Source organism: Bombyx mori, chromosome 21, assembly GCF_030269925.1.
Source record: "Bombyx mori chromosome 21, ASM3026992v2".
Taxonomy (NCBI): domain Eukaryota; kingdom Metazoa; phylum Arthropoda; class Insecta; order Lepidoptera; family Bombycidae; genus Bombyx; species Bombyx mori.
In genome coordinates this window covers 1653650-1913194 of record NC_085127.1, presented here as the reverse complement: position 1 = coordinate 1913194, position 259545 = coordinate 1653650, and the positions used below count along the sequence as shown (strand labels likewise).

At 37.9% G+C, this 259545-nt stretch overlaps 14 protein-coding genes and 3 long non-coding RNA genes across 39 annotated transcripts; 7 read left to right on the top strand and 10 right to left on the bottom strand.

Annotated features, from left to right (window-relative positions):
• Positions 1 to 51292: 51292 nt before the first annotated feature.
• On the top strand, positions 51293 to 51963 carry LOC134200908 (uncharacterized). Its single transcript, XR_009976020.1, has 2 exons — positions 51293 to 51356; positions 51686 to 51963. It is a non-coding gene; the product is annotated as an uncharacterized LOC134200908 (long non-coding RNA).
• On the bottom strand, positions 51961 to 53313 carry LOC134200907 (uncharacterized). Of its 2 annotated transcripts, none has more exons than XR_009976018.1 (2): positions 52472 to 53313; positions 51961 to 52371 (listed from the first exon to the last, which is right to left on the bottom strand). It is a non-coding gene; the product is annotated as an uncharacterized LOC134200907 (long non-coding RNA). The 2 variants fall into 2 exon arrangements; XR_009976019.1 differs by having other exon boundaries at positions 51961 to 52282.
• Positions 53314 to 67271: 13958 nt separating this feature from the next.
• LOC101739542 (E3 ubiquitin-protein ligase RNF126) lies at positions 67272 to 74994 on the bottom strand. 2 transcript variants are annotated; one of them, XM_038018525.2, is made up of 7 exons: positions 74484 to 74994; positions 73393 to 73494; positions 71418 to 71479; positions 70287 to 70426; positions 69857 to 70018; positions 69254 to 69529; positions 67272 to 68801 (listed from the first exon to the last, which is right to left on the bottom strand). In XM_038018525.2, exons 1-7 carry the CDS (start codon positions 74565 to 74567, stop codon positions 68647 to 68649), a joined length of 981 nt encoding a protein of 326 aa, XP_037874453.1. In that variant the 5' UTR covers positions 74568 to 74994; the 3' UTR covers positions 67272 to 68646. The 2 variants fall into 2 exon arrangements, with proteins under 2 accessions (XP_037874453.1, XP_037874452.1); XM_038018524.2 differs by having other exon boundaries at positions 73348 to 73494; positions 74484 to 74782.
• A 589-nt stretch (positions 74995 to 75583) lies between these two features.
• LOC101738321 (myotubularin-related protein 10-A) lies at positions 75584 to 108795 on the top strand. Of its 9 annotated transcripts, none has more exons than XM_038018521.2 (13): positions 75584 to 75725; positions 76812 to 76866; positions 84461 to 84597; positions 85570 to 85728; positions 88031 to 88486; positions 88884 to 89054; positions 89212 to 89283; positions 90256 to 90385; positions 92347 to 92482; positions 93177 to 93414; positions 93909 to 94038; positions 103397 to 103572; positions 104459 to 108795. In XM_038018521.2, the coding sequence occupies exons 1-13, from the start codon at positions 75672 to 75674 to the stop codon at positions 104693 to 104695; spliced, it is 2151 nt and encodes a 716-aa protein (XP_037874449.1). In that variant the 5' UTR covers positions 75584 to 75671; the 3' UTR covers positions 104696 to 108795. The 9 variants fall into 9 exon arrangements, 8 of the variants coding, with proteins under 8 accessions (XP_037874449.1, XP_062530596.1, XP_062530601.1 ...); XM_062674612.1 differs by having other exon boundaries at positions 93165 to 93414; XM_062674617.1 differs by lacking the exons at positions 103397 to 103572; positions 104459 to 108795 and adding exons at positions 95051 to 95095; positions 95244 to 101751.
• LOC119630113 (uncharacterized) lies at positions 96014 to 103377 on the bottom strand. Of its 2 annotated transcripts, XM_062674602.1 has the most exons (5): positions 101763 to 103377; positions 101278 to 101391; positions 98948 to 101073; positions 96770 to 97273; positions 96014 to 96688 (listed from the first exon to the last, which is right to left on the bottom strand). In XM_062674602.1, exons 1-5 carry the CDS (start codon positions 102005 to 102007, stop codon positions 96597 to 96599), a joined length of 3081 nt encoding a protein of 1026 aa, XP_062530586.1. In that variant the 5' UTR covers positions 102008 to 103377; the 3' UTR covers positions 96014 to 96596. The 2 variants fall into 2 exon arrangements, with proteins under 2 accessions (XP_062530586.1, XP_062530585.1); XM_062674601.1 differs by having other exon boundaries at positions 96770 to 101073.
• Positions 108796 to 109440: 645 nt separating the features above from the next.
• Positions 109441 to 115042, bottom strand: LOC101738463 (metaxin-1). The gene is made up of 6 exons (XM_004933694.5): positions 114860 to 115042; positions 114632 to 114778; positions 114242 to 114511; positions 113715 to 113949; positions 112915 to 113069; positions 109441 to 112281 (listed from the first exon to the last, which is right to left on the bottom strand). The coding sequence occupies exons 1-6, from the start codon at positions 114935 to 114937 to the stop codon at positions 112213 to 112215; spliced, it is 954 nt and encodes a 317-aa protein (XP_004933751.1). The 5' UTR covers positions 114938 to 115042; the 3' UTR covers positions 109441 to 112212.
• A 2398-nt stretch (positions 115043 to 117440) lies between these two features.
• LOC692879 (endoplasmic reticulum protein) lies at positions 117441 to 118945 on the top strand. The gene is given in 1 exon segment (NM_001046724.1): positions 117441 to 118945. A coding segment is annotated over 1 exon segment (633 nt). The 5' UTR covers positions 117441 to 117591; the 3' UTR covers positions 118225 to 118945.
• Positions 118946 to 121091: 2146 nt separating this feature from the next.
• On the bottom strand, positions 121092 to 121918 carry LOC134200913 (uncharacterized). Its single transcript, XM_062674791.1, has 3 exons — positions 121890 to 121918; positions 121404 to 121606; positions 121092 to 121315 (listed from the first exon to the last, which is right to left on the bottom strand). The coding sequence occupies exons 1-3, from the start codon at positions 121916 to 121918 to the stop codon at positions 121092 to 121094; spliced, it is 456 nt and encodes a 151-aa protein (XP_062530775.1).
• Positions 121919 to 124053: 2135 nt separating this feature from the next.
• LOC101739242 (ral GTPase-activating protein subunit beta) lies at positions 124054 to 161184 on the top strand. Of its 2 annotated transcripts, XM_062674603.1 has the most exons (29): positions 124054 to 124358; positions 125599 to 125757; positions 126306 to 126543; positions 127776 to 128002; positions 128622 to 128805; positions 130358 to 130500; positions 130794 to 130914; positions 133181 to 133336; positions 136711 to 136806; positions 137772 to 137897; positions 139871 to 139948; positions 140787 to 140952; positions 141586 to 141795; positions 142951 to 143126; positions 145043 to 145132; positions 146397 to 146531; positions 147665 to 147886; positions 148769 to 148875; positions 149381 to 149546; positions 151444 to 151618; positions 152701 to 152830; positions 153714 to 153815; positions 154953 to 155158; positions 155876 to 156020; positions 157502 to 157635; positions 158174 to 158280; positions 159011 to 159097; positions 159531 to 159717; positions 160467 to 161184. In XM_062674603.1, exons 1-29 carry the CDS (start codon positions 124323 to 124325, stop codon positions 160576 to 160578), a joined length of 4221 nt encoding a protein of 1406 aa, XP_062530587.1. In that variant the 5' UTR covers positions 124054 to 124322; the 3' UTR covers positions 160579 to 161184. The 2 variants fall into 2 exon arrangements, with proteins under 2 accessions (XP_062530587.1, XP_062530588.1); XM_062674604.1 differs by lacking the exon at positions 133181 to 133336.
• LOC119630107 (uncharacterized) lies at positions 126107 to 130464 on the bottom strand. The gene is made up of 2 exons (XR_005245909.2): positions 130325 to 130464; positions 126107 to 129756 (listed from the first exon to the last, which is right to left on the bottom strand). It is a non-coding gene; the product is annotated as an uncharacterized LOC119630107 (long non-coding RNA).
• A 2148-nt stretch (positions 161185 to 163332) lies between the features above and the next one.
• On the top strand, positions 163333 to 171376 carry LOC101739407 (uncharacterized). 3 transcript variants are annotated; one of them, XM_004927490.4, is made up of 7 exons: positions 163333 to 163627; positions 165450 to 166388; positions 166472 to 167498; positions 167573 to 168705; positions 168790 to 168904; positions 169020 to 169150; positions 169372 to 171376. In XM_004927490.4, the coding sequence occupies exons 1-7, from the start codon at positions 163483 to 163485 to the stop codon at positions 171276 to 171278; spliced, it is 5397 nt and encodes a 1798-aa protein (XP_004927547.2). In that variant the 5' UTR covers positions 163333 to 163482; the 3' UTR covers positions 171279 to 171376. The 3 variants fall into 3 exon arrangements, with proteins under 3 accessions (XP_004927547.2, XP_021204563.2, XP_062530583.1); XM_021348888.3 differs by having other exon boundaries at positions 163334 to 163627; positions 166252 to 166388; XM_062674599.1 differs by having other exon boundaries at positions 163334 to 163627; positions 165386 to 166388.
• A 3820-nt stretch (positions 171377 to 175196) lies between these two features.
• On the top strand, positions 175197 to 177866 carry LOC101739130 (uncharacterized). 2 transcript variants are annotated; one of them, XM_004927488.4, is made up of 4 exons: positions 175197 to 175339; positions 175469 to 175841; positions 176041 to 176256; positions 176475 to 177866. In XM_004927488.4, exons 1-4 carry the CDS (start codon positions 175310 to 175312, stop codon positions 177776 to 177778), a joined length of 1923 nt encoding a protein of 640 aa, XP_004927545.1. In that variant the 5' UTR covers positions 175197 to 175309; the 3' UTR covers positions 177779 to 177866. The 2 variants fall into 2 exon arrangements, with proteins under 2 accessions (XP_004927545.1, XP_012546966.1); XM_012691512.4 differs by having other exon boundaries at positions 176631 to 176772.
• Positions 177867 to 178834: 968 nt separating this feature from the next.
• Positions 178835 to 186486, bottom strand: LOC101738982 (mitochondrial import inner membrane translocase subunit TIM50-C). Of its 2 annotated transcripts, none has more exons than XM_004927487.5 (8): positions 186208 to 186486; positions 185665 to 185842; positions 184634 to 184805; positions 184172 to 184305; positions 183251 to 183476; positions 181878 to 182001; positions 181286 to 181494; positions 178835 to 180361 (listed from the first exon to the last, which is right to left on the bottom strand). In XM_004927487.5, the coding sequence occupies exons 1-7, from the start codon at positions 186344 to 186346 to the stop codon at positions 181307 to 181309; spliced, it is 1161 nt and encodes a 386-aa protein (XP_004927544.1). In that variant the 5' UTR covers positions 186347 to 186486; the 3' UTR covers positions 178835 to 180361; positions 181286 to 181306. The 2 variants fall into 2 exon arrangements, with proteins under 2 accessions (XP_004927544.1, XP_012546965.1); XM_012691511.4 differs by having other exon boundaries at positions 178835 to 180358; positions 186208 to 186455.
• Positions 186487 to 188178: 1692 nt separating this feature from the next.
• LOC101738851 (recQ-like DNA helicase Blm) lies at positions 188179 to 219344 on the top strand. 6 transcript variants are annotated; one of them, XR_009975894.1, is made up of 20 exons: positions 188179 to 188419; positions 189712 to 189779; positions 190727 to 190770; positions 193248 to 193484; positions 195246 to 196218; positions 197039 to 197194; positions 198002 to 198114; positions 207061 to 207239; positions 207659 to 207952; positions 208410 to 208569; positions 209111 to 209300; positions 209578 to 209768; positions 212220 to 212380; positions 212981 to 213115; positions 215030 to 215200; positions 215907 to 216073; positions 216709 to 216874; positions 217526 to 217635; positions 218104 to 218259; positions 218633 to 219344. XR_009975894.1 is itself a non-coding variant. In XM_062674607.1 (19 exons), exons 1-19 carry the CDS (start codon positions 188322 to 188324, stop codon positions 218196 to 218198), a joined length of 3708 nt encoding a protein of 1235 aa, XP_062530591.1. In that variant the 5' UTR covers positions 188179 to 188321; the 3' UTR covers positions 218199 to 219344. The 6 variants fall into 6 exon arrangements, 1 of the variants encoding a protein (XP_062530591.1); XM_062674607.1 differs by having other exon boundaries at positions 218104 to 219344; XR_009975898.1 differs by lacking the exon at positions 188179 to 188419 and having other exon boundaries at positions 189709 to 189779; positions 193273 to 193484.
• Positions 219332 to 227365, bottom strand: LOC101738079 (sorbitol dehydrogenase). 2 transcript variants are annotated; one of them, XM_038018567.2, is made up of 7 exons: positions 227283 to 227365; positions 224512 to 224750; positions 223814 to 224004; positions 222910 to 223094; positions 221651 to 221829; positions 220333 to 220454; positions 219332 to 219502 (listed from the first exon to the last, which is right to left on the bottom strand). In XM_038018567.2, exons 2-7 carry the CDS (start codon positions 224689 to 224691, stop codon positions 219352 to 219354), a joined length of 1008 nt encoding a protein of 335 aa, XP_037874495.1. In that variant the 5' UTR covers positions 224692 to 224750; positions 227283 to 227365; the 3' UTR covers positions 219332 to 219351. The 2 variants fall into 2 exon arrangements, with proteins under 2 accessions (XP_037874495.1, XP_062530614.1); XM_062674630.1 differs by having other exon boundaries at positions 219332 to 220454.
• Positions 227366 to 230621: 3256 nt separating this feature from the next.
• SDH2b (sorbitol dehydrogenase-2b) lies at positions 230622 to 240769 on the bottom strand. The gene is made up of 8 exons (NM_001201581.1): positions 240676 to 240769; positions 238320 to 238353; positions 237438 to 237571; positions 234573 to 234763; positions 233145 to 233329; positions 231886 to 232064; positions 231293 to 231414; positions 230622 to 230799 (listed from the first exon to the last, which is right to left on the bottom strand). The coding sequence occupies exons 1-8, from the start codon at positions 240727 to 240729 to the stop codon at positions 230622 to 230624; spliced, it is 1077 nt and encodes a 358-aa protein (NP_001188510.1). The 5' UTR covers positions 240730 to 240769.
• Positions 240770 to 243275: 2506 nt separating this feature from the next.
• Positions 243276 to 256670, bottom strand: LOC733025 (sorbitol dehydrogenase). The gene is given in 8 exon segments (NM_001044127.1): positions 243276 to 244255; positions 244791 to 244912; positions 246076 to 246254; positions 246534 to 246718; positions 247324 to 247514; positions 253845 to 253978; positions 254814 to 254847; positions 256581 to 256670. Coding segments are annotated over 8 exon segments (1077 nt in total). The 5' UTR covers positions 256635 to 256670; the 3' UTR covers positions 243276 to 244077.
• Between the last annotated feature and the right edge of the window lie 2875 nt (positions 256671 to 259545).

Sequence of the window (259545 nt, the reverse complement as noted above, 5' to 3'; positions counted from 1 at the left end):
TTGTATTTTTTTTAATTAAATTTGAAGATTTCTTAAGATTGAAAGATAGCATTTAATAAATAAAAAGGGCGAAAATAAAGTTGTCTACTTAATGTCGTCTGGCCATAGAAAAAATTATTAAAATGGCTTCGAGAATTTTCTTAAAAGCGCAATTAAAATAAATGTATTTTTTTTAATAACTTGTACAGTATTCTGTACCCGCTATTTCTGCCAATGATCAGATGATTTAATAAATAAATTATAGAAATATTAGTTGTCTGTAAAGTCGGTATCGGCTGTACGCACGATAGGTTTATGTGATAACGTCAGTACCAAAACTATTCAAACTGCTGGCTCTGACGTCACGTGAGAAGAGTGATAAATGTGTCACAAGCCAACGCCGATCGTGCCTCTCTATCCGTTATTCCGCGCTCTCGCTTGCACACTAAAAGGCGGAACGTGACACTTTTTCGTGCGTGCAGCCGGTGTTCATCGATTTAATAAGACGTTATCACGTCAAAATTTATTCTTGAAAATTCGTTCTAATACATTGTTAAAGTTTGTTGAATAATATACGCTAACTGGCAATCGGGCGACTTGTTATTGCCCATGCCAGAAACAATATAAATATTACCGTCATATCGCACTATAGATTACCGTGAGGTAGTTAATGGTGGGCATTTATTTATAACACTAAAGCCATACTACAAAATTTCGACTAAGAATATCAGATAGGTTTTTTTTTGTAAATCTGTTTTGCGAAATGGCCTTGTTATAGTATGACTGCATGCCTTGAGAGATTGTAAGTGTGCAAGTATAAATAGCATTAGTTCAATGGTTGCCGCGACCGAAATGGGCAGGATATTGTTACCTATCCATGCGAGTACACAAAAAAGTATCCAAAAAATCTTCTTAAAATTCATTGGCCTAAGTCTGCCTTACCATTATCATTTACAATACACCCTCATCTCTAAGTTTCCATTCGAGTACATTAGTGTACCTTATATTTTAAGCCATAAGGTCTAAAGTTCCGGTATTATCAAATTAATTTGATATCCGTTCAAAGCGTTGTTACTGATCGGCACCTGCGCGTGCACTAGACAACATCCTGTTTGGTTTATAAGAACGTGTGATCGTGCTTGAGTACTCACACTCGGATGTCACCGGCACACGAGCAGCGATGACGAGAACACATTAAACTATTGATACTTAATTTCAATAATCAATACGAAGTTGTCGTGGCCTAAAGGATAAGGCGTCCGGTGCTATCTTATCCAGCAATGCGACTATACCGGTGTTCGAATCCCGTGTACAGTTTAAATTAGTGTTTTTCTATTGATATATGTACGAACTCAACAAAAGTTCACGAATGATTTCCACGTTTGAAGGAATAGTATCGTGTAATAAAACCCTCAGACACAGCCCACTGAGTTTCTCGCCGGATCTTCTCAGTGGGTCGCGTTTCCGATCCGGTGGTAGATTCTGCGAAGCACGGCTCTTGCTAGGGTTCGTGTTAGCAACGTCGTCAGGATTGAGCCCCGTGAGCTCACCTACTAGTTAAGGTTCCGCTGATATAACCTCTCAAGGCTATCAGCTTAGGTAGGAAAAAAAAAGTGTAATAAAAATGAAATACGCAAAAATTATAATTTGCCGCAAATCAGAAATACTTTTCGGTTTGAAGGTCCCCGTTGTCCCATAAAAGCTGAGACTTTAGAACTCGTCTCAAGATGAGTAGCGGCATTCACGTTGTTGATGTCCATGGGTATCATGGGTAACCACTTAACAGCAGCAATCACAGCAATAAAAATATTAAAAATAGAGAATAAATAATGATTGAAATGTCGAGATAAAGTCCTCAGTTATGTCGAAGCACTCTTAGTAAATACTTCACATCTTATCAAGTGTTTCATATGAGTGTAGAATTGGAATTGGAATACAGTATTCTGTACCCGCTATTTCTGCCAATGATCAGATGATTTAATAAATAAATTAAAGAAATATCAGTTGTCTATAAATTTTTTTTGTTGCTTAGATGGGTGTACGAGCTCACAGCCCACCTGGTGTTAAGTGGTTACTGGAGCCCATAGACATCTACAACGTAAATGTGCTACCCACCTTGAGATATAAGTTCTAAGGTCTCAAGTATAGTTACAACGGCTGCCCCGCCCTTCAAATTGAAACCCATTACTGCTTCACGGCAGAAATAGGCAGGGTGGTGGTACCTACCCGCGCGGACTCACTAGAGGTCCTACCACTAGTAAACAATAATGCTATTATTATTACGTCATCGATATGTCCAAAAGTGGTCAATAACCTTCGCACAATGATGGCTATGGGCACTGACAATGACAACAGCAAATGAGTCGTGAGCTCGCGTGTCCATTGGAGCAAAAACAAACAATAAAATATTCTATATTTATGTTAGGGCTGCGTAGCGACAAGGCAAAATTTTGCTTTGTTTATGTATTATACAAGAAAAAGAGCAAGCAGATGGAAAAATTCCTTAGATAGAAATAATAATCGTTATTGAGACGTCGAGCGTAAGATAAAGCAACAATAATACCAAATCTTAGAGTCGGCTGACTTCTTCCAGAATATGACAGTATCACAAAGAAACTTCTAGAACACAGCATGCTTAATATCCACGCTCTATATCGTATTCACATAATTAACAAAGTTTCACCACTGACATTTCAAATCCGGTCTAACGACCCTTTTTCTTTGGATTTATGGTTCAGATTCGCTTGTCATTCCATTCGACCGTGTAGGCTCTTTTATAGCAAAAATAAAAAAGTTAAAGAATAAACATAAATACACCGGCTCGGTTTTGACGTTGTTAAAATAAATTGCAGATGTCTCATTGGTACTTAGTGTGAGATTTATAGAAATAAGCCCAATGAGTTTCACGTTGGACCTTCTTTCTCAGTGGGTCGCGTTTCCGATCCGGTGCTATACTCAGCGAAGCCCTGGCTAGGTTATCAAAGTCGCCAGGCTGAGCCCCGTGAGCTCCCCTACATGTTCGGTGAGGCTAGCACAACCCCTCGAGGTTACTAGCATAGGTAGGCAAAAACAAAATTGAAATAAATGTGCTATATATACGAAATCATTAACTTGATTTAAAAACTAAAGCATTTAGCTTACCGGGGTTAGAGCGGCTCAACCTGCACGGGTAGGCACTACCACCGTCTTGGCTATTTCCAGAGGGAAGCAGTCATACGAACTAGTTTGACGGATGGAACAGCCGTTGTTTATTATAATTGAGTCTCAAACCTCATGTCTCAAGGTTGGTGCGTGTGATACAGTCTTTTGGCTGCCACTTAGCCACTTAGCACCAGATGCGCAGTGAACTTGTCCACCCTTCTATTCAATTCCTTATACGCGTTATTCAAATTCCATACTCAATTTTAAAAACAAAGTATATCATCTTGATTGAAAAAAACAGTCATACCTTGGATTTTTAGTTACTGTTACTTTAAACACTATTTTTAAACTAGTATTAATTCAAATATTATCATCAGTAGGCCTAGTATTAAAAAAATCAAGAATTCCCCATTACTCTAATTTAAATTAAAATTCTCTAAATTTTTTAATAATTAGTAAGAATTCCGCTTATTTTCTCTTCACAAATCCTATCGGATTGTATTATTAAAAGTTAATGATGTCCTGCCAATGGATTGTTAAACTATACGAATAGGAAAAATAATTCTCAATAATTGAATATAAAGTCAAATTTCAAAAGGTCACACAATACATTCCTTTTTTTTTTCTACTTATTCTCTGGTAGCCTATGAGGCTATTCCAGTTACGCCCTGACGGGTAGGTGAGCTCACGAGCTCATATTGAGAGAATTTGATAACACTAGCCCTAGCAAGAGCAGTGCTTCGCGGAACCTACCACCGGATCGAAATCGCGACCTACTGAGAAAATCCGGCGAGTAACTCAGTGGGCAACATTTCTTTCGCTTAACGAGTCCTATACAGAGTTTCCACACTGTCGTGCGCTGCACTGTGGGCACTTCGTCCTTGAACAAGAGAACACGTGTGAAGCTCGCCGTTGCTCGGCGACCGTTCTCATTGTACTGAGACAGTACGCAGTTATAACAACACTACGCATATATACAAATTTATATAGTTTTTCATTTTTAATACGCTTTTATTAGCTTCATACGTATGTATGTTTGTAACGGAATCTTTGAACATGATTTTGACCCCCTTCAAAACGTCGGATTAACTCGAAATTTGGTATACTTATTAAGGACCGATGTCAATTCAATATTTAAAAAAAAATTTAAAAAATGAAATCCAACTAAAAAATAGAAATTAAATATTAATAAATTTAAATTTCAAAAAATGTAAGAAAAAATGGATTTATTGTAAAAAAAGCGTGGCGTGCATGGTATCTGTAGTTATAAATATTTTATGAACAGATATGAGTAGAAGGGTTATTTTGAAAAAACCTGAAAAGCACCCCGCGCTTTTTTACAATAAAATCATTTTTCCTACACTATTTTAAATAATTTATTTTCCATTTTTTAGTTGAATTTTCTATAAAAGCGTATTTTGTTAGTTTTTTTAAACTATTATTTATTTGTAAATATTCTCTTTGTAAATGATTACTCACAGTAGATAGCGGCTTGAGTGTGTCCCTGACATGGCCGATGTCCATAAGCGACGGTGCATACTCACCATCAGATAGGAAGGTATACTCATTGCAATAGTAGTGATAAGCTGGTTTTGTTTTAATTATAAAATTTTGTCTGGTCAATTTTCATAGATCTCTATAAATATTTTTTGTATAATACTTACATATCTTTTTTTGGAACTAAGTTCCTTATGAGACAATGCGGAGGGGTACCCTAACCGGGAAAAAACGTCCGTAACGTAAGATTTTTATTAGTAATGCACACAGTGTACGACTTAACTTTGTAATAACGTACAAAATTTTAGTACGTTAAAAATACGTAACGTATTTTTTTATCATTCATTGACACGATCTCAGAGCGTTCGTTTGCGCAATACACTAACTCTTATGCAAACAACCGTGAATGAAGTGTACCACAATAAGTTCGCACGTTACCGAATGACCGTGGGCTGTTGCGAAACCTCCAGTTTTATTCCCTTTATACCTCGAATAGAACTTTAAATTAATATTTTTATAATAAGGAACTTCGTTCCTATCCGGTGACCCACGACACCACACATCTTTTTTCTTCAGAGTATCGAAGATATCGATTTTAATGATAAGGCTGTCTATTCTACAAAGTATACTCGTTCATTGGCTGATTTTCTATGCAAATTAAATTTTGGTTTGCAATGAAATTTACTCTTTCTCTCTCTTTCTTAATATTTACCAATTATCGAGTAGGAAAATTGTTAGTGAGGCATCTGTTTATGGTTACTGGCGTCCATGCTATTCAGCATAAGCTGATTTAGTAGAAAATGCTGTTTATGGAAAGTATTAGATAGTAATCTTCCTTCCTTCCTTGTTATTTTCCTTGTAGTGCCAACAACAAACGCAAAAAGCTTCAGATCAATCGGACAAAAGAATACACAAACAATAACACACAGAAAGAAAAAAAACACGTTTATAATATGAGATAACCACAGTTAGAAAATTATTAAAATTTGTGTAACATGGATTTGTACAAAAAATTTGGATTTTTTTTTATTTATACTATACTGGTCCTGTGAGTCTGCATGGGTGGATACCACCATCTTTCCTGTCTATGCCGCGCTGCAGCAATGCGTTCTGGTTTCAATGATGAGACGGCCGTTAGTACGATTTAGACTCTAGCATTATGTTGAGTAGTAGAGTCACGTCGTAGCCACTATAACCTTCACCAGCTTTATAGTTCTGTTTTACAACCACTAGTAACCCATAGACAAAGCTCACTGAGTTTCTCGCTGGAGCTTCTCAGTGGGTCGCGATTCCGAGCCAGTGGTAGACTCTGCGAAGAACTACTCTTGCTAGGGCTGGTGTTAGCTAATTCTGACCTACACACTAGAAGCAGCAATAACCCCTTAGGTTACCAGCGAATAGGTAGCAAAACACGTATTTATGAAATAGGCAGACTTCGTAGTGCCTCAATCGATAAATAAAAGACCTAAACTTTTGTATAAAATAAACTTAAAACAAACAAAAGGAATCCGTCCGACGGGGGACACGTCAAAGAAAAAACAAAATTGTTATTTTTATTTAATTCAGAGCATTCTCATATTTATCTACCTTTTAAACCTTCTTTGGACTTCCACAAATAATTCAAGACCAAAATTAGCCAAATCGGTCCAGCCGTTCTCGAGTTTTAGCGAGACTAACGAACAGCAATTCATTTATATATATAGATTATTTATTTTTTTATTAATTATTAATATTATTTTTTATTTATAAAACATACTTGACACTAATATCGATTTGTACCGGGAGGTAGTCAAGCACCTTGCGGTCCGGAGGCTGCGGTGCTCGCATCCGCTTCCGCCGATCATATTACAAAAGTTTTTTTTCCGTTTAAACTTTTTCCCACGGGCTGACAGGATCCAAATTTTTTTTTCGAAAGTCTCATAATTAACTTTGTTTGATATCAATCCGTAGATGCGTGTTTGTATTTGAAACATTAATACAATGCGTGTTGTTAGGTGTTGCTTAAAATTGCACAATCGAGAGAATATTGGCTATTGATATCAACGTCTCGTTTTTACCATCGCACCGCCCGCCACCGGAGTAGAGTTCATCCATACTACCTGGAGCCACTGCGGTCATCCACAGTGCGTTTCCAGAGATCTTTTATGCCACGGCAATGGAATGAGCTCCCCTCCACGGTGTTTCCCGAGCGCTATGACATGTCCTTCTTCAAACGAGGCTTGTGGAGAGTATTAAGCGGTAGGCAGCGGCTTGGCTCTGCCCCTGGCATTGCTGAAGTCCATGGGCGACGGTAACCACTCACCATCAGGTGGGCCGTATGCTCGTCTGCCTACAAAGGCAATAAAAAAAAATTAAAAAAACTTGGAGGAGGTCTTTACCCGAGGAGGGGTTTTAGCAAGTGGAAAATAATACCTAATATTATTCAACAAACATATTATTTATTAGTTAATTAATAACATACATCACATTGCGTTAATTTTTGTTTTTATGTCACTTGTATGAAATAAAAGGTTTATTTATTTTATTTATTTATTTATTTATTAGGAGTCGCTGAAAACGGGTGACTTCTCTAATGTCTATTTCACATTTATCTACACAGGTAAGATTCATTGTTAGCTCGTGCGAGTGTGTACCACAATAATTTTTACTGGTGGTAGGACCTCTTGTGAGTCCGCACGGGTAGGTACCACCGCCCTGCCTATTTTTGCCGTGAAGCAGTAATGCGTTTCGGTCTGAAGGTTCGGGCAGCCGTTGTAACTATACTGAGATCTTAGAACTTATATCTCAAGGTGGGTGGCGCATTTACGTTGTAGATGTCCATGGGCTCCAATAACCACTTAACAACAGGTGGGCTGTGAGCTCGTCCACCCATGTAAGCAATAAAAAAAAAAGAATCACGGGAAAACGAAAAAAAAAAACGCACCACTTCTAGCATTGTAAAGATTTATTTTATATATGTAGTTGAAGATGGCCAAATATGTTTTTTTTGAATTGCCCTTGTAAGTGGTTCAGGTCGGACATAGACGTCAGTAATCCCAGGGGCAGAACGTACCTGTTGCATACCTCTAAGTACTCTCCACAAGCCTCGTGTGAAGAAGGACATAGTTCGAACATTCTCAATAGTTGCCGATAGATATCGCTATATTAGTCGCCAATCTGAAAAATTAAATCTCAATTTTAATGGAGTAAACGCAAGCTCACCCTTCACACCAGAAAATAGGGATGCTTAAAAGTACCCAGGAGGAGGATAACGCCATCAATAATTACAAACATTTGAAAATTTTGTCGGTACATTATTTATATCACGATGCTATTTTATTCCTTCTCTTTTTTTGGGAAATCAAAAAATACGATAACAAAATGTAAGTCACAAAAACAAAAATGATATAATGAAAAGAAACACAAAATGAAGAAACAGAAAAGTTTCCTCCGTGTGGCATGTTGCAATGGATATACTACCCACCTATAATACCCAAGGAGGGTTGACGTTAAACAGGCAGGCTATTGTAATAAAAACTAATGCCAAATCTCTATGCAACATGATAAGAGGAAACGCTGCGCCGACCCCCCAAAATGTGAGATAAGGGCAAGAAGAAAAATAAGTCTGGAAGTCTTTCTTAAACAGCTGTTAAGAACATATTCATCATCATCATCTCGGCCTGTCCACTGAACATAGGCCTCTCCAACTGATCTCCAGTGCGGCCGGTCCGTTGCCGCCTGCATCCAACATGACCCAGCGATTTTTACCAGGTCGTGGGTCCATCTGGTAAGTGACCGTCCCACACTACGCTTGCCAGTATGTGGTCTCCACTTGAGGATCTTTCTGCCCCATCGGAAGTCCGATATTCGCGCTATATGACCTGTCCACTACCACTTCAGCTTACTAATCCTAAGAACATATTATCACATAAGAAAAATTAGTACCCGCCTGCACGCCTACAACACAGAAACAGCAACGATAACAACGTTAATACCACCAGCCACCTTGAGAGAAGAGTTTTTTTTGGAACTATGTTCCTTATGGGACGATGCGGAGGAGTACCCGAACCGGGAAAAAACATCCGTAACGTAAGATTTTTATTAGTAATGCACACAGTGTACGACTTAACTTTGTAATAACGTACAAAAAATTACATATTTTTTTATCATTCATTGACCACGATCTCAGAGCGTTCGTTTGCGCAATACACTAACTCTTATGCAAACAACCGTGAATGAAGTGTACCACAATAAGTTCGCACGCTACCGAATGACCGTGGGTTGTTGCGAAACATCCAGTTTTATTTTCTTTATACCTCGAATAGAACTTAAAATTAATATTTTTATAATAAGCCCCACGATAAGTTCCACGACACCACTTTTTTTTTTTAATGCCGTATAGGCAAACGAGCATACGGCCCACCTGACGGTGAGTGGTTACCGTCGCTCATGGACGTCAGCAATGCCAGGGGCAGAGCCAAGCCGCTGCCTACCGTTACAGAGCTAAGAGTTAAGTTAAGAGCTCTAAGTCTCAGTTCTGTAGTACAACGGCTGCCCCACCCTTCAAAATGGAACGCGTTAATGCTTCGCGGTAGAAATAGGTAGGGTGGTCGTACCTACCCGTGCGGGCTCACAAGCCGCCCTGCCATTAGTAAGACGATCAGTGACTTCACGTTTTACGATATTTAGCGTGTGTGTCATCGGGACTAACGCCCTGTGATTCACGTATGGATCGCCTTGCGGACAGTCTGCGCGCACCCTCTTAGGCTCGGTTGCACCACTCACAATATTGCGGTCGCATTGTTCAAGACGCATAAACGTCGTATCAACTAAATTTACGATTCATTTTATTGTGTTATTTAGTTAACTTCGGCAAGAATGACCCCAGTTAATATTGCGAAATGATTAATTGAATTAATAGCTGTTTTCCAGTTTTATCAGAATCCATTCGGAACGCAATTCAAATATTTATATTTAGTTTTTGGAGTTTATTACTTAATATTTGGAGTGGACCCAGAGACAGTATAGTACAGGGGTATGCTTAGATTACTCTAAAACTTACCAAGTTTAAGGTAATGCTTAAAGATCGTAACTATACTTGAGACCTTAGAACTTTTATCTCAAGGTGACTGGCGCATTTACGTCGTAAATGTCTATGGGCTCCAGTAACCACTTAACACCAGGTGGGCTGTGAGCTCGTCCACTCATCCAGAAAAAAAAAAAAAAAAAAAGTCATTCAAATGTACGTCATCGTAAGACTCGACAAGTTTGCCCCTCCAACGCTACATGACGATCACGACCCCTCTGCCAAGAGTGACATGATTGAGAAGGAGAAGAATAAGTCATAGTTAAGACAGTAACCATTATCAAAATTTCATGTTATCGCGTATACTGTAACAGTATCAATTTAGGACAGTTTATTTTAATTGACAAGATCATTGAACTTTTCTAGGTAAGCTTAGGTAAGACTTTTGTATTTTAGTGTTATTAATATTTTCTACATTAATTATGCTGTTTCATTTTTATTATTTTTAATTAAATATTTTTGGATTTATATCTACAAGACCAAGTTTAGCTGCACCCTGTATAATATGTTCAATGACTAAAATATTGACTATAACCCATGGTAAACTTAAATTTCACAGAGACATAAGTTAGTTTTTATTTAGTCCTGAAATTTACTACCATCCGAATTTGGAATAAACTATTTTTTTTTGTTGCCCTTGTAGGCAGATGAGCATACGGCCCACCTGAAGGTGAGTGGTTACCGTCGCCCATAGACTTCAGCAATGCCAGGGGCAGAGTCAAGCCGCTGCCTACCTAAACTATGAGAAAGGATGAACAGAAGATTTTCTACTGAACAGTCTTTGCTCGGTAACTCGAAAGTACAAATGTTGTCCGCAACTTCTATATTATATGTACGTTTATCTTAAAAATGTCGTTAAATTTGCCTTAAAAAAAGCTACATTTATTCTTAGCTGTCTACTTTGTAACAACAGGATTAGTAAATTGCTATAGCCATAACCAGGCCTTAGTAATAATCGTCTGAATACCGACCTACTGAAACCTATCAGCAATATAAGTGTTATTAATACGTGAAGCAAAAACTTTGTAGCCCTTTTAACGAAAATTTCACGAACGGAACAGTATGAAATTTCCGACACTTAAAGAGAATATAGAGAAATAGAGAAGGAGTGCAGAATGTCAATATTTTTTTTTAATTATGCATAAAAAATACGATAAATCAATAATAAAAAACATTACACACACTACCACGTATTTGACACAGACACGCATGCATACTATATGTTTATTGTCAAAGTTTTCTTATTGCTTATAGTCTGTGGTGAAATTGAGAATAGATTAAATATTGTTTGTCTTTATTAATATTTGCCTAAATTGTAGTCTTGTCGAAATCTGTGAATAAAGAATTCGACAATAGAATCATATTAGTGTACAAACTTATAATTTCAATAAAATAAAGTCGAATTTTGGCTACCGGGGGACCACTAGTAAGTGTTAAACATCCCCAAAATGGACTTCAACGTTAAAGAACTTAACAACGTAGTTCAACCAAAAACGTCATAACACAAAAAATCCTGTCCTACCAAAATCACTTCCCGGCACCACAATACACGCAAGATTTAGCAACGTATTATTCTAATTCGTATATTTACACAATAAACAAATCACAAATGTAATTTGTTAGTCAATAAGTGCCCCATTAGCCATTACCTTCGACGCGCCCCTCAGCGTTAGGTCGCAAGCAGTTTGTCGCGACGAGGTCACACACCTTGGCTTTCAGTATTCCCACAATCATTCCTAATGTCCGTCGTACTGTTATTTCTTACTTAATGCTCTTTATATTTATGTACTCTTGACCTTATAAATGGTTATTTTGGACGCTCTGTTTAGATACCAATGGAAAAGTTTTTTTAAATACATACTTTAATTTCTTATGTCCTACATAAATTCAACTCGTAACCAATCTTTTTCTCGTTTTAAACTTCTGATTGAATTTCTGCACGTCTTTTTGGCTAGGCTTTTATAAATCTGTTTAAAATAATGATGTAAATAATGAATGGAAGGAATGAAGGAAATGACATTCAATTTATGACTACAAAAATTCCTGTGTAAAATTCTGGTTTAAAAAGAGGTGTTGAAATTTGGCTTTTACTCCTCCTTATAATTGCCTTTTCCTGGTAGCTTATTTAACAAGACTTAAACCCGCGCGTAATATCTTTATCACGAGCCATATATATTAGGTAATATATATATGGCCTAATATATATGGCTCGTGATAAAGATACTATAAGATGGTTTCAGGTGAAACCATTTATTTTCAATATATTACAATAAAACAGATCAGAGTTTATAGTTCATCACTGAAAACTACATCCAAATTAAATACACACAACATAATTTTTGGTTTAAACTAAGAACTTACAAAGACTTATTATAAATGTTAATTGAATGATCGAAGTTAGTTTTCCCGTCAAAAACACTACTAAAACCTGATGAAAGATATCCCGTTACACGAACGAAAGTGGCGCAGCCTTGGCCCGTAATAAAAGCATCATCAACACGCCCGTCAACGATCGAAATGTCGTCAATGACGCGTTTCCCCTGGACCCGCAAAAAAACGAATTTCGCTTCTATCAACAGCGAATAAAAGATTATTTTTCTTTTCTCTTCCGATGTAAGCACCCCGCTGTGTTTCAAGCGTGCCGTAATCCACGAGATTTTATACGTAATTTTATATCTGTAGCTTGAATTTCGTTAACTTTGGTTTACTTTTCATATGTTAATACGTATATTTATAACGCTTTCTAAAAGTATGAAAAAAAAACGGGCTCATTCATAAATCAATTTTTATTATTTGAAAAAATGCATGTAAATTTTACCTCGTTTGAGGACTCCCGGTTTCAGGACGACCGTAAGATATTTCGGATTTGGAGGGTAGCATATTGAGTGAGGAAGAATTCACGGAATCTGGTTGGAGAGGCAGGGCAGTAATTACTGTTTTATCAATTACTAATTAACCATTAGGACTTTGACCCCGTGAAGGTAGTTTTCAGCATTCATGTCCAACTGCTTCGGAAACCCCCCAAAGCGGCCAGAAAGCTCGTATATCTAACAACAAAACAGACGTCAACCTCGCTGAACCCTAAAAATCAATACGGCTCTCTTCCGATAACAAACCACGAAATCAATAATGTTATCAACCCGCAGCACGATAGGAAACTATCTCATTAAATTATAATTATTCAATAAAGGCCTTTGCCCTGCAGTGGCCCACGAGGCGGCAGCAAAACAAACAATAGAGCCAATGGACGCATACGACAACAAGCACACAGGTGACCGATTCACAAGTTTCCCGACGCTCGGAAACAGAGCACACTCACGCACGAACCCACACTGTCACGAGGCCCGGGGAAAACTCACGCACACATGCAAAACGACCAAGAGACGCTGAGCTGCGGCGGGCTTGCGTTGTTATGAACGAAAACAGGCCTGCTGAGGTCTAGGTGTACTAGACGTTTTCTCGGCGTGTACAGTAAGCACACAGCGACGCTCTCCCGGGCGTAGTACTAGAGACACATTGATCCACAGCGCGCGTCTGGCGGCATCGATTGTGCAGTTTCCTGCAACGGTTGCCATGACGACCGCCCACCTGCACCCCATCGCTGCGTACTCCTAACTTTCATGTTACACAGCTTTATTGAATTTTTTTTTATTTGCGTCACTTAATGAGTTTTCGAAAACGCGCCGAAAATTTCCTTTTGAAAACGGTTGGCGTTTTTTTTTTGGATTGGTTCTGAATGCTTTTCATAATTTTGAAATTTAAATTCATAGAAATGACTTATTCGTTTTTCCAATTCGTATTTAATTAATTATGGCGATAAGGAAGCCAATTTATGTCACCGACTATTATTTGTTTTATTTGCTCACTCTGTACATACGGTGTTAAATAAAGTGTTATTATTATTAATTGTTGATGTGTTTCCTTTACCGTATCTTGGTTCGTTGTTTTATGACGAATATTCCTTGCTCTTGGTTTTTATGAAATCAATTAAATGTTATTATAAATAAATATACGAAATCCATAAAATGAAATAATAAAATGTTAAATTAAATATTTCAATTTTTTTTCTCAACAACCTTAAATCACGATTTTTTCCTATTGTTTATGTTTTCATTCTAAAAAATGAATTAAAAGTGGAAACAGAATGTTTGTTATTTTAAATGAAGATTTTTTTTAAATTATGTTATTTATTATAATAATAAAAAAAGAAATTCCGATTGCTTTCGATTTTGTACTTGAATTATATTTTCCGGGCCTCCTGATCTAATGACAGTGAGATAGTATCATGAGCGAAGACACTAGTCGTCATGCCATGCCACATCGGTATATAAATGGTTACTATCTATTTAAGAAATTCAGAATGCATTTTATGAACGGATAAAAGCGACCTTTCGAATTGAAAACAAATCATCAACTTGAATCAAATCAATAAGTAAGCCATTATTAAAGAAAAATCAAAGCAAATTCGCTACTTTAGGTGCTTCTGTTTCCCCTCGTTTGATTGGGGTAGCTAGCAGATATCACTCCTATTTTAATTCAAAGGATTACATTTAAGGGGCGGTCTTGTGATTGACGGGGAGAATTCTCAACCAAAAAGATTTTTTTTTAATATTTTACATACAATTTTTTTTTAGATTTTTTGTTTTTTCAAGGAAAATCGAACACATGATCCACTAGCTGCTCAGAGGATAATGGATCCCATAAACATAATGACTCCTGTGACGCGAAATACGTCATTCCCACTGAGTAGTGATGATGCGGTCTCAACTGTATTACATGAAGGCCGTTCCACCAGTCAAAGCGGCACATATGACTGAAATAGGCATGATGCTGGTGATCTACACATGCCTATCTTATTTTAAAGCACGCGAAAGCTCTCTTATCTCTCGAAACTCATACCGATATTAAGTACAATAAATTCTGCGTTTAAATGAATCTTCGCATTTAATTATTAGAAGTAAGAAATGGCCATAAAGATTGAAAAATTCAAGCCTTGATAATCAAAAAGCATGAGCACATTAATGAAAGAGCGAAAGGACCTCAGAAACCTGTCCATTAACTCATCAGAAGCGCAGACACAAAAGAACTGTGAACACGCCGGCGGCTGCAGCCAAATCAGTGATGTACCACTTGGGCCTGTTCCTATAAAACCTAATTTTTGAGTTTTCGTTTTTTTTATTGCTTCACATTGCACATCTGTGACGTCAATGCACAATCCATCTTTAGATATAAGTTCTAAGGTCTCAGTGTAGTTACAACGGCTGTCCCAGCCTTCAAACCGAAACGAATTACTGCTTCACGGCAGAAATAGGCAGGGCGGTGGTACCTGTAATTACGCAAATTACAATTTTGCGAGATTCATTTTTATTACACGATGTTATTCCTTCACCGTGGAAGTCCATCGTAAACATTTGTTAAGTACGTATTTCATTACAAAAATTGGTACCCGTCTGCGGGATTTGAACACCGTTGCATCGCTAGATACGAATGCACCGGACGTCTTATCCTTTAGGCCACAACGACTTCAGGCCCTTTAAAAAAAGTGGGAATAAAATTTACTACGTACACACGTAACCATGTACTAATAAAAGACGTTTACAACGAAAGAGATAGTTTGTAACTTTTTGAACTATATGATGAAAAAGTCTTGTGTTGTATAAATATTTTTGGAGGAAGATGCTACTCATGGACAGCATATCGTACTAACGCTGGATGCGTTTTTAAGACAGCTCAATATCCAAACCAGGCTCTCTGCCTCAAGAGGATATTTGAGTTCTTCGGTCACATTGCCAGAAAGAGCAGTGATAATTTTGAAAAATTTATAGTAACTGGCAAGATTGCAAGCAGAAGATCTTGTGGCCGCAATCCAATGCGCTGGTCCGACCAAATCCGCACCACACTGAATACCACCGTCTACGATTTTTTTTTTGCCTTTGTAGTCAGACGAGCATACGGCCCACCTGATGGTGAGTGATTACCGTCGCTCATGGACTTCAGTAATGCCAGGGGCAGAACCAAGCCGCTACCTACCGCTTGATAATAATAGCCTTGATGAAGGACATGTCATAGCGCTCAAGTAACACCGTGGAGGGGAGCTCATTACATAGCCGGATGGAACGTGGGAAAAAATACCTCTGGAAACGCACTGTGGATGACCGCAGTGGCTCCAGGTGGTATGGATGAACTCTACTCCGATGGCGAGCGGTGCGATAGTAAAAACGAGATGATGGTATCATCTCAAACAATTCCTCAGAGCACTCCCCATGGAACATTCGGTTAAAAATACAGAGGGAACCGAAGTCCCTCCGCAGACTCAGAGTTTCCAAACGATCCGAGAGAATATGCCATACATACATCAGAGAATACCATACACACTGTCAAGAACAGAGGAAGATGGCGAAACATCATCCAGAGAATAATGGGAGGAGACGGTCACGACCCTCAGACATGAGGAATGCGACTCAGGGACGAGGAATAAATATATCAAAACAATTCGAAACCATTGCGCCTCGGAGACTCCTCGAGCGAACAATTGTGACTTCACAACCTTTGAACTTATTCATATTATATCAATCGTCAGTACGAAAGAGAAGAGAACTATTTTTGAGCCGAAACCTGTCTGTCGGGGTACAGTTGCCGTATTTTAAGCCCTTCCTAATTGAATATAGTCGGGGCGGAGTGGCTGTCTGGATATCCGATCATAATGATTGCTTCTAACCGAGCGTTAAGCGGCATTTTCTTTACTAACTTAGGCAAAATTTACCTTCATTAACAGTTTTTGTATCATTAACAATGACATTGACAATCTAGCTGCAAACTTCGAGTACTCGTAAACAAATATCCCTAATGATAAGCGGTAACCGAAGATGACGGAAACGGTCACGGAAGATGACGAAGATCTTGGAGGATTCAGCTCGCATTCTTCCACTCAATTTTCTCTTTTTTTGGTTGAAAGGACCACGGCTGATGATTGTGGGACCTCTTGTGAGTCCGCACGGATAGGTACCACCACCCTGCTTGTTTCTACTGTGAAGCAGTTTCGGGTTGAAGGGTGGGGCAGCCATTGTACTGTTACTGTACTGTACTATGGGTTGCTGCATTTACTTTGTAGATGTCTATCGGCTCCGGTAACCAATTAACACCAGGTGGCCCGTTATCTTGTCCTCCCATTTAAGCAATACAAAAAAACCCATGAATGTGATCACGAGTGTAGCTAGATCCGACCCAAAATAATATGGTTAACTTAGCGCACTTAAGATTGTGGCGGTAGCCATCACAGAACACAAGATATTTGACAGATGCCTTAATCTCGCTAACAACATTTTCAAGATTAAGCTTGCATATTTATAAGTTCCGATCAACCACATTTGGCCCGTCGGTCTACCGAGCAATATCGCCCACTCGGTGGAATGTCTTCCCTTCGTCGTTATAAGTACATGATCATGACGTCTAACTTTCATATGAATCGATTACCTATCCTATCTTTTAATTTTATTGGAAAGGCTGTTCAGCGCCATAAATAAACACACATTAAGATTACGTAAAAAATTATACATTTAATTTACAACATTTTGTAGGCAGCGGCTTGGCTCTGTCCCTGGCATTGCTGAAGTCCATGGGCGACGGTAACCACTCACCATCAGGTGGGCCGTATGCTCGTCTGCCTACAAAGGCAATAAAAAAAAACACTAACGATTCACAATCATGTCCAACTAAATTAAACTTATGTACTGCAGAGTCGTAAGAGCATTGAGGCAGTAATAAATAATTTACGAAGACCATATAATAAACAAAAGGCTTTAATTAGCAATTCAAGTGCATGCATTACGTACATATATGTTTAAAGTCTAAAGGAAACCTAATAAAATCTCGTGAGTTTTCCCGACACATATATTACCAGTATGTATTTGAAATTTGCATTGCTGTGACCATGTCTTGTTATTTATGATAGCCTGGTACTTTAAATTATTTCTTGTTTTTTGTTCATCTATTAATTTAATCCCTTAAATGGTCAAATTAGGACACATTTTAATCAGCTGTTTGGAGCCCAAAGACCTCACGTAAATGCTGCAAGGTGGTATTAAATTCGAGGTCCCAATTAAATTGAAACCATGGTTGTTGGCGGGGTTCAGATTTTGGAGCACTAATAGCAGTAGTACGAAAAAAAGGTCGTAAATCTTCATAGACATTTTTGACAATCTGTAACTTCTTCTACGTACATTAAAAACAAAATTATATTAGTTATTATTTTTAGATAATTCGTTAAGGTACAAAACATCCAAGAACCAAAGATTCCCCATAATTTTTTTGTTTTAACTTACATTATTTTTAAGAATATTTTGAATTTAGACTGGTCAGTATTAAATAAGACAGTATTTATATATGCTTTCAGTAAAAAAAGCGTGGGGTGCTTTTTAAGATATTATTGAGATAATAATTCTTCTACTTATATCTGTCAGAAAAATATTTATAACTAATAACACCATGCACCCCACGCTTGTTTTACAATAAAAAAAATTTTTTTTACACTATTTTCAATTTTAATTTATTAAAATTTATTTTCTATTTTTTAGTTTAATTTTATATAAAGCGTGTTTTTTAGTGTTTTCAAACTATTACTTATTTTTAATTTTTTAGTTGAATTTTAAAATTTTCAATTTTTTTTCTAATATTGAATTGTCATCAGTCCTCAATAAATCTACAAAGTTTGAATGAAATCTAGTCGTTTAAATTGGGTCAAAATCGCGTCTAAAGGAGTCAGTTACAAACATACAAACATACATACATATTTATAAGTCGTTGTGGCCTAAAGGATAAGACGTCCGGTACATTCGTATGTAGCGATGCACCGGTGTTCGAATCGCGCAGGCGGGTACCAATTTTTCTAATGAAATACGTACTCAACAAATGTTCACGATTGACTTCCACGGTGAAGGAATAACATCGTGTAATAAAAATCAAACCCGCAACCCGCAATATTATCATCCGAGTATTCTTAGTTGCAGGGTAGAGTGATGTCTGGACAACCGGCGGTCGCTATGACTACCGTCGCCACCTCCTACGCACTCATACCCACCTGGTACTCTCACTATGTTTTGATTCCAGTTATCCAAGGACTTTTCTGAACGGACGTGGGCAGATGTTGTGCAGATTTATAAAGTTTTTAAGCTCTAGATTGTTTCAGACGATTTTTTCTCTTTACTGATATACTTTTTTTTACATCGACTTCGTATTTCAAGGCGTTCTCGTTTATTCAAGTGTGGCGGGTAGCCATTATACAACGCAAGATATTTGACAGATGCCTGAATCTCCTTTACGACATTTTCAAGATAAGCTTGCATATATACAAGTTCCCAACAACAACATTTGGACCATTGGTCTACCGAGCAAATATGACCGCTCGGTGGAAGATCTTTCCTTTGTCGTTTAAGCATCCCCAGACAAGAATTAATCTAAGGTTGACATCAGTGTATATAGACACACAAATAGACAAATAGTGAAGCTTATTTTAATGAGTGTAACAATCGGCCGCCTTTTTGTTTAAGGCAATGTCCGCCAGACAACAAGGCACTGTGTCTAAGCAACGTTAGTTTTCAATATTAGAATTTAAAACCCTAGGGGTACTCTGTAGAGATGAGTTCACTCCACAGAACACTAAATGAATGCAGTGTTTCTAGGTAGTATGTAATGTATTAGCTTGAGAAAAAGGGCATTTCGTTTTTACGGGTCAATCAGATCCATTAATCTCAGCACTAGACCCCTTCAGATCTAACGCCAGGAGCAGCCTTAGGGACCCTGGAAATCGTAGTCACTGAACTCGCCAAAGAGTTCAACATACAACCTAACCCATACATCAGCTCGGTGGGTTTCTCGTCGGATCTTCTCAGCGAGTCGCGATTCCGATCCGGTAGTAAATTCATTCGCGAAGCAGCTGCTCTTGGGTTATTAGGTTTCCTTTGGAGGGGCTCGGCCAGCTGTTAGCAAATCTCATCCCTCCTGACTGAGCCTTTGCTCGCCCACCTGTCCTGATGAAACGGAAAAGGCCTCCGGGCTACTAGTAATCCTTCCATCCAAAAAAGGGCATACGTTTCAAAACAAACACAACACAGCACAGTTTCTCTGCGTAGAAACTAAGGTCCGAAACAGTCTATGAGGTCAGGATTATTTACTATTGTAAGCATTTGTGACCCTCTTTTGAGTCATTTAGAAGTGGCTTTAGTGGCAATTAATAAAAAGATTCAAAATTTAAAAAAAACGATCTCTCGGAAACAATTCCTGAGTGATCGATGACAGTTGTGGTTCCCAAAAAACACAAGCTGGACGTTTCAATAAGATTTTTGGCAGCTGCATTACGAGTATATGTAAGATATGGTGAAGAAATCTATAATTATTGTAAAAAAAATCTGCTTTGAAGTCGTCGTGGCCTAAGGGATAAGACGTCTTGAGCACACGGTCGTAGATACCGCTACTGAACCTATATCTGTCGCGAAGCTGTACTGCATTCCAGCTTAAATGGTGGGGCTGTTGTTACACAGTATAACTGAAACTTGAACTCATAATCAAACGAATAAACCATATACACTAAACCACAAATCGAACACTATCATTTATTTACAACGTAGCGGATATCACATTATCATGCAATGGTTTTTTTACGTTAAACCTAGAGTAGAAGAGTTAACAATCAATTGACGCGCCGTACCCACATTTGAAAGAAAACGGGGCGGCTACAAATTACTTACACCAATACATAAAGGCTATATGTTAAATAAGAACTTGAAAGAAGAAAAAAGATGTGTGGTGTCGTGGGACACCGTATAGGAACGAAGTTCCTTATTATAAAAATATTAATTTTAAGTTCTATTCGAGGTATAACGAAAATAAAACTGGAGGTTTCGCAACAACCCACGGTCATTCGGTAACGTGCGAACTTATTGTGGTACACTTCATTCACAGTTGTTTGCATTAGAATTAGTGTATTGCGCAAACGAACGCTCTGAGATCGTGTCAATGAATGATAAAAAAAAGATGTTATTTTTTGTACGTTATTACAAAGTTAAGTCGTACACTGTGTGCATTACTAATAAAAATCTTACGTTACGAACGTTTTTTCCCCTCCCCTCCGCATCTCCCCATAAGGAACTTCGTTCCAAAAACAAAAACAATTTTTCCTAATACTAAATACAAATTTATTTATTCCCGTGTCTGTTTCGGAAACAATTTCGAAACACCCAAATAAACATTTTTTTCTTGAACTCAGCTAATAATAGAAGCTTCGTAACCCTTTTATGAGGCTTCATCTCAACTTCTGAGCGTGACGTTAAAAGCATTCTGAATCCGTGGCTATTTTGGAAACACAATAGTCTCGTGCTTACGTTATTTCAAAGCTGTTTCTAAATTACGTACCGTATGCAGAGAGGAAGATCGAAGATTGCAGACAGAGCTATACATAGAGTCGTGGTTATGTAGCTAGGCTGTGGGCGACCGCTTGCAGACTACCTACCCCTCGATGTGATTGTTTTTATATCGCTTTTATTTCCAGTTATCGAGACTTGTGAAATATGTGTACAGCGAACAGTTTTATGTGAGTAGTATCACATTTTTTCACAGCGTAAATTTCAAACGAGAATTTAAAAAAAATGAGATATTAAATTGCTTTTTTTTTATGCTAGAAATCTGTCGTCCCACATAATGTTAAGTGCTTATTAGAGCTTACAGACTATCGTAAAGTAATTTTTTTAACAATTACCTGGCCCTTCGGACCGGTCGTGCTAGCAATACCACTTGTAAAATTGAACAAGATTTAATTGGCCACACTCCGGACTTCGTGATCTTTTATTTACGAGCTTGGTAACGAGCATACAGTCCAGCTGATGTTTAATGATTACGGTCGCTCATGCTCGTCAGCAATGTCAGAAAAACAGCCAAGCGACCGCTTACGCTGAGATTTCAAGCCTTCTCTTTTCAAAAAGCGCCTGTCTAAATGATGCTCGAAGTCTGTAGAGACGAGACAAGATCGCATCGCTTGACTTAGGCCCTGATGTCAGCAATGTCAGAAAAACAACCAAGCGACTGTTTACGCTGAGATTTCAAGCCTTCTCCTCTCAAAGAGCGCCTGAATTTATCCTCGAAGTCTGGTATAGGCGAGACAACATCGCATCGCTTGACCTAGGTCCTGACGTCTGCTTGTCGTAACTCGCACGCCCGTTTCCATCGTGACCCAATCGTGCGCTTCGCTTTCTAGGGTCAGTTAACATTGTCTATACAAAATTCGACCCTATTGTACTAGTCGGTACAGGAATGAGCACGACCAACAATAACCAAAAAGTTTGGTCATTTATGATAGATCTCTCTGTATGTTGTTAACTATATACACTGCAACATTACTCTATTCGAAAAGGGCTACCTGGAAAACATCGCCTTTTACCTAATTACACCTGCCTGTTGACTGATTTTCAATGTTAATTATGTTTTTATCTGGATTAAAGTACATTCTCACTCACTCTCTTTCTAACAAAGCTAGTTTGGATGAATTATTTGAAGAGCACTGTACGTACAAAAGGTATTGAAATAGCTGGAATACACATGGCATAGGAATGGAGATATAGAACACATTGTAACAGCCACATTTGAACAACAATTTTTAATAGCTGTAGATGCAAATAGAAGTGGTTTAATTCACAACTATTGGAGGCTACAGATATCACAACGTCTAGACATGTCGATCGAAGTCTCAATGTTCTATAACAACTGATCTGTCCTTCAAACCGATGGGAGTCACTGATTTGCAATAGACTCACAAAACGCTCTTCCACTTACAATTCTATAATATTCTAGATTAAACTACTAAACATTTTAGTTAATTTATGAATGTCAAAAATGGTTAACATATATCAAATAGACAAAATTATCATCAAAAACGACCGTTTAAATCAATAACGCCAATCCCCCGGTCAGACAGCAGACACCCCACGGCCAGACATCACTGAAACAATCTCATGCAGCCTCCTAACTCCACGCGGGATATCTACAAAGGCTTGGCGTTCAGGAATATTTTTAATCCCCTTTCGGAAGGGTCACCGGGAATCGGGCGCGGAATTTGAGACACCCCTACACTTCAAACAACTATACTTATTAATTTCGTCTGAATACGACCCCTCTCCGCCGTAGTCTGTGTTTACATGATCATCTATAACTGTAGATAGGTTTCGTGTGTTTTTGATTGAACTTAAACTGATTTTAGGAGTTTTAGAACGAGATTTGACAATCTGATTAAAGGTTAACAATTCGATTTAATTCTAAGTTAATACATAAAACAGGGTGATTCGTGTTAAACTTTGTCGGTAAATACATAAGGAAATATTTAATTCGGTTTTTGGCAAGTTCTAGATAGCTCTCTTCCATCTGCCTGGAACGTGTTATGAGCTTCTTCGGACACATCATGCGATCTCCCAGACATGAATTAGAGAAGCTCATAATTACGGGTCGAATAGAAGGCAAGCGCGCCGTGGGCAGAACACCAGCCAGATGGTCAGATCTAGCAAGAGAAGCACTCGGTGGTAGTCTGTACCATGCAGTCCAGGCCACCCATGATCGGGCGCATTGGAAGTACGTCGTATGTGGTCGCGATCCTCAGTATTGAGGGAACGATATAGAAGACGAAGAAGATATAATTAATACTATTTTATAATAGGGTAGAAAATTATTGGATAGTTAGCATAATATTGAAAAAGGAAATAGGAAAGGAAAATGGAAGTAAAGAAGCCAAAGGAACGAAGTCCCATGTGAATTTTACTTCGCCATAAAACTGTAACTGTAACTGTTTTGCCTGGAAATACGCTGGAATAAAGATGTCAATAAACATCCCAAAGAAAAGATACTTGGGGCGCTTTTTCAAGGTGGTTGCCGTTATTCACGTGTTGGCATTAGGAGTACCAACCGCTAACCCTGCTAACCACTCAACATAAACTGAACTGTATCAGGATCTGTTCATGCAGGGTAATAAAAAAAGACTTTATATAATTTGCTACATCTTTATTGACTCGTATTAAATGAAATAAAAAAAATCTCTGTCCTGTTTCGAAGACAGAAAAAAAAGTATGCAATTAACACGTGGTAGAAGTGAAACCCTCAAAAGTTTTGGCTTCAAGATAATGAGACGAATGTAAAAGTTCGGGAAGAGGATAATTGTAGGTTTTAGTAATGATCATATTGATTCAAAGTTTAATCATTATTTTACATTTTATTCATATACATAGATTTATTCAGAATGTCAGAATTATAGTTTACGTTATTACTGGTGGTAGGACCCCTTGTGAGTCCGCACGGGTAAGTACCACCACCCGCCTATTTCTGCCACGAAGCAGTAATGCGTTTCGGCTTGAAGGGTGGGGCAGCCGTTGTAACTATACTGAGACCTTAGAACTTATATCTCAAGGTGGGTGGCGCATTTACATTGTAGATGTCTATGGGATCCGGTAATCACTTAACACCAGGTGGGCTGTGAGCTCGTCCATACCATATAGGCAATAAAAAAAATACGAATATTAGGTACGAAGCAGAGCACAGAGAGTTAAATCTTATGAATTTATGTGTCTATCTCTTTTTACTGTTGCTTTTTCGTTGCATCGACTTCTGAATCACAACGATGCTAAAGAAGTTTTCACTTCAAAAAGAATGTACAAACTATTTTCGAGAGCAAACTAAAATAATTGACGAGAATAAGTCGAAAAATCCTTCTGCAATATAAAAATTCAAAGAAATTTGTTTGCGTCAGTTTAAGCCGATCTCTATACAATCATTAAAATTAATACGTGAAGCAAAAACTTTGTATCCCTTTTTACGAAAATTGCGCGGACGGAGGAGTATGAAATTTTCCACACTTATAGAGAATATAGAGAAGAAGTGCACAATGCTAATATTTTTTTTAAATAATGCATAAAAGACACATTAAATCAATAAAGAAAACATTACACACACTACATACCATGTATTTGACGCACACATGCATGCATACTATTTATTTGCTTTGAACTTTTGTTCTTGACGTCTGTTGTCAAATTGAGATTAAATATTGTTTGTCTTTGTTAATATTTTATTTGTGACTATAGAAGTATAAAATACAATCATAATAGTGTACAAACTTACAATTCCAATTAATTATAGTCGAATTTCGACTACTGCGGGACCTCTAGTTATATAGAGAATGCCATGCGGTTGTCATGACAACGGCTTGCTATAATTTATACCAGACTTTGTTTTCAAACGCGTAATTTCCCAGGGTACTAAAAATTGTTTGCGCCGTTCTTTTGAGGGTGTTAAATTGGGTTCTTAACGTTTAAGTATGATTTAAAGTTTATTGCCTGGATGGATGTACGAGTTCGTGGCTAACTTGTTTTAAGTCGTTACCGGAGTCCATGGACTTCATAATGCGAATACCCTCATCCCCCCTTGAGATATGAGGTTAAGTCTCAATTGTTTTACATAATGGTTACTATGCCCATCAGACTAGAACGGATGACGGCTTAGTAACAGAAACAAGCTGGATAGTGGAGGCTTCCTGTGCGGGCAAAAAGACGACCTACTATCAGTTAAATATGTATATATTATTATACCTTTCATCACCTACATACTATACTTCTTCCAATATTAAATTTGTTTACACAAAATCGATACTTCGATGGTTACACCCAACCATATTTTTATTTCTTAAAAAAAAGTATAGTTTTTCATCAATCTTACCAATCTTTCATCAATATCTATCTATCTAATAAGATAATCTTATTTATCTTTTTCATTACTATCTTACCCGTGAGAAATGGGCGAAGTAATTAAACTAACATAAAATATGTATTTAACATCACTTGATGGACTTGTTTTTTTTTTGGAACTTGTGAGCAATTATTAACTGAACAATGTTTCATACTCGTCTTATGCTAACTGAAAAACAAACTTGATATTCGGAAATGAATTATTAATATGAATTTAGGCATTTAATGAGTTATTAATATAAATTTAGGTATACAATGACTTATTAATATGAGTTTAGGTATTTAATGAGTTATTAATGGGAACTTAGGCATTTGATGAGTTAATAATATAAATTTAGACATTTACCGCTGCAGTGAGAGATCGCCTTTCAATAGATGAACTTGCTTGTGAAACAATGTGGCTTTGAGTATTTTCCTCTGTTGTTTTCAGGAATCCCAGACTTCAGTTTATTATTTTCATTTAATAAAAAATAAAAAATAAATGCAGTTTTCTCCTTCACATGTATATTTTATCTCTATGCCTTCCGTAATCTTAATTATGTGTATAATCTGATGCAAATCTCAAGATCCTACGATGTGTGATCGATCGGAAAGTCTCGCAGGCTCATAGACACATTGTCTGCGATATTTATGTTTATTGTTTAAACTGAAATCAACTCTAAAGCTTCCGTGTAAGGATTAAAATCGAAAAATTCGTAGCTTTACTATCGGAGATGCAGTCAAATAAATCACGGGATAACTTGAAATCATGAGTTTTAGCGGCATTTCACTGGCCGTGTAGTCAATGCTTATGGTACTGCAGTGGAGAAGATGTGAATGTGTTTTTTACTGGTGGTAGGACCTCTTGTGAGTCCGCGCGGGTAGGTACCACCGCCCTGCCTATTTCTGCCGTGAAGCAGTAATGCGTTTCGGTCTGAAGGGCGGGGCAGCTGTTTAACTATACTGAGATCTTAGAACTTATATCTCAAGGTAGGTGGCGCATTTACGTTGTGGATGTCTATGGGCTCCAGTAACCACTTAACACCAGGTAGGCTGTGAGCTCGTCCACCAATCTAAGCAATAAAAAAAAAATTCATACGCTATATATTCCTATTGCCATTTATATACATAAATAGAACAAAATCGTTACATAAAAATCGCTTATGTAAAATTTAATATCAAACGAACGCGTAAATCCGTAAAGGCTGCATAATCGCGTCACCCGTCACAGACGTTACCGACTTCTTACATAAGACGAACTCAAGTTCAAGCAACTGCAGTCCTTACCGTTATTACAATTAAGTCTATTGTCAACAAATTACGTACACGACCAGTGTTGTTCGAGAATTTCCTCGTTGCAGATTTTCCTGGTAGCTGTCAAAACTCCCGCCCGGGGTTCGACCGTTTCCGTGAAACGTCGGCGCGGTTCGACACCCGCTGCGACGTCTGGTCCAAACAGACCCCTAACGCTAGGTACGTTGAGCGAAAATGTCGTAGCGTTCAAAGACCTGGAAGCTCTAGGTTATTTGGGCGGTGTGTGTGTCTGCAACGCGACGCGATAAGGTTTGCGTGTGTGTCCCGTACTAGTGAACTTTGATAATGAACTGAGGGGCATTTGCCCGGGCACGGCGCGGGAGGCGGGCGGCTCACCCCTGGCTACGTCGTCCGGGATGTGCAACGACCTGCAGCCGTTTCCGCCTAGCTAGGATCTCTCTGAAATTAAACGTAAACAAATCTAGCGTAAAATGTGATCGTATCTTATCTTATGTTGTCTGCACAGAATTTCATTTTTTTATTATTATTGCCCGAGTAGGCAGACGAGCATACGGTCCACTTGATAGTAAGTAGTTACCGTCGCCCATGGACTTCAGCAATGGCAGGGGCAGAACCATACCGCTGCCTACCCTTAATAAATAATATCCGTCATATAAAGTGGGTGTACCTCCAAATTTGTTATATAGACTTAAATATTTATTTGTATAATTATTTCGTACATAGTTAAGGCTCGAAATCCAAGACCAAAGGTTAATTTATTGCTTAGTACTCTTCGTTTCATTGAGATCTCGAAGTCTACTTTAACTAAACCAATGCAACGTGTGTTTAAAAAAGTCGCACAGACATCGAGGGTACATCCAGACCAATACCAATTTAAAGTATTTTAAAATACTAGAGGTCCCACAGTAGTCGAAATTCGACTATAATAAAATTAATTGGAATTGTAAGTTTGTACTATTATGATTGTATTTTATACTTCTATAATCACAAATTTCGCCAAGGCTACACTATAAAAAAATATTAATAAAGACAAACAATATTTAATCTATTCTCAATTTGACCACAGACGTCAAGAACAAAAGTTTGACAATAAACAGTATGCATGCGTGTGTGCGTCAAATACATGGTATGTAGTGTGTGTAATGTTTTCTTTATTGATTTAATGTATCTTTTATGCATTATTTTAAAAAAATATTAGCATTGTGCACTTCTTCTCTATATTCTCTATAAATGTGGAAAATTTCATACTCCTCCGTCTGCGCAATTTTCGTAAAAAGGGATGGAAAGTTTTTGCTTCACGTATTAATATAAAATATAAATACGGTTTTATCAGACCGATATTCGCTCCGAAATCTAGAGCTAATAAATAAAGTCAATGCTTTGTAATTAAACATAATCAAATCTCATTCCTACTTCTGAAGCTTAAAGACTCAACAACGCCCTTCATGAAACATGGACAATTACTTCCAAAATTCCACGATTGTTATAATCGCAGAGGTGTTTGAACGAGCCCACAGTCTAGCTTCTTTCAAGTGGTTACCGTTATCCGTCACAGCTGAACACTACCACCCACAGACGAGACAATCGAAGTATCAATTCTCCTGACCTTCATCAACTCATGCCCATGAATGAAAGCTGCTCGCCTACGCCTTGTAATCTATATATTAATACGTGAAGCAAAAACTTTGTATCCCTTTTTACGAAAATTGCGCGGACGGAGGAGTACGAAATTTCCCACACTTATAGAGAATATAGAGAAGAAGTGCACAATGCTAATTTTTTTTTTAAATAATGCATAAAAGATACATTAAATCAATAAAGAAAACATTACACACACTACAAACCCTGTATTTGACGCACACACGCATGCATACTATTTATTGTCAAACTTTTGTTCTTGACGAAATTTGTAATTATAGAAGTATAAAATACAACCATAATAGTGTACAAACTTATTATACAATTCCAATTAATTATAGTCGAATTTCGACTACTGCGGGACCTCTAGTTATTCCTAATTTCATGTTCATTACACGGTGTTTTTCGTTGCGGAGGTCTGTTGTGAATTTTTATTCTCTGGTGAATTCCGTTGCCCACCATGCGTCATGAGATTTAATAGCATCGTCGGCATAGCACTTGGCATCGGTTTAACACTTGGCACCGGCATAATGAGCGTAATCCCCTTCATTGGAATAGTGAATACTAAACGAATCGGTTCTTAGAATAAAGAGATTATCATGTTTTTTTTTTTCATTCATAACAAAATTCGATCTATTTCTGATACATATCTGTTGCCGTAGCAACCTTCGACATCAATCGAACCTGTACGATATTTTAAGCCTCTTATCACCTTACACTTCTAAGAGAAAATTCTCGATTTAACTCAGATATATCATAACTGGGCGTAAAGGGTGATTTTCTAAGAAAATAGTTCATTGTTGGTACGTTCTATTGTCACATTCAAGCTTCAGCTAAACAATGTTGTACATACGAAGTAGTGAAAATAAATCAGACTAGAATAAATTTGGTTCTGTTCGGTGGTTTGATTTTAGTTTTTTATTTAATACTTCGCAGTTTCTGAATGGCTGTCGTGTAATTATATTATTATATTTATTGTAGAAACAACTTTCTTAATTTACTAACGGGCCACCTGATATATGTTAATTATAGTATAACACAAACATTTTCTGAACTGTCAATAATAGCTGTGAAAAATTTCATCACAATCAGATGAATGATTTAGGCACACCTAACACACACAGTAGTATGTAAGCCGGAATTTATTTTACATCTTTTCTGATTTGCTAATTTATTGATAAATTCACAAAACGCAATTAGCAATTAAATATGAAAATATCTCCGCAACTTCTAACCCTTCTTCTAGCTCAAACTGACTAGAAACGACTGAAACTAGTTGACATTATTCCTAACTTTGTCATTATTACAGAGACTCGCTAAGAAAATGTGATAAATTTGGTACCAGTACCAATATTAACTCCTTTATTACATAAAAAATATCTTAGTCGCGTATCAAATAATATGTACAAAAGGAATCCCAGAGACTCTTTATAACACTTGAACCTTTGTATTAATCTATCGATTTTTTCATTTATCACAGGTAAATAATATAAACTTCTCGACTTTGAAACAAAAGCGAGTCGACAAAGTCAAAAGGTAATAAGACAATCAAGAATCAAGGGAATTACTGTCAAAGAAACACGATCATACGACCCACTTGATGATCAGCGGTACTTTAAGTAAACAATTTTAACTGTATGTAAAGAATCATAGTTTTTATTTGAACTTCGAAAATAATTTAAAACTTGTCGACAACTTAACTAATCAATCATAGTTATCAGGGCCTTATTGGAGAGGATACGTACAGATCATTAATGATGGTTTGGTGAAAGCGAGTCCAATTAAATTAAAATAATTAAAAAATTTTGGTCTCACGACACCTCACGACACATCTCTTAGTCATTCCAACGTCAATTTTGTCAACATTTAGGAATGAGGCCAAAAAACCCTAGAGAAATACTTAATATTTAAAGAAAAAAAAGCAAAGACGACAGACAAGAATAACTTCTCAAAATAGCATCTCATACAAATAACACCCACTTAGATTAGGTTTTTGACGCCTTCAGCTCTAACACTAGGAGCAGGCTTAGGGACCCCGGTAACCGTACTCGTCGAACTCGACAAAGAGTTCGCCGTGCAACCTAACCCATGCATCAGCTAGCTGAGTTTCTCGCCGGATCTTCTCAGCGGGTCGCGATTCCGATCCGGTAGTAGATTCATTCGCGAAGCAGCTGCTCTTGAGCTGTTAGGTCTCCTTCGGAGGCGCTCGGGTAGCTGTTAGCAAATCCCACTTGTCCTGACTGAGCCTTTGCTCGCCCACCTGTCCTGGTGAAACTGGAAAGGCCTCCGGGCCACCAGTAATCCTTCAATCATAAAAAAAAGATTAGGTTTAGCGAATGTAAACAGAAACATTTTTAGTGTTAAATCAATTTATTTTCCCTGCATAATGGCAATGGCGAGATGAGGTCTCCGAGACAGACGGGTTGGAAATTAAACAACGCACACGCATAAACGATAGGGTTCCGTGAGAGGGGTACAGACAGAAAAATGCACTTCGAACCCCACGTCTAGACAGAGGTGGACTGTTAGGACATTACGCAAACTCTCGACTTGAGCTAACTAATTCTCGGAACAAAGATACAAAGGTACAATTTTAATTTTTTTTACTGGTGGTAGGATCTCTTGTCAGTTCGCACGGGTAGGTACCACCGCCCTGCCTATTTCTGCCGTGAAGCAGTAATTCGTTTCGGTTTGAAGGGTGGGGCAGCCGTTGTAACTATTCTGAGACCTTAGAACTCATATCTCAAAGTGGGTGGAGCATTTACTTTGTAGATGTCTATGGGCTCTAGTAAGCACTTAACACCAGGTGGGCTGTGTGTCGTCTAAGCAATAAAAAAAGTCATATGACATAAAATACCATATTGGCCATTCCTAGAAGCGACGGTAGTGTGATCTGTACTTAATATTACTGTTTCCCCAAAGTCTGTAGTTATACTTAAAAAAAAAATTTATTGCCCTAGTGGACATACGAGCATACGGCCCACCTGATGGTGAGTGGTTACCGTCGCTCATGGACTTCAGCAATGCCAGGGGCAGAGCCAAGCCGCTACCTACCAAAAGGCGCTGCTTCTTCATCAACTTAGGCCTCTTACTAATTAATAATATCTATCCCGATTTTTGTGTCGTATTCGTAAATCCGTATAGTTTTAAATGTAAAAAGATCGCACCATTTCTCATACTCCTACCCTTCATACTACAAAGGCTTTTACCCCTTATTTCCCAATCGTAGGCCAATTATCTGATACTCGATACGCAGAAAACAATATCTAAATAATAACATACTTATTATATGTACTAACTTATTTATGTTTTGTAAATTTGTGTCATATACTTCTTATATAGAAAAGAGCAAATACTGAGTTGCTTGCAGATTTTTCTCAGTGGCAAAACTGTACGGAATCTGCGGTTAACTTATGTCTATTTAAAAGCACCTACTAAAGCCCTATTTAATTAAATATTTTTTTAATTCACAAGAAACTTAACACCAGGCATGTAGAGCTATAGAATAAATCAATCTAATAATGATATGTCGACTGAATCTGATAAAATATGAATTAAAAACATAGGATCGGAATCGACATTTTCTTTTGTTTGGTCTTTCTTTTGTTTGTTCTGCTCCATGCCTACAAATACCATATGCTATCTTCTTAGTCGGTAGGCTGTCATGGTCGAATACCATCTGTTATTAAACATCGCTTAAACGGATATTGTGATGAAGAGATCGAACAACGTATGGCAAGCGGATCGACCTTCGAGAAAATATGAAATTACGGAGATTGCTTCATAAAATGCAGGTAAATTTAATTCAAGAATATCACGTGTAGAAAATACGCAAATTGAACTTAATTACTTGGTAATTGAGAGCTTTTTTGATTGGTACTTTATTATTGGTACTGGTATACTTTATTGTTACTCTCTGTATTTTTGTTGTATCGTACTTTTGCATCTGGTTTTATACCTCACCTCTATTCAGATGCTATGGAGTCTACATTCTCAAGTTACAAAGTAACTGATGGCTTCTGTGTCCATGAGGACTACGAACTTTTGCGCTGTTCGCTAAAACAACATCTTTCATATAACAAACTTTATAGATTCTATTACTCTGCTAGATTCTATTGAATAACACGGTGGTGCAGTAATTAGCGCCCCTGACTCTTGCGCCGAGGGCAGTAGGTTCGATTCAAACATCGGGCAAACATTGTGTGACGAGTAGATTTGTCTGAGTGTTTATTATCCGTATATGTATATATTTTATTATTTTTGGTAGGACCACTTGTGAGTCCGCACGGGTAGGGTACCACCACCACCCCGCCTTTTTCCGCCGTGAAGCAGTAATGCGTTTCGGTTTGAAGGGTGAGGCAGCCGTTGTAACTATACTTAAGACCTTAGAACTTATATCTCAAGGTGGGTGGCGCATTTACGTTGTAGATGTCTATGGGCTCCAGTAACCACTTAACACCAAGTGGGCTGTGAGCTCGTCCATGCATCTAAACAATAAAAAAAAAGAAATTTAAACGTATATAAATAAGTTTTTCAGTCTCTGGTACCCATAAAGTACCCGTACCAACCGTGCCTAATTAGTTAACGTCCGTGCCTGATTTGTTCCCAATTAGTATTATTATTATATGTGTAAATTTTTAGCTCTAACTTATTCGTAACCCTGTCACTGTGTACCCAATTCTGGAGCTACTTAAGCTCTCGCTATTTATAAATTTGAATGTTATTTGCAAGTGCAAAGCCTCGGCTCTTTAACATAACTATCTTGGTATGCGGAGGCTGTGCTTGTAATCTTTTGAACAAAAGCCACGTTATTACGGATTCTCTCGATCCATTAACGGTGCTTTTAGGTACCTCAAGCACCGGTCACCGTCCTCGCCGAACCCATCGCTTGCGAAAAAGAGCTGGGCGAGTGAATTAATCCATAGATACAGCCCACTGAGTTTCTCGCCGGATCTTCTCATTGGGTCGCGTTTCCGATCCGGTGGTAGATTCTGCTCTTGCTAGGGACAGTGTTAGCAACACCTTCGGTTTGAGTCCTGGGAGCTCACCTACACGCTAGGGCAAGGCTATCAGCACAGGTAGGAAAAAAAACTTTTTGGCAGATCCTTCACGAGTATCAAAAAATACTACTACAGGATTATAATTACTAGAGAATAGTCAAACAATGAACGAAAGCATTTTAAATAACCAGGGTTAAAATTTCTCAAGTTCTTAGAGTGTATATTTTCGTTCCCCCCACAATAAACCTAGTGGTGTATAATTTAGTGTCTACGTACCAGTCTGGGCCGCTATAGATAGTGGATGTAGGGTGCGTCGCATTGCGCAGACTGTGGGGGTAGGTCAGGCCCACACTGCAACACCCTGCAAGTATATAATTGCATTGTATATTTTGCAATCCTGATTTAAGGTGACGACCATTTTAGAATTTTTTTTTTTTTTTTTTAATCTAGTAATTGGAAGGCAAACGGAACTATTTCAATAATACGTTTCAATTTTATTTTGTTTTAGCTGTGTAAATGAACCTGAAGTTATACTTTATCAGTTTTGTGCTTTTAGTTTTTCGCTTTAAAATTCCAAACCATATTCATCATCGTCTGAAGTCGTACAGAAACACGTTTTAAGTACGAACCAAAATAGAAAATTCTCAGTTTATGATATTAGATTTCAGTATAACTTAATCATATTTCGTAAGCACATTAATCTGAATCAAGGGTCAAATTAAACCGTCAACATATTCTAGAAGCAGTTTCTCATGTTTTGTGCTTTATCGAAAAACACTTCGTCTAATGGCTACTATTGATTTTATCTGATGTCCGATAGCATTGCAATTATTTAATAATATTATATTTTAGAGTTCATTATTGACATGTAAGACTGAGCAGACTGGTGACTTGTTATGCCAATTATCCGTTTCAAAAAAATTCTGTTATATCAATATTATTGAAAATTGGTCTCATAACAATCTCACATCACAAGCTGTACTAAGACAGTAATGTTTAAATTTTTTCTCGTAGATAGAGTTTATTATACAGTACACATTATTTAACAAGTTATTTTAAATATGTTTGCTAGATAATGGGTAGGTTACTTAATAAATCTACGGGTAGGTTCTAACTTGCTACGAAGCATTGTTACCTTCCAGTTTGAAGAGCGGGACAACCATTGTAATTGGGGCCTTATATACCACTGTGGGTGGTGAAATTCACGTAATAATTAGCTCTGACCTCGCTTAACCGTTTAAACCGTTTGAAGTCGTCGTGGCCTAAAGGATAAGACGTCCGGTGCATTCGTATCGAGCGATGCACCGGTGTTCGAATCCCGCAGGCGAGTACCAATTTTTCTAATGAAATACGTATTCAACAAATGCTCACGATTGACTTCCACGGTGAAGGAATAACATAGTGTAATAAAAATTAAACCCGCAAAATTATAATTTGCGTAATTACTGGTGGTAGGACCTCTTGTGAGTCCGCACGGGTAGGTACCACCGCCCCGCCTATTTCTGCCGTGAAGCAGTAATGCGTTTCGGTTTGAAGGGTGGGGCAGCCGTTGTGACTATATCTCAAGGTGTGTGGCGCATTTTACGTTGTAGATGTCTATGGGCTCCAGTAACCACTTAACAGCAGGTGGGCTGTGAGCTCGTCCACAAACATAAGCAATAAAAAAAAAAATAAAAAAAAAAAAACATTTTGTTTGGTTAGTCTTTTTTTTGGCGGTCTCTAGTATGCTCACTTCTATCATCACGGCGGAGTCGACGAGTCCATTGTGTTCGTCCCAGTATTGTGGTCGCCAGGAAACCCACGAAGTACCACTGGTGTTCCGGGGTGCGGGGACCAGCCAGATCGGATCATGTTACCGCTACCTAGTCGCTCATTGTTGTTCATGGATATAATAACAATACGGAGACGCGCTGATAGTGGAGTACAGTGCGGCATCAGGCCCTCCTCCAGCCCCCTGCGCAATGGTGACGGATCACTGCAGACGGTGATGACTTTACGTTCTGCTGCCTTCTTCTGCGAGATGGTGAAATTGCAGAAGTCGAGCATCACCTTCGAGGACCCTTCGCTATTGAGCGTCGTAGCCACGACATTTGGCAGGGATAACTCTAGTCAAATCTGCACGTTCCGTGAGAGTCTTTGGGAAGAGCTTTCTGTAATGTTGACCACGGAATTCCCCCTACCTGGCTCGAGTTCCATCTCAGGAGGAGATCGGATGTTGGGCGAGTGGAGAAAGAGAGTCTCTTAGTGGCCTTTAACATTTTCAGCCATCGAGTTCCACGTTTCATGTGCTTCCACCCAGTAGCGAGAACCTCTTTGGAAGATCAGCCCCGAAGAAAAAAGATACATGTGGAGATAATTAAAACTATTTTTACGGTTTAACCTCGCGTTTTTGTTGTCATTATATTATTTCACGTTTACGTTTTGAATACATTACAATTTTACAAAAGCAAAAATGGAAATAAAAAGAACGCCAGATAAAACCGCCTAAGCAGTTTTTAATTAGTTTATCTATCCACGACTCGCGAATAGTAAAGGAATAAACTACATACAGACATGTGCGCTAATATTCACATTACAATAATATACTTTTTATAGGTTTCAATCGTTATTGGTGTACTGCGTAGAAAAATTACGGACCAAATTTTCCATTGCAATATTTTATTAGCCATATTTTGGGTATCCGAAGCTGCTAGTATAATTAAGTGTGGTATCTTCGAAACGCCCACATAGATAAAGAGGCTTTGCTCGAAACTCAGTATAATTGAAGAAAATCAGATGTAATTTTTTGTGGAAAATTTTGGTGAAATTGTTGTACATTTTAAATGTATTTGATATTAAAATAACCTACTGTCTTTTGGGCGTACTAAATATAAAAAAAAACCTAAAAAGAATGTAATTGTCATTGTACTGTTAAAAGGCAGTCTCACTCGTAAGCACCCTTAAACATTTTGTTGTTTTTTTTTCGATGGGAAAGTTCATAGTTTACATGGTGTGCATTTAATACCAGATGGCTAGTGAGCCGGGCCTATCTAATTTAGTAAAAAATTTAATATATAGGTACATATATATAATTTATTATTTATTTATATCAAAATACAGTTTAGCTTCGTAAAACTATAGCACAAATTGAGTTACTCTTATAAAGAGAAACAACATTTAAAGCTATTGCTTCACCACTATTTTTATATCTTTTTACATTTTAATATTTATTCATTCATCCGTTCATGACATAAAAAATTCCAAAGTAATAACAGATTTTTCCCCTGTTATTTCCATTTAAAAGTTTGGTTATCGGGGGGGACGGGTTAAAATTAAAATTAAGAGCTATAACTTGGCATGATTTTTTTAAAATAGACTTAGAACCGATTTAGGACTATCGTGAATTTTTTTTCGGACAAACCTTAAATAAGCACCACCCTAATATTGTATACACTTATAGAGTTTTTACAAACACGTTTTAGCCCACGACTTATGAATATTCCCATAATCATTCGTATGATGAGCAATGGTAAAACGTATAAAGAAGCCGGCAAGCATTCAACGTCGAAAACAAGTCTTATATTCGATTTACCGACCAAAACAAGAATCATTCGGAATTCGCTTCGATATTCGCTATCCGAGATGTACCACAAACATGCTATGAATACTAAATTGTAAAGGAAAAATCAATCGTGCGTAGTACAAGAACCAGGGATAGGTAAGTAAGTCAGTCAGAGTTACTCGTTGGTTCGATCGTTGGAGATATACGTATGGCGGTCGCGTAGCTATGTCACGTAGGCGCGTCTACGTTAGATACAGCGTGTTGCATTCATGATGTTTCATTTCAATATTATTCAAGCTCTCTCACCAATTCGATAATATTTAGTATCAGTTAATTCTAAAGCAATCGAAATATATGTTTATTAATGTGTGCGTGTAAATATTTTATTGTACTTATTATTAATTAGATACAGCGTGTTGCATTTATAATGTTTCATTTAAATATTATTCAAGCGCTCTGAACAATTCAGTTCGATAATATTTAATATCAGTTCATTCTAAAGCAATCGAAATATATGTTTATTAATATGAAAATGTGTGAAAATATTTAACCTTGTATTATTAATACATATACACTATAGACAAATAATATTAAAGACAAACAATATTAATCTTTTCTCAATTGGCAACAGACTTCAGCAAAGTAGTGTGTGTAATGTTTTATTTAGTGAATTAATGTATTTTTTATGCATAATTTAAAAAAAAATAGAATTCTGCACTCCTCTATATTCTGTATAAGTGTGGGAAATTTCATACTCCTCCATCCGCGCAATTTTCGTAAAAAGGGGTACAAATTTTTGCTTTACGTATAGATAACCAGTTTTCACAATCTAAAAGTATTAGTTGAAGGACAGATATAGTGTGTGGCGTAGCGTTTCTACCACATTTAAACCAAGACTTCAGTGTGTTAACCTTATCGAAGACTATTTAGTTAAAGCGTCATTTTTGCAACTTTATTTTGTTAGTTTTAATTTTATTTTATAAAAAAGTTTTGGTCTTTTATTTATCGATAGAGGCACTACGAAGTCTGCCGGGCCAGCTAGTTATATATAAAGATGTGGGATGATATGGCGAAATCTAGTGGATATTTAGTTTAACAACAAAATGATTTATTTTTTCAAAAAAAAAATGCTATTCGCAACATCGTCATGTCAATTTTATATCTGTCATTTATATTTTCTCATTTTAAAATAAAATTAGTGTGCCAGTGTGAATTAACCAAAAAGTACCGATCGTCCCACTTATACATATATATTTTTTCTAACGTTACGTGGAAACAGCCTCCCGGCCGGAGCCAACGTACTAGGGCGGCATAAACCAAAGGCGGATGTGTGCAAGCGGCAGTCGGTAGGCACGGCGAGGCGCATTGCAGGCGGGTGAATGGCCGCGCATCGATCCCACGCGGCGTCGACCTCTTCCCCTCGCCCCGCCGCTTGCGTAACCCCCCTCCCGCGCTTATGTAACAATGATGCTCCTTCCGGGATCGCTGCCCGGAATCCGCTTCATCTGCATCACAATTACGTCTGTGTTATCAACTTTAAGAATTTTCAAAGAATTAATCCACCGGAATAATAATAAATTACAATTCCAAGAAAGAACAAAAGAAATCAATAACTATTGAATTTTTTTTAAAATTGAGAAACTACCTTCTCTTATTTCGGCTGCTTGAATCAATTTATAAATACGAAAGCTCTGATATAAAAGTATAGGTAATTATTTAATATTTTTCGATTTCCAAGTATTATAAATAAAGCTTAAATAAACGTTATGTGAAACATATACTCGGATTCTCCGCAGGCAATTTGTAAGCATTGTTATCGTTAGTAAGTAATAGCTACAAAGAGTATTCAATGAGATCTAATTAGTACGAGAAGATAGAAGTACACCACTTTACCAGCGTATGATATTTGCTTCCCTCTGTATACCGTACACTCAATACGTGGAGTGAAAATCGCGTACTCAAGAATTCTATCCTACAACTTAGAACAAGTTAGTATCATTTCAAGCTGTCTGAACTTTCAATTAGATTTAATATTTATTTGAAATCTGTTATTACAACTAATTTGCTTGAATATAATTTGATTTATCTGAAACTAGTGCCCCCCCTAGCTTTGCACGGTTTGGCATTTAAATCTGAATATCGTGCTGAAATTACATTACAACAGTGTTTCATGTATTATGTGAAAATTTTTCAAAATTAATATTTTAAGTTTTAATATTCATTTTAATACGGCAAATGCCAGTACGTCCTAAATCAACTTTCAACCCCTAAATAACATAACCACTAAATAATACATAACAATAACAAGTATTTTTTTTAAAAACTTGTTTACTCGTGGATACACATTTTCGTTTATTTCTTGATTTGAAAATGACAATTTCCGTACAACTGTTCGTCCCTTATTTTAACTACTAAGGAGTGAAATTACATTTTAAAAGACTAGCTATTGCCTACAACATATGAATAGATTGAGTTTGGAATTAAAATGAATGAAATGAAATATGATGAGAAAATGTTGTCGTAAAATGGCGGGAATTTAATGATTTTTCATATTCAGTAATTTTGTTTTTTTTTCATACATTATGCATATTTGTTTAAAATGCACCATTGCTACGCATTTGAAACTAAACAAACACTAAAATAACAAAATAAAACAATTCAGACACAAATTCTCTGCTCATGTTCCCGCCAAATTGTCTATGGCTGTCTATATCGCCATGGCGATAGTGTTGCCAGCAAACCAGTGACATGTTCCTTATCAGCAAAAGTGACGAAAAATAATTGATATTTGGAAATTAGTAACAGAACACTGCTGATGATTATCCTTTTTTTTTCCTTTTTTTTTATTTTAGTTTTTAATATTAGTATGAATTTGTTTTGTTGCTGTGTCGTGTTTGTATTCTACTTGTGTTGTATTATACTTGAGCAGTAGTGGTACAATAACCTGTTTCTGCAAGAAGTCTGGTTTCGTCCTCGCGACCTAACATTATAACACAGGACATTCGTAGCGTTACCTTTTGTAAAAGAGATTAAGTCAATTAATAAAATGCCGACCTCTTATCACCAAGCCGCAACTGCACTCTGTGCTTGCAATTATCTGCCTTATTTATACAGCATATAAAGATTTTTTGCTTAGAAAACCTGCGGTCTTATACTATCAGCAAATATGTACTTACGTGTGAAACGTGAAATGTGTACATTGTCAATGACATCGGCAATGAATTAATTCCACTCGATCTTCCAGTAGCGCGGGCCTAAAATTGGATTACGTATTAAAACCATATTAAACATTTATTAGTGAATCATAAATGTCTCAAATATTGGTCGTAGTTAGTTCGTTCGAAATTTTATGTACATTTCATTCGTATCTCGCCCCCGGAGACAAGAATCTATTCGCCTATTTCAATATCACGCCGAAAAAACAATAAAGGTGGATGTTATATTAATGGTAAATGTAAAAATGAAACGTATGCTTAGTAACAACAAAGGTCACTTTTCTTTCTTCGTAAAATATCACCTAACAGAACAATCGATCCTAATATAACATTATAAATTCGATTATATAATTTTTTTGTTTGTTACGCCTTCTCAATTTTAACTACTCAATCGATATTCATAAGATTTTGCAAATTCATTGTCAATCGTCAAAGGTAGAAAAGCATAAAATAATTTTCATCTCATAAAGTACTATTCTCGTGGGATAATTATTTGAGCATTAACACGAGTGAAGCCACGGCTAAAAACAAATTCGATCGTCATTTTATATTTTTGTAAATTATTTAATGCATTTTAGTTATAAATTGCGTATTAGTTAATGAATTCGGATATCTTAGTCAAAAGCTCCTTTACAATTTACCCAGCATGGGACGAAACATCAAATTGCTCCACAACACTGCTCTGCAGTCGCCTTGGCCTAAAAGATAACACGTTTAGTCAGTTTAGTGTGCTCGTATCGAGGGAGGCTACTATACCGGTATTCAAATTCCAGAGGCAGACACAAATTTTCCTAATTAAACACACCCTTTACTGATGCTCATGAATGACCTCTACGATGAAGGCGTAGCATCGTGTAATAATAATCAAATCTGCGTGTTTATAGCTCTGAATAATTACCACTAACCACTAAAGTCACCTCACGTCCATCTCTGCGAAAAGCACTAATAGTTATAGTGGATATATCCCAAGCTTAGATTGGTCACAATGGTCTTAATGTGTGATTAAGAAAGCCTGATATCCATCTATCCAAGAGAGCACTGACCTGTAAAATGTCTGCTAAAAGGAAGAGAAGCGTTTCAGAACGTCTTGGTTTCGCTCAGTAGAGCAGAAACTGGGCGGAAAAAGTCTTGGCCATTACGTGGGAGGAGATAGAACAGACTGCCCAAGATCGGTGCATGAATTGAAGAATTAGATTCGAGCCCTACACCCCCGTAGAGGGTAATAGGAAAGAAAGAGGAAGATTCCAAGCTCAGCGGGGTAGCTAGTAGTCGTAAATTCGTTAGCGTCCACATTCATAATTTACTTTTCCTGCTTAAGCTGGTAGTAGCCATGAGAGGCTAGCGTAACCAAACGAGTAGGTGAGCTCATGGGGCTCTAACCTGAGGACGTTGCTAGCACTAGCCCTAGGAAGAGCAGTGCTTCGTAGAGTCTACCACCGGATCGGAAACGCGACCCACTAAGAAGATCCGGCGGAAAACGTAGTGGGCTGTGTCTATGGGTTAGTTTACTCGCCGAACCCTTCGCCGCAAGCCACGGGTTTGACGAGAAATTCATAGCAAGCTTGGCGGTTTTATATCACTTTCACTAGGAGCACTCAAATATATGACAAACAAGTCGATGATATATATGCTCGTTAGTGAACATGGAACTCGAAAAAAATTATTTAATGACTTCACCATAGCGTGCAGTTACAAAAGAGGTAAAAGAGAGTGTATACCGGACTTAAGACGTTTTCATAAAAACAAGTAAGTAATAAGTTGTTTTTATAAAATAAACTACTTTTATGGTTCTATCTCGCGATATTTATTGTCATTCTTATTATTTATTATATACTCTACAGTTTTCGTGGTCGCGGACGATTGCAGTGATTATATTCGTCGACGTTTGATTATTGTGTTAGCTGTCAACGTCTATTTTGAATAATATGTTGAGATCTGGACATTTGTTTGACTTGGATTTTCCGATCTTCCCGATTAAAGTTAAAAGTCTGCAATAACAATAATAACGCGAAATTAAAGCATTTTTAAATGTATCTACGACTCACAAAATCGAATAAAATGTTATGTTTTATTTTTTGTAATATACCTACAACAGAATATGACCAAAAAATACAAAATGTGTACTTAAAAAAACGAATAACAATTATATAATTATGTAAGAGATCAGAGCTCTGCGAAATTCCCACTTATTCTAATTTCAGCATAAGCACTCCGATCCGACATCGTTGAATATCAACGGAGGCGTATGGAAGATTCCAGAGAACCCACTTATTTTCATTACAAATATAACCTTCGTAATAAATTAATATTCTCAACTGCCTATCGAAAACATTATTCAATAATTTGTTTGGAATAATTTTCTCCCGAAAATAGGTAGTATAAGGGCTATTATATAGAATCGCAATCCAAATCAATCAGAAAGCTCGAGAAGGAAGTGACCTAAATATTGCGAGAATCAAATTATATAGATACGTGAAACGGAAACAATATAGGAAGCTACGTCGTAGCGATGCCGTAGGTACGTAGCGGGGTTACGGCGTAGCCGGGTGCGGTCGCCGACCCCTGGCCGTGAACGGGGGCGCGGCGAACGAGCCGCAGCGACGCTCTCCCCCCGCGCGCCGCGTCCTCGGCACCCCGCGCCCGCACTCCCACAGCCACACGCAGCGTCGCTCTAGACACGTGCGCGCCGGTCCCTGGATAACACAGGCTGATGCATTTCTGAATTCCACGAACTGATAACATGAAAACTCATTCATAAAACAACTGTATCTTTTTTTTCTTTTATTGGTTACTGGTTTTGGTGGATTACTGGTGGTCCGGAGGCCTTTCCAGTTTTACCAGGACAGGTGGGCGAGCAAAGGCTCAGCCAGAAGGGATGGCATTTGCTAACAGCTTCCCAAGTGCCCTAGAGGATTGGAATCGCGACCCGCTGAGAAGATCCGGCGAGAAACTCAGCGAGCTGATGCATGGGTTAGGTTGCACGTCGACCTCTTTGTCGAGTTCGACGAGTACGGTTACTGGGGTTCCTAAGCCTGCTCCTAGTGTTAGAGCTGAAGGTGTCTAATGCAAAGGTTATTGGACCTGATGGATCCGTAAGGACGTGACAACTGTATCCATTTTCAACAGAGATTCTAAATCATAATAAAGAAATCGAGTATAACAATTTTTAGTAATTCACCACACACAAATATTTTCTTGGTTAGGTTAGGTTAGGTTATTTACCGGTAAAGCCTATAATAAATCGACACACTATTAGTAACTTCTGTAAACTTTCTACTCCCTTATCGTGTGTTGGTGGAAAATTGCCAGTACCAATAGCCACTGTGCAAATGCAATCATTACTGATAATCTTATAAAGAAGAATACAGAAGAAATATAAATGAAATAACCTCTTTTTCGTGTTGTCCTCCATAGTAAATAAACGATTATTTAAGAAACAAAGCCACGCTGTATTCACATCGCCCGGCAACGCCATGCGCGTTTCACTCACACACGCACGCTTACCTAGATCTGTTGAGAATGTCGGTTCGCGCCACACCCCCGTCGCTACAGGGCGCCGCGCACACAAACACAGCTCAAAGGAAAACCCACGCGCACATAGGAAGCACAGACGTATACAGACGAGTCTAAACGCGGTTGTGTGAGTGGAAAATGTGTGTTAATGTGTTGCTTCCGCGTTTCACAGTATCGGTGTCACGCACACGGGCGCGCGTTGTCTCGTCGCTCGTAGCTGCGGGTCTGCGAGTGTGGGGGGTGCATCGACTCCGCTTCCGGATGCCGCCGGGTAATCGGCCTCAGCTCCTGATTTACGGCCGCGAAGGCTCGCGTGGTATTGTGACGTTACCCGCTCATTTACCTACGAATGTATTAACGTTTTATTAAATTGATTGATCGCTATATACCTGCAGATTTATGTGGATCACGAAAGTATGCCATTCCAGTTTTTATTGCTTCGCTTTAAAAGCGATTGTTCTTTGACATTTTGAGTTATTAAAATCTGTTTTTTTCATAATTACTTATATAAATATCATATTATTATATTATTATCATTATATTAATATAATATTAATTATCATCGTACATTCTTTTTTGTCAAGAGTGGTTATTTTGTTTTATAGCGTAAATTTTTTTTTTTCGTTTGTAATAAAATCTTCGAATATCTAATCGAATTTCCGAACCTTAAAATATGAAGTATTATGCTTGTACTTAAAACATTACTGATAAAAACGACTATCTCATTCGAAGTTTCCACGACCACTTTCGTATAGTAAAATAAGGCTTAAGCATTTCCCGTAAAGCTATAACATCATCCAATATTACGGGAACGAAGCAGTTACGATGATTGCATCGGAGAGTGGAAGCGAGACAGCGATATTACTTCGTTAAGCAAGCAGGTAGCTAACGGAGACCTCTTTTGCGTTATGAGTTCCTGGTAGTTACAGGTGAGGAATACTGAAAAACTTCCGAGTTTTCCATTAGGAAAAAAGGTGTTTCTTGAAACAAATAACCAAAATAAAAAAATAATTATGTTATTATTATCTTTTATAACGTGAATAACAGTAATATTATATGTTAGTTGTTAGTAAAGGTATTTTCTCCACATTCATTAAATAATACACGAATATGTTTTATTTATTTGTTTATTTCCGCTTGCAACAACTTTTCTAATAACGAGTTGGGATTATGAGGTCTAGACCTCATGTCTCAAGGTGAATCCACATTGTGATGGGCTTAAGTACCCACTCAACAGCAGATGAGCTGTCAGACCGCTCACTTTTCTACACATTAAAATAAAAAGACTTGCTCGTACGTTTTTTTATTCTTCTACCTATTACGAGCGGAATAGCCCATTCTGGCTCCCACCACACACCACCTGGCATTAATTAGGTGAGCTCACCGATTTGAACTATAAGTTTGCTAATAGTTCTAGCAAGAGCAGTGCTTCGCAGAATCTACCACCGGGTCAGAATCGATTCGGCAACTAACTCAATGGGCTGTATCTATAGGTCTCTCGTATTCTAAGATAATAAAAAGTCGTTGACGTTTTAATATTCTAACTATTTATTTTACTTCAGCGATTGATTCGTCAACGCAGAGCTTAGCCGCCTGGGCTTATAATCCTGGAAATTTGCCTTTTAAAAGGTTTATGCCTTTACATTGTAGCCATCTACTAAAGAATATTTCGCAAAATCACCCATAAAGGGGTTAAATAAGGGGTGAACAGGCTGAATGGCCTTCAATTTCCATGTGAGAAACATGAGTTTCATATAAGTGCTTTTTGTTAAAAATTAAATGCACACATGTATTACTCGTACTATTTTCGAAAAATTTATTTGTGTTTGGATTTTTTGTTTTACGAGATTATCACTACTTTCGAAGAATTAAGCATAAACATTTTCTGATGTAAAATTTCGGAAAAATTCTAAAAATACTAAGTACAATATAATATAATGTACTCTCATTACAATATCTTGTTTGAATCGAATTCACAATGTCTAGATAGAGGAATCACCTCGCGTCAGCAACAACGCTTTTTTTTTTATTGCCCGTGTAGGCAAACGAGCATACGGCCCACCTAATGGCATTTTACGGTGACATTTACTTTGTAGATGTCTATGGGCTCCGGTAACTACTTAACACCAGGTAGGCCGTGAGATCGTCCACCCACCTAAGCAATAACAAAAAAATGGTGAATCACCTGTATATCTTCATCACCCATATCTTCTTCAAAAGTGATTTTCTTGTCCTACCCATCAAATACAAAGCATATTAAATTTTTATTCGACGTCCATTACGGCTTGTCACATGCAAAGCAAAATAATTAAAAAACAGTCGTTCCTTTACCCGGGCCCCCTCGACCTCTGCATAATTAATTTGCTTTTCTAGTCACTAATGCTGTATCGTAAATTGCTATCTGTCTGTCTGTTTCGCTGAGTTCTGAGTCGTCGTCTCTTTTGTTTGGTTTTAGTTTAAAAATAACTTTCTGAGCCTACTTCGCTGATTGGTAACTTCCAAACTCATCTTTCAATGACAAAAAGTATTTTGAACGAATAAAATCTATTGGTTGTTTTTGCAGTCGTAAACAACGTTCAGACGAAACTGAAAACAAGCAGCGTCTAGTCTGGTCCATATTTTCTCCCTGGATGATGGCCGTGGGTCACAATTATAAAACCACAAATTTTTTATCAGCTCTTCGGCCTGGTCCCTAACTGCAACTCTACAAGGTTCGATTCACGATCGAAGTCTGTATGTCTGTAAAAACATTTAGCTTTCGGGGTCTATAAGTCACCGTGACCTAAAGGACCTCGAATTTTTTTTTTATTGCCCTTGTAGGCAGACGAGCATACGGCCCACCTGTTGGTAAATGGTCACCGTTGCTCATGGACGTCAGCAATGTCAGGGGCAGAGACAAGTCGCTGCCTACCATTAAGTAGTCTCAGCAAGCCTCGTTTGAAGAAGGACATGTCATAGCGCTCGGAAAACACCGTGGAGGGGAGCTCATTCCAAAGCCGGATGGTGCGTGGCAAAGTATGTGCAATGTACTCGTGCTGATCGATCGATGCAAAATTTTATTTCTCAGAGCAGCATGAGTTTTAGTTTGAAGGGCGGGATGGCCGTTTTGCTATAAATCTTATATTGATCTCAGAGCACTCGGGGTTATATTGATTTGGAGGCCATTTCCGGCATTCACGGTGTGATGTCTATGGGCTGCAGTAACCATTTAACACCACGAGACCGTGAACTTGTTCACGAGTATTAGCAGCTTAAATTTAACAGAAGACTTTATTTAAATGTCGAACTTCCACGTTAAAGAAACTTTAGCTTTCTATATTTCTACAATAATATACATCGCTTTAACTTGTTAGCGTTTGCTATTACATGGCTTTCCCATAGCCGTGAGTCATACGGACACCGCCAGCAGACTGACGACCAATATTTGATGAGCACACACCAATTAAGGCCAGCCGCACAGTGAATGCTTGAAGCGACATAAATATCTTCCCATGTTTTACTCACGAATTACTGAGAAGTTACAAATGGCATTGCTTAATACTAAAATAATTACTGTTGACATTATAGATAGCGGTTGCATCTCTTATGGGGGGTCATTTCAACTTCAAGCCTTTAGCTTTGCGAGGATAGAGTCGGAATCTAAGGTCAACCTAGATATCCCAGTCAATGTGTAACCACATAATTGTTACATAGCGTCGAGTGAACGGCGTTTGAGCATCCAGATGTGAAAGATATAGAGTAAATGTCAAATATTCTGGTATTTTCGAAACAAAAACGATAAAAACAAGATAAAAATTAAGGGAACATCTATAAATTTCATCGATTTATTAAATGTAAAGGTGTATTAGCTAGTGACGCTCTCTAGTATTGGAGTTTAAGACCTACTTCAGATCTCTACGACAGCGGAGTAGTGTAGTACGAAATATATGTTTTTTTTATTTTTTTACTGCTGAGATGCATGGACGAGCTCACAGCCCACCTAGTGTTAAGTGGTTACTGGAGCCCATAGACATCTACAACGTAACTGCCGCCACCCACCTTGAGATATGAGTTCTAAGATCTCAGTCAAGTTACAACGGCTTTGTTACTTATATGTTACGTAAAATTTATGTTATACGAGTATATTAATCTGTTAATGTTTGTTGTAGATGAATCAGCCGTGGCTTAATTATCAACACGGGACTCAAATCCTCTTTTAAGTACATACTTCTCTAGGTAAATACGTGGTACTGAGTGAGTGACCACGGACGGCTACCATGGTGTAGGAGGAAATAATAGCGTATGGTAGAAATAAAAAAATAAAAATATAATATAAATAATAAAACCTAAGTTGAATGGTAGGGTGGTATATTCTTTGCCCGTACACGTACCAGTGGCCTATTTCTGCTGCAAAGCAGTTAGTAAGTTATACGACGCGATTTGCAAATTGAGACAATCATTAATAAATAAATAAATAAATAAATATAATATGTAAACCTTTTTTACACAATATATTAAAATTATAACTTTTCGAAACCGCATACTCGCATTTAATTATGATAATTTTATTAATAGCTAACATTCGGCGTTTTAAATCTTGCGGTACAACATCTCCCTGGTGTTCGGCAGCTTGCGAAATGCAATTTATCTGTTTCCAAAGGGCTGGCAAGTGAACGTTTGCCGTGTGCAAACTGAGGTAGATGAACGTTTAGATCAATACCACCGGCTGGTTATGCCGCCCTGGTACTTTTGCGGTGAACGGGAGATTGGACTTTTTAACTGTTCATTTTTTATTTTATACTCCGACACGGCGTCTCTGGTAAGAGGGCAACGATTGATTACCACCTATGTTTAAATACCATTATTAAATTAGTAATACTACTTTTTGTGCTGCATGGTATATATGCATGGCATGCATGGCATGGTAAGTAATACTAATCATTAATAATATTAATAATCCTCAATCGATAAGTAATTTATTAATAATATAAATAAAAGGCAAGAGATTGTATTACAGTTAGAATAAATGTCATATAGATATTTTCTATAGATATTTTAGTAATAGGACACTAATAGATAAGCAACTGAAAAATAAGTAATAAATTAGTAAGTATAATGGATGTATTAAATGAAAACGCTCAATTAATTACTATTTTTATCAAAAAATCATGATTTATTCCACTTAATTATGTAGATATCTTTTTTATACGGATCGCAATGACTTTTTTTATTGCCCGTATAGGCAGACGAGCATACAGTGCACCTGATGGTTAGTGGTTACTGTCACTCATGGACGTCAGCAATGCCAGGGGCAGAGCCAAGCCGCTGCCTACCGTTTAATACTCTCCACAAGCCTCGTTTGAAGAAGGACATGTCAAAGCGCTCGAAAAACATCGTGGAGGGGAGCTCATTCCAAAGCCAGATGTTACGTGGCAAAAAAATCTCTGGATACGCACTGTGGATGAATGCTGTGGCTCCAAGTAGTGTGGATGAACTCTACTCCGGTGGCGGGAGGTGCGATGGTAAAAACGAGGTGATGAGATCATCTCATCTCATCTCACTTTTGAAATCGTCGTGGCCTAAAAAGTAATCTGGTGCGTTCGTATCGAGCGATGCAACTGTGCCGGTATTCTACAGGCGGGAAGTAATTTTTCCTAATGAAATACGTACTTAACACATTTGTACTTAACAGTCCCACGTATGTACTTACGTTGTTGATGTGTATGTGCTTCGGTAACGACCAGATGGGCCGTGAGCTTGTCCAATCAACTATACAGTAACAAAAAAACCCTGGCTTACTTATACAAGTGCAAGTGCAAGTACAAGTACAACCAACATTAGGACCATCAGTCCACCGAGCAAAGTCTTCCCTCGAAGGAAAGTTACATTATACTATTTTATATAATAAAATACTAAAAATAAAAAATAAAAGTTCAAAAAAAATTTAAAAAAATACGCTTTTATAGAAAATCCAACTAAAACATAGAAAATAAATTTTAATAAATTTGAATAAAAAAAAAAAAAAAAAAAGATATTATTGTATAAAAGCGTGGGGTGCTTTTCAGGATATTATCAAAACAACCCTTCTACTCATATCCGTTCATAAAATATTTATAACTACTGATACCAAGCACCACACGCTTTTTTTTACAATAAAATCATTTTTCTTACCCTATTTTGAATTCAAATTATTAAAAGTTATTTTCTATTTTTTAGTTGGATTTTCTATAAAAGCGTATTATTTGTTTTTTTAAACTATTATTTATTTTTCATTTTTAGGTAGAATTTAAATCTTTTCTTATTTTTTTTTTATATTGAATTGTCATCGGTCCTTAATAAGTATGCCAAATTCCGAGTTCATCCCACGTTTTGAAGGGGGCCAAAGGCATGTTCAAAGATTCCGTTACATACATACTAACATACATACGTATGAAGCTAATAAAAGCGTATCAAAAAATATTATACCATTGATATAATATATGTACATAATATATTGCTATACAACAATCACCTTGTTTATAAAAAGCATATACGTACAAAATCCTTAAAAAGTCTAACATTTATTACATTTCAAAGTACATATAAGCCTTCTTCGGTAGGTTTCAGTGACCGTGTCGCTTAAAATTTAATGTTGTATCAAGTCGGTTTGATCAATAAAGCTGTTCGCTGACGAAACAAACACGACTCGCATCTGTGTACGTACGGACACACACACAAACAAGTTAACACTATTAATAAATCAATGGTTTCGTTCCGGTGAGGTTGATAGCCTCGTTCAAAATTAGCCCCAGTTAACTAACTCACTTACGGCCGTTTTCAATAACCTATCTATCCCTAGTTTCGGTTACTAAAGATAGACAAATCTATATTTTTGTCCTTACTTACGTTCCAATAACCTATCGACGGGCAGCAGTTCCTATCGGATTTATCTATCCATCGTCGGGAGGACGGATAGCCTGCTAAAGATAGAACGCTCATACAAATCGTGCTTACTTCCGTTTCAATATGAGTTTTAAGTAACTCTCCGGTAGGCGGCGCTATCTCTAGTATGGGCATTTGCTTATCTGTCAAAATCGGCCGGTTACATGTTTATCTTTCGAAAGTAAATCGCTATAATTTAATAATTGTTTCTCTTCATATTGGCATATTGTAGCAGTGATGATAGTGATATGGAATTATTTCAAATGATAATGGATTGTGATGCAGATAGTGATAGTGAGGCCGATATCATATGGTTAGGAAAATAAAGATCGTCTGAATTACATGGCGAAGATCAATAATTACGAATTTGACTATAGATTTCTGAGCAAAGGTGTTGTGAATGAATTGATTAATTTAATGAGACCATATTTGAGTGTAACGTCAAAAAGGTAAGATAAATTTTAACCATAAAAGTACTCGTTATTACAACTTATATTTGTTTATAGCAATAGCAAAATTATACCTAATTTTTGTTGTGTTACAAAATCACACTCAACAGGAATTCTATAATACTGCTGGATTCCCATGGTGCCCTAAATGACATTCATATACTAATACAATAACCTGGTAGGCTATTTACCTTCATTCTTATTACACACTGATACCTCTACATTTTATATTTGTGTTACAGATTCAAATATAGGAGAGGAATTTAGAGATAGAAAAAGAGTATTTTGAATGTGTAATTTGTGTGCAATGCATCATTGATGTTTCAAAAAGTTGTTGCTTGATGGCCTGGGTCTACTCATGATACAACTATAATTAACCATTCCGATTGAAAAGGTATTTCTTATTTATATTACCTTATTTATATTATATATTTAGGTGTTTATATGAATTTAATATGACACTATTATAATAAATTATCTACATATCAAGAGAACATTGATAACAAGGTGGACTTGGAAATTGCTATTTGCTTGCCGATAGAGGCTATCCCCACAACCCTATCTTTTAACGTGATTAATTAACCCACATACTCAATCGGAACGATTTAAAATGAATCACATATTAAAAGTAGAAATACTATAGAGAGGTAATCTTTTTTTTTAGTTAAGAGCTTGTTATACTGTATTGTAAAATAATTTAAGCGAATAATGTATAATTTTCAGATGCATTGGTGTTTGTAAAAGAAGACTCCCTGTATATCATTGAAAAGTAGATTAAAACTAGAAAATATGCAAGCTGTTATTATAGCTGCCATGCTGCATAATATCGTCAGAAGTATGAATTTAGAAGAATTAGAATCAGAAATTTCAGTCGCAGATACATTACAGGAAAATAATATCATTGTTCGTAACAATTTTTCAAAACTTACATCTGAAATACAACTATGTACTTATAAATAATTGCTTCCAAAGATAATTTATAAAATAAACTCCAAAGATAATTTGACTATTTTTTATTTTCCAAAATGATAATTACATGGTAGTTAGTACATGCAAGATATTTAATTTAGAATTTGTACATATACTTAAAAAACTATCTAACATAAAATCATTATTGTCTACTTAATTTATGAAATTTAATATTCCTTTTAAGTAATTTTTAATTTTTTAAATTATCTAAATCTAACTTAACTTTTGCTACAACAATCTCCTTTTCTTTATTTTCCAAGTCAAATCTCTTTTTTGCTATTAGATATTCTGCTAATGCATTGTCCCTATGCTAGCCTTGCATTTCTTTTCTTCCATCTTGTTTCCGCTTGGCTGTAAAAGTGTTAAAAATATTATATGTGACCTACAACAATGTGCATGCTTTATCCAAAATTTCATCTGTAATCCTTACCACCTCCAGCCTGTAACAAAGAGCATAATTATTTCAAATACTACGGCAACCTGAAGAAAAAATCATGTTTATCAATGTGTTATTAGAGACAATCAACTAATTATACTAACCTTACTAAGGTTGTTTCTTATGTTGCCGTAGCGTTCTTTAAGTTTTCCCATTTTAGTCGAAGCTGCGATGGAGTTCGTGGGAAACGACGAATCGACGAATTAAAATCATTTACAAGGGTTTGCCAAGCCTGCTCCTTCAATTTATTGTTTGTGGCATTTGTTGCCTTATTATTGAAATGTTTTTTCGCCGCCACAAGTTCTGCTAGAATCATCGTCTCATCTTTTGTCATGGGTGCTGCCTTTCTTGACTGAAAAAGATATATTTTCTAAACTTGAACTCAAAGTTTTCAAAGTAAAATTATTATTATCAATGTAGTTCATAGATACTTACAGAATTCATTTTATTTCACTGTAGTTCTTTAATTATAAACACACTTAGAATTATAAACGAAAGTTTTAAAGCGTTTTGGAGGTAAGTCATCATCTAATATAGTAGGTAAACAATAGAAAAACAAACAAAAAAAACTGATCACTGCTTATTGGCAAACGGACTGTCAAAACGTTTCGTTTCATAATTTCGACTAGGATAAAAATAGCAATACGTCCAATTTAAAAAAATCTACATGTTTTTATTACTTTTTGTTATAAACAAATGTGTTTATGATAGTCTACAATATGCTGGTTAAATTATAGTTATAATTTAGAATAAAATAAAATAAGTCTTGATCCTGATGTTGTTTCGTATTTGTAGTAGAACGAAACGTATCAAGAGGCTCGGATAAATCGGAGGGAAGAAGCTATCTACTTTTGGTTAAAGAGAGATAGCACTTATCCGTGATTGTGAAACGCAAACAAAGGATAGATACGCTCTTGCTGATATTCGGAGATAGCTATCTATCCGAAAACTCAGATACGTTATTGAAAACGGCCGTTAGGCGAACATTTGGTTTAAGATGTGTCCAGTGCATTATTTTTAAATAAATAATATTTTTATTTTTTATTTATTTATATTTTTATTTTTATTTTTAAATAAATAATTTTTAGTTGGATTTTCTATAAAAGCGTATTTTGTTAGTTTTTTTAAACTACTATGTATTTATTTTTATTTTTTTATTTGAATTTCTATTTTTTCAATTTTTTTTTTACTTTTTTTTATATTGAATTGTTATCGGTCCTTAATAAGTATACCTACCAAATTTCGAGTTAAAACGACGTTTTAAAGGGGGTCAAAATCATGTTCAAAGATTCCGTTACATACTAACATACATACGTCTGCAGCTAATAAAAGCGTATTGATAATACTCAATTCATTAAAAATTTTCTATGAAAATTATTAAACAAAATCGCGGTTTTGATAATAACATAGAAAAAATCCGACAGATTTCAGTTCCATATATAATTTTATCTTGTCAAGTTAATGGCAGATGAGAATGAATCTTAAACAAAATAATTGTTTGATGTATAATAGGTATTAGAATAAAACAAAAATCTATCTATCTATATTAATATAATTGGAAGTATCTTAATTATTATTATTATATACAAAGAAAGTGGTCGATGGAATATTTAAGCATGTAGCAATTTGTAACCAAAAAAATGGGTATGATATACATATCGACGCTTGAAAGGCAAACGTGACTAAGCGACAATGCGTGAACTTTACAGTAGACTAATTTCAAGTTGAATTACCTGAAAACAAATTTTATTTTAACGAATCTAGCTGTAGTAGAATCTAGCTAGTAGCTGTAGGATTGAAATGATTTTAATAGACCTAGAAATATATATTTTTTGCGCATCGAATATGGTTATTGCCTATCATTTATGTACAAAGCAGTTATTGTCGCTTAGTCATGTTTACCTTTCAAGCGTCGATATACATATCATTCTTCACACAAAATCCGCTTCTGAAATCTTTATTAACAATATTAACAGATGCGAGGAACGGATGTCGATAAACGCTGTGTCCTCATCCACAAGCTCATACAGTTTCCTCGGATTACATTATCATATTAATAAGTTTAACAATCGAGCATGAGTTGGCAAGGATATTTTTTTACACGGACTTAATTTAAGCTCTTTGAACATAAATACGAAAACCCAAAAATATCAGTTTTTAATTTTTTAAATTAACCCTTTAGTTTTTTGTGAATTTTTTTTTTTCTTGCTTAGATGGGTGGACGAGCTCACAGCCCACCTGGTTACTGGTTAAGTGGTTACTGGAGCCCATAGACATCTACAACGTAAATGCGTCACCCACCTTGAGATATAAGTTTTAAGGTCTCAAATATAATTACAACGGCTGCCCCACCCTTCAAGCCGAAACGCATTACTGCTTCACGGCAGGGTGGGCAGGGTGGTGGTACCTACCCGCGCGGACTAACAAGAGGTCCTACCACCAGTAATGACGCAAATTATAATTTTGCGGGTTTGATTTCTATTATACGATGTTATTCCTTCACCGTGGAAGTCAATCGTGAACATTTGTTGAATACGTATTTCATTAGAAAAATTGGTACCCGCCTGGGATTCGAACACCGGTGCATCGCTCAACACGAATGCACCGGACGTCTTATCATTTAGGCCACGACGACTATTTTTCATGTAGCTTTTCCAATTTTTGTTCCCCCCTAAAAATCTTATTCGGACCATCGACGAATCTAACTGAATTAATTATTACGCGTTCCCGATACCAGGACATCACGATCGCTCCAAGTCTGCTATAAACAAAGTCATTTACCCGTTCGTTATTTAATAACACATGGGACGTTCCGACCCCATTACGACCCTCGTCGACCAGGGCACCATGAAACGACACTAATACAATTAGACAACGGTGACGAAGTAATGGCGCTAATGCACTGCCTCAATGCACTTTCCACTAAAGAGAAGAGTTATTGAGACATGTTCCGTTGTATGTATACATACGTGTACGTGTTATCTTCTATCGCCGTTGATAACTATTATTAAGTTTACTAAGTAAATCAAGAATAAATAATACGTATTAAAATTTGGTATAATGCAAATAGCATTTTCGGTCAACAGCTGAGATGGTAAGGCCATTAACACGCTTTTATTAGCTTCTGTGTATATTTATGCAACGAAATCTTTAATCATAATTTTTCAATATTTTTCAAAACATTTAATTAACTTGAAGACTTACACACTTATCAAAGATCGATGAAATTACAATAATTTGGTTACTTTTATCTAATATTTTGAATTATTTTAATTTAAATTATTACAGTGCACTAGTTAGGACCCCGGACTGCTGGACCGAGGGTCGTGGATACGATACTGACTTCAGAAATACATTAATACGTAACGTATCCAATCGTAAATTTGTATCTCTGGTTCCGATTGTACAAGGAATTCTAGTTTTAGGTTAGATAACCGTGTTAGATTGGTTCTCAATAATTATAAATATTTATAATAAAGTTAACTCTAATCTTACTCTCTTAATTATCTATATACGTGAAGCAAATACTTTGTACCCTATTTAAGAAAATTTCGCGGACGGAGGATTATAAAATTTCTCACACTTACAGGGAATGCATTACAGGGAAGTGAAGGATTTTTTTATTATTATTCAAAAATACAGTAAATCAATAAAAAAATATTACACACTACCATGTATTTAACAAACACGCAGATACATACATTCTTTTGTATATTTTAGTATGTGGTCAAATTGAGAATAGATTAATATTGTTTGTCTTTAACCTTCTTTGTCTATCTATAGAGTAGTATTGGCGAGATATGTGAATATCTGTAAAGGATTTGACAATAGAACCATGATAATTTTCAAACCTATCTTATAAATCAATAATTATGTTCGAATTTTGACTACTGGGCGACCACTATATTTTTTAAATTATGAAATGCATCCAAAAAAAGTATCAACAAAATATGGAACTTTAAGTTTTTTTTTTTTTTTCGAAATACAAAAAGTAGAGTACGTTTCCCGCGATTACAAAATCACCTCTTGAGTGGTTCTCGTATCCTGGTAACGAGGGAGCGAGCTATGGGGGCGTATGACCTAGTTTCGTGAAGGGTGCACCTCCGGTGGTCTGCACCATCGATCCATGGGGTGCTGACACGCCAATGCTGTGTTGTGTAGCCTTGTACTGTGCGAACTGATTGAAAAGTAAATTACGTTTACGATTCCCATAGCAAACCAGTTTTGTTACAAAGTAATAAGAAAATTAAATCGTGTATCTTAAAAAAACCGCTAATACCGGTCTAAAAATTAAAATAATCATTTTGTTTATTCTCAACTTATTCTGGTCCTAATACCCATCGCTAATTCACATTCATTTGTTTCGCAGTTAAATGAAAATTAAGAAAGGGACAGAAAATAAGTTGATTCAGAGTAAGTACATTGTACTCTGTATCCTAAGCGCTAGCGTGAAGAAAGCCACGACCGCGTCGTCAATTCGCAAGCAGTAATGGTTCCATTGTTGTCTTCTGACCTTAGCTTGCCGCATGTCTTTTTGTTAGTAATTAACTCGCACTCGTGTTCTCATAGATTTCCTTAAATTCACCCTGTGGCCATATAAACAGCGAATTCTAAGATGGACTTACCGCACTTCAGTTGATTTTATCAATTCCTTCAATGTTTAAGTTTAATTTGAGCATGCAGTACTCATTACGCGAAAGTGGAAAATACTTCATCCATACTAAGTAACTAGAAACACTGCGTGGGTTTTCACTGATTATTTTAGCTTCTTTTTTCTACCTTAGCTGACGGTCTAGAGAGACCATATCAGTACTATTAAATGTAAAAATTGTATATACGTCACGTTGTAAAGCCGGCAGCTCGGTCAAATTTGACCTATATGATTAGGTGCGGTGGCGCAGGGGTCGTCTTGACCTCCTCCGCGTGTTTACGTCCTCAGCGGTGTGGGTTATGAGGTATGTAGATCTTGCAGAGAGTACTTAATGGCTTGGCTTTGCCCCTGGCATTGCTGACGTCCATGAGCGACGGTGACCACTTACACAATTTAGCGGAATCGTCATGAATTTATTAAGTTAAAGTTAAGTTATTTATTAAGTGAATTTATTAATATATTCCTTTGAATACTATATAAACGATTATATGTATGTATACGTGTGTATGTAATTATAATTTAATATAAATTTCATGGCACGTACCATTATTTACTCTGAACTTCGGTTGACTGGTCGAGAATACCTTAGGCATTAAGTCCGCCAATGTAAATTTTACATGAAGTGTAATAAATAAATAAAACAAATATCCCAAACAAATCAGTTAAATTAGGTATGTATAAAAAATAAGATATTATATAACATACCTCCAAAAGACTATTTTAGGCCAAGGATAAATATGAAGCAAGTTATGTTTGAGTGCTCTGAGGAATTATTCGAGATGATACCATCATCTCGTTTTTATTCATTCGTTTCATCCATACTACCTGGAACCACTGCGTTTATCCACAGCGCGTTTCCAGAGGTCGTTTTTGCCACGTACCATCCGGCTATGAAATGAGCTCCCCTCCACGGTGTTTCACGAGCGCTATGACATGTCCTTCTTCAAACGAGGCTTGTGGAGAGTATTAAGCGGTAGGCAGCGGCTTGGCTCTGCCCCTGGCATTGCTGAAGTCCATGGGCGACGGTAACCACTCACCATCAGGTGGGTATGCTCGTCTGCCTACAAGGGCAATAAAAATTAAACAAATAAAACATACAAACTATTAAATGTCGCAATATTCAAAATTCTAATTTAAAAGTCGTCTCCTTGACCGTACTTACAACGAGGGCTGTGGTATGTAGTATAAATGTGGATACGTTGTAACGTATATATTAATAATTGTGTTAAGTATAGCAGGTGTACTCCGAGTGCGGTCTAACCGCCGCCATGCTAATATGTGAATAGGGTTTTGCGCAAACACTAGTTCGCTTCAAAATTTATTAAGACAAGACAAGGGTACGTATAATAATTAGTCAGTGCATTTAGGAGTTTATTTAAACAACAGTGATCGTTACTTCTACATCGACAACCTAGACTCGAAAACATTTTTTTTGTTGAATTTTTTTCAATGTTTATCCGTTAACAAAAGCCAAGTAAAAATATTAAAATATTGAGAACTCATTTTATTATACATACTAGTGGCCGAAATTCGGCCCCGGCAGCCGAAATTCTAATATAATTAATTGACATTATAAGTTTTTACACTATTATGATTCTATACTTCTATAATCAGGGATTTCGCCAAGACTACAGTTTAGACAAATATTAATAAAGACAAACATTATTTAATCTATTCTCAATTTGACTACAGACTATAAGCAATAAGAAAAGTTTGACAATACACAAATAATATGCAGGCTTATGTGTGTCTAATACATGGCAGTGTGTATAATGTTTTTTAATTGATTTAATATATTTTTTCTGCATCTATACTAATATTATAAAGAGGAAAGATTTGTTTGTTTGTTTGTTTCGAATAGGCTCCGAAACTACTGGACCGATTTGAAAAATTCTTTTTCCATTAGAAGCAGACATTGTCCCTGATGAACATAGGCAATTTTTTTTTTTTGTTTTCATGTGTGTTTTAATGTTTCCGAAGCGAAGCGAGGGCGGGTCGCTAGTAATTAATAAAAGACCGAAACGTTGCTAAAATAATAATGTAATTTGTTATGATAGTCCTATCTTGTCCACATTCCTGAGATACACAAAAAAATATTTTATAATAATTATGGACGACAATATTGATAATAATTAAAAAAATATTAACATTCTGCACTCTTTCTCTATATTCTCTACTCTACTCCTCCGTCCGCGAAATTTTCGTAAAAAGCGCTACAAAGTTTTTGCTTCACGTATAGTAATATAGATATTATAGATCATTATAAAATTAAATACAGGCACGTCTTTATTCAAGTAGACTCCCACGAGAACGTTACGTGAATGAAAAAATCACAATTCCATAACACAATAAAATTTTAAGAAGATAAAAGTGTATCCACGTGGTGACACCCACACCTGGCCCTTTCAATCTTGAGCAGCTGTCTCGGCGAGGCCTCGAACGGCCGCGAACCCGCGAAGACACAACAAAGACCGGAGCGTCAGCTGTCAGCGCAGCTTGCGTCGTAAAAAAATAGGCCAATAACTTCGATGGCGAAAAAAATAATAAAAAAATGAGTTGGAGAACCGTCAAGATGGCGGCAGGTGGTTCGGTCAGCTGGCACGCACGCACCTTTGTAATTGCAACTGCCTCTAAAAGTCAGTGTCGTTTCCACAAGCGCCGAGCGCAGGTCGAAGACGAGTTTTAATACGCTTCTTTTATTAGCTTCAGACGTATATATGTTAGAATGTAACGGAATCTTTGAACATGATTTTGACCCGCTTCAAAACGTCGGATTAACTCGAAATTTGGTATACTTATTAAAGACCGATGACAATTCTATATTAAAGAAAAATAACGTAAAAATTGAAAATCAACTAAAACTGAAAAATAAAAAATAGTTTAATAAAACTAACAAAATACGCTTTTATAGAAAATCCAACTAAAAAATAGAAAATAAAATTGGATTAAAAATAGTGTAATAAAAAATTATTTATAAAAAAAGCGTGGGGTGCATGGTATCAGTAGTTATAAATATTTTATGAACAGATATGAGTAGAAGAGTTATTTTGCAAAGCACCCCACGCTTTTTTACAAAAAAAGAATATTTTCTTACACTATTTTTAATTCAAATTTATTTTATATTTTTTAATTGGATTTTCTATAAAAGCGTATTTTGTTAGTTTTTTTAAACTATTATATATTTTATTCCGTTCTCTGCGTTCACCGACCGACAGTTCATTTGACTCTGTGGCTTGGTCACCTGTAAATATAACTTGCCATTTGTTATTGGTATGTTTGAGTCAATTAATGCGTGTTAAATGCTTAGTAAAAGGTGACAACGCCAATAAGCGACCTAATAGCATGCTTGCAAGCACGGAGCGAGACTGTGGAAGTTTAATATTATTGTGAGGAGTACGGTTTTATGGTTTACTTTCGCGTTTATTATTTTATCATAGAATTTCTGCTGTATGTTTTTCTCTTAATTGGTCGTGCTCAAATGAAGTCAGCCTTTTTACTGATTTTTTTATTGCAAAATGCGGGTAAATGACCGGTTAAATATCACAATGCGTAGGCGTCGCCTACTATGATGAGATTTACTGCTAAATTTTACTGGTAACAACTGCCCCAACCTTCAAATTGGGCATGGATGACCTTGCTCCGTATCTCAAACAAAGACGGGATACTCACAGAAGCATTTATTGTCCGTTTGTCAAGACCTTTGAACAGGTACAGCTCTCGAATTGAAATACAATAAAAAGTAAATAAACTAAACTCGTTTTTTATTTTCTTCATTATTGTACACAATACAATAGCGCAACAGCAGGCACAAGTCAAACAGTTTGCAGTGAAGGTGAACGACTTTGCTCCCGAGTTTACTTCTAGTAAACAAAAAAACGGCGGAACAAAGGTTATGAAATGGTTAAGAAATGTACAAGAAACAAAACGAAAATCAGAACATAAAGATACGAGTATTCCATTAGAAATATTGAAGTACAAGAACAAAAATAATCATAAAATAGATCTATCTCATTACTTAAAACAATAAAGGTAATTTTTTTTTTTTGGAACTAAGTTTCTTATGGGACGATTTGGAGGGGTACGCTAACCGGGAAAAACGTCCGTAACGTAAGATTTTTATTAGTAATGCACACAGTGTACGACTTAACTTTCGTTCGTTTGCGCAATACACTAACTCTTATGCAAACAACCGTGAATGAAGTGTACCACAATAAGTTCGCACGTTACCGAATGACCGTGGGTCGTTGCGAAACCTCCAGTTTTATTTTCTTTATACCTCTAATAGAACTTAAAATTAATATTTTCATATTAAGGAACTTCGTCCCTATCCGGTGTCCCACGATACCACACACTTTTTTTTCTAGCTATGCTATTAGCCTTGAGAGGCTATATCAGCTTCTCCTTGGCGTGTAGGTGAACTCACGGGGCCGAAACCGGGTGTGTTTCTAACACTAGTCTTAGCAAGAGCAGAGCTTCGCAGAATCTACCACCGGATCGGAAACGCGACCCACTGAGAAGATCCGGCCAGAAACTCAGTGGGTTATAAAATATGTGGGCACAGGCTTCGAAATGCTAAAGAATAGAAGATATTAGACAGATGCATGAATCTCGCTAACGATATTTTCAAGATAAGCTTACATAAAATTTATATAAAAATTTCAAACCACAATAACTGGACCGTCGGTCTACCGAGCAACATCACTGCTTCGGTGAGATTTTTTTTTTATTTCCCTTGTAGGCAGACGAGTGTACGGCCCACCTGATGGTGAGTGGTTACCGTCGCCCATGGACTTCAGCAATGCCAGGGGCAGAGCCAAGCCGCTGCCTACCGTTAAAGATATTTCATAAGACGTTTACCTTCAAAGTATGAACAGCATAATTTCTTGAAATTCGCACGCCATCTAGCGTACGTTGACGTTACTATGACAGAAATATTACCTGAAGTGCCAACGACAACTGTAACGAGTTTCATCAGAATCGGACGAATGAATTAGACGACCAATATACAATTAAAGTTTTCTTTTTAATATCACGCACACATCCATATTTATAAATATGTACGTATTCAAATCAACAATCTCAATAACACGTCCTTACAGATCCATCCAAAGTTACCTAAAATATGTATGCAGCTGGAACAATGCCCCTAGCGGCAAACATAGGCAAACGTTCCAAATCTATACAAATTTGACTTAACTTTTACGTTATCGAGAACGTTAAAAAACTCGCAGTAAGCACACCGATCCATTAACACTATTATTAGACGCCTGCCGCTCTAGGCTTAGGGACCCTGGTAACCGTACTCGTCGAACTCGCCAAAGAGTTCAAAGTGCAACCTAACTTATACATCAGCTCGCTGAGTTCCTCGCCGGATCTTTCGGATCCGGCAGTAGATGCATTCGCGAAACGGCTGTGCTGCTAGGTCTCCTTCAGAGGCGATCGCGCAGCTGTCAGCAAATCCTAACCGAACTGGTTGAGCCCGTGAGCTCACCAGAGCCACCGGTAGCCCTACCTTCCCAAAAAAAGAAACCTCCCAATCCAGTGAAGGCAACCATTCCTTAGTTCTCTCAAAAACTTCTGAGAAACGACTAGCGTATGTAAAATGCCATTTCTTCAAATTTGTCATTTTACTTTATAAATGAAACTATAATTTCAAGATGGCGGGCTGACATTAGTCGCAGCGAGTTCGTCCACCTCGCCACGATCATGGAGCTGATTTTTTGCGTTAATAAACGGAAACTATACATTTCTACGTATGTCCTTAACTTACAGAAGAATAATTTAACTTACTAAAGTAAAATACAGAGGCTCGGGAAATCTTTCAAATTAAACAAAAACCATAATACAATTAAAAGTCAGTTAGGTACAATAAAGTTTTTGTCAGAGTTAAACGCTATCATTTTCGAGAACATCATGGTTGTTGTGGCTTCGACTCTTGTAATTTACCATTAATTATTCACCTGTTTATATCGTATAGAATAATGTATATCCATCACTTGATTCATTCAAAAGCAAATTAACTGAATTGAAACGAAAATACTCGTTATTCCCTGTGCAGACTCTCTATTTTTTTTAAGAGATTTTATGACCTGGTAACTAAGACCTTTAGGTCAAGTCTTATTTTAATTTTTAATCTTATGTTTATGAAAAATGATAATATGGAGTGATATGAAATTAAATGAAATGAAATGAAGATGATTAATTTGAGACATTAATCAACTGGGATGAAATTAACAGAAATGAGATGATATGGGATGAAATATAATCTTAGTAAAATGATGGTCCTTTACTGAGATTTTTTCAGTGGACTTTTTGGAGGAATCCGAAAAGTTACGTCCAGCGACTTTGTTTCATTTTCGCGCATTTGTGCACTTTCACAGATATTAAACAGTTAATAAACCACCGCTATTACATATTTAAACCTGAAGATACACTAAATAGACAAAATAAAACAAATCACACAACTTCACTCCTCGCGTTCCCGCCAAAAAGTGCAGACTCTCTAGTTTACTTTCTTACGAAGACTAAATAAAATTTAAAACTACTTTAAACCAAACTTAAAAAGTCATTAGGGCAGCATCACATATTAGAGCAACTAATGGAACATCATACACAGTCAGCAAAAAGGCCACAGCATAATGTCTTCAAAAGTAGGTTTTTAATCGCTATAATTATGATTTTAACAGAAAAAGAACGAAGATTAAACAAAGAAATGTTTTATATTGGGTGCCATGCAATTACGTACCAAGCGCAAGATTTAAATGTGACCATCATCATTAATGATTAAACTTTTATTACGAAAATGTGGCTTGGTGTTAGTAGTCTTTACAGTGAATTTCTTCCGGTCGCGAAGAATAAGATAGTTGAAGTGAGATGTTACACATTCAGCAGCCATGAGATTTTCTCCTGTGTCATGGACATACAAGTACTCCCGGGCCGGAATATCGAATATCTTTAACAAAGTTGCCAAGACACGTACCTAACTACAGTAATATTTTTTAACATAAACAAAAACATATGTTTTACCTTTTCGTCCTTTTCATCTCGACGATGCGATGTTATGAGCATGTTAAATTATGTACAACTGCATTTCGTGCATGCCTTATCTTAAATGAGCCTCAAGAGATGTTTCGTGAATATTGGCATTGGCAATAAATTTGTCAGCTAACTGCATTAAGTGCTTACATTTTTTTATGTTATTTTAGATTATTACACAATTTGTATGCCGTAAATAAAAAACGTAAAAATACTAAAAAAATATGCTTAAACAGAGAATTAAGCAAAATTACTTGTATCCTGCCGGATGTCCTGTGAGGCCGAGAGTAGGTAGGTAGATACCACCAGCCTGTCCATTAATGCCGCGAAACAGGTGGCGACTTTTGCCTTGTTGATGTCTATAGGCTCCGATAACCACTTAACACCAGATGGGCCGTAAGCTTGTCCGACCATCAAACCAATAAAAAAAGGAGATAAAAAATAAATACATTACAATTAGCTATAGTCTATGAGCTCCAGTAACCACTTAATATCAGGTGGGCTGTGAGCTCGTCCACCCAACTAAGCAATAAAAATAAATAAAAGAAAAAGTGCCTGTTTTCATTAAAGATGTATTTCATAAAGATTGAATTTGGAATTAATCGAAATCATACAAACGATGACGCCACACATGCCTAATTCTTCGGATAGCACGCGCCGTCAACCCGAGCCCGACGATAACAGAGTCCGGTCGAGCAGGTACGTCAATTAAGCGGCAGATGCAAGCACACGTGCGGTTCTGTACCTGCTTTTAACCGGCATATGGGTTTAAAGTAATTAATGGCCTTTTTTATTAGCAAATGTTCAACTTGTGCAACATGAAAATGTTATAAACACGTACGAATAAAACACTTTTTTTGTTTATTGCTTAGATGGGTGGACACACAGCCCACCTGGTGTTAAGTGGTTACTGGAGCCCATAGACATCTACAACGTAGATGCGCCACCCACCTTGAGATATAAGTTCTAAGGTCTCAAGTATAGTTACAACGGCTGCCCCACCCTTCAAACCGAAACGCATCACTGCTTCACAGCAGAAAAAGGGAGGGTGGTGGTACCTACCCGCGTGGACTCTCAAGAGGTCCTATCACCAGTAACTTAGTTCTGTGTGCTTAGTGCGAGTTTTTTAACGTTCTCGATAACGTAAAAGTTAACTCAAAGTATGGAGTTGGAACAGCGCCCCTAACGGCAAACGTAGGCAAACGTTCCAACTCCATACAAATTTAAGTTAACTTTTCCGCTACCGAGAAAGTAAAAAAACTCTCACTAAGCACACTGTTCTCCAACTGAACGACTGTTATCTGTCACTACGACAAGTAATGTACGAAATGTCAGATATTGTAAATGAGTTAAATTACAAACGAAAGAAAACTTTATTAGTTTAATGGAATTGGAATGCGAAATATTATTGTACTAAAAAGCCACATTTTAGTAAAATAGTGAAGCTATTCGTAAGGATCTATAGACAGCGTGGGAATGCTACTTCATAACAACAAAATGGCCAATCAGCTTCCTTATCGGGGCCGCCGCTAACTACTGACCCGTCTCATGCAGCAACTCGCCACTGTGCTTATAGGTGATGCTATAGACACGTCCTGATCGGTCCCCCTGATTGACTCTCGGTCCTGTGGGATGCAACTGGTTTTAACGCTAGCAACAACCAAACCGCAGTTACTCGTCGAAGACTTCGAATTCACGCATCAGCATCAGCCTAGCTGAGTTTCCCACCGAACTTCTTGGAAGATATTCCAAAAACATTGAGAATCAAAGTAACAATGGAGACTATTCCAAAAACATATTTACCAAATCAATAGTTTGAAAGCTGTACAAAAGCAAATCTAGGCTACATTATTTAGAATTATAAATACAGTATATGATATAAAATAAAACATGCCAATTCCTTCATTTTCGTTAAAACTTTTATTTCCATTCGTTTAACATTTCATGCTCGGATTTATTGATGGTGTTCTCGTGATACAATATGTCTTTGAAAATATGCATTACGCTTTGATCGTAAGCAATAACAGAACTCACATACTCATTACTTCGCTCACTACGTTCAGTGCCGGACAAGCCAAAAAGGAACGTTGACAATTTTATAAACTCTCGAAGTTACAAGAGGCATAACGTCGGATATCCACTGCAACAGAATCTACCGTAACATCGATATATGCGAGCGTCTCTAAGGAAATTGCACCAAATATCTAATGCATTTGAAAATAACGGTCTAGGGGTCGACGACCAATAAAGAAATTAAGTGTCCATAAAAAAAAATTTTTTTTTTAAAAGTAGATTGCAAATTCTTCTAATGTTATAAAATGCTGTGTAATATTGTAAAATGATATAGTATAATTATTCAATTATCAACGGACGCTTCAATCACATCGGACTGAATGAACTAATGTCGGGTACATATTCATAATATACTAAAATATTTTTTTAAGTTTATACATAATTAAGTAGGATTCCTCTTTGTAACAGATCTAAGTGTCTCTCGTGCGAGTTCTTAAACGTTTTAGTCCACTGTTCGAACTGCTATCAAACAAGTAGTCTTTGATAGTGGTTATAGCCGTTTTTTAACATCATCAATGGAGATCAGACTGGGTGGGAAGATGACAAACTGTCTTCTTTATTGGTATTGACACGAAAGACGGTCCAGCCGGCAGATTCAAACACAACCATCGCCCGTACCATAAACATTTTTTTTTGTACAATGTTTCCTTATTAGGAAAGGAAAGGGTATCTAAAGTACCATAAACAATGTTAATAGGCAGCTGACAGACTCCGGACTGCGAGCACTCAAACAACATCACATACGTAATTTGATTGTTGGATTAATAGTATCGATCGATAGGCCTCAGTTCTGAAGTGTGACAATTCAAAAAAATATGTTCTTGTCGCAGTTAGGAAATTAAATAGCATGGTAGTTTGATCTGTGCATTTCAATGTTACAATGTATTTCAATTTTAATTTCAATATTTCATTTCACTTAATATTAATTTTACAAAAATATTGTCTTTTTAAATCATTCATTTAATTTTTTTTCATTGATGACAGCCGCAACGTAGAACCTTTCTTTTAAAGTCTAGTTTCTCTTATAATGAATAATATCCCATATTTATGTTAATTGCTGTATAACTAACTGTTTAAGATACTTGTTACTCTGCAGAGCTGAGGTATCAGTTAATGTATATGTTATTAAATAATAAACAGCAAAATTCAATTAATAAATTTTGTATTTTGTTTCATTTTATTATTACAAATATGATTATTGCTTTTTGTACGCATCAATACTTCATTACGATGGTGTTCTCAAACCGCATTTCAAAAAATAAAATATTTACATAACCATGTATTAGAGAAATTAAAATAATCATTAAAATTTTCATAAAGCTAACGCTTAATGTTCAGATATTTTAAAATTTTATGTATTAATATTTATTTATTTATTTTACACAATCCATAATAACAATACTTTACAAAACACAAACAAAAATTATATACTAGAGTCAAAGTTTCAACCGTTTCTTTAATACATTTACAATCCATGTTACTTCAGCATTAAAGGCCCTAACTTACGATGCATATTTACATAATTTACATGACAAAAAGATTACTAAAAATAAAAACAATTGAACCATGACTCTTCTACATACAATTTTATTTATTACGTGAAACGCGTGTTTACGAAATCACAAACAATTCAATAATTTAAGCTCAGCTTGAAAATCTCACAATTTTTATTTATTAGCTTACACGGGTGACAAGCTCAGGACCCACCTGATGGTAAGTGGTTACCAGAAGCCATAGATATTACAACGTAAACGCCGCCAACCAACTTTAGATATGAGGTCTAATTCTCAATTGTGCTGCATAACACTTTCTCAAACCTTCAAATCGGAATACATTACTGCTTCACAGCAGAATTAGGCAGATCAGTAATATCAGCCCAGGCGGGCTTACATTACGCACTACCACCAGTAAAACATTAACATTAATTCACTATACAAGATATAGATCGTTTAGATCTGTCACAGTCATAAAAAAATATTTAGCACACAATCTTAACACAACAAGTCCACGTCAGTTATATTCAACCCCAACTATTACATTACATTAAACTAGTTACATTTAATATAGTATAACAATTTCATTAACTATTCTATTTATAACATTTTTATTGACACAATTTCGATAATCACAATTGACTGACGTGGAAAACCTCAAAATGTCGATTTCAACAAACCTGTATCAAATCGACACAAGTTATAAACTCATTAGTTATGTGCACTGTGAGATTTTCACACCGAGAGTTGTCCCACACTACGCCACACATATAGTAGTGTCAATAACGTCACAGATGAAAGGCACGATTCCCAACATTCACAGGATCCACTACGGCAAACACTAGAGATCAGCTCGGCGTCACCATGAGCACTCAACGACTAGTTCACACCGACTCACACTCGCGCACAGTACGTCTCATCGCGTTCGCCGCATCGGCATCGACAGTTCACGTGACAATCGCGTCGTTTTCGATCATAACAATACATATCTTCTGCGGCACGAACGACGCCACGGCCGAGCCTGCAGTTAGTCGTAGTCGATGTCCATGTTGTACCGGTCCGAGCCGAGCGACGACGACGAGGTGTCGGGCCAGCCGGAGCCCGACGAGCCCGAGTCGAAGCCCGAGAGCGTCACGTGCGCGCCCGTCGCCTGCATCATCTGCTGCAGCGCCGCCGCGAAACCTAGAACCATCAAATATATTATATAATATTTTACACTATGAATATTGTAAGTATAGATAGGGGATTGTTTAATAATCAAATGTTTGAAATTAAACTGAATAGTAATCAAAAATTTGTAGCTATTTAAAGTATTTAGATTTGTCATGAAAAATGCTCTATCACCATTCTGTTAATAAGTATAAAATTGTAGTTTTAAAAAAGGTTTTTTTTATTGCCCTTGTAGGCAGACGAGCATACGGCCCACCTGATGGTGAGTGGTTACCGTCACCCATGGACTTCAGCAATGCCAGGGGCAGAGCCAAGCCGCTGCCTACCGCAAATAGTTTTTATTTATTTTTAGAGAGTAAATAGTTTTTATTTTTTTCTAATGCAAATCCTATTTGGTTTTTGCATAATAGTTTTATGTTCGTAACATTTATGTTGCGAATTATAATCAGGAAGATGATACACACCAGACCGAGCATTGATTGAAGCTATTGACGGAGTACTACTGGCCGTAGACGTGGGCGGTTGCGTGGGCGGTAGCGGCGGTTGCTGGGTCGTGGCGGTGGCTGTGGTGTCTGTGGTGGTGCTTGTGGTATTGGTGATGGCTTCAGTATCGGCAGGCGGAGGATCTGCTGGGAGCAGCGAGCGCCGACAGATGGGACAGGTGGCGTGTAGCTGCAGCCACGGGGAGATACACGACGAGTGGAACAGATGCTCACATTCTAACCGCGATACTGTCTCGCCTGAAATGTGAATTACATATTTTGTTAACTTATCTTGATTAGTCACTGTTGATAGTTGTTACAAATGGCAAAGCTATTAATCCTAATTCATTCCTAAATCATAAGTAATATTAAGTAAAAAACATTTTATGCCTTACTACAAAAATTGTAAAAGTTTCACTCTTAATTATGTAAATTGATAAAAATATATTCATATATTCATGATGGTAATAATCAGTTCAGTAGGTTATTTATTTATTTTTTGTTAAATTTGTGAATGAGCTCACATATCATTCTAGCTATTTCATGCTATAGGATCTTAAATTGAGATGCTTGTGTTTTACTAACCTGTTTCAAAATTTTCCCAGCACACTGAACAAGCAGTCCCTTTAGCAGCATGATCCTCCGTGAGTATCTCCTGTGGTAATGCGGCTAGCTGATCCCGTGGTAGAGGAGGAGGCCCTGAGTTCTCCAACTGGCCTAGAAGTTGTGTTACTACTGCGTCTAAGCCTAATAACAAATTTAGTCTTTTAATCTTCATGAAAGCAATATCTAACAAAGTATTAAAACTTTATTGTTGTTAAATCTTTTCCATCTTCATTAAAGCAGTCTCAAAATGTATTCTATGAATGTAACAATTTAAAACCTTCCTTATGGATGTCAAGGCATTTTAGTTTGAATAAAGCTAATAAAAAAAAACAACACTATAGATCCACCAGGTCCATATTTTTAACAAAATTTAGATATCATAAGATAATAAAACGGATAAATTTTTTACCTTCTCCTCCAAAAACATAGTCTCCAGGTGCTCCGACAAGTACAAATGGTGCACCAGCAGTTGTAGCACCAGTGCCCGGCCTCCCGGCTCCCATCATCCAGAGTAACTGTTCGAGGATTGTATCTCTTCTACCTGTGTTTCTGCAAAGACAATGAGTTTTATACTGGATTTTTTTTTTCTACCTAAGCTGCGAGCCTGAGTGGCTATATCAGCGTAACCTTAACTAGTAGGTGAGCTCACGGGGCTCAAACCTGACGACGTTGCTAACACGAACCCTAGCAAGAGCCGTGCTTCGCAGAATCTACCACCGGATCAGAAACGCGACCCACTGAGAAGATCCGGCGAGAAACTCAGTGGGCTGTGTCTGAGGGTTAATTTACTCGTCGAGCCCTTCGTTGCAAGCGACGGGTTCGACGAGAACGATGACCGGTGCTTGAGGTACCTAAAAGCACCGTTAGTGGATCGGGAGGATCCGAAATGACGTGTTTGGGGCGACGTCGACTGCTTTCCATTCTGTCCGCAGGATCGGGAATGTTGTTATCGGCGGCCACGATGAGAGTATCGTGCCGCTTTATCGAAGTAGTGTTGGGAGATAATTATACATGAACCACATAGATCAGGATGTGTACAACAGACTCCACATAAGATATTTTTACTATAGACTGCAGAGAGCTCATTACTATCAGATCATCACTACACAACATTAACTGCCACCCAATTTAATTGTTTAGAATATTTTAGTGCAACAATCTATTGAAGAATATTTTCTTCTTCTCAATATTGTCTTGACAGTTCTCTTGACTTGACTCTTGACAGTTTTTTTACTGGCCTTGTAGGCAGACGAGCATACGGCCCATCTGATGTTGAGTGGTTACCGTCGCCCATGGACTTCAGCAATGCCGGGGGCAAAGCCTACCGCTTAATACTCTCCACAAGCCTTGTTTGAAGAAGGACATGTCATAGCGCTCGGGAAATACTGTGGAGCTCATTCCATAGCCAGATGGCACGTGGCAAAAAAGACCTCTGGAAACATACTGTCGACCATGACCATCATGTAATGTGGGAAGGAAGTTTATTTATGAAGTATTATTAGTATTTTTTTATATTTGGAATTGAAGTTATCATGCTTACCGGTACCGACCTCCCGTCATCAGGAATGCTAAATCGTTAAGCATTGGTGGTGGTGCCTGGCGCTGTAAATTACCAAAATAATCATGTGAATAAAAAAAATATTTAAATTTAAATTATAACATTTATACAACTTAAACGGATTTTATAATTGATTCGGTGGTAATCCTTTATTATAACATTAATAATAGAAAAATGGGCAAGCAGACCCATAAATATGATAATTTTCCTCATTATTTTTTTACATTTAGTTTGGAGAAACATGACTGTGTGGCTGGCAGTTTATAGAAGTTACCACATTGTTTTTTCCTAATTAGGTAGCTGTCCGTACAAAATAATAATACTTATTATTGCAGAACATTTCTGCTACACATTAGTGTATTTGTTAATTAACATTTGCAATATTTGAACTTACAAACACCTGGGCCATGCGCAACTATTTTATTCTTTGATCTATTTTAACTCTTCCTTCAATTCATAATCTATCTTTTAAACAATTTATTTTCAACACAAACATGCAATGTCATGTTATTGTTTTTATCTTACATTCTAAGAAGGCATGTAGTACATAGCATATGATAAATGCTTTATCAACCCATGACCACATGTACTGATAACAACATTGTAGTTGTCACAAATATTGCAACAAATAATTTCAATTTCTCTTATTGATGTTTTATTATACACGATTTTAAATAACAATTTATAAACCAATTATGTACAATTAATGACAACATATTTTTATGAAAAATGTTTCAAAATTGTTTAAACAATGTCATCACGTGAAGCCCAACCAACACTAATTGTATGAGGCCGTACATCCCATATGTGGTATGGTTACTGGAGCCAAATTAGAATGGTGTTTAAATAATCTACATTTTTACATATCATTGCATAAAATAACTACTGGTATTTTTATTGATATTTTAAATAACCAGCTAGATCATTTCTGGTAGTTAAAACAATATATCAATGTTATTTTCTTAAAGACCCTGATGAGCTCATACCCTCTTTGGTATTCAATAGCCCAGAAACCATAAAAATAAACATAGTAAACACACATTACTACTGAAAATTAACAAAAATTGTATAGTGTTATTTTTAAAGAATGAAACAAAACTGAGAAAAAATTAAAGTCATAGATTATATTTTATGGCAGCAAGATCAGTTTTGTATATTATCTTCCATTTCAAAGGTTAGTATCATCCATTAAGTTATAAAAAATGTGTCATAACTGTTATTTATACAGTTAGTTTGATTAAATAGATACAAATCTTTAAAATGTGTGTTCCATGGGGAGTGCTCTGAGGAATTGTTCGAGATGATACTGACATCTCGTTTTTACCATCGCATCGCCCGCAACCGGAGTAGAGTTCATCCATACTACCTGGAGCCACTACGTTCATCCACAGTGTGTTTCCAGATATCTTTTTGGCCACGTACCATCCAGCTATGGAATGAGCTCCCCTCCACGGTGATTCCCGAGCACTATGACATGTCCTTCTTCAAACGAGGCTTGTGGAGAATATTAAATGGTAGGCAGCAGCTTGGCTCTGCCCCTGGCATTGCTGACGTCCATGAGCGACGGTAACCACTCACCATCAGGTGGGCCGTATGCTCGTCTAGCTATACGGCAATAAAAAAAAATTTGTAGGTTGTAATATAAAACAATACTAATACGAACAATATACTTCTAAACACACAAAATACTCTACACATGTATCAACAAAATATAAAATTGCAACATATCTACTCAACACAATTTCTTTCACATTGCAAACTCCTATAATGTTATTCTTACAAATATCAGAACTGTTCTTTCAATCTATTACCTGGAGTAGTGTACCAATGTTAATGTTTCTACATTTTACCATGTATTTCTGTCTGTATGCTTTTTACTATATTTCAATCTAATCAATTGTATTTGTCATACTTGTGTAGAGTTTTGTGTCTCATCTGTATCATCACTAGTGCTCACATCATCGTCCAAGTTGCTCATATCTGCATCGTCAAAATCACCATCCGCTTCACTCTCCAATTGCTCTATAAAACCACTAGCACAATATGGGCATGTATAATCCTGAAACATTAAAATGCATTTATTTTGTCAGAAAATATGTTTTTGTACTCCCTTGACTGGCATAAATGGGCAGACATACTATTGTCATTAAGCAGTAATTGGTACATATCGATAGCAATCAGTATGCAGTGCACCTATGTAGTGACATCAAAGTCTCAAGTATTTTAGAATAGTGGTTGTTTTGTGACGGAACACAGCATGAGATTTTTTGAATTTTTAAAACAATAAAATATTTAAGAGTATTAAACAGGTTTTATTTTGGTTATATCTTGTATTGTGAGCCAGATAAATGAAGTACATATAAATGCTTTATTACTATCATCATCATCAATTGAAAACTTTTATATTTACTTGAAAAAATAAGTAAGTATTAAGTGTATTAGCACTATCACAACATTTATTTTAACATTCAGATTTGAAAGGTTGCATTAAAACTAACTTCAAAATCAAAATACCTGACGGAGGATAACATTATATTTTTTTAGTCTGATTCATACTGAATTTTTTCACATTTGTTTTTAACAAACACAAAATACCAGTTCAGAAAGGTTAGAGAAGGTCATGTGCTTTAAAAATCACGTTTAATGGTTGTTCCTAAGGTCATTAAACTGGGTTAGGATCCAAAAGTATGCAAATAGCAGAGATCTCATCAGAACTAACATAGTAAGATTTATAAATTGTTCTTATTAAAAGGAAATTTCCTAAAAAAGATAAGTTCGAGGACTGTAAATCAATTGATGATGTAATAATAAGAAAATTTTGTAATCCGACATCCCTTGAAAAGAGTTTTCACGGAAATGACACGCAGAACACCCGGTATTAGTGAAAAAAAATTGGAAATAGATTTCATCAAAAGAAAACTGTTGCGCAGTTTTCCTAGAAATTTTATAGGAAAAATATGGTTTCAAACGGAGCGATATCTCCGACGTCACAGATCAATGTGAAAATCAAATTTAGTCGCAAAAACAATACAAAATATCGATCTTTACCTGCAAAACATCTTCAAATTCTATATCACACCTGTGGCAGAAAAACCGTAGTGTTGGTCTTCGTTCTACCATTGCGTCAGCCATGTTAAATTAATTAATACAACTGCACCAATAAATACTTATTATTTAAACTCAATTCCTAAAGATTGTGCTTTAAATTTTCAACAAAAATTTAACAATCGCCATTTTTTTGAGCATTCACAATCTATGGATTTTTTAAATGAAGCCACAGATTATGTTCATGTCGTAACCCCTCACCATAGCTGGTTTTATTTATTCATTTTACTGGGCTAGCAAATGGAACAAGGCCCAAACTATTTGCCCTATTTTCGAAATGAAGAACAGGTTCTCTTCAAAATCCAAGTAAAATTGTGTAGTCAAGTTGCATCTATAGACGAAATGTCCCTACAAACTTCAAAAACCACGCCAACGAAACTGTCTTGGTTTTTTTTAAAGTAATCTTCAATTTGCATAGTGAAGGAATTGTAAAAGGTGAAGCCTAGTCTTTTATTTCACCAGTACCTCATAAGATTTTGTGTAGAGACCCAAAAAAAATGAATGACTTTTTGGCCTACCTATTGCCTTGAGGGGCTGTGCTAGCTTCACTAAACGTGTAGGCGAGCTCACGAGGTTCAGCCGGGAGACTGGTAACATCTACTAGGAAGAGCAGTGCTTCGCTGAACCTGCCACCGGATCGGAATCGCGACCCACTGAAACGATCCAGTTTTTAATTGGTCTGTGACACATAACACGCTCCTTATTTTGTACTTGGCAATATTTATGTATCTGTCACTCCACTTCAAACTCCTAAACTTCTGAAGTTTATGTCTTTGCTGATATTGCTGTTTTAAGTCAAATAGTTCTTCGAAAGTGTTAGATCTCGTTATAATCTCACGTGAAATGTGCTATTTAAGAACTTTAAAATGTACAAACTAGTAATCCACAAATACAAATCTACTACGACAGAAACTTTATAGAATGAAATTAATCTATAAATTTGTGTGCACTATGATGATTGTTATCAAATAATCATAAAATAGAGATAAATCATGTGGGCTATCCCTTATATAAACAATAAAAACTGTCTACTCTATCCGAAAGACTATTAAACTTGTGTAAAATAAATATTTCAATCGTAACTATTCTTTAAAAGTGGGTCAACATTGCGTGAGGAGCAAGTTGTTAAAAATGAATGAGAAGAAATTAGTGCAAAACTTCAAAAGCTACATCAACGTGTCGTCGGTAACGTTAACAGTTAACTTATCTTGAAGATATGTTGTAAATCACAGCATGTTATACCCTAAAATGCTAGCAGTTGTACACTTCACTACGGAAATAATACAAATTCTCTCAATTTGAAATTTAATAGAACTGTAAAATGATGTCATACAATAAGTTTACATGATTACTTGTTAACGAATCAATAAAAAAAAACTGGAATTTTCAAGCATACCGATTCAAAAGTTTATTTAGAATTTATTTACAATTATACAGTATGATTAGATTTTTTTTGTTCATATCGAAACTTGTTTAAATAAACGAAGCATAACATTAATTTCAATACAATTATTTTGAATTTTTTAAATGTACCATAAGGTGACACACAGCAAGTATTCTTTCCTCAATTTAACTGTTGTAAAAATATATGCAACAATGCAACATAATATGTTGAGAATTGAAATATAAACAAACAAATGTTCCCCATTCATTTACCCTAAGCTAGGGTTTCCCTTTTGTAATGGTAATGGAAATTCATAAAAGACAGAGGCTGCTTTCAGAGTGGAATACCAATGAACATTATCCTAAAGAGATTGACTGAGAATTAAAGCCAGTAATTGTTCTTTTCAAAATATTTGCCACCAAGACTAGGAAGGATATGGAAGGATCTTCAGTTTTTATGAATTGTAAACATAAGTAAATGAAAATCACAAAAGTGAGATTAAACTTTAAGAGTAGTTGTGATTATGTCAGTGATGATATTGAATAAACAAATACTAAAATGCAGTAATATTACAACTAAATTGCAAATAATCTGCATATAAAATGCTATGAAAATTTTATTCCTACCAAAGTATTTTAAATGTATTCTACATTTAAAAATTCATTTGTAATTTTTTTTATTTTCCCATCTATGTTAAAGTGTTAAGTAGTTATCTGAACCCACAAATATTGACTTAATTGTCGACACTCACTTAGAGACATGAGCTATAAGCCTCAGTTCTATAGTATTCTACAGTGTCCGCCCTATCTTTCGAATCAGACCAAATTACTACATGTCTTGATTTTATTAAAAAATAATCTTTCATTGGTCATTTTCCTTCTAAACAGAGCAAAGAAGAAAAGAATGGCACTATTCAAGAGGTGAAACCGAAATTATTGACAGGTAAGAATTTGAGTTTTTTTTTTATCGTAACAGTGTGTAGCTGTATACTCAAAATTAAGGAATCTGAGAATCCAATAATTTTTAGAATAATCACAGATAGAGTAGCCGCGAAAGTGTGAAACAATGTTATGGTTAAACTATGATAGTCAAGTATCTTACTCTGACTGGGAGTAGAAGCCATGTACTGTGTAACTGCTGAGCTGGGGTTGGGGTTTGTAGGTTGGATTCCCACATTGGACAAACATTTGTATATGATGAACAAGTTTATTTACTCTTTGTCTGGGTGTATATTATATTTTAACATACATAATTAAGTATGGATATCAGTCTCTGGTTCTGAAAATACAGGAAATCGAAGTTGTATCCAGATAACTGTATGTGACTCCTCCGTTGTTTTTATTATTATTATACTACAGTTATTAAAATCTTATTAATTATAGAATATTTAAAAAAAAGGGGAAAAATGCAATTTAAAAAAAAAACACTATTTAATAAGATCGCTGTTAATGGCAGTGTCCACTATACAAGCCACCAGTGGTTAGGGCTCTACAGTGAGAAACCTTAGAATACGCGCCGTATCAAGGAATATTATTATCAACATGTACCTACCACGGTTTGCAAAAAGAACCATAATCTTAAAATTAAACAAGACTGTTTTGACGTTGTACCCTTTTAAACAAATTATGTTTTAGTAGGAAATGAAAATTCTTATCCTTAACTAGGAATGACTCATTCATTCCTTGAAATGAAACGCCTATGGTGTCTATAGTAATATTTTGTTTTAGCTAGGCAATAAAGCACACCTTTTACTGTGGGTAGGACGTCTTCTGAACCCGTACGGTTAGGTACCACCACCCTACCTACTTCTGCGGTGAAGCAGTAAGCCTCGTAATGTAAGATCAGTGGCTACATTTAAGTCGTTGATGGGCTCCAGTAACCATTTAACACCAGGCGGGCCTTGACTTCGTTCATTCTTTTAAACAAAAAAACCCCTACATCGGTCAATGAATATGACCAAATGCACCGTAACTATCTGAATAAAAGCATGTCTTTTTTTGTAGTCCTGACAATGTGTAATAGATCTCAACAGCGCAACAACCTCACTTTCGCATTTCGCTTGCTTAGCCCACTGAGTTTATCGCCGGATCTTCTTAGTGGGTCGCGCTTCCGATACGGTGGTAGCCCATAGACATAACTCGTGATTTTTTTTTATTGCTTAGATGAGTGGACGAGCTCACAGCCCACCTCGTGTTAAGTGGTGACTGGAGCCCTTAGACATCTACAACGTAAATGCGCCACCCACCTTGAGATATACGTTCTAAGATCTCAGTATAGTTACTACGGCTGCCCTACCCTTCAAACCAAAACACATTACTGCTTCACGGTAGAAATAGGCAGGGCGGTGGTATCTACCCGCGCGGACTCACAAGAGGTCCCCCCACCAGTAATAATAAATAAATAAATAAATAAAGGTAGGATAAAAAAACATATAGTGCTTCTTAATACCTCTTTGGTGAGGTTCATAACGCTTCCTTTACTCTCGGTAAATATATATATATATATATATTTTTTAATGAAATTATTAATTCAATATATGTAATTGAAACAGTTTCCACTGGAGACTGGCAGATATAGTTGCTATGTATTGAATGACGTAATTCACAATAACAAGAGTCATTGCGTATGCATATACGATTTCTGTTAACTGTACATACGACCGTTTTTGTACAGCGAACGATAGGAAGTGGTGGCCCATAGAGTATTTATTGTGTGGCTCGGCGTGTGTTGATATGGTTGCTTTGATAAAAGGTGAGATTTATATTTTTCGTTTTTATTTTACATAATATATTTTTCGTATATCCATACTAATATATAAATCTACAGTGGTTTTTACGGATGTTCCGTTATAACTACTCAACCGTGCATCCGATTGACTTCAAACTTAGTATCCATGTAGAAAATACATGTACTTAATGGATAGGATAATATTTATATGAGTGTTGGACTCCCTACACCAGTTGCGGGGGCGTTAATGATGAGAATCTTTGTGGGGGTGAGAAATAATAATGTTAATTTTAAATGCCCAGCGAAGCGAACGGGTACAGCCAGTATATGTATAAACGTGTTATTAATGAAACTAACATTAAAATTGACGTCTAATTGAATGTAAATTGTAGATCTTATTGACCACCTAAACAACGGTGGTTCGATGACCTATAGGGATCTCTCTAGACTTGTGTAGACATATAATATACACAAATTTTCTATTAACGGTTGAGCTGTGGCGGAACAGCTGTAGCCCTCACATTGACCTCGCAGCACGTCATCAATGTCAGCTATCACAGCTCATATTTTATTTTTTATTGCTTAGATGGGTGGACGATCTCACACAGTTTGTTAAATACGTATTTCATTAGAAAAATTGGTAACCGCCTGCGGGATTCGAACACCGGTGCATCGCTCAATACGAATGCACCGGACGTCTTATCCTTTAGGCACCGGACGACTTACTTGAAATGCATGCATTCCCGTGGCGCAACAAGTCATTACCATCTGTCGCCGATAGTAAGTCAGCGTCGCAGTCACAACAAATTACGCTAGATCATCATTAGTCCGGATAACATATCTCAGACGGAGCCGTTCTGAACCACGTGTACTAACTTGTCTTGGGATAGATAAAAACTTATAATCAGTTTGTTGGGCACTTGCAAGCTTTTCGTCACGGACATCTTTTATTTACTTCGGCGTCCTCGAAGAGATGTAGCGGTATCAATTGGTATATCAAAGAAATTGCTATGAAAGTGAGTCGCGTTAATAATAATCATAAGAAATCTTTCATATTCAAGTTCCAAGCAACAACCATCTTTCTTTAAGAAGCTTTTCTATGTGGTGATCGAGTTATTCGTACCGTTGCTAATAATTATTATGCACAATATGCAGCTTTTACTTGTGTTAGGACCTCTTGTGAGCCCGCGCGGGTAGGTACCACTACCCTACCTATTTCTGCCTTGAAGCAGTAATACGTTTTGGTTTAAAGGGTGGGGCAGCCGTTGGAACTATACTGAGATCTTAGAACTTACATCTCAAGACGGGTGGCGCATTTACGTCGTAAATGTCTATGGGCTCCAGTAACCACTTAACACCAGGTAGGCTGTGAGCTCGTCTACCTACCTAAGCAACAATATAAAAACCAAGAAACATTCGTCCGTACAAATAGTATTAATTAAACACCACCCCTACGTTTGCCGCTAGGGGCGCTGTTCCAGCTCCATACAAATTTGAGTTAACTTTTACGCTATCGAGAACGTTAAAAAACTCGCACTAGTGGTCTATGGCTATATGCTTTCCTCGATCACCATCATCGTAGCTGTCAGCCGCGCAGTAATAATGGTTTTCTATTTGAAGCACGGAACAAACCCTACTAAAAAAATAGTACTGATGTAATTGAATATTTTTGTGTCAAGAAAAGCGGTGTTAACATTACCGTTTGAATTGGCTAGTGACCTCAGAATAAAGTCAGGTTATTTGTAAGCGTCACCAGTGCATAATTCAATTTGTTCGACAAAATATTCAACAAAGATTTTTTTTGCATTGAATATTGTAAGGAAACAATTAGATCGTTTCAAATAATTGCGTGGTTTACCCTGTTTGTTGAAACGTTTGGTATCAATAACAGCATATTCACGGTCAATAGAGATTGCACAAAAACTGTTTTAGTAGTGCGAATCGTAAATAAATAAATTGGATAGAACGTGACTACGAAGGTCTTACTTTGATACCGACTTACGTATTAACGGTAGAGCGTGGCTTTTTTTTATTTATTGCTTAGATGGGTGGACGAGCTCACAGCCTACCTGGTGTTAAGTGGTTGCTGGAGCCCATAGACATCTACAACGTAAATGCGCCACCCACCTTGAGATATAGGTTTTAAGACCTCAGTATAGTTACAACGGTTGCCCTACCCTTCAGACCGAAGCGCATACTGCTTCACGGCAGAAATAGGTAGGGCGGTGGTACCTATCCGCGCGGACTCTACAGGTCCTACCACCAGTAAGGCTTTATGGGCACAAGATGGCATAGGCTGAGATAGTAGCTTATGTTTTATCTACACGCTGTTTATATATGCTTTGTTGTATGCGAACATAACTTTTGGGCAAAGATGCGTAATTTTTTTTTTTGCCCGTGTATGCAGATTAGCATACGGCCCACTTGATGGTGAGTGGTTACTGTCGCTCAATGCCAAGGGCAGAGAGCCAAGCTGCTGCCTACCATTGTAATGCCGGCAACTTGGTTGTTAGAATGAAGTATGAAGAAGAGTGGTAGACAGAATTAAAATCATTTTTACGTGACTAGGAAAACTGTAAAGAATTCGTATCGTCCTAAATAACGAAATGACATTAAGAAACGCAAGATTAAACCGTAAAAGTATTTTTTGTTTACAAAACATCACACAAAAAATGGATTGCCTGCCTGTTTGCGGAATCTGCGATCCAAGCCTTCCAATTAGGGTTCTAGGGTGTGGAATCTCCTGACAGTGAATGCTGGTTTAAGAACGAACTCCTTTTTACCGAGCTTTTAACGCAGTGAAAGTTACTTAAGGTGTTAATCGAAGTTTGCCGCTGTCATACCGTCTAAAGAACAATATTGATAATATTATCACTTAAGTGCGCAATTCTGAGGAAAATGTAACGGTAAATCCCCGTGCTGTTAATTACCTTATTGTGTAATAACAGAGATGAATAACCTCTAAAATACACGGTATTGTTCATTATTTTCGACAAGTTCACGTTATCGAATTTAGATAACAACAAAAAAATTGATATTATTAGTCAATTACCTAACGAAACGTGTATTATTGATATTAAAATGAGGATAAAGGATATTATATTGCATTAAAAAGAGGGTCGATAGATATCGCAGTTTGAATGTCGCTACAAACACCATAAGATGTCTAGGCTGTTGGCGTTGGAAGGCCGGCTATTCTCGACCCACGCTGGTTCTAACCCAGCGGGGTATTCCGTAGGATAAGTCACTCTAACCGGCGCCATCTAGGCGAGCTCCGCATAGCCTGCCGAACGAGAGGGCTGGTGGTCGTAGCGCCGACGACCGCAAGTCCGGCGTCCCGAGGGGGAGGGTGATGGGAGAGATGTGCTCCGCACTAAACACTTCACTTTTCCCCCTTTGCCTTTTCATGAGTTCTGTCTCATGTGAGGTTTGGACGTTGGTTGTTGAGCGACAGGAGGTTTTAGTCGGTTCGACTCCGACATGCGATCCGCCCGCCGTCCCCAGTGGAGGGCGGAAGTCCGGCGATTTCCTTCTGACCAAAAAAAAAGGCTGTGATATCGTCCACCCATCTAAGCTATAAAAAAAAGTCCCTATGTTCTTTTATAGCTTGAGGAGTTTAGCAACATATAACAACATAATATAAATATTAAGCAGTGGTTTCGTTCTTTCCCTCGCATTACCGACGTCTACAAGTGACCAACCGTGACAATGGCAATAAAAAAAACAAATGAAAAAAAAAAGAGCTCTAGATTATTCGTACTCAGATTTTACTACATCACACTTCACCTCGGCAACCTCTGCGTCCGCGATATTATTATATAAAACATTATATACACTTGTCCGACCTTGAATCGTCTGTGTTTACACAAACACGACCTTGAATCCGTTTAATCATAAACTTTTATAAATAAACAAAGTACGTACGTAGAACGCTTTCGTTAACACTAATTAGAGCGTTTGTTTCTCGTTACGTATTCATATTATTATAAATGTTACGTGAGTCATAACTGTGTAGGTCGTTGGCGTTTGAAAAAAAAATATGTTCAAGTAAAATATTTTTTTCGTATGAAGTTTATCGAAGGAAAACGTGCACTCGCGGTTTCAGTCATCGATAAGTTTTGAGGTTGGAAGAAACAGTCACAAATACTCACAAAAAAAAACAGAAAATAAAATACTCACAAATCGAATGTTCTTCCTATTCGTACACTCTTGACAGAGTGGTCGTGGTCATGCATCAGTCGGATCCTGCGATACAGATGCTCTCGCGATGCGACGCCATGTGGCACGATTTTTCGCCGAGTGAGAGCAATCATTTATGTTGGAGTGAGTCACAGATTTTATGAGGTAGGTCCAAATCGAATGTACCGTCTAAAAACTTAAAGACCCAGGAAATCATTTTCTCGCAATATTTTCACGAAATTGGTTATATCGATTCGTGGTATTCGGTTGGTTTTATCCAAAAAACCCCACCCCGCCTACCGCTCCCAACGTCTAGGCGAGAGTCCAGCGAAATCCACAGGATATCGGGAACCATCTGTGTGCTTAGTGCGAGTTTATATAACGTTCTCGATAGCGTGAAAGTTAACTCAAATTTGGATAGAGTTGGAACGTTTACCTACGTTTGCCGCCATGGGCGCTGTATCGCGCTATCGAGAACATTAAAAAACTCGCACTAAGTATTAAGCACAACACTGATGGCCGAACAAATCTTTCGCATCCTGGGTATGCGAAGTGCAATTTTTATGGCCTTCCTCGATGCCCCGTACTAGCGAAGAAATTTAGTGGGGCTGTAGATAACTTTGGCAGTAGCAGAAATATTTGAAGGCCGGTACAGCCACTCTTTGGAGGCGGTTAGACTTTTAGTTTTTTCAATCTTTATTAAGGAAAAGTGCAAGAGGTACATTTCCCCCTGATCTTTCTGACGACAACCACTCCAGAGCCACTGACTAACATGCTGTTGCTCTAAGTTTCGATTGTAACAAATATAGAGTTGTTTTCAAATGATTACACTGTCTGCCGAATTACGCTAATAAAATATTGAAAACGTTTATGGTATGATTATCATGACACGGTCTTCGCGTTTCGTAGGTTGAACATTTTGTACCGGCCGTGCTTACTAAAGTATAGATTTATTAATTACCAATATGGTATCTTTAAATAGTATTCAAAAGTGGTTGTCTGTTTGTCTGTTTCGCAGCTTGACTCTTTAATACCTCGCAATCGATTTTGTTACGTTTTTCAAGAATAAACGAGGCAGGTTTGTGTTTGTCTGACCAGGTCTCAGGTCATTATGATATTCCGGTCTATAAAGCACCGTAGAGTCAGTACTACAGCAGAAAAGACTGAGAAACAGTAAAAAAGTGAATGCAGAATCATAATCCTTCGTAACGAGAAAACAGAAAAAGTGATTTTAACATGTTATAATATTCTATAATAAATTCTAACATGATAACTATAAACTGATAAAAAAGCACTGAAGTCCCTATTTAATTTAAATACGTTGATTAGGTAGGAGGTAATTATTTATTTAGTTTTTTTTTATTGCCCTTGGAGGCAAACGAGGCCCACCTGATGGTTAGTGGTTACCGTCGCCCATGGACTTCAGCAATGCCAGTGGCAGAGCCAAGCCGCTGCCTACCGCTTAATACTCTCCACAAGCCTCGTTTGAAGAAGGACATGTCATAGGTCGCGAACTGTGGAGTACATCTGTCAAGACTTTCATAAACAAAGATTCCACATGACCACGACTCCTCTGCCAAGATCAACCGACTATGATGATGAATTGATAGAATATTTTTGTTTTCAACAGGAGAGTTGGTGACTGGTGTAGCTCATAATGTGGTGATGCTGACTCCGCTTAGCGAGAGGGATCATGGTCGCTTGGGATCCGTCTTCGTTACAAACTACAAACTTTCATTCGTACCTTTGGAACGATCTCAACAGGATGTGAGTATTTTTTGTTATTCAAATAAACCACTGTTATAGAAATGCTAATAGATATGTTCAGACAGATATTTATCTTCAGACTACGATAAGGCTATTTCTTTATTGCTTAGATCGTTGGACGAGCTCAAAGCCCACCTGGTGTTATGTGTTCACTGGATCCCATAGACATCTACAACGTAAATGCGCCACCCACCTTGAGATATAAATTCTAAGGTCTCAGTATATTTACAACGGCTGTCCCGCCCTTCAAACCGAAACGCATTCCTGCTCTACGGCCGAAATAGGCGCGATGGTGGTACCTACCTGTGTCAGCTCACAAGACGCCACACCCCCCGGTAAGAAGGCAAAGTAACAATTTTGCGGTTATTATTTTTATTACTCGTTGTTATTAATCCTTCATCATGGAAGTCACTTCTGGGTCGAAAACCGTTCGGGCTTACTTTGTCTCACTATCTTAGCATCTGTAATCTATACAAATAAATAAAATTGGAGTGTCTGTTTGTAATAATAATATAACCACTTTTTACTAAACGCGTAAGTATGTATACATACACAGTGCATATACCAAGATATATTTTTTTTTAATTTTGTCTGTCTGTCTGTTTGTTCCGGCTAATCTCTGGAACGGCTAGACCGATTTTGACGGGACTTAGTATACTTATTATACTTTTTTTAGACTAGCTTCGCCCCGATAACATCGCGGGACTCAGCTAGTTAACTTATATAAGTAATCAGGCTGTGATTGGGAATGGGATTGGAAATGATTGGGAATTGGGTATAGGGAATTCTAGTTTCGACCAAATGTGATTTGTCTTCGGCTGTACCTGATTTTAATACTACTTCCTCCTACCAGTTTTTTAAACATTTTCCAAATAAAATTCCAAGATCCCACTTCGGGTCTGTCTTTCCGATCATAAATCAAGGTGTTAAAATTTTCTGTTGCTTACATAAAAGTGAATTGTAATGAACCAGGAATGCAGTCAGCGGAACCACCTCCTCGGACCTCACGATGTGCCTTTATTGGCTGTGGGTGCAGTGTGGCTCACCGATGGCGGCCCGGTGCGGCGGCGAAGGCTCATGCCCTGCGGCGATATGCCCGGAAAGGTTAAAGGGCTCCAGATAATATGTAAGGTAGGATATTTTTTGAATTAGTTTGCATTATTAATTTACATATTTGTTTTTTTTATTGCTTAGATGGGTGGACGAGCTCACAGTCCACCTGGTGTTAAGTGGTTACTGGAGCCCATAGACATCTAAAACGTAAAAGCCGCCACCTACGTTGAGGTATAGTTCTAAGATCTCAATTTTTTATAGTTTACAAGCGGCCTGCTCCGGCTCCGCTCGGTTCTTTAAGAAAAATTTCAACCATATTTAACAATGTTTTATTTTTTTAAATAAAAGAACACTTATTGCGGCATAACTATAATAGTTAGACATATGCTGCCCTAACACTTTTTGTAAATAATAATGTGTTGTACAAAGTCGTAGTACATTATTTTATTCTATCATCAATAGTTTTCGCAGGGCACGCGATGTAAAGAATATTTTAGGTAATTTTTTTACACTTTGGGTTTCCATTATTGGAGTTTTAGTAAGGATCCCTAATTTTTTTCAAATAAGATTCTATGTCTTTTGGGAATAGTGTAGCTTCCAAACAGTGAAAGAATTTTTCAAATGCGTTCAGTAGTTTCTGAGCCTATTCAATACAAACAAACAAACAAATCTTTCCTCTTTATAATATTAGTATAGAAAAACATAAGTACCAGGACGTCATAAACAGTAAGGAATTGTATCTATTTATTTATTTATTAGGCACACAATACACATTACAAGCTAAAAAGATACACAGAAAATAACAAGTAAAAAAAAAAAAACTGGCTGCATATTATGTTTTAAACTATAAAAAGAAAAATTGAGTTCTTAGAACTATAACTCAACGTAGGTGGCGGCATTTACATTGTAGATGTCTATGGGCTCCGGTAACAACTTGACACCAGGTGGGCCGTGAGCTCGTCCACCCATCTAAGTAATAAAAAGAAGCGATTAATCTATAAGCGACATAATAAGTACCAACCAAATCAGTGGAACTAAACAACATTCCTAGATGTTTCTTACTATCCATTGTGAATGCTTGAAAACAAACACTATATACTCTTTGAGAAAATTTAAATGAATTAGATAAATTCCTTTATCTATCTCTGATATCATAATGTTTGGAACGTAACGTAGAGACAGAGGTTTTGGTTTACTTGCACACAGTGTAAAGTGAATCAGAGAGCCTACATAATACAGGTAAAAGATACAGTATGTTCCAGTACAGGTTTATCAAAACCTACGATAACACAATTTTAAGCTACTTAGCTTCTCTCAACTGTGAGACTGTTTTTTTTATTTATTTCAAAACTTATACAGTTCTTTTTAAGTAATACAAAATTACCACTACTGTCAGCGGACAAGGTCACAGCCCACTTGACGAAACCCCCAAATATTTGACCCTTTGACATCACTAAAGTAATACAAAATTACCACCACTGTCAGCGGACAAGGTCACAGCCCACTTGATAAAGCCCCCAAATGTTTGACCCTTTGATACCACTACATGTCGATGACGTCATTGTAGCGTCGATGCAGCGACTGCCCCACCATTTATATCAGAGCGACTTATATCTTCCCACTACCACCTGTCACTTCTTCCCTACGTTCAATCGATTATTTCTGGATAACGTTCAATCTGTTCACGGGAAGAGGGATTAGGGCGAAATATAGAATGGGGGTTGGCGAACTGTCTGCTTTAATTATATACTATACCTCGATGTGAATGCTTCAAGCAATCACTTTCGGAGTGTTTTATCTAATCGGATCACGGCTGACTCACTGCGACAGATTCGACTTGTCCGTGTCGCGCGGTCGCCGATAACGACTACAGTTTGCTTTGTGTGGCAATTTCACGAGCTATTTATGAACCTGGGAAAAATAATTGGGTTCGTTTGTTGATTGGACCATAGATAGAAGAACGTAAAGAATTACCTAAGAGCTGACATCTAGTGACCAGAGTATATAGATGTTGTAATACTGGTTTTACTGGTGGTAGGACTTCTTGTGAGTCCGCGCGGGTAGGTACCACCACCCCGCCTATTTCTGCCGTCAAGCGGTTGTAACTATACTTGAGACCTTAGAGCTTATATCTCAAGGTGGGTGGCGCATTTATGTTGTAGATATCTATGGGCTCTAGTAACCATTTGAGCTGTAAGCTAGTTCCCCATCAAAGCAATAAAAAAATAATATATATATACATATATCTGAAACTTTGAAACACAAAATTTAGTTGTCTATTTAGTAAATTATAGAATGTTAAAAATACCTTCTCTTTCATGTGAGGGGACTGCTTTATTCCCTTCACTTTGTCATTGAAGTTTACATGTCTCGTTTTCAGAATATGAAAGTAATAACGTTTAGTTTCACGACCGCCCCAATGCACAGCGGCAGGAAGATTGCCCTATCCCTAATGCACCACGCGTTCCCGAAGCGGCACCATCTATTGTTCGCCTTCGAATACCATGAGCCGTATTATCCGACTTTGCCGTCCGAACTGAACATGTTCCAAAGGCCGGGCGACTGGAAGCGTGAACTGGAACGATGCGAATGTCCCCACTGGCGGATAACCTGCATCAACGGCACGTCGGACGCCTTCATGCTGACCGCCGGTGAAACGCTGATAGTTCCGAATTCGGTCCTGGATTACAACCTGGTGGAGTCTGCGCGACACTTCAGGTCGGGTCGCGTGCCGGTGTGGGTGTGGGGCAGGCCGGAGGGCGCGGCGCTGCTGAGGAGCGGGGAGCTACTCCCCACAGAGCAGGCACCCACCGCCGAAAGCGTCTTATTAGAACAGGTTTGTACGAAGCCAATGAACTTGAATTAGATTCGGTGTTGTTTTATGTCCTTAAAATTATTAAAGTGAAATTTTGTATTACATCGTCTCAAACTTTTTCGTCTGTGTGTCGCGCATGTCGCGTGACGGTCGGTCGCGGAGTAGGGATAAAGTGAAAGCCGCTTGTCAGAGCAGCCAAGGCCAATATGGCGGCGCCTATAGTTCGCAGCAGCTGACCGTGTAGTGTATAGACTATTACTCATTTGTGCCAGTGCTGCACTGCTATTTTGTTTGTTTTTTTAAGTGTTTAATGTAAATGTTGTTTGTCAGAGTTAAATGTCTATAATGTGAAAAAAAGTTTCACTTTTACCGTGGTTTCATAAAACCACACAATCCTTTTTTTATTTTACGTTTTCAGATCCGACGTTCCCATCCAAAGCTGACACCTCCGCAAGTCCTATATCTGTGCGGGAACAGCTTCACCACTACTGGTTCGAACGCTAACATTCTACCTCCGCTCAGCAGTCTGCAGGCGTCTTTCAAGAAACTGATGGATCTCTGTACCCCTACGAAGTTGTCAGGGTTTTGGGTGAGTCACTGCTGTTTCAACTGCATTAACAAATTTCCTAAAGTGAATTTTAATAAAATGCCATCTAGTGGTGACAAACAAAACTTATTTCTTCCGAAGTTCGTAAATAGATGGCATTGTTTACAAAAATATTCGTCAAACATTGAGCCCCTTTCAGAGACGCTCACCAAGTAAGTCGCGATGGGAAACTTTAAAACGATTCTATCGTCACGACATAAACGTGTTCTGGGTGAGTTAATGTCATTTCGTCGCTAAACTCCCATCGACACGTCACGCGGTTTTAACGTATTCAATTCATGGTGTTATCTGTGGCTAATCAATCATGCATATCCGTTTGAGTTGTTCGAAATTCGAAGGAGATTTTTTTAAATATGACAACACTGAATGTATCACTTCACTTGTAAATAAATCCGTAGCTGTCACTCAAGCATGTTATCAGAAACTTAGTCAAAGTTAATCAGCCCTTCGATCATAAAGGGTGATAATGAAAATATGTTTTTTAATGGTACAATATAGAATTTAAATAACGCATGGTTACGTTTTTTATAATTATTTAATTAATGTGATATTTAATATGAATGTGAAATGTTATCGTATAAATAGCGTTTATCTAAAGATTCATTCAGCTCTTCTGTTTGTTTTTCTGACATTCTATTTGCAAGATATATTTATATAAATGTATTTTTCTTTAGAAATTTACAACGAATAACGGTATATTGAAATGTGAACAAATATATATAATATACATCTACAACTATAGATGAGAATCTCATTGAGTTTCTCCCCGGATCTTCTCAGTGGGTCGCGATCCCGATCCGGTGGTAGATTCTGCAAAGCACTACTGTTGCGAGGTTCGGCCTTGTTTTGTTGAGCGACAGGAGGTTTTAGTCAATTCGACCCCAACATGCTCCGCCCTCCATCCCCAGTGGAGGGCGGATTCCGGCGATTTCCCTTTGGCAAAAAAAAACGGTTCTTATGGTCTAGTGATGCCTTTAGAAATGGTAAGTCCTGGATACGTGTCAGTGAAAATATTCAGTACGTATTTCATTAGTAAAACCGTTGGTACCCGCCTGTGGGATTCGAACACCGGTGCATCGCTCGACACGAATGCACCGGACGTCTTATCCTTTAGGCCACGACGACTTAAAGCATGATCATTCGTCCTGCCGTATCCACTTCATTAAGGGTAGTGTGGGCGCAGGTGCAGGACGCGCAGTACCACTCGGTGCTGGAGTCCAGCAAGTGGCTGCGGCACGTAGCCACGTGCCTGGCGCTGGCGGACGAGGCGGCACACCACCTGGCCCGCAACGTCACCGTCGTGCTGCAGGAAGGTGCGTCCTCACACACCAGACACACTCTTTTTTTATTTAAGGGATTTTATGACCTGGTAACTAAGACCTTTAAGTCATGTCTTATTTTAATTTATATTCATATTTTTATGAAAAACGATATTATGGAGTGAAATGAAATGAGGTGAAATCATATGGAATGAAATATAATTTGAGTAAAATGGTGGTCATTTACTGAGATTTTTTTCAGTGGACTTTTTGGAGGATCCTGAGAGCTTACGTCAAAGCGGCTTTGTTTCATTTTCCCACATTTGGGCAATTTCACAGATATTAAACAGTTAATAAACCACCGTTATTACACATTTAAACCTGAAGAAACACCAAATAAACAAAATAAAACAAATCACACAACTTCACTCCTCGCGTTCCCGCCAAAAAGTCCCAGACATACTCACTGCTGCATTAACCACTGATGCACTCGGAGAAGTAGTTTTTAGTCATTATGTTTACGACTCCTCGCGATAACTCAAGAGAATGCTAACTTTTTTTTTATTGCTTAGTTGGATGGACGAGCTCACAGCCCACCTGGTGTTAAGTGGTTACTAGAGCCCATAGATATCTACAACGTAAATGCGCCACCCACCTTGAGATATAAGCTGTAAGGTCTCAAGTATAGTTACAGCGGCTGACCCACTTTCAAACCGAAACGCATTACTGCTTCACGGCAGAAATAGGCGGGGTGGTGGTACCTACCCGTTCGGACTCACAAGAGGCCCTACCAACAGTAAAAAGTAGATGATATGTGGCTATTTGGAATTGATTTGATTTGATTTGGTGGCTGGCAGTAGCTGGATGAGAGAAGCCGAGAATCGTGCTCAGTGGTGAGCAATTGGAGAGGCCTATGTCCAGCAATGGACTGCTTTGAGGCTGATGATGATGATGATTCTTCATATTATATTTTATTTTTATGTGTAATTTATAATTTTGTTTTCAATAGCCAAACAAACCTATGTACATGAATACGGGTTTGCTGAGTGCATATACTATTTAGACTGCAATCCAGATTAGATTTAGGTACTACTTGTACCATATGTACTGTAATGATTGTGATTTGTTTTGTGCATCAATAAATCAAAAACAAAAAAATATATTGTTCTCTCTGTATTGTTACACAGCTCATCGAATTGTAATGACAGTTGGAGTAGTAATTGTCAGTCCGTAGGCTGTACAGTAACAAATTGGCAACAACCATTTGCTAGGGTAAACCGTGCAATTCTTGACACTTTCACAGATAGATTAATTTTAAAAAAAAGTGTTATTCGTTCTCGTTTAAAATAATTTACTGAAACGTTTATTTTAAATAGATTTTTTATTTTAATAATAATTTTATTTAATTTTTATAACATTGATGTCAAGTGTTACTTCACATTATGTTGTTACATTTGTATGAATGCAATCAACTCTGATTTGGGGGTGATTAAAATAGTGAGAACGAAGGTGATACAAAAGGGTGGTCACGACTAGAGATGAAACGGATAGTGGTTTGGCCGGACACCGGATACCGTATATTCGGCCCTTTCGGAAATATTCGTGCGCGTTCGGGTGTTGTCGCACGTAAGCGGAGATCGCGACGACGATTTGGTATTCATTCACCACAATTTGCCACTGGTTAATTTTGAGTATTAAACAAACTAATTAATAAAACAATCACTTTTGACGTGCGATTATAAAAATAAAAGTTGTCCATAGCCTATTGTGGTATTATTGGCCTTTTGTATAATCATGAGATTTTCTTAAATTTTACTATCCTAAATCCGGTCGGATACTGATTTACTATCCGGTATCCGGCCGGATAGTATAAACATGGCCGGATACCTGATAATTACCGGATATCCGTTTCATCTCTAGTCACGAGCCTCAGTAGTGAGGAATACGACGCAAGGAGGAGGATTATCGAGAAGTTTGAATGGCAGTGTTGTTGATTGTACACGTGCTTGGCGCAGGCGAGGGTGTGGACTACAGCGCGGTGGTGTCGAGCCTGACGCAGCTGCTGCTGGAGCCGCACTGGCGCACGCTGGTCGGCTTCCAGTCGCTCGTGCAGAAGGAGTGGCTGGCGCTCGGACACCCCTTCTGCGACCGGTCCGTACTCGTAGCTCTGCTCTCATTAGCACGATAGTAACATCCGTGTAACCAAATACTTTAATCTAATTGTTAAACTGTCACTGGTGGTAGTAACTCTTGTGAATCGGCACGGGTAGGTACCACCACCCTGTCTATTTCTGCCGTGAAGGCTCCAGTAATCATTTAACACCAGGTGCCATGTGAGCTCGTCCACCCATCTAAGCAATAAATAAAAAAATAAAAAATTAGTTGTTAACTAGGACCAATCTAAATATAAAAAAATGTAATGAAATTAAGTTTAATCTTATTAGTTAGAGGTCGGACGTTTTCTGTACTCGCACGGGCTTAGTAGACGAGCTCACGACCCACCTGGTGTTAAGTGGTTACCGGAGCCCATAGACATCTACAACGTAAAAGTTCCAAGATCTCAGTTTTTTAAAATACAACGTCTGCCCCCTGGACTCACAAGACGTCCTACCATCAGTTATTACGCAAACTATAACTTTGCGTGTTTGATTTGCCACCTATTTCTGCCACGAAGCCGTAATACGTTCCGGCTGGAAGCACGGGACCTCTGCGCTTGCTGCGGCTCAGGTATTGATTGTCACAGGAGCCAGACAAGCTCATGGTCATAAGCTTGTACCGGCAATGTCAAACCTTAACCCACTTCTAAGAACTTCTCATGCGTTATTTCAAGAAGACTTCCATGTAGGTACGGCCTCCCCAGTCCCGGCAACCCCAAGGAGACCCGGGAGCAGAGCCCGGGCCAGGTGGCGCCGGTGTTCCTGCTGTTCCTGGACTGCACGTGGCAGCTCACGCGGCAGTTCCCGGCCAGCTTCCAGTTCACGGAGACCTACCTCACCACGCTGTGGGACTGCACGCACAACCAGATATTCGACACCTTCCTGTTCAACTGTTCCCGGGACAGGGAACTTGCCTATACGAATAAGGTAATGACGATTTTAAATAACCGCTTTGTTCGTATACAAATAAGATGTGTTTTCAGTAATAGCTTTTGGGTTTTGTAGCCTTGCTACCGGTCATCGTTCTCGTCGAACCGAGTGAATTAACCCATAGACACAGCCCACTGAGTTTCTCGCCGGATCTTCTCAGTGGGCCGCGTTTCCGATTCGGTGGTAGATTCTGCGAAGCACTGCTCTTGCCAGGGCCAGTGTTAGCAACAACGTCAGGTTTGAGCCCCGTGAGCTCACCTACTAGTTCGGTGAATCTAGAATAGGCAAAATAAAATAAATGCAGCCCTGCTAATAGCAATATTGTGGAAAAAATTGTGAAGGTGATCTTATGGCAAGTGGTATTGTCGAACCACACCCTACCTTTTGGACGGACTGACAATCTCTATGCCCAGACCACTTAGATCTGGCCTCTGTGGGCTTCGGTAACTGCAGTGATAAAAGAACATTAATCGATGCACATGTTCTGTCAGAAAAACCAGCAGAGCTTCGTCCCGGTGTGGGATTGGGGGGAGCAGTTCTCGGAGCAAGACAAGGCCCTGTTCTACAACCCGCTCTACGCGATGTCGGCCAAGCCTTCCAACGTCACTCCAAACAGATCCTGTGAGTGTGACGTTAATCTATACCAGTACCTCAATACCACCAGTGCTACGCGACCCCTGACGTGCTTACAGTACTATGGCATGCCCGTGGTATCAATTTCTGGTTATAACGTTTTACTGGATTTCCTCGAATAATTCAAGGTATCTTTTGTATTTCAATACTTACAACTTTTCACTATGATCAGCAAGTCTATGTTGTACCATAAATGTGGTGACGTCACAGTCCAAACAAACACGCATTAATTACGTACAAACATGACGCACCCGCCGCGGACTTGACCACTACTTACGTATTACTGGCCTCGTAGTTATTAGCGATTCAAATATGACGGTATTTTGTCACATAAAAGTGTCGACCGATTTGCTCTGTAACTAAACTTCGGCCAACCAGACGAGATAATAGGTGACTAGGTAGACTCACTGGTGGTAGGACCTCTTGTGAGTCCGCACGGGTAGGTACTACCATCCCGCCTATTTCTGCCGTGAAGCAGTAATGCGTTTCGGTTTGAAGGGTGGGGCAGCCATTGTAACTATACTGAGACCTTAGAACTTATACTCAAGGTGGGTGGCGCATTTACATTGTAGATGTCTATGGGCTCCAGTAACCACTTAACACCAGGTGGGCGGTGAGCTCGTCCACCCATCTAAGCAATTAAAAAAAAAAAAAAACCTAAACAAGCGGACCGTTACTGAGTTACATTGCGATAGCGAGGGATTATTATCTCTGTCCTTATCACTCGTACGCGCAGTTATGGCGTCAGTTGGTCGACAACAGCTGCCGTTGTGTGTTTCGTGGTACAGGAAAGCACTGAGTACCGCAGTTGTCAACATTTGGTCCGCCATTTTGTGAACAAGTTCATTCCTGTTTGGATTGCGTTCGAAGTGATACATATTTTTTCGTTTCCGTATTTACTTGGTTTGTTGTTGTTATTATACCGTTTTTGTTAGTTTTATTTTTGATTTTTGCTGTTATTGTGAGTACTTAGTTGTTGATTTTAATTATGGAATCACAGACTGGCGGCTCTAAAATGAATTCACCACGCAAAAAGCGTCAAAAGGTAAGTAAATTTATTAATTTGTACTTGAACCACTACCATAATTTTGATTTTTAAAGTTCCGTACCAAAAAAGATTCTTTTTTATATAATAAGTAATAAGAAAATAGTCTAAAATTTACCATTCCTCACCATTTTTATTTTATTTACAGCGGACGTATTTTACATCGAATGAAAAAGGAATGGTCCGACGAATCATATTTGTCTAGTACAGATGACAGCGAATAAAATTCGAACTTTGTAATAATTTATTTAAATAAAAATGTTTTTTACTCCTGAAACTTTATTTACATTTTTTATCTCGTCTGGTTGGCCTTACTTTAGTTAAGAGAATATCAATATCGATGCAGTGAGTTGGGTCCTTAAGATTTATCTAATACGTCAACATTGTAAAGAAAACGTCAGGGATTTGTGTCGATTTAAAAATTTAACAGGACCTAAAGGAAAATTAAGTTCTGTTTATCGATACGCTCATCACTCGAAGTGCCGACCGATTTATCTCTTGTTGATTTGTTTGATTCGTCACTGTCTTAGTAATGCTTCTGAGGGATAATTGAAAAATTTTCTCGTAACATTAAAATATTCACAAAACTGTTTTTTATAGGTTATGTGGGTGGACGAGCTTACAGCCCACCCGGTGTTAAGTGGTTACTGGATCCCATAGATATCTACAACGTTAATGCGCCACGCACCTTGAGGTATGAGTTCTAAGGTCTCAATATAGTAACAACGGCTGCCCCGCCCTTCGAACCGAAACGCATTATAGTCCAGGATCCACCGCCCATTTTTGCACTTGATTACTATCAAGCTAATTTTCCGTGAGTAGCTTTATTTTGATGAGACGCCCAATAATTTCCTATACGAAACTCTCGATTGTGGTAGCTAACAGAGGTAGCGAGGATAAAATATGTTGATTTGATGATTCTCAAATATTTATTACTAACTGAATTTTTTTTTGTTAAATCTCAAGACAATTATCTAAATTATTCGAAAAAATATTTGTCCTACAAAATCTATGGTTTGATCAAAGAGTCCCCTCTTTCCGACATGTATCGATAACAAGGTCATCATAAATGATTACTAACCAGCTGATTTTTTTTTTTTTACTTAGTTAATATTTATGTAATTTAACAGACATATTGTCCTACAAATTGCGCGGTACGTTATCCCGGTCCTACGCTCAGAAATTGTTAATACCACAAGACCATTTTTCTCATTACTAACTGTAGGACAAAAATATCATATAATAGGTTAGTGTGTTCTCTGCCCAAATGAAACAACGTCCTACAAGAAAACAGGTATGTATCACTAGTCCGACAAGAATTGTAATTTTTTCGTTTTTCTATTTGTAAAATAAGATACAGTGAAAAAATCTTTTTTAAAATTTAAATAACTTTATTTTTTAGTAATCTAGGTACAAAAATTTGTGTATTTATATATATATATATATATATATATTAATTTCTTTATATATATATATATATATATATATATATATAAAGAAATTAATCTTCATCAGATTCATCTGATAAATGTTCGCTACTAACATCGTTATCATCTTCATCTGTTTCACTTTCTTCACTCGTGATATCTGACTCTGTAATAACATGAAAAAATTAAGTAAATTATATAATAATGAATAATCAATCAATACATAAAAATAGTATTAATAGGTTACCTTGTAAGTCAGAAGATAATTTTTCAAATGATGGACTTTGGGGACCATCAAACCAATAATATTCATATTTACCATCAATTATTGTCCATCCAAAATTTTCTGGCAATTTTTCCGTGGGGCACCGCATGTGTGCATTACACCATATATTGCAGATGAATACAGTTCGTTTAATTTGTTGCAACAATTCTTGTTTTGTTGGTGGCAAACTGGAAGGATCATATCCTACGATTTTTTGTTTTAAAATTTTTTCATTGTCATTTTTTGATTTATACCCTTTTTCAAATAACTCATACCGTCCTTTATTCAGATCATTTTTTGTTTTTAATGAATACATTCTGCATACATACTCTTCAATAATTTGAACTACCTCATTCGATGTTGTTAATTCCGTATTTTTAATTCGTAGAAGTTGAATAAATGCCTCTTGAAAATTTTCATTTTTCTTTAAAATACTGAAAGGTTTCTTTTTTCCTTTACGAAAGAAAGCAGGATTGTAATCATTCCCTGTAAAAATATGGCATATGGCGAGTGAACAAGATAATTGATCTCCAAGCTTGGCATAAATTTCATTTATGTTTAAGTACATTTTTTTTTTATTCGTGCTTAAATTAATTATTATTTGAATTTTATCTTTTAAATGCTTAAAATTTGCCAACATTATTATTGGTATATCAGAATCTGTACAATGTATCTCCACACGATAGTTAGTATTAAATTGACAAATGTGGTATACTATTTTGGTATCAGCTTCTTCATGATAACAAGAGAAATTATAGTCAATGACTCTTTTTATTTTATTTTCACTAGACACCTCATAAATGTAACATTGATCATAATTAAGTTTAATAGTCTTTCCTGTGATCAAAGTAATAAATTCGTCCCTTGTCCAATCTTCAATTAAAAATTTTACAAATTTTTCTTTAAAATTGTTGCTCCTCAATAATTTGCAGAAATCTGAAGGACGATTATTGTCTTTACGTATTACGTCATATTGTATGTCATCTTCACCTCTCAGATTATGTTCAAAATCTTTAATACTGGGATTTTTGTATTTGTCAAATATAATATGTACTTCTTTTCTATTATATGTAAGTATTTTTAATATATGCATTGAGATTTTACCATATCTGTTTGGAAGGTTCTTCAATGTATGTAATAAATAAAATCCATCAACTAAGTGAATATCTGCTTCTGGAGGATTTACTATTTCAGTTTGATATTCTAGTAATTCATTAATAATTACAGATTTTGGGGTCTTGCAAATTGTTCCATTAGTATGACAGAGTGAAAATGGAATAGGAGCTAGAGGATAACTTAATGCTTTTTCTAAATCAATTTTATTTTTTAGTGACACATAAAGTAGACGACCAAAAACATCTCTTTGCATTTGAACTTCTTTCACTTTTCCATTAATTTTGACTTTTTGCGTATTCTTGTACTCAAAATTAATTATTTTATTTCTGGTAATGGCTTTATCAAACCTATCTGGTGTTACTCGAGACTCAGCAATGAAATTCTTATTTTGTTTTTCGCCCTCAATTTCAACTGATGATAAAAAGTTATATACTTCATCGTTCACCGACTGACCTTTCGATATATTGTAAAGATGATCTTCTGACAGTTCTAATCCAAAAGGGTTGGTGTACTGCTTTATTAGTTGCATTAGTACTTGTAAGTTTTTGGTAGATTTATTAATTGTTGATTTCTTTAAATCTTTCGTAATATCATCTGTTGATTTCATATTACAAAATTCCATCACTTTAGATATAACACTTGTACGTAGTGAGTGAGTAATTGACCATTTTTGTCTTGCAGAGAACGAGTTTGTAATGTTTACAATTCCAGAAGCTTTAGAAGCAGCATCAGCATTGATTGTTTGTTCAAGTGTTAAATCAACTGGGATTCTTGAAAACGGTTTTATTGTTCTTCGAATGCCCATAAAACTCTTTTGACAATCATCAAGCAATCCGGGATGTGTAGTTTCAATATTTATCAACTTATCCCAATAAATAGACATATACCTTGCATAATTATGGTGATTCATTGAAAAAAAAACATTTGTTATTTTCGGTAAAGTGTCTACAAACAAATTGAAGTCACCTATACGAATACTATATTCTAATTGAAGATAATATTCAACTAATCTTGTGTACATTAAATAAATTTGAGGTGTTTTACCATGCCTTCCATTTAAAGTTTCATTTTTATATTCTTCATATTTGTTAAATAATTTTTTTAAATTCTCATTGGTTATTTGTGGGTCATCATTCTGTTGTTCATTAAATATTTTTAAGTATTCTTTAATATTTTCCAGGTCCTGATCATGCTGCTGTAAAAACCTTTCCAAATGTAAATTCTGCAAAGCAAGAGAGAGTAAAGGATGAATTTTTCTGCATCGATTAAAGTGTTTTCCACTTAAAAACGAACTGATAGAACCACTGGCCAAAATTTCGCTATCTATAAGAATATTTGTTAACCCAGATCCACTTATAAATTTCCCGATAGCTTTCATGAATGATAACATTATGTGGAAAGGTCCAAAATTAATAAAAAGTTTTTCGAATTCATCCTCCGCACTCTGTATCCGTAAAGCAATCTTGGCCATGGCTAAATCGTAAGTAACGCTGAAGAAATCTTTTTGACATTCTGAAGCGATTTGCAAACTTCTACGCATCGTCTCTTTTACAACAGCTGGATCCGTGGGTGAATTATTAATTTGCGTTAAATACTCAATCTTTTGAATTCTACTGTCATCTTTTAAAATTTTGGCATTATATCCTACCCACATTGGCGTGTTTGAAATTTTTAAGTTATGGGAAAGTACCCATGTAAAATGCCTATGTTGAAAATTAATTAAATTTTGTGGTTCTTCAGGTGACGCTACACTACTACGCCAAAATTCTGGACGTCGTTGCTTCGCGTACAGTATATTTTCAAATGACTGTTCCTCAAACGAACGTTTTCTACGGCCAGCCAAATCACGAACATTACTTGAAGAATTCCGTTCAGCTTCTGTAGATGCATCGTTCCTTTTGATGATGTTCAATTCTTCTTCTGTAGGGATATTTTGATAAATGATACCCACTGTATCATGTAAGGTATTTTTACCAGAGCTTGTCTCTACATATCTGTCGTAATTATCCCACGCTACTCCAGATGATAATATAGAAGTTCGTTGAATGCTTGTTGGACATAATTGATTATTAGAAACACAACAGTATGCAGCAGACGTCTCCAATTCCAGTATACTTGGATAGGTGATGCAGTATCCTTGCCTGCTTAATATATCCACGACTTTTTTGCTTCCTGTGAGACTTTTTATGGTTATACCCAATAAAATATGCTTTCGCGGTTTAATATAACCTCTTGTAATGCTGTAGATAGAGTCCTGCGAAAAAGATGAAGACAATCTCCGAACCCGATCGCAGCTTTCTTTGCCAATACCGCTTAAAGCAGTAGTCCAAAATATATCTAACCATTTTGGAACATCGCACTCTCCTTCATTTAATACTTCACTGTCGATGAAATCTGTTAAAGGTTTTTTTTTTATTCCCAATATATTTTTTCGATATTTCAAGGCGAAATCTTTTGCTTCTTGTTCAAATAATATATCATTAATTTCTTCATCATCGATTGTTTCAATATCGATTTCAGATGATATAAAAAATTGTTGATTTGAAATATTGACCAATGATATTTTGTGTTTTAATTGAGTTTGTATATAGTCCTTGAGAGCTTGATTGCTAAATGTGGTAGCTTCTAAATTTGCGTGTTCATAAATTTCTTTTACAAATTCAGCATAACAATATTTCAAGTGAGCTAATGACATCACTCGTCGATTTGTAATAACTTCTTGCTGAATATAATTAATCAAGCGTTCTCTGGCAATTTTATGGCCATCTCGTTTCGTGGCCCAATCATTAGTTGGAGGTGGATTCATTTTCCTTTGGTATTTGGCAAAATAATTGACATTACATATATTATGATACGCCAAAAAAGTATCGTTAACAGAGTTATTTTCTTCTTGAATTTTCCGTAACATTTCTATATCGCCCAGTTCTGTAGAATAATTTTTAATTTTTTCTAGAAAGGATATTTTGTTTTTAATTTTACGACAGTATATTTGTCGCCCTTTACGTTTTTTATTGACTTTTTGACAAAAAAAGCATTTCTTTGCTAACTCATCATCTCCAAAACTTTGTACTTCCGTTTCACAATCTACATTGTCCTCCTCAACAGTATTCTCCAAATCTTCAATATTACTGGTTTCATCATTAATTAATATCGAACTCTGGTCAATATTTCTGTAAATAATAACGTGCAAAACAATTTTATAATTAAAAAATAAATAAATAATTTCAAGAAGCTTTTTAGAGATTTGTACTTTTACAGAAACAATAATTGAAAAAAAATTGTAATGGCATCATTTAAAAGAGTAGATTCAGATGAACTTGTTTTTAAAAATGAACAATTACTAACAAATAAAAAAAAATATTTAATTAACTAACCGTGAAGTGCCTGGCAATGGGTCCGGTTCTACATTTTCAGCAGACGTTAAAGATATCGAAGAATCAATGATTCCAGTAGATTGAGACGCTGATGATGTTGAAGCTGGCTCAGTGCTGTGTATGAGAAATTATTAAAAAAAAATTAAAAATTGTTTATTTGAGAAACATGCAAATAAATACAGTGTCTACATAAATATCACATAGAATCATCGATATTGAAAAAATTATCCCATATTAAATTAATATTTAGTCAAATAGTCATACAAAAACATAAATTTAAATGACAAAAAATTTAATAAGAAAATATTTAAAATATAATATACTATCAAAAATTATTGTTTAAAGAATGTAACAATAATACAATGCTACAATAGAATGTTACAATGCTAATGCTCGATTTCACATAATTACGTAAAAATATGAACTTAATAAATTATGTTTCAATTATTTTAAAAATAAAGTAAGTAAATATTCGATCGACTTACCTTTCATAAGACAAATATTTAGATTTCACTCGAAATTCTTTGTAACAAGAGGAATGATAACCTATTACTTCGTCATTCCAATTTTCAGGCAATATAACATCTCGATATTTATGTTGATGATGCTTTCGAGCAGATAGAAAAGTTTTGCAAGAAAGCCAAAAGTCTTTATTAAATTTCTTCACTTTTTCTCTTTTCTCTCGAAAAGTAGAGTTTTCACATAACGAATTACACAAAAAACACTCCATAATTATTTTGCAGCACAAAAAACATTTCTTGAAATTATTTATCAAGATAAAATAAAACACGTGGTCGACTGAGAAAATGTTTGCAGGCTTATGGTCAACACTAACGTGGGATACCTAATACGCAGTAAGCAATGCTCTGCGCATGCGTACCGCCGTACCGGTGTGACTCAGCTGTAGTAGCAAAATACAGAAACCCAAGCGGCACAACTTTTTTTTTGTTAATTTTTTGTTGAATTTACATTGACGATTATTAATTTTTTAATTTCTTTAAAATTTTTGAAAATAATCAAATCGACATATTTTATCATTGCTACCTCTGTTAGCTACCATCATTGAGAATTTTCGCATAGGAAATTGTTGGGCGACTCATCGAAACGAAGCTATTCACGAAGATTCAGCTTGATAGTAATTATTTTTACATCAAGGATCTGTACTACTACTTTTGAGCGTAGGACCAGGATAACGTACCGCGCAATTTGTAGGACAATATGTCTGTTAAATTACATAAATATTAACTAAGTAAAAAAAAAAAAATCAGCTGGTTAGTAATCATTTATGATGACCTTGTTATCGATACATGTCGGAAAGAGGGGACTCTTTGATCAAACCATAGATTTTGTAGGACAAATATTTTTTCGAATAATTTAGATAATTGTCTTGAGATTTAACAAAAAAAAATTCAGTTAGTAATAAATATTTGAGAATCATCAAATCAACATATTTTATCCTTGCTACCTCTGTTAGCTACCACAATCGAGAGTTTCGTATAGGAAATTATTGGGCGTCTCATCAAAACGAAGCTATTCACGAAGATTCAGCTTGATAGTAATTATTTTTACATCAAGGATCTGTACTACTACTTTTGAGCGTAGGACCAGGATAACGTACCGCGCAATTTGTAGGACAATATGTCTGTTAAATTACATAAATATTAACTAAGTAAAAAAAAAAAAATCAGCTGGTTAGTAATCATTTATGATGACCTTGTTATCGATACATGTCGGAAAGAGGGGACTCTTTGATCAAACCATAGATTTTGTAGGACAAATATTTTTTCGAATAATTTAGATAATTGTCTTGAGATTTAACAAAAAAAAATTCAGTTAGTAATAAATATTTGAGAATCATCAAATCAACATATTTTATCCTCGCTACCTCTGTTAGCTACCACAATCGAGAGTTTCGTATAGGAAATTATTGGGCGTCTCATCAAAATAAAGCTACTCACGGAAAATTAGCTTGATAGTAATCAAGTGCAAAAATGGGCGGTGGATCCTGGACTATTACTGCTTCACGGCAGAAATAGGCGAGGGTGGTGGTACCTACCCGTGCGGACTCATAAGAGGTCCTACCACCAGTAATTAAAATAATAAACATTTTGTTTATCAGCAATAATTTCGTCGCCGAACAAACAAGCCGTCGAGCTGCCGCGACTAGAACCCTGCACTTCGGTAGCGGGCACCGAGCTGTGGTCGCAGTGCTACGAGCGCTGGCTGCTGCCGCTCGACGTGCCGCACGCCGGCGACGTGCAGTACCACGTGTTTCACTACGCCGTGCTCAAGGAGGTGAGGCTCTTTATAGTCCTGCTCTCGCGGATCGCTTGGAACCTTTGGGTCTACGGAGGGACTTCGGTTCTCTCTGTGTTTTATACCGCATGGTCCATGGGGAATGCTCTGAGGAATTATTCGAGATGATTCCCTCATCTCCTTTTTATCATCGCACCTCCCGCCATCGGAGCAGAGTTCATCCATATTATCTGGAACCGCTGCGTTCATCGACAGTGCGTTTCCAAAGATCTTTTTTGCCACGTACCATCCGGCTTTGGAATGAACTCCCCTCCACGGTGTTTTCCGAGCGCTATGACATGTCCTTCTTCAAACGAGGCTTGCGGAGAGTACTTTATGGTAGGCAGCGGCTTAGCTCTGCCCCTGGCATTGCTGACGTCCATGAGCGACGGTGACCACTTACCATCAGGTGGGCCGTATGCTCGTCTGCCTACAAAGGCAATAAAAAAAAAAAAAAAAAAAAAAAAAAAAGTTATGATTCCCTGGTACTCCAAACGTCTCCCTGGTATTTGTCATACCATATCTTTTTCTCTTCAAAGCTTTCGTTGCCTGGTACAAAGATCGCTGCTTGTTCTTTTCAGTACAATTTAACTCTTTGCGATTTCATTATTCCTAGTGTCGAGATTTTAAAAATCATCAATTAAAATAATAAACGCTTTAAATAAAAAATATTACTTAATTTATTTATTGAATTTTGTTAATGCCATTATCGATAGGCGCCTGTGCGGTCTACCTGATGGTGAGTGGTTACCCTACAATGCCATGGGCACAGTCAACACCGGCGCGGTCCACTGGCGACTCGTCCATTAGTGCCCACACTGAGCTAATCCTTTGCTCCCGTTCACAGATACAGCACACACAGCTAATCCGTGTCCATTGTTCACAGATACAGCAGTTGAACGAGAAGCTGAACTCGCTGTCGATATTCTCAAACAGACAGTCGTTGGGCGGCAGCTCGGCGTCCGGCGCGGAGGGGCCCGGGGACCGCACCGCCGTGTCGCGGTTCTACCCGTTCAGTCGGTCGCGGGGCCCCGCCGCGCCCGCGCTCGACGCCATGCAGCTCAGCGCCATCGACGCCGCCTCGCTGCTCGACTCGCTGTCGCTACTGAACGCGCCGGACTAGACCCCCCCAACCCCCCGCCCGCGTTACATCCCCTTCGAACAATTGTGCCTTCGAACTAACACACGAACAAGATATACGGAAGCGTCAGACTAAAATCTGGTATGTGCAAAAACTCTATTTTGAATTGACGAGTAAAAACGTTTTCGTGTAAACGTTTATATGAAGGTGAATTTGTAAGAACTATAATCAAATGACAACTATGGACACATAACAGTTTTTTTTTATACGCGGTAGATAGGGCTGTGAACTATATGAAAAGGTCAAAAAGTAAAAATCTCAAAAAGTGCACATGGCAGATTTTGGTTTGACAACGACGATATGTCAAGTTAAAAGGCACCTTCAAGCCGATCGCAAGATTTTTGTAAGCTAATATTCTTACACTGGAATTAGTAGATTCGTTGTCACGTGGTTTTTTTTATTGCTTATATGGGTGGACGAGCTCACAGCCCACCTGGTGTTAAGTGATTACCGGAGCCCATAGACATCTACAATGTAAATTTCGCCATTACCTTGAGATATAAGTTCTATGGTCTCAGTATAGTTACAACGGCTACCCCACCCTTCAAACCGAAACGCATTATTGCTTCACGGCAGAAATAGGCGGGTTGGTGGTACCTACCCGTGCGGACTCATAAGAGGTCCTACCACCAGTAAAATACCACACTGGACCCTCATGTTGCCGGCATAATGCTTCCTGCCCCTATATTTTGTACATTCGTTTACATGTAACAACAGAATATCCTTTATAAATGGAAAATCAAGGACATCTGCCATCTCTGCCTCGCATCGCAATACCGGTCATATGACGTCACCACAATGCCACGTCCTTAACGACCGATTTAAAAATAAAGATCCCAATTTCAGAATTTAGTCAATGTTCAGAATAATATTTTTTTCATCTAACAACAATTGAATGAACATACGTATTCTAACGGCATGCCACTATCAGCGACCATTTTTCACCAGGTAGACCGTCTGCTAGTCTGATTACAGAGGCAATAAAAACAAAGGCCCAAACGTCACGATTATTTTCACGTATACGTCTAACCACTTGTGAGCTTCACTGTACCGAACTGTGAATAACGATGTTAATTACGCGTCTCCCATAATGAACAACTACCGAATAAATAACACATAAACATTATTAATTAAATTACCGTCTGTTCGTGGAACGCATACGCGGTTTTAATTGCAATATGAATAAATCTTATTTTCTTCAATGCATATTTAAATTAAACAAAATAAATCATACACACTTAGGTTATATGAAGAGTTGTAACTGGTGACCTCATAGTAAATATCGATTGCATTTCGACAACCCAAATTCTTGCTAATATTATAATTCTAAAGCTACTTCGTGTGTTTGTGTGTGACAAAAATTACTATTACGTACTGAGGGATACGTATCTACTTGCACATTAACGCGCGTTAAGCCGCGTGCAAAAGCTAGTGTGTTCTATAAACTTCTAGTTATGAATAATTAGAAGTATGTGTTATTTAATGTAAAAAATGATTTCGTGTTAGCGAGTAGAACAGGATATTCAAAATTGATAGTACAGTAATAAATAGTGTTAATGTCCGTTTAAATTCGTGGTGTCGACAGGCCGCGGTCACCGCTTAGCACCAGCCGGGGTTTGATGCACTCACGTACCCGCCTACGCTAAGTACAGATTATCGGCTTAAGATGACATTGGTACAAAATAACCAAAATCAAAAAGGCGTACTAGTGCAGAGTGAAAATAAATAATCGATCGTACAACACTAATAAAACGAATAATCGACTAAATCAATCGATCGTGGAATCGAATTTAAGATCGCGTTAAAAATTATTTTCTTACGAATTAGTCGCAATGCGGAATTGATTGAGACTTATATTTGAATGCAAATTGAAATATTTTTTTATAATATTTAAAATATAAAAAATTAAAAAGGCGAATTATGGTCAGACCATGTTACGTGGACAGAATATTTCTAAAATATTATATTTTTCAGTAAAATGTCATGTGACCATTCCTACTATAAATATTTTGTTTAGAACTCTGTTCTTTTCGAAATTGTTTAGAACTTAATATCGTATAAGAAGTAAAGAAAATGTCCACTTGTCCCAATACCTGGGTATTTTAAAAATTATAATAAAAAGCTATTGTAATACTTAAAAATAAAAATATTCGTTTTTTGAAGTTAAATGCAACAAAATTGTACTATTAAGATCGCCTTAACCGAAACTCTGATGCCAAAAAAGAACTAGCTTCAAAAAATATTAATGTCTCCAAATCTCAAAATAGAAGCCAGTTGTGTCTGGTTACATTTACATTATCTTCCTAATCAAATATATTTAGGATATGTGACTTAGTTTAAGTTCATAATTCGTACTTCAAATGGGGAAAACGAAGCAGGGATTAGCAATAAACAACAACAACTAATTGCTCTGATGTCGTTATCCAGACGAAACAATAGAGATTGACAAAATGGAATCCGGGAATCTTTTTGTTTGTAACATCTGAATATTTGAAAGCTAATCATGGTTTGTAACTGTAAAATTTGTCTAGTTTCTGTCACCTTTTAATTTTCCTCAGACAATGAAATTAGTAATAACAGCATATAGATATCCGTGATCAGTTAAACGGTAGGCAGCGGCTTGGCTCTGCCCCTAGCATTGCTGCAGTTTATGGACGACGGTAATCACTCACCATCAGGTGGGCCGCATTCTCGTCTGCCTACAAGGGCAATAAAAAATATATAAAAACCTGCATATATAAATTGCGTCAAAAATATATTGTTTATATTAACAAGAAATACAATAAGTGAACTTAACAATAAGTGAAAAACAAATAAAAATATACCTAATTTCAATAGCTTCTGTACTGCAGGGAGCTAATATCGAAGTTTTTATGTACAATATACCAAAATAATAGTTATAAAAAAATACATTTTAATTTTAATAACGTTGTGTTTTAATGCGGCAGCTTCGTTTCGGAACAATCTAGAAAACAATTAATGTTAATTAATAGAGTTACGTTTTAATTATTTATTTCTTAATACTAACGCGAGTCATTTATTTTGTAAGCTGTTTATGAATAATGATAATAAATAAAATAAAACTTATTATGAAAATTAGTGTACGGATTAGATCATCACATTAACTTTTTAGGTGGTGACATTAAGAATACTTTTATTATGTAGAAAATCCTGCCAGGTTTAGATTGTTCACAAGAAAAAAAAAATCGCATTGCTGACGTGTAACCTCACCGGCTTTACATCGTATGTACGTATGTGTACCTTACAACGACAGGAAGGTCACTGTTAGTCGATAATTAGTATATCATTCGGAACGTAAAATCGATTTCAACCATTCGGGTGTACTGAATGAATGAATGAATGAATGATTCATTTTATTTCAGACAAGTCCATATATTGTGTACATAGTATCATTGAAACATACTTAAAATTAACAAAACCAATCAAATAAAAGAGATACATTTATTAAAAATAATTATCAGTTGAATACATTTCAAATATTCCATTCAACTGATACTTACTTCGAACCAACCATTATTATTATCTAGTCCGCAAGTAAACCATGGTACAATGGTTCAAGTGCCGACAGTCATAACGGTCTGTTAATGCCTGCAAGTAACATGTTGACTATATTAATGTACATTAGTAATGAAACAATATAATTTTTAAGCGTATTTAGTTATGATTTTAAGAATTGTTATATATACTAACCGAAGCCGGTTATATACCGGATTCTTTGCATATTTTCCGTGTTTGAAGTTGTTACGTTTCCACTTAATTTATGTAACATAAGGTACGATGTAAAATTTAATTAATTTTAAAGTACATTACAATTGTAAGTGCGTATTAACAAATTGAAACGTCAATATATATACATATATTATCAATGTTTGTAAATTTAATAAAATTTTGTATAGAAACATAATTTTGCGAGGAATTGGTAGCCAAATGACACCAATGCATACATCGATCGCTAGTTAAGATTTTAATGCTGACTGTACCAAATTATGTTGTTGATTGTACCTGAAAAGGTGGACGTAGGAAATGTTCAAGAAATAAATAAAAGATTTAATTATTGATAACTGCATTTTTTATTATTCCTTCGTCCACGAAATGTTTTGTAGTTGCCGTGTTTGCTGAATGACGCGGTGGTGGAACCCTCAGACACAGTCCACCGAGTTTCTCGCCGGATCTTCTCAGTGGGTCCCGTTTCCGATCCGGAGGTAGATTCTGCGAAGCACGGCTCAGGGTTCGTGTTAGCAACGTCGTCAGGTTTGAGCCCCGTGAGCTCACTTACTAGTTAAGGTTACTTGTTAGGTATAGCCTTTCAAGGCTAGGTTCAGCTTAGGTAGGAAAAAAAAGGTAGTGGAAAATTTAGCGCCCCTGACTGGGCGCCGAGGATCGTGGGTTCGATTCCCCCATCGGGTACATTCGTGTGATGAATAGGTTTGTTCGCTCTTTGTCTGGGTGTTTTTTTATCTATATATGTATATATTTAAACGTTTAAAAGTATATACAGATAACACAGAATCCTAATTTGGGGCCCAATGATCGTGCGTTATTTGTTCCTTATTATTTATTATTATTAATTTAGTATTGTTTCATTTATCCAGTCTTTAAACAATACATCTACAGCAAATATTATAACGACTTCTATGTATGTTAAATTAAAAGCCAATGACGAAATGTCCTTAATAAAAGAGAATACAATAAACAATAAAACTCAGTTTCAACGTAACCGTTTATTTAATCGACGTAATAAATTAAAACATCAGTACATTCTACAGTACGAAACAAAACTACAGCGTGCAACAAGTACGGCCGGCCACAGACTACACAACGTATAGATGCGGCGACGACGCCAACATCTATCCGCATAGTCATAACGAGTCTGTACCTACTCGAATATGAAATCATGGACATCGCAATACGCAATACACTTGCACAGCTTGCCGTGAACAAATAATCATAATAACGAATAATCAAACAGGACCGCAAAAATTTAATACTCAATACACATGGAAACATGTTTAAATGCACTAAAATACAAAGATACAGAGACGAACGTAAATCGTAAATCTCGTAATATGGAATTTATAGTCTAGTCGTTTGTTAATTCAAATAATTTACGATTATTTTCGATCTAGTCTTTCGTCTTTCAAATTATAACAACTGCTAACATTCTGCAGCGCACGCAATTTGAAAACAATCAAACCTTATGAAACAGAAACAATGGACCTACAGACAATTACTAAACCATCAAGTCCCAAAGCACTAACATTATTTAATCATCAACAATATTATAGCGTATAAATTTATCTTTTTATTCGCAGCCTTCTATCATTAAAGCAGCTCTGACTTTCGAATCATACCAAATTCAAACTTTTATTTAAACATTTTTTTCTTCTCCTTTCCAACCAACACAATATCCTTATTATAACTTCGTAAACAATTCAAGTAATTGAACTAATGAAACATAAAATTTACAAACAGAATACCAATGAAATTTAAAACTATATTTTTTTAACATTTATTTTTAAAACTATAGTTCAATTATTTGAAGACGATGGATGTAACAGAAACATTTGAATGTTTAGATTGATAGAGATAGACATAACTATTACATTCTTTGTCTTTTATGTGCATACATATTTCTAGTACGTGTTGTGTTAATAGTAATTATTACGAGAGAAAAAAAAACGCGTGATTCAACCGTAAAAGTTTTTCATTAATTCAATTTTACTATACCTCGCCCATTGCGGCGTGACTGACTGTTTGTTTAGGGTATAATTGAAAAACATAAAAAAAAATTATGTGTGTATTTTGACGTATATTATAACTTCAAATAGCTGAGAGAAAAGTCTTCCACATATTGACTGTAATTAATTTAAAAAAAAATTAGCAGGCCCGTTGTCGCTGGTAACTGAATACGCAGCACGGAAGCGACTAAAATGACTTCGAATTTAGTTTTATATTTCTATTCTATAGGATATACTCTGTGTGGTTTTTATATATTATATGCCTTATTAGGTACAGTGTATACGAGGTAACACAAAAATTATGCGCGCGCATTGCCGTCCGAAAGGTACCATGTGTACTAATAAAATAAAGCCGTAGTTGAAAAAAATACTCGGTATATATTAGGAGAAATAAAAAATAAAACCATACATAAATTTTTAGAAAGAAATGGGAGTGCATTAATTATTTTACTATAAAGCTAGTACTCCCATGTAAATGTATTGCTCTACCATTTTAATTTGTGAATTTTAAACATTAATGGCATCTTTATTTATAATGAAACAAAAAATATCTATAGGGCTTCAAGAGAAATCACATAATGTTCTCCTGTTATGGTCGATATTTAAGGTATTTTGCATAAAATGGATTTGCCCATGCATGAGATTTATATACATATATTGTAAAGTAGTAGTACTGGCATGAAAGCACAGCCCGCAATGTAATATCGAATGCGCGAGGTTAGTGAACTCACACGACAAGGGTTCATCAACCTAAAAGGCTTATTACACTTGGCTAAATTTAGTCGACTGAATTCAGAAGCAAATTTAGAAGCAAGTTAGAAGTTTCTGATTACACTGTTCTTAATTCAGTTACTGAATCAATTGCCAGTTTAAACCCGACGAAATTGGACGTGTTGTGTGTGTAAGAGGATAGCCCCAGTATTGCCTAGACAACAAAAATTTGGTCTTGGTGTAGCCCTCGCTGTCGGCTCAATTAAATAAAAATAATAAACGGAAGAATATGGGTGAAGAAATATTTATTGCTGCACGGGAAGTTAGCAAATATGAACATTATGAGTGATTTAGAACCTGCAGACTACAGAAATTATCTAAGAATGGATTCGAGATCGTTTGACCTAATATTAAACCTTGTGACACCGTTTATTCAAAAGCAGTATACTATCCTACGAGATAGTATAAGTCCAAAAGAAAGACTGGTTCTAACATTAAGATTTCTTGTAACAGGAAATTCGTATCAAGGTGTAAAATTTAGTTCTTTAATATCCCAAACCCTGCTGACAAAAATTATCACTGAAACATGTCGAGCTATTTATAAATGTCTGGCACATTAAATGAAGGTAACTGAAATAAATACTTTTTATTCGGAAGTAAAAAACAAGCTAAAACGTCCTTACGCACGGAGAGCTATGGGACGACTGAAATCATTAAGTAACTAAATGCGATTACACCTTCCTAAATGCATTTCTATTTAGGCTTCTTAATGATTTAGTCAGTCAGAAACCATCCTTGCTACTGAATTTAGTATGCTAGCTTACTGAATGCTATTACACTTCACTGAATTCAGTAGACTAAATTTAGCCAAATGTAATAAGCCAAAAACATCAATCTTATGCATTGTCTAGACGGTTAAGTAATGTGAATTTATCCCTTCCTACATAAATTTAGGTACCCACAATACCTTTGGACAGCAGTGTATGTCATCAGCTGTGAGCTTGGTTAAGTTATAAACTTCAGTTACTATCAGTTGTCCTCTTCTTCATTCTCAAACATTTCATTGTAATCTCGCGAGTGCTCAAAGTCTTTCAGCTCCTAAACAGAATATGGATTGTTAAATTATTCTTCATTATGTAAAACAGTATAATTGGTGCAAGGACATTTGTGAGTCCACACGGGTAGGTACGACCACCTTGCTCATTTCTGCTGTAAAGCAGTAATGCGTTTCGGTCTGAAGGGTGGGGCAACCGTTGTACTATAAAAACTAGAGACCTTAGAGCTCATGTCTCAAGATTGGTAGCGGCATTTACGTTGTAGATATCTATAAGCTCCGATAACCGCTTAACATCAGGTGTGCCGTGAGCTCGTCCACCTATCTAATCAATAAAAAAATACTTTCAATAAAAGTTTAGTACCTAATAAAATTAATTTATTTTTATTTCAACATTTATTCAAGACCTTCTTATATTTACTAAGCTACGATATCCTGCACAGCGGCATGTTTAACCTTGCACCTTGGTAGCGACGCAAAAAGGGGCATAGTACACTTAGTTCTAATAATATTTTTCCCATTTTTTTTGTATGTAAGTGTATAAGCAAGCTTCTATCCTTTAGTTTGTATGTGCTGTAGTTGGTAAATCAGGGTACTTATTCTAAAGTGTACAATTGGTAATGGGAATGCTAATAGTTACAAATTAAATATTCATTATTAACAAAAAAATTACATACTTGAAACATTCCATTAGCCACTGCATACCCCGTCATAGCAATAGCAGCAAACAGGGCTGCTAAGATTTTATTTCGAGTCTGGTTGGGAAAGTTTGCGGCTTCTCTATCAGACTGCGAGCCTGTGGACTGTTTCTTTGCATTCTGTTTATTATATTCTGTAATTTGTATACTCATTATTGAGTTTGAAAGAAACAACATAAAAACAGAAAATTTTATTAAAAAAATACAAAAATTTTATTATTGCCAGGCACTGCTATTTTTGATAATGCAAATGATGTCTCTGTTTTTTCTCACAATCTTCTGCTTCTCTTCACATTCTCACAATTAGTATATAATAAAACCCCTACTATGTTTTATTATTTAATTAACTGAATTGTGTGCTTAAACACATGTGTTGAGTAACACATACTAATAATATATAGATATATTGTAACGATAGATATATTGTCCACCTTATGGTATAAGATTTGAGTCTCAATTGCGTTGTCTCATTTATAAGTTCCACATATAAATAAATATTGTTAACATAATGCCAAATAATGAGAAAGAAAACTTTCTAACAGCTTTTATTAAACCTATTTTCTTGTTCAAAATCCTCTTTATTCATAAATGTTGAGTAGACATATCCACAATTAGTGTGGTTCAGCCTAGAAAAGCACTACCTCATTGCTTACCCCAGGTATCATAAGAAAAGTCACTTCTTCAGTAGATGTTCAATAGAGATTGTACAGCAGCATTGACTGAGTGTTCGATGTGATATACATATTTTTAATAACCTTTATTTAATTTACATTACTTACCATCTGTGACGTGTCTAAAATTTTTCTGATTGATCCTGGCCACAAATCTTGCCAAATTTGCAGTGCCTTTGACATGGTTTGACAGAGTCCCATTAGGAAATGGTGCTTTCACTAAAGGAGCTAAGTAAGCAAACACAATAGCGTCAAACGATGAAGGACGGTTTCCAAAGAAGTATTCACTCTCACCTAATCTATCTGATAATGTTTTAAGGCACTTCTCAGCTTCACTGTATATCTGGAAAGTGTTTTATGCAGCTTGATTTGATTTGACAGCAGCAGCATTTTGGATAACCATTTTTTTTTTTTAATTAACAATACTCAAGATAAATTGATCAGGAAAATATGACAATCTCCAAGGATCAAAGCAAGGGTATTTATTTCAACATAACCTATATACAAATAATTTACCTTTTAGCATGATTGATTATTCTGACTAACAGTAACAATAGTGACATGAATGTCATATTACATAAAGTTGATTTAATTTAATAGTCTACAAAAAATATATATTTACAAGCTCAACTTACAGTTTTCTCTATTTCTCTAAGATCAGTATGTTCTCCATACAATGCGTCTATCATTTCTTTGGCGGCATTCTGATACCGTGATGGATAAAAAAAATTAAATGGAATTCTCAAACATTTTGCAAATGTTGGCCTAGTTACATCATTGTAATTCTTTTCATCCACCCACCAAGCATACTGGTAAGCTGGGTATAACTTGTCTCGGAGGTATTGTGTGAATGCACTCGCTTCCGCTGCCTCTTTGGAGTTTAAATGTACATCTGTGTTGTAATGCTGAACATAAAAAATATCAACTTTTTTTTCTTAACTTGGAGAAATCTAGTGGTAACGAGAGCTAAGGGAAATATTTTTAAGGGAAATGTATTAAATTTATAAATCAGTTTCGGTACGTACTAGAGATTTCAAATGTTCTACTACTTCTTCAAAATTTGTAAGAACGGTCCGTCCATCTCTCATGACAGGAAGTCGACCTTTGGGGGTGAAAAATGGGTTATTCGACTCTCTCACTTTAACAGGCACACCGATAAATTTCATGTAAGTCTGAAAATATGAAATAATGAGATATTTTACCATTATTCAACGCCGGTTTGATTCATTTCAAGGTTATGTTATGAAACTTACTAATACTTTTAAACATTCTAAATCGATAGATGCTAGACCCCATTCTCCTCTCCAAATGTCTAATTCAATGTTAGCCATATTCGTTTTAAAAAAAATTGTACATTAATATTTTCTAACAATTCAAATCCTAAACAAAATACCTTTGACACTTCATTTGACATTGATTCGTCCATTGGACAGGCAAAGAAAACTTAGCTCATAGGGTGAAATCTTTTGTAACAAAGGTTAACGCCGTTTCTATTGTACTTATATAAGGGAGCCGGTAATGTAATTGATTGCAAAAGAAATATAAAGCGATTATTTAAGTCTGACAAAATAGCTCTCAGGTCATCTCATTATATTTATTTTATTTATTAAATTCAACGTCATCCCAATTGATTAATATTTACAATAAATAAAATTCATAAAATCCATTCATTTTTCATAGGACAAAATATAACAAAAATGTAAACACTATTCACAAGTTGATTTTTAAATTGTTATTGCTATCGAATAATAAAATTTAATTATTTCCTAAGTCTCCCAAGTAGATCGTTAAAATAATCAGAAGATAAAATGTGGCGAATATTTAATCTAATTAACAATTATTTTTTTATCGTTGTGCCTTCAGCGCTCAAATTATAATTTGGCAGCATTTGTAATTCGGTAAAAATCATGGAGTTAATAAGTAGAATAGTAACTCTTTGGTAAAAATGCTTTCACACGATTTGTTGAATCTAGATCATCAGAGTTCTATCATAAAGGCATAAATGACCTTCCTATTAAATGGCAGCAATGTATAGATAGCAATGGTAGATATTTTGATCAAATAAATAGGTTAAATGAAAAAAAAAAACGAATTTCAATTTTGCAGTACAAAATATAAGTTATATCTTATTACTTGACACTGGCTAATGCACAAACCGAGCGAGCCACAATAAAAAAAATGTAGATGTAAGTACGGTAGGTACCGTAAAATGGGGCGATTAGGGATTGAGAGGCGAATCGGGAAAAAACCGGGAAAATCTTTCGACGCTCAATATTAGTTTTATATTCGTTGCAAAATCTTCAATTTTTTGTAGTTTAATAGTAGAATGTTGAAAGTTCACAAAACAACTCTGAATATGCATGATAATAGCTGCTAACTTATAAAAAATCGCGTTTCAAATTAACTTCCTGTGGTGGTCATTATTTTAGTGTTAGAAACTTTGCTCTCTTTTATTTATTTGATAATAATAGAAGACGAATGTGATTTATAAACGTTATTTAGTGTTTGAACCATCATATATTATTAAAGGTAAGTCTCAGTTGTTATTAGTTTTAATGTATTTGATAAAATAAAAATACATGTAAAAATCTGTTGTTTTTGGGGATATTGGGGACGTCTTAGGTACAAATAACAACGAAAAAGGGGTTAATTGGGATGAGAATACGTGAAATGGAAACGACCTAAGTATAAATAGGTACAGGTTTGTAGGGTTGTCTATATAGTTATAACAATATTTTTTAAATTTGTTGGTAAAAATCTGGTTTATTCATGATGTTTTTGTCTAGACCTTTTATTCAAAATTATCAATGTGTTATTTTATTGTTTGGTAAATATTTATATTATCAGTTACGTATTGTTTTCTATTTTTAGATAATGCCTCGCGTGTACGTATCAAAGAGTGCAAAGCCTCATAAGAGATATGTTCCCTTAATATTGAAAACAGCAATAGAAGCCTTTGAAATTGGGAATAAGTCTTTAGTTGAAATAGCTAAGCAATTTAATATAAGTAAGTCGATTTTGCACAGACATCTAACAAGAACAATGAAATCTCAAGGTGGACAAAAATGTCTAAGTAATACATAGTAAAATATTTAATATTTGTTCAGAGTGGGGGTATTCATCTGATTAATCCATGGAATAACCGACACACCTAATCTCTTAACCCAGATAAAAATATCAGCCCCTAAGTACTTACCAAGAACGAAGAAATATAAACCGTTTATAAGAAAGCTTACTCTCCTTTGGGACTACAATAATGTCCACGGTAGCATGGTCTCCGTCAATGTTCATTCGGAGTTGTCCGATTACGCTGAACTAATTTTAAGTGATGAATTTAGATGTTTTTTTTAATTGTATCACAACTTACAGAACAAATCTGTCGCGGATCATTTCCCAAGTAAATATAAATTAATCATTAGTAAATAAATGTAATCAAGTTGATGATCACTTTGTTGGTGCAATTAAATAAATAAATAAATTAAAACCAAGTAGTGGCAGCCCTAGCAAATTTCTCATTTCGTCCCAATTAACCGCAATTTTCGGGTAAATAGGGATTACACCTATTTTTGCTTTTTTTGCTTAAACTGGAATGCTAATTGCATAGTTTTAAATTGGACAACAAAGATGCCCTCAAGACTCAATCATTTCGATCCTGATATAGCATTATATACATCAACAACTACCTTAAAATTGGTCATAAAGTTGGAATTTGTCCCTAATCGCCCCATTTTACCGGTACTTGTAAGTTGTAAGGTTTTAGGTTTCATACCTACTTCAGTGTTTTTTTTTATCACAATCTGTTTAGTAAGCGTAATTTACCGATTTGATTACTCTATTTACCCGCAACCATACACATAATATTACTGCAACAGTGTTTGTTAATCGTTAATCATAGTTATTATAATAATCATACTGCGGTGCTATTGTGGTCAGTTTAACTGAACAAATAATAATTTAAGAAATCTCCAAAAACTAATAACTAAATATGTCCATACAGTGGACCTTCATTGCTGGGTATCTATATTTCGAAATTGCTTTAGTGATGCTGATGATATTACCTATATTCAGTCCTAGAAGATGGAATCAATTTTTCAAATCACGTCTGTTTTCAATGTTTCGAGAAAACGTAGCTGTATATTTCTATGTGTTCATCGGTGTGTTGGCGTTGTTTTTGATTGATGCAGTGAGAGAGATACGGAAATATTCAAATGTTACGGACGTGAGCCACACTCATTTAGCTACCGAAATGAAAACTCACGTCAAGCTATTTCGAGCCCAAAGAAACTTCTATATTATAGGCTTTGCAATTTTCCTGACATTCGTAATACGTAGACTAATCACAATGTTGATTATACAAGACGAATTAAAACAGAAAGCCGAAAAAATAATAAAACAGGCAGAGGAGACAGTGAAACAGGCTAAAACAAGTATCCTAGCGAACACTTTACAATCAGAGGAATTACAACATTATGATGAAATAAATAGTCAATTAGAGGAAACTAAAATCCTATTAAAGTTAGAAAAGGATAGAGTGAAATTACTAGAGGATGATGTCAAAATGTGGCAGCAGAAATGTGAGGAAGCCATTGCCAGTAAACCCGGCAAAGGAGATGAATAATTACGAATCAGCCTTACTTCTTGAGACATTTTAATAATTAATGAAAAATGTGGATAGCTACTAATTTTAATAATTATGTCAATATTCTTAGCTTACAGCTTCAAAACAACTGCATTCTTATAACAATACAATAACCATTTTATTATTTTTCGGCTTGAAAATAAATTCTGTCTAAATGACACATGGCATATACCCTAAACTTTTCTTAGTTTTTCAAGCTTGACTAACCTTATAATACAAAATGGTGAGTATATTATGGTCACAATGTGCATAACTTGTGTAAGATTCAATATTGCAACCAAACATGGTAGATGGTAAGATTCTTTTTTTTTAATAGTGAGGGATGGTCTTGCATGCTTCTTTAATTAAAATGTGATCATGATGCTCAAATGAAACATGATGAAAAAAGTTTTACATTAATTCAAGGTCCTTTGAAAGTTACAGTTTTAGATATAAGTTTTTTTTGGTGTGGTATTGGTTAACCATTCATGAACTCTGATCTCTAATTTATCAATTTAATCTCATTATTCATCTAACATTATTTTATCCTTAAGGATTTATTTGTGCTAGTCTACAATATGAGATTAATGGCAATGATTTCAGCTTTTTTTATGTTTAAAATTAATTGATTATAATTAAATGTAGAAAATGCTAGTTCTATATTTAAATCCCTTGTTTATTATAATGATAATTGTGTTTTTATAATTGTTTTGAAATAAAATCTTATCGAATGGTAGTGAATTGTATTATTAATACGCTTTTATTAGCTTCAGATGTATGTATGTTAGTACGTAATGGAATCTTTGAACATGATTTTGACCCCCTTCTTAACGTCGGATTAACTCGAAATTTGGTATACTTATTAAGGACCGACAACAATTCAATATTAAAAAAAAAATGAAAAAATTTTAAATTTTCTTTTAGTTGAAAAGATGAAAAATAAATAATAGCTTTAAAAAAACTAACAAAATATACTTACAGAAAATACAATAAAAATAGAAAGTAAATTTTATTAATTTTGAATTAAAAATAGTGTAAGAAAAAAATATTTTATTGTAAAAAAAGCGTGAGGTGCATGGTATCAGTAGTTATAAATATTTTATGAGCAGACTAGCTTTTGCCTGCGACTTCATCTGGGTGGAATAGTTACTTTGGCATAACGCAAAATTTTACCCGCCTCTTCATTTACATAAAAAGTGAAGATATTTTTGAATAATAGAATATTAAGGAGCTATTTAAGGTACCAAAATCACGCTTTTTAACAGACTCCATAAGAGGAAGTTATCAATTCGACCATAATTTTTTATCTATGTATGTTCGCCGATTTCTCGAGAATGCTTGAACCGATTCTGATAATTCTTTTTTCTTTTTTTTGTTCGAAAGGGCTTCCCGAATGATCCTGTAATCATCAAGATCTGATGATGGGATCCTGGAAAAATCTATAATTTTGGGTGGGGCGAGATGGTGGACTCGCAGAAGTCGAGCATCGCCTGCCAGGACTCGTCGCTGCCGAGCATCGTAGCCACGACGGTCGAAGCGACAAGTCCGGCCCTATTTTTGCAACGAGGACGCGGCGCTGCTCCGCGAAAACGGGGCAGTACGCGAGCGTGTGCTCCGCCGTGTCCTCGTTGCAGCCACTGCAGTGGACTTCGGCGTCGGTTCCCTCCGGGCGACGAGGTGCAGGTAGCGACCGAAACAGCCGTGTCCCGTGAGCAGCTGCGTCGCTCGGAAAGTGAGACGTCCTCAGTAAAAAAACGTTATAGTGAGCCAACCTTAACATATAGGCATATGCTGTCGCGGACTTTTTTTTAGATCTTTTAAAGGGGAACAATTCTCTCATACATTATTTTAGCGTAACTTTAACCGTTTCCGCAGCGCACGCAGCGAAGCTCGCAAAAAGGAAAAACCCCCGATTTTGCTACATTCTTTATTGGTGCTCCGTTTGTATTGGTCTTAGCGTGATGTTATATCCGTGGCCTTCCTCGATAAATGGGCTATCTAATACTGAAATAATTTTTCAAATCGGACCATCAGTTACTGAGATTAGCCCGCTCAAACAAACAAACTCTTCATCTCTATAATATTAGTATAGTTATTTTGATAATATCCTGAAAAGTACCCCACGCTTTTTTACAATAAAATCATTTTTTCTTTCACTACTTTTAATTCAAATTTATAAAAATTTATTTTCTATTTTTTAGTTGGATTTTCTATAAAAGCGTATTTTGTTAGTTTTTTTAAACTATTACTTAATTTTATATTTTTTCCTGTTTCTGTCTGTATCCGAAATAATGACTTGTATTAGTAGATAAACTGTTGAAGATTATCTCAAATAATGAAGGAAGTCATTGAAGTTGAAGTTGAAGTCGTGTTGAAGTTGTCATGCCATAAAGCAGTGATTATCAAACTTATTTCTTTTACCGCCCCCCCTGAAAATCAATTATTTTTCAGCGCCCCCCATTTTTTATACACCCCTAAAACTTAAAAACCACAATTTCATTACTTTAATTAATTTAGTTACATTAGTAGGATCTGATGTTTAAGCTTACATTCTAAACTAGAATTTTTTCCAGTGAGAGCAAATAAAACCCAACTTTATAATATTAATAATATATTTAAATCAAATTAAAAGAAACAATATAAATATGTAATCAGTTTTCGTTTTTATACTAATCTAACGGGATGGATCAATTTGATGATATTTAATAAGTTTGTTGATATCAGGTTCGATTTTACTCAAAAACAGTCGTAATTCGTCGCATTTAGTAACTTGCAAATTATTTATTTTTTTAGTAAGCAGCGTTGTCATAGCGCTAAATCCTCATTCACACAAATATTATGACGATGGGAATGCTATCAAAAATAGTTTAACGACTAGACCACAATCCAGGGTACAACTGCAGAGTTGACTTTTGTAGCCAAAATTGTTGGTAGCCATTTTTGTATTTGATTTTTATTTCCTCATTCGTTGTTAGTTCTGTAAATTCTTCTTCCAACTGGGGTGATATTGCTATGTTGCCATTTGAAAAAGGATCTAACACCCAGTCTGGTATTTCCCATTTCAATGTCTTGGAATCTTTTAATGAAATCACTGTGAAGATTTTCCAAATGTTGGCACTAGACGAGCAAGTCGTCGTTGTTGCAGTATACTGATAAATTGGGAAAAATATGGAACTCACGTCTGCCGATATTCTTTTTGTGTAAGAGCAGCTTGGCTACGAAAGCAGCGACGACATTTTTTGTTTTTATTAAGTTCAAGTCATCGCCTTGAAGTTGGAGATTCATATCAGGCAATGTATAAAGGTCTGTCAGGTATGCGATATCATTCTTCGATGTGATGAGGTTTTCGTGCAATTCGATGTCTCTTTGTTTTCCAAGAGCTCTATGACAGAGTCAAACATATTGTAAAAACGAGTCAGACAATTTCCCTTTAATAGCCAACGCACTTCTGTGTGAAAGATCAATCTGTTGAAATCTTCATCATTATTAACATAAAGCTGATTAAAGACTTGTTTCGTATTTTATTGACTGCTCTGATGATATGTTGCAATGATTGAAATAGTCGTTCACTTATATTTCTGGCAACTAAATGCTGTCGATGCATACATTGCAATGTATGTACACAATGTACAGCAAGCACATCATGAATTTTGTTTTTTAAGTACGATATGAAGCCTTTTTGATACTCCGTCATAGCTGGAGCACCATCTGTAGCAGCTGATATAGTATTCTTCAACGGAATTCCTTTTTTATCACAAAAATTACAAATTATATGTCGCCCTCCTAACCCACATCAACGCCCCCAATTTTTCTGGACCCCTTAACGCCCCTTAATGGCCACTCTAGGTTTCAAACGCCCCCAAGGGGGCGTTATCTCCCACTTTGAGAAAGACTGCCATAAAGGATAAGACGTCTGGTGTATTGGTGTATGCGATGCACCAATGTTCATTTTTCTTATGAAATACGTACTTATGAAATGTTCACGAGTGACTTTCCACAAGGAAGGAATAACATCTTGTAATAAGAAACAAATCCGCAAAATTATAATTTGCGTAATTACATACTGGCGGTAGGACCTTTTTGATATGATTTAAAGTTCTTGGTAGCAGAGTGCAGGCAATTACGAAATAATATACCTACTAACACACTTTTATATATTAGTATTAGTTACGTCGATGTTTTAGAATTTATTATCGAAATCACAGTTTTCTTATTTTTATTTTACTTCACGAAGTGACAGACATTTCTCCACTTATTCTTTTGACAGCTCTTGTCACTGCTTTTATGTATGTTTAAGTTTTCTTTTCATAAGGAGTTTCTATACTATCAACTCTAATAATTTGTGGGCCGCACTGGTAGGTACCACAACCCTGTTTAAACTGCCATGAAGGAGTACTGCGTTTCGGTTTGAAGGGTGAGGCAACCGTCTGTAGGTAACCGTATTAACATTTTAATGGGTAGGTTGCATATTCTATTAATCCACTTAAGTAGGTAACGACTACCTACGTATTAATGTTCATGAGTGATTTTTTTAAGGGATATTATGACCTGGTAACTAAGACCTTTAGGTCATGTCTTATTTTAATTTATATTCTTATTTTTATGAAAAATGATAATATGGAGTAAAAATGAAATGAAATGAGATGATTAATTTGAGACATTAATCAACGGGGGTGAAATTAAATGAAATGAGATGAGAGGATATGAAATGGGATGATATATAATCTCAGTAAAATGGTGATAATTTATTTACTGAGATTTTTTCAGTGGACTTTTTGGAGGATCCCGAGAAGTTACGTTCAGCAGCTTTGATTCATTTTCCCACATTTGTGCACTTTCACAGATATTAAACAGTTAATAAACTACCGTTATTACACATTTAAGCCTGAAGAAACACTATTTTACTACTTAGGTACACTTATTTTTTTAAATATTACATGTTTGTATTATACTGTTAGTTTTCAGATATAAATAAATAAAAAACTTAAATTGCACTTCCCAAAGAATAATTCTAATAATTTTAATGGCTTAGATGCAGGACCAAATCTTCATTAAATGTTTATATTTTCGTTTAATTTTGTATTCATTATATACAGAGCTATTACGCCACGCGATAATAGCACTCGGTGCAAATCATCATTACCTTAGATCAATATATTTTGAGACTGATTTCTTTCATTCGATAGAGGTTCAGAGTGTTTGATATCAACTCCAATTGTTTCCGGCGCGGACTTATTTGTAGTACACCGCACAAGCATGCGGTTTATATCTTCGAAATCATTACATGTTCAACAGCAAGACGCCATTGTATATCCTATAAGTAGTTATAGGTATAGAAGAAAGAAGAGAAATTACGTCCAGCAGCTTTGTTTCATTTTCCCACATTTGTGCACTTTCACAGATATTAAACAGTAATAAACTACCGTTATTACACATTTCAACCTCAAGAAACACTGAATAGTCAAAATAAAACAAATCACACAACTTCATTCCTCGCGTACCCGCCAAAAAGTATGTGATTTATAATCAAAGATTGCAACATAGATGATCATTTGATATTTAAATGTTACACTGAGACATTTAACAGAGAATTTAATTAAATAGGTAGTTGGTTTAAAACAAAAAAAATACACTAAGCATAAGCAGAAACCTGGTGATTAGAATCATAGTTTAGAGCATCATTTATTACACAGAAGTGGAAATTAGTGGTTTTTTAAATCACAAACACAATACTTGTGCAAAAACGAGAAAATCCGCATTGCTCTCTTAGGGTTAAAGGGCTCCCAACAATTTATTTCGAAGCCAATTTGAACTGGCCTTTACCTTCTTTGACAGTTGACAGCTGACAGCAGAAGACACCAGTGTTTATTTACTTACCTACATTTATTTTTATTCAAAGAAAAATACATGTTTTCTGATCAATTAATACTGAATCCAAATTTCGAGATTTGTGATTCTTTTTGTAATGTAAAAAAGAATTTGGAATATTAAATTCCAAAACATATGAGCAGCACAGTTGAGTTATGCTATCCATTTGAATAATATTGTTATTGTTGCGAGCAGTGACCCTCCGACAGGGTACCGTTAGTATTTCCTATATGAATGTGGGAATCTTCAACAGAGTTAATCATAAAGTGAGTTTAATTCGTATTTTGTAGAGCCTAGTGTAAATCTTATTGATTGATGAAGACATGAAATTTTAACATAGTAAATTAATGGAATATTGTTATTCGAATTCTATTATGGTGTCAAATCGTTAATCTATATCATGCATGTTTTATGACACATATAATAATAATTAGTAACAGTGAAATTTGATATTGATAAGCTAATGTAATTATTGCAGTGATTTCAAAACTTATCATTCAAAAAATGTAACACAACTTAAATTATTAATATTGAATATATTAAAATTTGGTTGTTGATAAAATAGCATAATATGTAAGGTGTTTTAATAATTACTTTCAATTTGTCTATTTCAATGTCCTCTGGTTTATTTTCAGTTTGTGATATTTTTTTCAGAGGTATGAGATGTTATTTGGGCTCTGAAATGTCTATTTTTATATTGGTTTTGTTCTTTCTTTGTAGCACTAAGTGTTTGACACTTTGTTTGAGCACTATTAATCTCCAGCTTATTAGCTCTGTTATTAATTTTTGTAAATTTTTATGCAGTTCTCGGAGCAGTAGTAGTCAGTGGAATATTCTGTATTCTTTTTACAATTCGAAAACAAGACTCACTAGTAGAACGGCTAGAGTCTGCATGAGAAAAATAATTAAATTATTTAAATGTTAAGTTAATGTTTAAATAGTTACATAATATTTTATTAAATGTGTTTAGTAATAAAACTCTTAGTATCAATACAAGATAGAATCAAGCGGGAACAAAAGGAGCAGTTGGACATCTTTAACTTTAAATTTTATTTGTTTATGTTAATTATATTTATGTTAGAGTGGTTTATGGTTTTCTGCCATAGTGTTTCCATTCGATGATAGCAACTTTTACACAGTTCAGAAAAAAAATACATATTTTTAATCCATTTCATGAAAAGGATCTTAATTTATTATTATTATAATTAATGGCTTTAATTGCATCAAAAGAGAGAGATCTTTTTTATATCATAGTATAACATACAGGAGTTCAATATTGATTCCATATGAATACTAATGATGCTAAATGTGGCCAGAGTATTCCCTCTAAATCACCATCAAAAACAACCAGCACTTATATTATTTTTTAGAAATTTTCCAGCCAAATTCAATTATTCCTAGATGAACTGGGAGAAGAATTTATTAGCAAAATAGCAAAGCATTACTATTTCAGTGGAAATCACTAAACGCATTAATGAGATATGGTAAAATGAATCAAATTTTCAGGATAAAGATAGTGACGGGATGTATGCAGAATGGAGCTCAATACCACTGGAGGGTGGGGGACAAGGAGTACTGGGAGCAGTTGGAGGCCGAGATGTTGTACTGGCAGTTGTGAAACAATTGAGCTCCCCTGATCCTAGTCCTTTAACTACTGATGCTGAGGTATTTATCATATTTCAGCATGGTTCAGTTTAAAATAGACATAATTTCGGATCCTCCCGATCCACTAACAGTGCTTTTAGGTACCTAAGCACCGGTTATCGTTCTCGTGGAACCCGTCGTTTGCGAAGAAGGGCTTGGCGAGTAAATTAACCCACAGACACAGCCCACTGAGTTTCTCGCCGGATCTTCTCAGTTGGACGCGTTACGGATTCGGTGGTAGATTCTGCGAAGCACTGCTCTTGCTAGGCTTAGTGCTAGCAACGCCGTCAGGTTTGAGCCCCGCGAGCTCACCTACTAGTTCGGTTAATCTAGAATAACCCTTCGAGGTTACTAGAATAAGTAGAATAGGTATGAAAAAAAGTTTTTTTTTTTTTAAATAGTATACATATTGTTATTCACTCTTTAGTACCTAATAGGAAAAATAGCTATGTAATAAAAGCGTAACGTTTATTTTTGAGCAGATTTTTTAAACATATGTTATGTGTATAAATTTACGTAAGAAACAAATCTGAAACATAAAATAAAAATTGAAATCAACATCTTTAAAGGTGGAGTGGGTTCTAGAAGTGATCAGATATGGTTTGTCACTGCCACTGAGCGAGCACAGTGCTGTACGGGATTGCGTGCGTGTCGCGTGTGCTTGGTTGACCCCACTACTGGCTCCCACTCCCGCCGCGCAACCCACCCCCCCAGCTCTTCCTCCACCCGTAGTCGCCGAGCCACACAGATACGCAAGGAAGATACTGCGCCACCTACAAAACTTGTTTGTTCCAAGACCAGACGAAAGTAAGTTTACCAAGCTATCTTCCTTTTTAGTATTGATATGTGTACACAAATCACTGGTTGGTTTTCTCAGAATAGAACTATCACTGAACTGGCATAACAGAGTTAAGAAGTAAATATCAAAATTGCAAATATTGCAATTTGCATAATTACCAGTGGTAGGGCTTATTCTAAGTGCGGAGGAGTAGGTAGGCACTATTTATTATCAGCCTATTTCTGCCGCAAAGCAGTTTTGCCTTTCTACTGTTGAAGCGTTTATGTCTCAAGGTAAATGGTGGCATTCACATTGTGATGCTTATAGGCCCTGGTAACCGCTTAAAACCAGGCGGGCTATGAACTCGTTCACCCATTTATGCAAAAAATAAAAAAAGTGATTTTTCTGCTTGTTCCTAACTTCAGAGTTCATAAGTCTTGAAATTGACAAGTATGTGAAGAAAAACATCAACATTATATTGTCATTTTATAAAGTATGATTATAACAAGTTGTTTTTTTTGTTTTGTGAATTTTCAAGCTCTCGCTTTCATTTATCAATGGGAATTGGGTAAGTTCATAGCGATCGCCGAATTAGTCAATAGCGATAGTTAAACAATTGTATAGGTATATATGTAATACAAGACAAGACAAGACAAGACAACGATATGGTCATATCAGAAATAGCTAAATCGCTACTAAAATACATTGTTATTTGCTTGCTTATTACTTAGTTTGAGATTATTGAGTGTCAGAACTAGCACTGTATGATATTGTACCGTAGAAAAATAATAATACGTGTAAATCGTTTCCTGGGTTCAAGACATCCTATATCAAGATAAATATCAAATCGTCGTCCTTGGTTTGCAACGCCTGAAGTGCACCTAAACGTTACAATAGTTCGCTCGCACACGCACACTAACAGTTGCCATATATAAAAATTGAGCAATATATATGTCAAGACAGAGTTATGGTACCCTTTTTTTTATTGCTTAGATGGGTGGACGAGCTCACAGCCCAGCTGGTGTTAAGTGGTTACCGGAGTCCATAGACATCCACAACGGAAATGCCGCCACCTACCTTGAAATGTGAGTTCTAAGGTCTCGGTATAGTTACAACGGCTGCCCCACCCTTCAAACCGAAACGCATGACTGCTTCACGGCAGAAATAGGCAGGGTGGTGGTACCTACTCGTGCGGACTCACAAGAGGTCCTACCACCAGTACCCACGAGGGCTCAATACTAGCAGTAAATTTAAATTCAAGGTGGCGACTTGATCAGCAAACAAGCAGTTCTGTGCCACCGCGTGCTCCGACTGGCGCGTGCTCTGGCGGACGGGGGCGCGCTGGGCGGCGCGGAGTGGAAGGCGTTGCTGTTGCTGCTGCTGGCCGCCGCTGCAGCCCTACTGGCGCCGCCGGTGCCTCCACCGCCCCCGTTCCACGCCGCAGCGATCTTTCAGCTCTGCGACCGCGTGCTCTCCGTTCTATTTGAAGTTAGTTCATAAATTTTTGAATAAGAAACTATTTCAGAAAGGTCTTCTTTAAAATTGTAGTGGTGATAATCAAGCCCAGGATAATATTGAGTACAATACAAGGTATATTGGTTTTGAGTACAAGCAATTCAAAATATCAGCGAGATCCAGTTTAAATCTAATAACTAGTGGTCGGAGTAGGTACATTGTAATGTGCGGGAAGTACGTTATATTCTGATCTTATTTTCTCTCATATACGATGAAGAACATGCGCCAAACATGTTACATGTTTCATTTCAGGTAAATATCAGCGTAGATTGATATTATTAATATGTTTTTCACCTTAAACACAGGTTCGTGCTAACACAATAAATATGAAGTTCCGGTATTTTGGAGGCATATCCATATTATCCTCTACGTTTACACATACACATAACAGTTTGTTAAAAACTCTCTACACTAGGCACTGCCTGTCTCGTTGACGTCAACGACCTTAAATCAACCTACCTACTCCGACCTCGGCTAATAACTTCATGATATTGACTTTTTAATGTAGCGATATATTTTATTTGTTTTAAATTATTTATTTTTCGTATATGGTATGCCTTGTCAATCGCTAACTACTAGATCACATTGCCAGGTTTGGTTGGTGGCGTGTCACCGAAGTTTCCCGGGCCCCGCGCTGTGGCGTACATTGCGCGAGCAGTGCCTGCGTTGGCGGCACCGCGACCTGCTCACCAAGCATTGGACGCGCGCCTCGCTGTGCCTCACCGCGAGACTACTGAACAATCTGTATGGTCCACACTTCCCAGCCGTGCCCATCAGTAAGTACATATCTATAAATAATAATATTAAGCATTTTTTTTATAGCTTAGATGGGTGGACGATCTCACAGCCCTGGTGTTAAGTGGTTACTGGAGCCCATAAACATCTAAAACATAGATGCGCCACCCACCTTGAGATACAAGTTCTAAAGCGGCTACCCCACCCTTCAAACCGAAACGCACTACTGCTTTGCGGTAGGCAGCGGCTTGGCTCTGGCCCTGGCATTGCTGAAGTCCATGGGCGACGTTAATCACTCACCATCAGGTGGGCCGTATGCCCGTCTGCCTACAAAGGCAATAAAAAAAATAAAAAAAGAAATAGGCAGGGCGGTGGTATCTATCCGCGCGGACTCACAAGTGGTCCTACCACCAGTAGGACCACGGGTCGTGGCGTGCAACCTCTCTGACAGGACCCGCGACCTACAACATAGACATACACTAAAACAGAGACTTGACAGGTGTGATTGGAAAAGAAACAAAAGAAAAGGAACGAAGACGATTGTTTGGAGTTTTCACGTCAAGTTGGTGTCACCAGTTTGGTGGTTTTACGACAAAGGGAATATCTTCCACCGAGTGGGTGATATGGTTCGGAATGATAATGTTGATGTTAGGAACTTGTATATATGCAAGCTCATATTCAAAATGTCGTAAGCGAGATTCAGGCATCTGTCAAATATCTTGTGTGCTGTGATGGCTACACGCCACAGATTGTGCACGGGCAGTGGTCATTTTTTCGATGCCTTCTTAAAAGTCCTACAAGAAATAGATAACAAAGAACGAACCGACCGTTCACCACGAGTGTCTGGTTGATAACATAGATACTAACCACGGGTACAATTTTTTTTTCAATAAAGTTACCTTAATTTTTAAGAGTAAATTTCAGGAAATATTTTACTCGTTATCTTACTAAGTTATAACTTCACTAAACAGCAATTTTCGGAAATTCCATTCCTAAAACAATGATAAAGAAAACTTTAGATTTAATTGTATACTGGTAAAGAGGTGACCACAAAGTACGCTTATCGTTTAGATATTTATGGAACTCATAGATATCAAAATGTGATTCAGGATCTTGAGATGTAACGAAGGTTCAATAGCACAGAGAAAATGGTGAAACCTACCTTTAAAATCTGAACACACCATATCGTTTGATTGCTTCTCGACAATAATGATGAAGCAATCGTGTGGCCACACCACATACGATACCAATTACTAATTCAGCTGTGACAATCATTTTTGAAGTTTTTTTTTCCTTAAACTTTTTTTTTTTTTTTAAACGCCTTCAAAATTATTTATTTATTATAATAAAAAGAGCATAATATTCCTAAATAACCTAAAAGTACAAGTAACCCAAAAGTTTTGAAGTTATCTGAAATTATTTAAACAGTCCGTATACGTCTAACTGCATAATACTAGGTACTGTCACTTTTCGGTTATCTCTTAGGATATAAAAATATATGTATTTTGTATTGAATATTGAAAGCCTTGAAATATAAATAGATAAATGTTTTTTACGTACCTAAGGTCTTAAGACCATGTTCATAATTTGCAGGCGAAGAAGACGCGAACCTGGTCCCTGCGGACATGAGTCCAGAAGCGGTAATGCAAAGCTGGTATCGGATCTTGCACACGATTGGCAACCCTGTAGACTTGTGTCGACCGCGCGTCATCAGTCAAACTCCAGAATTTTTGCAGGTGAATAAAACATATTTCTATAGTGTGTGATAGGCTTTTTTGGGTTCGTGTAGTCTACTTTGTCGTATATTTAATTTTTACTATACTATGATATATCAAGCTGTTGTTATACATCTGAATGTTAGAACGTGGATCGTGTCAGTCACCTTCGAAGGATGTCCGTAAACGGATAATTACTTCAAGTCAGTAATAGACCCAGGCGAGGATACAACACGTGATTCATATTATTAATAACATAACTCATATTATTACAACAGTATCAGAGATATTTAATTCTATCACTCGTTTGACAGTACTCAATAACTCAAGAAGAAGGTGGTCGAGAGCCTAGCCAGCATCCATGCTTGGAAGTCCTCCCTCACATCTTTCATCAAGCAATGAAGGGTGTGGCAGCACATGTCGATGCCTTTCTAGGTGAGAACGAGTACAGATCCCTTTGCATGTTTTGACACAATAGTATTAAAGAGCAACGGCCTAAGTTCGTACAGCCAGTTGTATGAAGTAATACTAACAATATCTCATAATTAACTTTGCTCTTGAATTGTCATATTATATTTCTTTTCTTTTTGTTTGGACTAACATGAAGTATGATAGATTCAGTATTAAAATAGATTGTTAGTTTTGAGATCTTGTGCCTTAAGCACTAAGAGGAGCGGCGGAGTTTGTGTTTTTATTTGAATGGGCTCACTAGGGTACAACACTTTTGCCCATCTACACCATTTTTTAATCAAAATCAACCCTACAATAATGTATTTTTTGTTATATAGTAGCTCTTTTAAATTATAAATAATTTAAGTACTGGTGATGGATACACGAATATTTTAAGTAAAATTAGTCCTAAATATGTATATATGTATAACCAAATTCACAGCTTAGACATACACGTTGCTATGCTATCGTGCACCTACCTTCTTAATGTACAAGGTACGAGCTCACATAAAGGCTGACTTACATGACATTGGCTCAAGGCGTTCAAGTGGAAATATCAAAAAAAATCATGCACTGTGTAAGCAGCCCCTCACAGCAGATAAGCGTCTCTGATAATTTATTTGATGAAAATCTTCCTTTTTTTATTGCATAGATGGGTGGACGAGCTCACAGCCCACCTGGTTAAGTAGTTACCGGAGCTACCGAATAGACATCCACAATGTAAATGCCGCCACCCACCTTGAAATATGAGTTGTAAGATCTCAGTATAGTTACAACGGCTGCCCCACCCTTCAAACCGAACCGCATTGCTGCTTCACGGCAGAAATAGTTGGGGTGGTGGTAGCCACCCGTGCAGACTCACAAGATATCCTACCACCAGTAAAAAATCAAGTTTAATGAAATCTAAAAGATAACCCACATTTATATGAAATTTAATGTCATCACAGTCGCAGTTTATATGTACAAATTAGATGCTCAAACACACACACACACACACACGCACACGCACACGCACACAAACACACGCACACACACACAAACACACACAGAAACGCGCGCACACACACACACACACAAACGCGCGCACACACACACACAGAAACGCGCGCACACACTCGTGATGCTGATACTAATAGTGTGTAAACGAAAAAAACTTTTAACTCGATAAGAAAATAACCAAGCTTGAATTTTTTATAATATGTATATGTTTTACTTCATAATATTGTTATGGGTATATCTCATTGAAGGGTGTGTTACTTATATTTCAATCATTACCCAACTACATAAGGTCGAGTCTGCTTAGTGCAAAAAGCCATTTAATTAACCCACTAGGTCAGGAACGTTAGTATATGCAAATGATATAAAAAAAAAGTGTACGCTCTGTTGTATTGATCTGTTGAAATCTTAGAGTATACATTGAGTATAGCTTGCTTATGTTACTCTAAGGTTGAAATCTTATCATCTACTGTTAAATAACTTTTTTCGGATTTCGTTTAGTGCTTTTTGTCTTTTCGCTAGCTGAAGACGTGATTAAAAACAGATATTACAATTTGATATAGTATTTATTTTGTTTCCTATATACTTGTAGAATTCTTCAATATACTATATAGTAAATACCTACTCTGAAAAATAACGGGAGAGTAAACCATCTGTTTTTAATCGTGTCTTTGTCATACAGTTAATTTCTTAAACTTAAAAAACGGTGCGCGTGTAACTTGGTGCACGTGAATGAAGTGAAACTTCTTTTTCGATGTGTAGTATTATGGTTTTCTTCATTTTTCATCCTTAAATCAGATTGCTCTTGTAATAGGGAATGCTGTGTATAAGAGATGCAACATTTTCAACATTTATGTTATATATTTTTTAAATTATAGTTAGAAAAATAAGTATATATACTTTTTTAAATACTTCATTAAAATATTGGACGCTACTCGTTGCTAACGCTCGCGCTGGCCTGTAACAGTATACTACGCGCGTGCGTTCGGGTGCCGCGCATTCACTCTCGCTCTATCTCTTTCTATTCCCCCTCCCCAGGAGCGTTAAACGTTTAACGCAACCTTGTTGGAAGTCGCATTAGAAGTTTCACTTCAAATATCCAATATATTTAAGACTAAAGAATATTGTAATTGGATCACGAGCGCTTCGTTCTAAACTATCTTTTAACTGTGGGGTTCGGTCACGTACCTGTTAGTCGGTTGGCTGTTGCTGTAAGGGTGGACTGTAGTGTGGTTGTGTGGGTGTGCGGGCGCAGGGCGGGGCCGCGAAGAGCGCTGGGTGTCGGGGGGCGCGGGCGGGGCGGGCGCGGGGGAGGAGCCGCCCGACGACTTCACGCCGCCCGCCCACCGCCGGCTCGCCAAGTCGTTCAGCGTCTCCGCGCCCAAACCCAAGGACAGGATACCGGAGAAAAGTAAGGCTTTATTATACCTACCCTCTAACATATTTACTATAGATGTGATGAAAAAGATTCGAACATTTTTTTATAATATTATCTTCAGGCTTTGTATCTAATCAAAATAGGTTTAAAATTGTGTTTTTTTTGCATTGCACATCATCCGATTTTTTTTTATTGCTTATATGTGTTGAAGAGCCCACCTGGTTTTAAGTGGTTACTGGAGCCCATAGACATCCACAACGTAAATGCGCCACCCACCTTGAGATACAAGTTCTAAGGTCTCAAGTATAGTAACGATATGAGATATGGATATATGGATTCGAATTATTATTTTTAAAACACAATACCTATTCGGAATCTTTTTCAACACAACTACATACGTGTGGAACTTTCTGGTATTTTATAAAAAAACAGATTTTTCTTATTATAGTGCAGCGACTCACGAACGTGATGTAATGTTTTTTGCAAATGCTTATTTCTTATACTTTAATTTTAATTGCACATGTTTTTTGTTTTGCACGTAGTCGTATAGTGTATTATTGCATTTTTCGTTTATTTTTTTTCCTTTTCTGTAGTGTAGTAATGTACATTAAAACTTAGTAGTTATTACAAAATTAAATAGTTGAGCAATACCGTGGAAATAAAACAATTGATTATCGCATACCTACTCTGCGCAATTAATAACATCGTAGGCAAAGGGGAATGCCCACCCTCCATAGTGTACTAGGCCCAAGGTGGACATCAAATATTACTATAAAAATGGACTGATTCAAATTCTTAAATGTATTAGATATCTAAAAAATATATTGAAATTGACGCCACTATTATAAAAAATATAATAAAAATAAAAAACTCGTTTTGAGGTTAATTTTCTATATAAATACCTCAAGAACTTTTCTTTTTTTAATGTTTAAGATGTTCCTAATGTATTTTTATCCAATTGTAGTTATTAGGGTATAAAAACACATACTTCTTTAAATATCTATTTTTCTTCATCTTCATACACAATTAGTAAATCATCTAAAAATAGCACAGGAGAGCATATACACGGTTTTAAATCTCGGTCAGGTTAAAACCACAATTCACTCAATATTTTTCAGTCGTAGTATGAAACGTTATAGATAAAAGCAAAATAAATCGAAGAAAAATCAAAACACATCCATTTTGAACGCAAGCACAAGCAGCAAGCGAAGTGTCAGTCAGTCAGATTTTTTTTTTTTTTTAAGAGATTTTATGACCTGGTAACTAAGACCTTTAAGTCATGTCTTATTTTACTTTATTTTCTTAACTTTATGAAAAATGATAATATGGAGTGAAATGAAATGAAGATGATTAATTTGAGACATTAATCAACTGGGATGAAATTTAATGAAATGAGATGATATGGGATGAAATATAATCGCAGTAAAATGGTGGTCATTTACTGAGATTTTTTCAGTGGACTTTTTGGAGGAACCCGAGAAGTTACGTCCAGCAGCTTTGTTTCATTTTCCCACATTTGTGCACTTTCACAGATATTAAACAGTTAATAAACCACCATTATTACACATTTAAACCTGACGAAACACTAAATAGACAAAATAAAACAAATCACACAACTTCACTCCTCGCGTTCCCGCCAAAAAGTCCTCAGTCAGTCAGATTAAAATCAGTGTTGTCAGTATAAAGAAAAATAATTACATGAAATTCATATATCGATCATTTTTTTAAATAACGGATAATTGATTTATTTCTTAATCTTTTTTTTACGAGTACACATTATTGTTTATTTTTTATGTTTTTGGTTTTGTTGTACATATTTAAATAACAATACAAGTTAAGTTTTTTTTTTATTGCTTAGATGGGTGGACGATCTCACAGCCACCCTGGTGTTAAGTGGTTACTGGAGCCCACAAACATATACAACGTAAAAGCGCCACCCACCTTGAGATATAAGTTCTAAGGTCTCAAGTATAGTAACAAGTTAAAGTCCAATGGGTATGTCTTTGATGTTATTTTATGTGCTTAAAATCGATTAAAACCGATTGATTAATGATAATACTTAAAATTATTTATTTATATGCTTTTTTTATATACTTGAAATGTTTACTTAATACGTAAAAGGTTTTGATGCTGGCAATATTTTTCCCGCAAAAATAAAAATCTTGTTTTTTTCAACAGAGTTACTTTTTTTAAACTACTTATTGTAAAATGTATTTTTTTTTATGATTGAAACTTTACTGGTGGCCCGAAGGCCTTTCCAGTTTCACCAGGACAGGTGGGCGAGCAAAGGCTCAGCCAAGAGGGGTGAGATTTGCTAACAACTGCCCGAGCGCCTCCGAAGGAGACCTAACAACTCAAGAGCAATTGTTTCGCGAATGAATCTACTACCGGATCGGAATCGCGACCCGCTGAGAAGATCCGGCGAGAAACTCAGCGGGCTGATGCATGGGTTAGGTTGCACGTCGACCTCTTTGTCGAGTTCGACGAGTACGGTTACCGGGGTCCCTAAGCCTGCCCCTAGTATTAGAGCTGAAGGCATCTAATGCAAAGGTTATTGGATCTGATGGATCCGTAAGGACGTGATGTAAAATGTAGTGGCGCTTATTTGGAAGAAAGTAAATGCATATTTATTTATGACAAAATTAATGCACTAAGTATTTTTTCTCTAATCTATTGTCCGCTTTGGGCCTAAAATGGGCCGTCCCCTTTAATTGGTTTTTAATATGTTACCTTTGTAAATGTGTAATTATTTGGCAGCGTCGGACGATTTGATTTCAGTAAGATCCGGGATATGTCGCTATGAACTATGGAATGGACATATGAAACTATTATTTTTATATTTTTAAAGAATATTCGCTGACTTCGCTTTGATTGATTTAGAATACACTCTCCGTTACCGCCTGAGCCCTCGAGTCATCTATCCGTAATATTACGTAAGCAACTAGGACTTCAGGAAACCACGATTCCTCCATAAAAATAATATTTAAATCGGGCCGTCAAACCTGGTGGTAGGACCTCTTGTGAGTCCGCACGGGTAGGTACCACCACCCTACCGATTTCTGTCGTGAAGCAGTAATGCGTTTTGGTTTGAAGAGTGGGGCAGCGGTTGTAACTAATCTGAGACCTTAGAACTTATATCTCTAGCTGGGTGGCGCATTTACGTTGTAGATGTCTATGGGCTCCAGTAACCACTTAACAACCAGGTGGGCTGTGAGCTCGTCCACCCATCTAAGCAATAAAAAAAACTGATGGTTGTCTGGAAGAGATCGCTCTTAGCGATAAGACCGCCAATTGTACTTTTATTTTTGTATTTAATGTTTCGCATTGCTTATTTTGTTGGTGAACAATAAAGAATGCTCTCTCTCTCTCTCCCTATCTCTCTACATTATCTCTTCTTAATATTTCAGGTACCCCTCGTACCTCCCTCATCGGCTTGAGCAGTTCGAGCAGCCGTCCACCGAGCATCGCGCCCACCACTCCGCCCAATTCTATCACTTCACAAGGTTCATACATTCTCTGTTAACTCTAATACTTATACCCCTGGCTCTTAAGTTTGACCTGTGCAAAAAGAGACACAGAAATGACTACTCGTTACTGGTGGTAAGACGTGCTGTGAGTCCGCACGGATAGGTACAACCACCCTGCCTATTTCTGTCACGAAGCAGTAATGCGTTTCGCTTTCAAATGTACGGTAGTCGTTTTAACTATACTGAGATCTTACAACTCATGTCTCAAGGTGGGTGGCGGCATTTACGCTATAGATGACTATGGGCTCCGGTAACCACTTAACGCCAGGTGGGCTGTGATTTCGTCCACCCATCTACGCAATAAAAAAACACAAAAATATTACAACACAAGGTACGAATCAAATGGTACTATACAAAATCCGATCAAACGGTTTATTGGGTTATCGGTTTCTGGTTGAAAGACAATTCAATTTAAAGGAGTACCAACCTATTTATTCTCTTCAATTACCTACACAGCCTCCTCCTCCTCGCGTCGTTTCCTCACTGCTGAGGGTCGTGACCATTATATGTCGACAGAATTTTGCTCCTTGTAATGTCCCGCCAGCGCTTCCGATCATTGGCCGCATGAAGGGCGTCGTGGAATGGGAATTTCTAGTGTGGTGCGGATGTGATCGAACCACCTTATCGGACTGCGCCGGCGCGGTCTCTTTCCCTCGATCTTCCCTGTCACGAATAGTCTCTCTAAGCTATCCGGTGTTTTCCGAGCAATATGACCGAAGTACTCAAGTGCGCGGCGAAGGCAGAGTGTGGACAGTCTAGTCTTGATCTGCAGTTATCTAAGATAGACAGATTGCTTCTCTTCGCTGTGATAATACGGACCTACACAGCAAGAACACTCAATTACAATGTATTTACTAAAGTGCTGCTAATGTCTATATAATTTAATTTTAATTTTATATTTCGAATACTGTTTAATTGTTTCTTTTCTATTCCTTTTTAAGTGGCCGAAACGGAAAAGCCTCCCCTCACACCGTTACGTCCCAAAGTAAACTCCATCTTCCATTTATTTGGGGAGTGGCTCTTCGAGGCGGCCCTCATAGGAACCTCGGCTAACTACAACACGCAGCGTGAGTTATTTTCATTTAATTTTAGTTACTGGTGGTAGGACTTCTTGTGAGTCCGCGCGGGTAGGTACCACCACCCTGCCTATTTCTGCCGTGAAGCAGTAATGCGTTTCGGTTTGAAGGGTGGGGCAGCCGTTGTAACTATACTTGAGACCTTAGAACTTATATGTCAAGGTGGGTGGCGCATTTACGTTGTGGATGTCTATGGGCTCCAGTAACCACTTAACACCAGGTAGGCTGTGAGCTCGTCCACCCATCAAGCAATAAAAAAAAACAATTTTATCCGCACCAAGATGGCAGCTTCGGTCATAGAAGTTAACGCATATGTGGTCGTCAGCGCAAGTCGCTTAAGCTGACCATAGTTCGCATGGAGATAATGAAGTTTGAATTTATTTTTACACTGCTTTGTAGGCAAAAAAAAGATGTGTGGTGTCGCGGGACACCGGATACGAACGAAGTTCCTTATCATAAAAATATTAATTTTAAGTTCTATTCGAGGTATAAAGAAAATAATTTTTATATTTTGTAATAACAATATTATCAATAGATAAAAATAAAAAATAAAACTACTTTACAAAGTTATCAACTTTATTTTATTCACAATGATTTATAAAAAATATATAATAATAATATACAAAGAAACAGCTATTAATATGAATAATAATAATAACCGTCATCACGTAGACTATAACATTAGACACTGTATAGCCACCATACTAAGACTATACATAAATAATAAAAATCTTACGTTACGGACGTTTTTTCCCGGTTAGGGTACCCCTCCTCATCGTCCCATAAGGAACTTCGTTCCAAAACATTACGCACAAAAATAATATTTACCAAATCCATCTGTTATCTATGTGTGAAACTATGGTTTTGCATCAAAATTTATTTTTGTTTTAAATAAATTGCAGTATAGTGTAAGCACGAATATGAAAATTGCGGGCTAGGCCACTTCTGCGCTGACGGCCTCATATAGGGACAGATCTATTGGCGTCTTCTGCAGCGTGAGTGGATATGTGAATACAATCAAGTATTTTCTTTGGATTCCACGAATCATAGACACAATCAAAATCAGTTTTACTATTTAAATATAAATAAATATTTACAAACAATGACGCCACGTTAACTGTTCCCGTGATAAGTTCGTGAAGAACTTGTGTTACAGGTACCAGATGACGGAAATAAATGTAAGATTTTTATTATACACATACATATATTTAATATACATCCATAACCCTGGAAAAGACATTTTATATTTAACATACAAATATCTTCCCTTGGCGGGATTCGAACACGCGACCCCCTTGTGTAGTGACCATGTCACTTACCACTACACCAGACGGCCGTTAATTTAATCCGGTGTTTTTTATTTGTCGTCTCACTTCAGACTTTTCTAATATTATGTTCATAGTCACGGGCGATTGAGGTGTTATTGTAAATTTTCTGCTATATTAATATAAAACGTAGTCGGGTTTGTTCGAACGCTATAACTCGAGAATGGCTTGACCGATTTTCATGGTTTTTGTTTTGTTGTATTTGTCCCGAATAGCAGAATAACTATTATTAACTATGTAATATAACTATAAGCCGTACTCGTCCGCTTCGCTGGGCATTTAAAATTAGCATTATTATTTATTATCATTGTTATTAGGGAGTCCAACACAGATATAAATATTAGCCTATCCATTAAGTACATGTATTTTCAAAATGGATACCAAGTTTCAAGTCAATCGGATGCATGGTTCAGTAGTTATAACGGAACATCCGTAAAAACCACTGTAGATTTATATATTAGTATAGATAACTATTAAGACGAGACGTAGAATATAAAATATATAGTTTCTCGAAAACTTGAGTGGTTTTAGTAAAAGAATTATCGTATTTAAGGACAAAATCGTTAACATACTCTGCCTTTTTTGCGGCGATGGGATTTCAAGAGGCAAGGCTCAATGATAAATGTGTAATTCTTGTAGAACGCGCCGAGGGAATGCCCCCGCAGGCGTCCGCATCCGACCCTACGCATTCTTATCACATGTTTAGATGTCAAGCAGGTAAGTTAATTAAGGTCCAGTCGCGAGCAGAAATAATTTCGTACGTGTTAACCTGTTATTACCTGTCTCTGTCACTCTCGCTTAAATATAATGGGGTCTCGCTCGCACAGATGCAATGACCGCTTTCCTTAGGGATTGTAAACCTTTTACCTGAGACTGTAAGGTTTGTTCTTGTTTGCATACTCCGTTACAGAGGAATCGGATTTTGATTATTGAATTTTCATTTTTTTTATTTCTGCCGAGTTACCTTGTAATTTTAACTCTATATTTATAACTATTATATAAAATCTCTATAAATAATTTATTATAATAACAATAATAATTAGGCATTTAATAAGTTTGTAATTTATTGCTCCATCAAACATTTTATGTAAACCGCCCCTAATACAAAAATGTTTGTGACCACTGTCAGTAGGTAAAGAGGTCATTGTACGAAATTCTTCCTGCCCTACGACTGAACTACATATTATTTATAGTTATACATAGTGTTTTTTTTTGTCCTTACCTAATCATTAGTAGCTTAAGGTACTATTCCAACTACTCACGGACAGGTAAACAGAGTGTTAAGTGAATACCTGCGCCAATAGACAAGATGACCTCATTGTGGCCCACCGAGAGACAAATCCGACGTCTCAATTGTATTATACAACGGCTGTCCATTACTTCCCACTGGCAATTATTGCATCGCGCTGGATGACTGATGATTGGTTCACAAATCGGCCGCCGCTGTTAAGTGTTTGCTGCCAATACAAATACCAACCTTGAATACTTGGGAGCAGATTACAATTTAGGATACCGTTGGTCATCGTTTCACGGGTACATTTTGGATCGTGGTCAGGGCGGGCGGAGGCTCTGGGTACCTTGTGCCGCGTGCTGTGCTCCAAGCAGTGCCGCGAGGAGGTGCTCGCGCCGTACCTGGCCCGCTGCTACGTGGCCATGCACCACGGCCTCAGGGACGCCGCCACCGCCGCCGCAGTCGTGCTCAACGCCTCCGACATATTCAGGTGACGTCACGCCCGACTTAGGCTTTTTTTTATTGCTTACATAGGTGGTGTTAAGTGGTTACTGGAGCCCATAGAATCCACAACGTAAATGCGCCGCCCACCTTGAGATATAAGTTCTAAGGCCTAGGTTCTAATAAATTTTCGGGTTTCATTTTTATTACACGATGTTATTCCTTCACCGTGGAAGTCAATCGTGAACAATTGTTAAGTACGTATTTCATTAGAAAAATTGGCACCCGCTTGAGATTAGAATAGGGCCAAAGGTGTCTCAAGCCCACGTAGCGTCCGTGTGCAATCATTACCATAGCGCCATCTAGTGAGCGCGCGGTTGAAATGGAAATGGAATGGAAAGCTGCGCCCACCCAAGTCCCCTCTGATTAGGACAATTTATGCAGCAAAGCAGCTATGCGTTCTGGTTTTGAGGGTAAGAAAGCTGTCCTATCCTACAATTTAGATTCAAACCTCATGTCTTATAGGTGGTTCGCATGGCGATATGTGTAGGTTCCGATGACATTATTCTTGATCTTCATAACTGACTCCACACGGGACGGCTAGAGTTAATGTTGTTCTTTCATTTCAGTACTATTTTATATTAAGAAAAAAAAATCAACTATCAGATTATTTTATTTCTAGACTGGATCTAGACGGAGTACTAGTTTTAGTTCCGGACTTCATAAACGCTTTAGACAAGATTCTGTCGGAACGCGAGCCGAAGATCGAATGCGACTCCATAGACAAGCGGGAGCTCCGCAAGGCGGCCATCAGCATCCTGCTGTCTATGGTCGCGTTCCCGTACCACTACAAAGATCTACCCGTGCCAGAATTCCCAGGCTGTAATGAATAGTAAGTTATGTTAAATTAACTTAATTCATAACAATTATAATACTTGAATATTGTTTGCAGGATTTGGAACATTGTGTATTTAAAATTTCATGAACCAAGCGCCTTATGGCATTAAGTCGTATATCTGTGAATTATATTTTTTTTATTGCTAAATATTCACTAATGAAAATCAATGTCGCTAATATTGGAAAACTATAAAAATATCGATAAAAATAAAAGTCGGATGTGTGTATGTTCCCTGTAGATTTCGATACCGTTGGACCCATCTCAATGAAATTCTTGAGAAATCTTCAGATTGGCGATCCAGTTAAAGTTTGGTAGCGATCGGATTAAATACACATCAAAAACCGGCCCGCCACGCGCGCCGAGCTTGACCATTAATGAAAATGGCCACTCGAAATTATCTTAAACTCCATCAGAACCGACAAAAAGGTATCGACTAAATACTACAGATAACAATAACAGCAATTTTAACACAGTTCATAATCTTTGCAACTTTAGTCATCTGTGACCACGGAATCTGGCAAGCTGTTGGAATGTCGAATGTTGTAAATAGTTAGTAAAATGACTAGAGCAAAATACGCAAAATAAATATTGAACAAGAAACCAAAGAAAAATATGTTAAAAGCACACACAAAAAAACCGAAATGTATATTTATTTTATACGAAGTAGATTTCGACTTTAGATATCTCTGTCACTTCGCTAAAGCGGCACGACACGAGAACCCTCTCACCGTGGCCGCCGGTAACTACATTCCCGATCCTGCGGACATAATGGAAAGCAGTCGACGTTGCCCAAAACACGTCATTTCGGATCCTGCCGATCCACTGACGGTGCTTTTAGGTACCTCAAGCACCGGTCATCCTTCCCGACGAACCAGTCGCTTGCGTCGAAGGGCTCGACGAGTAAATTAACCCACAGACACAACCCACTGAGTTTCTCGCCGGATCTTCTCAGTGAGTCGTGTTTCCGATCTGGTGGTAGATTCTGCGAAGCACGGCTCTTGCTAGGGTTCGTGTTAGCAACGTCGTCAGGTTTGAGCCCCATGAGCTTACCTACTAATTAAGGTTACGCTGATATAGCCTCTCAAGGCTATCAGCTTAGGTAGGAAAAAAAAGATATCTCTGAGGTGTTGATGTTGTGATGTGTGTCAGTGCGGGCATGACGCTGGGCGAGCTGACCCGCGGCCGCATCGCCGTGATGTGCGTGTCGGGGGTCCAGGTCGAGTGGTCGGGCGCGCTGGCCGTGCCGCTGCTCAACGCTCTGTACTTGTGCGTGCGGCACAACGCGCTGGCGGCGCCCGCGCAGCCGCTGCCGCCTGACATGCGAGGTACCGCCCCCCCCAACCCTGCGCCCGCACCCGCCCCCACCCCCGCAACATCAACCAACCCGCAATACTAAATCATTTAGAATATCAAAGAGTATCAATTTGAAATTATATCGTTGAATATCAATTTGCCACTTGGGGCAGAGCTAAAAAAATAATATAATGAACTATACTTGAGACTTTAGAACTTATATCTCAAGGTGGGTGGTGCATTTACGTTGTAGATGTCTATGGGCTCCAGTAACCACTTAACACCAGGTGGGTTGTGAGCTCGTCAACCCATCTAAGTAATAAAATAAAATAAAAACTTGTGGAATTTCAACACAGATACAGCTTTAAGATCTAAAGTACGCGCGATTTACCTTTTTTAAACTGAAACACAAGCAATTTCATAAATAGCTTGACTAATATACAATGTACGAAACTGAATCGATATCAAATATCACAATCTACGGATTGATCATTTATTTAATTACTGTGAATACATTAACTGTTTCAAGGCGAAACTATAATTATGTTATTAACTACGTTATTAACCATAAGCGAATCTCAAGCAACAAAATTACAGCGCATAGCAAATAGAATATATCAATACGTTCTCCATTTGTTTCCTAAATCCCATCACTGAAATTTTAATTTGCTTTAAATTATTTTTTAACTTCAGTGCTTTGATTATGCACAAGTGAAAGAACCAGCCAGCGAATCAACATACCAAGGCATTTAAATGTAGGGCTGTGTGTTAAAGATAAATTTCCAACGCTCTGTATGTAAACCTATATAAAAAGAAAATAGTCAATACAACACACATTGCATACATTTAAATTATGACTATTATTATTTGCTGCGTACTTTAAGTAATCGATATGGCATATACAGAAAACAGCCTTTAGTGAGCTTTGCTGAAAATCTGTGATTGTTGCAACAACAAGTCCGCAGAATATCGCCTCTGCCTTTACAACACTTCACAACACGCTCTTTATTATTTTGCTAATCGATAAATCTTTAACATCGCCAACACTACACGAGAAGTCGAGGACAAAATCACAAGCGCTAAGATCTAATTATTACAGGAAAAATCTTAAACCCTTTGATTGCAATGTAGGTCACCGATGCCCTACACGGCGCACTGAAGTAATTATGTCGATTTTTGTTACCAAGGCGTCTGGATTGCCTAACTTTACCTTATTTTGTTTGTTACTGTATTTTTCAGACTTTTAGGTCACTTAGAAATAGTTTCATTCTCAGTATCGGATTAGTCACTCTTGAGAGTCTACTAGATATTCCGGTGCCTTAGTAAGAAGATCAAAGAGAAATCGACATATTACTTCAGTGCGCCACGTAGGGCACCAGTGACCTACGCGGCGCACTGAAGTAATTATATCGATTTCTGTTACTAAGGCGCCTGGATTGCCCAAGTTTACCTACTTTTGTTTGTTAATGTATGTTTTAGTCTTTTAAGTCATTTAGAAATAGATTCTCAGTATCTTCGGAATAGTCAGACTCTCAAGGTCTACTAGATATTCCAACGTCTTAGTAACAAACCGACATGATCTTCTCAGTGGGTCGCGTTTCCGATCCGGTGGTAAATTCTGCGAAGCACTGCTCTTGCTAGGGTCAGTGTTAGCAACACTCCGGTTTGAGCCCCGTGAGATCATCTACACACGTTAGGGCGAAGCTGAAATAGCCCCTCAGCATTAAAAAAAAAAGACGTGATTCAGAGCGCAACGTAGGGCACCGGTGACCTATGTGACAGTCAAAGGGTTAATAAAACAGGCTGTTCCAAAGATTAGTTTTATTGCTCAACAAATGGACCAGTTAATACTCTCATGGGTGGAATCACCACACACACAGTAAGCTAGTAAGCGGCGGAAGCAACGTGTGTGGTAAGCGTCGGTGTATAACCGAGAGATGTGTTGTAGCTCGCTCAGAGAGCGGCAGCACGGAGGGGCACTCGCTCGACGACTTCGTGGCGGATGTTAGGGGGCTTGATCCATCCTCGCCTGTTTTCGGTAATTACACACGCATGGTTTTTGTTCAGCATTCATTTTCGATCGGTATTTTGAAATTGCAACGCGATAAACAAAGCTCTATACATTCATATCGAGGGGTGAAAGGCTATTCCCATCACGTCCTTACGGATCCATCACATCCAATTACCTTTGCATTAGACGCCTTCAGCTCTAACACTAGGAGCAGGCTTAGGGACCCCGGTAACCGTACTCGTCGAACTCGACAAAGAGGTCGACGTGCAACCTAACCCATGCATCAGCCCACTGAGTTTCTCGCCGGATCTTCTCAGTGGGTCGCGTTTCCGATCCGGCGGTATATACTGTGAAGCACGGCTCTTGCTAGGGCCAGTGTTAGCAACACTTCCGATTTGAGCCCCGAAAGCTCACCTACACGGTAGAGTAAAGCTGAAATAGCTTCTCTATCTCTATCAGAATAGGTAGAACAAAAAGGCTATTCGGTTTAAGCGAAATTTAAAACGCGACATTTATCTTTGTAATTAAAGGTCCGTTGTAATTGGTATTAAGATCAACAATTAGATGTTTTTAATTGAACTTCAATTAAGGTTACCTTATTCAAATAGCTGAAGAAGTTTTATATTATGATTTATTTTCCAAATTTTAAACTTTAAACGGCTCTCCTATAAAGTTTCAAAATAGCCTTTCATCCGTCGATATGTTATTATATGCGGTGCACGGACGCGTTGGAGCCAGTATGGGATATGGAAACGCGTTATGCATTTAATGCGATTAAACTTCACCCGTAATTATCGTATAAGGCTTGATGAAATAGCAGTCTCACATTGGACACGGTTGTTTGCGCGTGTGAGCAGGACAACTGTATGTTTCAGAGCTTAAAGTACAAAACGTCTTCTTGATTAACTGAAACTCTAGCTATTTAAATAATTTGTACTGGTTCATTTTAACTGACAGTCGTTCGTTAAGAGTACAAAGTATAAGAATGTACCCTCCCATAAGGGGAAATTTACAGTACGAAATTTTACTGTTTTAACATTATGACTGTTAAATGAATAGTTTGTTACGCGTATTATTTCAAAATATCGATCATTGTTAGATTAGATTCCAAAAAGGCAATTAATCAATTATCTAATAGTTTTTACGCTTTTAATTTTAGTTTTATTAATTGTTTGCTTGCGATTTTTTACGTTCACTAGCCCACAATCACTTAAAGATATATAAAATGTACCTACGAAACGAAAATTTAGTCAAGGACAATTCGCCCGAAACTTGTGCCTATGCGTTTTAGGGGCAGCACTGGTTGTACGCGCCACGTATCTGGTCTGCCATCGATTGATATCCTCGTGGAAGGGAGAACTTCAGGTTTCTTTAGCTGCTTTAGAACTTTTATCTGGACTTGCCAAGCTGCATTCTTCTAAACCAGGTAAGTTATACGAATACGGACCCAAAAAAAAAAACATGATTATGAAAAGTTAGTTCCGTAACTAAATTAATAGTTATACCTGTGTTTCTTACGCACTCATTCCAGAGTTCATTATTGGTGAGTTGAATTGTTATACATACAATTTATTTCTTTATTTTCTCAATTTAATCCTCTCAAGGCTATCAGCATAGGTAGGAAAATATAAAGTTCACCGGCCAATATATCGCACCTTTAGAATTACAGAGACCCATATCGAAATTTTGGGATTTAGACTTTTAATTCAAAAATTGATTTAGCACGACTCTTTTCAGCGACTCCAATTAATTAAAAGACCAAAAGTAGCTTGCATATAATGGGACAAACTTATCCATCGGTCTCTTTCACTCCGTCCCCTTCCTCTACGTCTTTTCGGTTTTGAAAATTTTATTCGATGCTTTCCAAAAAACATGTGGCAGGTAGCCATCATACAACACAATTTGACAAATGATATTTGACAAATACCTGAATCTCGCTTACGACATTTTCAAGATAATACATGTCGGAGAAACCACAATTATTAACACCATCGTCACTCGTCAGACATCATAGGGGCGAATAGGGTGATCGAGCTAAGAGAAATATTGAGTACGTTTGTTGTTTTAGAACAATTTAGAAATCTTCTCTTGATATTAGCAAACGAACACGAATGACAATTCTTAGGACGGAGGCACCGCTCTTCAAGAAGGCTGCTTGTTAAGTGTGATGGCGTCTATGCGCCCCCGTCGGTCAGGCTCTGTCGTAGCACGAAGTTAGCCGAGTTCCGACGATACCGCAATCGTGCTGCCATCTCTCGGGAATCGTGCTGCTTTCCGTTTAGCTACTAAACTTATCACCGTCTCCGACATGTACAAGTTCGGGAAAACAACATTCGGACCGTCGGTCTACCTAGCAATATCACTCGCTCGGTGGAAGATCTTCCTTTCGTCTTTATACTTACAAATTGGTGACCCCGACGTGATTTGAACACTGATCTGGAGTCAGACTGTGTTGCTCCCTCTGTCGTTAACCTACAAACATTTCTGGGTTGGATCCGTATAATTCTAAAGGTGTGATATATGTACAAGCGGTACAATGCGCGGCTGTTGCGTCGACAGATGCGATCGAGCGCAAGCGCGCGGTCCGCTGGATATGCGACTACATCTCGGTGCAGTGCGGGCGGCCGCCGCAGGCACACTCGCGCGACCTGCACTCGTGCGTGGTGGCCGCCTACGGCTGTCTGTCGGCGTGGCTGTGCCCGGCGCTGCTGGCTGACCCCGACTGTCTGGCCACGCTCATGGAGGTCGTCGAGCTGGGCATCTCCGGCACCAAGAGCCAAGGTGAGCTCCTGCGCCATATATACACTATAAATACAGAATGTTAATATAACTGGTACTTTGTTGCGCGGATCTATATATTCATTATCGGATCGTAGGTTCAATTCCCGCATTCGGCAAACATTCGTATGATGAACAGATTTGTTTGCCCTTTGTCTGCGAGCCTATCATTTATATGTCGAGGGGGGAAAGGCTATTTGGTTTAAGCCAAATTTTGGCCTAAGGTGTGTTTTATTTGGTACTAGCTGAGTCCCGCGATGTTACCCACGGTTATTATCGTACCGCGGGTGACGCCGCGGGGCGAAGCTAGCCTAAGTTACTCCTTATACCATCAGCCACCTAAAAGTGAAAGTCCCGTCAAAATCGGTCCAGTCATTCCAGAGATTAGCCGGTATAAACAGACAGATAGACAAAAAAAATGTTATTTTGGTATATCTACTTACGCATTTAGTAAAAAGTGGCTATTTTATTATTACAAACAGACACTCCAATTTTATTTATTTGTATAGATTAGTATCAACAGTTCGATGTTTTTAATTGAAATTTAATTATGTTTACTCCATTCATATAGCTGAATAAGTCTTTTTGTCATTATATTTTATCCAAATTTTAAATTTTAAATGGCCCTTCCGTAACGTTGCAAAAATGTCGCTCAAACCAAATAGCCACCACCTATCGAATATTAGGACACAAAATATCGCGATATCGGTCATACTTATGTGTATTGCGAAGTGTTCAATCGATGCTGGTTATCGCGGTAGGCAGCGTTTTGGCTCGGCCCCTGGCATTGCTGAAGTCCATGGGTGACGGTAACCACTCGCCATCAGGTGGGCAGTATGCTCGTCTGCCTACAAGGACAATAAAAAAAATTGTAAACTTTTACAGCCAAACCTGGTGACCCTCCAATGATGAAAGATGAAAAAGAACTGAAGCCGGTTTCGATGCGGGTCAGGGATGCTGCCGAATCCTTGTTGATGCAGATCTTAGAACAGGTATTCCGATCCGACAGTGGCCACTTTGAGATGGAATTATCTCGTTATTTCTTTCACTAATGTAATTTACAAACCAGAAGGTACATTGCCAATCGGTTGACGAAAATTAACTACTTGTAGATAAATACGGATAATTAATGTACTTCAGAAAAACTCTTCCAATCTAATTCTCAAAGTATGTTATAAAAATATAAAAAATATGTATATGCAGTTCAGACGCGATTCCTATACATATGTTTGTCTCTTTTTGGTGTCGCTTTTTCGTTTCATTCATCCAGTTTTTAAATAAGGAACTAAAGGACTTTTTTTAAGGAAGTATATTTAAGCCATATCCTCCATAAATTTAGAGGCTCACGTTAGCGACAAGGCGACCAAGCCGATAAAAGAAAATATTTAAAAAAAATTGGTAGAGTGTGACGTGGTTAAGTCCCTGTCCGATGTCCATGGCAGCGTCATCCGAAACAGGTGCAAGCCCATTTGGCAATAAAACGTGTTAATGGCACAGCAAGTGGACAACGGCCTCAACGGCAACTGGTGCCGGCTGGACGAGCGCTGGCTGGCGGCGCTGGGGCACGGCAAGCTGCGCCACTTCATCGCCGACGGCAACATCATGCTGTCGCTGCTCGAGGAGCCGCTGGCCAACAGCCAGGAGCCGCAGCCCACGCTGGTCGGTCAGTGCACGTTGTCCATAGACACAGCCCACTAAGTTTCTCGCCGGATCTTCTCAGTGGGTCGCGTTTCCGATCCGGTGGTAGATTCTGCGAAGCACTGCTCTTGCTAGGGTCAGTGTTAGCAACACACCCGGCTTAAGCCCCGTGAGCTCTCCTACACGTCAAGGAGAAGCTGATATAGCCTCTCAAGGCTATCAGCATAGGAAAAAAATAGTGCACGTTCACACCGGTGTCTCAGTGAGATACAATTGAAGTCGATAAAAGCTCGGCGAAAACTTGGCATCGATTGCGCTTACTCAAACATTAGGATTAGTTACTTTGAATATAGATTTTTTTGTAGCGTGGACTGCTTCGGTGAGTTCTACACGAAATTTAACCTTAGCACAAGTAGAACAACGTTTACTATCTATGCCTTTATTATATTGCCTTTATTTTTTAATGTCAATATCCGACGAGACCGCTACAGAGAATGCACAATAAGCATTGAAATGGCAGGGGAAATGGAAAAGGAATATCATGGATGTACTTATAACTAACTGCGAAAGCTTAAAAATTATACATACGTTGCAGATAGCGCAGACATTCATTAAAATATCCATTGAAAGAGTTGAAGTCTAATATAGATTCTTTGTTTTTAAATTCTGTGTTTTTTTGTTTAGTAGTCGTCGTGGCCTAACGGATAAGACGTCCGGTGCATTCGTGTTGAAGCGATGCACCGGTGTTCGAATCCCGCAGGCGGGTACCAATTTTTCTAATGAAATACGTACTCAACAAATGTTCACGATTGACTTCCACGGTGAAAGAATAACATCGTGTAATAAAAATGAAACCCGCAAAATTATAATTTGCGTAATTACTGGTGGTAGGACTTCTTGTGAGTCCGCGCGGGTAGGTACCACCACCCTGCCTATTTCTGCCGTGAAGCAGTAATGCGTTTCGGTTTGAAGGGTGGGGCAGCCATTGTATTTTGATTTGATTTGATTTGATTTGTAACTATACTTGAGACCTTAGAACTTGTATCTCAAGGTGGGTGGCGCATTTACGTTGTGGATGTCTATGGGCTCCAGTAACCACTTAACACCAGGTGGGCTGTGAGTTCGTCCACCCATCTAAGCAATTAAAAAAAAAAAAAGTACTCGGCAAATATGAAAATTAGGTACCCTTTTTATCATGGAATTTTTGAGATGTCTAGTGTTTGTGTGTGTATAATTTCCTTATAAAAATATAAGAATAGAAAATGATTGTTGATTGTTGTTATCAAGTATAGAACTTTCCGAAAAGATATTTGGCGCGCAGCGATAGACACTGCGCTTAGATAAATTAGTCCTTTTTTATCACAATTTTTTTCTGAGATTCAGATTACACAGTGAGCATTCTGTGTTATCTCTCTTCTTCAACCCGTGTCCACCCAATGCTGAGTGTAGATCTCTTCGAATGCACACCATTCTCTTCGGTCTCTTGCCTTTCTCATCCAGTCTCTACCAACTACTTTGACCATGTCATCGGTCCACCTCGTTGGCTGTCTGCCCACGTTACGACGTCCAGTACGAGGTCTCCACTCCAGTACTTTTGTGCCCCACAGATTGTCAGTGCGACGGCATATGTGGCCGGCCCACTACCACTTTTTCCGAGCAATCACTTTGGCTATGTCAGTCAAACCAGTTCTTCTGCGAATTTCGGTATTGCGTATTTTATCCCGTAGAGAAACGCCTAACATACCCCGTTCCATGGCTCTTTGCGTGATTTGCATTTTGGTCATAATTTGCTTTGTGAGCGCCCATGTCTCGGCCCCATACACCATCACAGGGAGAACACATTGCTCGAATTAATCATATCGCTTCAATTTCATAGGTATATGTTGTATTCTGTGTTATGGACCTGTTTGTTCTGGTTTCAGTGATCATCCGTTGCGCGTGGGGTCGGTACGCGTGGTCGCTGAGCAGCCGGGGCGCGGCGCGGAGTGCGGGGCGCGGCGCGGGCGGCGCGTGCGCTCGGCCCGTGGACACGCGCCCGCCGCGCGCCCCCCCCGCGCCGCACTGCCGCCCGCTGCCGCCCGCGCCGCCCTGCGCGCTGTGAGTGCTACATAATACGCCCTTATTCTGATACTAGTACATATTACAGTGGAGCCGTTCCCAACAGAGATACCACACGTCATCAATGCGATACAATTTGTATATTCATGCTTAGTAATGTATTTAATGTACTAATTAATGTAACTAATGTAATTTAATGTAACTAATTCTGCTATGGTTCATTTCGACTGTGATCGAATATAATAAACATAAATGGAATTGTTGTAACTTGTAAAACTCAACTTTACACCAGAGCCCTAAAACTATTTCAAAAATTCATAATTAATATTATTATTTTTATTTATATATTGAGGGGTGAAGAGTTATTTGGTATAAGCGACATTTTTGCAACTTTATAAGAGTCAAAAAAATCTTCAACGATTTGAATGGAGTAAACTTAATTCAAGTTCAATTAAAAGCATCGAATTGTTAATACCAAATAAAACGGTCTTTTGATTACAAAGATAAATGTGGCGTATTTACCGAAATATCGCTTATGTCAAATAGTCCTTCACCCTTCGATATATAAATAAATATAAGTTATTAGTTTTTGAAATAGTTTTATGGCTATAGTGAAAAATTAGGGTTTTCAAGTTACGACAATTCCGCTCATGTTTATTATATTCGATCACAGTCGAAATGAACCATAGCAGAATTAGTTTTTCGGAATGTTAACATTAATTTACATCATTGTAAATAGACATGCTTTAACAAAAACCGACTTCAAATAGAAAAAAAAAGATATTCCAAAACAAATTAATATAGATTAATAACAATAATCATTGAAATCGGTTGGCGTGATATTGAGTTATTGAGTTATTCGTATATTTGTCGTGCACGTACTTAATGCAAATTTAAAACTTATATGGCTTTCTCGTGGATAACATTACCAGAACTGGACTAAATTGAAATGGGACCACACGGAAAGCGTCAGCTTTCTAATAAAAAAAGAATCATCAAAATCGATTCACTCAGTTAAAAGTTATGAGGTAACAGACATAAAAAAAACCATACAGTCGAATTGAGAACCTCCTCCTTTTTTGAAGTCTGTTAAAAATAAAAACGCATGTTTTATATTGTAGTGACGCAGCGTTCCCCACGCTGGACGCCGTGCTGCGCCAGCTCGGGGACCCGGAGGCGCCGACCCTGTTCAAGCTGTTAGAGCAGCAGGCCGCCATCGAGAAACGCGTTAAAGAGAGCGAAGATAACGTGGTGAGTACAATGGAATATGACACGTAGTACGGTTCGTACAATTCAGTAGAATTTCATCTAAACAAATAAATAAATAAAACTGAAGTATCTATTGCATATAGATGTTTAAACGGACGGACCTTGCTAAAACAAAAAAAAACGTTTATAAACTCTATTTAGACCTTAGTTTTCCAACCTTTTTTGTGCCCTGCCTCACTGTTACATTTCTATAATTTTTATGCTCCCCATACATCATTTTTAACATTGAAAAAAATATTTGTTCACTTAAAAAACATAAATGATAGATTTTAGGAAGAAATCACTATGAAATTGTTATCAAAACACAGGAAGTAATATTTCAAAATATATAATAAAAAAAACTGAAATTCAAATCTATATAGTTTTAATACAGATTTTCTATATTAATTTAGTGCGATTGCCCCCCTTAATTATCAAACTGTCCCCTTGTGGGGCGTGGGGCCCAAGTTGGGAAACAGATTTAGACCAACTTGACTTTAAGTGGCAGATTGAGGCATTTATGTTATAAGGACTTTCTAAGGTTGCTTTTATTTTAGCAAAATTATTAGGGTTCCATGGAAAAAAAAATACCCATAAAATCGTGAGTAAAATCCGATTCCAATAAAGAAGTAACTAACGTCAGAGCACGGCCGGTATAAACTAGTACCAATAACATTTAGAATCGTGATCAACAATTCAGTGAACATTTTGCATGCACTGTATGAAAATCATCTGACGCGTGGAGTATTGACTCCCCGAGCTGTGTTTGTTTTAGATTGCTGGCAAACTATCAATTTACTAACATGACAAGTATTTAACTTAGACAGGAATATAAATAAAAATTTCCTGTGTTACGTCAATATCGAATATCTTAATTTGTCATTAGGTACCGGAAGAATATGTTCCTCCGGAGCCGGTCACAGAGTTCCAGACGGCGAGACTGTTCCTCTCGCATTTCGGCTACCTCAACATCGGAGGTGATAAAAAGGTTAGTTTCATAGTCATCTTGTCCACGTAGGTCGGCATTTAAGACCGATTTTTGCGTGTGAATTCATGCAGGAATATCTGACTTTAAGTGTTTTCGGATTTTATGGACGTCCTAATATTAATGTTATAAGCTCTTTTTCTTTTCTTCTTTTTCTCCACCTTACCTCACTAGGTGGAGTTGGCACAGCTAATTTCTCTCTTCTATCTGCCGTCATCTCTACACTCATTCCCCTCTCTCTCATATCGTCTTTCACACACTCCATCCATATCTTCTTCGATCGACCTCTTCCCCCTCTACCTTGCACTACTATTTCCATACATCCCCTTGTCACATCCATCTTTTCTCCATACCACGCTAACCGCCCGCTTTTTGTTGTTTGTTTTTGTTGTTTGTTAATTACCGGGGCTACTTTCACACTTCCTCTGATATACTCATTCCTTATCTTCTCCATTCTTGTCACTCCACACATCCATCCCAACATTCGCATCTGTGCCGCATGCACTCATAATGCGGCATATTAATACCGCACGCATCAACGTTATAAGGTGGAGATTTAAATTTTTATCTTAATTTGGAGGGTAGACGACGGTTGATAGTAGACGACTGGGTGGGACTTTTTGGCGGGAACGCGGGGAGTGAAGTTGTGTGATTTGTTTTATTTTGTCTATTTGGTGTTTCTTTAGGTTTAAATGTGTAATAACGGTGGTTTATTAACTGTTTAATATCTGTGAAAGTGCACAAATGTGGGAAAATGAAACAAAGCTGCTGGACATAACATCTCGGAATCCTCCAAAAAGTTTACTAAAAAAATCTCAGGAAATGACCACCGTTTTACTGAGATTATATTTCATTCCATATCATCTCATCTCATTTAATTTCATCCCAGCTGATTAATGTCTCAAAATGTCTCTCTTCATTTCATTTCACTCCATATTATAATTTTTCATAAAAATATGAACATAAATTAAAATAAGACATGACTTAAAGGCCTTAGTTACCAAGTCATAAAATCTCTTAAAAAAAGCGACTGGGTGCTGCGTTGTTCCTACCGCGCCAGCCAGGCCGCCTCTACAACCGTTTTGCAGTGTCATATGCTGCAGAATAGAGTGAGTAGGTGTTGAAGCAGTGGTGTGCCAGGGCGGGGCGGCGCGGCTGTGGGCGCTGCGCGCGGGCGGCGCGGGCTGGGCGGCGGCGGTGCGGCGCGTGGACGCGTGCGGCGCGCGGGCGGCGCTCACCGTGCACGTGTTCTGTGCGCGCGCCGGACACACGCGCGCCGCCGACATCCTGCGCAACGCCTCCTGCACCTCCGGCCTGCCCGCCGGCTTCCTCGCCATGCTCAGAGGGTACGCACCCCACTGCACTGTGCATTCTCTTCTTCTGGGACTTCACACATTAATGTATACTTGGAAACATGAGCTGAACGCCTTTACTATACTATACTGAGACCTTAAAACTCATGTCTCACAGTGGGTGGCGGCATTTACGTTATATATGTCTATTGGCTCCGGTAACAGTTAACACCAGGTGAGCGGTGAGCTCGTCCATACATCTACGCAATAAATATAAAATTCAGCCAATTACTCTTCGCTGTACTTGTCGCTGATTTTAAGGGAACATCGATTTCATGAAACTATGCACGCGCCATCTGTTGTACGTTTGAAGATACTGAAATTTTCTCTGGGGCGTCAACCACAACTGTACCAAGTGTCGGCAAAATCGGATCAATGGTTCAGGAAATTAGAAGACAAACGTTGGCCTTTAGATAAATACTCGTGTATATAAAAATCGTGAAACGTTTAGATTTGGAATACAGCGCCATCTATTAGATAACCCTAGCAAGAGCCGTGCTTCGCAGAACCTACCTACCACCGGATCGGAAACGCGACCCACTGAGAAGATCCGGCGAGAAACTCAGTGGGCTGTGTCTGAGGGTTAATTTAGTCGCCGAGCCCTTCGTCGAAAGCGACGGGTTTGGCGAGGACGGTGACCGGAGTCATATCTGGTACCTCACAATCTGTGATAATGACTATCTTTTTTATATTAAATGTTTTAAAAATCAGCCTGGGCAAACCAGTAAGGGTCCGCGGCCACGGCGGCTGGACTGGCCACGTGGACACCAGCTACGACACTCCGCATCTGCAGGATCTGCCGCCAGCCAACAACGTCGGGGAGAAAGCGCCCGCTATATACGACGGGAGGGAGCAGGTACTATCTAGAATTTATACTCCACTATCAGTCACGCAGTTCAGGGTTGAGGAATATCAACTCAGTGTTTTTTGAAGTAAAACTTCTAATGCGACTTCCAACAAGGTTGCGTTAAAGTACGTTTAACGCTCCTAGGGAGGGGGAATAGAAAGAGACAGGGCGAGAGTGAATGCGCGTAGTGTACTGTTACAGGCCAGCGCGAGCGTGAGCATCGAGTAGCGGCCAATATTTTAATGAAGTACCTATTTAAATATATATATTATTATATATCGACATCTTGTAGCGGATGCCCTTAAAGTTATATGTTGTTAAAGTTAAGACATTGAATTATTGTGTGAACAGAAAATACAAAAAAGAAAAAGGGTGCGTGTACTTATGTACGCGCGTAAGAAGTTATACTTTTTTTTATTAAATTTATTTCTTTTTATTTTTTATTTTAATCTATTTGAAAAAAAATCGATTAAATAACATCCTTAAACACGCATATTGGACATCCCTTTTCTTGACATCGTATAAATTCGGTAATTCTCGGTACGGTTCGGAAAGTTCACCTGCGGCTATATTCAGACTCGCCAAGTTACGTCGGTCGTATTGTAATGAGCGATTTAGTGGGCAACTTCATTCTGTTAATTTTGTGTCACGGTGCGCGCGCATCGTAAAATTTCACTCTCATCAATTTTTCATAACGCGCCTAAAGAAGTATAACTTTAATAAAAATTATACAAGTCTTTATTTGTTATAGACAAAATGAATAAATTTTATCAATTAGTGGTTTCTGAAAATTTACCGAATCCTTCATTAAAAATAAAATATAGGATAGGTAATATGCTACTGTCATCTACAGGAGCAACGAGAAACTAATCGAAGCGAAGCCACCTAGTGGCCGACCCCCGTAAACATTTTTGTTGAGTGCTCGAGTTGCTTATCTACAACTAGTTTATGTGTATTATCTATGCTCTGAACTGAGACGCGTGATAAAGGAACTTTTTGGCGGGAACGCGAGGAGTGAAGTTGTGTGATTTGTTTTATTTTGTCTATTTGGTCTTTCTTCAGGTTTAAATGTGTAATAACGTGAGTTTATTAACTGTTTAATATCTGTAAAAGTGCACAAATGTCGGAAAATGAAACAAAGCCGCTGGACGTAACTTCTCGAGATCCTCCAAAAAGTCCACTAAAAAAATCTCAGTAAATGACCACCGTTTTACTGAGATTATATTTCATCCCATATCATCTCATCTTATCTCATTTAATTTCATCCCAGTTGATTAATGTCTCAAATTAATCATCTTCTTTACATTTAATATCATTTCATTTCACCTCACTGCATAATATCATTTTTCATAAAAATAAGAATATAAATTAAAATAAGACATGAGTTAAAGGTCTTAGTTACCATGTCATAAAATCTTTTTAAAAAAAAAACGCATGGTAAAGTCCCGACAGAGATCCCCGAATAACCAACACTGGTCGCGTCGGTTCAGGTGCTGTACTGGTCGGACTCCACGAGCGAGATAGCGTTCGTGGTCCCGTCGGGGCTCGGGCCGAGCGACGCGCCGCCCGACCGCCGCAGCGACAGCATCAAGTCCGACACCGACGGGTCCTGTACATCCTCGAGGTATACTGCCTCATTAATTTCGCTGGCTTGGGACTAATGCGTCCACGTCTTAGGCAGGACTGTTATCGAAAGGCAGATAGACGATTGCAAACAGAGCCCTTCCATTAAGGACCCTCAATCGTTCGAAGTAAGGTATGTCATAGCGTTAAGAAACATCGGAGGAGGTCATTACAAAACCGCCCTTTTTTACAATAAAATCATTTTTTCTTACACTATTTTTAATTCAAATTTATTTAAATTTATTTTTTATTTTTTAGTTGGTTTTCTATAAAAGCATATAATATAATTAATATAGTATATATTTTTTAACTGTTATTTATTTTTCACTTTTTAGTCGAATTTCAATTTTTTCAATTTATTTATTTTATATATTGAATTTTCATCGGTCCTTAATTATACCTTAATACCAAATTTCGAGTTAATCCGACGTTTTGAAGGGGGTCAAAATCATGTTCAAAGATTCCGTTACATACACGTCGTACGTCTGAAGCTAACAAAAGCGTATTATGAAGTAAACATAAATCGTTTGCGTTACCAGGAGCTCAGAGAAGGGAGCGGGCTCGTGCTGGGACGTGTCGAGCGAGACGCACGACAAGCTGCGCGCTCTCTCGCTCGACCTGGACAGGCAGCCCGCCGCCGCGCCCGGTACCGCACCCCACAACATGCACACACACACTTTGTATTGTTATATTTCAATGAACACACACGCGGTAGGCAGCGACTTGGCTCTGCCCCTGGCATTACTGAAGTCCATGGGCGACGGTAACCACTCACCGTCAGGTGGGCCGTATGCTCGTCTGCCTACAAGGGCAATAAAAAAAAACTGCCATACTTCTTGTAATAATAAACACCCCGCCTATTTCTGCCGTGACGCAGTAATGCGTTTCTGTTTGAAAGGTGGGGCAGCCGTTCTACTATTAAAAGTGAGACCTTACAACTCATGTCTCAAGATGGGTGACTGTTCATTCCATTTCCTTTTTTTTATTGCTTAAATGAGCTCACGATCTACTTGATTTTAAATGGTTACCGGAGCCATAGATAACTACAACGTAAATGCCGCCATCCACCTTGAGATATAAGTTCTAAGGTCTCAAGTACAGTTACAACGGCTGCCCCGCCCTTCAAACCGAAACGCATTACTGCTTTACGGTTGAAATAGGCGAAGTGGTAGTACCTACCCGTGCGGACTCACAAGAGGTCCTACCACCAGTAATTACGCAAATTATAATTTTGCGGGTTTTGATTGTTATTACACATGTTATTCCTTCACCGTGGAAGTCAATTGTGAACACCAATGCATCGCTAGATCGCATACACATTCCTTATTCTGAGCTTAATAGTTGATGAAAATAAACAAATTGGAATTGTATTTCAGGTAGTGGACGACGTAACAGAGATTTTACTACCAAAATACTGATTATATGGCTTGAAGACTTCGAGGATCAATTGAATTTACCGATCGGTAAGAATTGGGTTCTTCAATAAGGGGAATCCCCAACTTTGTTGCTACATACCAAATAATCTCATATTTCATTTTGAGAACTGGCAGTCTGTGTTTTGTTCTTTGCTAATGTAATTAATAAAGTTTTTACTCGTTCGTTTTTAACATTTTGGAAAGTAAAGTGAAAAGTTGAAAAAAATTAATGATCACCATTTTTTTTAGAAGTAAGTGCACAATATATTCAATTTGGGATATTTAAAAAATTAAATTGTAAAGTTTACAAATTTAAATTATAAATTTAATTTTGGAACTTAAAGTTAGATAATGGTTGATAGATCAAAAAGCAAAAAATTAAGGCAAACATTTTAAGTCCCAGTTTAGACAGTGAGAGCATAATATCGAATAGTGACGTCACTGTTCAAATGTGCAATATAAATGTAAATGTCTTGTACAGAGGAGCTGCTGGGCTACTGCGAGACGGGCGTGTGGTGGCGGCGCGAGGAGGTGTGCGTGGTGTGCGCGTGCGAGGCGCGCAGCGGGCTGGTGCGCGTGTCCGCCGCCGCCGCGCTGCTGGCGCCGCGCCTGCTGCCCCACGTGCTGCGCCAGCAGGCCCTCGCGCACGCGCGTCTGCACACCGACCTGTCAGTACCCCACGCAACGACATTTTTTTACGATTGGAAGTTTTCTGGAGGCCTTTCCAGTTTCACCAGGACAGGTGGGCGAGCAAAGGCTCAGCCAGGAGGTGGGATTTGCTAACAGCTGCCCGAGCGCCTCCGAAGACCTAACAGTTCAAGAGCAGCTGCTTTGCGATTGAATCTACTACCGGATCGAAATCGCGACCCGCTGAGAAGATCCGACGAGGAACTCAACGGGCTGATGCAAGGGTTATGCTTCGGCAGTACATATTATACTAAAATTGGAATGATACAGAGATTAGCATGGCTCCTGCGCACCTTAACTCTCGGGACAGTCCGACATACACAAATACATCCGGAACCTCAACGTGGTGTCTCAAATCGGCTTCTCGTTGTGATTTCTATGGGCTTCGATAACTACATAGCACCAGGTGGACTGTGAGCTATGTGAAGAAAATGCAGATAGGACAATGATACCTACCCGCGCCGGCGTAATATAGCATAACACCAGTGTGTTAACGTTCTCGATAGCGTAAAAGTTAACTCAAATTTGTATGCAGTGGGAACAGCGCCCCTAGCGGCAAACGTAGGTAAACAAATAAGGTTAACTTTTACGCTATCGAGAACGTTAAAAATCTCTCACTGAGCACACTGTACAAATGAGTTTTAACTCAACTTACTATTTCATTTCGGACATCCAATACACGTTGTACATTGCTTGTGATAGAATGTTGAAATTTGGTATCTCCGCGCAGGTACCAGCCGCCTCACGTGAGACGGCGCCACCTCATACAGGAGCTGGCGCAGCAGTTCCGCCAGGACCTCACCGAGCCCGAGCTGCTGGAGTCGCTGTTCAAGAGTCCGTAGTCGCATCGGCTGGACCCTCGTGCCGTAACAATACTTACCAAAGCTAAAACTTCAATACTTACGACAGCTTGGAAACCACTGGAATAGATGCTTGTTTCAGAGAATTCTTCATAAAAAAAATTATTACTTAGGTGAGTGGACGAGCTCACAGCCCACCTGATTTTAAGTGGTTACTGGAGCTCATAGACATCTACAACGTAAATGCGCTACACACCTTGAGATATAAGTTCTAAGGTCTCAGTATAGTTACAACGGCTGCCACACCCTTCAAACCGAAACACATTACTGCTTCACGGCAGAAATAGGCAGGGTGGTGGTACCTACCCGTGCGGACTCATATGAGGTCCTACAAGACCTTGGACCAGTGGACCTTTAGTTCCAAAGATAAATGTCGCGTACCTACCAAGCGAAATGTCGCTTAAACCGAATTTCTTTCTACCGCTCGATATGAACTTTCATTAAATCATTACACACTAGTTGCAGCATTTATCTTTATCAAACTGTTTAATTTCAAGACTGATCGTTTGAATATTTTTGCAATTGTTCATAAATTTTATCACGAATGTACTTATTATTTATTTAATTAAATGTGAATGTATTATTTCATTACGTTGTTTTATTTCGTTTTCCAACATCCGTATTCTGAACATTACCTTAGAGCTTCCACGTCTCCTCTGAACCAAATATACAAATAGTCAAAGAAGTTTGAAGTCGTCGTGGCCTAAAGGATAAGACGTCCGGTGCATTCGTGTTGAACGATGCACCCCGGTGTTCGAATCCCGCAGGCGGGTACCAATTTTTCTAATGAAATATTTACTCAACAAATGTTCACGATTGACTTCCACGGTCAAGGAATAACATCGTGTAATAAAATCAAACCCGTAAAATTTACGTTGTAGATGTCTATGGGCTCTAGTAACCACTTAACACCAGGTGGGCTGTGAGCAAGTCCACCCAGCTACGCAATAAAAAAAAAACGGAAAATAATCGTTAGTAGAACCCTATGCATGAAGTGTATTATTATTTATGGTTAGTACCGTTTTCTACTCTGTGAAATTAAGTATTTTCCATTAATTTTTATGAACTTTTTGGCGGGAACGCGAAGAGTCAATTTGTGTGATTTGTTTTATTTTGTCTATTTGGTGTTTCTTCAGGTTTAATGTGTAATAACGGTGGTTTATTAACTGTTTAATATCAGTGAAAGTGCACAAATGTGGGACAATGAAACAAAGCCACTGGACGTAACTTCTCGCGATCCTCCAAGAAGTCCACTAAAAAAAATCTCAGTAAATGACCACCATTTTCTAATTATTTCATCCCATATCATCTCAACTCATTTCACTTAATTTCATCCCTGTTGATTATTGTCTCAAATTAATCATCTTCATTTCATTTCACTCCACATTATAATTTTTCATAAAAATAAGTATAAAACTTAAAATAAGATATGACTTAATGGACTTAGTTAGCAGGTCATAAAATCCCTTAAAAAAAATATTAGCTATTAACTAAATATTATGACCAAAACTCCCAAGACATTGTCCATTGAAAACGGCGTTGGATAGGACAGACTGTACGGCGCAGCGGAGTCAACGCAGCATCAATCGCGTTTGAGTGGCGGCCGCGCGGCAGGTGAAGACCTGTGTGCTTAGTGTGAGTTTTTTAACGTTCTCGATAACGTAAAAGTTAATTGAGATTTGCATGGAGTCGGAACGTTTGCCTACGTTTGCCGCTAGGGGCGCTGTTCCAACTGCATATTTTATAAATTTAAGTTGTACGCAATCAAGAACGTTACAAAACCCGCACTAAGCACACTGGTCGCCCTGTAGACACTTGACGACACACAGTGGACTGCCGACGTGATCTGGGGTGATGTCAAGGAGCCAGCGCTGGACAGGGTCAAGTGACAACTTGTGAGGGCCCTATGTAGCAGCGGGGTACCTTAAGACTACAACAACAACATTGACGAACATTAGTGTTTGACATTAAATTACAACAGAATTTAAATTAAAAAGATGGATTTTGATATGCGATAATGACATTTACGCAATATCGATGCAGTCCAAGTCAAGAAATACATAGTGAAACTTTTTACTTTTTGAAGAAAATATTAAATACGTAGGTACCTACCTACCTGTTTTTTTTTCGATTCAATTTAAAGGAAATTATTTTGAAATTTAATACTAAATTTAATTCTATTATATTACTACATCATTGGCAAGTTGATGATTTTTCAGGGATTATATTAAGCTTGTTGGAGCGTTTAACTAAATAACATTGAAGTAATTATGTCGATTTCTGTTTGGAAGCACCGGAATTGCTTAACTTTGTCTTTTTTGTTTTTGATGTGTGTCTTAGTATCTTCGAATTCGTCTTTCCTAGAGTCTACTAGATATTCCGGCGCCTTAGTAAGAAGATCGAAGACAGAAATCGACATAATTACTTTAGTGATTCGCGTAGGACACCGCTGACCCACACGACAATCAACGTGTTAAATACCCTTTCATCCAAAAGTCCAAATATGTATTAAAATTTCTAAGTTATTAGCGACTTTATTTAAGCGTTTTACTCTTGAAGACAGTTTCCAATTGTATTTCTTGGTCTATACATGTAATTAAATGCAATAACCATAAAGAATTTTTTTACGATTTAGAATTTAGATAGATGAGTAAATTAGATTTCAAAGTAAAAAGCTAAACCTTTTTGCACGAAAATATATTTTTACGCAGTGATGTTCTAATTTCTAAATTGACACATTAAAAGTAGCTCTTTAGGAATGTTGATCAAATTTACAATAAAACGATATTGTACGTTTTTTTTCTAAATACTTATATTAGATTTTTTGGTATTTCTTATATATTAAATAATAATTTAAAAAAAAATTAAATTTACGTGGTAACTGTCATGTTGATATGCCAAGTGGCTGAGTCAAATTCTGAGGGAACGAAGGGCAGTAACTATGAAAATGTAGCAAATAGCAGCTCCAGTGAGTACAAAATAGCTAACGATATGTACGAAATAATGATGAGAAATCAGTTCGATATCCATGGTAAGTTAAATGTGTATAAGTATTTTGGAAGAAACAAGTATGGTGATAGCATATCGCTTGTATACATTGCTTCGGATTGGTGTTTTTATATATATGTTACGGTAAATGTACACTCTTGGGAAATGTACACTTTTACCGCTAAATGTGCATATTTGCCAAAAACTTAGGTATATGTGAACTGAATATAATGTATATGTACATTTCCCGACAAATGTGTACTCTTGCCTTCAAGTTTTGGTAATTTCTTAGCTTCATGTTTTAAGAAAAGTTGGAATACAAGTAAATTAATAATGTTGTTGTAGTTAAAAAATATTTATTTAAATAAAACTAATACAAAAGGCTTTAATAACGAAAATATTTTTTTTATTAAAAAATGTAAATGACAAAACATACTTTTCTTTCCATATGTCACCTATTTTATATAATATGTCGTAAGTTAGGTTAGGTTAAGCTGTAGTGGTACATTTCCCTTCTTTGAAATTGTAAATGTTAGTTGAACGCACATTACCCTAACGAGGAGGCGAATGTGCACATTTTCTGGAAAATGTGTACATTTGCCGCAATATCTACTTTTACCGTAACATATATATCGTTCCAATGTGAACTTAAGAACATTAACTATGTTCTTTACAATCTCAGCGAAGTCATCGTGGCCTAAGCGATAAGACGTCCGGTGCATTCGTATCTAGCGATGCACCGGTGTTCGAATCTCAGGCGGGTACCAATTTTTCTAATGAAATATGTACTCAACAAATGTTCACGATTGACTTCCACGGTGAAGGAATAATAACATCGTGTATTAAAAATCAAACCCGCAAAATTATAATTTGCGTAATTACTGGTGGTAGGACCTCTTGTGAGTCCGGGTGGGTAGGTACCACCACCCTGCCTATTTCTGCCGTGAAGCAGTAATGCGTTTCGGTTTGAAGGGTGGGGCAGCCGTTGTAACTATACTGAGACCCTTAGAACTTATATCTCAAGGTGGGTGGCGCATTTACGTTGTAGATGTCTATGGGCTCCAGTAACCACTTAACACCAGGTGGGCTGTGAGTTCGTCCACCCATCTAAGAAATAAAAAAAATAAAAATATATCTTCTGGAGTCGTTCGAGGCTTAGAAGTTGCCTGGTGTCTTCGAATCGATCAATACGACGATACATATTGCGTTTCAAATAACGCAGGCTAAGCGAACGCATACCAAAAACGTATCAATTCGGTCAATTTTGTCACGAATTAATAGAAACCCTAATTTTTTATCATTTGGCGTAGTGGCTAGCGGTAGGTACCGTACCTTGTGAATCCGTACAAGTTCGCATTTTACCTGCTGCTGCAGAGAAGCTGCCATACGCTAACGAATGAGTTCTACGATGAGGCAATACTTAATATCGTCTAATAAAAATCAAACCCGCAAAAAGTTACGTAATTACTGACGACAGGACGTCGTGTGAACTCGTATGTGTAGGGTACCTACTTCCTATTACTATTGCGAAAACGCGGTTTATTTTTTTATTTTTTATTGCTTAGATGGGTGGACGAGCTCACAGCCGACCTGGTGTTAAGTGGTTACTGGAGTCCATAGACAACTACAACGTAAATGCGCCACCCACCTTGGGATATAAGTTCTAAGGTTTCAGTATAGTCACAACGGCTGCCCCACCCTTCAAACCGAAACGCATTACTGTTTCACGGCAGAAATAGGCAGGTATAAATTATAGGAAGACCGTTATAGTAGGTACACAATTAAGATCTCATGTCTCCAGGTGGGTTGCCGTCTATGGGCTCGAGTATTTAAATAATAATAAAATGAAAATGAAAATTTCGTAGGTGACTATCCACATAGAGATTTAGTAATATTATACAAGAACATTGACGTAAATACACCCAATTTCGAGAATAATGTTTTAAGACAAAAATCAAATCAGCGGGTTGAAACTGTTGTACATGACGACGATTTAGACACAGATGACTCAGAAATCAGTGAAATCAACAGTGCCGAAGATCTGCACAACGTATTTATGGCTAATAAAAAGAGGATAGACTTGCTAAACAATTCAGCTCTGGATACAAGATTGTGCCACAAACATTCTGATATAGAAATACAGTCTTCGCTTGCCTCTCCTACTGATAGGCAGTTTGCCTTTCGAGATCCCTTTATAAAAGAGCAATTAAAAAACTTTACTTTAAACTGTGAGGCTACAGAAAACTCTATTTTACCCGCAACACTACTTGACTACATTTGTTGTAAACGTCTTGAAGACAATTACAACTTTTATATGGACAACATAATTCGGTACGTGCAACATACAATAGAACAATTAAAACGAATCAGTAATGGAGACTATTTAACTGACAGAGCGAAAGAGAAATGGCGCAATGTGGATGACACCTCAAAGAACGATGAGAATAATAATATGAAAGTCCTAGCGACGTCAACGAGTATTCCTTTAAGGGTCGAGCGTAAAGCTTGCGGAAGTATGTCAAGTTGGGACGATATAGTTCACTCAGAGGCCGACGTGCGCTCTCTATCTAAAATTCTGGAAAAAAAAATCGTTGTTGAAATACCAAAAATTATATGTGGCTCCTTTAAGATTATTAGTAAAACTTGTGCAAATAATTTGTTTATTAGCTGCAACAAACAATCACAATTTCTTGAAGAAGAAGACTCAAGGGTGGACGTGGTACTTAAATTAGAGAGATCGAAATCCGGCCAAGTAATAAGTAATATAAATTCAATTATGGTCCTGCAAATCCCTAAATTCCCAGGTAATTAAAGCCAAAAAAAACTTACTGGTTTAAAGAAGAAGACCGTTAAGTAATAAATTTATACTATATTCTTAATGTTGCAGATACATTGGCTTTGACTTACAATAAAAAAGACACGCTTGAATATAAATCACACGACGACGCTCCGAAAGTTGTTGAAGTGGACCAAGTCTTGAATACAGATTGTGAAAATATTGAAAATTCTCGGGAAACTATTGAATCCTCGGATATTGAAAATGAAGATCTAAGTAACGATACTCGATACAGTAAGAATACAAACGATATGAGCGATTCGACTTCAATTTACAGTTCTGTTACCCAATCTATAAGTGATGTGTCTTACAACAAAACATCGACATCTACGAAATCATCTCATAACTTTTTAATACCTAAAGAATTAATGGTATCAATGCGAAATTTGGATATTCAGAGTTTGGCAGAAGAGACCGGAGAAGAATTCCCATCAGATTTTAATTCGACGAATATTAACAAGAAAAGATCCCCAACAAGAGTTAGAATAAAATCGCCTTATGAAAATAAATCTTATGTATTGGAAGAAAAGAAACGTAAACGTTTGCTAGAAATTAGAGAAAAGCGGGAAAAACGGAAAATGGCGATGGGAGAGGGTTGTAAAGTTAATAAGCACAAATACAGTAAAGGTGCTATTATGCCACAGCCATCGAACTCTGTAACTAAACTGTCAATTACTAATAAGTCTTTTTATAACTCTATTTATGGCCATGCTGTCGTATTAGAAAACAATCAACAAAAAGGAAAAAATCTAAAATCATCCCCAAATAACTCAATTTCTAATATTCCCCTTGGTCGTCTTGGTGAGGAACAAGAAATTGCCTTGTTGAGTTCTGAAAGGAATACAAAAAAGTACATAAATAGAAGTTTTTATTTAGACGATACTGAAACTGAAATGATGTACGTAGATACTAAAGCACATAATGGAGATGAAAACGAGACAAACTCAACTTATAATACAATTGCCCTTACTAATTTTGTTACAAACTATAATGTACTATCAGAAACGAACCTATCTTGTTCATCTATTCCAAATTTAGCAGAAAAATCTGATTCTAGTTATAAGAGCAAAATAAACCAGTAAGTACACAATTTCAACTTTGAAAAATATTTAAGACAAGGACCTTATTTTAAAACCGTTTACTTCTCTTTAGGAACAAGGATTCATTGATCGCACCTCGAAACAATATACTTGAAAAAGATATTCAGATTAAAAATGATGAAGTTAATGCCGTTCCAACAAATAGTCCAAACAGTGTGCATGGATGTGTCGCGGATAGAAAGAAGAGCTCTCCGACATTAGAATGCAGAAGAAGCATTGATAAAATTTACGATTTAATACCAAAGCTAAACAAAGAGACATCTGAGAAAAAAATTGACGTTTTATTACGAAATGGTAAAAGCGAAAGCTCTACTTTTCAAGAGAGTGACAGTGGAACGAGTCTAAAACATCAAATCACGTCGTCCAATCCTAGCAGTTATAGCCTCCCCAAAAATGAAATTGAAATGGAAATAAACAAATCACATAAGAACTCTGAGGCTATAATCCCGAGGGTCGTAATAAGTTCGAAATCACAACTGCCGAAATATGAGGGAGAAAAATGCAAAAAAAATAAAAAAGTTGTCATCAACCCCGTTTCTACAGTGACAGATAATCCATTAAAAGCAATTTCGCAATTGTTACACGAAATCGAAAACATACAAATAACAAATAAAGATAAAACTGAAACGAAGATGAAGAAGCAGGAGCTAGCGAATCTCAACGTAAAGAACAATGCTCGACAAACTGCCCTCAAGGGACGTTCTCGGATTGACCAGCCTATAAAGGTATCGCCTCAACAGAACAGCACTGATAAAGTTGTCAAAGTACAAACTCCAGCGTCAGCATCACGAAGACCTAAACCTCTAACTGAGCTATCAAAAAATCAACCACAAGCTCTTGCAATGGATAAAGGAAAAATTGAGAACTCAGTTAAAAAGAAATTGGTCGATATTATTGATGAAGCCAAAGAAGCTCGAGGTGAAGCCGTTCGAGGTCCACCGAAATTCAACTCGAGACTGAACACTCTTGCTCAACCTAAAAAGTCGTACATACAAGCACATAACGAGGAATACAATACTAAATATGGAAGAAACATAACGGGGGATAGGTTGCACAGATTGGCGGCCACACCGAACTGTACCAAAGAGAGAATACATTCTGCAAATTTGAAGAACAAACCAAGATGTGCAAACATTGAAGGAACTTTATCAGTATCCGCAAAGGCTCCTTCGGTACCACCTTTAGGTCTGTAAAGGTGAATTATCAAATATGCTTGATAATTTTCTCATTAATATCCTATTGTTCATAATCTTTGTCGTATTTAAGCAGATCGAGCTGCTAGAGCACGACGATCTACAAGTTGTAGCCCAGAAAATATAGCTCTCCGACAAAATACACATCACAACACACAAGCTTTTCACATAGTCACCGGAAATAAAACTACGTAAGTTTTTAATTACTCAAATACATTAGAAAAAAACATTTCAAAGCCACTATATCGCTAATACATGGTATGTTATTGCTTAGAAAATTTAAATCTCGATTAAATTATTTGACAGGAAGAAAATGGGAGACGTGGAATCATACGTACACACGCATTTTAGAAATGATACCAGAAAATCCGCAGCGAAACCGATGATAGCCGAACAAAGATCACGCGTTCCTCTTGTACCAAAAGACATAGATTTAGGTATGCTCTCTAAGTTTGTTATATATTATGCACAAACCTGCTGCAGGGCAAAGGCTCTAGTTCTCTGTTGATGATGTTTCCATTCGGAATTGCCAATTGTGACAGAACTGTAAACAGTCAAATAGAGGTTTTGATCATTACTGTTATTGACAGTGTATGTGTGTGACTTCAAAAGGCTTCGTCTCAAAATACATTCCTATCTTGTAACTTTTCTTTTGCAGATTCACTAACATCAATGAATAGTCTTGAAGAATCTTCAAAATTGGGTAGTAAGCTCCATCATTTGATTGATGGTATGTTCCATAATTCACCACCAGCCCTTTCCGTCCTCTCTGAAGGTCTAGAGACAAGTTTCATGTCCAAGTCTGATGTTATTTCGTACAATGAGAATAAGGCCATGATTGACGAAAAAACTTCCTTAGGCTCAGACTACCCCATAGGAGTATTGGAAGATACCAATATCGTTACCGCTGTTGAAAAGGTAGAGAAAAAAGATATTGCTGAAGCTTTTTATACAGTTGAACCGATCGATTCCGGAACTCAAGTAGATCTGTTAGAAAAAGAATTGTATAAGCAAATATCTAGCGGAACGTTTAAAAAGAATTTGCGATTGAAGAAACTGACACTAAGTCCCAAGCAATCTTTGAAACAAATGATCGTTTTACAAAGCGGTGACGATGGATCACTGGGAGCGGAATCTTTACTTTCCCAATCATTAAAAATGAAAAGTACTGATAAGTCAATCGATTTAAAACTGAAGCCAGTGCTGTCAAAATTACAAATAGATTGGGATTGTTTAAGATTTCCCATGAAAATCACAACCATTGGATATGCTTTACCCATATTCAATCGTCAACAGTTTTGTTCTGAATTAAAACAGTCTAAATTTATAAAAGGTTGCAGAGAAGCAAATATTGATAACATTGTTCGGTTCGATAGTCGGCAGCTTAGTATAGTACAAGGAGCAAACCATCAGTATTTAAAACATCATTGTGATTCCTTAAGCAAGCTTACTGAAAATAATACGCTAATGGATGCTGTAAATGTACACTGTCATGATCGAGACAAAGAAACTTTGCCTGTGTCTTCTGAAGAAATTGATTATTTATCGAAACAAGATAAAGAAAAAATGAAAAATTACATTGATAAAAATGATATCACATGTCATGCTGTTGAACCATCTTCATCTGTAATACCATTGAATACCTTGACCATAAATAAATTTTCGGACGGTAATAATGATACGGAAAAAGCGGCTAAGATATCACCTGAAAGAGAAATCAGAGAAGGTGCATCTACAGAAGCTGATATAGTAGATAATACATCATCTCTCGATATATTAGTGAATCTCTTGAATGAGATACAAAAAATATCTGAATGTCAAACTCACATGACCAAAGATAATAGAGAACACGAATCGAAGGAGTCCGTGAAGAAAACAGATATATCAAACCAACAGGGCTGCGACAAATATTTTGGTAAACAATCTGCTCTGACTAGATTCGTACATCCAAGAGATGTAAAATCGCAACCCAGTATTTACACTTTTTATCTTAATACTGGTAAGTCAGATCGAGACACTGATGATCAAGGTGTCATGGGCGGCGTTGTGCCAAAATCTAATAATAAAAATGACAAAGGTATTATTGTTGATGTAAAGGAATATTGCACTACTTCGCGGCTTACAGACGCTCCATCAATATTTCGCATAGCAACCGATCACGGTACTAACATTACTGAATCCTTCTTTGACATGTTCAGCCAGTCCTCTAATCATTCTTTAATATCTTTTAAAAATAAAGCTGATTCCCAGAAACACATAGTTCGAATTCCACTTTCGGATAATACGTGTTTAACAACAAACAGAAAAGTAAATTCGGTACAGCGTAAAAATAAATTGAATTTGAATTTGATTACTAAATGTAATGAATTTAAAATGAATAAAAATACTTCAGTGAGGCAATTAAAAAGTGAAAGCAAAGGGCATAGTGAATTGTTAACAGAAAACGCGATGATGGAATTTGATCCGATGATTAAAATGAAAAGAGATATTTTGGTAACATTTTATTCCATTTTAGCAATTACTGTTTTCGCAGCTCTTTCGTTACCAGAAGTACTAAATGTATAGTAGTTAGCTATGATGCGAGCATTCAGAATGTATTTATTTTATTCATGTATTTATTTTAATTTATTGGAGTAATTCAAGTATTAAAATTATAACCGAAATTTAGTTTTATTGTTATATCTAATGACAAGCATAACTTATGTACGAGCTATGCACACTATAAGCCTCCGTCCTAAATTGCAATTTAAAAAAACAATAACGTTTAAAGATAGAAAAGATAAACATCCGCCACATGCTACTGAGTACATACTGTTTTAATTTTTTAATGTTAATGTTTGTATGTTTGTTTTTTTGTAAAGTTGTTAAAAATTGCTTTAAAGCTTTATACATACACTTAATTTGCGCTTTCGGTTCAGAATATATTTTAGCGTGCGATAAAGTTGCGAGCACACAATTTATTTTACTGCGATTTTATTGTTTGTTTTTGACTATTGAGACTCTATTTAAAAAAATACTAGATTTTACCTATGGTTTGACTAGATTTAATATGGAAAAATCTAGCCTACGGGATCTGTTGACTAGTAGGACTTAAAAATAATTTCGCGTTTCGTACTTGCATACATGTTTACTGCGAAGAGGGGCCCTTCATGGCATCGCATATCCAAGGAGTTTACACGAGTATTGGAATTCATTGATGATATTGAGGTGGATTTTTCGGGCGATGCCCATTATCGGAGTAATTTAGCTTAAAAAATGTCTGCAAGTCTTCAACAAAGCGAAGTGATACTTCAAGTCTAACATTCACAAACCAAAATTTCGGCCTCATGTGGAATGGTGATTCGTTCGCTGTTTCGCTTCGAGAAGTTCCGATTACTGACTGACTGCGTGGCGTTGGGACTTCGTGTACTTTTCCCGCCTATGGTCAGCGCTCCCATAACCAGTTAGTTCCATTTCCATACTCAATACAGAAGAAGTCTTCCTCCCGATCCACTAACGGTGCTTTTAGGTACTTCAAGCACCGGTCATCGTTCTCGTCGAACCTGTCGCTTGCGACGAAGGGCTCGACGAGTAAATTAACCCTCAGACACAGCCCACTGAGTTTCTCGCCGGATCTTCTCAGTGGGTCGCGTTTCCGATCCGGTGGTAAATTCTGCGAAGCACGGCTTATGCTAGGGTTCGTGTTAGCAACGTCGTCAGGTTTAAGCCCCGTGAGCTCACCTACTAGTTAAGGTTACGCTGGAATAGCCTCTCAAGGCTACCAGCTTAGGTAGGAAAAAAAAAAGCTCTACGGATTATCGATAATCCCATTCTCGCGGTTTTCTTGGACTCTTTGGATCTACCGAGAGACGTCGTTTCTCTGTGTTTTGTACCGTATTTCCCATAGGGAGGCCTCCAAGGCACTCTTTGAGATGATCACATAATCTCGTTTTTACTAACGCACGGCCCGCCGCGCCGTCGGAGCAGAGTTTATCCAAATTACCTTGAATCACTGCATTCATGCACAGGGCGTTTCCAGAGATCTTCTTTGCCACGTACCATCCGGATTTGGAATTAATTCCCCTCCACGATGTTTCCCGCGCACTATGACGTGTCCTTCTTCAAACCAGGCTTGCGAGAATACTCAGCGGTAAACAGCGCTTTTGGTCTGCCCCTAGCTTTACTCACGTCCATGGACAATGCTAGCCATTCATCATTAGGTGGAGCCATACACTCGCCTGCGTACAAAGATAATAATAAAAAAAGAAAAAAAAATGTCTGATGCCTATCCACCTAATGCCTGGCCACCGAACGAATTAAAAATAAAAAGTATGGAGGGTAGAGGTAAGGAGATCCGTCTCTGTTGTGAAAAAGTGTCCGATAAAATCTGCTAAATAACGGTGGCGCTACAGTAACGGCCGGGTAAATTTAAAAAAGGCGCTGAAAGTTATTATTAGAATAAAATAGAGAAATAAAAAAGGACGAAAGAACTGTAAGCACTACAAAATCACAAAAAGTATTTTATTTAAACCTGATAAGAAAATGCAATCGATGTCTCCACGTTTTATCACAGCAATAATTTTAGTTTATATTGACCAAATTAGTTTGGGCTACGTAAACATGTGAGGTCTTGTATAATAAATACACTGTCACTAACTACTCTAGTCATTAAATTTATTAAATTTTCTAACTCAGCATTCTTCAATCAGTTAACAACTGCTCAATTCATATCATCCAGCGCAATTCTGGAGGATTTTTGAACTGTTATTTACCTAGTACTGGAAGTGGGACACTTTTTCAACTGTCTCCCATATGAGACGGTTCTCCTTACCTCTACCCTCCATAATATAAAGCTAACAAATGTTAAGTGTATAGGTTGAATTAAATTGTACCAAAAACATCGTTATCTTTTTTTTATTGCTTAGATGGGTGGACGAGCTCACAGCCCACCTGTTGTTTAGTGGTTACTAGAGCCCATAGACATCTACAACGCAAATACGGCACCCACCTTGAGATATAATTTCTAAGGTCTCAAGTATAGTTTACAAGGGCTGCCCCATCCTTCAAAACGAAACGCATTACTGCTTCACGGCAGAAATAGGCAGGGTGGTGGTACCTACCCGCGCGGACTCACAAAATGTCCTACCACCAGTAATTATAATTATAATTTTGCGAGTTTGATTTGTATTACACGATGCTATTCCTTCACCGTGGAAGTCAATCGTGAACATTTGTTGAGTACGTAAAATTTAAAATTTTAGAAAAATTTTTACCCCACCTTGGGTTCGAGTACCGATGCTTCGCTCAACACGAATGCACCGGACGTCTTATCTTTTAGGCCATCACGACATTGGCAGGGATGCAAGGCGACGTCGTGTGAATTGTTTTAAATTTTTATTTTGCGTTTCCTATCGGTCGTTTATTAACCGTTTGACACCTATGAACTTATGCACAATTAAGGGATAAGAAACAAAGTCACTGGACATGGCTTCTTGCAAAAAGTCTACCAAAATAACCATTATTTCATAGAGAAGTTATTCCATTCCATCAGATCTCGATTTATTCAATTTCACCCCAATTGATTATTGTTTCAAACAACTCAACTTCGTTATGTTTTGCTTATAGACATTTTTCATGTTTTAATAGAAGAAAGAAGCTGTAAGAAAGAAGTTGGGTTAAAGCTATCGTTACCAGGCTATAAAATCTTACATAAATAAAAAAATGTCCAACTAATAACTTATTATGATTTGTGGACTTTTTCGCGGGAACGCAAGCGAGGAGTGAAGTTGTGTGATTTGTTTTATTTTGTTTATTCAGTGTTTCTACAGGTTTAAATGCGTAATAACGGTGATTTATTAACTGTTTAGTATCTGTGAAAGAGCGCAAATGTGGCAAAATAAAAAAAATCCGCTGGACGTAGCTTCTCGGGATCCTACAAAAAGTCCATTAAAAAAGTCTCATAAATGACCACCATTTTATGGAGATTATATTTCATCCCATATCATTTCAATCATTTCATTTTATAACATTTTTTGAAGTGAAACTTCCTTATCGGCGTTGGAAAAAAATTTACCGTCACATTTTTCGGTTACGCGTCACTTTTTTCCGTTACGCGCCATCTGTTTTGTATTCATGTCTATGATAATAAAATCCTTTTGTTTAAACTTTATCTAATTTAACTTTTTTGTATTCATGTCTATGATAATAAAATCCTTTTGTTTAAACTTTATCTAATTTAACTTTATTTAACCAATTTCTAGAAAGTTGCATGTAGATCATTTTTCGAAAAATAAGGCCATAAACAAGTTTCACTTCTTACGTGTGTACACTAGTACACGCACACATTTTTATAATATTAATCAAGTCCATTTCATGTCACTTTATATTTTCTGTTGTCAAAAAAATATATAAATATAAAAGATTAAGCTGTATGGTACGACCCCTTCGCTTTTCCTGTTGGAAAAGTAAAACTACTACTAATATCTTAAGTGTATAATCTATGCTAATATCTATGACAACTGACAGCACATGCATGTGTTTTGGTTGGTTTTGGTTCGCGCTTCTTTGAATTTCGATATAAAATATTCATTTACAATAAATGAAGATTTTATAAAATAATGGAAGAAAATAAACAAGATATTATAAGGGTGGGTAAGCTTTAGTCAGTTTTTAATGAATTAGAATATTCGAAATTGCATCCATATTAACTATTCTTTTACTGTTAAATTAACATAATAATCTTTTAATTTCATAAATTTGAATTTTATTATCAACAGAAAACCAAAGAGAAGACTATAGCGGCGGATAGCTTGGATAATAATGCTCCTGTACACCAAATAATAGAATTTCTACAATCTAAACACAAAAAGAACAAAGTTTTTAATTATTATAGTCAACTTGTTAAGCAACGCAATACATCTTGGTTTTCACATTATCTATATCCTGGACAAACTTTAACAGCGTTTGGTAATGACTGGGATGGAGGTCTGCCCTCTAAATTTTTTGAAACTTTTGCTCATAGAAGCTTCCTGCCGAAAATGATCACAACAAAAGTGCGAAATACTAATGTAACGGATCCAGTTACTGATATAATGAGTAAAAAAATAGATTGGAATCAACCTTGGCAGTATCAGTACAGAAAATTGATCTGTAAGTTTTGTCTGATTTTATAAAAATCAAAAATATATTAATAATTGGCTTTGCAAAATAAATATGATTTGACTTTTCAAAAGATCTCACAATATCGTCTGAGTTTGATAGTTTTAAAACCATTATTCTTCATTAATATTAAAACCTAGAGCTCAACATAGTAATTTTAGAATTTAAAATCAATGTTATAAAATTACAGCGTTAAAAGCAAGAAAACAAAAAGTCTATGAATGGTTAAACGAGGAAGTACTCCACTGCCCAAAAGACCTAGTGGAAGTAGCAGAACATTGGGAGAAAGACCCTGATATTTATTTTGATGCAAGTTACAACTGGTACTATGCTGGGAATGGGAACATGCAAATGATATCTATAGGCGGAGATGATTATTTAGTTCACAGCGATATGAATTGCCTCTGTGAGTAATTGAACACAGTACTGCCTGAAATGTGTTAAGTTTTTTCATCTTAATGTTGCTAGAGTTTAATAGAATTTGTTTTTATATTATAACCTTGTATTTATGTAGACTATATATATTTAGTTTTCAAATATATCACTTAAATTCTCATGTATCTAATCTCATCTCATTTATGTGTTGTAATTTGTTATTTTAAAATGAACATTATTTTTTTGCAGACTTATCTCTATTTAATAGAAATAATCTTACCATAGAGTATGAATATGAAGCAAAATATAAATTTCCCGAAAAAATGTTAATACTAGAAACAGTTGTATTACAGAATATAATAGCTGTACGAACTAAATACAAAGTGGTCATCCTTAAATTTACAGAACGAAATGACCTTCTAGAACTAACTAAAATAAAAGAAATGGATTCAAAATTGCCGTTAACTGGTATATCATTTGATGAATACCACAAGAATATTCTATATATAACAAGTTTAGATTACAAACTGACCATAGTGAACATTGATAGAATGAAAGGGAGAAGCAAACAATTGAAAGGTCGATTTGAAACACTAGCTGATAATTGGAACACAGTTACAGGTTCAGAAAGAATGTATTTCACGCATGTAACAAAAAATTCTTTAACACTATATGATAAAAGGACTAACAGTGCGTTCGAGAGGTGGAAATGGTTGAGAGATATCACCGATAACAGCGACTGTGATTTCATAACATCTGCAAAGTACTGCTCAAATAAACCATTAATGTACATTGGTACAAATCATCATATGTTATTAATGGATATGAGGTACAGTAAAATTGAAAATCAGAAAGTAAAGCCTTTACAGAGATGGACTCATGGAATGCAATCAGTACCAACATATTTATCTATGTGCAATTATGAACATGACAAAGAGTTAATCTGTATGTCGAGTCAGTGGTGTGAAGATATGTGTGTGGTTAGTAACCATAATGATATTGTAACAAGAGACTCTAATTTCCGTAAAACAATGACACCATATAGACCTCCTAGTATTTTTACAACATTGCATAGAGCACAGCAGAAAATGCAATGTTGTGATTTACACATTCCAATCAGAGATCGTTTGAGTGTTGCAGTTACTGGTCTGACTCTTTTTGAATGTAATGAAGGATATTGCATATTAATGCAGAATTCTTTAGGAGATATATCTGCACATGTTCTATGCCCCAAAACTATGCTGACTTTTATAGATGACGATGCCACAGAAAAACTTAACGAATGGAGCAACTTATGTATACAGAGCAAACAGATATTTGAAGTATCGTATATTAAAAATATTAAAAAGGTTTTGAAAAATCTGAAGAGAGTACCTGATACATATCCAATTGGAGAAAATACTTTTAAGAGGCAAAAAGAATATGAGATTGATGAAAAGGATATTTACGATTTATATGAGAAAACAGACTTAGATATGGGGTTGTTAGACATTTGGATAAAGAGTAATGATAAGCAAATTATTCCAGAAACAATTGATCAAAGTATAGAATAGCTGCCACTGTTTTACTAATGTTAGTTTGTGTTGTTATATTGTTGTGAACTAGCATCACCATACTTAGGTAATATACATCTTATTTCAAGTGCTGTGTTTAACTTATATTAACCAACTTTAAAAGTATTCATATATAGTAATAAACATGCCTACCTTAAGTTTTTTGTTCACCAGTTTTAATGTATATGAGTCGCATCAACCTATTTAAACGGAGGAAAACGATTATATACTACAATCTAAAATTTAAAACTTGAATAATTACAATAAATAGTATTGTTATTTAATGTTTTAAATTATGAAGCTGAATATATAATTATTTATCTATTACTTATATTGGTTAAGGAGTAAGAATGGCTACCTTAATGTTAAGTAGTAACCAAAACCTGTACAATATACAACATGAATACTGCTATCCAATTTGAGGCATCGGAAGCCATCAATGCCATAATGGTAGCCACCAATGGTACCCATGCTTGCTGGGTTTACAGTACAGACTACTAGCAGAAATAATGTTTTCTAATATTTTTTTATTCATTCATCGTGGTTGTCGTTCGTGAACAAGTTAAAAATTAGTACCTACTATTGTAACATTTGTAACTGTATAAGTGTTTACGCATCAACTCCTCTTTCGCAAAGTCGGGAAAGACGCAGGCAGCGCGGGGAGGGAGGGGGCGGCGGAACGGTGCGAGCCTGAACGAGACTCAACAGCTACACATTAAACATTAATTTCACATTAAAACCTAAAATAATTTAAGAGTTCTTCGTAATTTAACGGCAGAAGTCACAAACCACCAAAAATTCACAAAAGAGATACAGTCTGAAATTCACAATCAAGAACAATAAGTTAAATAATTAATATAAGTGAAAATGTGGTTTGGATTTTTCAATTGAGCATATTAATTTTAAATGGAATTTTAAATAAACCAGATATATTTATAATACCTAGTAGTTTACAGTATTTTAATTTAAATCTCTTTGGTTGATCTCTCTTAATTGTCCTCTTGTTTCTCGCTCATCTCCATTCGACAACAAAAATTTTAGAAATAAAACAACATATTGAATTATTAACAACTATTATTGCCTACCTATGACTGCTGCAATCGCGCTAATGCATTCATTAAACTTGAAATCATTCACACAATTATACATACACATTTTCAAAACAACAAATGCATGCTGCATGTAGTTCTAAACTTTTGTTTTACAAAATCGTTATCAACAGAGTACAACCAACGCCTCTTGTGGTTAGTCGCCTGATTACCAAACTACAGGATGTAGGTTCGAATCCCAGTCGTCATATGCGAGTAATCAGTAAGCATAACATTAGATTAAAAATTTTGGGATCCTCGATTATGCAAAAAAATTTTGTTCATTAGATTTCTTTGTTACATTTGTTACATTAATTTCTTTGTTACTGTGCGTTGAAATATAATTATTAAAGTCCATTTAACATAATATATTTTATACCAATTATGAGAAACAAGAGTTAAAAACTACAATAACAAAAAACACAAAGGCTTAGTATGAATAACAATAACAATATCTGTAAATTGGTACAGTAAAATGAATTTTGGTTTTGAATACATCGAATGTTAATAATATAATACAACCAATAATACAATAGACAAATGTGATGAACAGTTAAGTCTAGTATAAGCTGTGTGTTAGCAGGTCACAACACCATGTGACACTCATATTGACACTATTGAAGTGACTTAAGTTGTAAAAACAAACACTATAACTTGAACACTTTCATAAATTTATAGACACATTATGTCAAACTTAAATAAAAATGCGGCATGTTCTGTCGCACAAGGAAAAGCCGATATAGATGTCATAAAAACAAAAGTTTATCTCACCTGTTTAAAAAAGATTCCGATATCAGTCGCCCAAATTGCCATTGCTAGCGTTATAAAAGAAAAAATGAATATCGAGAACCCAAGAAACATTACGAAGTATTCTTGTTTGACTTTATTTCTATACAAAATGATTTGTAATCTAGTACTTTAATTTAATTTTAATTATCGAATTTGATCATTTCCTAATTTTTTTTGTGCACAGTTAATCCCCTAGAGTTTTAAGAGAACCCTAATGAAATATGCAAATTTATATTAATTAAACATAAATAAAAAATAAAATTATATTTTACAATGTAGTGCGTGCAGCATTAAAAACATTTAACATTCAGTTAATAACCTGAATTATCTGCGTTATGAATACGATACGTTGCGCTCAGCTGTCTTTGTTTTAAGTTGAGGGTTTTGTAGTGTGAACTTCGTTAGTGATAAACATCTAAGATCAGCTTAGTGAGTGTTCATATTATGGCAGTGAATCATAACGCTTTGAATTCTTCTCGAATCCGATTGATTGATTTTCATTTCACTTGTTTTCAGCTCAATTGCTCAAAAATGTATTCAGAAATTCTATTCATTATTATTATTATTATTATATAATTAATTTTACTGTACCAATTGACATAACGAAAATAATGTAATCACGCCTTTGGAGATAATAACATCATTTTAAAGCTTAACTCTCTTCAGGAGCTCTGCAATAGTTATTGAAATTAAACTGCATCGGCTACTGAAAAAAACAAAATGAAAACTTTAATTTTAAAGTGAATAAATAGATCTTGTTTCTTAATATTTATATGTACATACACTTTGACTGGATTCGTTCGACACAATATTTGCTGAAGTGAAAACACTTATAATTTTTACAAAAGAAAAATAGAAATAAAAAAAAATCAGTGAGTCAATATGCTATAACATATTACAATTATAATCAATCAGACACAGCCCACTGACTTTCTCGCCGGATCTTCTCAGTGGGTCGCGTTTTCGATCCGGTGGTAGATTCTACAAAGCACTGCTCTCACTAGGGTCAGTGTTAGCAGCACTCCGGTTTGAGCCCTGTGAGCTCACCTACATGTTCGGTGAATCTAGTATGACCCCTCGAGTCACTACAAAAACATGGGTTCACAGATATCTCCATTTACTGAGTTTGTTGTGTTGATTTACTGAATGACACAAAAGAACAGCCATTGACTTCGAGTGGTCATTTTGAAAACAGTTTAAACCGAATCTCACAGCTTAACAGCTCCTTAGTTTAAACTCCGACAGAGTTTAAGTATGATTGTAATCGGAAGTTGATCGTCAGTGACAGCTTAAGCCTTTGATTTTGTACATATTGACCTTTGGTCTTTCACAGGTGGTAGGACCTCTTGTGAGTCCGCACGGGTAGGTACCACCACCCCGCCTATTTCTGCCGTGAAGCAGTAATGCGTTTTGGTTTGAAGGGTGGGGCAGCCGTTGTAACTATACTGAGACCTGAGAACTTATATCTCAAGGTGGGTGGCGCATTTACGTTGTAAAAGTCTATGGGCTCTAGTAACCACTTAACCCAGGTGGGCTGTGAGCTAGTCCACCAAACTAAGCAATAAAAAAAAACTTCCGTTTGTAACCATTCGGCTATGGCTAAGAATACGAATTGAAAAGTAGAGCTCACCGAAGTCTCGAAGCGCGTCAGCTAGCGCCTGGTGAAGGTCCGCAGCCAGCTCCTGGTGAGCGTGTTGTCCTGCTTGGGAGCCTTCTCCCGCTCCTCGAGCTGCTCCATGAGGCGGCGCTGGTTGTCCCGGAAGGCTGCGATGGGGTCCTCGAACTGTCCGTAGTAGGACAGCACCTCGCGCACGTCCGCCACCTCCGACATCGCTATCGCTGCAAGGGGAATACTTAGGACTCAAAAAAAAATTTTTTTATTTCCTATCTATGCTGATAGCCTTGAGAGGCTATTTCAGCTTCACCCTAACGTGTGTAGGTGAGCTCACGGGACTCAAATCGAAAATGTTGCTAACACTGGCCCTAGCAAGAGCCGTGCTTCGCAGAATCTACCACCGGATCGGAAACGCGACCCACTGAGAAAATCCGGCGAGAAACTCACTGGGCTATTGTTTGTACCTTATTAATTTTCTTTATTTGGCACATTATCATTGCCCAGCAGTTGGTGCTTGATTGCTTTATGGTTAGCTCTAAGCACATTGAAAGGTCCATTATAATAAATCAGCAGTGCTGTACGTCAGCACCTCGCAGGCGCTACTCACTCTGCAGCAGATTGGCCAGGTCGAGCAGCGACGTGTCTTCATCAGCTCCCTTCCACTTCTTCAGGATCAGCGAGTTCTGCGGGTGGAACTTGGTTGCTGCCTTGTTCCAATCGACCACGATAACCTGGAACGACCCACATATGTAGCTTTTTGATTACGAGAACTCTTCTCCTCCTCCTCGCGTCGTTTTCCTCATTACTGAGGGGCGTGACTCCCCCGCTGCATCAGTTTCTCCCGTACGATTTCCCTCCATCTTCTACGATCCTTAGCTTTGTGAAGGGCATTGTGGAAGTTGATGTCCAGAGAAGATCGTATTTGGTCCGACCATCTCGTAGGACTGCGTCTTCTGGGACGTTTGCCATCTATCTTTCCTGTCACCATCAGCTGTTCAAGATTATGACCCTCTTTACGACATAATATGAAACTGCCCTATATGAATATATCATGCAGTATCATAAATGTTTATTTGAGCAAATACACATGACTGACGCTAGCCGCTGTGAGACATGAGGTCGGAGTGTCCGGTAATGTTGTACTTTGGGAGGTGTTCAAGGAAAACGTCTTCTTGCGTGTGTTCCACGTTTAATTATCATCTTAAGCCTAGTTTACAATTATGAAGAAGCCTATGTTTCTGGGTGGTCCGCCTTATTAGGGGGACATACGAGATTACACCTATTAACTATGTTATATACTAAATACTATGCTAATACTATGCTATAATATATAAGTATACACACAATACCGTCTTTACCATAAGGGCACACGAGGCCCGTGCCCAGGGCCCCTATTCTCAGGGGGCCCCGAAAGATCGACAATTTCTCTCACACGTTTATTCTTAAAACATTTTTGTCGGGCATATTACACTTTTTTCACAAATCAGTAATCAGAAGGTATTTACAAGGCATATACTATGCCTATAATAGAAGATTTTGCTCAACAGAAATCCCGAAAGAACCGTTATCGAAATCGTAACCAAAAAACCAGCAGCATTCTAATATCATTAATGACATGTTATATCATACTGTATTTGATTACCTATAATAATGGTCTCATACCTAGTAAATTTTTTTTATTATAATTCGCTGTTTTTACTTTCCAAAAGGGCCTCAAATTCTTGTGTGCCCAAGGGCCCCATCCTAGTTTAAGACGTCCCTGTATACACACTTCATCCGCGGTGCCGCACCGCAGCTGCCCTACCCTTTAAAATAATGAGTGCACTGTAGCAGAGACAGGCGGACTTACGATACGCCAATAATAGTACCACTGAGTACACGTTTTTTATTTGACTTTTCTTTACAGCACAGAGGTCATTCGGCAACACGCGTCGAGTACGTATTTCTTTAACGTTTCTAACATGAGTATCGATCGCTCACCTTCGACAAGTCCCTGTTGAGTCCCTCGAGGTTCTTAACGTGCACGCCGTCGACGAAGTGCGTGGAGTCGCGGAACAGACGGTGCGTTATGTACTTGTTCTCGGGGTCTAGTTTGTCTAACACCGGCCAGATCATCATAGCGTTCTCCGTCGTGAAGATGACGATTTCGTAATTAGAGCTCGCGACCGCCTGGAGGAACTGGTCCACGCCGGGCCGCTTCTTGAACCTGTTCCAAGTATCCAACTGTTATTATTTAAGCGGAAGGAAGACAACCGGACCCGGGGGTCTACCCGCGTACGAGCTAATTACATAATGAAACCGAACCATTCTTATTTCTACATCACCACGAAGCTCTACAAAGCTCAGTCAAAACCAACTTCATTGTGTATGAGTTTACTTGGAAACAAAATTAACTACGAATTAATCATAGATCATATAATTTGGTGACCATTCACCATAAGATGCACTTTAAACTCAACCTCCGTGGATCATAAAGTAACCTATTTGTGTGATTGGATCATCAACAATACTGCTGCCAAAAAAAGGCCATCATCGACCACAAAATACGAGGTCAACATCTCAATTGTCTGTCCTCAAACCGGACCGCGTGATTGCTTCGCTGTAAGAATAGGCAGCACAGTCGTAGCCGTGGTGGCAAATGTCGGTCAGTTGGCTCAGTGCGGCGCAGTAGTACTCAGAGAACGTTGCCGTCCATTCTCCTTGGAATCTTCACTTCTTTTGACACCCACGAGAACAGAGAGTGAGGTGCTGCTCTAGGCCAACACCAAAAGCAATGAATAATGTATTCTTTACCAAAATTAATGATTAAAGAATCATTTTAAATAAATTAAGACCCCCTTTAATTAATTCTTAAAGTATTGTTGTTGTCCATGCCATGTTCATGGCAGGGATAGTACTGACCTCCAGCCCGTTTGGTAAGACCAATCAGGATGCACCAGGACATCTGTGAATTCTAAGACTAGAGTGTATGTAGGCTGGTACGGTGGAGGCAAAGGGTCTGGAAGTAATTTCTCTCTTGATGGCTCCTTTATCATCTATAATAACAAAATATTCTGTTTCTATGAGTTTTACAATATCTCCAATCCCATATTCCTTAGAATGTAACAATATAAAATCTAAACCTCAACCATAGGCCAATAGTGGCCTCTTTGAATTCCAATTAAAACTGCATAATATGATCTGTGATAGGATATTAGGCAAATATTTTTGCACTAAAAACGTTTTTAGTGCAAAAGAATTTTATAATGTTCTGGTGTTATTTTAACTATCATCATTTTAATATTTGACTACCAATTGTTTCAAATTAAGTGCTCAAATTAAATGCATATATCAATAATGCATAAATAAAATTATTTTTATTACCTTTTCATAAAATGTGAGTTCTTTCCAGGAACGTCTCAGGTATTGAAAGACAATGGGAAGATGTGAAAATTCATCCTCTATTATTTGACCCTCATCATCCCGTCGGGGTGAGCCCATCTCTATGACAAGGCAGGTCGCTGCTACTGTGAGACCACCACCAAAAACTGCAAAACTAAACATTTAACATTATTTTTATTTTATTCTGTTTCACTTTAAATTCCAAAGTTGATTGGAAGCTTTGTTTTTATTTATGTATAGGAAATATATACAGAGGGGTAAAAGGTTATTTGGTCTAAGCGACATTATGCTTAATACGCGACCTTTATCTTTGTAATTAAAGGTACATTTTATTTGGTATTAGTATTAACAGTTCAATGTTTTTAATAGAACTTTAATTCAGTTTACTCTATTCAAATAGCTGAAGATATTTATTCATATTTTTTCCAAGTTTTAAGCTTTACATGGCTCTCCTGTAAAGTTACAAAAATGTTGCTTAAATCTAATAACATTTCCCCCCTCTATATGTACTGTTATTGATACTTACATACATACACAGGACAGACTAAGAGGTACATTTCTGAGTCAAAGAGCATGTTGCAAGTGCAAAAATAATCAGTCAATGGCATTGAAATAACTTTCATTGAGACTATGTTTAGTACCTATAGACTATATCGAGAAGCCATAGTTGATGCATATCTAGCTCCTCTTATTGTGAAGATGAAAATTAAAGTCAGTAAAATATCAGATCTCAAGATACCTTTCTATACTATTCTAATTTCTTTGTCCTAAAAAACATTAAATATTTTTATAAATAGTTAGACGGTAGGTATGTTTGTATGTATTAGTGAAATGTTAATAAATAACGCCTAATAATACACCACATAAATATAAAACACCCTTCATTTTTCGTTATATATCTGAAGAGCTGGTTGAAAATTAAGAAATAATAAAATAAGAGATAAACTGCATCTTATTCAAGTGGTTCAAATAAGTTTAGGAGCTTGTGAAGAATTTGGTGTTAACTACATTACCCTAATTTCATTCTTCTCCAACTTTTTTCATTTTCTTCAGTTTTCTCTTTGTTTTCTTGCTCAAAACGTTCTTGTTCTTTTTTAATCTGCTGTGCATCAACCTGTGTCTGTGGGGCTTGCGGGAAGAACCTCCCTAAGATATCTACTTTTTCAGGTTTATCATCTTTACTTCTATCATCTGTAAATTTGTATTAACAATAAGAAAGCATTTTATTTATCAAAGTTATATTATTACTTATTTATTTTCAAAGTACATATTATAAGGCAATGTAGAATTCTATTTGTTTTATAGGTGACAGAAGCTGAATAAATATAAAACGGATTTTGACAAACATGTAATGCTTTTGTAAATAGCTAAAAAAACATTTTCTACACTGATTTGACTTGTGTAGTATTGTCAACAAAGCTATGATGTTAGTGGGTTCAATTTAATAATGACGTAAAATTGTTCATCCAACATATTTGTTTATTGTAAATACATGAAAAAATCAATGTAATAAAAAGTCGTACTGAATTTATGAACTATGGGAAATGAAAACTAACCTAAATTTTGATTTGAATAAAATTTTGGCGAATTCGCTGCTATTATCCAAATGTTTTGTCTTGAGTGGCATTTTGTCTCTAGCTTTAAAGATTTACAACACGCGGTTTTTGTCAGAAATAATAATTTCCTGAAATACATTTCAATGTAATAAAAAAATCCGCATTGAGAAACTTCACTAACACACAACCGAGCAAATAAAACTAAACAGTAGATTAGTGTATAATCTATGCAGCAGATCACATCACACTACTCAAGGAGACTTTTTGGCGGGAACACGAGGAGTGAAGTTGTGTGATTTGTTTTATTTTGTCTATTTAGTGTTTCTTCGGGTTTAAATGTGTAATAATGGTGGTTTATTAACTGTTTAATATCTGTGAAAGTGCACAAATGTGGGAAAATGAAACAAAGCCGCTGGACGTAACTTCTCGGGATCCTCCAAAAAGTCCACTGAAAAAATCTTAGTAAATGACCACCATTTTACTGAGATTATATTTCATCTCATATCATCTCATTTATTTCATCCCAGTTGATTAATATCTCAAATTAATCATCTTCATTTCATTTCACACTATGATATCATTTTTCATAAAAATATGAATATACATTAAAATAAGACATGACTTAAAGATCTCAGTTACCAGGTCATCAAATCCCTTAAAAAAACATTACTCAAGGACTTTTTGGCGGGTACGCGAGGAGTGAAGTTGTGTGATTTGTTTTATTTTGTTTATTTAGTGTTTCTTCAGGTTTAAATGTGTAATAACGTTGGTTTATTAACTATTTTATATCTGTAAAAGTGCACAAATGTGGGAAAATGAAACGAAGCCGCTGGACGTAACTTCTCGGGATCCTCCCAAAAATTCCACTGAAAAAATCTCAGTAAATGACCACCATTTTGCTGAGATTATACTTCATCTCATGTCATTTCATTTCGTTTTCATTTCACTTCATGCTGTTTCAACTTCATTTCATTTCAAAATATCATTTTCATATAAAAAAGTTACGTATCATTAAAATTAAAATAAGACTTGGCCTAAAAGTCTTAGTTACCAGGTCATAAAATCCCTTAAAAAAAAAACATTACTCTAAGAGACTTTTTGGCGGGAACGCGAGGAGTGAAGTTGTGTGATTTGTTTTATTTTGTCTATTTAGTGTTTCTTGAGGTTTAAATGTGTAATAACGGTGGCTTATTAAGTGTTTAATATCTGTGAAAGTGCAGAAATGTGGGAAAATGAAACAAAGCCGCTGGACGTAGCTTCTCGAGATCCTCCAAAAAGTCCACTGAAAAAAAAAATGTGAGCCGTCACGGGACGCCTGGCAGATGTGAAACTTCGACATTATGTTGTAAAAGTAATATGCAGAAAAGAACAGATTGTGACAGGAACTAAATATGTCATAATGATAAAATAAAATGTTACGAAAAAATAATTTGTTTTCAAGTAAAACACAGGTTATGTGTACTGTAGTAAACAAAAAATGACACTGTATACACTACAGAGTATACACTATAGGTATCCGAGCTCAGTGTAGCGAGAGAGATGGCTTAACGCCGGATCGAGTGGGAGAGAATCGCACAGTCGATTGCGCATGGCGACGTGTCGCCACACCATACACACTACTGCATATAGACACTATATATATATCATCATATAGCGTGGCGACGCGTCGCTACGGCATGCGTCGCCACGCCAGCAATCGGTTTTACGTGCGGCTATAGATGTTTCACAACAAAAATGTCAGTAAATGACTACCATTTTACTGAAATTACATTTCATTCCATATCATCTCATCTCATTTCATTTAATTTCATTCCAGTTGATTAACGTCTCAAATTAATCATCTTCATTCCATTTCATATTATTATCATTTTTCATAAAAATAAGAATATGAATTAAAATAAGACATGACTTAAAAGTCCTAGTTACCAGATCATAAAATCCTTTAAAAAAAACTACTTTGCAATTTGCAGTTTGCACTATATATTAAGTGTATAATCTATGGTTTGCACGATCTAATGTTTATTTTAGGTAAACCCAAGAAGTTTAGATAGTTTCGAATATTATTCGTTTGGCTCACTACAAATATATGCTTTAAGTGAAATACAAATTTTAAAATGACTCCTGAGAAGATTAAATCTGACTTAAGTAATAGATTTAAGTTAAAAAACTTTATTCTGAAGAGTGACACAGGAACTCTCGATAATAAAACCAGGTAGAAAATTCGTTTTCGCATGACTATCTAGTTTGTTGTTTTCTCCTTCATAAGGCTTAAATAGTAGTAAAAAGTAAAGTACACGACGATTATGTATACGACTATTACAACAACTTTACGGACGGTAGAAGAGGAAGTAGTAGTTGCCATAGGTAGCCGTCAGACATGGCATACCTTCTTCTTCTTCTTCTTTATTTTTTGACTCTGGCACGGTTAGTGCATTAGCTAGCGGCAAGTAGTAAAATTGTAATAATTCGCCGTCTTAATCACTTACAGTTTATGAATAATAATAAACCAAGGAAACTTAATCAATTGGCATGAAATTAAATAAAATGAGATGAGATGATATGGGATGAAATATAATCTCAGTAAAATGGTTGTCATTTACTCAGGCTTTTTCAGTGGACTTTATGGAGGATCCCAAGAAGTTACGTTCAGCAGTTTTGTTTCATTTTCCCACATTTGTGCACTTTCGCAGATACTAAACAGTTAATAAACCACAGTTATCTAACATTTAAACCTGAAGAAACACTAAATAGACAAAATAAAACAAATCACACAACTTCACTACTCGCGCTCCCATCACAAAGTCCCATGGAATACCTATACATTTGTTTACAGCCAGACTATTCCGCTCGAATAGCCCTTGAATGTCGCAATAACGATATTAAATTTAAAAATGAATATGTAGGATATTTCGTCGTATAATGTTTCTGTGAGGAACCTTTGCCTATTTAAGATTATTCATAGGAAGATAGATTAGTTATACAGCTCTGAAGTACGGCACTAGTGTCCTAAATTATTCAAACTGAATAATGTTGTGTTAATTTAGAAATTAATTCATTATTCAGTTTAAGTAATCAAAATCAAATTGTGTAGTAGACTACACGATTTGATTTTGATTTCTTCTTCTTCTTCTTTGTTGTTTCATCATTACTGAGGGTCGTGACCACCTTGGTCCAGTTTTTGCACCAGCTTCCTCCAATGTTGCCTGCATTCGGCCTACTTAATGACACCCCTTAATGCTTAATGCTTAATTTTGATTTGATCACTACCAAATTCAACAAAATCGCCTGAAACATCCTGAAAGGTTCAGCTGTTTTTTTTGTTTTTTCTATTGCCCTTGTCGGCAGACGAGCATACGGCCCACCTGATGGTGAGTGGTTACCGTCGCCCATGGACTTCAGCAATGCCAGGGGCAGAGCCAAGCCGCTGCAGTGTCCGAAATCAGTATACCATGTACTATTTATTATCTTAGGAAAAAAATTAAAAAACAGTTTGTTTTATTGCAGTAAAACGAACAACAACAAAACAAAAAAGAAATTTTCTTATATAGATCCAAAAACAGCAAACAAAACATGTGAGTATATTTTTACTACACTTTAATTTATGGCACTCATTGAAAAATCTTGGAAAGTTGAACAATAACTAGTAGCTGGCTATAAGTAAAATGTGGCGAATAAAAGAAAAGCAGTGGCCATAGAGAGAGTATTGTAAATTTTCTTTATGCCTCTTTATATTAAATATAATGGGAAAGCAATTTGTAGCTGCCCTCCATGTTGCTTTGAACTCAGAACTGAAGTGTTATGTATGAAAATTTTATATTGTTACACAAATACTAGACAGATACCAGGCATCACCCATTTCAAATTATTATACAGAAGAAATGAAACACATTGCATTTTCTCAGGATAGAGTTGTTTGTGTCACTCTGATCTATGAACTAGGTACCTACCAGAATTGGAAATATGTTGGTTTGTAAAATTATGACCCCTGAAAATACAGTGTAAAATTTATTACTTTAGGTATTATTATTACATGGGTCGTGACATGAGAAAATGATTTCTAAGTTAATACAGGCTATGTATTATCTTATCCGTATATGTTCTGTATTTTTTTTTTGATTCTGACGCAAACATCCAAGCAATCAAACCTTCACATTTAAATTATTAGTATATGTGGTTAATGTTAAAGTATAGTTATACACATCAAGATGTATAAGGTATTGCAATAAGATATTTTAAGCACGGGAACACTTAGCTCCTCCCTTTTTTTTAATCAGGAGGAAATCGCCTGAATTTCGCCCACAACTGTGGACGAGAGGCGGGGCATATGAGAATAGAACCAATTAAAACCGCACATCGCTCAACAACGCTTGTCCGAGACTCAGATAAGATAGGATTCAAACGTGCTATTCAGCGTCCCGACCACGACGTGTGGACAATGTTAGCAAAATATATTTAAAAATATTGTAGAATTAAAAATTAATCAAAGTATCACAATAAATTTTACATTTCATAATTCTAGGGACACCACCATTCAAGACATTGGAGATTGTCAGTTCAGTTAAAGTGAGTAGAAATTAAAAGTATTTAATAAAATATAACTCCACATTTTATCTTATCTTATCCTAATAGTGGAGCGTCGAAGGTCGAAGGACCTTCGACGCTCCACTACTCGAAGAATTGAAAGAGCCATTGAACAAAACCGTGGATCAAAGGTATTTAACCAGCAGCTTAAGAGAAGTCGTTTATCGAAACTCAAGACCTCCGATGGTAACGTCATTATGTCGCACACGGGGATTCTCGCTGAGATTGAAAAATATTACGGTCAGCTGTACGAGTCCTGCACCACCCGTTCTGTACAGAACTGTCACGATTGTAGAGCCCCACTCACGCGCCATTTCACCGATGAGCTGCCGGACGTCAGTGTGAACGAAATAAGATTGGCTCTGAGACAACTCAAAAATGGAAAAGCCCCCGGAGATGATGGTATAACAACAGAGCTATTGAAAGCAGGAGGAACACCTCTCTTAGTAGAGCTACAGAAGCTTTTCAGCCACGTCATCCACCGCGGGAGAACTCCGAAGGCGTGGAACAACAGTATTGTGATACTTTTTTTCAAAAAAGGAGACAAAACTCTTTTAAAGAACTACAGACCAATCTCCCTCCTGAACCACATCTATAAGTTGTTCTCACGAGTCATCACAAATCGCCTGGCAAGAAGGTTCGACGAATTTCAGCCCCCAGAGCAGGCTGGGTTTCGGAGCGGCTATGGAACCATAGACCACATACACACAGTGCGGCAGATTATAGAAAAGACCACAGAATATAATCGGCCCCTGTGTTTAGCATTCGTGGATTATGAGAAGGCTTTCGACTCCATCGAGACTTGGTCTGTTCTGGACTCTCTGCGGCGATGCCAGGTAGACCATCGCTATGTCCAGGTGTTGAAATGCCTCTACGACTGTGCCACGATGAATGTTCGAATACAGAATCAGCAATCTAACCCTATCCAATTGCGTAGGGGAGTGAGACAGGGGGATGTCATTTCCCCGAAACTGTTTACCAACGCATTGGAAGATATGTTTAAGACGCTGGATTGGAAAAAGATGGGCATAAACATTAATGGCCAGTACATCTCACACTTGCGGTTCGCAGATGACATCGTTCTCATGGCGGAATCGTTGCAAGATCTGCAGCAGATGCTGAACGGCTTAGCAGATTCTTCGCGACGAATTGGACTCCGGATGAACATGGATAAAACCAAAGTGATGTTCAATTGTTACATTAGCCCGGGTCCGATCGTCGTGAAGGGCTGCCCGCTTGAAGCTGTTGATGAATATTTATACCTTGGGCAAACGCTGCGGATGGGTAAACACAGCTTGGAGAGGGAAATCAAGAGAAGGATCCAACTGGGCTGGGCGGCGTTCGGCAAACTACGTGGAATCTTTTCATCGCACATCCCACAGTGCCTGAAAACGAAAGTTTTTAACCAGTGCGTCCTACCGGTAATGACTTACGGAGCCGAAACGTGGACACTCACAGTACGGTTGGTCCGTCAGCTCAAAGTCGCTCAGCGAGCCATGGAAAGAGCCATGCTCGGAGTTTCTCTGAAGGATAAAATCCGGAATGAGATTATTCGACAGAGAACTAAAGTCATCGACATAGCTCAAAGAGTCAGCAAGCTGAAGTGGCAGTGGGCTGGCCATATATGCCGTAGGACTGACGATCGCTGGAGCAGACGGGTTCTCGAGTGGAGACCGCGCAGCGGAAGACGTAACGTGGGACGCCCCTTGGCTAGGTGGTGCGATGACCTCCGCACGGTGGCCGGCAAGAAGTGGATGAGGAGAGCCGCAGACCGTGCTCAGTGGTGTGGATTGGGAGAGGCCTATGTCCAGCAGTGGACGACTGTGGGCTGTTGATGATGATGATGATGATTATCCTAATAAAATATAACGCTTGCATAGACAAGCAGTCTATACAACTTCATGGCTGAGCCCTCAAGTTCGCTCATCCGTCCTAGCTAAGGTCTCTGGGCCAACCGCGATATGTCCACCCGAAAAAACAATTCTTAGATCCTCACCTGGACTTTTGGATGGTCATCAGTAATTATCGGTCATGGAAATCAACAAGGTTAAGGAATTATCTGCAATGATTTTGTGTAGATGTTCTGTTATATAGGAAGTCTATTTGTATTCGAGTTTTTACTATATGAGTATACAATAGGACGGAATAAACATATTAACATTAAATACTGCATATTATATAGAATTTAAGAAAAGAAAGATTTACTGGTTGTAGGACGTCTTGTGAGTCCGTACGGGTAGGTACCACGGCTCTGCCTATTTCTGCCGTGAAGCAGTAATGCGTTTCAGTTTAAAGGGTGAGCAGCCGTTGTACTGTACTGAGTCCTTAGAACTCATATCTCAAGGTAGTCGTGCCTTTTACGTTGTAGATGTCTATGGGCTCCCGTAACCATTTAACAGCCGATGTGCTGTGAGCTCGTCCACCCATCTAAATAATAAAAAAAAGATCATAATTTTTAGGACGAAAACTCTCCGAAAATTCCAGAAAGATACGAAACCGGAGTCAATAGTCCTGAAAGAAGTATAGTGGTTGACATACCAACCCCACCTAAAAACGTAGACATGGACAGCTCGAGTAAAAGGAGCCGTTTGGCTATGTCTGATGACCTTAATGATGTAGATTTACGAATGAATGCCTCATTTGTACCTCTACTAGATCGAATAACAGCACATGTTGCTGTAAAGGAAACGAAACAGGTGAGAGACACAGTAATGTTACACGCTGGGGTTCGGGATAAATAGAAATTCTACCGAATTACAAGCTAACATTGTATTCAGCACTTAGAACACTTTAAACACTACACAATCACTTTAAAACTCAATTCGCTTCTTCCGCTTCGCTTCAGGTGATCCGTTCGCTGTTTCGCTTCGAGTAGTTTCCATTACTAACTGACTGCGTGCCATCTCTGCTTTTATAGCCGATATCACATCCCTAGAATTATTGAGAATATTCCACATATTTCTAGTATTGTGTTTCCGCTATCTGACAATAGATGGCGTTGTACTTCTCGAGCGTTCTAGGTGCTACTAGATCCTCCGATATTCGTTCGACTATTCGGCGATAGATGACGTTACTCTTACCGGCGTAACAGTAATATTAATCGACAATTTGGATTTTAAACAAAATGACTAACTGTACAAATTCAGTAACCTAATTTTGATACAATCTTTTTTGCAGATAAACATATTCAGATTATGATAATTAAAAATTTTGTGTCATGTTAATGCAATTTTTATTGCTGGTTTTTAAAGTTTTAAGGTCATTTATTCTATCTCATAAATGCTTCATTGACGGACAATTCCAAATTATCATCTTTAGCCCTCAGCAAGACTTAGTCATTTCTTTCCATCGGGCGTCATTGACTTGATATTATTATAATAATTAAAATCTGAGATAAACAAGATGTATATCTTTATTATTTCACAGTAATGTTTAGTGATAACATGCATTTATATAATTTATTTATAGATAGTAAAGTTCAATTAAGATTATCTTTCAGTTGTAAAGTAAAATTATTTTTTTACTGTCTTTGAAGGTCGTAAGGGCCACTTGATGATTAGAGATCACGGTTACCCATGGACGCTAACAGTGACGGCCTCCTAAGATTCCTTTGAAATCTGATTTGAAAAAGGAATTTAGTCGAACTCAGGACATGCTGTTAGGGACATTCAACCAAAGCAGGATACAGACACGGCCCACTGAGTTTCTCGCCGGATCTTCTCAGTGGGTCTCAGTGGGCGGTAGAATCTACTCTTGCTAGGGTTCGTGCTAGCAACATCGTCAGGTTTGAACCCCGTGCTCACCTACTAGCCCGGTGACGCAGGCATGGTCTCCTTAGAGCATCAGCTTAGGTAGGGGAAAAAAACCACACATACAAAGCAGGATGGCACGTGGCAAAAGTGATCTCTGGAATCGTACTTGCCGCGCATCTAGATAGTAGGGGGTGAGTTCTGTCACCATGGCGGATGATCAGAGTCGCTCCGTACAAACTCAAACAGAGGTTCCAAATAATGCTGTGAGATCAGGAATATAGATTGCCTTCTTCTGTATAGAGGCAAATGGAAGATATTGGTTCTTGAGAGCAGCGCGCGAGGCCAAACCTGCGCTTTGTAAAGCAAAACACTGTGTCTAGGTGTGGAGTTTGCTCTAGCAGAGCTGTCTCCCAACAAAGTAATCCTAGTAGGCAAAAAATTGTGATTGGTCTAAGTTGAGATTTTCAGTCGGATTGAAAGTTCATTCAGGGTCATAGTTGGTACGGCATTACGGATTTAGTATTTTGTGCTTCCACATTGCTTTTATATAAATACATCTTCGGCAAATTCAAGTCTCTCTATTGTGTGCCTTATAAAATCTAGTCTAGTCCCGATAATTTGCGACAAAAAAGAAGACATAGGGTATCAACAGTACCGTTAGCAACCAACGATTGTTTTATGAATCTCATGAGAATATTTTTGCAGAAACAAAATCATCCCGAATTTCTGGATCGGCAAAGTGAAAGAATGTACGTCGAATTGTTAGAAACAATAAGTGACACGTTTGATAGAATTCCAAAGAATTTGCTAGAAATAATTCCTGGTTATGATAGTAAAATACACGACAAGATGAAACGGAGCAGAATAGAAATAAAAAAATATTGCAATAATTTTGAGAATAAATCTAGTTGCTCCATAGATAAATTACATACAACAGAGAAGGATCATAGTAATAGTTTGATACAGAATTCAACCCCGCCTTTAGAACAAAACCCTGGGACCAGTAATATGATACATTCAGATGTTAAAAAAGTCACCACTTCAAATGAATCACCGTCTGTTATGTCTGTAACCAATGATTCGACGATGGATAAAAGCTTAGATCAATCAGACACGAATGTCAAGAAGAAAGGAAAATTTGTATACAAATCCCCATTAAATCATAGCTCGCCGGATTGTATAGCTTCGTCGAGTACAGCGGAGAGACTTAAAAGCATCATGGAGACTCTGAAGCGCGTCCCACCTAAGGTTGCGTCCAATCCAACGCCGCAAGCGAATAATAGTTCAGTAGAATTCCAGCCGCCTCCGCTTGACCGAAGCGCGTTCTTGAACACGGAACGTCCGTCAACATCGGCGACACCAGCATCTGTGACTGATGTCGCCGAAAATGAATACGAACACTTGTTTGACGCCAGTGACGGCTTCGAAGAGAACATTGACCTGATTAGTGAAAATGACGTCAGCGTCGAAGAGTTTCAGAACGGTAAGAACATAAGCGTCGACGATGACGGATGGCCGGAGTACAGAATGGGGGACTTCGCGGACGACGTGGAAGTCGTTAATGCCGTCGAGATGGTGGAAATGAACTTGAACCATACGATGACGTCGAATGTCGTGAATACGAAGTACGAAGGGATCGGGCAATTCGAAGGTGATATCCAGAACGATGGAACCACAGGTCCGTGCCGCATGCTATTAAGTCTATGAGTTCCGATTTTTAGGATATATCCAAATCATGTTACACTCACACAACACCCAACTTTAACACTAATTATACTACACTTACTGGTACCTTTTTCTATCATAGCGGGTAGATAACGATATACGTCAAATATTACTCAAAAAAAATAAAACAAAACAAAAAAAAAAAAAAATTATTATTATCTACAATCATTATTGTAGATAAATTGGTAAGAAAAAGTCATGAAGTGAAATGTGTAAAAGCAATAAGATGATATGTATATTTTCATTAGTTTCATTAGTGTTAAAAGGGATCATTGCATAATCACACTTGGAGAAGGCGGCACGAAACCCTCTTCTCGTGGCCGCCGGAAATTACATACCCGATCCTGTGGACCGAATGGTGAACAGTCGACGTCTCCCTAAACACGTCATTACGGATCTTCCTGATCCATTAACGGTGCCTTTAGGCACCACAAGCACCGGTCACCGTCCTCGCCGAACCCGTCGCTAGCGACGAAGGGCTCGACGGGCGAATTAACCTACAGACACAGCCCACTGAGTTTCTCGCCGGATCTTCTCAGTGGGTCGCGTTTCCGATCCAGTGGTAGATTCTGCGAAGCACTGCTCTTGCTAAGGTCAGTGTTAGCAACACACCCGGTTTGAGCCCCGTGAACTCACCTACACACGTTAGGGTGAAGCTGAAATAGCCTCTCAAGTCTCAAGGCTATCAGCATAGGTAGGAGAAAAAAAAGCATAATCATGGAGGTCCACGCTGCTCTGTTTGCGGTGACCGTAGCGAGGCGCGCTCGTTTCAGGTGAGTTCGACGGCCTGAACTACCCTCACTCGGCTCCGATGCTGGAGATATTCCGCGAGACGTTCGGCCTGACGAAGTTCCGGCCCAACCAGCTGCAGGCCATCAACGCGGCGCTGCTCGGCCACGACTGCTTCGTCCTCATGCCGACCGGCGGCGGTAAGGGACCTCGCCACCTTCAGCCCACAACTTCTGAACAATACTGGTGGTAGGACACCTTGTGAGTCCGCACGGGTCTCGATGTTATTTAAGCCAGTAGCACAGTGTCTGTGTGAGGACCTGTAAAGATTGTTGTCGAGAGATATTCCCCGTCGAAAAGTAGAAGTAGCTAGAGTTATCTTCGGACACGTAACGACAAAGGCAAGATCTTGTTCTTAAAATGGTCTGAATGTTTTTTTTTATTGCTTCGATAGGTGGACGAGCTCACAGCCCACCTGGTGTTAAGTGGTCACTGGAGCCCATAGACATCTACGACGTAAATGCGCCACCCACCTTGAGATATCAGTTGTAAGATCTCAATATAGTTACAACGGCTGCCCCGTCCTTCAAACCGAAATGCATTACTGCTTCACGGCAGAAATAGGCGGGGTCGTGGTACCTACCCGCGCGGACTCAAAAGAGGTCCTACCACCAGTAATTACGCAAATTATAATTTTGCGGGTTTGATTTTTATTACCCGATGTTATTCCTTCACCGTGGAAGTCAATCGTGAACAATTTTTGAGTACGTATTTCATTAGAAAAATTGGTGGCCGCCTGGGACTCGAACACCGGTGCATCCATCGCTCAACACGAATGCACCGGACGTTTTTATCATTTAGGCCACGAGACTTCATAAAATTACTCGCGCGGTCTTCTGACGCCCTACCAACAGTCATTTTGCGGACATAATTTTTATAACACAGCGTTATTCTCTGTAATTGCTCATAAAACAAATTCCTGAAGCATATTTTATTGTTGATTTTAGGTAAGTCGTTGTGTTACCAGCTGCCCGCTGTACTGTCGCCCGGCGTCACCATCGTCATATCGCCGTTGAAGTCCCTTATCATGGACCAGGTCCGGAAGCTGCAGACGCTCGGCGTGAGTTCTTTTTTTTTTTTCACTAGCTGACCCGGCAGACTTCGTAGTGCCTCGATCGATAAATAAAAGACCTAAACTTTTGTGTAAAATAAACTTAAAACAAACAAAAGAAATCCGTCCGACGGGAAAAACAAAATAGTTATTTTTATTTGATTCCGAGCATTTTCAAATTTATCTACCTTTTTTAAACCTTCTCTGGACTTCAACAAATAATTCAAGACCAGAATTTGCCAAATCGGTGAAGCCGTTCTCGAGTTTTAGCGAGACTAACGAACAGCAATTCATTTTTATATATATAGATAGAAGATAGATTGCTTAGATGGGTGGACGAACTTACAGCCCACATAGTTGTTAAGTGGTTACTGAAGCCCATAGACATCTATGACGTAAATGCGCCACCTACCTTTTTTTTTTTTTTTTTTTTTTTTTTTTTTTTTTTTTTTTTTTTTTTTTTTTTTTTTTTTTTTTTTTTTCTGCTTTTCCCCGATCATGAGAACACCGGGTCCTTATTTATCTATATACTCATTCATTCAAGTTCTCACATGTATTCCTCTCGCACTTTCAAGCCGCATACATAATCTTTCTTATATCCTTCCACATTCATTCTTTGCCGGGTGGGACTCCCGCTTCTCTATGCTAAGATATTTTTATTCTTTTATTTTAGGAAAATAAAGTTTGTACAGTTTTATTTTAATTTCTGGTTTGTCTACGGTAGTTTTTATACTTTACGTATTATATTGGTTTTACTTGCAAGTACTGCGTACTTGTTCTTATTTTAATTACAATTTTCTTTACTTATTTCACTATTAAACTTATCTTTTATTACACTTATTATATTTCTAACATTCTAACATTACTTTTTTCTTAGTTCTTAGCTTATATCTATAAAACACATTAGTATATACTCTTAATTACCATCTAGTTGCTACATTCTTCCGTTCAATATTAGTTAGTTATATTCATAACTTTATTATTTTTACAGCAGGAAGTACTTGCGTTTATTTTATTACTGTGTTTGCTATTGCGTGTATGTTGTGTTGTGATTGGTTTGTGCTTTCTTTCTATAAATTTTTACAAACTCATTTGCCTAGGCAATAACATATATATCGTCGGCTTATTGCAAGAACTCATTAACTGCAAAAAATCACTAAATGCGTTTTTATCTATAATGGGCTCATTTTTGCATATTCTACAAAATGCAAAAACACGCTAATTTCTAGCTGGCCAATTTTAGCCGTTACGTCTTTGGTAGAAAATTGATAATTGCAACTTTGGAAGTCAGGCATTTACAAAGATTCACTAAGCAGCACTAGTTATTTTTATTAAATGGATAATTATTTGAAAACAGCATACATTACATTACAGAACTCATTTTCAGCATCTAATTAATTTTATCAAAACAATGTAGTATTATATAACTTAAAATTGTATTTCGATAAAATTCATTATTTACATTTAGTTAGTTTCTGTAATGAATCATTTCATCAGAAATGCACAATAAGTAATCTTAATGATTTTTATCGATATTAATATAATATAAATCATAATATTAAGATTTCCATAAAATCATTTATTATTTTCCATTATTTTTTCCATTTTGTTGATGGCATGATTTTAATAAGTTAACATCGATTAAAAGAACATAGTAACTTCTTGCAGGCTAAGTGGTACCTCGGTTGTAGTTTAGTGAGTTATATAGGGTTTGGTGAAATGCGACAAAACAGCTTGTCTAGGGAACACGGGGCATAAGACGAACCCGACGAACGCGGGTGAGGGTGGGTTTACGCGGGACGAAAGAGTACTGCCTCGCTCGCTCAGTTTGGGGCGCGATACGTTGATTACCACACCTGTTATAGAAGTTAATGATTACTGACAAAATGCAACGAAATAAATGTTTCAAACAAGGACGAGGAAGCAAGATGTAGGAGCAATTGAAGTTCTGAACAACCTTCGGACAACCTATTACTGGTGGTAGGACCTCTTGTGAGTCCGCACGGGTAGGTACCACCGCCCCGCCTATTTCTGCCGTGAAGCAGTAATGCGTTTCGGTTTGAAGGGTGGGACAGCCGTTGTGACTATACTGAGACCTTAGAACTTGTATCTCAAGGTGTGTGGCGCATTTACGTTGTAGATGTCTATGGGCTCCAGTAACCACTTAACACCAGGTGGGCAGCAAGGCCATCCACACATCTAAGCAATAAATAAAAAACCTAGCAAGCAAACACCTGACCTACAATAGCATCATTCTTTCCACGAGTGTAGAAGACGTTAAATGATACACTGGAGAACGGGCAACATCGTTATCTGAGAATCATACCAGTGGACTACGATTGCCAACTTGTATTTACTGATAGGATGGTTGGTATGGCGTATGGAAAGCCCGTACAAGTTGGTACCACCATCGAAGCGAAGCAGCATACGGAACAATTTAGATTTAGATTTCGGGTCTCAATATGGGTGGTGGCATTCACGTTGAGATCTCTATGAGCTACAGTCATCACTGTAACACCAGACAGGCTTTTTTATATTTTTTTAGGATTGAAGGATTACTGGTGGCCCGGTGGCCTTTCCAGATTCACCAGGACATGTGGGCTATCAAAGGCCCAGCCAAGAGGGGTGGGATTTGCTAACAGCTGTCCGTGCGCCTCCGAAAAAGACCTAACAACTCAAGAACAGCTGCTTTGCGAATGAATCTACTACCGGATCGGAATCTCCACCCGCTGAGAAGACCCGGCGAGAAACTCAGCGAGCTGATGCAAAAACGTAATCAGTTTCTGTTATGCTTAATGCTATACTTAGTTCAAGTTACCCACCTTGAGGTGATTGAACATAAGTATTTAGAATTGGGCCATACACATAATATGGAGGTCGATAATATGCATAGTTCTATCGAGAATCAAATGCGTCTTATGCCAATTTTTTCTATGATAGACCTCTGTAATGTTTTAAGATTGACTAGATCGAACAGAAAGCTAAACAAGAAAAAAACAGCAAAGAAGCCGTATGAACCTATGAGCCACTCTGATATCTTGAACCTAAAAGAGTTGAGAAACAAATTAATGTATAATAAGTCAAACCGGCCTAACATTGTTCAATATAGGTATGACTACGTTTCCAATTTTAAGGACCTAGCCTGCAGAGCTACACCATTGGTATAATAATTTATAATATACCTGATAAAGAAGGTCCAAATTATCTTAATGAAGAAGAAACCTCTGATACAGTTTTTTTAACCTAGCTCTTTTTTTATTTGTTTTATGTTTTTGTATGGTGTTTAAGCTCAGTTCCTAATTTTCATTAAAAAATACATGATTGAATGAATACATGAGTGATTGACTAACAGGGAGAAGAAAATAATTTTTAGTTTATTATTGAAGTCATCCTGGCCTAAAATAAGACGTCCGATGCATTCGTATCTAGCGATGCATCGGTGTTCGTATCCAGCAGGCGGGTACCAATTTTTCTGATGAAATACGTTCTTAACAAAATATGTTTACGATCTACTTCCACGGTGAAGGAATAATATCGTGTAATAAAAATCAAACTCGCATAATTATAATTTGCGTAATTACTGGTGGTAACACCTCTAGTGAGTCCGTACGGGTGGGTACCACAACCCCGCCTATTTCGGTCGAGAAGCAGTAATACGTTTCGGCTTCAAGGGTGGGGCAGCCGTTGTGACCATACTGATACCTTAGAACTTATATCTCAAGGTGGGTGGCGCATTTACGTTGTAGATGTCTATGGGCTCCAGTGACCACTTAACACCAGGTGGGCTGTGAACTCGTACACCCATCTGAGCAATAAAATAAAAATAATATTATGTAAAACTTTTGAGACTGCGAAGTTGTAGTGAGTACTTGGCAATATTAGCTATTGCAAGTTCTTACGTCAACTGTTATGAAAAAAATGTTTTTGATTATTTTGTTATTATTCGTTTTTGTTTATTTCAATAAGGTTTGATAAGTATTTTGTTGTTTTATTTTAATTTAAGAAATAATTAATTCACATATAAAACCGACTTACAGTAGCTAGAAGTCATTAACTTTTAGTTTTAGTTTATAAATAATATATAATGTTATATAACTACCGACTCTCACTTGTTTTAATTAATATACATATTAAGTAATCCAAAACATTCAATTTTTCTTACAGTAATTATGTATGAAGGATAATATGGGCTAATCAACATAACCACTAACTAATTCCAACTAAAATGCCGTTTTCCCAAAATATTGAATATGTCACTTAATGACTTCTTGCAATAAGCCGACGATATACTAAATTTATATATATTTATTGACTATTTTCTTTAGACTATTTTCATTTTATTCCTCATTTTTTGTTCCTGTTAGTGTTCTTGTACTGATATCATCGTGTATATTCAATATACATTCTGTATATCATTTGTGTTCGTGTTGTTGTGTATTTCATGTTTGTGTGTGTTGTGTTTTTTGTTTCTGTGTGCTTTGTGTCTGTGTGTACGTGCTGTGTAATGTCCTATGTTTAGATTATGCATATGTGGTATTTGCGCGAGCCAAGTAATCCCACTTTTTTCGTACCGGGCATTCGGCGCTAAAAGCGTTATGGTCAGCCTTCCGCAACCCAGAGTGTGAGCAGTTGCAGCACCGCGGTTCGGTCCCTGCGATAAAGTCTGCGCATTTCTCGCGCAGATGCGGTCCTCCACAGTGACTGCATCTGTCCACACTCTCGGTGCAAAATTTTCGACCATGTCCAAATGCGAGGCACCTCGTGCATTGGATGAGCGGAGACTGGTCCTCGACTCTGACCCTTTGAAGGTCCAGATAGAGGGCTCCAGCTTCCGTCATCCTCTGCCATACTTTCGGCTTCACTTGCAAGATGATGTGCGCGGTCTTTGGGTTTCTGGTACGTTTTTTAAATTTTATTTCCATTTGCATGTCTTCTTCCGGTAGGCCCATGAATATGTTCTTGTTTTGGACGTGGAGTGCCTTAATCATATCGTCGTCTTCACTTTCCACGAAAACATCCTTCAGGACAACGAGAGGGCTCTTGTTCTTCATGGGCGCTACTACCAGTCCATCCCCACGACTCTCTATTATCTCTTGGACTTTCTTTCTTTCCTCCTCGGTGACGCAACCCAATATAATAGTTTGGTTTTTCGCCTTGCGTACCTTGTTAATTTTAAGTCCAGTGCCTCTGGCGTCGACTGCCCTCTTCACCCTGGCGAGCACCTCGTCAGCAGTCTCCTGACTACCTTCGAGAGTGACTGCCATCGAATGAAGTGCAGGACGGTGGACGGGTTTGGCTGCTGCGACGCTGGCGTATGACTTAGAGACTGGAGCTAGGTTTATATCGCATACCAGTCCTTTTGCGACCTCCGTAAGTTCTTGTTTTGCTGCAACGACATCGTCGGCAAGACCACCGACCAGATCCTTGACGAGAGCGTGCGTTCGACTCTCGACCGCCTCGGTCGTTTGGTCCATGGCAGCTCTGGTCTCGTCGATCCTGTCGATGATCTTGTCGATCATGTCGGAGCCCCGGCCGTCATTTTCGTCATTCAATTGTATTATGTCTGTTTTTAGACTCAGCTCCATCTCGTTTAGTCGTTTAGTCAATGCCTTTTCCACCTCTTCCAGCTTCTTTAAGATGACATCTTGCCCATCAGACGATGAGGTTTTTGTCGGTGTCCTTGTCTTTGGGGCTCCTGCTTCGAGGCTCTCAATACGCCTACTGAGCTCGAAAATTGCACGTATGCCCTTGTCTGACTGCGCCTCCAGGAACTGCTTTATGTCCCTCCTCATCTGAGGGTACTCATGGACTTTCGAGGGTATATCCTCGAAAGTCTTCATCATCTCCTGGAGGAGCTGTTCACTCGACAACGCAGCATAGTTCTGTTGCTGCTTTTTGAAAATGTCCATATTGTCGAGTGATCTTCTTTTGATGTCTGGTCTTTTAATAAACGTCCTTGCCGCACCCTGCGCCACTGCGGTTGTGGTAGGGCTGGGAGTGGTAGGCTTTTTGGAGACGCCCGAAGTCGTGGGTGTACGGTACATTTTAATGTGAGCGTGTATGAGTACGGTGTATGTGTCGGGGAAAGTTGTCCCTTTATATTATGTTTGCCAGACCCTGTAAAGAGGGGTCGGTGTCTAATATAAAATAAAATCTTATCTAAATTGTGTATATACTTGTAATGTTTGAGATAAATTAAATTAATAATATCACGTCGTTTTAGTTATAGTCAACTTTCTAATGAATACAATTATGTACTCACTGCAGCAATAGAACTAATGTTATTATATCCTAAAAATAAAATGAAAAATGTTATGTCGAATATTTGTTCGGTTAAAATACAAATTCAATAGAACACGATATAATCGGAAACAATAACAAAAACAAGACCAGATGGTGCGACGCGTGACTCACCGCTCGCTAACTTGTAAACAAGTATCACGCCACCGGTGCCGCGCCGTTCCATTGGTCGCAAGATTTATCAATTTCTTGCGGCTTGAATTAAAGTTTTATAGTTTCTAAGAGTGTTGGGTTCCGCTTATAATTATTAATTTTACTGTATTACCATTACTTATTTATACTATTTTATTATAATTATGTATTTATATTATTATTATGTACTGTATACTGTTTCCGATGTTCATCAAAGATATAAATAAATGTGTCACGATTCAGTCAAACTGATAACTTATTCTAGACATAACACTCACCAAAAGTATGTATAGTTCCTAAAAATTTTAAAATTTCTACTTAATAATAAAACATAAAATAATATAAGACAGAATTAAAACGGAAATAAAAATAAAGGAATAAAAGAAATAAGAGAAATTTAAAATCTACAGTTCATCCAACGAACCCTTGTTCGGTCAAAATACGAATGTGATAAAACACGATAAAATCAGAAGCAATGACAAAAACAAGACCAGATGGTGCGACGCGTGACTCACCGCGCGCTTACATGTAAACAAGTATCACGCCACCGGTGCCGCGTCGTTCCATTGGTCGCAAGTCTTATAAATTTTTTGGGGCTTGAAAAAAATTTTTATATTTTCTAAAAGTATTGGGTTCCGTTGTAATTATTTAAATTTTAATTTTTAATTATTACTTACTTATATTGTTATATTATCATTATGTAATTATATTATTATTATATACTGTATACCGCTTCCGATGTTCGCCAAAGATTTAAATGTGTTACAAATCAGTCAAACTGAAAACTTATTCTAGTCATAACACACACACTAAAAGTATGTACAATTCCTAAAAATTTCTATTTCTACTTAATAACACAGACATAAAATAAAATAGGATACAATTAAAATGAAATAAAAATAAAGAATAAAGAATGAAAGAAAATCAAAATATACAGTTCATCCAACGAGCCCCGAGTGGTCACTTGTCATCGTTAGGTCGTCTTCCAATTTTAACCTTGTGGCGAACGGCGACTGCGCTACGTCAGCTGCTACGCTGCTACGCCACTACGCTGCTCGGCTACGATGATGTCTACGCCACTTTCCAATTTGTGTGACGTAGCCTACGCCTCCCTATTGACGATCAGGCCACCCGTTGAGACAGATAATGTTTCCTTCTCTATCACTCTCGTTGCGCTTTCAACACGAATAAAGAAATGTCCGTAACTCACAAACCTCTAGGGATAAAAATCCAGATTTTTGTGGGAATGTTGGAAATGATCTAAGCCACATCCAACACCAAAAAAAGGGGGGGGTTACAGATCTTAATCTCGACTTATTCGTGCTGAAAGTTTTGTTATTGCGCACCTTTTAATTTAATTCCTATATCTCCGTCCTGGAATGAGATATCGTTGTGATCCAAACGGCCTTTGGGAGAGGGCTTCTTGGGCTATCTTTGAAGCTACCCCACTTTGTCCAATTCTTAGTGGAAGGGGGACCACGTGTCCACGTGGTTTCCACTTTTTAGGGTGCAGCTCTGTCAGTTTGTACCGGAAAAATCCGAAACTCGGGTCGAAGGTGTATGGCACTTAGGGCTTTAAAGCTGCACTAGAAAAAATGCACGTCATCGATCGAAATCGGGAGGCGCACGCCACTTTGTGTAGTGAACACACGGTTTTTCGGGTTTTTCTTTAATAACTTTTGACCCAGTGGTCTCCTGGTCACGCGGTTTTCACGACTACGTTCCTCGTCACCTTCCGCTTCTTAAGACACAACTTTCACTATAATCTGTGCACTTTTCACTATTTTTCTGATTTTTTGAACGCGGAGCGGCCTATTATCGTGGCGCTTGGGCTCGCGGTTGCGCTGCGACTCCGCCACCTACCTTAAGATATAAGTTCTAAGGTCTGAAGCATAGTTACAACGGCTGCCCCACCCTTCAAACCGAAACGCATTACTGCTTCACGGCAGAAATAGGCAGGGCGGTGGTACCTACCGTGCGGGCTCACAAGAGGTCCTACCGCCAATAAAAGTTCGAACACTTCCCGGGATAATCTTTGATAATGTTCATTGTTGGTGGCGGACTGTTTGGTTCAGATATCAATGGGACTGAGTCGTCAACCGCGAGAGAACTACTTCCTTCACAAATCATGAAAACAAGGACATCATTTCACGGGTGACGCTGACGGTCCATTGGACGTTAAGTGGTTAGGTCCACAGAAATCACAACTGGAATGCCGTCATTAAACACCGGTCTGATTAGTTTCCGATAAAAACTGTTTTAGTCCAGGTAAAATGCAGAATACGATAGCTTAATTGATTTAATAAAGATACATAAATAATAAAGCCGGAAAATATTTCATTTGAATGTTTCAATGTGTGTGTCAGTGCCCGGCGTCCCCAGTACCGCTCCCGGTCGGTGGGGTTTTTCCTAACACTCACTATTCTGTATATTAATTCATCTATTGCTGAAAATTGGATGAAAGTTTTCGATTATATCGCGTTCAGACAGCCCAACACCGCACACGGCATTGGTCGTTCTCAGGTCCCGGCCGCCGACTTGTCCGGCAACACGTCGCTCGCAGAGACTGACGAGATCTACCACAAGCTGTCCATGAAGGAGCCGCCCATCAAGCTGCTGTACGTCACCCCCGAGAAGATCGTCGGCAGCGATCGGTTCCAGTCCGTCCTCGACTCGCTCGACGCCAGAGGGAAGTTCGCGAGGTGAGGGACCGACCACTTTGAGAACGCGGCACGACATGAGAACCCTCTTGTCGTGGCCGCTGGAAACTGCATACCCGATCCTGTAGGCCGAATGGTAAACCGTCCACGTCGCCCTAAACACGTCATTACGAATCCTCCCGATCCATTAACGGTGCTTTTAACAACCACAACTTTAAGCAACCACAAGTGCCGGTCACCGTCCTCGTCGAACCCGTCGCTTGCGACGAAGGGCTCGACGAGCGATTTAACCCATAGACACAGCCCACTGAGTTTCTCTTCACTGATTTTACTAGGGCCAGTGTTAGGAACACTCCGGTATGAGCCCCGTGATGTCACCTACACACGTTATGGTGAGGCTATCCGGCCGCCCGGTGCCCCTCGCCCGCGGCCCCCACCGGACGGAGTGTCGTTTGTTTGAGGTTCGTGATAGACGAGGCGCACTGCGTGTCTCAGTGGGGGCACGAGTTCCGCCCCGACTACACGGCGCTGCGGCTGGTGCGCGCGCGCTGGCCCGCGCCCCGCGCCGTGCTGCTGACGGCCACGGCCACGCCGCGCGTGCGCCGCGACGTGCTGCTGCAGCTGCACGTGCAGCCCGCCGCCTGCCGCTGGTTCCTGTGCAGCTTCGACCGCCCCAACCTGCGCTACCGCTTCCACAAGAAACCGAAGAACATTAACCAGGAGATCGCCAAGCTCATAAAGAACGAATTTTTCGGGTGAGTCCTTCCAGACTTTCTACTGTCTCCAATAAGAACATTTAGTCATCGTCCCCACGTCTGCAAGCGGAGGCGGATGTGGGTCCCGCTCACCGCGCAACATCGAATGAAACATTATTTCTTTGCAAAATGCAAATGCGACCCGAAAGACATTTATTTACGTTCACAGACATGAAGTCCGATTTGTCGTGTTGTTTTAGACGCCACGACAATAGAAATAAAATTAATCAGTCGTGTATGTTTGGAACAAACTGGCGAGAACAACTCAATCGTGTGACCGCCGCGGTGGTCGACGGCAGACTGAGTTAGCTTGACGTTTGTCTACCTCTCCCGCCCTGCCGCTCACATACCTCAGCGCTAGTCGCTTCCGTGCACACTATAGCTAAAATGATTAATAAAGAAATGCAGTTTCTAAAAAATGGCGCCTTATCCTCATGTTCAAAACGCTCTATTTTAGGGAATCTGGCATAATATACTGCTTATCGTGCAAAGACTGCGAAGTGTTGGCGGGCGACCTCCACAAGACGGGGGTGCAGGCCGCCCCCTACCACGCCAGGCTCGCGGACTCCAAGCGGCAGAGCGTGCAGTCGGCCTGGATCGCCGACGAGATTAAAGTGGTAACTTCCACATATCACTTCAATTACTGTTTCCTGTGCGACGGCAATGGACCATTGTTCATTCAGTCATCATTGCGATAACTTTTATTGTAACGGACGACTGCGAAATGGGAAGGAGGGAGGGCTCCCCCTCCTGATACTCCACTGCCGTCTGCATGTCCACCGGAAGATTTTACTTTATATTCTTATTTTTATGAAAAATGATATGGAGTGAAATGAAATAAAATGAAGATTATTAATTTAAGACATTAATCACTGGGATGAAATTAAATGAAATGAGATGATATGGGATGAAATATAATCTCAGTAAAATGGTGGTCATTTACTGAGATTTTTTCAGTGGACTTTTTGGAGGATCCCGAGAAGTTACGTCCAGCGGCTTTATTTCAGTATCCCACATTTGTGCATTTTCACAGATATTAAACCACCGTTATTACACGTTTAAACTTGTAGAAGCACTAAAGTAAAATAAAATAATTCACACAACTACGTTCCTCGCGTTTCCGCCAATAAAACCATAGCGTACTCGTTTACTTGACAGATCTGTGCGACCATAGCGTTTGGAATGGGCATAGACAAGGCGGACGTCCGCTACGTCATGCACCACAGCATGCCCAAGTCCATAGAAGGATACTACCAAGAGTCAGGTCGCGCTGGGAGGGACGGGCAACTGGCCACCTGCATCCTGTACTACTCCTACCAGGACATGATCAGACATCGAAAATTAAACAGTGAGCATTGAATAATAGAATTTTATGAATACGTGATGCTACTGTGTCAACTAGAGATCTAGTGAAGTTTTCGTAGGGTTGTCACAGCATTTGCTCTTTGACATTATTAACTTTCCTTAGGATAAAGAGGACCAGAATAGGGATTAGTTTAAAGGAGAACACTACTGCATATGGATGATATTGCCACCCGCGCACATCTTTGTTTCCATTTAAATTTTCTCCATTAGTAATTTATCTATTTATTTAAACAATTTTCAGTAACATTACGACATTTCAGTGAGGTCGGAAATGAGGACAGAAGCGCGCAATGTCCAAGAGGAGAACCTGCGACGTATGGTGGAGCTCTGCGAGAGTGTCACTGAGTGTCGCCGCGCCTTCATCCTGGCCTACCTCGGGGAGACGCTGCCGCGCTGCAACCCTGCCCACCCTGCCGCCTGCGACAACTGTCTGCGGACACAACGCACAGAGGTACGTACCCCCGCCCCCATCCTGGTCTACCTCGGGGGGACCCTGCCGCGCTGCAACCCTGCCCACCCTGCCGCCTGCGACAACTGTCTGCGGACACAACGCACAGAGGTACGTACCCCCGCCCCCATCCTGGTCTACCTCGGGGGGACCCTGCCGCGCTGCAACCCTGCCCACCCTGCCGCCTGCGACAACTGTCTGCGGACACAACGCACAGAGGTACGTACCCCCGCCCCCATCCTGGTCTACCTCGGGGGGACCCTGCCGCGCTGCAACCCTGCCCACCCTGCCGCCTGCGACAACTGTCTGCGGACACAACGCACAGAGGTACGTACCCCCGCCCCCATCTTGGCCTACCTCGGGGAGACCCTGCCGCGCTGCAACCCTGCCCACCCTGCCGCCTGCGACAACTGTCTGCGGACACAACGCACAGAGGTACGTACCCCCGCCCCCATCCTGGTCTACCTCGGGGGGACCCTGCCGCGCTGCAACCCTGCCCACCCTGCCGCCTGCGACAACTATCTGCGGATCCAGCATATAGGTATTATAGTCATCAATGACAAAAACAACCTGCAACAATATTTTTTCAAGAGAAGTTTTTTCCGGTGCATTGTGTTACCAGAACAACCGAGTTTCCTTTTCTATTGACCCTGACTTCGCTTAAACTCTTTAACGTCTGATACTAGGTAACGTTCGATTCAAACTGGTGACTTACTGTGGAACAGCAGTGGTCCCCGGACTGCTCCCACAGTGTGGCGGTCACAGCAAGGAGTCCCGGGCCTGGCTACTCTCAACACACAACTGATTCGCACTCACCAGATTCATTCTCGACAACAGTGTATAGACTGACGATCTAGCAAAAAGTTTTTATTATCAAATTGCGGGACGAATTAGCTCACAGCCAATCCGGTGCTAAGAGGTCTCAGCTTATGACGTCCCAACGTGAATTCGGTCACTCACCTTGAGGCCTAAGTTTTAATTGTAGTGTAACGGCTCTCTCTCCCATCAAACTGCATCACTGCTTCTCGACTGATATAGTACTCGGGCTCATACGGGCCTTACCACTAGCAAGTAGTAAAGAGCCTGGTGGAAAAGTTGAGGTCAGTAGACTAACCCGCACGAACCCCGAGCTGAGGTCTTGGTCTGCCCAAAAGTGAGCTTGCTATCTGCTAATTCTTATCTACTAATTCTTATCTACTAATTTACTGGTGTCGGGCTTCAAGTTTGTTTATGTATATCCAACTAACATACTTTCGGTTTCCATAATGACTTCCTCAGCTGCCAGTGAGATTTTTTACCCGCAGCACTTCGTCAGTAGTAATAGATAAGCAATAACAAATAAACGCTTTTCCTTAAGTTATTTGCATGTATTTATTTGCATGTACTTCTGTATCTATATTGCATGAATATGTATACTATATTATCATATAATGTTTATTTTAAAAATATTATGTATATCTTGTTTTAGTGAATAATAAAGCATTTTTTATTCTCTTATAAAATTTAAATGTGTCTTTATTTTAAGAAAAAACTAATTTAAAAAGCGAAATTCATTTTAGATTAACGTACATAAAGAATATTGTAAGGCAATAAATAACATGGCCCAATGTGTAGAAGTAATAAATAACAAAATTCGAAAAAAAAAGATGGGTTAAACCTGTGCTTTGCGTTTCTCCATATTTCTCTAAGAACGTAATGGGAAGCTTGAATCACTACTTTTGTTATACGGAGACAGATAGGCTGTTCGTGGTTATTAAACAGTTCTGGTACATTCTTCATCCTCGACTTAAGTTACGTTATCAGCATTTCGAGATCACAGTTGCAGTTTATCTGTAAGGCTAACTTTACTTAGACGATATTCTGATCTTTTTGGTACTTCTGGGGAGACTTCGGCTATTTGTTTCTGTACCTACAATATATTCCATAGTGAGGTTATCTGGGGTATTGGTTTGAATTCTCATTTTTACGATCGCCTTACTCGCCATCGAAAAAGTATTCATACTACCTGGAATCAATGTGTTCATCCACAGTGAGTTTTTCAATAACTTTTATGCCATGTATCTACTATCCGGTTATAGAATGAACTTTTACGTCGTTTAATCGAGTTTTGAAATAATTGACATCGTCAGGCAGTGGGTTTGCATTGCTTCTGCCATTGCTGGTGTCCATGAGTGGCAGCGACTACTCGCCGTAAGCTAAAATTGAAATTGTTCGCCCTCGTATAGTAGGTACTAAAAGAGGACTTTCCACTGAACAGTTGTCCTACTCGGGGGGATCTGATCGATTCGTTGTTTATAAAACCTGAATGTGTTTATGCAAGATTTCATGAAATTGTCTTTGGGTTTTTATTCGGTCTACGCGATTATATCCATATGATTCCGGTACCGATAAGGCTCTAGTACGGACTCGCGCCGGACGCACGATACTTCACCCGGCGTTTTGTTTGTCGTTCAGCCGGTGGACGTGACGGAGCACTGCAAGAAGATCGTGCAGGCGGTGAGGGACGCCGGCACCCGGTCGCGGAACGGCTTCACGCTGCTGCACCTCGCGGCCGCCCTGCGCGGCTCCAAGCTGCAGCGCCTCGCCGCGCTGCACGACTCGCCCGTGCACGCACTGTGAGCGCCCGCACCGCTACTTCCCACCCTGAATAACTCACGGCTTATCGTTTTTTTTATGTCATTGATAAGCTAATCCAATCTCCCACTAAGAGATTACTAGAACTCATAGACATCACTCAAATCAAATCAAGAAAAAATTTATTCAACATAAATGAAAGTACATACTTATTGAACGTCAAAAGAACTACCGACAACTCACAAAAACTAGCCTCCGTCCTGAGAAGAACTGACAAGAAACTGAGCGGGCATGTCTTTTTATTTTATTATTAGATTATTTTTAAATATTCATTTTTAATGAGTATTATAACGTAATAATTATTTCAATATTGAAATGCCTGGAGCGAGCAACTCGTTCCCACTTTGTGCAATCCTCTAGATAATCATTGACATACTACGACGACTCCGTGAATACCGCGACCTTGAGACATGAAGTGAGGTCTCAACTGCACTGCATAACGGTTGTCGCATCCTTAAGGCACGGCTGCCGTGGTAAATAGACAAGACAGCTCCTACCCTAAGGCCTAAGATTGGCTAATTAAGCAAATCTATAAATTCTGATCCAACTTGTGTCCAAGTGACAGTTGTTGAATGCTTTAGTTGCAAGTCGTGGGACCGGAGCGACGCCCAGCGCCTGCTGCGGCTGCTGGTGGTTCGAGGGGTTCTGTACGAGAAGATCGTCGTCAACAACGACTTCGCCAGCGGATATATCGACCTGGGACCGAACGCGGACAAGTCAGTACCCGCACTGTTGGACGCGAGGCTGGGTTGTTGTGGAGTACACTGCACGAACGGAGGTCTCGTGAAGCGTCTGGCGGCCAGGATAGAATAAATGATTTTTTTTGAAAATAACATTCGGCTACGTTCACACATAGTCTCTGTGTATACCAGCGGTCGGGGAACTTTTTTAATTATTACCCCAAAATATTTTTGTGTAAGTTGATATTACTCTATGGCGAAGAACAAAAAAAAAAACGAAATCGCTCCTTTTTAGCATCTTTCATATTATAGCCCCTAAGATAATTTTGAAAAGAAAACAATAACTAAAAATTAAATTTAAACATCATTTATTCAATTTATCAATGTAATACCTAGTAATACATGACGGTAATAATAGTAATATATGTAATATACAGTTGAGGAAAAAAATCGCCCCCACAGAAAATATAAGTAAATGTTATTTTATAATTCATATGATATTTTTCTTGTATTATTAGACGAAAAAATTTCGTTTCGTTTCATTTCGTTTCATCGAGTTTGAAATCACGATTCTAAAGAAGTCTCACTTCAATATATACTTTTTGCTCACAAAAGTTTCATTTTTACGCCCCAAAATTTCATTTTATCCCATTTGGGGTAATTCACCCCGGTTCCCCGACCGCTGGTGTATACGGTACCCGTTTTAACGAATACGACAAAAATTTATGCTTTGTTCACACATAGGCACCGTGTAACCTTCAACGTATCCGTCATTACTGGATGCGATGTTCACAAGCAAATTCGTAGTATACCGCCGCTAATCTGCCAGGATGAAACTTGTTTGTCTAGCCGCACCGCCCGCCGTACCCCTCACCCGCCACAGTTTCTATCCGCTAAAAAAAATTGTACGGAAACATGACGGATACGTATTCCGTTCATCCAGTATTCGATGACAAAACAGAATGTCATCATTTACCGGACTGCTTTTTTTTAACTGTATACTGAATACTGTAGCATAATGGAAGTCGCTCATACAACTCCATGCTACATCGATGAAAAAAGCATATTCGACAAAACGGAGACCATGTGTGAACGGGCTCTTACTCTTCAAATCGTTATCCCGCACGCACGCCCGCAGGCGCCGCACGCTCTGTGCGGGGAACTCATGTTAATTGCTGGTATTTTTATTCAAATTGTTTTTTACGTTGCAACTTCTTCTTCTTTGTCGTTTCCTCATTACTGAGGGTCGCGCGCCCACCTTGGTCCAGTTTTTGCAATAGCTTCCTCCAATGTTGCCTGCATTCGGCCTGCTTAATGGCGCCTGGGACGCTGGTGTTTGTGGCCTCCATGACAATGTCCGTCCACCTGGTTGGCAATCTTCCTCGACTTCTTCCCTTCCACGTGACCTACAACTATTAATTTTTCTAAGTTATCAGGATTTCGTCGGAATTATTAGTTGTCATATATACTTGTTTGGTGGTAACAAACAATTGCCGCGACCTAACTACAGACCTGAGGCTGAATGTTCAAGTGTATTGCGTCACAGTAGAAGTGAATAGGCGGTTGCTCGCCGTCCGTTGTTAACACTTCATTTCAGATCCTCCCGACCCACTAACGGTGCCTTTAGGTATCTCAAGCACCGGTCACCGTCCTCGTCGAACCCGTCGCTTGCGACGAAGGGCTCGACGAGTAAATTAACCCTCAGACACAGCCCACTGAGTTTCTCGTCGGATCCTCTCAGTGGGTCGCGTTTCCGATCTGGTGGTAGATTCTGCGAAGCACGGCTCTTGCTATGGTTCGTGTTAGCAACGTCGTCAGGTTTGAGCCCCGCGAGCTCACCTACTAGTTAAGGTTACGCTGATATAGCCTCTCAAGGCTATCAGCTTAGGTAGGAAAAAAAACCGTGCGTTGTGAGACGTGCCGGCCTGAGCTGCCCCCTCTCGTTTACAGACTCATGAAAAATCGCATCCGCATAGTGTTCCCCATGTCGAAGACAACCGACAAGAACAGTTTAACGACAGCTCCCGCAGAGGCCCGGCCCGCGCCCCCCGCCAGCGACCTGGACTCCACGCTGGCCAAGCTCGAGCTCAGGTGCTATGCTGACCTGGTGGAAGTGTGTCGGTAAGTCGTCTTCAATACATATTGTGTAACAATTACATTGAAATTTCATGGGAAAAAAGAAATTTTAAAATTTGGTAAATTCATCTATACTTCTATACTAATATTATAAAGAGGAAAGATTTGTTTGTTTGTATTGAATAGACTCCGAAACTACTGAACCGATTTGAAAAATTCTTTCACTGTTTGGAAGCTACACTATTCCCGAGTGACATAGGCTATAATCTTTTTTGGAAAAAAATAGGGATCCTTACTAAAACTCCAATAATGTAACCCAAGGTGTAAAAAAATTGCCTAGAATATTTTTTACATCGCGTGCCCTGCGAAAACGATTGATGGTAGAATAAAATAATGTACTACGACTTTGTAGAACACGTTATTATTTACAAAAGGGGTCGCGACAGCATATGTCTAACTACATATTATAGTTATGCCGTAATAAGTGTTCTTTTATTTCAAAAAATAAAACAACGTCAAATATTGTTGAAATTTTTGTTAAAGACCCGAGCGGAGCCGGAGCGGGCCGCTAGTAAATTATAACTTCGATCACTTTGACCGACGTTGAACGTGTAGGGATTGTGAGATGTGCCGCAGATGTGTCATACGGTATATGAAAAACTAGTTGTTCCGAGTGGGAACTGTCGCCCTTTACTTGTGTGTATTTGCTATACGTTATGGCCCCCACTGACGCGTCTGTGTGCGGGGGCAGCGAGCGCGGCGCGACGCTGGCGGACGCGGCGCTGCGCATGACGTCACGCGTTCTGCCGCGCACGCCGCAGGAGCTGCAGCGCGTGCCGCAGCTGCCGCTGGTCGCGCGCCGCCGCCTCGGGGACGCGCTGCTGCGGGTCACGGCCGCCTACGCAGACGAGAAGACGGGTCAGTTCATTTCCGCCATGGGTCGGTGGGAGACTGGCAGTTCATTTATTGTGTGATTCGAAGATCATAATAATTATGTACGACTATCATTGGAATGGTGTTTCTCAGGCATCAAAAAAAGGATTGTGTGGTTTTATGAAACCACTGTTAAAGTGAATTTTTTTTCACATTATAGACATTTAACTCTGACAAACAACATTCACATTAAACACCGACAAAAACAAAAAAAATAGCGTGCAGCACTGGCACAAATGAGTAATAATCTATACACTACACGGTCAGCTGCTGCGAGCTATAGGCGCCGCCATATTGGCCTTGGCTGCTCTGACGAACGCCTTTCACTTTATCCCTACTCCGCGGCCAACCGTCACGCGACATGCAACACACAGACGAAAAAGTTTGAGACGATGTAATAAAAGTTTCATCAAAAAATAATTAACAATGTAAAAGCCACGTGTACACATAACACGCATAACAAATTGATAGTTATTTTACAAATGCTACTAACTTTACTCATAGATCTCGTAACGTGTCGCTGTTCTATGACGAGTCGTGTGCAGTATACATTTTTCATCAAATAAATCAATAATCATGAACCATAAAGAAATAATATGCTATGTATTGTTTTTGTACAGCATTGCAAAAGCAGTATGAAAAAGAAACAATTGAGGAAAAAGAAAATGACGAAAACACGTCTGGATCTGAATCGGAGTGGTCCCGGCCCGGACCTAGCCAGCCGACCAACACCTCCGCGCGGAGCGGCCGTGCGAGGTGGAACTATAAGGCCGGTGTGAGGAAGAGGTAATGGCTTGTGTAATATAATAGGTTAGGTACTTGCGAACACTACAAATATTAATACGCGCTAGGGTTCAGGATAAATAAAATTTCACCAAACTACAACTAAAAACTGTTATTAAACCCTAAGAACACTTAAATACTTTAAAGCACTCAAAAAACACTTTAAAACTCTCAATTCACTTCTTCCCCTTCGCTTCAGGTGATCCGTTCGCTGTTTCGCTTCGAGTAGTTCCGATTACTAACTGACTGCGTGCCATCCTTACAAGGCTTTTAAAGCCGATAACTCATCCCTAGAATTATCGAGAATATTCTACACGTCTGTATTAGTAGTTTCTGCTATATGTCAATAGATGGCTTCGTACTTCTCGAGCGCTCTGGGCGCTACTAGATCCTGTGATATTCGTTAGATTATTCGGCGATAGATGGCGTTACTCTTACCGGCGTAACAATACTATAAATATTTAACTACAGAACAAAACCGCCTGCAATTCAGTTAAATAATGTATTATGAAGAACATCTTCAAAACTAAATAAAATGAAAATAAATTAATGACCTGAGCGAGGGTCTGTGGACAGATGGGCCATCCCGTGCTGTAATATCATATCATTCATCCTATTATTTTGTAAAACTTACGTTTACACTTTTCCTATCAGGTACAAAAGGAAAGCGCCGTCGTCTGCGAAGAAGAAAGCGTTGAGTAGCGTGCTGCGGGGCGGGGGGCGGGGCGGGGGGCGGGGCAGGGGGCGGGGCGGCGGCGCGGCGGGTGCGTGCTCACCTGCACTCGTTGCTTGATTAACTGTCTTGTCGCAGCCTCTCACCCCCTTCTTATGTGCTTTTTTTATTTATTGCTTGGATGAGTGGACGGATGAGTGGAGTTAGTCTAAAAAAAGTAGCCTAAAGTTACTCGTTATATCATCAGCTACCTCTCAATGAAAGTCTTGTCAAAATTGGTCCAGCCGTTCCGGAGATTAGCCGGAAAAAACAGACAGACAAACAAAAATTGTAAAAAATGTTATTTTGGTATATGTACCGTATATATATTCATATGCACGTAGTAAAAAGAGGCTATTACAATATTACAAACAGACACTTCAATTTTATTTATGTGTATAGATAATAATATTTTGTATTCGATTAATGCAACTCACGAAACACTGGTTTCAAAGAATATTCAAGCTATTGAACTATTATATAGTACAGTGACATTAACATTTACAATAATGTGTGGCAGGCGGCGGGCTGGGCAGCATGCCGGTGCCGCGCGCCGCCGCCGCCCTGCACGCGCGCCCCGCCGTCCTCAAGCCCTCCAAGCTCTCCTCATTCTGACCCCGCAGAGAATCTTCAACTTTATATTTATTAACAATAAGACCTATGACTGATATAATAGGTACGTAGAATATTCGACGAGTTTGTATTTTTGAGCGATGACGTAATCCCATCTCCCCGGTGTCCCCAGGTAAACTCACTGGTGGTAGCCACCCCGCCTATTTCTGCCGTGAAGCAGTAATGCGTTTCGGTTTGAAGGGTGGGGCAGCAGTCGTAAGTATACTGAGACCTTAGAGCTTTATATCTCAAGGTGGGTGGCGCATTTACTTTGTAGATGTCTATGGGCTCCAGTAACCACTTAACGCCAGGTGGGCTGTGAGCTCGTTCACCCATCTCAACAAAAAAAACCATAGAACAACAAGCTGTTTACTGATGATTTCATGAAATCTGTTGTGTTTATCAATATCACTCAGCATTGTTACGAATGTTTATAGTTTTCGTGATAACTGCCAAATGGACTCCAGATATCGTAATTAGCCACCGAATGTCAATTGGACATATTTTGATGTGTGGACGGCTCGCCTGGTGAGAAGCAGTCGCCTGACAAGCAGCGAAGACTCCGCCGCGTGGAGCGGGAGACCGACACCCCCCCCCCCGCGCTGACACCCCCTGTTACCACTACATCAATCTAATCTAGATCGTAAAAATGTTAAGCCCTTCGTAATTCTAAAATAAAATTTCATTTTTAAAATTGTTGTTTAAAGCGCCCTGTAAACGATCAAATTGTTTGTCAAATATTACGTGTTCGTCAAGTTATTTGACAGCATGCAGCTTTGCTTGACGCGTTTGTCAAACAGTCTACGTGTTTGACGCGTTTGATGGAAATCTTGATTGACGGCGTGTTTGTCAAACAAGACCTCAGTCTACGGCAAGGAGAAAACCGAATCTATGGGCCAGTTAAAATAAACTTGTTTGATCTTTGGTTTGATCTTTTAATCTATTGTTTGATGAAAACGTAAATTTTGACAAACAAATTTGATTGATTACAGGGCGTTTAACGAAAATATAACCCAGAAAGCGTACTCTCGTGCATCTGCCATTTTGAATAACAATAATAAATCTCTTTTGCATTATATCGATGTAATTTTTTTTAAATATATATTAGTTAATGTTTTGATGAAATAAAACAAGGATTTTGTTACGAAACTGTGTTTTAATTTTGCACGTGTATGAGTATTTTCATGGCGGCACCGGATTTGGCTAAATCCAGTGCTTCTTTGGTCTTGTTCAATGGGAAGCGATGAGTGATGAACTGGTCCAAGGGGATGGCCCCGGAGGACACCGCGGCCAGGGCGGGCTGGTACCTGCAATGATTCGCGTCACGACCGAAGAAAACTTTTTTATTGTTTAAATGAGTGGACGAGCTCACAGTGCCCCTGGTGTTAAGTGGTTACTGGAGCCCATAGACATCTACAACATAAATGCGCCACCCATCTTGAGATATAAGTTCTAAGGTCTCAGTATAGTTACAACGGCTGCCCCACCCTTCAACCCGAAACGCATTACTGCTTCACGGCAGAAATAGGCAGGGCGGTGGTACCCACCCGCGCGGACTCACAAGAGGTGCTACCACCAGTAATTACGCAAATTATAATTTTGCGGGTTTCATTTTTATTACACGATGTTATTCCTTCACCGTGGAAGTCAATCGTGAACATTTGTTGAGTACGTATTTCATTAGAAAAATTGGTACCCGCCTGCGGGATTCGAACACCGGTGCATCGCTCAACACGAATGCATCGGACGTCTTATCCGTTAGGCCACGACGACTTTTTGCACTGCACGAGTCTCTCACGTTTAATCAATATAATTGAATATAATAGTAATGCATATGATCTCTTCTCTTCTTTTTATACCACTTATACCACTTACCACTTATACCTTATACCACTAGGTGGGGTCGGCACAGCTAATTTTTCTCTTCCATTCTCTTCTATCAACCGTCATATCAACACGCACTCCTCTCTCTCATATCGCCATTCACACACTCCATCCATGCCTTCTTCGGTTGACCTCTTCTCCTTCTACCTTGCAATAATGCAACTGGTAATGCATATGATCAACCACCACAAATAACCAAGGTAGATAGATCTGCACAAACAAACTGCCAAGATTAATAAAATTCGCTACGTACGTGTTCATAATACGAAAGGACCCTACAACATCAACTTCTCTGAGCAGCGCTTGTGAGAGCGGCAGCTCCACCGTTTTGTCAGCTATGCCGACCACCAGTACCAAGCCCGCTGTCTTGGTCACCTGGAATTGGATAAAGCCATATTACTCCTCACATCGACAAACGAGGAGACGTATTCAAAAATGAACATCATGATTATTAATTTTTTTTGCTGTTTTTTATGACTGAATTATTACTGGTGGCCCGGAGGCCTTTCCAGTTTCACCTGCACAGGTGGGCGAGCAAAGGCTCAGCCAGGAGGGGCGGGATCAGCTAACAGCTGCCCGAGCGTCTCCGAAGGAGACCTAACAGCTCCTAATAAGGGTAGCTGCTTTGCGAATGAATTTTTATGGTACAGCCTAATGAAGTACTTTGAAAATATGGGTTGTATTTTGAAGCCGCACGGGGCGTTGTAACAAGACTGGTGAACTATGACAAAGGATGTGCAAGAGAAGAGTGTGAGTGCGTGAGACGAGATGACGTATGATATGCTTTAATGGGAAAGCCGTTAAAGTGGTTGTTTTAATTAGTAATTGTGTAAACGGATGAGGAAGGACACAAGACTCATCTGGTGCTATGTGGTTACCGAATCCCACTGAGAATTGTGCTCCCTACGTTGAGACTTTAGGACGAAATCTAAATTATGTTGAACAAACAACTCTCACCCTTCGAACTATGTTCTAACATACTGTTTTGCGACAGAAATAGTATAGTGTTGTTACATATCCGCGGGTTTTTTTTTTCTTATTTTATATATTAAAAAGATCGAGGCCTTTGAAATGTATTGCTGGAGAAACCTGCTACGCATTCCTTGGACAGCTATGAGAACCAATGTCTCCATCCTCGAAGAGCTGAAGGTCACCAAGCGCCTGCTGACTACGTGCCAGGAAAGGATCCGGAGTTTATTTGCGATCCCCATTGCACAGCCTGGAGGAACTCATCATTCTCGGACAAATGGAGGGGAAGCGCGCTAGAGTAAGAGCGCCAGCTAGATGGGTGGACCAACTCAAGGAGGTGACTGGAGGCCAGATAGAAGGAGCGGTACATATGCCGCAGAACCGGACCGAGTGGAGAAGATTGACATACAGTCACGATCCTCAGCATTGAAGGAATGACCAGAAAGAAAAGTCCGAGTGCCTCCGAAGGAGACCTAACAATTCATGAGCAGCTACTTCGCAAATGAATCTAATCAGCGAGTGTTCTTCGTCCATTTAGCAACAGTCACCGAAGCGTTCACTGGGTTCACTGGTCATGAATAAAATAACATATAGAGACCTACCAGTAGAGCGACTCTCTGCGCCGACCCGTACCCGCAGGCATCGATTGACACATCCGGGCGGTCACCGAGCAACTTCACAATTTTTTCTACAACCTCTTCGTCAGTGTACTCCCGACGGACGAGGAGGACGTTATCCGCTCCCAGCTCCAGTGCCGCGTCTAAACGTGACTGAACTACGTCTGTAAGATAAAAGAGATTGGTGGAATAGGTAAAAGCTTTTTTTATTGCTTAGGTGGGTGGACGAGCTCACAACACACGCGGTGTTAAGTGGTTATTGGAGCCCATAGACATCTACAACGTAAATGCGCCACCCACCTTGAGATATAAGTTCTAAGGTCTCAGTATAGTTACAACGGCTGCCCCACCCTTCAAACCGAAACGGATTACTGCTTCACGGCAGAAATAGGCAGGGCGGTGGTACCTACCCGTGCGGACTCACAGGACGTCCTACCACCAGTAATTACATGACATTCATTATAATTTTGTGGGTTTGATTTTTACTACACGATGTTACTCCTTCACCGTGGAAGTCAATCGTGAACATTTGTTAAGTACGTATTTCATTAGAGAAATTGGTACCCGCCTGCAAGATTCGAACACCGTTGCATCGCTACATACGAATGCACCGGACGTCTTATCCTTTAGGTCACGACGACTTCAAACAGTCTTAAAACTTGTAACAGTCACGACTATAGCCGCGACACGGTCACATGTTCCAATTTAAAAAATGCGACAGTCGTTGTACAAGGTGTGGACTTAATTTTGTCACGTTGAGATGGCATGGGCTCCGGTAAACCAAATACGAGGTGGCCGTAAGCTCGGCCTATCTTTAGCAAGAGAAGAAATAATTACTGAATACTACCAAAGTTGCTAAATAACCTCGATGGGTTATTCTAGATTCACCAAACTAGTAAACTAGTAGGTGAGCTCGCGGGGCTCAAACCTGACGTTGTTGCTAACACGAACCCTAGCAAGAGCCGTGCTTCGCAGAATCTACTACCGGATCGGAAACGCGACCCACTGAGAAGATCCGGCGAGAAACTCAGTGAGCTGTGTCTGTGGGTTAATTTACTCGCCGAGCCCTTCGTCGCAAGCAACGGGTTTGACGAGAACGATGACCGATGCTTGGGGTACCTAAAAGCACCGGTAGGAAGGTATAGACAACTGTTGACAGTTCACAATATGTCCTGCCACCTAAATAGCCTAGAAGTTTCTAGTAAATAATATTATAATACATAGTTATAATTATATTTTGCTACCTGTTAAAATAATTTTGCTAGCTCCCATTGCTTTGGCCGCCATAGCACACAAGATGCCAATAGGTCCGGCTCCAAGGATAACGATCTTAGATCCGAGAGTTATCTTGGCGCGGTTGCAGGCGTGGATCGCGATGGCTAGCGGTTGGACCGCTGCCCCTTCCTCCATTGATAGATTGTCTGGTAATCTAATAGAAGAAAAATCTAATAGAAAAAAAACTTAAGAAGCTATCTCTTAACAAAATGATCGGAGCCGGATAATTGTTTGTTAAACTTGCAGAAGTTGCACATTTTTCAGAGTTCCAAATCCCTGTTCCAAATCTTCAGATTTAACAAACTATAACTAATTTACTTTCAGCCAACAGAAGTCTACTGTTGGACATGGGCCTCCCCAAGCTTTGCCACAATATAGCAAAAACAACGCATTTTAAATTAACAACTTAATGTTTTAACACTCTATAATCTCTTAATTTACTTATTTAATTAATTATGCGAATTTGAATAATACGTTAAAGTCAGTATAAAAGTCGAAAAGTCGCTTTAAATCCTCCGGTAACTTAGGCCTGACAGTATACAGTAACGAGTTTGAAACATAAATATATCAAATTTTAGCCTTTATACCTTTGTAACGATTTAAAATACAAAAACAGTTTACTGGTGTTAGGACCTCTTGTGAGTCCGCGCTGGTAGGTACCAGCACCCGCCTATTTCTAGCCTGAAGCAGTAATGCGTTTCGGTTTGAAGGGTGGAGAAGCTGTTCTAACTATACTTGACACCTTAGAACTTAAATCTCAAGATGGGTGGCGCATTTACGTTGTATATGTCTATGGGCTCCAGTAACCACTTAACACCAGGTGGGCTCTGAGCTCGTCCACCCATCTAAGCAATAAATAAATAAAAAACTTACTTATGACAAAAATCGGCGACGTGCTTGTAGTAACGGCACAGGTTTCCCGGAGCGCCCATCGAGGAGCAATAACGTGGCTCCACACATAGATTGTACTTCCCTCGCTTGCATAGTTCGCAGGACCGACACGGCTGCGTCGGTTCTATTGCCACTCTGTCGCCCACTCTCAAACTGCTTACTTTGTCTCCTACCTGCCGATATGTATTACCTTTTTTCGTTATCATGTGATGATCGATATATATAAATCGCGTAAATAGGCATAATATGTCCTGTCGCTAGTAATTAGGTACGTAATTTACAAATTCATGTGGGTTTCATTTCATTAGGTTGAGATGATACCTCTATCTCGTTTTTACCATCGCACCGCCCACCACCGGAGTAGAGTTCATCCATACTACCTGGAGCCACTGCGTTCATCCATAGTGCGCTTCCAGAGATCATTTTTGCCACGTACCATCAGACTTTGGAATGAGCTCCTTTCTACGGTGTTTCCCGAGCGCTATGACATGTCCTTCTTTAAACTAGGCTTGTGGAGAGTACCTAATGGTAGGCAGCGGCTTGGCTTTGCCCCTGGCATTGCTGAAGTCCATGAGCGACGGTACTTATTTTACATGACTACTTATTTTAGGGATTCTTAAAATTTAAGGGCAGCTTTCAACAGAAGATTAGCGTTATATTCATGTAATAATTTATGTAACCTTGACCACAGTTCCGGCACCTTCGTGACCAATGACAATCGGTTTGTCGATAACATCCGCTCCACACGTACCCGTGCTGTATAACTTGACATCAGAACCGCATATGCCGACACAGTCTATCTTTATTAAAACCTCTGCGTCAAAAATAAAATATTTTAATTTAGGTAAAAATAGAACCATATAGCAAGACGCTCAGACAAAAGATAAACATTACAGACAACTAGGTGGAAAGGACCAACCTTTACCCGAGAAGGGGTTCTGATCAATGGTACTGAAGAAAGTATAATAGCCGGCAAACTTCTTGAGCATTTGTTGACGTAGTGGGGGTAAGTTTGCGCATGGTACACTCACGTGCAAAAACCTTATTTACGTCATAATGCAATTAAATTATTAAAATCAACATATGTATTTATTTATATATTTATTAGAACATCAACAAAAAATATAGGTTAATAATTATAATAATTTAATCTTGGGGTAAAATAGATATTCCTTCTATTAAGTCAAAACTAGAGCTGTTGCCAGGTCTTCGTTCAGTTGAAGCGAAGCTGGTATTTGTAATTTTTTTTCGTTATCATAATCTTGACCATTATCATCATCACTGTTTTCATCACCCGAGTCGCTATCATCGTGATAAGTCGACATAGGGCTCATCGGTGTAGTTTACGACTCGGTCAGTTCGATCTTCTTTTTTGTCTATAATTAATTATTTTTTGAAGATATTCGATTCGTAGTAATGGAATGTTACTTTTTTTAATTACCAGCTTCCGATTATTTTCTGTTTTTTTTTTCCATCTGAAGCCTAGCTCTTTCATAATTCGTCGTAAACTTCATTCCGAGCCATTAAAATGTATATCTTCTTTAAAAATTTCGAAGCCTTTCTACGGTACGGAGTTTCGCTGCTTGTTATGTAGTTATTATGATTACATCTTTTTATTACAGATTGAACGAAACTATCCATTCCGGTAACTTTCTTCTTCCCTGATCTATTCTTACCCGGAGTCCCAAGCACGATGAGCAAGCCAGAGCCTTTAGCTTCGTTAATAATGCACCTAACAGTACTCACTGATGTTTTTGTTGCTTCCGAAGTCTGTTTTACTTTTTCCATAATATCATTCTTCCCCTGTTTTATAATGAAGCAATATACGTCGTACACAATTTTTCTACCCTTTCTTTTGAATACTACACCAGTTTGTCGCGGCATAGTGTATTTTTTATAAAAAATCAACAAACACTCAACAAATAGCAATGGCAACAAAGTCAACAAGCAATTATAACAAAATATAACTTAACGATTAGTAACGATAGACTTTTCACTGTACGCAAGCGTACTTTTGGGAGCAAGCGGAACGAAGGCGCGGTGCGGGACGCAAGGTTCGACTGATCTACCAATAACGCGCTCGATACGATTTTCCCTGCCGTCGCGCCTCACCCTCACCACCAAAGTGATCTAAAATTCGGTTCTGCGCAGTCAAGGTCATTTGCTCACGATGTTTGCCGGTTACTATAACTATAGCGAGTAAAAGAAAATAAAAGAAATTACCTAATATATATTAAATCTCATGTAATAACGATTATTATTATGGATTGGAAATAAACGGGCTTTATGAAGTCATCGTGGCCTAAAGGATAAGACGTCCGGTGCGTTCGTATATAGCGATGCACCTGTGTTCGAATCCTGCAGACGGGTACCAATTTTTCTAATGAAATACGTACTTAACAATTGTTCACGATTGAATTCCACGGTGAGAGAATACATCGTGTAATAAAAATCAAACCCGCAAAATTATAATTTGCTTAATTACTGGTGGTAGGACCTCTTGTGAGGCCGCGCGGGTGGGTACCACCACCCCGCCTATTTCTGCCGTGAAGCAGTAATGCGTTTCGGTTTGAAGGGTGGGGCAGCCGTTGTAACTATACTGAGACCTTAGAACTTATATCTCAAGGTGTGTGGCGCATTTACGTTGTAGATGTCTATGGGTTCCAGTAACCACTTAACACCAGGCTGTGAGCTCTTCCACCCATCTAGGCAATAAAAAAAAAATCCTACACAAGTACTGTCTTATACTTCCAACTGGAATCCATGTCTATCAGGAAATGTTACTATTAGCTGTACGAAGTGTAATCTGGAATGCACCAACATTTAGGAAGAATCATTAACACGCTTCTATTAACATGATCTGTATCTATTTCACAATTCCTATCACTATAAGATAATTATCATATTTACTTTATTTAACTAATTTTGCATTTTCTACTGTGTTCAATTAAGAGTTTTATATTCTTCCTCGTCTTTAATAGATCGTAATTCATTTATGGTACTTTCATTAGAAATAAAAAATAAACAAATTGTCAAGCTTCTGTTCTGTCACAGACGCACAGACGTCCACTGCTGGACATAGGTCTCCGCCAAACTTCGCCACAAAGATCAGTCCTGGCTGCCTGCATCCAGAGGATCCAAGCTTAAGGACGATATATAACAGTTAGAAGAGGTTCTAAATTGAAGTGAAAGATTTCATTACTTTATGACTACTACTGTATCAATTAATGCATCAACACAATGGTTTCAAATTTTATAAGCTCAGGTTAATTTCGAACACAATTATAGAGACATTCTACGCGTGTGCACTCGCAAGACAAGCTGGACGTAATTAGAAGCTATACATAAAACAATTTAATGTCTTTGTTTTAAAGATTAAATATAAAGTAATTTAAATACACATATTAAATATTTTGTATATAATTAATATTGATAGTAAAAAGAGCCTCACGATTCTGACGTCGTTGGCTCCGTGTAACACAGCAGCGTAGTTCTCGGTCATCTTGCAACCCGTTAACTTCGATAACTATTTGAGAAATGATTACAAAATCGTAACGAGAGCGCGATATCTTTGGACGCAGATAATAAATCTTCTTTAAAATAAAAATTAAGGATGTTCATCTGTAGGAGCGTTCGATCGATATGCATTCTTCTGAATTTTTATAATAAATAGCGTTAGGTTTTTTAGTGAAAGAAATTCAATACACAATCTGGAATAAACTCTAAAATGCATAAAATTCCTCAAAAGTGTAAATATAAGTAGATTTGTTGAAACTATAATGTTCTGTAAATCGGAAAGAGACTGTTGTACTATTAATCAGAAGATTCGGGTAGACTGCAGAGGCGAGGGGTCTTCAAACTTCAACTACTCCTATAAATTGTGATAGCTGTAATTGTAACGTAATTGAGAGGACCTTTATATACTTCTATAACAGTACGCATTCCCCCAGAGCTATGCTTCATAAGATAAGTCCCCATTATGAGGACATGGCCATAGATAATACTTATTATTTAAGAGTCATATATCTTTTAGATAAAGCGTAACTATAATTTCTTTTCAAAGCTTTAAATGAGTGAACGACGTTAAGCTATGTTTTTTTTCCTACCTAAGCTGATAGCCTTGAGAGGCTATGTCAGCGTCGCCTTAACTAGTAGGTCAGCTCGCGGGGCTCAAACCTGATGACGTTGCCAACACGAACCCTAGCAAGAGCCGTGCTTCGCAGAATCTACCACCGGATCGGAAACGCGACTCATTGAGAAGATCCGGCGAGAAACTCAGTGGGCTGTGTCTGAGGGTTAATTTACTCGTCGAGCCCTTCGTCGCGAGCGACGGGTTCGACGAGAACGATGACCGGATGTGAAGCACAGACTCGTTAACTTCCTACGAACCAAAGAGTTTAGACTAGAGCAATTAATAGGTAACTATGTATAACACATTACAAAAACGCATAGGACTTGATAGGAAAAATGAATTGTTTTCTAAAACAGGCAAAGCATAAATATCTCCTCCTTTCTGATTGTTATATTTTTAGGGTTCGCAACCTGTTAGCAGTGTGCTATTATATTATATAGCATCTGCTATTGCTGCCGTGAAGCAGTAATGCGTTACGGTTTGAAGGGTGGGGCAGCCGTTGTGATTTTAGAACTTATATCTCAAGGTGGGTGGCGCATTTACGTCGTAAATGTCTATGGGCTTCAGTAACCACTTGACACCAGGTGGGCTGTGAGCTCGTCCACCCAACTAAGCAAAAAAAAAATGTATTAAAGTGCCTTGAGATTATCAATGTAAAAACATTTATTAACGTCGAGTTGATGATCTCGCTTAATATACCTGCTTTCCTTGCATAGGTAGCAGCGTACAATATTAGTTGTATGTAAATTATATTCCGATATGCATGATGAAGGTGAAACAGTTATGCGTTACCGCTCAAAAGGTACGACAACCATTGTGTTATTGCAACAGTTCAAGTATCCAGGTTGACGACGGCATTTTCGATGTCTTTGTAGAGAGGCTCATTGCTTAGCTTTGATGGGCGCGCTTCAATTGTAAAGCTGTTGAAAAAGTCTTTGGCTGTGTGGGATCGGTCTTGAAAAGCACCAGTGCATCTCCGCCCGTGGGTATCGTTAAAGGTGATTAAGAGATTATCTGTGTATACTGGTATCAGGGCGTGTTGTGAGCTCGCACAAGGCGCTACCACGATACTGCCCATTTCTGCCGCAAATGATCTAATCATATCATATGTCACACGATTCTGCCTGAAGGCTTTGACGTTATAGAATGCAACTAATATTTTTACCGAACAAGAAAAATACAAATTCTAACAAAAACGTACATTATATAACAAGGCTTGTTCGATCAAAGCGATTTGCGACTATTGCCATGAGGATAACTGGTGACCCGGAGGCCTTTCTAGTTTCACCAGGACAGGTGGGACAGCACGGGCTTAGCCGGGAGGGATGGGATTTGCGAACAGCTGCCCGAGCGCCTCCAAAAGAGACCTAACAATTCAAGAGCAGCTACTTCGCGAATGAATTATCAATGCACGTTGTGAGTTGCGACCAGGTAAGGGACCTCTAAGAAAATACTAGGAAAAGTTGACATCCTATACAACTAATTAAATAGACATTATATTATAGATATCTATATATTGTATTTCTATGGGCAAGTGAAGGCAGGATTTTTATTTATTACTATTCTGTAAAAAATATAGAAGATAGATAGATAGATAGATGAATTTTGCTGCAAAATACGCAAACTTGAAAATCTCTTGATTATCACGTTTCTTTAAGGTATGTAAACGAATGATCTGTGCTTAAACATTTTATTATTAATATACAAAAAATAAATAAAATATAAATTATAAATTTATGATTTCTGCTAGAAAACTGGAGAAATGACTTGCGATAGGTAGTTATTACATATACGAATAAATTTCTTTCAAAAAAAATCAGAAATATAAATTAAATGATTAAGTTACTGGGGAGGTCAACGCCCTTGTGTGACGCGGGGGGCGACCTCCAGTAGCCTTCACAACAGTTTCAGAATAACAAATTATGAAAACATTTTTTAGCAATGGCTGTTGTTTAAATGTCAGCGTATCAGTATATATAATATTATATATCGGTTTTAGGAACACGCGTACCCTGTGTAAATGACATTACTTAGAAACCTATGTACATCTAAAAAACATCAATAAACAGTTACAATTAAAAATTATCACTGTGTTTCGTACACTTTTATATTATAATATCAATATTTATACACGAAAAGTAAATTCGTTACAATATGGCACAAAGATTATCGGCAGACAAGGGCTTATCGTCATCTGACTTTAAATTTCAGGATAATATTTCTTTAGAAATTAATTACATAATTGTCATCTTTATTATTTCATATAATAGCTATGACAATTGTTGTACATATCGGGATGTTCATATTGATTACCCTTTGAAAAATTGCTACAGAACACTATATTGACTGGTAAAAAGCCATTTGGTTAAAGCGACTTTTTGCAGTTTTACAGAAGAGCCATTTAAAGCTTAAAATTTGGAAAAAATATAATAACAAAAAAAAAAAACTTCTTCAGCTATTTAAATGTAGTAAGCTTAATTGAAGTTCAATCAAAAACATAGAATTGTTGATGCTAATACCAAATAAAACGCACCTTTAATCACAAAGATAAATGTGGCGTATTAAGCGAAATACCGCTTAAACCAAAGCCTTTCAGCCCTCGATATGATACCTACTGAAATCTGTATACTCTTTTTAGAATAATTTAGTTGCAATAGTTCAGAACTTTTGTGGGTTGTTTGTGTCTCGCGGCTGGACGTGGATCATGACCTTGATGCCGGCCCCCTGGCGCGCCACTTCGTACGCCTCCAGGCTCTCCTCGATGCTGAAGTGGTGGGTGACCAGCGGCTTCACGTTTATTTTCCCACTCGCTACCATCGCTAGTGCAGTGGGGTAGCTGAAGATTTAACGATATGTTTTTGTAGTGAAACTTATTTAGGTGCGTTGAGAGTTGAAATTTAACTCGCGACAGATTCGTTACGGTTAGAGAGAAAAGATAAAATTTAGGACGAGCGAGAGTAAGAAAATACACCGCGTCTCGCGAACCACTCGACCTTAGAGAGAGGGAGAAAGCGAGCTAGGTCGTTTCTCTTATACCTACACATTCTGTTTACGGGCGTCGGGCACTAGATGGCTTGTAATAAGTTTCCGTTGCTCCTGTAGATGGCAGTAACATATTAACTAGATATCTTATATTTTATTTTTAATGAAGGATTTAAAAAAAATCGATGTATAATTTAAAATATACATATATGTGAAGGGTCATTTCTCTTATACACAGCATTCCCAATTACAAGAGAAATTTGATTTAAGGATGAAAAATGAAGGAAATCATGGCGATTTACTAGTGCTGACATCCTGCCTGTGTGTGGTGCCACGTATGTACTTACTCGTTAACGTATCGGAAGATGCCCCGGATGTCGACCTCCCGCGAGAGGGCGCCCGCGAGCGGCACGGTCTGCTCGGGCGCTCCCATGCCGACCAGCACCGCCACGCCGCCAGACTTCGTGGCCTAGCGAACAGTAAACATTGGTTATTAGTTATTAGTTAAACCAGAACATATTATAGAAGTCGTCGTGTCCTAAGGATAAGACGTCCGGTGCATTTGTATCTAGCGATGCACTGGTGTTCGAATCCCATTAGCAAGTGCAAATTTTTCTTATGAAATATATCACGTACTTAACAAATGTTCACGATTGACTTCCACGGTGAAGAAATAATCGTAAATTATATCGTGTAATAAAAATCAAACCCGCAAAATTATAATTTGCGTAATTACTGGTGGTCGTCTTGTGAGTCCGCACGGGTAGGTACCACCGCCCTGCCTATTTCTGCCGTGGGGCATATTAACGATATGACGGTGGTGACGATATTTTCGTCAGCATAACTGTGCATGATTTGTTCCCAGTTATTTATTATGAATATTTTAAGTAATAATGATATAATTAATTAATAGCTTAAAATTAACAAATATTTTACTAACCAGCAATGCTAATCTGATGGTGGTCTGGGCCCCACTCACGTCGAACGACACGTCAGGATGTCCCTCCAGTAGCGCATGAATCTTCCTCACCAGCTCAGCCTCGTTCGAGTCCTTGCCTATGAGAAGTGTGTAGTCGGCGCCTAACGACTTGGCGAAATCCAAACGGCTCTGAAGAATATCTGGAATGAAAACGATTTCAAAGGTAACGTAACTGCAACAATGTCATAAAAAAATGATGAAAAAGCAGTATTCTATTTTGACATTCTTAAAGGTTACACGTTTCGCTAAATGACAGGTCTTTATTGTCCGTACTTTGTGTTTGGATGGATGTTTATTTAATTTAAACTAGTGGTCCCGCACATAGATTATACCGCAGTAGTCGAAATTCGACTATAATTAATTGAAATTATAAGTTTGAACGTTATTATGGTTCTAGTGTCAAAGACTATTATACTTCTATAATATAATCACAGATCTCGCCAAGACTACACTATAGACAAATAAAAAATATTAACCTATTCTCAATTAGATCACAGACTAACAGAGCAACAAAAGTTTGACAATAAACATAGAGTATTCATATGCGTGTGTGTGAAACATATGGTAGTGTGTGTAATGTTTTATTTAGTGATTTAAACTATTTTTGATGCATTATTTAAAAAAATATTAGCATTGTGCACTCCTTCTCTATATTCTCTATAAGTGTGAGAAATTTCATACTCCTCCGTCCGCGCAATTTTCGTAAAAAGGGGTACAAAGTTTTTGCTTCACGTATTAATATATAGATTATACGTGCCACGTGCCACGTTGCCTTACTGACCTGCTGGTCTAAGTTAACTCATACAGATATTTGTGAAATAGAGTTTGTTTGTCACGCTTTCAGATTTTTTTTTATTGCTTAGATGGGTGGACGAGCTCACAGCCCACCTGGTGTTAATTGGTTACTGGAGCGCATAGACATCTACAACGAAAATGCGCCACCCACCTTGAGATATAAGTTCTAAGGTCTCAACTATAGTTACAACGGCAGCCCCGCCCTTCAAACCGAAACGCATTACTGCTTCACGGCAGAAGTAGGCGGGGTGGTGGTACCTACCCGCGTAGACTCACAAAAGGTCCTACCACCAGTTATTACGCAAATTATAATTCAACTATTCAGCCGATTATCATAAAATTATGCACACATGTTGTGAGAGGTACTGCAGGAATTGTAGTGAAGCCGCGCGGTAAAACTATTACTAACAAACAAACATTGCTACCTATTATGAGTACTTTGTGTGCTCCAAAGGCTTTAGCTGTGAGCATGGTAAGGAGGCCGATGGGTCCCGCTCCCAGTACCAGCACCACGTGTCCCGCCGAGACTCCGCCCCTCTTGCACGCGTGAATGCCCACCGCGAGGGGCTCCAGTAGCGCTCCTTCTTCCATGGTCACGTGATCAGGAAGCCTGCGAATGGAGTCGGTTATCAAGCCTACGCTTACAAATGAACAAACAGCCTACGCCTCGGTTAGATTTTTCTTTAGTTAGAGCCAAAAGTAATTAAATGCATGTGGAAAAAATTACTCAAATAAGCTATTCCTACTTTTAGTTTTTTGATTATACAATTACGAGTATATTGTTAAATAGTCCCCCTTCAATATGTTATAGCTACTAGCGTAGATGAACCATGGGGGCCCGCATTTCATACATATCCAATAGACAATTTGTAGCCAGGGGTATTCTAGGCAGGTGAGGTGCGGCGGTCCCAAGGGACCCCTAATTTTGTTTTGGCAAAGTAATAGTATCCACCCACAGGCTCCGGTCCTTAACCTGTTAAACGTAAGTAGATTTTATAAGTGCGGTCCAAATATTATTTTTGAGCATAGGTTTAAGATTTTAATAGAAATTATTTTTAACGCGAAGATCTTATGGGCACATTTTCTCTGTTCGGCGCTGTCCATGCCAACAACAGTGCAAGTCGACGTGGCCTAAACGATAAGACGTCAGGTGCATTCGTATCTAGCGATGCAACGGTGTTCGAATCCAAGGCGGGTACCAATTTTTCTAATGAAAAACGTACTTAACAAATCTTCACGATTGACTTCCACGGTGAAGGAATAACATCGTGTAATAAAAAAGAAATCCGCAAAATTATAATTTGCGTAATTACTGGTGGTAGAACCTCTTGTGAGTCCGCACGGGTAAGTACCACCATCCGGCCTATTTCTGCCGTGAAGCAGTAATGCGTTTCGGTTTGAATGATGGGGCAGCCGTTGTAACTATACTGAGACCTTATAACTCATATGTCAAGGTAGATGGCGGCATTTACATTGTAAATGTCTATGGGCTCCAGTAACTACTTAACACCAGGTGGGCTGTGAGCTCGTCCATCCATCTAAGCAATAAAAAAACCCTATCTGTGCATAAAAAATAAACCGTGCAAACAAGCGTTGGATATGATTCAAAAATAATAAATGTCCCTTAGGTGAGGCGCTTGTGAAGGTAGAGTGGGACTACACATAGGTACGACATACATTCGTTCGTTTGGTTTGAAAGAGAAAACAGATTTTAATGCCTTCATATTGTGGTAAACGTAAAATGTCAATATTTATTGTCCAATCTTTTATATTTTATTAATCTTTTATTTTCCAATAATTTCTATTTTGTTCTCACGGGAACTTTCAAAACGCAGTTCCTTGCGAATACTTACTTGAAGCAAAAATCGGCTGCGTGCTTGTAATATCTGACGAGGTTTCCGTGTACTGGGGGCGTGGCGCAGAAGATCATGTCGGGGCATAGGTGGTACCGTCCTGTCTTACAGAACTCGCAGTACCGACACGGCACGCCGGGCTCTATGGCCACTCGATCACCAACTGTCAGATTCTTGACTTTTGAACCGATCTGTAACAGATTTGACCCAAACGTGAAGTTCCTTTTGTTGCTCAGATGCTTACAACCCATCTGCTGTTAAGGGATTGCTGGAGCATTGGCTGTCCCACCCTCCAAACTGGAATGTATGACTGGTTTACGGTAGAAATAAGCAGGGTGGTGGTACCCACGCATGCAGACTTACAATATGGTACCTTTACTAATTAGCGAAGCTTATTTGTTTTAAAAAAAAAAAAAAAATTATTAGTTGGAACATCCGTTATACAAGTGAAGAACTACGTTTCTCAAAGTTGGGTAGCGAGTCGTTGTGTTGCTTCCGGGCCCCGATTACCGCTTATTACCAGTTGGACCGTGAACAATAATACATAACTCAATACTTTGCGTTAAGGTTAGGACTGGGGCGAAGAAAGTGTGATTTCGATAGGTGCCAAGCCTATTAAAGATCTGGGACTAACTACCTCTACTATAAAGCTTCGTCAGTGCACCAGCCCCATCTTAGCACAGATGCAGTCATAGTGAGAAAAATAGCCGAAATTTTACCAATGATGTCTCTCTTAGATGATGTGATCCGTATATTTCACTTGCTGATCCAACTTTTGGTACACCGGTTCCCATTGATATACTACTGGCCAGAGATCTGTTTCCTCAAATATATGATAGAGAAAAATTCGTGCGACAAGATAAGGATATACCGCTGGCATTGCATTCCATTTTCAGTTACGTTATTGCAGGTCAGATCTCTACTTCAGGTCATAGAGCTCTAGACGCTCTAGACGTTTGTTGCCCTTTTTGGAGCCTAAAGCAAGAAACGCGGTCTTTCTTGGAGATAGAAAGCATTCTTATCGACGAATCACAGCATCCAAATAACATATTAGCGGGACATTATTTGATCGCGACCATACCCGGGATAAGAAAAATAGATTTAGCATAAAGTATGGGTTGCAACCTTTTTATGAACTTGTTGTTTTATATGGAGCAGCAGAACGTTGATTCATTAACACAGAGAATAAGTTAGAACGCGATCTGAATTTGAAATTTATCCGTGAGTACGTAGGTCTTGGACACAAGGACCACGTAGGCGCGGTTCAAAACGTGGGTTCGAAAAATATCATCCCGCATTTTTGTATTTTGGGGCCAGCTACTAAATTTCAACCGATCAATTGAGAGCCGTATTTGACGCTTCATGCAAGACAATTCTTGTTAAATTAATTAAATTCAATAAGTTCAATGTTAAATTATTCGTGTGCGATATCATGATAAGCTATGTGTATGTACATATGTTTACCTACTTCGTCGTAATATTTCTATTAAGCGTTTTATCTTTCTCTTAATTAAATAAACATTTGATGATAAGCTTCGAGTGGCACTGGAATATTTTGGAATTGGGTTAACGACAAAGGGAAGATCTTTCACCGAGCGAGCGCAATTGACTGTCCAATTTCAGTTTTAATTAAGTTGTGAACTTGCGAAATATGCACCTTTTAAAAGCAGACATAGGCTTACAAAATACGTATTGTTTTCTCCGCTTATATAAAGATGGGTAGGTGGGTAAATTATCCGGTAATACGACTTCCAGAACGATTGCGACACCTACACCCCTAATTAAATATGTAATTCGTCAAAATCGTGTGTACCTTGACCTATAAAGATTGAATTTTTGTCTACATTTTTTTGTCTTTATTTAAGGAGATTATTCACCTAGTGAATGTGCCACTCCATTGTGCAACAAAAGAGAGTAACAAAATAATTATATAAAAAAATATGGGAAACTGTTATCGTCTCTGTAGGCCCACCAAAACTATTTTATAAAGTGACTTAGCCATTTCGGATTCCGGAAAGGCTAATGCGTAATTTAGACCTCCAACTTGTCGAAAATCTGTACATTTGGCAAAGAATTGTTGTCTCTAATCATCGTTCCGCGCACACTCCATCATAATGTGAAAAACATCTTCCACTACATCACAATCTGAACACTTGGGATCAGGAGCCTTCCACATTAAATGAGCAATTGTCTACATTTATATTTTTATTTAAGAAACTGGAACACACATATGCACACTCGACTTCTATGTTGCAAACGGAATATCGTGTAAGAAAATACCTAAAACTTGCAAATTTTAGGGATTTGGATAGTTACTTTGGTAATTAGATAGATATTGAGAACATGGACGGACATTACCACAAAACATACGTTATGATTTGAAAGAAACTAATGATTCTGGGTTGGCAGCAGCATACAAGTCACCATTGTTATGGACTCTGTTAACCATTAATAACAAGCGAGTCGTGAGTTCGTCTACCCTATCAGAGCATGAAAACACTTGATCACCCTCACATAATTCCAAATTTACCCTTTATAGGGGTGTACGAAGTGTTTTTAAGGTTAAATTAAAATGCTACAGTACACGATAATGTAATTCATTTTCTGAGCTGTCAGACTGAGAATCAGACTTGTTGTTTTGAAAATAACGACGACGTTCGCTCGCACTCGTATGTTACCAGTCAGCTGTTTTGTTAATTGCGTTACATTGCGTGTCATGCGAACAATAATTTTGTAGTTGTACGATCGTAAATTATTGTTTTCAAGAATTAGTAGAGTCGCCTTCTCTGCCGATACACCCTGTATTAAGGAACAAACTTCAAATAGTATATTGGTCTAAATTGAAAGAAATGGCCACTATTTTACCTTAGCCACTACTCCTGAAGCTTCGTGTCCCATGATCATTGGTTTTTGCAGCACGAAGTGTCCGCATTGACCCTTCTGCCAGTATTGGATGTCTGACCCGCAGATACCCACGCAGTCCATACGCAGCAGGACCTCTGGGGACCAACAGAAGCTATGACTCGTAACGTCACAACATAAAGTGAGCCCGATCGCCCATCTACAGTCGTGTGCTCCTCACGCCAAGTTTCTCTACGCAGACGTTGACTTTCTTACACGTAATTTGAATCAAAATGGGTTATTTATCTGAATCCTGAGATTATCTTATTATGAAGATAACACTCAACTACGAGATGATGTTTTAAGATCCTTAATATCTTTTGTGTGCAAAGGAACGCAAATTTCAATAACTTATTATTATAAATATTACTTACTAGTTATTACACGTGTCTTCATTCGTGTTAATAGAGGAAAAATACTCTTGGCAGTAATACTTATTTCTAGATTAACGGTATCTTATGTTCTTTAACGAACCTCTAACTACGTGCTTTCAAAATTTTATGATGCCGTTTAGGGATTTTCAGACGCGATAGCGTAACAAATACACGTTCACTTTTGCATTTATAATATTTAAAATTTGCGACATATTTCAACTTAAATTGAATAAAGAGATTAGCTAAAACCTGAGAAAATATTTAATTGTAATATAGAAAAACACGTTAATTTTTATTTTTTATCATTAAAACGTTTCTACCTAGTAGTACTTGTTCATTTAAGATTGTATACATCATTGTTAAAAGAAGTATTGAATGTACAACCAACAAACACTAGTTTCGGCGTATTCCTGTCGGAATAACAGTTCAGAGATCCTGTTATTTTATACTTTTATTAATGTACTCAACTCACCGTTATCAGATATTTCAGGGATCGGTGTTTGTACCTGTAACCAAAATATTATTCAGTTTGAATTTTTAAACAAAATTCCGAACTAATATATCAATTAATAAACTACGTTTAGGTATATTAGGTATAGTCTTCTCCGATTATTTATTTATGAACTCTACCTACTATATTGCTATATTGCTGCTGCTCTTATAAGTCAGCATGTTTATGGTCGTCAGTTATCCAGAGGTGTTTTCGATTGTATTAATTAATTTTAAAATCATTCTATAGAGTTATATTATATTAAATGAGACCTTAGAACTAATGTCTCACGGTGGGTGGCGGTATTTAGATCGTTGGTGTCTATGAGCTCCAGTAACCACATAACACCAGGTAGACCGTAAGTTATTATTAACTATTAAGAATCGGGTACTTTTCTTAGCATACATATTATTATCGGGAATAATTATCACGCTTCAATGTATGTATAAAGGATACCGATCCTTTGAAACCGATTACAAGTTGACGTTACTAGAACGAAACCGTTCTCGTAGTGCCGGAACTTTAATAGGTTTCCGATTTTTAGATACATCAGAAACGCGAATATATTTTTTTAAATTTTCGTCCAACAGATTTTTTTATTATTATAATACTTCTTTATAGAATACTTCTTTTGTTGCTCTAGATTAGTGGATAAGCCCACCTGATTGTATACAATTAGCAGACCTGTCGAGGTCTCAAGGTGATTGTCGACGACCAGCTTGAGACATAACTGCAAGGTCTCAATATATTATAATATATATTGAGAAGATAGAGTTTGAAGATCATGTAGAAAACAGCTAGAGCCAGATGATGATTGAATGATGGTTATGAACATTTATCAGAATCGACATTGAGGTCCAAGTTTCGATTCTTTTCGTTTTCTGAATCCGGTTTTTTTTTTGGGAGAAGGTATTACTGGTATCCTGAAGGCCTTTCGAGTTTCACTGGAATAGGTGGATACGGCGAGAAACTCAGCGGGCTGATATATGAGTTATACTGTTAGGTGTCTTTTCTAGACGCCCGACCAAGTGTTAGTGGTTAGTTGCAATCCACTAAGATTCTCACCGGATTTTCTAGGCAAGTCGCGATTCCGACCCGATAGATTCAGCGAAGCACTGCCCTTTCAGTATTAGCAAATTCTCACAGGCTGAGCCCCGTGAGCTCGCCTATCAACCAAGGTTGAAAACAGAATACTGGCAAATAGTTATTATTATAGATAAAGATTAATGTGTGTTCGAAATATCTATTTTATAAATGATTCCAGAGTTTGTAAGAGATCGTTTCTTGTTCTTGTCGATTCTACGTCTTACATCGTGATTTTTGCATATACCTTGTTACAAAAACACATAGACATATTTTATAATTGAAAATAAATAATAGTTTAAAAAAAACTAAAAAAATACGCTTTTATAGAAATCCAAATAAAAAATAGAAAATAAATTTTAATAAATTTGAATTAAAAATAGTGTAAGAAAAAATGATTTTATCGTAAAAAAAGCGTGGGGTGCATGATATCAATAGTTATAAATATTTTATGAACAGATATGACTAGAAGGGTTATTTTGATAATAGCCTGAAAAGCACCCTTATTAAAACTTATTTTCTATTTTTCAGTTGGATTTTCTATAAAAGCGTATTTTTTAGTTTTTTTAAACTATAATTTATTTTTCATTTTTTTGTTTAATATTCAATTGTCGTCGGTCCTTACTAAGTATGCGTACCTATGCCAAATTTCGAGTTAATCCGACGTTTCGAAGGGGGTCAAATAGTGTTCAAATATTTTACTGGTGGTAGGACCTCTTGAGAGTCCGCGCGGGTAGGTACTACCTCCCTGCTTATTTCTGCCGTGAAGCAGTAATGCGTTTCGGTTTGAAGGGTGGGGCAGCCGTTGTAACTATACCTGAGAACTTAGAACTTATGTCTCAAGGTGGGTGGCGCATTTACGCTGTAGATGTCTATGGACTCCAGTAACCACTTAACACCAGGTGGGCTGTGAGCTCGTCCACCCATCTAAACCATAAAAAAAAAAAGATTCCGTTACATACTAAAAAAGCACTATTCCCGAGGGATATTTTTTTTGTGGGTTAACGCGCGTGTAGTATTTATTTTAGGTTTTCATTTCTACTTTATTTGACACTATATCCGAATACCTCAATACCAAAAAACCTAAATCTATATTATCAACAAAACCCTTTAAAACCAGAGTTTTGTTCCTTATTACAGCAAAAATAGCAATTTAAATATTCCGAAGATAATTTTTTTAGTCTAAATGTAAATAGTACTACTATTAACGTTGATATATGTCCTTTTTTGTTATTAAAAATAAATATTGACTTACCAAACGCAAATCATTTGTTTTGTACAATAAAGCGGTTATGTTATCTGTGGCCATGTCGGACGCGTGAGATCTCACTGACACTCTTGGTTTTACTGAATGAAATAATAAATTATGGATACCTATTATGAGTCTGTATCACGAATGCAGCTATGAGCTACAATCGTAATAATAGCGTTGGAGGCGTGTCCGTTTTGTAAATAATAAAGCGAAAAACTACAGAAATGTATGGGAAAGAGATATTCAGTAGACGGTCCTTTTATTACTTTGAATGAACTTTTTATTTATTGCTTAGAGGGATGGACGAACTCACAGCCCACCTGGTGTCAAGTGCTTACTGGAGCCCGTAGACATCTACAACGTAAATACCGCCACCCACCTTGAGATATGAGTTCTAAGGTCTCAATATAGTTACAACGGCTGCCCCACCCTTCAAACCGAAACGCATTACTGCTTCACGTCAGAAATAGGCGAGGTGGTGCTACCTACCCGTGCGGACTCACAAGAGGTCCTACCACCACTACTTACACAAATTGTAAATTTGCGGGTTTGATTTTTATTACACGATCCTTCACCGTAAAATTCAATCGTGAACATTTCTTAAGTACGTATTTCATCATAAAAATTGGTTGATCATTTTAATATTTTATCATTTTTCGCCAATTTAATCAATAAGCGTTATGGGAGTTAGTTCTGTAAGCAAAGAAACACGCAAGAAAAACAGGCCATTTTTTTGTGTAGTCACACATTTGCTATCACCTAAGCTTCCCTGTGACAACGTTCAGTAACCTCCAAACAGCACGTAGTCCATTGAAAAGTAGACAATTAGGGTTGCGTTTTTCAGAGGAAGCAATTTTATTTTTTGGATATGTAGGAGCGGCTAGTATAAGCTTACACAAAAATAACAAACAGGTTTTATTTATTTATTTTATTTTCGGTTTTGTCTGATCGGACTTTTTATCTGATCATTTTAAAATAAATTGACATCAGAGCAATCTTATAGAAGGTATTTTAACAAATAATTTCCACTATGCATTTGCTGAATTTCACTAATTTATCTGTGTTTTACAGCTCTCCGAAGTTGACCGGGTTTTTGAATACTCGTAAGAATACAAGAAAAACGAATCATTAGGCTTAGTGTTTCTATTATATATTTTTGTTACTCATATAATTTATCATTGTTTTAACATTCCTATGTTATTATTCATTTATTATCGAAACTTTTCCTCGTCACAAAACTTAGAATATTATTGGTTTTACAATAATTTCTCATCAGTGTACATTTACGAGAATTGGTGTGGGATCGGAATTCGTCCTTGAATAATATTCTTGAGAAGTGTTTTGGGTATGTACAAGAATACTATGGACTATTTACAAGTATAATATTTGATGATTCCGATCTTATGATCCGACTGTCGTGATCGAGCCGGAGTATGGAGGAGACAGTACGAGCGTAGATCTCGCGTAGGTTTCGGCTTCCCCCTGGTGAAGGTCAAGGGGCGATCTGAGAGGGCTGAGGCCGCGCGGCGCGCTACCAGCACTCTAGCGTGCTACCAAGCAGAAATAAAACAAAAGAGCAACCGGTTGGCGTTTTATCGTGTCCCGACCCGGCAGGCTGGTTCTGGTCCAGCGGGGTATTCCGGGACACCAGCAGCACAGGTTGGGGCGGCCCGATAGGCTGTCGTATAGAGACGGCCGACGCTTCAGAGCCTTCGATTCGCCTCGATGGCTCCGTCGGCTGGGCCTCCTTGGGGTAAGCTGCGCCATCTGGTTGTAGTGTTGACCGCGGTAACCACCTTACCTCATCCAGATTCTGGCCTCAGACGGGATCGGACGCTTGGGCGACGAGTGCAGGGGAGTCGTTTAGTGGGTAGAGTCCTGAAAAGATCTTTGGGCCCGCGGTTTCGCAGTCGCGGACCAGTCCCACATACACTAGGCACGGGGGCCCCGTAGGAGTTTCGGGTAAGGGTTCAGATAAAAAAAAAGTATCCCCTATTTCGCTCAAATGTCGAATAATGTCGAATAATATCCAGCCAAGACTAAATAAATAAATAAAAAATGCGATAATTTGCACGGAAGATAAAAATTAGCGACTTTTACCGTCTAGCTCAGATATTTTAAAAGGCTCACAAGGGTGACATTCACGGCTAGAATAGTTCAGTAATATAAGGCTCACCGCTGAGCACGGTGGCCCGAATTAAAATACTCAATTTATCATCTGGCTGAACGTGTTAAATGTAAATTAAATTTATATATGCATAATGAAGATTGTGTTGCTGCAACAGCTCAAGTATCCAGATGGACGGCGACATTATCTGTCTTTGTCGAGAGGTTCGGTGCTTAGCTTAGGTGGACGCGCTTCAATTGTAAAGCTATTGAAAATTCTTTGGCTGTGCGGAGTCGGTCTAGAAAATTACGAACCGTTACCATTCTTTATAATTTGTAACAATTTATAATTTATTGTCTTGTTGTTTGTCTAATTAAATAGGCACTTACGAAATTCTGTTCGACTTCAATTATGCTTATTCATATATTGTATTTCTATGGACAAGTGAAGACAGGATTTTCATTTATCTCTTATTATGGTATTTAAACAAAAGATCCCATGTTTTAAATTTTATTTAATGTCACAAAAAAAAATGTAAATTATAAATTCATGATTTCTGCTAGAAAACTGGTATCGGGGAAAAGACTGGCGATAAGTAGTTATTACATACACGAACACATTTATTAAAAAAAAAATCAGAAACATAATTAAATGATTAAGTTACTGGGGAGGTCAGTAACTTAATCATTTCAGGTACTGGTTCAGTAACCTTCACAACAGTTTACCGGTTATCAAAATATTAAATTAGAAAACTTTTAGCATTTATAGTTTAAACAAAGGGTATTGCTTAAATGTCAACGTAATAGTATATATAATATTATATCGGTTTTGGGAATGCGCGTACCCTGTGTCAATTACATTACTTTGAAACTTATGTATATAAAAAAACCATCAATAAACAGTTGCAATTAAAATTATCACTGAGCTTCGTACATTTTTATATTATAATATCAATATTTATACACGAAATAATTAAATACACGAATTAAATTCGTTACAATTTGGCACAAAAATTTACGATAGCCCAAGCAAGGTTCATCGTCATCTAACTTAAATTTCAGGATAATATTTCTTTAGAAATTAATTTGTCAACTTTATTATTTCATATAATTAATAGAGATGACAATTGTTGTACAAAAAGTAATGAGTAAAAAAAACAACGGACCCAGCCATTGTACATATAGGGCTATCCATATTGCCTTGGAAAAAATGTTAAAAAACACTATATGATATCTACTGGAACCTGTATGCTCTTGTTAAAACAATACATTTAGTAGCATGTGTTTTTGAGGAACAATTCAGAACTTTTGTGGGTTGTTCGTGTCTCGCGGCTGGACGTGGATCATGACCTTGATGCCGGCCCCCTGGCGCGCCACTTCGTACGCCTCCAGGCTCTCCTCGATGCTGAAGTGGTGCGTGACCAGCGGCTTCACGTTTATTTTCCCACTCGCTACCATCGCTAGTGCAGTGGGGTAGCTGAAGATATAATCATATGTTTTATATAGACGCCTATATTGGAGCACGGTTTGTCTTCTGGGGACGTGTCATACTATAACTTGTTTAAAAACAATGAGCCATTGCAGGAAGGCGGGCAGATGTGAAGCATTGATAATATTTGGCACAGATATATATGCATAAAAAGATAGTGTACAATAGTAAATTCAAGTGACATAATTAAAATTAAATATTATTATATTATTAAGGAACAGCCGCTTGCGCATGGCGATGCGTCGCCACACCATAGGCACTACTATATACAAGTATATACACTATCATATAGTCCGGCGCCACGTCCCTGGCATTGCTGAAGTCCATGGACGACGGTAACCACTCACCATCAGGTGGGCCGTATGCTCGACTGCCTACAAAGGCAATAAAAAAATCAAAGATCGTTTCTTAAAATTTTTAGTTGAGCGACTTCAATTCTAAAGGTGCAATATGTGGATAGCGTATTGTGGTGATTTATTAGTGTTGCTATGATGCCCGTGTGTGGTGCCACGTATTTACTTACTCGTTGACGTATCGGAAGATGCCCCGGATGTCGACCTCCCGCGAGAGGGCGCCCGCGAGCGGCACGGTCTGCTCGGGCGCTCCCATGCCGACCAGCACCGCCACGCCGCCAGACTTCGTGGCCTAGCGAACAGTTCACATTGGTTATTAGTGAATCCAGACCATAATATAGAAGTCGTCGCGTCCTAAGGATAAGTTTCCCGGCGCAGACCTTAGACAATAACGTGAATGCTGTCACCAACTTTGAGACTTCAGATCTATCTCTCAATTGTATAGTCATTACACAAATCATTATTTTGCGGGGTCGGTTTTTATAACACGGTGTTATTTTTTGATTGTTGATAGTAGTGATTCGCTTCAACAATATATTTGATTCTCAAAAGCGGTACCCGCCGGCGGGATCTGAGCTCCGCCACTGTCGCGTCACTAGGTACCTGTACTCGGGCGACTTGTGCTTTAGATCACGAAAGCTTCTGAGCTTAAATTATTTTAATACTCACATATATACACGAGATGTATAATTATTTTTATCACACCTATCATTGTATCAAGATATAACGAAAAATTATGTTACTATGTAATTAATAATGCAGTAAATTAATAATTATAAATTATGAATGATGATTGATTAAATAATTCATCCCTCCCAGATCCTGAACGATTACGTAATTTCTGACGACATTCTCCGACTCGCACGCAGACACAGATTCTGCTAGACCTTCTCCCGCAAACTTTCCATGATGAGTGATACCAGGCTGCAACTGCGTACGTGATACGGGAACGGACATACGTCTTTTAAATGCCGAACTTAGCCATGTCCGGTAATCTGGAGGCCGGAGGAGAAACTTCGCATGGCGAGTCGCCGCCAACGCCGTCTTCGCGTGGACGGATATCCTCAAACTCCGGTCGATCTCGAACCCTAGGTACCGGACGCTGGATCTAAACTCTACGTTGATGCCACGGAGACTGAGCTGTCCCGGGACTGCAGACCAGGCCGATGAGGATAACCGCGGTCTTCGCCAAGTTAACCACGACCCTCCACCGGTCCAGCCACTGGAGCACTACGACCAACAACCTCTGCATCCTCTAAACGGCCGCAGAGGAGAAGTTTGATGACGCGAAGTAGGCGTTGTCGTCGGCAAACATCGCCTACTTCACGTCGGTTTCCCACGCTCGGAGGTTCCCTTCGAGTGTGGGAAGGTCGTTGATGTAGAGAGCGCAGAGGATCGGTTAATCAATAACTTATTAACGCTTAATAACTTAAAATGAACAAATATTTTACTAACCAGTAACGCTAATCTGACTGTGGCCTGGGCCCCACTCGCATCGAACGACACGTCGGGGTGTCCCTCCAGTATCTCATGAATCTTCCTCACCAGCTCAGCCTCGTTCGAGTCCTTGCCTATGAGAAGTGTGTAGTCGGCGCCTAACGACTTGGCGAAATCCAAACGGCTCTGAAGGATATCTGAAACGAAAATAATTTCAAAGGTAACGTAATTGCAACAATATAAGGAAAGACAATGAAAGAGCAACATTATTTTTTTACATTCTTAAAGATCACATTTTTTGTTAAATGACATGTCTTTATTGTAAGAATTTTGTGTTTGGATGGATGTTTACTTAACTTAAACTATACGTGGGCCACGTTGCCTTACTGACCTGCCGGTCTAAGTTAAGTACAGGTACAGGAATCGTAGTGAAGTCGCGCGGTAAAAACTATTACTAACAAAAAAAACATTGCTACCTATTATGAGTACTTTGTGTGCTCCAAAGGCTTTAGCTGTGAGCATGGTAAGGAGGCCGATGGGTCCCGCTCCCAGTACCAGCACCACGTGTCCCGCCGAGACTCCGCCCCTCTTGCACGCGTGAATGCCCACCGCGAGGGGCTCCAGTAGCGCTCCTTCTTCCATGGTCACGTGATCAGGAAGCCTGCGAATGGAGTCGGTTGTCAAGTCTACGCTCACAAATGAGCAAACAGCTTAAACATAAGTAAATATTATAATTGCGGTCCAAATATTCTTTTTGAGCATACGTTTGCGATTTTTATAGAAATTACTTTTAGCGCTTATGGCCACATTTCTTCTGTACGGCGCTGTCCATGTCACCATCAGTGCAAGCCGTCCTGGCCTAAGCTATAAGACATCCGATTCGTTAAAATCAAACCCGCATATTTCATATTGCGTAATTATCGGTGGGAAGGCGTAAGTGGGCCCCGCATAGGTGTGTACCACTATAACCATTTAACACAAGGTGTACCGTGAGCTCGTTACCCTATCTGTGCATAAAAAATAAGACCGTGTAAACAAGCGTTTTATATGATTCAAAAATACTAAATGGCCCTCAGGTGAGGCACTTGTGAAGGTAGAGTCGGACTACACATATCCTACTACATAACATGAACGAATTCATTTGGTTTGTAAGAGAAAATAGATTTTAATGCCTTCATATTGTGGTAAACGTAAAATGACAAAGTTTGTTGTCCAATCTTCGTTCTCACGGGAACTTTGAGAACGCAATTCCTTGCGAATACTTACTTGAAGCAAAAATCAGCTGCGTGCTTGTAATATCTGACGAGGTTTCCGTGTACTGGGGGCGTGGCGCAGAAGATCATGTCAGGGCATAGGTGGTATCGTCCTGTCTTACAGAACTCGCAGTACCGACACGGCACGCCGGGCTCTATGGCCACTCGATCACCAACTGTCAGATTCTTGACTTTCGAACCGATCTGCAACAGAATTGATCCAAACGTGAAGTTCCTTTTGTTGCTCAGATGCTTACAACCCATCTGCTGTTAAGGGATTATTGAGGCATAAGCTGTCCCATCCTCCAAACCTAAATGTATAACTGCTTTGCGATATAAATAAGTAGGGTAGTGATACTCACGCGTGCGTCACGTTACAATATGGCACCTTTACTAAATAGCCAAACATATTTGATTTCTTACACGATGCTATGTCTTCATCAGGGAAGTAATTCAAGAGCGCGTATTAAATAAGTATTTTTTTCACCTACTTATTCGCTGGCCTGGCCTATTAGCCTGAGAGGCTATTCCAGCTACGCCCTGACGGGTAGGTGAGCTCACGGGCTCAATCTAATAAAATTTGCTATCACTAGCCCCAGCAAGAGCAAGACCTCTTGTGAGTCCGCACGGGTAGGTACCACCACCCTGCCAATTTCTGCCGTGAAGCAGTAATGCGTTTCGGTTTGAAGGATGAGGCAGCCGTTGTAACTATACTGAGACCTTAGCACTTATATCTCAAGGTAGGTGGCGCATTTACATTGTAGATGTCTATGGGCTCCAATAACCACTTAACACCAGGTGAGCTGTGAGCTCGGCCACCCATCTAAGCAATAAAAAAAACCTCGACGGGTTCTGATAATTGCTTAAAATCAGGTAGGCTTATACACAATGTAGAGCAACAAAAAATTAGGCATTATAATACTCAAAAAATCTATTAGTGAAAATTAGAAAATTATATTTTTTCGGGTTGTTTGTACGTTCGCGTTTCTGATGTATTTCGGAATCGGCAACTTATTAAAGCACTTTATAAAGTTCATTCACCTCTAGAATCGTTTCGTTCTAGTGTCGCCAACTCGTGATCGGTTTCAAAGGAGTTGTGTACATTGAAGCGTGATAATTATCCCCGATAATAATATGCTAAGAAAAGTACCCAACTCTTAATAGGTCTCACTGAACCCAAACAATATAAGGTATTAGAGCCATAGATAGTATAATGATAAAATACAGTTTTTATTTTTATTGCTTAGATACGAGCTACCTGGTGTTATGCGGTTACCAGAGCTGGGCTCCAACAACCACTTAGCACCAAGTCGTCCATCCAACTCAAAAAAAATAAAATAAAACAATTTCTACCCCGCTGGACCGCACCCTAAGAACATTAAAATAATTATAAAATAAGACACCTACATAACAGATAAACAAAGCATGCACTTATCAACGTGTTATCAGTTGAAATGGCTTTTTGGTTTTACGATGAGTGACATTGGGTGATAAGGAATCGTGACACAATACAAAACTAATATTACTGCGGCTTTAATAGCCACGGGCGTTATGGTGGTTAAGATATAGAAAATTCCGCTTCGAAGCGTCCGTATAAGATAAGTCGACCGCTGTATTCTTATCGAGTGATGTGACTTTCCTGGGTTCTACGGTGAAGGATAGCGTCGTATTGAGAGCTCGGTAGGACATCCATTATACAAGTGAAGAACAACGTTTCTCAAAGTTGGGTACCAAGTCGTTGTGACATTCGCGGGCCCCCGTAACCGCTTATTACCAGTTGGGCCGTGAACAATAATACTACCCGCGCGTCACGAATCCAAGAAACCTTCCCTAAAATAACACCATTAACTGCCAAAAACAAATCAAAGATCAACCAGCAAACGAGCCCAGTTTTAATGATAAATTATAAATGACAAACTCAGTTTGTTTGTTACACTTTCACGTCTTAACTACACAACAAAACACCGTGAATATTTGTTTACATATACTTAGAGGTACAGAATAGAAGATAAGAAGCTTTTCATTTGATTAGTATCGGAAAATTTTCCGATGGATATAGTATGCATTTCTACATTAACGCGAGTGAAGCCATCAATAAAGGCTACTATATAATATAACAAATTGAGCTATTTATTGAAAAGACTCCTACGGTGTAGTATAATATACGTTCGTGGTAAACATATTCTATAATAGTATTATTATATTAAATATATTCGTGATGTGTCAACGGGAACTGTATAGACCAGTTGGTGACCGATTTTTTCAAACTAATATACCAGTAAAAGTTTTTTTAACAAAAAGATAATAATGTATGATAGCTGAGGTCAAATATAGCTCAAATATATCGAAATGATAAACAAAACCGTGACCGATAAGAAATTTTGCAAATTCTTGGGTCAGAGATTGAAGAACTGAAGTCTGTCGTAGAAAGAGACTAAAGAATTCCGAGGATGGGCACATACCATCTCATGATGGTTGGTCAGAGTCGCTCACTATACCAGCGAGCGCGCTGCTATCATCATCGCCATCAGCAGCTGATATTTTAAGATTGCACGGGTAGTTTCTGCCGTTCTGCTCATTGCTCTATTGTCTCTATGAGGTAGCTCTATATGCAATATAATTGAGATTTCGATCTCATCTCAAGACGTGTAGTGACGTCCACATTGTGATGTCCTTGTAACTCCGGTTACCACTTTAAAGTAGATGGTTCGTGAACTCGTTTATGAATATATTCAAAGATAAAATGTATAACAAAGAAGCAGAACTTATTAGTCGGTCAATATCAAACTTATTAGATGTCCAAACTCAATTGCACCACATACAGTTCGTGGTCTATAAAACTCCAAATATAAATTTTTTTAATGTAATTTAGTTTAGTTGTTAAGCAAATATTAAATTATTCATGTACGATAACATGATAAACTGTGAATGTATATTTATTTACCTACTTCGTCGTAATATTTTTATTAAACATTTTATCTTTCTCTTAATTAAATAAACATTTGCTGATAAACTTTGAGCGGCACTGGAAAATTCTGGAAATCAAGGTGCACACTAATAAATAATTTAATTTTTTTAATTTACTCCGTAAACAGGTACATACCTGATGTTAAGTGGTTACTATAGCCTATAGACATCACAGCATGAATGCCGCCATGCCACATGAATGCCACTTTGAGACGTGAAGTCTTTGTTTCAATTATTTATAATTACGCCTGTTATAATTTTTCCAGCTTTGATTTTTATATATAATTTGAGGCCCTTTTGGAAAGTAAAAGAAGCGAATTATAATGACATTTTTTTTACTGAGTATGACCATTTATTATAGGTAATCAAATACGGTTTGATATAATATGTCATTAATGATATTAGAATGCTGATGGTTTTTTGGTAAACGATCACGATAACGGAATCCGAATAAATGTGTGAGAGAAATTGTCGGTCCTTAGGGGCCCCCTGAGAATGGGGGCCCTGGGCACGGGCCCCGTGTGCCCTTATGGTAAAGACGGTATTGACTACAATGAAAAAATCGTGACCATTCGCGTCACTTTATTTATTTATTTTTATTACTTATATGGGTGGACGCACTCACAGCCCACCTATGGTTAAGTGGTTACTAGAGCCCATAGACATCTACAACGTAAATGCGCCACCCACCTTGAGATACAAGTTCTAAGGTCTCAAGTATAGTTACAACGGCTGCCCCACCCTTCAAACCGAAACGCATTACTGCTTCACGGCAGAAATAGGCAGGGTGGTGGTACCTACCCGCGCGGACTCACAACAGGTCCTACCACCAGTAAAACAAACGTTTCTAAACGAACAACTAACACGCTATTAATACTGTTAATACCTACTATTATTGTCTGCCATGGCTAATCAGTGCTAAGAAACTTATAAAATACTTTAGTCATGCTGAGACTGCTACAACTCACGCGCTAAAGGTCACCTCGTCCCAACAAATGTCCGAACAGCCTAATTGTTATATTCAGGGAATAATTGCATTTTAAAAATATTACCTAAAAATTTAGCTATTTATTGAAGAATTTGGCAAATGGAATTCATGTTATTCAAACATGGAGGTTTGAGATTAAAAAAATTGATGACGCGCTCGTCGATACAACTTTAAGGAAAAAAAAACAAGTTTTACATATGTACATTCCAATATGAATGTATAAAGCCAGTACAGCGCGCTACAATAGCGCAAACATAGAGTGACATTTATTTCCTCGAAATCGTCATGCGGGCAAAGGTGTGATAACCAGTTATTTTATACGTAGCTAAAAGCACACCTCCAAAATATCAAACGTGCTATTGAATTAATTATAATATTATCGAGCGTAATTTATACAAAAATACGAACACACCTCCATGAATATTTAAATTCACGAAGCTAGTCGAGCGATTTGATTTTTAAATTACAGTACGAGTATAATAATGAATGCGCGGTGAAATGGTAATGCGTGTAGTTTGTACGGACTGTACGCTATGGTACGCACAGCTATTCGTTACGGTTTCTTATATAACCAATAGTATATTAGTTAGATAGTATATTTAAGTCATTTTTTTCCTACCTATGCTGATAGCCTTGAGAGGCTATATCAGCTCTACCCCAGCGTGTAGGTGAGCTCACAGGGCTCAAACCGGAGTGTTGCTAACACTGGCCCTAGCAAGAGCAGTGCTTCGCAGAATCTACCACCGGATCGGAAACGCGACCCACCGAGAAGATTCGGCGATAAGCTTAGTGGGCTGTGTCTATGGGTTAATTCACTCGTCGAGCCCTTCGTCGGAAACGACGGGTTCGACGAGGACGATGACCGGTGCTTGTGGTACCTAAAATCACCGTTAATGACGTGTTTAGGGCGACGTCGACAGAGTCGTTTGTCAAGGCCTAAGATTCTTAAGACCCTCTATGTACTCGTATTGACTGTGCCGGTATTTGAACCGTGGGACCATTTCTCCTAAATAATTACATACCTATTAAGCAAATGAGGAAAAAAAACAAGAATTTACGAATTTGCGGAATTACTGCGGTATTGTCAGCTTGAACGGGTGCATACCACCTTATTTTTCTTCTTGACCTTATCTCATTCTGTGGGGTCGACGTAGAATTATCTTATCATGCTGCACAGGGGTTTGGCATGAGTTTTACTACCGACCACCAGCCTGACGTCCAAACTCCTTGAGCCATATATTCGTTAGTACATCCAGTACAACGTGTGATAGTCGTAGAGTCGTTTTTGTTTCTTTTTATAGTTTCTCTTTCACTCTACACGTTTTATAGTCAAATACCGCATCAAACTCAAATACCAAAAAGGCAAAAATATCACATTTCATTTGCTTTTTCGGTGCATACCACAACTACCTATTTCTTCAGCTGCAAAGTTCGCGTTCTGGTCTGAAGGTTAAGCAGTCGTTGCTCAACATAAGCTGCATTGGCTTTGTCTATGTGCTTTGATTAACTATCCGAGCCCTGTATTTGCTTGTACGTTTACGAAACCAACAGAAGTCTTTGATGAAATTAGACAAAAAACGATCAGTATTGCAGCTAGCATTTATTGCAATGTTATCTGCCAACCTTCCTAAAACTGCTACAAGAATTGACTGTCCAACTTTGGTTTTAAATATTGTTATATTAATAGATGCTCGCAAAATATACAACTTTTAAAAGCAGACATAGGCTTACAAAATATGTATTGTTCTCCGCTTATATAAAGATGGGTGGGTTAATAAATTATCCGGTTTTACCGCTTCTACAATGATTGCGATACCTACACCCCGGATACGGCTAATTAATTATGTAAATTCATCAAACTCTTGTTTACCTTGACCTTTGACGATTACATTTTTGTCTACATTTTTATATATGAAACTGGAACACACATATGCACACTCGACTTCTATGATGCAAACGTGTCGGAAAATAAAGCTTGTCAGATTTATAAATTTGGATAATAATAATTACTGGATAATTAGATAGGTATTGAGAGCTTGGACGGGCTATCGTTACCCCATAGTTATTACCCCCCGTTAAAACATATGTTATCGTCTGAAAGAAAGTAATGATTCTGGGTTGGCGGCGGCATACAAGTCACTATTCATAAGAATGCAGAATGAGTCCATAAGGACCCTGTTAACCATTGAATAATAGGTGAGTCGTGAGTTTGTCTACGCTATTAGAGCAAAAAAACACATGATTCCAAATTTACCCTTTATAGCGGTGTACAAGGTGTTTTTAAGTTTAGATTAAAATATTACAGTAAAAAGTTGATCAGTTTTTGAGCCAAGTAACTAATTAGACTTATTGGTTTGAAAATAACAGAGACCGCCGCGCCGTGTTCACTCAAACCCGTATCAGCTGTTTTCTTATTTGTGTTACATTGCGTGTCAAGCGAACAATAGTATAAAATTTTTACATAAATTAATTTTAACGCTCAAGAATTTGCTGTTTTCTCTTCTGCATTATGAGACCCTGTGTTAGGAACACAATTGAAATAATAAATTGGTCTTTGAAAGTAAAGGCCACTATTTTACCTTGGCCACTACTCCTGAAGCTTCGTGTCCCATGATCATTGGTTCTTCCAGCACGAAGTGTCCGCATTGACCCTTCTGCCAGTAGTGGACGTCTGACCCGCAGATACCCACGCAGTCCATGCGCAGCAGGACCTCTGGGGACCAACAGAAGCTATGACTCGTAACGTCACAACATAAAGTGAATCCAATCGCCCATCTTCAGTCATGTGCTCCTCACGCCAAGAGTTTTTCTATGTAGACGTTAACTTTAGTAGACGTAATTTGAATCAAAAGGGATTATTTAGTTAAATCCTGAGATTATCTTCTTGTGTAAGATAATACTCAACTGCGAGACCTTAAGATGCCATTAGTATTTTTTTTATTGCCCATGTAGGCAGACCAGCATACGGCCTTCAATTTCTAGTATCTTTTGTGTACAAAGAAACGGAAATTTCAATAACTTTTTTTGTTATAAATATTACTTACTAACTTACTAGTTTTTACACGCGTCTTCATTCGTGTTAATAGAGAAAAAACACTCTTGGGAGTAATATTTTTTTCTAGATTAATGATATCTTATGTTCTTTAATGTAACCTCTAACTACGCGTTTTCAAAATTTTATGATACCGTTTGGTGGAGATTTTCAGACGTGCAGGCGTAACAAACACACGTTCACTTTCGCATTTATAACATATTTTAAATTTTGCGACATATTTCAACTTAATTTGAAAAAAGCGACTTGTGAAAACCTGAGAAAATATTGAATTGAAGTATGGAAAAACATGTTTTTTTGTATCATTATTTATCATCAATGATTTCTACCTAGTAGTAACTGTTAATTTAAGATTGTGCACATCGCTGTTAAATAAATCATTGTTAAAAGAAGTATTGAATTTAAAACCAACATACACTATTTTCTGAGTGTCCCTGTCGGATTAACAGTTCAGAGATCCTGTTATTTTTTACTGTTATTAATATACTCAACTCACCATCTTCAGATATTTCAGGGATCGGTGTTTGTACCTGTAACCAAAATATTATTCAGTTAGGAAATAAAAAAAACCCAAACAAATCTAGTTGAGGTATAGACTTCTCCGATTAATTTTATTTAAGAACTCTGCTTTATAAAACAATTCGCCAGTTATTTTTAGAGTATTATAATGCCTACTTTTTTGTGGCTCTACATTGTGTATAAGCGTACTTGATTTTACGCAATTATCAGAACCCGTCAAGGTTTTTTTTGTTGCTTATGTGGGAGAACGATTTCACAGCCTACTTGGTGTTAAATGCTTACTGGAGCCCATAGACATCTACAACGTAAATGCGCCACCCACCTTGAGAAATAAGTTCTAAGGTCTCAAGTATAGTTACAAAGGCTGCCCCACCCTTCAAACCGAAACGAATTTCTGCTTCACGGCAGAAATAGGCAGGATGGTGGTACTTATCCGCGCGGACTCACAAGAGGCCCTACCACCAGTAAAAATTAATGGTTGCAATAATAGACTATATACTTTATATGTTTAGAAGATAGAGTATAAAGTTCATGTAGAAAACAACTAGAAGCAGTAGGAATGTATCAGTATGCTGCATTAATTACTAGTCGTAATGCTCCGTGAACCCTTAATCATCATGACGGTCGATTCCGTACTTCAGCCGATTTAAAACCGTATCCCATTGTGTTCAAAAAGTTCAGTTCTTCATAGTCTTGATAATGTCAGAGAACGCTACTATGCTTGTCACTTGTTATCATATTCTAAAAGGTTTAACGATAATGATGATGGTTTATGAAAAATTATCAGTCCACAATGAAGCACGAAATAAAAATCTAGTACAATAAGCGCGTGTTGCGGTTCCGATCTGGTGGTAGTAGCAGCAGTCTGTTAGCTCTATTTCGTAGACGCCCGACTAATTGCTAGTTGCAACCCACTAAGATTCTCGCTGGATTTTCTAGGTGGGTCGCGATTTGTAGGCAGCGGCTTGGCTCTGCCCCTGGCATTGCTGAAATCCACGGTCGACGGTAACCACTCACCATCAGGTGGGCCGTACGCTCGTCTGCCTACAAGGGCAATAAAATAAAATAAACCGATCCGGTGGTAGATTCAGCTAAGCACTGCTCTTGTCAGGGCAGATGTTAGCAAATCCTCTCAGGCTGAGCCCCGTGAGCTCGCCTATCAACCAAGGTAAAAACAGAATATTGGCAGATAGGTAGATAAAGGTTAGTTGTACAGTGCTCAAAACATCTATTTTAAATATGCTTTCAATTCCATGTTTTTAATGTCTTAAGTGGAAAAAATTTAAAATTTTGCAAAATATCATTTGTTGTTACGATTCTACGTTTTGCGTGATCATTTCTGCGTAAACCTTATCCCAAAAGCAGAAATATACATAGAGCACATTTAATTAAAAAAAAGTATTATTGTAAAGGGATATATTTCTTATGGATTAAGGCGACCGAAGTTACGTGTAAAAGCTAGTATTTATATTTTCATTTCTGATACTTTAAACATATATCGGAATACATGAATATTAAAAAACCTAAATTTATAGTATCAACAAAACCCTTTATGCTCTTACCTACCTAATGGAACCTAAATCCATCTCATGATTACGAAGAGTTTTGTTCCCTAATACAATAATACAGCAAAAATAGCAATCTAAATCTTTTGAAGCTAACTTTTTTAATCTAAATCCAAATAGCACTACTATTAATGTTTGTCCAGTTGCTTTTTTGTTATTGAAAATAAATATTGACTTACCAAACGCAAATCATTTGGTTTGTACAACAAAGCGGTTAGGTTATCTGTGGCCATGTCGGACGCGCGGAATCTCACTGACAGTCTCGGCTTTACTGAATGAAATGATAAATTAAATGGATACAAGTCTATACCACGAATGCAGCTACGAGCTACGAATCGTAATAATAGCGTTGGAGGCGTGTCCGTTTTGTAAGTAGTAATGGGAAAAACTACAGAAATGTATGTGAACGAGGTTCAGATATATTCAATTCAGTAGACGGTCCTTTTTTTTACTTTTAACGAAAATTTGGTTGTTTAATTAAATATTTTCTCATTTTTCGCCAATTTAATCAATAAGCGTTATTTGAATTACTGTTGTAAGCAAAGAGGGTCGCCGAAAAACATGAGATTAACAAAATTTCGTGACGTTACACATTTGCTATCAGGTTCCCTGTGAAAAAGTTCAGTAACCTCCAAACAGCACGGTCAAGGTGAAAACTAGCGATATAGGTAATCGATCAAAGTCATAATATAAATGAAATTAAATTTTTAAGTTAGTTAGCGCTCCAAGTGTATTCGTATATATTAAGGTCTATTTAGTAATTGCTTCAATGTTCATTTTTACACAAACACAAAAAGATTGCATTAAAACCTGGTCGAAATAAATTTAATTAAAAATAGCAACAAACAATATTGTCAGTCCAGCTTCCCTGTGCAGCATTGTTATTTTTATATTATCTTTGCAAAATCTCTTTGTGAACGTAGAGAATTAAGCATTAATTAACACTGTTGTTTTCATAATTAAAAGAACTAATATGTATTATGATACTTATAATTTAGTAAATTCAAAAGAATACTCTTATTGTATTGATTGTACTGTACAAATTTTTTTGATAGAAATAAATATATTTACATGATAATTATCGCGCGTCACTGTGACCAAAAAATAATTCCTCTTATTATTATCTGGCTTGTCAAGTCAATAACATAAATAATGATTAAATGTTTAAAAGGTTGACAACAATTCATCGATATCTGCGTTATTTTATTGTTGTAATTATTACAGTATTGAAATTAGGATTCAAATCACACTAAGCGTATATCTTGTTATTTTATGAGCACAACATCTGCTCTATTCCAAAAAAAAAAATCGTATAGTCAGCATCCCCTATCCCGCTTCAAATATCGAATAATATCGATTTATTTACAAAATAGGGAGACATTGTGAGTCATCACGCCGCGCCGGTTACTTTGCGGGGTAGACGTGAACGTGTTTTTTTTACATGTATGTCATTTATAGGTGACTTCGAACGAAGTAAACATCGGTTTAATGAACTACGAGTATGCATGAAAATATTAATTAACATGTAATTTTTTAAAGTAAGTATTTAAGTGAGCCTTCCGATCTTGTGAGAAAATAAAAAAATCTTTTTAAGATATTTTAAATCTATAATATCGAAAGTGGTCTATGTCGGGCCCCACGACTCGTTCGCGTAATCCGAGGGGTTGATGCAGCGAAAACGAATTCGGGGGTGATGTCAGCGTAGCCACATGACACAAACGAGAGCTTGAACTGGATTTAAACACGATTTCGACTTTCTATGAATAAAATGTTGCACATATGTATATACGTAAGTCTATTTAATTTAGTTCCCGCAGCGATCGGACATCGATCATTTTCACTGACACCGCAAAACTTGTCAAACGTTGAAGTCGTTCCTCAGGAACCATGGTACTCCGATGGCTATCCTGCAGAATCGGGATTGAATAACCTGAAGGGGTTTCAAGTTGGTGCGGGCCGCGTTAGCGAACACTACGCCTGTAACCGTCATGACGGGGCGTATGCATGTTTTGTAGAGAGTTACCTTATTACGGAGGGACAGTTTGCTTTGTCTGCAAAGCATAGGGTAGAGTCGTCCTAGTATAAAGGCGGCACGGTCGCGTACCGTTATAATGTGGGAACGGAATGTCATCCCTCTGTCGAGGGTGACGCCTAGGCATTTGACCTTCGACGCCCACGGTGTGGGCTGGCCAAAGAGAGTGATGGGGCTAACGGCGGAGGTGTTTGGGCGCCTATTAGGGAGTGGGATGCTCAAAGTGGTAATGTTCACGATTGACTTCCACGATAAAGGATTTTTTTTATTGCTTAGATGGGTGAATTAGCTCACAGCCCACCTGGTGTTAAGTGGTTACTGCAGCTCATAGACATCTACAGCGTAATGATTACACGATGTTATTCACGGTTTGAAGGGTCGTCTGTTGTAGTGGTAAGTGACATGGTCACTACACAAGGGGGTCGCGGGTTCGAATCCCGCCAAGGGAAGATATTTGTGTGATAAATATAAGTGTCTTTTCCAGGGTTATGGATGTCTATTAAATATATGTATGTGTATAATAAAAATCTTACATTTATAGCCGTTATCTGGTACCTGTAACACAAGTTCTTTACGAACTTATCACGGGACCAGTTAACGTGGCGTGATTACGCAATAAAAATTAAAAATAAAAATTAAAGTGTTACTCGGAATCGGTTCCCATTGAGGAAACAATTTGATGAGAAACTCAGCGAGCTAATGTTATTGGCTATGTCGAGTACGATGACCTACTTTGGTTGTTTTTAGCCTTAGGTTTTCCCTACCTATTCGCTGGTAACCTAGGGCGCTATACCAACTACGCCCTCACGGGTAGGTGAGCTCACGGGCTGAACCTGAGAGAATTTGCTAACACTAGCCCTAGCAAGAGCAGGGCTTCGCTGAATCTACCACTGGATCGGAATTGCGTTAGAAATAGTAGATTTCGACTGTGCCGTGAGTTGATTTTGTGAACCCATTAGGACTACAAGAATATTTCTTTAGACGAGGTTTCATTCTTCATATGAGGTTTGCGAAGAGCCCTCAGCACATTGCTGTCATCCATATGTGACTGACTTGCCATCATGTGGGCCACATTTTTCTTTATTGCTTAGATGATTGGACAAGCTCACAGT

Excerpts from the sequence above, each read along its gene's own strand:
- LOC101739542 (XM_038018524.2), bottom strand. The coding sequence starts at position 74,567 with ATGGCTGACGCAATGGTAGAACGAAGACCAACACTACGGTTTTTCTGC. Across the intron at positions 73,495-74,483 it reads AATTTGAAGATGTTTTGCAG|GATTATACATGCCCATATTG; the intron begins GTAAAGATCGAT and ends TTAATGTTTCAG. Across the intron at positions 68,802-69,253 it reads TTCAATCAATGCTCGGTCTG|GTTTCGCGGCGGCGCTGCAG; the intron begins GTGTGTATCATC and ends TGATGGTTCTAG.
- LOC101738321 (XM_062674612.1), top strand. The coding sequence starts at position 75,672 with ATGAATGAGAAGAAATTAGTGCAAAACTTCAAAAGCTACATCAACGTG. Across the intron at positions 85,729-88,030 it reads GGCTCCAGATAATATGTAAG|AATATGAAAGTAATAACGTT; the intron begins GTAGGATATTTT and ends TCTCGTTTTCAG. Across the intron at positions 93,415-93,908 it reads AACTTGCCTATACGAATAAG|AAAAACCAGCAGAGCTTCGT; the intron begins GTAATGACGATT and ends ATGTTCTGTCAG.
- LOC119630113 (XM_062674601.1), bottom strand. The coding sequence starts at position 102,007 with ATGGAGTGTTTTTTGTGTAATTCGTTATGTGAAAACTCTACTTTTCGA. Across the intron at positions 101,074-101,277 it reads CCATTGCCAGGCACTTCACG|AAATATTGACCAGAGTTCGA; the intron begins GTTAGTTAATTA and ends TATTATTTACAG. Across the intron at positions 96,689-96,769 it reads ATTATCTTCTGACTTACAAG|AGTCAGATATCACGAGTGAA; the intron begins GTAACCTATTAA and ends ATGTTATTACAG.
- LOC101738463 (XM_004933694.5), bottom strand. The coding sequence starts at position 114,937 with ATGGCTAACATTGAATTAGACATTTGGAGAGGAGAATGGGGTCTAGCA. Across the intron at positions 114,779-114,859 it reads TAGAATGTTTAAAAGTATTA|ACTTACATGAAATTTATCGG; the intron begins GTAAGTTTCATA and ends TCATATTTTCAG. Across the intron at positions 113,070-113,714 it reads TTTTAGACACGTCACAGATG|AATATAATAAACAGAATGCA; the intron begins GTAAGTAATGTA and ends TACAAATTACAG.
- LOC134200913 (XM_062674791.1), bottom strand. The coding sequence starts at position 121,918 with ATGACGGAGTATCAAAAAGGCTTCATATC. Across the intron at positions 121,607-121,889 it reads TATCAAAAAGGCTTCATATC|AGCTCTTGGAAAACAAAGAG; the intron begins GTACTTAAAAAA and ends ACTCTGTCATAG. Across the intron at positions 121,316-121,403 it reads CAAAAAGAATATCGGCAGAC|TGATTTCATTAAAAGATTCC; the intron begins GTGAGTTCCATA and ends AAATCTTCACAG.
- LOC101739242 (XM_062674603.1), top strand. The coding sequence starts at position 124,323 with ATGAATGTGGGAATCTTCAACAGAGTTAATCATAAA. Across the intron at positions 126,544-127,775 it reads TGTTCCAAGACCAGACGAAA|GTGGCGACTTGATCAGCAAA; the intron begins GTAAGTTTACCA and ends TTTAAATTCAAG. Across the intron at positions 143,127-145,042 it reads GCTGCCGCCTGACATGCGAG|CTCGCTCAGAGAGCGGCAGC; the intron begins GTACCGCCCCCC and ends GATGTGTTGTAG.
- LOC101739407 (XM_004927490.4), top strand. The coding sequence starts at position 163,483 with ATGTTGATATGCCAAGTGGCTGAGTCAAATTCTGAGGGAACGAAGGGC. Across the intron at positions 163,628-165,449 it reads AAATCAGTTCGATATCCATG|GTGACTATCCACATAGAGAT; the intron begins GTAAGTTAAATG and ends AAAATTTCGTAG. Across the intron at positions 167,499-167,572 it reads TATAAGAGCAAAATAAACCA|GAACAAGGATTCATTGATCG; the intron begins GTAAGTACACAA and ends ACTTCTCTTTAG.
- LOC101739130 (XM_004927488.4), top strand. The coding sequence starts at position 175,310 with ATGGAAGAAAATAAACAAGATATTATAAGG. Across the intron at positions 175,340-175,468 it reads ATAAACAAGATATTATAAGG|AAAACCAAAGAGAAGACTAT; the intron begins GTGGGTAAGCTT and ends TATTATCAACAG. Across the intron at positions 175,842-176,040 it reads TCAGTACAGAAAATTGATCT|CGTTAAAAGCAAGAAAACAA; the intron begins GTAAGTTTTGTC and ends ATAAAATTACAG.
- LOC101738982 (XM_004927487.5), bottom strand. The coding sequence starts at position 186,346 with ATGTATTTCAGGAAATTATTATTTCTGACAAAAACCGCGTGTTGTAAA. Across the intron at positions 184,306-184,633 it reads AACTCACATTTTATGAAAAG|ATGATAAAGGAGCCATCAAG; the intron begins GTAATAAAAATA and ends TTGTTATTATAG. Across the intron at positions 182,002-183,250 it reads TCAACAGGGACTTGTCGAAG|GTTATCGTGGTCGATTGGAA; the intron begins GTGAGCGATCGA and ends GGGTCGTTCCAG.
- LOC101738851 (XM_062674607.1), top strand. The coding sequence starts at position 188,322 with ATGACTCCTGAGAAGATTAAATCTGACTTAAGTAATAGATTTAAGTTA. Across the intron at positions 208,570-209,110 it reads TCGCCGACGAGATTAAAGTG|ATCTGTGCGACCATAGCGTT; the intron begins GTAACTTCCACA and ends TTTACTTGACAG. Across the intron at positions 217,636-218,103 it reads GCGGGGCGGCGGCGCGGCGG|GCGGCGGGCTGGGCAGCATG; the intron begins GTGCGTGCTCAC and ends AATGTGTGGCAG.
- LOC101738079 (XM_062674630.1), bottom strand. The coding sequence starts at position 224,691 with ATGGTTCTATTTTTACCTAAATTAAAATATTTTATTTTTGACGCAGAG. Across the intron at positions 221,830-222,909 it reads TAGCAAAATTATTTTAACAG|ACGTAGTTCAGTCACGTTTA; the intron begins GTAGCAAAATAT and ends TTTATCTTACAG. Across the intron at positions 220,455-221,650 it reads CGCAGAGAGTCGCTCTACTG|GTGACCAAGACAGCGGGCTT; the intron begins GTAGGTCTCTAT and ends ATCCAATTCCAG.
- SDH2b (NM_001201581.1), bottom strand. The coding sequence starts at position 240,729 with ATGGCCACAGATAACATAACCGCTTTATTGTACAAAACAAATGATTTG. Across the intron at positions 238,354-240,675 it reads AAACAAATGATTTGCGTTTG|GTACAAACACCGATCCCTGA; the intron begins GTAAGTCAATAT and ends TTTTGGTTACAG. Across the intron at positions 234,764-237,437 it reads CTTCAGGAGTAGTGGCTAAG|ATCGGTTCAAAAGTCAAGAA; the intron begins GTAAAATAGTGG and ends AATCTGTTACAG.